A 288358-nucleotide genomic window follows, 5' to 3' on the forward strand; every position below is an offset into this window, starting at 1 on the left:
CCTATCATTTATTCAGGCTTTTCTAGCTACAACTTCATCCTGCAGTTGTACCAGGACATAATTTCTTAAATACTTGGATAGGATGCAAAGGAAACAATAAAATTCATCCTGTGTTGCTCGGTGTTGTAACCTAGTATGTGCTTGTGTCTCTGTCAGATGTTCCACAAAGTAAGGGTGCTTGTGAGAATGTGAGAAGGGTTTTTCAGACTGCATGTTTGTTTTTGTCAGATTGTCACCCTGCTTGCTGAAAATGTACACTTGTGGGCCTTCATTCACGTTTCTGCAGCTTAGCTCCTTTGGCAAACAGAAAATAGAGAACCTGGAGACAGATTTCACTATGTTAATGTAAGAACTGTGCTGAAATCTGGTAACAAAACAATCTAAGTGTCTCTTTCTAATACATCTTTTAACTGAACCCAACAGCATTATCTGAGGGGAAGAAGTATACTGATGTATATGACCCTTATCCCTGTGTGAGATATTCTTACTCCTGAAGCAAGTCCTTCAACAGCAGCCAAGAGGTACTGCACTGGGTGAAAGAGCATTTTGTCAGCTTTGTTCCTGGATCCATGTATGTCCTCTGGGGAAATAAACAGAGCATCTCACCCTTGGCTCTATTCTCATCCCTTTCTAGTTTTGGTTGGCATGCACATGGGGCTTATCACATAATCACAGAATGATAGGGGTTGGGAAGGACCTCTGGAGATCATCTACACCAACGCTCCTGCCAGAGAAGGTTCACCTAGGACAGGCTGCACAGGACTTATTTGCAAGTATATTTTTAGACTGCCAGCATAGGATGCTGTAGGAGAAATTATATGTTGCTGTCAGGATCAGCTCATATGGACCTCACAAGCTGCATGTTACAGTGGTTAGTTCATTTCTGACACCTGTCCCAGTTCCCATATCTCAACATATATAGACATCTACACATATAAACATTGCTTTTTCATGACATGCCAGAGAGAGGCCCTGGCCTCAGATGGAGCTTTTCCATATCCGTGCAAGTCAAATCAGAGATGCTGAACAAAAGAGCTGCAGTATTACTATAAAGGGAATAATTGAGAAAAAAAATACCACTTGAATGTCAAAATGCAGATTTCCAGTGCTTCTCCATTTGCTTCTAAAGGGGAAAACTCGCTTCCTGCCTCTGTTTTAGTCACCCTCCTTAACATCAGCTAGGCTCAATATCAGGATAACAGCTCTGCAGTGACTTTGAATCTATTAGTTCTCTGTGGGGTTTCCTGGCAGGCAGTATCATGCTACATTAAGAAATTTCCTGTGACATTAATAAGAAATCACTAAAGTGTTTATTTGCCATGGCTTTTCTTTCATTACTCTGATTAGAACGTATGGTTTCATAGGAGCAAATTCTTTTGATTTATGCATTCCTGTTAAAAACAAACAAAACCTCAAACTGAAACCCAAGCACTCTTGCAAAATAACAACAAAACCCCAAACCAGAAAACCCCAACCAAAACCCCAACAAATAGAATCCCAACAAAACAAAACCCTACCACCTATGGCATAAATCAAAGGAAAGTATAATTCTGCTTTATTTCAAAGGAAAAAAAAAACAAACCAAAACAACCCCCAAAATTACAGAATAGTACTGAATAGGACCAGAAAGAAAAAAGAGATAAAATTAGATAAGTATGGGTCTTTTAATGAGTTGGATAGTGCTGAAGCAGAGGAGGGCCAATAAGATGATCAGAAGGCTGGATCACTTCCCTATGGGAACACGCTGAGAGACGTGGGGCTGTGCAGCTTGGAGAGGAGAAGGCTCCAGGGAGACCTTATAGTGGCCTTATGGCACCTGTAAGGGGCCTACAAGAAAGCTGGGGAGGGGCTTTTTGCAAGGGCTTGCAGCGATAGCATGAGAGGGAATGGAAAAGGGAAGATTTATACTGGATATTAAGAAGAAATTCTTTACAGTGAGGGTGGTGAGACACTGGAACAGGTTGCCCAGAGAGGTTGTGGATGTCCCCTCCCTGGAGGTGTTTAAGGCTAGGTTGGACAAGGCTTTGATTAGCCTGGTCTAGTGGTAGGTGTCCCTGCCATGGGGTGGGTGTTGTAACTGGATAATCTTTAAGGTCACTTCCAAACCAAACCATTCTGTAACTCTGTGAGGGGCTGTGCAGATAAAGCTGAATAAGTTCCTTTGTAGCAGTGGGCAATACAGAACATGGAATAAAACTCAGATGCCTTGAGCCCCTCTTAGTTAAGCTTTGTACAGCAAAGTAACAGATCTGACCCAGCATAGTTTAGTTTAAGAAGGTGTTGTTGGCTTGAAAGTTTTCCTATCCTAATTGTGTGCTTGTAATCACTTGGAAGTAAACTCTTAGCAATGTGTGTTAGCAAACACGTGGACTTTCATAAACACTCTTTCCGCCAGAGGTCCTATCTCTGGATGCTTAGTACCTTTCCAGGAGGTCTAATGCCTGGGGTTTCTGCCTCAGTGTTTTCTCTTTGAAATAAAGTTGTTAGATGTTTCTCTATTAACAGTCTTTTGCCAAGTGTTGACAGTACACTTCTTTTCTTCAGTACTATGAGCTTGCTAAAATGTTCACTGGCTGTGGGGAAACTTGTGAAAGCTGGATACGGCTTGGGATGGAACCATTCCATGTAATCCTTTGTTCAAGTAAGAAGTCAAATTACAAATCTGATTAGTTCTTTAAGAATCATAGAATCACTTGGAAAAGACCAGTGTAGTCATCATTCTCCTTCAGACAGATTCTGTAGAAACCTTCACTTGCTACATTTAGTTCCTGTAAAGCACAGCTTGTAGAGCCATAGCATACTTGAGTCTAAAGATAGACCCATGACCCTTGAGTCTATAAAGACTGCATTTTTCATTGCTGAACATCTACCCTTTCTAGCAGCTTTGCCAAAACTCCAGTTTTCTCCAATTCTGCTCTCAATTTTCACACGTGGATCACGATTTGATGGCAGTTCTTAGAACATTCAGGCACCTCAGCTGCCCTCCTGATCAAAAAGCCTATAGACAGCTATAGGCTGATCACAGTTTTATTTTTATTTAGCCTTGCAGCTATTGTCTTTCGGTATACATAGATGATAAAAATAGATGTAGGCACTTGAGGGGGTTTTGCTCCTATGTGCTTGTGTGTATATGACATCTGAATCTCATGCCCCAGGGACTGTCTGAGGCCTTTAAATACTACTACCTCATTTTGATGGATTATCACAACTAGAGATGCATGTAAAGGAAAGTCAATTTTGCTGTGATCTTAATGGGAATCAGGTCACCGTAAATTTGTGATAATCTTGTTCTTCAAATTTATGTAGTGATTAAGAAGGGATTTATTTGTTTACATGTTTGGTTTTACTTCCTAAAATGGATTCTCACAGCCTCTACCTTAGAAGCCCTCCTAGAGCGCTGAGCTATTTACTGGGCTTATGCATTTCTCAGGGAAGAGTAATTTTCTTGCAGAGAGGATTGGGAAATGGTAGGATCAAGTTTTGGAAGCTCCTTGTGGTGATCCTGCTCTGTCTATTGGTGCTTCAGGTACTCAGAACCCGTGTTCATAACCAAATAAGCCAAATTGCAGAGAAGATGGGAAAAGATTTACAATGCTGTTACAAATTGCTGCTCAAATGGCTTTGAGCTGTCTTGAATGTTGTAGAATTTCTTCCCAATCTAGTGTTCCAGGGATTGTAGTTAGGACCAGGTTTTGGCACTCAGGATGCTACTGAAAGTAAAAGTGGTCCTTTGGACTGTCTTGCAAAATACAGGATGAGAAAGAAACCAGCTGTGGTTTATTTTAATTTGGATTAAGTTGTCAGCCCCCTCAAGAAGACTAAGGACTAGAAGCTGGATGAAAACAAGTCAGAGAGATCACAGACTTCCAATTTGGAAGGGACCCCAAGGATCATCTGGTCCAACCTTTCTACGTAGTGGTAGAGTTGAAATGAGAAGGACCAACACCCTGTCACACTGAGTCTTAAGACTGTCCAGTGTAGGGGAATCCACTGCTTCCCATCAAATCTGTATCTCTGCAGCTTGGCAAGAAGGTTGTTGTGGGGGACCATGTCAAAGGCCTTGAAGAAGTTTGGCTAGATCACATCCACAGTCTGTCCCTTATCTACTGACATAGTCACTTTATCACAGAAAGCCACTGGGTTGGTCAGGCAGGCTTTGCCCCTAGTAAAGCCATACTGGCTGTCTTGAATCACCTCCCTATCCTCCATGAGCCTCAGCATGGCATCTAGGAGGATCTGTTCCATGATCTTCCCAGGCACAGAGGTCAGGCCGACAGGACAGTAGTTCCCAGGGACCTCCTTTCTACCCTTTGAAAAAAAAATGGGTGTGTTTCCTTTCTTCTGGTCTCCAGGGACTGCCAGGACTTTTCTAGTATCACAGAGAGTGGCCTGGCAACCACATGAGCTAATTCCCTCAGGACTCTCAGATACATTTCGTCAGGTCCCATGGACCTATCTTCAGGTTCCTCACATGATCACGCCCCTTATCTTCTCTTACAGTGGACGGGATGTTGTCTCCCTAGTCTCCAACTTGTGGGCCATCAACATGAGAGCCATGAGGAGAGGGGAAAAAGGTTGTTGAGAATCTCAGCCTTCTCCTTGTCCATTGACACTCATTCTCCAGTGTTGCTCATCAGGGTGGGGGACACGCTTTCTTTAACCTTCCTTTCCTGGTTTACCTTTACAATTATTTTTTTTTTAATCTATTCATATAAAAAGTAAATATTTTTTTAAGAGAATTATTCATTCAATTCCTTCCTTTTATGCTTTGTGTTGATGTCAGAGAGCTCATTAATATTTTGATCATAATAGTGACGGCCACTTTGTGCAGGAACAACAGCTGGCCACAATGTTTTCTGAGAATACACAGGGCTTTTTTTTTTTTTTTTTTTAAGTACACAACAATGATTTCTGTAGGCTTTGCCTCACTTTTTGTCATCTCGCAGAGGGTATTTCAGCTCACTTCTTTCACATTTGCCAATTCTTTGTTTTGAAGAAAGGAAATCACTGACATTCTCTCAGTTACAAATGTACCGAGCTGACTCCAATGGGAAAACCAGCCCATCAGAGCTGCTCCTGGGGAGCTATGCAAATCCTTCTCAGCAGCAGCATTCCTCAACAAAAGTCAAAACAATCCTCTTGATTTCAGAGGCGTCGTTTCTATACTCCCTGATTTCACACACACACCATGCTGCAGTACTGTTCTTTCAACTTGGGAGTTTTATCAACAATCAGGGAAAACTGCTGATGCTGAAATTAATGAAGTTTACAATGAAGCTTACCCTCTTTGGGAAGAAAATATTATTGTTTGGAGTGAATGTATGTTTGCTGAAACTGACAGCTAGATCTTCAGAGTGAAGACAGCGCAATTCCTCCAGAATCCATAATGCACTAAATCAGGCAGGAGATTTGCTCCTGCATGAACTCTGTTCTGATCTCCTTCAAACTGATGCCCAACTTGATATATTACTCTGGCTTCAGACACTTTGAAATCAGCATGTTTTACAAGCCACTTTAGTGTTGTGGTATCAGCACCTTAAAATCCTAATAGTCACCTTTGCTTTCATTCTTTGTTCCATTTATTTATATGTCCACAGTACTGTTTGAACAATTTCCTTTTACAAGTCTCTGCGTGAACTAAACGTCACTCAATTCTGGGAGGCTGCCCTAGTCACACTGTGCTTATAGAATCACCTGGGTTGGAAGAGACATCTAAAGGTCATCCAGTCCAACACTCCTGCAGTGAGCAGGGACATCCTCAACCAGATCAGGTCACCCAGAGCCCTGTTGAGCCTTGGATATAACCAGGGATGGGGCTTCAACCACCTCCCTGGGCAATCTGTTCCAGTGCTCAACCATCCTCATCATGAAGAACGTTTTCCTAACATCCAATCTAAATCTACTCTTCTCTAATTTCAAACCATTGCCCCTCATCCTATCACTGCTGCCTTCATAAACAGTTGCTCTCCATCCTTCTTGCAGGCCCCCTTCGGGTACTGGAAGATGGTGATTAGGTTTCCCTGGAGCCTTCTCTTCTCCAGGCTGAACAACCCCAGCTCCCTCAGCCTATCCTAATAGCAGAGGTGCTCCAGCCACCTGATCATTTTCGTGGCCCTCCTCTGGATCTGTTCCATTATGATGAATGCCATGTTGTCCTCTGTCACTGCCATGTTGTAAGATGCCCACTAAAGCTCAGGACAAGATTAATAAATATTATCTGGGAAAAAAAAAATAGAAGCAGACAAACATGGAAATCCTGATTATTAGCATCTTACTTATCCAGATTTTCTGTACATGGTTATATTTGGGAATTCTCTTCTGGGAAAAAAAAAAAAGTGGATATTTGTTTGTTTGTTTTATTTTCTTTCTTAATAAATTAATAATTTAGAATGGAAACTTTTTTTTTTTTCTCTTTTTTGGAGGTATTGCTTCAAGGCATTGTGGGGAAGTCCTGGAACACCTCTGATTTTGGAGGCTAGAATACTGTTCCCTCATTTTATGGAAGACTTCCAGGTGACTTGTACTGACTTTTTGTGGTGCTTTGTGATAGGGCAGTGACTGACGTCAGACTGGCATACTCTCACTTGTTCATTCATCAGTGATCTGACCTTCCCTTCATCTAATTATCTTGAGGTTGATCTTGATATTAAACGTACTAATGAATGACTAGGAAAAGAACAAAACCAAGTAACAGAATAGTGAAAGAGGGGGAAAAAGAAGCCTCTCACAGTGCTCCATAGAGGGGAAAAAAAAGTTTAAGTAAGATTGTGATGGCCCTTCTTGGGAGAAATGGAGAAGCAACACAGTAGGAGGTGTCATTTGGAGTTCATGGTCCATAAATTGAAGAGATTGTAGTTTGGAAGAAATAACTTCAGCTAGTTGGGCAACTTAGTGGATGTTAGAGTAATGGCAGTATAATGATATTTGCAGTGTTATTGGCTCCCTATCTGGAAAGGTTTGTCACACAGGAAGCAGCTATTAAAGAGCAACAAAATAAGAGGATATTTGAAGAATGGAAGGAAGATACCAGAGATTTAATGAACTGGAAGTAAAGCACTTGAAATATAATTACTTGAAAAACATTTGTTTTTCCTCTTGTGATTATGCAAGCATAATAATGAAGGTTGCAGTATCTGTAAAAGTATCAGGAAGTAAATAACAACTAGAGCTTTTTTTTCCTTAGTTTCAAGATGGGACATGATTTGAAGTTTAGTGTTTGCTTTAAGCAGTCTCTCTCTGCATTTGAGAATTAAGGGAAACAAACTGAAATTTATTCAAGAGAGACTTGTTAGTGTGCACACAGATATGCTTTCAATTAATCTCAAGGCAGTTGTATTGGCTTATTCCAGTTGTGTTGTGCCACTGTCATAGAAGCACTGAGCTGTCTCCTTTTCATTCAGTTGCCCTTTGTGCTTGCTTTTAGTAAACCCCACTCACACATCTCAAATGAGGGAATGAGATTTACCACGTAGCCTTTGGACAGAGCTGGGACAGGAGAGGGGCCAGGCAGTCAGGAAAGGTGTGGTGGGTTGAAATTACCCCCAAAATAAAATTGTCATACCAGCTCAGTTGGAAAGCAAATGAAGCTATATTTACAAGCAGACTAAAATCTAGAAATATGAAATGCAATGAATGTGTACAAAATATACAATATTTACATGTATTTACAAATTATAACCAACACAAGAACCTTCCTGGACAAGACTAGGGGGTTACCAACAGCTTCCCCCTCTCAACTCCCTTCCACCCGCCTTGTACAGGAAAAGAGAGAGAGAAGAGCAGAGAGTTGCTTATTAGGACTTAGCCACAGCAAAGAAATGCAGCCAAGGTCAGCAAGCCAGCAGAAGCCACCAGCTAGTACCTGCTAGAGCAGAGAAGGAGAAAAGAAAGTTAGTTTATACAACTAACTTTTTGTTAGTTATCAGACCAATGGGATTATTTAGACCTTGTCTTTATTTTTCTTTTACATCCAACGGTAATTTATTTACATTGTACCACTTTTCTACTCAAGATCTGTGGAAAATTCCCTTGGTGCCAGCCTAAAACTGCCACAAAAGGATGCGTTTCAGTTTTTTCTCTCTCTTCTCCATGTCAAAGTGTTCCTTCCACCTTCACCTTCACCAAGTACAGATAGTGAGTAAGATGTGGGCTGCTCAAGGACTGTGCAGTCAGTCTGGAAATTGCTGTAAGATTGGCTTAATTATACCAAGTGTGCTGTGTGATATACTAAGACTGTTAAAAAACCCAATATTGCCACAAATTAGTCTGGTCTTTAAAATCAAATGACTGAAAGCAGCAGTTCAATTAAAGCTTTAGTATTTCGGGGAAGTGTCTTAAGATGTAACCAGAAAGACTGCGTTTATTCTGTTCCAATAATTTCCCCCCACACGTTGGCTTGCTGGGACTGATAGGTGCCATTTGCCCCTCTACATCCCATGTGAGGTGCCTTGAGGTGTCCTGCTCATACCTGAGCTATATCCTAGAAGCCCTGCCAGCAGGACAACCATCCTGCTGGTCCCTTGGGTGCTGCTGGTCTGGCTTGGTCTGCTCTCCATTTCTTGCCTGTGCCTCATGTGTCATGGATGAAAGCTCCTGAGGGAGCTGGGGTAGTTTAGCCTGGGGAAGAGGAGGCTCAGGGGAGACCTTATTGCCATCTATAACTGCCTGAAGGGAGGCTGTAGCCAGGTGGGGGTTGGTCTCTTCTCCCAGGCAAGCGGGGACAGAATTAGAGGACACAGTCTCAAGCTGTACCAGGGGAGGTTTAGGCTGGAAGGTTAGGAAGAAATTCTTCACAGAAAGAGTGATTTGCCATTGGAATGGGCTGCTAGGGGGGTGGTGGAGTCACTGTTCCTGGAAGCGTTTGAAATAAGACTGGATGAGGCACTTAGTGCCATGGTTTAGTTGAGTAGACAGTGTTGGGTAATAGGTTGAACTTGATGATCTTGAAGGTCTTTTCCAACCCAATTAATTCTGTGATTCTGTGGTCTGCCCTAAACTTGTACATCTGTGAATTAAACACCCAATCCTAAGCAGGCTATCCTAGGCTGGATATTCCAGCCAAAACTTCCAGTCATTCCCTTGCAGTCCTTCTCAGACAGTACAGATGAAACACCCTTTGCAGGTACCCTTAGAGTTGGCTGACTCAAAGGAAGGCAGGTCGCTTGCTTTGTGAAGAGATCCATTCTCAGCTGATGTCTTTCTAGGGCAGAGCAGTTGCACAGCAAATGTCAAGATACTTCTCTAGCACATCTTCTCAGCTGTTTTCTCTGTGTAGTTTCAGGTAGTTGTGAATTAATGGTGAGGTATGTATGAAATGGATTTCCTGGAGACTTAAATGCTGTATTTATTATTTACCAAGCACAGGGTACATTTTTTTCCTTCAGAAATAGATGTAGGGTCTTTATCTCTCATGTTTCCAAGAAGGATGATGCTTCTTCCAGTGAACCATAAACGCTGAATTAGGTTATTTAAAAGCTAAAATATATTCGTCTTCAATTTACTCCTAGGTGCCACACAATACTAAAGGCAGGAAGGATGATAGTGGTGTTTTCAAAAAATACCACCCTTAAAACCTCTTCATCTCCTAAATAGCCAAAAGCTCTTCTGCCATTCACTGCAGTACACAGTGGTACTTTAAGACATTAGAATGATTTTGATTTTTTTTTTTTTTTAGTTACAACCTCTTCTCTGACAGACCAGGCAAACTTTTACCCACTGCTCCTGAGGCTGGAGACAATATCCATAACTGCAATTTTTCTGGCAGGGTGCACCTTTCTTACCTTTTCTTTCTAGGAAATCATACAATCCAGAATGGTTTGGGTAGGAAGGGACCTCCAAAGGTCATCCAGTCCAACCCTCTCTGCAGTCAGCAGGGACATCCTCCACTAGATCAGGCTGCTTAGAGCCTTGTCGAGCCTGACCTTGAATATCTCCAGGGATGGGGCCTCAACTACCTCTCTGGGCAACCTGTTCCAGTGTTCTGCCACCCCATGGTAAAGAACTTGTTCCTAACATCCAATCTAAATCTTCTCTATTTTCAAACTACCGATCCTTGTCCCATTGCTACAGGCTTTTGCAAGTCTCTCTGCAGCCTTCTCTCAATTAGGTTTCCCTGTAGACTTCTCTTCTCCAGGCTGAGCAACCCCATTTCACTCAGCTTGTTCCTCACAGGAGAGGTGCTCCAGCCCCCAGATCATCTTTGTGGCCCTCCTCAGGACCCGCTCCATCAGGTCCATGTCCTTCCTGTGTTTAGGGCTCCAGAGCTGGACACAGTACTCCAGGTGACACCACACCAGAGGAAAGTGTCAGAATCACCTCTCTTGATTTGCTGGCCACTCTTCTTTTGATGCAGCCCAGGATACCATTGGCATTTTTCTGTGCCAGTGCAGCATCTTGACATTTTCTCTCCTAGGTGGGAAAATCCACTTGACCTTACTGCAGATTAGTACAAAATAGTGAACTTTACTACTCTCACTCAGCCTTACCACGGGTTTTTGTGCTTGCATTTGTGTTGAGCAGGAGTGAGAAGGTGTTCTGCCTGGACGCACTGTGTCAAACAGTCCTGGGTAGGGGTGAAGCTGGTTGTCTGGGCATCTACTCCAAAGTGTGCTTCCTTTGTAGTGTACCCTCTTGTAGTAGACTTTATCAAAGGGAATTTTGGTGTAGAAATGCTTGTAGAGAGAAATTATCTAGGACTTGGATGACAATGACTAAAGGGGGCGGGGGGGGAGGGATAAGAAGGAGGGTTTTTCTGAGGCTGGAATGTGTAGATTTTTTTCCTGGGATGTGGAGTAACAAAGAGAAAAAATAATTGCAATTATAATACAACTCCAGTACTATGACTAGTGATAACATACAAAAATAGTTTCTAATGAAACTATAGGGCTGATAATGAATGTTGAAGGTATTTTAGCCTGAGTAAGCCTAAGGACTTTCTACTGCCAGGGTGGTATCCCTGGACTCTGCAGTCCTCCTCCTGCTAATCCAGTTAAAATGGCTTACAACAAGAAACCTGTTCTGCTGGTTTTACCAATGCAGTGCTTTCTGTGGTTTTGTATTTCATCCCCTTGAAGAAAATCACAGATTAAATTTTTTTTTAAATTACACTTAAAAACTTTTCATTAAAAAATATTTTCCTGATTTGGAAGCATGTGAGGAATATTTACTTACTAGATTTGTAAAGCGCTTTCCTGGGTTTCCTTTATGGTACATTCCAAAATATTTGGAATGTTTAGAGTTGGTATTTTTTGCTTGCCCACTCCAGCAGAGGACATGCCAGTGTGCCTTGATACTTAGTTGCACAGGATTGGGGAAAGAACAACCTAAGCATTTATTTACTGAATAGCATTCTCTGTGCAGAGCAAGCTGATCTTGGCTTTTAAAATGGTTTTAAAGTGACACATTCACCTGCTGTTGGTATCAATGTGTTGAGTACTCCTTTGTAATCACAGTACTGGGGGGATGGTACTCTTGGTTTCCATCAATGAATAATTCACGACCCTTGTTACCTACATGGAATGGTAAATGGACTTTAAAGAAGCCACTTATGTCTAATTCTCTGATTACACATAAAACTGTGTGGATGGAGCAGGCCCTAATGTCCCAGAAAGCAGGAGCACCCTGATATTAGTCAGACAGAACAGGTTGCATGACATCATAAATGGATACTCAGGAATGGAAAGGTCAGAAAATGTCATGCAGTTGTGACTACTGGCTGCTAAAATACCTTTTAAATTTCAGCCTCTGCCCATGTGAAATACATCTTTTTCCAACAACAGAACTGGAAGCCCTTTGCCAGAGTGGAAAATGCCAAGGCTGTGCCAAAACTACTAAGTCCAATACTGTATTTCCCTCTAGGGCAGGGTTTGGGGGTTCTCCATCCTATGGGGAGCAGGGCACAGGAGTCAGGTGCCAAAGCTCTGCAGAGGGAGGAATATTTTCTGATTTGTCCATACAGTTAGCATCTTTTATGGACTACTGCTAGCCCTATACCTCCTCACCCTTTCCATGAATTGCAGACAGAAACTCCAAGTTCCTGGAGCTACCTCAAAGCTCTATGTCCCAGAAATTTATTTTTTTTTGCTGCTTTCCTGTCATTGTTTGTGGTGATATGGAATAAGGCAGTGTTTTAAGGGCTGAATGCTGGCAAAAGAAAAACCAGCAAAACAAAAACAAACTAAAAAATGGGATTTTCAAGGGTAATATATCCATTACATGAAGCAATTTTTCTTTCTCAATCATTAGCTGGTGTAATCCCATGTAAACACATTGATAGATGCTCAGGAGAAACTACAAAGCTTTAGCTAAGCATAACCATGAGATTCCTTCAACATGAAAGGTGTGTCCAGTTCTGGGCCCCTCAGTTCAAGAAGGACTTCAGGGAACTGCTTGGAAGAGTCCAGCACAGAGCCACAAAAATGATGAAGGGAGTGGAACATCTTCCTTGTGAGGAGAGACTGAGGGAGCTGGGGCTCTTCAGCTTGGAGAGGAGGTGACTAAGAGGTGACCTCATTCAGGTTTATAAATATGTAAAGAGTGAGTGCCCAGAGGATGGAGCCAGGCTCTGCTCAGTGATGCCCAATGACAGGACAAGGGGCAATGGGTGGAAGTTGAGGCATAGGAAGTTCCATGGAAATAGGAGGAAATTTTTTTTTTCCCTCTGAGGGTGACATAACACTGGAAGAGGCTGCCTAAGGGGGTTATGGAGTCTCCCTCTCTGAAGTTATTCAAAACCCACCTGGATGCATTCTTGTGTGATGTGGTATAGATGATCCTGCTCTGGCAGGGGGGTTGGAATGGATGATCTTTCAAGGTCCCTTCCAACACTTAACATCCTGTGATTCTGTTAAAGGGCAACAAAGCTGGTGAAGGGTCTAGAGAATAAGTCTTACATGGAGTGGCTGAGATAACTGGGGTTGCTTAGTCTGTAGTAAAAGAGGCTGAGGGGAGACCTCACTGCTCTCTACAACTCCCTGAAAGGAGGTTGGAATGAGGTGGCAGTCAGTCTCTTTTCTTTAGCATCAAGTGATAGAACAAGGGGAAATGGACTGAAATTGCACCAGGGGAGGTTTAGATTGGATATTAGGAAAAATTTCTTTCCTGAAAGAGTGGTCAGGCATTAGGGTAGGTCCTAGGTTGAAGGTTGAGTCCAACTCCTGCCAAGGCAGATTCACCTAAAGAAGGTCACACAAGAACATATCCAGGCAGGTTTTGAATGACTCCACCATCTCTCTTGGTAGGCTGTTCCAGTCCTTCATCACCCTTAAATTAAAGAAGTTCCCCCTCATGTTTAGATGGAACTTCCTGTGTTCAAGTTTGTTCCCCATACCTGTTGTCTCATCACTGGGCACCACTGAAAAAATGCTGGTTCTATCCTCCTGACAACCACCCTTTAAGTATTTATAAGACTTTATGAGATTCCCCCTCAGTTTCCTCTTTTCCAGGTGAAAAAGATTTAATTCTCTCACTCTTTCCTTCATAAAAGAGATGTTCTGATGCCCTAATCACCTTTGTAGTCTGCTTCTGTAAGTCCTATTTTAGGACTGGATTTGAAATTTTATTTTTCAGTGCAGGGCAGAAAGGACACTTCTAAAATATTCTCCAAAGAATCTGAGTTTAATATGCAGGTCAAGAGGGGAAAAAACCCTCTGACTTTCCATCATAGCAAAGGGCTTTAGAGTTCACAAGAAGAGAGCTCTCAGCCTTTCAGTTTAACAAAACCAGGCTCATCACTGTCTGCAAAGTGGGCTCTAAAAGCTGTGTTAGCCCAGAGCTAATTAACTCAGAGTTAATTAACATGCCAAGTGACAAGTTACTGTGGCTTTACAGCTGCAGCAGTGCCACTAGAACTTGGCTATGTGTACTTCCACAGCAGCTCTCCCACAATGGGCACGTTTACTTCCACTCTCTTCACTATAGTCGCAACTCCCTCATTCAGATGTTAAATTGATCCCATTTCCTCTGTTCACATTATAAAGCATATTCTCTGTGCTCTAGAGACCTTTTCTTCTGAAACTTCCCCAAGGCTGTGGCAGCTGGAGATGTTCCCTACATACAGGTGCTAATAACTCCGTTGAGCAATTTCAGAGAATCACAGAATGTTAGGGGCCAGAAGGGACCTCGAAAGCTCACCCAGTCCAACCCCCCTGCCAGAGCAGGATCACCTAGAGCAGATCACACAGGAACACATCCAGGCAGGTTTTGAATATCTTCAGAGAGGGAGACTCCACAACTGTCCTGGGCAGCCTGTTCCAATGTTCTGTCACCCCCACAGTCAAAACTTTTTCCTCATGTTTCCATGGAACTGCCTATGCCTCAACTTCTACCCATTGCCCCTTGTCCTGTCATTGGGCAACTGATAGTTGCTTATGTGTACAAGGAGGTTAATGATAGGAAGAGCTTGATAAGGAGAAAACTATAGGTTTTAATTATTTAGACCTAAAAAAAAAAGCTATATTCAAATACAGGTAGAAGAAAATTACTGTGAAAATTTTCATTTATTTGAAAAATGTAGTTCTTCCTGAATGCTTTGATGGCAAGTCTTCAGTCAGCTCCGACTACTGATCAAGTGGCTGGAAGCCAAGAGTTATTTACTACCTAAGTGTTACTTAGGCTGTAACACATAATCAAGGACATTATCACAATTATACAAGGATTATTTTGTTAGAAGAATGTGCCATTTAAATCCATAAATAATGCATTTCACAATCTTAAGATTGTGAAGAGGAGCACTGGTGCTGAGTAACTGTGGACTTCTCAGAAATTGCTCTGGGGAGGTTTTCAAAGATGCCATCAAGGAGGCAGGTGTCTGGCTCCTGGAAGTCAGATGGCAAATGGATGTCTGAGTTTAAGCATACCTCATGCCTTTACTTCTGGATTGTTGCTTTTTGCTAAGGACCACCATTGTCACGTGGCCTTTCTAGAGCAGATCAGGGACTCAGAGTCACAACTGCTGCTTCTCTGTGTTCCCATTGAAGGGTACAAACAGTTCATATCTTGGCAGACTCGCATCTGTCTGCATGTCCATGAAGACTGACAGTGCTGCAGGAAAGGAGGTTTTCCTGCAGCTTCTTCCCTGTTTGCTCAATGCAGCTTGGTGCAGTGCTGAAATTGCCATTTATCTCCACAGATGGTCACTTGCACCATGTTCTCAAAGACAGACCTTCATGTTGTACCTTCCACCTCTGAAGGTGGTTACTTCCCCCTGTCCATGCCCCTGCCTTTGTCCTCCAGTTAATTCACCTACATCAGCTCTCATGTTCGGGTAGGTGCAAAATGGGTGGAATCAGTTCATGAGGCCAGTTGACAATTCACCTGGCAATGCTCCTGGTGGTGGAGTCACCATCCCTGGAGGTATTTAAAAGATGCAGAGCTGTGGTGCTGAGGAGCATGATTTAGTGGTGGCTTGGCAGTGCTGGGTTAGTGACCGGGCTTGATGATGTTAAAGGTCTCCTCCAGCCCAGACAGTCCTATGATTCTACAATTCTCTGACTAAGTGCAGATCTTGACTATGCATAGAGAGTGTCTAATAGAAGACACCTGGGGTAAAAAATTTGCATTAATTCTGGGTAATCTTGTTTGTGGCTGAGACTAGTACACTGTCTGTGTAAAACACTGTACAGATGCCATAAAATCTGAAAAACCAGACCTTGCCAGTCTGATGCAGATGTTAAGTGACGTATGGAGTGCCCATAGAGAACTTTTTAGTGTTGTATTCGGTTTGGAATCTTCAATGCTGCTAAGTAATTTAGGCTCTGAAGTCTATAGGTGTTTAGTGAGAAGAGTAAAGAATCCAGTAACAATGGGGTGAGTGATCTTTAATAAATTGGAGTAAGACTGTGTTTTAAAGGGCAGTGTCTTAACAGACAGGATTATGGATTACATTGGAATTTTCTTGATTTTTTTCTTTTTTTTTTCCCCCCTGAGCTTTAGTACTTGCTGTGTATTATTTTGATTCTGTTTAATGCTGAGTTCTCTGATGGAGTATTCGGTTGTCTATTCCTTGGTGTCCTTTCAGTTTTCCTGAATATAAAAGTAGAGGTAACATTCAAGGTGAACACTTGGAGTATGGACATCAAGATCCTTTTGTTTTTACTTATGTATATGAGTTAAATGACTAATCTTCACATTCTTCTTGTCATGGTACCAAACTGACTTCCCTTTGGCTGGGATTTCCAGAAAGAAAAAAAATCCTTTCCATTCACCTCTGTGAACATGTACAAAGCTGGTATTTGAGCAGCAGTATTTCTTGGCCATGATATTTTTAGAACAGACAAAAGCCATCCCTGCAATCACCACCTCGTTTCTTCGTCTTGGCTTTGTCAGCTTGAGAAGTCAATGGCAAGGCTAAATAGGAGAAGTGGAAGAGTCGTTCCTAACAGGAAACTTGGGGCAGGATTTCAATTACAAAGGTCATATTGGTGTCTTACCTACCCTTCCAGACTGCTCCTGGTCAAGTGACAGGAACATACTGCCATAACCTAAGTCCTAACTGCTATATTGATGAAGCTATTCTAGACAGACATACAACTGAGGAAGGGAGACCATGCAAATTCTGATGAGACAAATGAAAGCCAGCAGTGGACTGGAAGTTAGTTCCTAAAGCTAAAGTGTCATATAAAAGTATTTCCTGTGAGACACTGGCAACATAAAAAGAAGAGATCAGTCTAAATAGAATCACAGGATTGTCTTGGTTGGAAGAGATCTTCAGGATCACCAAGTCCAACCATTAACCCAGCACTGCCAGGTCATGACTAAACCATGTCCCTCAGCATCACATCTCCACAGCTTTCTCCCCTCCAGGCATCTATCAAGATAGGAAATGTATAAATGTCAGACCTTCATCCCAGTTAGTTTTTCAAAGATTCTTCTGTATTAGGGACATGACTTATTTTTCATATTCCTCTTTTAAGAGGCTGTATTTTAATATCTTCTTTTGGTCATAAACTCCTTAGTGTAGTTTTTTCACTGGCATGTCCAAAGCAGCATATACAGTATTTCTCAAATGCAGACATAGGATGCATGTGCTGCTTTGTTTCTCAGACACTATAGTGAGGTATTGAATGCTCAGTGAAGTTTTGTTACTTGTACTTTTATGTAACTGAAGTCACAAAAGCCTAGCAAGAACCTCTGCCCATGACACCTTATGGACATAAATCATAGAGTCATAGAATGGTCTGGGTTGGAAGGGACCTCCAAAGGTCATCCAGTCCAACCCCCTCTGCAGTAAGCATCCTCAACTAGATCAGGTTGCCCAGAGCCCTGTCAAGCCTCCCCTGGAATATCTCCAGGGATGGGGCCTCAACCACCTCCCTGGGCAACCTGTTCCACTGTTCCACCAGCCTCATAGTAAAGAACTTGTTTCTAACATCCAATCTAAATCTGCTCTTCTATAGTTTGAAACTATTGCCCCTTGTCCCATCACCACAGGCCCTTGTAAACAGTCTCTCTCCATCCTTCTTGTAGGCCCCCTTCAGGTTCTAGAAGGTCGTTATTAGGTCTCCCAGGAGCCTTCTCTTCTCCAGGCTGAACAATCCCAGCTCCCTCAGCCTGTCCTTGTAGCAGAGGTACTCCATCATTCTCGTGGCCCTCCTCTGGACCTGCTCAGTCGGGTCCATGTCCTTCCTATATCGAGGACTCCAGACCCGGATGCAGTACTCCAGGTGAGGTCTCACAAGCGCAAAGTGACAGAATCACCTCTCTGAATCTGCTGGCCACACTTCTTTTGATGCAGCCTAGGATGCACACTTTTTAGGTTTTGGAATCTGTATATGTAGTTTGTAAATTCTTGTCTGCTTTTGCTTTATATTTATCAATTTTGATGAGATCCAGGAGAAAGTATACTTTGTATAGATTAAGATAAAGCTTCCCTGTTTATGGACTCGGAGTTAAAAATTTCAATGGTCAGAGCCTATGCAAGACCTGATTTTCAGAAGTCCTTAACTGTTCCCCAGCAGCACTGAAATGAGCAGGAGCAAGGTCAAAACTGCTTAAGCAGAGTAAAGACACTTTATTTTTCCATGTACTCAAGAAGTTTTAGGCATTCTTTGGAAACACAGAGTTGAATGCTGTGTTAATTTACCACATTACACTCACTCGTTGTCCATGTAACAGAAAACTCTATGTATATGGCATTCTTAGGCTAAGTTATTAGCCATTACTAACTAAAAAAATCATAGAGGATCCCTGAAGAGTTTTGGAAGTCATCCATTATAGATTCAGGTCATGGGTTGCAGTTTGTGTTTACATGTAGCTTGATGAGCAGTAGCAAAACCTCTCTTTGCAGCTCCAGAGAGAGAGTAAATCCAAATGGTGCCAACAGAGGGGGAGGGTGAGGTTGAGACTCTGTCATCTATGGAGAAGTGTCTCTTTGCTCTGTTCTTGTGCTTTTCCCTCCCATCCCCACTGGGTCTTTCTTGTATGGCCAGGCATAAACCTTACCAAACAAAGAAGTCTTCTAGGGCAGGAAAGTATAAAAAGAGAAAAGTTTAGAAAAAACCCCAAACCCCAGACAAACGACAGAGAAAATCAACTGTTATCAGGGACAAGAAACAACAATAATAAAGATGATAAGGAACAACCTACCTCCATCTTCACAGTTTGGGAGAGAATATTGACATGTTCAAATGGGTTTATCATCCAGGAGCTGCCAAAGTTCACTCCTGGCTGCCAGTCTGCAGAGGGATATAGTGCAAAATCATGCCTAGTCTGTTGAGATTGTTGTTTTGAGAGCAATCAGTCATGAAGCAGGGTAGTAGGACCAGATTTCTGCACTGGTCACCTTGTATGTATTCAGTATTCTCACCAGATTGTCAGAACTGAAATCAAAATGCATCACTCAGAGTCCTCTTCACATGTAACTTTTCTCCACTACTCTTATTGTCACAGAATCACAGGGCTCGGAAGGGACCTCTGGAGATCATAGACTCACAGAACGGTCTGGGTTGGAAGGGACCTCTAAAGGTCATCTAATCCAACCCCCTCTGCAGTAAGCAGGGGCATCCTTAAGTAGATCAGGTTGCCCAGAGCCCTGCCGTGCCTCATCATGGAGTCCAACACCCTGCCTGAGCAGGGTCATCTAGAGCAGGTTGCACAGGCTGGTGTCCAGGCAGGTTTTGAATGACTTCAAAGATGGAGTCTCTGGGCAGCCTGTTCCAGTGTTCTGCCACTCTCAACATAAATAAGTTCCTCCTCATGTTTAGATAGAACTCTCTGTAAATATGTGAAGGGCAGTGCTGGGAGGATGGAGCCAGGCTCTTCTCAGTGATGTCCAGTGACAGGACAAGGGGCAGTGGGTGCAAGCTGGAGCAGAGGAGGTTTCACATAAACACAGGGAAAATCTTTTCCACTGTGCGACTGACAAAACACTGGAGCAGGCTGCCCAGAGGTTGTGGAGTCTCCTTCTCTGAAGACTTTCAAAACCTGCCTGGATGTGCTCCTGTGTGACCTACTCTAGGTGATGAACTTTTGAGGTCCTTTCCAACCCCTAACGTTCTGTGATTCTGTGAACTAGAGTTTGTTTCTGTGAGGTAATAAGTTATTCAGTCTCCAATTTGATATAGTGTGGAAAAACACTTGTGCTCACCTTGTTGTACTTAGTAACGGTAAGTATTACAGAACTCCTGTTTGCTAAATGCTCTTCTGGATAGAGCTTGGAGCCTGCTGACCAAAACATTCTGTTTTAAAAAGTTTCTGAACCTTGTGGATCACTCCTTGACTAGCAGGAGCAAAAAAGTCCATTTGTGTGCTTTCAAATTCACATCTACAAAACTGTCTAGGTGCAGACAGTATAATCCATTATATTAATGACTCTACTTGATGGAGAGAAAGCATTCACCTTCTTAGCACAGAGATAGCATGATGATTTTCTGATCTGTCTCCCTGCCGAGTTCCAGGAAGCCCTGCTGCATCTGCAGGGGTATAAACAGTCAGCAGGGCTCAGGTTCACATCTCTTGAATGTGTCTCTCAAACTCACTTTGATCCCTTTCCTTCAGCAGCATCTGAGGAATTTAATTGATCATCTGGCTTGTTTCTTACACTAAAAACTCCTAGCTTGTGTGATCTATCATTTTGTTACCCTCTGGTAATCTGACGAGAGGATTAGAGCTAGACATTTTTCATCCATTTATATTTCATTAGAAATAGCCATTAGCAAGTTTGGGAATTTCAGTAACTGTGTATTTCCTGCTTGCATTTATTTTCCTTATCATTGCTTTCCTGTAACTCTTACATTAACCAGCAATGATGCAGTAATTGATTGGGAGATTGTAAATAGGTGATCAGAACTGGTGGGTGCTTTGGATTCAATGTGAGAACTCAAGGCTTGTGACAACTGAGAAACATGGCAGAATACCAAGCTTTCATATGTTTACTCACACTGAATTACACACTTTTGTTTAGTACTTTAAATGCCCTTAATGGACCTTAATAAGTATTTTGGGATAAAAGATGCCATTTAGCGTGTGAGAATCCCAGCCTGAGCAGCTTTACCCAAGACATTTGCACTTTCTGTAAAGTTCATTAAAACACTGAAATCGATTTTCATAAATTTTAGAGTACTGCATTTTTATTTCGGTAAATGCTAAGCACCACAAAGAGGTAAATTGCTGTTAGCAGTCACTCTAAATCAGACTGCTTTGGGTACCCTCCAAAACCCAATTTGTGCTCATTTTAAAACAGTGTGATAATGAATTGCATTAATTGTTAATGTTCACTCTCGGTGTCATTACGGAACACACCCAAACTCCTCCCCCACAGGAAAACCAATTTGCAGTATGTGCTGAGAAGAGAAATGCAAGAAGGCTGAGTGTAATCTTTCGTTTGCAGTGGCTCAAGCCCCATTACTTCCTTAGCAGAGTGATTTTGCTTATCTGCTGAAACTCTTGCAGCTCAATGACCCAGGTCCCTGGCAGACTGACGTGAGCTGCTGGTTTTGAATCAGCAGGGCTGACTTCAGTAAGATTTGTACAGAGCAAGAACCAGGGCCAAAGTGACTTCAGAATTATCAGCTATCATCACAGAATCAAGAATGCCAGGGTGGAAAGGACCCCAAGGATCTTCTGGTCCAACCTTTCTAGCTCTAGTTGAAATGAGACAGCCTAGCACCCTACCAAGCTGAGATGTAAAACTGCCCAATGTAGGGGAATCCACTACTTCCCCTGGGAGCTTATTCCAATGCCTAACTGTTCTCAGGGGGAAACATTTTCTTTTGGAATCCAACTGGAATCTCCCCAGGAGTAACTTGTGCCCATTGCCCCTTGTCTTTTCCATGTGACTCCTTGTAAAAAGGGAGTCTCTGATCCTGGTAGCCAGCCTTATGTACTGGTATACGATAAGAACGTCTCCCCTAAGCCTTCTCTTCTCAAGGCTGAGCACTTCTCTTAGCCTTTCTTCATATGGCAGGGCTTCCTGTCTTCTGATCATCCTCATGGCCCTTCTCTGGACACCTGCCAGCCTCTCTGCATCTTTTTAGTATAGTGGGGACCAAAACTCCAGGTGTGGCTGGACAGGCAGTGAGTAGAATGGGACAATGACTTCTTTATCTCTGCTGGTGATGCTCTTGTTGATGCAGCCCAGCATCCTGCTGGCTTTCTTTGCTGCTGCAGCACACTCTTCATTCATGTTGAGCTTGTTGTCTACCAAGATCCCCAGGTCCCTCTCCACAGGGCTGCTCCCTGTCCAGGTGGCTCCCAATCTGAGCTGCACTCCCAGGTTATGTATCCCCAGGTGCAAGACCCTACACCTGCCCCTGTTGAACTTCATAAGGTTCGTGCTAGCTCACTCCTTCATCCTGTCCAGGTCTTCCTGGAGGGTGGCTCTCCCTTCTTGAGTGTCAACCTCCCCACCCATTTTGATGTCATCTGCAAACTTCATCAGGGTGCTCTTGATCCCAACATTCAGATCACGTATGAAGATATTTTGGGCCCAGTATAAATCCCTGGGGGACCTCACTTGTGACTGGTTTAAAAAGAACTATTTACTACCTTCTCTAGGTGTGAGCTGACAGCCAGTTCCCCACCCACCACACAGACCACTTATCTAGGCTATTCGTGTTCTAACACTGTTCAGATAAACTTTTTGCCTTTTTAACACCTGCATGAAGTATTTATCAAAGGTTGTGACATGAGGCTTAACAACAATTAAAATATACACCTCAAGACACCATGGAAAGTTTACATTTTAACTGGTACTTATTTTCATTCATGATAGGTTTTACACTGCCTAGCAGTTATTTTGGCTGTAATGTTTCTATTCTTTCTCCTATCTCTACACCATACTTGGGGGTCCATAGTGTTGGTCTTCCTCATGAGATGAAAAATAACTTCCAAACTTTAAAGGACCTTTCTTCTTGTGGTGGTGAAGTGTTTACTGATAAGCGATTGGTTGATTGATTAAGCTTTAACCGTGTGTTGGCTCCAGCTACATCTGTGAGGACTATCCACACACACAGACTATGCATGAGCAGTTGAGGAGCAGTATGATTTGATGATTAAGTCATAGAACTAGGAATAAGATCCTAGTTCTATCACCTTCTGCTTTAACTTTTCACTTGAACAATGAGAGGGTCTCAGAAGCCTTTCATCTGGTGGTTTATGCACACAAGCCATGTTGATAACTGTTTTCAGGACCAAGGAAATGGAGCTTTCTGTTATAAACGTGTTTGGAAGTGCTGGGATTCACTAGATCAAAATCAAGAATATTAAGAACATGTTCTGTTTTCTCTGAAGGTCTAAAATTTCTAAGGGAAAAACTTCTTCAAAACAGTTTACACCTATCAAAATATTTTGCAGTGTCTCTGGTAAAGATCCCTGTATCGATTGACTCCATTTGTATCCTAACCATTTGAGTTTATGCTGGTCATTACAACAAAAAAGCCTGGGGAAACTAGTGAGATGTGAAAGGTTTTTGAAAGCAGCTCGTGGAAGTGCCAGATACAACCTACAATTTTTTTTCTGCAACTCAAAGGTCAGTTATTTGGGAAGGCAGATCAGTAAGGGCAGCCTGAGTGACATTTGGAAAAGGAAGGGAATTTGGAGTGCTGAAACAGAGAAGATGAAGGAAAATCAGGGGTGAAAATGTGACAAGTTTAAAGGTCCAACAGAAAAAATGAGGAGGGAGTGCTGTGGTAGTACAGAATTCTTACATAGCCAACAGGTACCTTTAAGGCAAGGACGTCAGTCTCTTTGATTAGATGTCACGGTAGGGGCATATGAGGTGAGTAAATAAGGAGAGATGCATGTCTCACTGCCAGTCATTAGCTGAGTCATGCTGGTGCCTAATTGCTTCTCATGGTTCATGTGCTCATTTGCAGACTGCCTGAGGAGTCACAGATGGGCGCAACAGCTACCAAATCCTTGGAGTGTTAAAATCTCATTGCATGTCATAATAGCAGATGTGGGCATAGGTTGCACCTTGTTAAGGATGTCTCATTAAAGTAGTTGTACTGGAGACAAGGTATCTGTTCCAAACATCACTTCATGGGTAGGTAGATGTGTTTGAAAATCCCTTTGGGCTTTTGCAGCTTCTTTACGCCACCTGAAGGCCTTAATATATATAATTATCTGCACTCATTAGGTTAAATTTAGCAGAGTGTGAATTAGCTGAAAGAAATGGGGCAGATTCAATAGATGATGCACTGGGACACTGCTGAGCTTGTGGGTGCGAGGGAGTGGCTCACATGTGTAATTCAAAGGCATTCCTGTTTCATTTTGAAAAAATAATATGTGAGTGACTACCACCCATAGGAGGCAGACTCAGCTGTACATACTGACCACCCTTGCTTCGATGTGCACCATGGTCAGATTTCAGGTAGGCTACAACTAACCAGCTGCCATAAAAGCTTTAAGTGAAGCTGTGGGTACCATGGAAGCACTGCACCATCAGCCACACAGTAACATTAGCAAAGGGAAGCAGAGGGTGTTCAGCATCTCCTAGGGTCTGGCTCAGGTCTCTCCTCCTTATAAGGAGAGACTGAAGGAGATGGGGCTCTTTAGCTTGGAGAAGCTAAAGTGATCCTGCTTTGACACTGGGGGTGGACTCAATGATCTCTTGAAGTCCCTTCTAACCTCTAAGGTACTGTGATACTGTAGAGACTGAGATGTAACCTCATTAATATTTATAAAGGATGAGTATCAAGAGGATGGAGTCAGGCTCTGCTCGGTGATGCCCAATGACAAGACAAGGGGCAAGGGGTGGAAGTTGAGGCATAGGAAGTTCCATGGAAACATGAGGAAAATTTTTTTCACTGTGAGGGTGATAGAACATTGGAACAAGCTGCCCAACAAGGAGGGTTGTGGAGTCTCCCTCTCTGGAGATATTCAGAAACTGCTTGGATGTGTTCCTGTGTAACCTGCCCTAGGTGATGCTGCTCTAGCAGGGGGGTTGGACTGCATGATCTTTTGAGGTCCCTTCCAATCCCTAACATTCTGTGATTCTGTGATTCAGGTGCAACTTTGGAACAAACAGTCCAAGTTCACCTAAGTTCTTGCTCTTTTTCAAGCATCAACAGACATGTCTCATCTTGCCAAAATGCAAATATCTGCTGTTGGAAAATGCCAGGCACACATAATGAACAAGATACTTTGCTGTTCAAAATGATCACAAACATTGTGAGAGAGAGCTGGAGCTGATCATTATTCACACGCTGCTCTGGTAGAAAACACTTCATTTTCCACTTTGAGTGCTGTGCAACGTTGGTATGCCAAGTCACAGAATCACAGAACGATAGGGGTTGGAAGGGACTTCTGGAGAACATCTAGTCCAACCCCAACTGTCTGAATCCCTACTTCTGTTACAACTGGAGCTCAGTGTGAGCATCTACCTGTGTGTACACTGAACAGACAGATACTAACTCCTGGGTCCTAAGATTGTGCCTCAGTTTACCATCCAAGCAGAGATTTTACACCTCATAAATTTAAGGACTTCTCTTGCAGGTTGCAAATGGGAGCCTTAGCGCAGGCTTTGTTCTTACAATTTGGAAGTTTCTATTCCTCAGCCAAGAGGCAGGGAATTACCTGTAAGTGATCCCCAGCTGCTGTAAAAGTAAAGGAGAAGGGGAGAGCTTTAAGCAATTCTGTTGTCTCAGCTTTACAAGGAGCAATGTACCCGCAAGGTGATAGTAGTGACAAAATCTCATTTTCTCCAAGGATCAGTGGGCAGTCAGGTATCTTACAGGAAAGTGGACGCTGATGGAAGAGCTTTTTGGACCAATAAATCCTTGATCCGTTTCATGCAGAGACCAATGGATTTAAGGGCTCTCTCACCATTCCTTATTGAAGGGGTATCCCAAGCATGAGGAAACTACTACTTTTTAATTTTTTTTCTTCAGTTTTAGCACAAGGAACAAAGCTAAGTCAGGTTAGAGCTTTAATAGGTATATTGCCCTAGAGGTCTGTCCAGGTTATCAGTGTGGAGTAGTCCTGCATCTTTACCAGGCAGAAAGGAAAATAAACATTTTTCAAGGGTTTATGTTAATTACACAGCTTAGACAAGAAGCTGGTGTCTGTGTCCAGCTGAAGGGGCAGAGCTTAGACAAGAAGCTGGTGTCTGTGTCCAGCTGAAGGGGCAGAGCTTAGACAAGAAGCTGGTGTCTGTGTCCAGCTGAAGGGGCAGAGCTTAGACAAGAAGCTGGTGTCTGTGTCCAGCTGAAGGGGCAGAGCTTAGACAAGAAGCTGGTGTCTGTGTCCAGCTGAAGGGGCAGAGCTTAGACAAGAAGCTGGTGTCTGTGTCCATCTGAGGGGGCAGAGCTTAGACAAGAAGCTGGTGTCTGTGTCCATCTGAAGGGGCAGAGCTTAGACAAGAAGCTGGTGTCTGTGTCCATCTGAGGGGGCAGAGCTTAGACAAGAAGCTGGTGTCTGTGTCCATCTGAAGGGGCAGAGCTTAGACAAGAAGCTGGTGTCTGTGTTGATTTGAAGGGGCAGCCTTGCAGAAAGATATATATTGGAGAAATGTTTGGCTCTTCATGAAAGCAGGAGTTCAGAGACAGGTTATGAGGGTAAAGCAATAAAAGGAACTTGCTGATATGGAGGCTTAAGTCTCCCTGCTTCACTGGTGCAATCTTAGCAGTCCCCATTTCCCTTCCTTATAGTCTTTCCTTGTAGACCATGCCAAGTCTCATCTCCAGAGCTCTTTTAGCTAAGGCAAGCCCACATACCTTTTGAGGTGATTTCTCCCAATCATGTAGTCATCCTTCTCATTCTCTAGAGAGAGCATGAGGTTTTGTAACTAAGTCTGTGTCTTGTTACCCCCCAGGAGGGTGATCTTCCTGCTCTCAAAGCTGGGTTGTTGGAAGAATAGCTCTCTTTCAGCTCATCTTTGCCTCTAGGATTAGGGATGCAATGTATTTCAAAAGTAGATGCTGTCAATGTTTGCTTGAAATACTCAAAAATGTTTCTTCTGGGATGAAGGAACTAGTTCTGAAGCAGGCTGCAAAAGCAGCTCTGAGAAGTAGAGCTCAGTCATTTGAAGCTCAGGAGTGTGCTGATCTTTAGCCCTGTTTTCAGGGAAAATTTTCTTCATCTGACAACATTGACATCTAGGACAGGCATAGATCTGAGTTCATTTTCCCAGAAGTTTAAGTTTAAAAAATATCTATATAATTAAGTGTAGAAATACCTATACTGAAGAAGACTATTAAAAAAAAGCTCAAATTCATCATTCCTTTTGCAGGAAAACCAGAAAGGTTACATTGCAGCTCTGGCCAGGGCATCCTGTACTCCTTTCATCCATACTGTATGAAAACAAATAAACCAGAACCAGAACCCCAGCCACAAAGCCTGAAGATCTATTACTCCAAAATTAAATGACTGAATGGGTAGTTCAATCCTCCAAGGTAGGAGAGGCCACATTTGCCTTTACTGAGGAGTCTGAGTATATTGATTCAAACTTCCTGGAAAAGCCCCCGGGCTCTCAGGAGTTGCTAAGGATTATTTTAACATTTTCAACACCTTTAATTGGTGACATGCTACAACCAAAGTGTGACTCAACCAAGGATTTACTGGAAGATGGAGAACGTATCACAAAATAGCTGTTCTCACCATTTTTTGCCAGCTTTTGGGCTTTGTGGTAGGGAAACTAACAGGCCCAGTGAGTGAGCCCTTTTTTAACCTTATTTGCTCTCATGGTCAAAACACTCATAGCCTGGCTCTCTCAAGAACATCAATAGTGCTTTGCCTGTTGACAGCAGTTGAGGGCAAGAGCAGAACAAAATGTGAAGCACATTCATTAAAGCACATGGGTTTGCTTTCATTTAGCTGTTGCCACAGAGTGGTGGTTAAATAAATGGCTCAGTTCAGCCTGTGAAATTCAGAGAACAACTCTCACAGGAAGCTACTGCCCATGTGGAAATTTCAGATTTAGGATGAATCTACTTGTTTTACAGGCTTTCTAAATCTGGATGACCCATTTGCCTTCACCTCAGTTTGTTTTCCAAAGGGCCTGTGGGATAGCTCCAGTTTGTCTGCCTTGTCCTAATAACATTGAGCTTACAGTCTCACAATTCATGGGAAGGAATTCACTTGAGAATAGGGAAATGGCAGATTCACTTCCTTCCTCATTATGAAAAAATGAGTTTCATTTTGCTTTCCTCCTCCTCTTTCTTTGGATGGCTGCAGCAACCAAGAATGTTCTGCCTTTAGAAATAACATCTTCCAGCAGATCAGAAAATACTGCCAAGCAATTATCAAAAAAGCCCTTGCACCACTGGCAAGTCAAACGCCTGTGAGTTCTGGTCTCCTTTTGGCACCTCTTGCCACATCATTTGATCTCAGCTCATACAATGCAGCTATGAATTTATAGCTGAAACTTTGCTCAGACTGCACCTGGCACCCTCAGTTTAGTCTGAGTCTGTTCAGTTCACAGAAAGGGAAATGAAAGTGCAGGGTTCAGTTACAGCTGAAACAGGAATACAGCTGAAACAGAGGAGAGGAATAAAAGGGAGCTTCAGTTCAATGAGAAAGACTGGAGAAGCTAGGCTGAGCTGAAGGCTCAGGGAGAAATATACTGAGGTGAAGACTCGTAAATCCATACAATGGCTTAGGTAGGAAAGATTATCTAGTCCCAGAGCCTTTGCCATGGGCAGGGACACCTTTCACTAGACCAGGTTGCTCAAGACCTTGTCCATCCTGGCCTTGAACACCTCCAGGGAGGGGGCAACTACAGCTTCCCTGGGCGACCTGTCCCAGGGTCTCACCACCCTCATTGTAAAGAATTTCTAATATCCAGTATAAATCTTCCCTCCTCAAGCTTAAATCCAAGCCTGTTCCCATTTCTAGTTCAGACATTGTCTGAAGTAGCTGTGCTGGTGCAGCCCTGTGGTTCTAGGTCAGCCTTGTCACCAGCAGTGGCCATTAAGCAGGTACATGAAAAACACTGAATACAAAGCTCACGTAAATGAATCTTTCTCTTTGTTTTCTTCCAGCACAGAGCTACTTCAGTTTGGTGTTTTTAATACAATTGTTTGGCTGCTTTAGGATTTCCCAGTGAATGTGCCTTTCAAGCACTAGTCCAGTCAGAATTAAAATAAATAAAATAAAGCAATGTGAGAAACAAGAGGTACCTGAAAAGTGTTGAGGACATACTGTGAGTGCAAAAGGTCTAAGAGAAACAGCCTGAAACAGAAACCTGTGGTTAAATCTAGTCTGTGCTTTGGTGGAGGGCTGCTTGGGGCATTTCACAAAGGTTTGCTAAGCAGGCAGCAGTGTGCTGGTTCCATATTTGTAAAAGCAGACAGCTGCTTCACAACTGGAAGCTGCAGATGTGCTGGGCAGCCAATTGCCAAGAGCTTCAGAAAACACTAAAAAGAAAAAAAATAATAAAAAAATCCAGGCTTACCACAGAGATAGAAGACTTGGTGAGATATGGCTCCTTTTCTCAGCTTTCTTGATTACTTTTAGGAGCAAACAGTCCAGGAAACTTAATACTCATCCCATTCTTGCTTTGCTTTCTGTGTACAGTGGACCCTTCTGTAGGTGTAAGAGATTCTCAAGGGAGAGAATACCAAAAAAGTGTTCCTTTATGTTAAATCCTGCCCTTCAAGCTGGTTTCAGCAGGCTGTGGCACCTGAGGAAAGTTGATAAGGCTTATCAACAGTGGGCTGTGGTTGGACCTCAAGTGGACACACATGTTTCTCAGCACTATTAGCCACTGCAGTTCTACTAATTACCAGGAATTTTGTCACCTAGGAGTTGTGATTCTACAAGGGTCTCTTGTGTTGTTACCACAGTTACTGAATGCTCACTTGTCTTGTGGCTAAAATGGAAAATATAAAAATTAGACCCATGAGATAGAAAATTGCTGATGGCTAAATTGGAAGTTGCAAAGGAGAAGGTGAACTTTTGTTTTCAGTAATGATGACAGAATCACAGAATGTTAGGGGCCAGAAGGGACCTCAAAAGATCATGCAGTCCAACCCCCCTGCTAGAGCAGCATCACCTAGGGCAGGTTACACAGGAACACATCCAGGCAGACTTTGAATATCACCAGAGAGGGAGAATCCATAACCCCCCTGGGCAGCCTGTTCCAGTGTTCCATCATCCTCACAGTGAAAAAAATTTTCCTCATGTTTCCATGGAACTTCCTATGCCTCAGCTTCCACCCCTTGTCCTGTCATTGGGGATCACCAAGCAGAGCCTGACTCCATCCTCTTGGCACTCACCCTTTACATACTTGTAAACATGAATGAGGTCACCTCTCAGTCTCCTCTCCAAGCTGAAGAGCCCCAGCTCCCTCAGTCTCTCCTCATAAGGAAGGTGTTCCACTCCCTTCATCATCATTGTGGCTCTGCGCTGGACTCTTTCAAGCAGTTCTCTGAGGTCCTTCTTGAACTGAGGGATCCAGAACTGGACACAATATTCCAGATGTGGCCTCACCAGGGCAGAGTAGAGGGGGAGGAGAACCTCTCTTGACCTGCTAACCACTCCCCTTCCAATCCACCCCAGGCTGCCATTGGCCTTCTTGGCCACAAGAGCACATTGCTGGCTCATGGTCAACCTTCCATCCACCAGGACCCCCAGGTTCTTTTCACCTTCACTGCTGTCTGACAGGTCAGTCTCCAACCTATACTGCTCCATGGGGTTGTTCTTTCCTAGGTGCAAGGCTTTACACTTGGCCTTGTTGCATTTCATTCAGTTTCTCCCTACCCAACTCTCCAGCCTGTCTAAGTCTTGCTGAATGGCAGCAGAACCCTCTGGTGTGTTAGCCACTCCTCCCAGTTCTGTGATGAATTTTCTTGGCCCTTGTTTTGAGCAGGTTGCTTTGACACACTGAATCAAAACAAGGTAATCCTTTGGGCACCAAAGTAGAAAGTATTTGAAATAGTTCATTTCTGCAATAAAGTGCTGAGAAGGTTCCTAAATAGCTTATGGAAGATGATGTATGATGAAATGAGTGAAGACAGTGATTTTTTGCACTTAATTATAAGCGTTATTTTGCTTTATCCTTCCCAACAGCCGTAGGCATTAACTTTCAAAGCTCAGGGACATTGCTGTGAATTACACAAGTTTCTTTCATGTATCTCTAGGCATCTGGCATCTTTGGAAATCTAGTTATCACATTAGGCCAGTTGAGCAAGCACACCAACCCTTCTAATCATGATCAATTATTTGTTGAAATCAACAAACACTTTGTCTTAAAAGTCACTAACAGAGCTTACCCTGATGGCTTCTCCTGATTTCCTCTCTGTACTTCTTCATGCTCTTGAAAAAGCAAAACAGAAGAGAAAATTACTCCTATGTATTTCTCCTGAATTTTCCACTGTCTTTCCAGGAGAAAAACGCTGCCTGTTCATGCTACACATCTTTACAGAAGCTATTCCAGCATAAGTTATAATATTTAGCCAAGAGTAAATGTGAAAATGCTCTTGCTAACAGCTACCACCTTCTAGAAACAACAGATCACAGATTCTGATCCTGCCATTTTGAAGTGGCTGAACATTGATCCAGCACTCACCAAGATTTGGCCAATTCACAGGGAAGGGAAAGAGTAAACATTATCTTCTGTCTTTCCCATGCATACCTTGCATCAAAGAAACACCAGCCTTTATTACTATTTACCAACTGCTTTAGCAAAATACTTCATATCAAGCTGGAGCAGGGTATTTTTAGACTGGATATCAGGAAGAAGTTATTTACAGTGAGGGCAGCGAGATATTGGAACAGGTTGCCCAGGGAAGTTGTGGATGCCCCCTCTATAGAGGTGCTGAGGCCCTTGAGCAGCCTGGTCTAGTGGAAGGTGTCCCTGCCCACAGCAGTGGGGCTGGAACTAGATGATCTTTGAGGACCCTTCCAGCCCAAACCATTCTGTGATTCTATGACTCGATGATTCTATGACCTGTGTCAATAGAATAGGACCTGTGGCACTGAATAAGATGAAAGTCCTCTTCACAAGGTGTTTACAGAGTATAGAAAAGGCCAGTGGATACAGGAAACAGTGGGATAACGAGGGGGGGAAAAGGCATGTGTCAGACTTCAGGCACCCAAAGCCAGGCATGTTTTGCTCCTTAACATCTTTCCTAAAGCTGTCATTTCAAGTGGTAGCTGAGTTCCAAGACTGCTCACACAAGCTCACACTCAGCAAGGAGCAAAAGTTAAAAACCAAACCCAGGCAAGCCCTATGAATTGAGATGAGGAATGTTTAATGAAATAATCCAAAGAATAAAGGTACTGTATTTTGCAGGAAGGACAGCAAAATCAAGTGACTGAGAAAAACAACCCCAAGCCAGCAGCCAGAAAGAAGACAAATTCCCCTGACCCTGGAGGCTGAAGAAGCCCCTGGAAGCAGGAAGCATCTCACATTACAGTCCAAACTACAAGTCCCACCATCCTTTATTCCCTGCCAGCCCTTCCTGCACTGGGCATGGTGTTGCTGTGGTATTGAATACCCCTCAGCTGATTCATAGAATCATAGAATTGTTTCAGCTGGAAAAGTCCTCCAAGATCATTGAGTCCAGCTGTCAACCTATCACCATCATGGCCACTAAACCATGTCCCAAAGTGCCATGTCCACATGTTTCTTGAACATATCCAGGGATGGTGACTCCACCACCTCCCTGGGCAGCCTGTTCCAATGCCTCACCAATCTTTCAGTAAAGAAATTTTTCTCCTAACACCCAGCCTAAACCTCCCCTGGCACAGTTTCAGGCTATTTCCTTTCATTCTATCACATAATAGGGATAAGAGACTGACCCCCACCTCACTCTAACCTCTTTTCAGGAGTAGAGAGCAATGAGGTCTCCCTTCAGACTCTTTTTCTCCAGATTTGACCACCTCAGTTCCCTCAGCTACTCCTCATAAGACCTGTTCTCCAGACCCTTCACCAGCTTTGTTGCTCCAACAACTCAATGTCTGTCTTGTAATGAGGGGCCCAAAACTGAACACAGTATTTAAGGTGCAGCTTCACCAGTGCAGAGTACAGGGACACAATCACTTCCCTACTCCTGCTGGCCATGCTATTCCTGTTCCAGACCAGCTGGGCACAGTGCTGGCTCATGTTCAGCTGGCTGGCTGAACCCTGAACTCAAGCCTTATGACTACTTCACACATCCTCTGCAGCACACATTTTGATGAATCCCAATGAAATGGGAAGTTTTAATTCTTCCTTTTTGCACCTGCTTATTAAAATATGAAAGCCTGCTCTTATAAGCATTTTGAAAACCCACCAGCTTACCTCATCTGGGTGGCAAAGCTGTACCCAGACTGTTTGAAGTTTGACTTGCCAATAGCATACAAATTTCCTGTGAGACTCCTGTTTGCAAAGGCAGACATTTTGAGTGTGACAGTCACTTTTGTCTGTGCAGGATGGATCCGTGTGAGATGTGTTACAGACACTGAATGGAGAGAGTGATTTTGTTGACAATAGAGAATCAAAAGCTTCAATGGAAAAATTAGTGGCAAAGGCACTAGGAACACAAATTACCAGCTGGTTCATTCTCCCTGGAGGCAGACCTTTGTCTTATATGAAAAGGTGGTCTTACTTATCTGTCATAATTTGACAGTATATGAATATGATACCTGAATTTGTATCTCTCTTTTTTCCCCCAGAAGATAATTACCCTGGCATTTAATCTCTGCTTCACCTTCCAAATCTTTTCAACAGTTTTGCTCTTCTTATGTTCTCAGGCAGGTCCTACATCTCCCAAATGAAGAGGTATTTTCCCTCACATGGGCAGTCCCTTAGTGACATTCACCAAGAGAAAACGCTCGTACGGGGAGAAAAGCACAATTCCCATACCAGGTAAAAGAAAAAGTCTTTCTTTTCAGCCTTCTTTTTATGCCTGGGGATGTATTCCTGTGTAATAAGTCTCACAGAAACTGCCACAGAAGCCTCAGAAGGCACTGGGAACTCCTGAAGCCAACCCTGGCCATCTCCTGGCCTCCAGTCCATTTGTCTTCTGGACATCCCATATTAAACTCACTGTAAGGCAGTAGTATGGTTGCAGGCACAGCTCTGGGACACCCAGCAGCTTTGGGAGGTTGCCCATCACCCACTAGAACCCACTTGAGCCATTCTTCCCTAGTTCTCAATGATGATCAGAGGGCTGAAGCACCTCTCTTATGAAGACAGGCTGAAAGAATTGGGGCTGTTCATCATGGAGGCGAGAAGGCTCCAGGGAGACCTTACAGCTGCATTTCAATATCTGAAAGGGACCTACAGGAAAGCTGGGGAAGGACTGTTTAGCAGGGCTTATAGCAACAGGACAAGGGGCAATGGTTTTAAACTGAAGCAGGGCAGATTCAGGTTGAACATCAGGAGGAAGTTCTTTACAATGAGAGTGATGAAATTCTGGAAAAGATTGCCCAAGGCACCATCCCTGGAGATATTCAAGGTGAGGCTCGACAGGGCTCTGGGCAACCTGATTCAAGATCAGACTTGATGTGGCCCTGGCTCTGAGCAGCCTGCTCTATTGGAGATGTCCCTGTTCATTGCAGGGGGACTGGACAAGCTGACCTTTGTGGGTCCCTTCCAACCTGGATGCAGTCTGTGAATCTGTGTGAATCTGTGATGGTGTTTCTGAGCAGGCAACGAAGGGGGTTAAGATTGCCTCTAAGCACCAAAAAATACAAAATTTGCAAAAGACTATATTTAGCACCAGACAACAAAAAGGTTAATGGTCATGGCCTTAGACTGTGATCTTAAAAAAAAGTAATCTGTATTACTACCCTCAGAGAACAAGGATAATTTGATGGTGAATAGTGTCAGTAACTGAGGATCTACATGCACAAGGTAATGTGCTCTCATTGATCTGTGCATCAAATCATAGAATCACCTGGTTGGAAAACACCTTAAGCTCATTTATTAACCTAATATCTCCCTGTACACAACTGTTAGAACATGTCCCTAAGCACCTCATTTAAATCTCCATTTAAATGTCTTTTAAACACCTCCAGAGATGGTGACTACACCACTTTTCCCATGAGACATTTTTTGTCATTCCTAAGTCAACACATTTCTCCTCTCACTGCTTCCCCCCACCCCCAGTTTTACAAAATGGGAATTTTATTAAGATTATTTTTGAGCCTTAGGAGGCTGGATTTCAGATTCAATATATCTTTTATTCAGACCTCAAATTCTGCCTGCAGAAGCTGTGGATAGTATGTTCAAGGACTTCCAACACATTTGTTATCTTATATTGGATTGTATTTTGAAAAATGTTTGGTGCTAGCAGTTGAGGTTTGACCTTGAGAGCTGCTCAGCTGTTGTGTGAGCTGTTTAGTAGTGAATTTGCAGTAGTGCTCAGTTTTGTGCATCTGCCAATGTACAGCCTTTATTTTTTTTCATAGGATCAATCATGCTGCTCTCAGATTTGACAATCTGGATCCTTTATGAAATACCTTGGTTGGTGAAGCTAGGCAATGAATCCCTAAAAGCTAGCCCAAAACATGCTATGATTTAAGTTAGGTTTTTTAAAGCAAGTAAAATCAGCAGAATTGCTCCAGGTGGGGGTTGGTCTCTTCTCCCAGGCAACCAGTGACAGAATGAGAGGACACAGTCTCAAGCTGCACCAGAGGAGGTGTAGGCTGGATGTTAGGAAGAAATTAATCACAGAAAGAGTGATTGGCCATTGGAATGGGCTGCCTAGGGAGGTGGTAGAGTCATTGTCCCTGGAAGTGTTTAAGAAAAGACTGGATGAGACACTTAGTGCCATGGTTTAGTTGATTAGATGGTGTTGGGTGATAGATTGGTCTGGATGATCTTGAAGGTCTTTTCCAACCTGGTTGAATCTGTGATTCTGAGAATATGCTATTCTTTCAAAGATGTAGGTGCATAAACTCCCTTATAGCTCTGTAACATCATAAAACCTTCCCTAATCTCAGATGCTTAAATAATTTTGGAATCTAACAGAAGTGTGCTTTTGAACCTGTGCCCTGAAGTCCCATTAACAGCTCAAATAATTTTGGAATCTGACAGAAGTGTGCTTTTGAACCTGTGCCCTGAAGTCCCAGTTATTGAGAACAATACTCTAAATGATTTTTGAAAGGTGGAAGGGCTGGAAAAGACAATTCCTGCAATTCCTTTAAACACTTTACTTGTTACCACTTGCACATTTCCTTATGTATTGCTAAAGCATTTCATTAAATTACTGAGATGTCTAAATCTGTGTTGTCTATACAAGACATCCAGGGATGTCTTCTGAATCATAGAATCATAGAATTCATAGAATCATAGAATGGTCTGGATTGGAAGGGACCTCTAAAGGTCATCCAGTCCAACCCCCTCTGCAGTAAGCAGGGACATCCTCAACTAGATCAGGCTGCCCAGAGCCCTGTCAAGCCTCACCTTGAATATCTCCAGGGATGGAGCCCCAACCACCTCCCTGGGCAACTTTTTCCAGTGTTCCACCAGCCTCATAGTAAAGAACTTTTTCCTAACATCCAATCTTTCCTAACATCCAATCTAAATCTGCTCTTCTCTAGTTTGAAACCATTGCCTCTTGTCCTATCACTACAGACCTTTGTAAACAGTCTCTCTCCATCCTTCTTGTAGCACTCCTTCAGGTACTGGAAAGTCACTTTTAGGTCTTCCTAGAGCTTCCTCTTCTCCAGGCTGAACAACCCCAGCTCCCTCAGCATGTCTCTGTGGCAGAGATGCTCCAACCCCTGATCATTCTCGTAGCCCTCCTCCAGACCTGCTAGGTCAGCTCCATATCCTTCCTGTATCAAGGGCTAACTGTCAGAGCCTGGTAGGAAGCAGCTGTACAAACTTTTCACATCTGTCACAGCAGGATGGAGAGATCTTTAGTTCTTGGGACTATCCTACAAAATACACACCCTAGCAATTTTTGTAGGTAAGAGCAATATGAAATTATTTGATAATGATGGGGTTTTATTTCTCTGCAAGTATATCCTTCCTCCTCCTTGCCACTCTGAAAAATGACTTTTTACAGCTTCTATGCAGCAGGTTTAGCTTAGGGCAGTTCTCTGTAGGCAGAAGATGAGAAGATTTAGATGTGTAAGATGTTTACATATGTGATGCTCTGAAGGGGTCCAGGGAATTCCACAGCTTGGGCAGCATCTGCTGGCTTTCTCATGCCATCAAGGACATGAGGATTGGGAAAGGAAATTAACACAATGAGAATGTGGGGAAGAAAACAGAGGCTTGAGCTTACTCACTTCCCTGATTTTTAAAGTTGTTCCACTGCCTACAAAAAACATCTCAGAGGCCACAAAGTGGAAATGCTAGAGTTGGAAGCCAAATTCTATTAAGATCAATGTTAAAACTTCTGATTTTTCCTGCTCCAGCCAGGATATGCACTGAAGAGTTCAGCTGCACTCTGTTGCACACTGATACATTGAAAGCACTCAAGAAATTGTAAAAGGTGAGCAGATTAAACTATGTAAGAAACTCCAGAAAGCCTAGATTGCTGTGGGAACCTTATTTTATTTTCTTAACACATAGTTATCTCATTGAGCTTCTTTTAAAAAAAAAAAAATTTTTGAATTTTGGCTAATTTTCCTCCAAAATTAGTTTTCAGGAACATACGTAGTCGGTTGAAAATGTTTGATGTTGTTTTCACTGAGAGCACAGATAAAGGCAGGCTTTAAAAGCAGAAAAATTAGCAGTCAAGGGAAAGCAAAATGAAAGTAGAGCTGTGTGTTCAGAGTGCATGGCTGTGCAAGATGAGAGCCCAACCCATGACCTCTGCTTTCTTCCTATCCATTTGAGGTATTTTAGCCTACCAGCAAGATCTAGCAGAAGTTCCTAACAATATGTTTCCACACTAAAAGGTTCCACAAAATCCCCTTCCCCTTCGATTTTGGTAAAAGGAGAATGAAGCCTTATTCCTAATCCCTCTGAATATTTTGCAGAACTTATAGTCATTGACTTCTGTTTATTAATAGGTAAAACATGAACACTGCTGGGTGAAAAACACTGCTGTGCTGAATCCATGGAAAGTTTCAGTCATGGAAGCGCAGAGTTCTCAGACCCTCACCAAAACTGGTGCCTGTGCAAGACAGAAGCAAGACCCTGACCTGAGGCATCTCAGTTAGCAGATTTTTCTTAAATAATCCTTTCCATAAAAGTAATTTTCTTGGCCCTAAAACCTCCTTTGATTGTCACTAGCCTGTATTTGAGCCAGACAAAGCTATTTTTCATCTGAGTGATTTTAACCTGTATTCTAAGTGTTCGATAAAAACAGTATAAATCAAGCTACCACAGTGTTCAAGACCTGGCATATTTCTTAGAGTTTAAATCTAGTATCACTGTGGATGTGAGAACACCAGGCTGTGGTCCCACTTCCTATGGCAGAGCTTACAGTCCCCCAGGCAGAACTCAGCTGCATGCAGGCCTCACCAGCTCACCATCTTTTCCTGCAAGACAATTGGTGTTACCCCTACAACTACTTCACTTCCTACAAGAAGGACAAAAAAGTTGCTGGAGAACGTCCAGAGAGGGCAACAAAGGGCCTGGAGACTATGTCTTGTGAGTCATGACCATTAAATCACATCCCACAGCACCATGTCAGTCTTCTGTAAGCTAAATTGGAATCCTGGTATCCTACAAAATAAAGGAGCTTCTTTTCTCGGTATCTAGAGGGCTCTTGAGTGCCAGCAAGGAGCTGCCACTTTTAAACAGTTGTATGAATCCAGAGATTTTCCTGGGTCTAAGCAGTCACTAATGCTACCTGGAGCTCTGGTGAGGTATTTTTCTAAGTTAGCCTGGCCAATTAGAAATAAATGTCACACACCTGTGTCCCAGGTTCAGCTTGAAGGCAAATGACCCAACCCACCACCTCGTTAGCCTCTCACCAGCAGAGCACAGCTTGTTTTCCCTGACATTAGACACAGCTGATAGCCCTTTACCACTGATGCCATGCATCTACCAGCAACCTCATGGACTTCCTGAAATCCCAGCCAGCCAGGACCCCCAGTCTCATTAGCCTGAGCCTCCCCCACCTGGGAGGGCTCAGCCCCACCTGCAGCCTCATTTAAGCTCCGCCCCAGGCACCTAGAACTTTCTCTGAGCTGAGCTGTGTGAGTACTGCTGAGCACTGTCTCCTGGATAGACCACAGCCAAGTCAATGGGGTAAGTTGCTTTTCTTTTTGTTCTGGGGGCAAAACTTCTTTTTTTTCTGGTCAATGTTTCTGCATTTCAGCACAAATGTGATCTTTCTGCCTGCTAGTAGCTCACCTGTGAAGCTTTGCCAAGCATTGGGCTTGAGCTTAGCAGCAGGGAATGAGAGGGTTTGTTTGTTCTGATAACTCCTCTGACTGCCTTGTCAGTGTTTAATAAGGTGTATCAAAGAGGACTGCATAAATTAGCTGTTTGTGAATTGGGAGCTGTTATCTTTTAGTCATGTATCTGGAATCCCATGGCAATACGTGTGGTGTGTTATTGTTCAGGTACCACTTTGTAATCCAGGGTGTAGTGCAAGGAAAACAGCTCAACTTCAACAGCACAAGATTTTAGTACTGGTTCACTGATAAGCCCTCATTAGTTTAATTTAATTGAAGGTATCTGCCCTAACTTTAGTTATATAAACTGGACAGCCTGTGAAGTTCCCAGAGGATCTTTTTTGTGTGTACTTGTGGCCCTTTATCCATTTGCAATGTGGAGTTCCTAGTTTCAACTGGTGCTTAAGGTGAAGCTTATGTCATTCACAAATCACTTTTATGGGTAGATGTGCAGCATATAATTCTGTCTGAACCAAACATTCTCTCTTCTTCCAAAATAAATGCATGCAATGTTATTTATTACACAAAGAAATACAAATAAACATGTATAATTTATGTATGGTCTGCCAGAAGTGAAAGGTTCAGAGTCTGGAGATCTGTAGTGCTTCTAGAAAGGAATTGATATGAAGCATTTACACAATTAAGGTTCATGGCTTTTTAACAAGCCTGAAAAATACAGGCCATGAGGAACAAAGATGGAACAGGAAGCAAAGCAGCATGCTGAAGAAAAGCTAAATTTGTTCATAGGACTCTTGTGTGCCAATTATTCCTCATTATAAGCCTCCCGTGCTTTTTCTTGATCCACAATTATGGATTAACCTACCTTATTCTGACTTGTAACTCCGTTCTTCTTCCCCTGGTAGGGGTCTGATTTCTGAGTGTGGGAGGACTACAGTTGTCTGGACTAAGCCTGTGCATAGTGTGCTTGAAATACTGTAGTTATTAACTATGGGTTGATCAAACTGCAGTGCTATTGTTACAGGGCAATGGCTAAGATTCAAGGCAACCAAAAAGAAGCCAGTCTTAAGTAATTTATTGGTAATGCAGTTCTGATGAGGGGGTGAATTGCTCTTTCTTCTCTCACCCTCACCCAGAGCTGATTTAAAGGTGAAGCTATTGGTGCAATGGTGACTTTCTGGTTTACTTCTTAGCACTGTGTTAGCTACTTAGCTACTGCTTAGCTTCAGTGTTCTCTGAGCTGTGTTTTTGTGTCAATATGGAGACTCAAAGGAAGCAGTCAATAAAAGAGAGGTGGAGAGGCTGATATGAAAAACACCCCTGTCATGATTTTGGGTCCCCCTGCAGTGGAACCCCACATGGCCGCTCACACAACTGCCCCTCTAGTGGGATGGGAAGCAGAAATTGGGAGCAAAATGCAAAGCCTGCATTTTGGATAAGGAGAGTTTAACAGAAAAATACAGAGTCAAAAAAACCCCCAACCTCCTCCCCCCACCAAAAAAAAAAAAATCCAAAACAAACCAACCCTGAACAAATTAAAGGAAGATCTTGGTATGTGAGATCTGAGCAGGAAAAGTTGGGGGAGGAATATGAACTTTTAATGTGGAATTTAGAAACGTACAAAATATCTCCAAAAATCACTCAACTCTCCCCTTTCCCCCTGCCCCCAAACACTATCATATAGGGAAGCCTTAGTCAAAGGGATTAATTTTTTTTCCCCCTTATCTTTGCTTGAAGAAGCAAATGACCTTGCAGCCATGCTTTCTGTAGTGGATAGAACTTGAGAGCTGTCTGAAGGGTGATTCTGCCACTTTGCTCTGGTGAAGCCTCACCTGGAGTACTGCATCCAGGTCTGAAGCCCTCAATATAGAAAGGACATGGACCTCATGGAGCGGGTCCAGAGGAGGGCCAGGGAAATGATCAGGGGTTTGGAGCACCTCTGCTACAAGGACAGGCTGAGGGAGATGGAGGTGTTCAGCCTGGAGAAGAGGAGGCTCTGGGGAGACTTTATAGCAGCCTTCCAGTACCTGAAGGGGGCCTGCAAGAAGGATGGAGACTGTTTACAAAGGCCTGTGGTGATAGGGTGAGGGGCAATGGCTTCAAAGTGAAGAGCAGATTTAGATTGGATGTTAAGAACAGGATCTTTACCATGAGGCTAGTGGAACCTTGGAACAGGTTGCCTAGGGAGGTGGTTGATGAATATCCATGGAGATATTCAAGGTTAGGCTTGATAGGGCTCTGGGCAACCTGATCTAGTTGAGGATGCCCTGCTGATTGCAGGGGGCTTGGATTAGATGACCTTTGGAGGTCCCTTCCAATCCAGACCATTCTATGACTCTAGGTGGTTTGAGGTGGTGCTGTAGTGTTAACGGATGGTGTAAAGCCTGGGTTCAGCTCAAAGCAGAACTAAACATGACTCTGTGCTTACAAATGCTTCCTACAGACAGGAATGCAAGCAAAGGCTGACCTCTCTGTGGAGGCCACACAGACTGTAATAGGAGCAGTGCTGTCATGGGTAAAAAAAATAGTAAATCATGATCTTTGACAATTGACTGATGCAAAGTGACATCTGCTAAGTGAAGAACCAGGCCCTTTGCTGCTGCCAGCCAGCCATGCAACTGGGGAATCACCTCCGCCAGCTGCTCTGCTTTGCTGTACCAATGCTGGGGCTCATTCCAGAAGCATTAATCCAAAGAACAGAAATCCAGTCAGACAGCATCAGTGAAGTCATCATGAAACATGAATAAGGCTGTGCTGGTCCAGCACAAACCCAGCAATGCCTCACCAAGGAATATTTTTCATTTGCCAGTGTCAGTGCTGGAGGAAAGCTTTGCTGCATTGCTTGGAGAGGAACACCAAGCTTGGGGTGGATTAAACTGTTTGCAAATCTTTGTCAAGCATACAGCAATGACTTCTGTGTGTCAGTGAGCAGTGTGTAGTATTACCTAGGTGAGGGTCAGAGCAATGACAAACATTGCTGGACTTCACTGGTAAACACAAGACTTAAAGCAACCCCATAGCCACCAGTGAAAATGTGTCATTTCAGGCCCACAGGGCTCCTCCAGGAAGGTGTGATGAGCAGGAGCCCAACTTGCTGGACCTAGAGGTAGAATCACAGATTTGTCAGGGTTGGAAGGGACCTCAAGGATCATCTAGTTCCAACCTCCCTGACATGGGCAGGGACACCTCACAGTAGATCAGGTTGCCCAGAGCTGCATCCAGCCTGGCCTTAAAAACGTCCAAGGATGAGGCTTCTACCACCTCCCTGGACAACCTGTTCCAGTGTCTCACCACCCTCATGGTGAAGAACTTCTTCCTAATGTCTGATCTAAATCTACCCTCCTGTAGCCTGGATCCAGGCCTGCCTTTGAGTAGCTGAACTTGAGCTTTGCTTCACCATGTGGTCAATCACCACACGTTTGCCCAAATATTGCTTCTTACTATGCATGTGCATGCCTCTGCAATGGGTGACTTCTGAGTGGCAGTAATTCACTCTACTCTCTCTAGGGAGGAAATTGCTGCATGGCTTCTTACTGATTTGTTAAGAATCCAAGAAACAGGCTATATAAAAAATGTTAAAAATACTGAGCTTTGGAAGCCGTTAGTGTTTGTAGTTCCTGGTGCAGTAGCACTGGCTTGTAATTCCCACCCGTGTCCTTGAGAAGTGCCTAACTCCAAGTGAGCAAACATAGCCCTGTCTGTTAATCCAAAGCAGAAGGCTTGTAACTGTGAATATTGCCACGATAATCATGAAGCAGGCTTTAGAGAAAGAGAGACTTTACAAAGGGAGACAGGGAGGGGTGAAAGCAAATGCTTACCACAACTCATGTCTTCATCAAAAATTGATGAAACAAAAGGGCAACAAAAATACAGATCTCAAAGGCACTCTGAACTCAATGTATAAGTGATTTTTGGATATCAGGAATGGACTCAGTAAAGGTGTGCTGCGAGTGTGGTGTTTTAGCTGGGGACAGGCAGAGGTTGGTAGTGTGGAAATAGTAAGAGTAGTGGCCTGGATGTTCAGCCATGGATGGACAGCTGCTGTTAGCCTCCTGGCTTGGTGATGAACAACACAGTTTTGGAAGTATTAAACTCCATCTCAGCCAGCTCCAGCTGGCTTCTGTCATAATTATTTGGCATGCAGCATTCAGGTTCAATGCCTTGGAAATGTTTTTGGGCTTAGCCCTGCATTTAGAAATCTACATGTTGGCAGTAGTTTGTTAAATACTACCTGGAAGTAGGGATGGGTGTGCTAAGGCATACAGCTACCTGCACAGAAATGAGGCTTAATGTGAGAGCTTCCCATACAGCCCTGCCTTGTGTCATTGTAGAAGGCTGCTCTGAGGGACTTGAGCTACTTTTCTTTGTTATCTGCTCCTCAGAAGTTTTCGGATCATTGCTCTGACTAGCTCCTGTAATGGAAAGAGACAGATAAACTATAAGGCTGGCAGGCAGAAATACCATCGTGTAAACACCCAGAGAAAGTATTAAGAATAATGAATTAATTGTTGCCAGTTCTTCATAGGCTCTCTTTGAAAAAGGTTGGTGTCAAAGATTGCAGCAACACCTTGGCAGAAGAGAAAGAGGAGGCAGTGACTGATTTGTTAGCGTTTGGTCCTTTATTGGTCTCTTATGTATTCCAGACAGAAAATGCAACTATGTTAAATATCCTCATGGAAAAGGAAAGGCACTGAACAGAAAAACAGAGGTTGCTAATTTGTCACAGAATGCACTTACTACGCTTTGACTGGCAAGATCCTTGTTGAAGTTGCTAATTATTTCCCACTATAATGCTCTAGTTGGATTTGCTTGAAATTTATAAGACTCTGGGGTAGAATTTTCTTTGTGGGGCTCTGAGACAAAAATGTGAGCAAAAAATTTCTAAGGAGTTTGAAGGCAGTTCTTACTAAACATCTTTTTTTTTTTTTTTTTTGCTTGCACAAACTATAAAGCCTTGCAAGTGTATAGGCCTTCTCTTGTTGGAAATCCTAAAATCTGCTTTGAGATTGCTGAATTGAAAGTTCAACTGATGGGAAAACAACAGGTTATTACTGAGACTGTCTGAGAAGGTGTCCATCCAATGTAGCTTTTACTCTGTGTATATAATTAAGGCTATAATGAATTGCATTACAATTATGGATGGCTCTTTGGTACCTGGTTTGTGATGCTGTTAATCAAATTGGTGGTGCAGAGCAGCCAGCTGCAAGCCAAGACAATTTGTTATGCAAAGTAGAGACTGAAACAGTTATTCTTCTGGGGTCTCTGGTGGTTTTGTCTCCTTTGGTGCATGATGATGAATAGAATTCTCAGTATCAACTCAAAGTTGTGTTTTTAGTGTGATGCAGTTACTTCAGTCTTAAAACTGGAGTTCAGTTGACAGTTCTGTCATTCTATCCTAGATACTGTATTATCTCACTGGTGTTGAAGAAAGATGATTAGCAATAGTGAAAGAAATTAATTACAAAATGGCAATACGGAACACATGCAGTTCCAAGGGAATTGCATCTCAGTTATTTGGGCTTCCTAGTGAAGCACAGCTTTAAGAATGTGTCAACAGATCTTGCAAACAAAAAGAAATCTCAGAAGGAAAGACAAAATAACAAGCAGTAACCTCAAAGTCTGAATGTTTGGCAAAGCTGTAAGCCAGGTAAAAGCAAGGTGCTGTTATATGAAATGTCAAACACCTTTGATAAAGATGTGTTTGTACCTGAGCTATTTGGAATGGGAGTGAATTATTTTATGGGGTAGCTCATGAAATATTCACATTGACTGACATGGGCTTTCTCAAATGTATTAGTGAATGGCTGAAAGACTCCACAAAGGATTGCAAATGTCAGGCCTGAACTGAGCTAAAGTATCTCTAGGGAGATGCTCTGGGAAATGGTAATAGCTCTTGTCCTTTTAGACACTTTCCCTAGGAAACAGCATGAGAAAGTACAGGTGGAAAGAGAGGAAAGGAGTATGAGCTGGGAACTTCCAGAAAGGAGTAGGCACACATTTACAGATTTTGGTTATTGGGCAGGAGGGAGCTGGGAACACTGAAAGAAACAAATCCAGTTCTCTTTCATAAAAATAAAAGCATATAAATTGGATACAGGAAAATGCTTTGCAACAGGCAGAAGAGCAGAAGAGAACAGAGAACAGGTTCAGCAGTGGCTTTGTGCAGGGATCACGAACTGTCATGAGTCTTTCTCTGCACAATGGTCACCCTGCAACAGCACTGACAGTTCATGGATATTTAATGACCAGGAAAACACTGACATACTGGAGAATATTTTGGGAAGAGGAGTAGTTACTTTGAGAGGGCTGAGAGGTAGGAAGGAAGGGGAAGGAGGCAGATGCCAAAACCCAGATCAGAACACCAGAGCCAGCTCTATTCTAGATAGGAACATCCTCTTTATATCCAGTCACTGTTTTTTAACTCTGCTTTCTTTTCTTCTTTTTTTTTTTTCCCCTCACTACATGTTAATGTTAAATTGCTTACAGCTTTTCAGTACCCTTCCTACTTGCCTTTCTGTCACTGCTACATCAGTTTGAAAGTGTCTTGAATATGAAGTTATTTCCTGGAGAAAATCCTCTATGCTTTCCCCCCAGCAGTTCATTGTTCTTATCTGCTATATTCATTGTCAGCAGGCTTAGTTACTAACTAGCTGCTGCCTACTTCTGCTGTTAAATCTTTCTAGAAGCTTGGCTTTATTTGTTTCCTCTCTCTTCTCTCTCTCTTTTTTTTATCATCCAAAGTTTTTTAACAGAGAATTAGTTCCTGAATTCCCCTCTCAATTTTCATTTGACTGCAACTGTCCTGATTACTGTGTTTCAAGTCTTGTTTTCTGCATCAAAAGAAAGCAGAATCTTCTGCTCTGGATGTTCATTCATCAAAACACAGACATCTGTTACATGAGGTGTATGTCAAGCCAGCCATTTGTGAATGCTTGAATGTGCTGCCCATCTCCTGGGTATCTTCTCTAGAGAGGCCACAGAGATCATGTGACTTCTATATAGAAATCCTTTTCACATCTGGATGTAGTTGTTGGTTCTCCCTCTCTGCTCTCAACATCAAATAGTTGTGCCCATGTGCCCATCTGATGTTTATCTTTCTGACATACTGGAGGATATTGCTGCCTCCCTGTTATTACCATCAATCATTTTCTGCAGAGCTGTCAGCTGCTTAATTGCACCTCATCTCACACTTGGGTAGATGATTATTACAGACTATTTGGCCTGCTTTTTTCGGTCCACTCCTGTAACTTCTCAAGAGTATTCTGAGTCTTGTCCTGGGAAAGTGCACAAAATGGAGATTGAGAACAGTGAGGAGATCATCACTGTAGAACAATCCGGTCGAGGTATCATTGTGGGGAAATGGAGATTCCAACAGTGAGGCTAAGAAACCCTCAGCATACTAGGAAGCATGGCTGTTGAAATGATATTTTGAAGTCAATGGCCGTATTAAATTTTTTAAATTTTGGTTTTTAAAGCAGCAATACCAAGCTACAGCATCACAGGAGAAAATCAAAACTATAGTCCTCTGCATTTTTATGTGGTGCTAACTGGGTGTTAAGGACACAGAAATAAAGGCTCAGTTGCTAATAGAATGGAGACAGGAGTGAAAATATTGGGGACAAGTGACTTTTCTGAGAAACAAACATATATTGGCCACATTAGTGAAATTTGGAGTTGTGGTAGCACTTTACTGGTTCAAAACAGTTTGCTTGCTGTGGCTTTTCTAAAATTGCCATCGCTTCAACCTTTTCAGCAAACAGGCATGGGAGGAAACATGAAACACCTCTGATGTCTGTTCTTGACAGTGGAGTTCATAATTCTCCTAGTCTAAGAGGACCAAGCTTTTTAAAACCTTAGACTGTGTACTGAAGAGCTTTCTTCTACAAGAATACTCTGCCCTGGTGAGGCTGCATCTGGAATATTGTGTCCAGTTTTGGGCCCCTGGTTCAAGAAGGACCTCAGGGAACTGCTTGAAAGAGTTGAGTGCAGGGCCACATAAATGAGAAGTCATCCATGGGTCAGCAATGTGCCATTGTGGCCAAGAGGGCCAATGGGATCCTGAAGTGCATTAAGAGGAGTGTGTCCAGCAGATCAAGGGAGGATTTCCTCCCCCTCTGCTCTGCCCCAGTGAGACCTCACTCGGAATATTTCATCCGGTTCAGGAGGGACAGGGATCTACTCGAGAGAGTCCAACAGAGAGCTAGCAGGATGATGAAGGGCCTGGAGCACTGCCTTATGAGGAGAGCTGGGAGCCCTGGGCTTTTTAGTCTGGAGAGGACTGAGAGGTAATTTAATAAATGTTTAGAAATATCTGAGTGCTGGGTGTCAAGTGGGAAGGGACAGGCTCTGCTCAGTTGCACCCTGTGATAGGGTCTCCATCTCTGGAGACTTTCAAGACCCATCTGGATGCATTCCTGTGTGACCTGTGCTAGATTCTATGGTCCTGCTCTGGCAAGGGGGGTTGGACTCAATGATCTCCTGAGGTTCCTCCAACCCCCAGAACTACTGATTTATACCCCTAAAAAATACATGTCTGCTGAACCTGTGATATTGGTGTAACTGTACTGCACAAAGATACTGTGGTTGATGCAATTAGTGCTGTTTTGTTTAGGTAAGAAAAAATGGGGAAAACCTTGTGACTTCAAAAAGCAATCTTCATATGTGGCTCTCACTGGTATCTGCAGAAGGCTTAAGTGAGGTGTTTATTGGCTTGCAATTCCTAATTTATGGGACTAAAGGCTGTTTGTTGTTGATGATGTTATTACTTGTTTTCAGCCAGTTTAATTTGTTGTGATCTGGGGTTTGTTCTTGGAAACTAAAGGCATCATTATATTAGTCATAGTGATTGGTGAGGATGAAACAAATTAATGTTTCATGGAAAGGCTGTGAAACAGTAGAGGAGGGCTCTACATGTGCCTTCGAAGGCAAGCCCCAGATCCACTCTCCATAGCAGCTTTTGTATTCCTTTCTTCCCTTCCTGGATTGTGAGTGAGCAGGCTTGGAAGGCACAGCTCCCAAAAAAATCCTCACTTTTTTTTCACCTGAGGCAGCAAAGCGCTAAAATGACATTGCCTGATGCCAGAGATGTGAACAGAGATGCTTGTGATATTAGAGAGATGCTGCTAAAAGAGACAAGGCTTAAACAGATACTTTTTATTGCTTTCCATTAGAACTATTTTCTCAAAGGGGCAGGATGGAAGAGAGAAAAATAAGCTGAAGTAACTTGTGCCTAAAGCCTTGAGCGGGTAACGCAGTGGTAGCCTAAAAACTGATTGAAAGCAAGCAGGATGTAATAGCTTCCAGAGCTCTTTATTGATTAGGACCAGGCAGTTGAGTGCTTGCTGTCGTGCAGCTGGTAAAGACTGGAAAGCAGAATAGATCTTTTGGGTGTTTAGCACAGCAAATCCCTCTGACCTTTGAAGAGCTGCTTTTCCTCCTAGCTACTCTTGAGCTTCTTTTTCCTCTCCCTTTTGCAAGGGTATGTGGAAAGCTGAAGAGTGCACCTGTTTCGTTTGGGTTGTCTGTAAGCGCAAAAGCAATAACAAGCAATAGGGACAGTGATAAACAAGCACAGCGACATAAACTGGGCAACTAATGATAAAGGCCACAGCATCCAAGACTAAAACTCTTCAGCCACTAGTTGCTGGGCTGCTAAAACTACAAGGCATAGCCACAAAGAGGTTCAACCTGGGCTTTGTAACTGATAAGAGGGGAAAAAGATTAATGGGGACATTATGGGATGCTCAAGCAGTAACTATGAGACTATGCAAAACATTGTAAGGATCTGCAGTACTGTGTCCAGTTCTGGGCTCCCCAGTTGAAGCAGGACAGGCAAATGCTTGAGAAGGTACAGCGAAGGGCTACTGAGATGATCAGGGAACTAGAATGTCTCTCTTATGAAGAAGGGCTGAGGGGCTTGGGACTTTTGAGCCTGGAGAAAACTGAGAGGGTGATCTTATCAATGTTTATAAATATTTAAAGGGTGGGTATCGGGAGGATGGGGCCAGGGTTTTTTTTTTTTCAGTGGTGCCCAGTGACAGGACCAAGGGGTAATGGGCACAAACTTGTGAGGAGGAACTTCCTTACTTTGAGGATACTGGAGCACTGGAACAGGCTGCCCATAGCCTCTTCCTCTGGAGTCATTCAAAACCTGCCTGGATGCCATCCTGTGCAGCCTAGGGGGTCTAGACTAGATCTCTCCAGAGATCCCTTCCAACCTCTGTCATTCTGTGATCTCCCTGGCTTATACACACTTAAATACGACTATGCCACTGTGAACACCACTAGCCATGGAAAGGAATGTCTGCTCAGCAATGCCTTGTAGATGCTTGTGCCATCAATAGCACCGTGTCACATGAGTGACCCTAGACCATCCTCAGATTTGATTAAGCTCTGCTTCAGAGGAAGCTTTAGAAGCAGCTCATAAATCAGGAGAAAGGGAATAGGATCTGCTGGTGTGGGCATGCTGTGCATTTCAAGTCCATCAGGCTCTGGGCTCCACAGTGGGGAGGCAGAAGAGGCTTGAAATTACCTGAAAAGCAGCAGTGCTGTGTGTGTGCTGAAAAGGGCAAGGCAAAGGGAAGAGCAAAAAAACCAGCAGCTGCTGGAGCAAATTGAGTGTTGGACAGTTTTGCTTGTTACAAGGGATAGTTGGAGGGACAGGTCATGGCCAAAAGACAGTGGCGTGTGACTGTCCCAGCTTTAGCTCTTCCCTCCTTACATAGCCCTTCAATACTATACTGCTGTGTTTTGGATCCCAGTGAGTGCAAAAACACAACTTAGTCTTGTGCTGTAAAATATTGATGGGGACAACTTTCAGGGCAGCCAACAATATATACGGGGTACTTCAGATACTTTGAATGGGGAAAGGCTCTTTAAAATGACATCTCACAGGCCACTTGTCTTTCTTGTAGTGAGGGGCCCAAAACTGAGCACAGTACACAAAATCTGGCCTCACCAGTGCTGAGTACAGGAGGATGATAATTTCCCTACTCCTGCTGCTCACACTATTGCTGATCCAAGCCAGGATGCTGTTGGCCTTCCTGGCCACCTGGACATGGGTATTGATCAACATCCCCAGGTCTTTCTCTGCTGGGCAGCTTTCCAATCACTCTTCCTTAAGCCTGTATTACGCCATGGAGTAGTTGTGACCCAAGTGCAGGACCCAGCACTTGCCCTTGTTAAACTTGGGGGTATCAACCGGTATGCTCTTACTGCCAAAACATGGTCCCCTTATCTGTTTGCTTATTTTACCCCTAACAGGGTAGAGTATTGCATTCTGCTGAACCCAGGAGAGCAAGCTGGGGCAGCACGTATCCAATCTCTGTGCATGCTCAGGAACACATCTGTCACCCTGGGACTAGGTTAATTTATGTTATCTGATGTTACCTTGCAGCAAGCTGCAGAAAACTGGAGAGAGAAGCACAGCTGTGGGCAACCAGCTTTTTATGCACAATTGCAGTAATAAGGTAGAGTAATTTCTTTTGCTATTTTGTTGCGTCAGGTTTTTAATGTTTGCAAGCCATTTAAAATGGAGAGACACCACATAGAGGGGAATTTGTTGTAAACATGCCTTGAGATGCCATTTAGAATAATTGTGATGCTCCAGCCCTGCACAAACCTTTTGCAGTGAGGAGAAAAATAACACTTTTATTAAAACAGGAAGCGTCCACAGCAAAGACCAACATTAAATGACTGCAGGAAGCGACATAAAAATCACATATTTCAAAATTCACTCCTTTTGGTGAACATGGAGCCTCCACTCTAGCATGATTCTGTTTGGGGTGCTGGGTAGTGAACTAAAGATAAGTTAGATCCCTGGGTTATCTTTCCCTGGGAGATATTCAAGGTGAGGCTCAACAGGACTCTGGGCAACCTGATCTAGTTGAGGATGTCCCTGCTGACTGCAGGGGGGTTGGACTGGAAGACCTTTGGAGGTCCCTTCCAACCCAGACCATTCTATGATTCTATTTAAGGGGCAGGGGTGGGAACACTATGAACTATCAATTCTATGTGGAAATCAGAGTTCATTACTGAACTCAATGCTGTGATACTGTAGGGGACATTTCAGTGAGACTTGGACAGACTGTGAGAGCTGGGCAGAGAGGAAACTAATGAGGTTCAACAAGGATAAGTGCAGAGTCCTGCATCTGGGAGGGAATAATAAACTGCACCAGTACAGGTTAGGAGGCAATCTGCTAGAGAGCAGCCCTGTGGAGAAGGACCTGGGAGTGCTGGTGGGTAACAAGGTCTCCATGGGACAGCAATGTGCCCTTGTGGCGAGGAGGGTTAATGGTATCCTGGGGTGCATTGAGGAGTGTGTCCAGCAGAGCGAGGGAGGTTCTCCTCCCCCTTTACTCTGCCCTGGTGAGACCACACCTGGAATAAGGCATCCAGTTTTGGGCTCCCCAGTTCAAGAGGGACAGGGAGGGAGACTGAGAGGGGATTTAATATTTATAAATATCTGAGGGCTGGGTGTCAAGAAGGAGGGGACAGGCTCTGCTCACTTGCACCCTGTGATAGGACAAGGGGCAGTGGATATAAACTACAGCACAGGAGGTTCCACCTCAACATGAGGAGGAACTTCTTCACTCTGAGGGTCACAGAGCACTGGAACAGGCTGCCCAGAGAGGTTGTGGAGTTTCTTCCTCTGGAGGCTTTCCAGACCCATCTGGATGTGTTCCTGTGTGACCTGTGCTGGATTCTATGGCCCTGCTCTGGCAGGGGGGTTGGACTCAATGATCTCTGGAGGTCCCTTCCAACCCCTGACATCCTGTGATTTCAGAATCAGGAAGTGATTTGGGAAGAAATGGTCTCTGAGGTAGGTTATGGGCACATTTGCTGTTTTTTTCTGAACAAATACACTATACTGAAAAACAGTGTCCTTTGAGGAAGTAATGGTATAGAATGGGACCTTGTTTTCTTGTAGGCTTTGGTCTGGTCCTCTATTTTATCACCTGGAAATCTGAAGTTCACTCTTGAAACTGCAGGACTTTTACATAAATGAAATATGGAAGAACATTTCACCCACTAATCTTTAATCAGTGATACAAGTTCATCTAGATACAAAGCTAAGGGAAAATATTTATTCCAGCTTTTTCATTTTGCAGAACCTCTTAAAATGGCCAGGAATATGGGAGAGGGGTCACAGAAAACACCAATGGAACTCCCACTCATATCTGTTCTGTGATTTTTTTTTTTTGTTTTGTTTTGGTTTTCTTTTTTTTAAATGCACCTTAAGGAAAACTGGTCTTAAGTTTTCACGTTCTTCTAGTTTCCAGATAGTCAAGGGGTAGAAAGCTTTGCAGTGATGGAAAGGACAAGATCATGGAACAGAGCACCTCAGTTCAATCTGGTCATTAAGTAAATTAGATGGCAGTAGAAGAAAAATTGCACATCAGCTCTTGATTCATAACGATTTGTGAGGTTTAGAGTGAAACACTACCAATGCCAATAAATTTTGTCCTTTCTGAAGATGATAGCCATGCTTATGCTGTAATGTAATTTATATCTGAATTTTTTTACTTTAAATGGCTTCTACATGTGAAACCAATTTAGTACCAAGAGTAAAAAAAGGATCAGAATTCAGAAAATGAGATTATCGTTTCTTGGTCAGGCTGGGCAAGTTGTGAAGAGTTACAGCATTGGCAGAGGATGTGGCAATAGCAAGCAAAGCTGAAGAAGCTGAAACAAAAATACACGTAGGCAGTTGCAAACCAAACCAGCAAGTCCAGCCAGGAGCTAGAAGGAGCAAAAGATTGAGTCAAACCAGAAATTATGGGGTCTCAGAGCAAAGAGCACATGGTTGAGGTGGAAAGAATATGCTAAAAATAAGTGATGGCAAAAGGATAAATTGGTCCAGACACCTCAAGACAACAGAGAACTTGTAGCTTGAGCACAGTCTGTTCAGATGTGAAGTCAGAGCTAGAAGATAAGGGAAATGCAGATAACAAGTGACATGAAGCTTTTCCCTCCCCTGCTCCCAAGGACAAAGGATGCAACAGTGACAGCTGGGACCAGGAGTCAGTGAGAGGAGCAACTCAGACATCTGTAAATGCTGGTGCTGCTGGGCCAGATCCTTCCCCACAGGGCTGTAACCAGTGGTGACCACAGATGAGGAATCTGGTAGGGGAAGAGCCATATGCCAGAGAGCCACCATAATACTGAAAAACTACTTTTCACTATTATCTCCCTCAACTCCGTTTTCCCTCCACAGCAATATAAAGTTCAGCAAAGCCAGGTTCCAAGTCCTGCAGCTGGGTTGGGGCAATCCCAAGCACAAATACAGACTGGATGAATAATGGATAGAGAGCAGTACTGAGGAGGAGGACTCGGGGGTTGCTGCTGATGTGATCTGACGATGTGCACTTGCAGGCCAGAAAACCAGTCATGTCCTGGGCTGCATCAAAAGGTGTGTGGCTAGCAGGCTGGAGGAGGTGATGCTGCTCCTCTGCTCTGCACTTGTGAGACCTCACCTGGAGCTTGGTGTACAGCTCTGGAGTCCCCAGCACGAGGAGGACACACAACTGTTAGAAAGGGTCTAGAGAAGGGCCATAAAGATGACAGAGGGCTGGAGCACCTCTCTTGTGAAGACAGGCTGAGAGTTGGGGTAGTTTATCCTGGAGATGAGAGAGCTCCAAGGAGACCTTTTAGCAGCCTTCTAGAATTTGAAGGGGCCTCTAGGAGAGCTGGAGAGGGACTTTTTACAAAGGCGTGTAGTGCCAGGATGAAGAGTTAAGGCTTCAAACTGGAAGAACCTCGATTTTAGATAAGACATTAGGAAGAAATTCCTTACCATGAAGATGGTGAGGCACTGGAACAGGTTGCTCAGGGAAGTTGTGGCTCCAATTATAGAAGTGTTCAAAGCCAGGCTGGATAGGGTCTTGAGTAACCTGGCCTGGTAAGAGGTATGCATGCAGGGTGATTGGAATTAGATGAGGTCCCTTCTAACCCAAACCATTCTTTGGAAATAGGAATTAATCTGGAAATGCTTCTCATCATGGGGCACTTGGTGTCCTTTCCCCCAGACAGCTCCCTGCCCCTGAAACACCTCCTTTAAATCACACAGATGATTACATGCTTACCTATCCTGTTTGGGAGGTCTGGCAGTGACCCCACCGTAGTTCTGCGTGACCAGAGTTGGAGAATCTCTCTTGGAAATCTCTCTAGGAAATCTTCTCTGAATGCTGTCACTGTTACTTCATAATAAATTAGAATTGGTTTCCTGGAGTCAGGTACCAGACTCTGATCAATTCTGGCATGGTCCAGGATACAATTATTTCATGTGGTTCAAGAAGTCAGACAGTTCAAAGCACTAACTTGAGACTAAAACTTTGCTCCATGAAAAATACTTGGTGTTCTGGCAGAGTCACTACAGAAGGCTACTGAGTAATCCTGCAGAGAGCACTGAATGCCATTTTTCATCCTTTGGAGAATAAAGGCCATGGCATTAGGAGCATTACTTCATGTGATGGCACCTTGAAGTGCAGCTTGTACTTTGTTTCAAAGGTCACTAGCAGTGAGGGCAGATAGAACACTATAGCTCTGCCATAAAAGGGCTGTCCTGTGCCTGAAATCTTGGCCCTGCTTTTCCTCTTCCTCCATTACAGTCTGTACTATGTATTTAGTCTGCAGGATCCTGACGTTTTGGCTTTCTTCACTGACACTCCAGAGAACTGAGGACCACAGTCACAGATCATAGAATGTCAGGGGTTGGAAGGGATCTCTGGAGATCATCTAGTCCAACCCCCCTGCCAGCACAGATTCCCTAGAGCAGGTTGCACCAGACAGCGTCCAGGCAGGTTTTGAGCATCTCCTGAGATGGAGATTCCACTAGCTCTCTGGGCAGCCCATCCCAGGCCTAACTGTAAAGGTGTGTATTTAACTGCTGTTCTGGGCACACACACCCCCTGAAACCAGCTCTATTAAATGCCCCAAAGTAACAGCAGTCCTGAGACAGATTTGCTAAGTTCCTGCTGTGAAATCAGGTCAGCAGAAGATCAGCTGGTGCTAGGCTGTGTGCCCTTTAGAGAGCTAGGCATGATGTGAGGAATTGAATAGAAGAAAAACTACATCATTAATTTCCTGTAGCAATAACAAACAGAATACAAATATCATCCCCTTTGAGTTTGCTTTCTCCTGGCAAGTCTGGCGTTGTGTGTGGCTAAGTTTCCTTAGAGTTTGGTCCATTTGGGCAGGAGTAATGGCTTGCTGCAGCACATCTGCTATCCCATTGAGGACCAAACCCCAGCTTGTATCATACTGCAGAGTGAATTCTGAGTTTTGAGTATCTTCTGAGATGAGGATTCCAGTACCGCTCTGGGCTAGCCCATTCCAGTCCTCCACCACTGTCAAAGTGAAGAAGTTCCTCCTCCTATTTAGGTGGAACTTCCTATTTGTGCCTGTTACCTCTTGTTCTGTCACTGGACAGTCTTGCTCCAAATCCATGCCAATGCCTCTTGCATTAGTTTAAGAGGCAACTGGTCTCTCACTAGCTGCAAGCAGCCATAAATTGGCTCTAGGGGTTATTTGCCTAATGGTTTCATCCATTTTGTGCTGAAGAGCTGGAAGCAGCCTTTTTGGGTGATAATGGTCCGTGTGAGCCTTTCTGTGTACCTTTAGGAACCTTATATTGACACACAGCAGATGATGCTCTGCGCTTGTAGCCCTCAGCTGGATGGTTTGTTATGCCACAAGTAGTTTCTGGGCATTTTTCAGTTCTGGAAGACTTATGATTAAGAGATATTCAGAGAGCAATCTAATTGGGAAAAGAAGTAATTACTGTTCTCAGCAATGGAAGTGTGGTTTGAGTGTTTTCCCAAGGTGAGAGGCCAAATTAGAGACACGATTGTGTTCTAATGGTCTGCAGTTGTTGACATCTCTGATCTTGTAGGGAAGGCTGCTTGTTTTTCAAAAATGATTTTCTTACAGAAATAGTCTTTTTCTTTTCACCTGTCTGGAGAATATCAAAAAAGAAAGCAAGCTGCAGTGTTTCTCACTGCTGAGAGGATTTCTTTCCTTATTCTGACAATTAATTTCATTTGCCTGATCCAACTGACAGTCGCCTCAGACTGTTGCCCTGATTATTACTGGTGACATTTAGATGCAGTTAAGATTGGAGGTTTGATGATGGCCGAAGGTACCAACAAGGAAATCTCTGATGGTTCAGCATAAGACAGAATCGATGAAAAGCAGCAGATCACTTAAAAGGCTAATTAGGACCATGCCCTCGAGCAGGCATTTTCCAGCATTGTTCTGAAGCTAGAGACAGATAAAGGTATGCACTTCACATTACAAGTGCTGCTCCTAAGGTTTCCAACACGCACTTCATTTTCAAAGTACAGGGGCTTTAAAGTGCATCTTAGTAAGAGAGACAGGGAGACTTTCAAATAGATGACTCATAATTGGCTGTGCTAAGACCGAAAAAAAGCAAAGGCCAAACAAAATCCAAGTGGCCATTTATTTGTGAGACTAGCAGGCAGCAATCACCAGAGTAATGAAGTACCTTCTGGCCAGGTTGGCTCTTTCCCATCCTGCCTCTGAATACCTGCACAGCTCAGAAGCAAGGACAGTTCATGGAGTGACCCCTGATTAGCACTGCAGAAGAACGATGACAGCTTAGCAGAGCAGCACAGAGCAGCTGAGGATGTGAGATTAGAGAAGTGAAATCTCACATTCACATCTGCTTGTGCTGTGCAGACTTTGTAAGGACCAGTGGTGGTCTTTTTCTTTTCATATATCTGTGTGCTTGCGTGGGGGTTCCTAAGAAGCTATAGCCCAGTGGAATTTGGGATGTGGTTTAATGACCATGGTGGTATTAGGTTGATGGTTGAACTCAATGATCTTAGAGGTCTTTTCCTACCAAAACAATTCTATGATTCTGTGATTCAACTGCCAGAAAGACCCTATAACTTACTGGGAGGAAGGAGAGGCTGGAGAACCTAAGAAAGACCTGGTGACTCTCTCCAGGAGCTCACTCTTCAAATACCCAGAAAGCAATCAAACAAGAAATGTCATTCCCCCAGAATCTAAAACAACCATGTATGCATTTCATGGCAAGCTGCTCTCAGCAAGAACCAGTCTGAAAGAGGCTGGGAGTAAACTAGGCTCTCATTCTTACTGAAGTAACCATGGATGCAAGTGATTAATGCTGCACCCATGTCCAACTTCTCCCTAATGTAAGCAATCAAAGAGACTTTGTAAATGGATTCATAACATGGAAAACACTTGGGTTTGTGGTGATAGGTGATTGTCATGGGTTGATTTAAATCTGCTGATGTGTATTCAGTACCATGCTCATGTCATGGCACCTTCAAAATGAAAATGCTGGCTGAAGCAAAATATAATGGGGCTTGAAGCTTAGATTGTATTATGGGAGGCTTCCTGCTCTGCTTGCCTGAAATTGTGCCAGGTGAAGTTTAGATTGGATAGTAAGACAAATTTCTTTACTGTAGCAGTGGTCAGGCCTTGGAACAGGCATCCCAGGGAGGTGGTGGAGTCACCATCCCTGGAGGTGTTCAAGAAACATGGATATGGCGCTTTGGGACATGGTCTAATGGCAATGGTGGTCTTAGGTTGATGGCTGGACTTGATGATTGTAGAGGTCTTTTGCAACAGAACAATTCTGTGATTCCATGATAATGCTTTCTGCTTAATAGGATTCAAGACCAGTAAGTGTTAAAAGCAACTCAATCAGAAAAGGAGATAACGTTGTTTTAAGCTCTCATTTACTCGGTCCTTAATCTTTCCTTCTACGTGCCTTGCATGTTATAACATTTCACCTTTAATTTTTGATCATAGAATCACAGAATCAGTCAGAGTTGGAAGGGATCATAAGGATCAGCTAGTTCCAAACCCCCTACCCTGGGCAGGGACACCTCACACTAACTAGATCAGGCTGTCTAGAGCTTCATCCAGCCTGGCCTTAAACACCTGATGAAAAGAATATAAGGAGAGAGCAGCAGAAGACACTACCTGTGTGGCCTACTGTGGTGGTTTTATTAAACTTTTCTCAGTTTGATCAGTTTACTTGCATTTGGTGAATTCTCAGTCTCCTGTCCCCAAAACATAAACCTCAGGTTTGTTTACTTCTCCATGTCTTAAATCTGTTGCTGCCTTTTACAGCTCTGAGAGGCTGACTGATTGTTCAGAAAGACAGTGCTGGTTTTAAACACTGCTTTTTGAATTGGAAGCTGTCTGCTTCATCCTTGTGATGCTGCACTGAAGGTCTGATCTAGTAGGAATGAGCCCTGCTCTGTACCTTTCATTATAGATTTGCTGCCAGAGGAAATTCAAGCATCTTATCTACTTTTATTAACTTCTACTAGTTTAAGGCAATTCTCTGCTAAATACTCAAGAGAGGGTAAAGAAAATCAATGTTATGTGTTCAAAATTCACATTTTTCTGTGTTGTGTGTAATGTTGCAGATACAGACTTGGGGATGTGTGGTTGGAAAGCTGTGACTCAGGGAGGGATCTTGAGGGTATTGGTTGACAGTCAACTGAATATGAGTCAGCAGTGTGCCCAGGTGGTCAAGAAAGTCAACAGCATCCTGGCCAGCAGGAGTAAGCAAGTAGTTGTGCTCCAGTGCTCAGCACTGGTGAGGCTGCACCTCAAATACTGTGTTCGGTTTGGGGCTCCTCACTACAAGAACATTGAGTTCCTGGAGTGGGTCTGGAGAAGTGCAACAAAGCTGTTGAAGGGTCTAGAGAGCAGGTCTGATGAGGAGTGGCTGAGGGAACTGGGGTTGTTTAGTCTGGAGAAGAGGAGGCTGAGGGGAGAGACCTCATTGCTCTCTACAACTACTTGAAAGGAGGTTGTGAGGTGGGGTTTGGTCTCTTCTGACTGGTATCTGGTGATAGAAAAAGAGGAAATGGCCTGAAACTCTGCCAGGGGAGGTTTAGGTTGGATATTAGGAAAAAAAAATGTACTGAAAAGAGTGATCAGGCATTGGAGCAGACTACCCAGGGAAGTGGTGGAGTCACCATCCCTGGAAGCGTTGAGAAACTTGTGGACATGGCACTTCAGGACATGGTTTAATGGCCGTAGTGGTCTTACGCTGACAGTTGGACTTGATGATCTTAGAGGTCTTTTCCAAACAAATAATTCTGTGATTCTAGGGTCAGGATTAGTCCCTGTGATGGTGGTGAATGTGCAGCTGTAAAGGTATGTTAACTGCTGTTCTGGGCACACACACACCCTGAAACCAGCTCTATTAAATGCCCCAAAGTAACAGCAGGTCTGAGACAGACTCTTTGCTAAGTTCCCACTGTGAACTCAGGTCAGCAGAAGATCAGCTGTGCCCTTTAGAGAGCTAGGCATGATATGAGGAATTGAATAAAAGGAAAACTACATCATTAATTTCCTGTAGCAATAACAAACAATACAAATATCATCCCCTCTGAGTTTGCTTTGTACTGGCAAGTCTGGCGTTGTGTGTGGCTAAGTTTCCTTAGAGTTTGGTCTATTTGAGCAGGAGTAATGGCTTGCTGCAGCACATCTGCTATCCCATTGAGGACCAAACCCCAGGCTCTATCATACTGTAGAGTGAATTCTCTGTGGGAATCACTGGTGTTGCTTCAGTTGGTTCTTATCAGACTGAATCCCTAACCTGCAGCCCACTGCTGCTGTAGGAGTACAGCCCTCTGGTGGTCCTCAAACACATAGCTCCTGAAAAGCTGCGTGACATCACCAGCTCAGCTTTCGGCCCTGACCTTTATGGTTTTGCCTGGAAGGGTAGGAATATTTCTAGGGGAAGGAAAGCATGGGTGCAAGTCAGTATTCAGCTATGATGCACTGCGTGGAAGTCACCCACCAGACTGATTTCTAAAGCCAAATATAAAGACTGCATGCAAGAGTGCATAAGAGGTACGAAGGTTTTGAGCTCACAGAATTGGGAGAGACCTCAGAAATCATTGCCAGGGCCCTGAGGCACTAAGAGGCCAGTGAGGACCATCATTTACTGTCCTGTTAGTCATCAGTAAACTCTTGTCCTTCCTAAGGTTGGATGAAAAAAAAAATCTTGCAGTGCTGGGTAATGTTTGCCTAGCCTTATCTCACAACTGCTTCAGTGCCTGAGACTGAGCACTCTTCTATTTGATGTGCTTCATTAGAGAAACAGTTAGGCTGCTTTCCTTATAACTCACTCATGTCTTGCACAGTTCAAAGTCATTACTTCGTGTCCTATTCACCACGGTCATGGAAAAGAGAAGGAAAAAAAGACAGAGACCAAACCACACACACTCAACCCAAAAATTAGCAAAGAAACCCCAAAACCAAACACCCCCCCCACCAAAAAAACCCCACAAAACAATCCAACCAACAAAAAACCCCCCCAACAAACAAAATACAAACCCCAACCAACCAACCAACCCCAAAACAAACAAACCTTTTTTTTAAAGTGTGCTGGACTTTCTTATTTGCATATATGTCCCTCTGAGTTTTCCTTAAAGCTATTCAGCACAAATTCATTTAATCTTCCTCACCAGTCATATTCACAGAGAAACTGAGCTTTCAACACCTTCACAGCAGCTCTTTACCTTCATGTCACATGATGTACTTGAATGGCTTTTAAGTGTCAGTTCCTGAAATGAAGAATAGTCTCAATTTCCATCTCATGAGACCTTGACATGAAATGCTCATGCCCTGCTTTGAAGTTTTGTTCTGGACTATAGGAGCAGGAAACTCTCGGGCAACAGAGCATCAGGCTCTGAATAAGGCAAAATAACTTGAAAAGACAGCAGTAGTGAACTGAGTGCCTCAGCTGGACTGAACTGGTAGAGCCCCACAGTTGTTTGTGACCATTTTATAGCAGCTGAATAGGCAGGCCAACAAGCTGTCATATTATTTCTGAGTAAATACTGAGCTTGGAGGATTAATTTGAAAACCCTGAGCATGCTGCCTGTGAGGATCTGTTTCAACTCTTACCCTGCCTTGACCCACCAATGTAAGATGGTTTTCCACCATGAAGAAAGGAACAGAGCTGGAAGTTCCTTGGGTAGGGAGGATATAGAAGTCCCAGGGCTGTCCCACAGCCATGGCCAGCACAAGCTCAGCTGCCAGCCTGGAAAGACCATGGCTAGGCCTGGGCATGTTTTGTGAAGAAGTTTATAGCAATATAAGTAATTAAAGAAGAAATGCATCTCTTTTGCAGCAGGGATTTACTGAGGCATGCAGCAGTAGGTAAACACCTGGTCTGGGGTGCTGGTGATGTACCACATAGCCCAGTGCAACTGCAAAGAGCCAGCCTTTGGATTTTGTTGTCAGCAGAACCAGTCACACAGAGAGAATGATGTAAATGGTTTCTTGATGTTCCTTCCCATTTCTACTGCAGGCCTTAGGTTAAAAAGATTGCATGTTTTGTATAGAAGTGTTCTTGTATTTGCACTAACTGATTTATATTTCAAAAGCTTCCAAACAGTGTGTCAGACACTTCATTGGTAGGTGTATAGATAACCTTTCAGTCTTTGAGCCATGTCTAAATAGCAAACAATGTGCAGGATCCCTCTGTGAGAAATTCACCTTGGTGGTTTATTAAGCAAGCCAAATGATTCAGTGCATAACAGGACCCAACTGGTTTCTCTGTGGGGTTTTGATGTTCTCTGATTGAAAAGGATAACTATTGCCTAGGCCAAACTGGCTTTCCTTTCAGACTGTCTCATTCTGGTTTGTTGCATTGGAGTGTTCATGTCCTGGTGGGACCACATCTGGAGTGTTGTGTCCAGTTCTGGGCTCCCCGGTTCAAGAGGGACAGGGAAATACTGGAGAGTATTCAGTGGAGGGATACGAGGGTGATTGAGGGACTGGAACATCTGGCTGGTGAGGAAAGGCTGAGAGACCTGGGGCTGTTGAGTCTGGAAAAGAGAAGACTGAGAGGAGATCTTATTAATGATTATAAATGTCTGAAGGGTAGGTGTCAAGAAGGTGGTGCCAGTCTCTTTTCAGTGGTGTCCTGTGATAGGACAAGGGACAGTGGATAAAACTGGAGCACAGGAAGTTTCACCTCAGCATGAGGAAAAACTCCTTTTCTGTGAGGGTGCTGGAGCACTGGAACAGGCTGCCCAGAGAAGTTGTGGCATCTCCTTCACTGGTGACTTTGAAGACCCATCTAGATGTGTCCCTCTGTGGTCTGCCCTAGGTGATTCTCCTTTGTTGTGGTGATTGGGCTGGGTGATCTCCAGACATGCTTTCCAACCTCTACCATTATGTGAGCTGTCTGGGTGCCAGGATATCTCCTTAAGTCACCTAAGTAAAAGTCAGAGCCTCCATCACAAAATGTCACTAACACAGAGCCTGAGTTGTGTAAACTTGCTTTGGCCTCAGTGAAAGTGTCTGTATCAAGTCAGCAGGGAAAACAGCACAAGATAAGATCTAAGAGGAATGCATGTTAGGGCAAAACATTCCATAACACTCAGAAATACATGCTAGAGCAAAGCCAGAAACCATAGATAGGGTGAACCTCATAGAGCAGGGTAATCATTTGGACTTGGTGATCTCCAAGGTCTTTTCCAACCTGAATGTTTCTGTGTAGTGTTTTTTTTGTTGGGTTGTTTTTTTTTTTTTTTGACTCGGTGTGTGAGGTACATTTTAATAACAAAAACTGACTCTGCAAGTGTTTCCCTCCAGATAGACCACTCTGGTTAGGAGCATGGTGAGGACCCATGCTGAAATTTTCATCATCTAAGGAGTTGTATGGTCAGCATGGAGTCAGGGCTGCTTCCAGCCCCAAAGAGAGGGATGGGCTAGTATTCACATGGGTGATTATTGTACTGAAAGCCTAAAAAACTCTTGCCATGGAAATACACCACCTGCAATCCAGCAGAATCTACTTTCTGATCTTTTCTGGAAGACTAACTTTGTGAAAAGCTCAGCTGCATTGTTCAGCTGGGCAAGCTTGTGCAGCCAGAGAGTTGCAAATGCCAACATGTTTATGCAGCAAGGAAAGCAGTGTTTTTATGTCCACTGCTATATAAAGATCCCACATGTTTCTACCAAATCTACTCCTCCTTTCCTATTTATGTAGTTCAGAGGCTGCAGGAATAGCTTCACAATGCGTGTGCAAAGCCTACCTTGATTTTTCTGAACATTTTCATTTGATCTTTTCCCATTGCACATCCAAACAATCTGAAGCAGAGTAAGAAAGATGCAGAAAACTTCTTTAGAACTTCCCTATCCCCCACTTTTGACTCAGATTCAATAACACAGAATTCAAACTTCAAGAGTCTCTTGAGCACCCAGCCTCTTTCTTTGCCTCTGCACTCGCTTCCAGTGGGGCCACTCTCTGTTAAGGTTCCAATACCTGCAATTTAAATATTCATATAATATACACCCATTAAATAATGAAAGGGTTTTGCATAAATGAATTAGTGAGAGAGGTCTCAATATTGGACTGTCACGGTGTTGGGCTTTTTGGCTGGGTGAATAGGTATGCTTCTGGCAATACAGGCCCAAGAAACAGGAGTTTGCAAAGAGAAAGACTGGGAAAAAAATCCTAGAGGAAATACATCCTTCACTTCCAGAGGAATTAAAGCCTCTTGGGATTGAGACACACATGACTCCATTGTGGTGGGAGTGAAAGAAAGGAAAGAAGGATGGTGGCTTCCCATGGGATAGTGCGATATGTCCACCAAGTCACAAGATGATGTGCCACTGTTCCCAAGGAAGTGGCCTCCCATCAGGGCCCTGTCCAAGCATGGTGCTTTTAGTACTGCTGCTGCCTTGATGCCTCTCATGCCAGGTAGAAATCAGCTGCAGAAGAGGCTGATATGAAGAAGCACAGAGTGAGAACTAAAGGGCCAATCACCATCCCATCATCCTAAATGATCACAAAACTGTCAGACAACAAAACTCAAGCGCTGCCATTTGCTTGCACCAAACTCCTGGCTCAGCAGAAGGCCTCTGTGCATTGCCCTGGGGACACCACTATGGGACAAAGCTCTCCCCCCAGCACAGCCACCAAAGGCTTTGAGCTCAGGCTCTGAAATTGCAAAGTGTTTGTTTTGTTGTCCGTGGATAATGCTTTAATCTGCTGAGCAAGAGCTGGACGTTGCTCTCTTTTTTTCTTTTTTTTTTTTTTCTTTTCTTTTTTTTTCCCCCTGGCTGTACACAATTTCAACACTCAAAAATAAAAGCCCCTCACCCCTGCCAAAGCTGCTGCTCCTCTGAACTGCTGACGCCTGGGCAAGCAGCCCCAAGGCGGGGCCACTTGGATTTATTTAGTTCACTGCTGCAGATGATGCCTTTAGTGCCACAAACCGCCCTGCAGACAAGTCCTAATCATCTGGGGGGGTGATTATGTTCAGCCCTTCCTCCCCAAGCCCCCCAGACATAATTCAGATCCAAACTGGAGAGACAGGCAGGCACGCAAGAGGGGACGCCGGCACCGCACAGTCCCCCCGAAGCCATGTACAGGAGCAGCTTCCTCCGTGAGGTGCGCAAGGAGAAGTACGAGAGGTCGGACGCCTACGATGAGCTGCGAGGCTCCCCCGAGTTCGACAGTTTGGCCCAAGCCCGGGGCCTGGAGAACCTCCAGGAGCTCAACGAGCGCTTCGCCAGCTACATCAACCGGGCGCGCGTGCTGGAGCAGCGCAACACCATCCTGCGCAAGCAGCTGGAGACCTTCCAGCGCATGGACGAGCTGGTGGGCTTGGACGAAGCCTTTGCCGGGCAGATCGAGTTCAACCGCCAGCGGATGCGGGAGCTGGCGTCCGACAGGGCCAAGCTGGAGCGGGAGGAAAAGGATGCCCAGCGCATGCTCGATGAGTACCGCAACAAGTAAGGCTTACAAGCACAGGAAGGGGATTGGTGTTGCTCCCAGAGGTAATCTTTGTAGGAGGGATGGAGTTGTTGTCCCCAGTGATGCCCCTCTCTATGATACTAGTCTTGTAGCACGAATAGTGTGCAAGCCCCTGGTGCAAAGCAAGGTGCCAGGACTTAGGAAGCTCCAGCTCTGCATTTTATGGCCTCACTGACACTAGATGGGCAATAGCCCTCTCTGTTCCAGGGCAGCAGGTCCTCGCTGTGGCACACATCAGTTGCTGTGGCTCATTAAGCTTTAGGAGGATTGTGCTCTGAGCTGCACAGAGGGAAGTTCTCAATTAAAAACCAAACAGCTTGGAGTCAGTTGTGTCTGAGCAGCACAGAGTCCCAAACATCTCCTGATGTGTGGGACTTCTCTGAGAAATCCTTATTTACAGGTATTGGAAGGTGTCTGGGCCAGCCACTACAGATGTGAGATGAAAAGAAGTAAATAATTTCAATTTTCCTGGTGTATGAAGTTTGCCTAATTACCTTCCTCTTCTTCCTTGTGTATCCTGCTGTTTCCATCTCATGCTGCTAAAGCAGTAGCTGTAAGAACAGGTTTCCCCTAATTTCATGTGAGAGCAGGACCCCTAGGGTCTGAGGTATGCAAGTGCCACCAGACACATCTAATTCCCTCCCTTCACCAATGGGCAGTTTTGTCCAGGTTGCTTAATTACACAATGAGACTTGGTGAGCGTTGCTCATGAAAGGACAGTTTACAGCAGAGGAGGGTCTTGGCTTCCAGTTTCCTACAGGTCAGGTGGATTTTCCCCCATAAACCTCTATCTGGCTAATTCACACAGGAAGATTTGGCAGTCACATGGAGGCTGAAGAGGAGCTTTTCCTGCTCCCCACCAAAGGTGAAAGGTGAATTCTGTATAACATGCTTTAGCTTAGAAACACTTCTCACTGAGAGTGATGGGAAGGAGGAAAAATGAAATCTTTTGGGCAAATGCAACCTTGGTAGATCTACAGCTGCTCCTGGGCAATGCTCACCACCCTCACCAGAAACATTTTTAACAAGGCAGAAGGTGAATCATTTGGAGCATTGTCTTGATGTTTCGGAAATTTAAGTTCCTCAAGATTCCATCCCACGTGTCTCCATCACACAATTTTTGTCTTACCTTGCCCAAACCACAAGATTTTTTCAGTCTGATTCTCTTTTGATTTTCCCCTCCTCTGGACTAGAAAGTGCAAGACTGGTATTTCCCTTTTCTATCTTGGATCATTTTTCAACTGGAAAGAGCCAGAAAACGTATGTGTGCTGATTGATGTCTGTGTTTTTAGGCCATGGTCTCTGCATGGCTATGAGCAGCCCCACGGTCCTAACACACCCTCATCCTGTCCTCCCCACTCCTGCACACTGCTCAGTGCACACCACCTCATCTGCTGCACTGACACAGCACTTCCTGGGTCCACCCTCAGGTCTGAATGGAGAAAATGATCCAGTCTGGAAAACAAAAACAAACCCCGAACAAATGAAAAAGTAACATCTCCCACCCAATTCAAGAGGCTGTCCACAGAGGTTGTGAGCTTCAGGCACAACTATAGATGTGCCTACACCCTGATCTCTCTTTCTCATCTGGCAGCAGAGAACAGCACAGCCAGGCTGAGGCTTAATGCTGCAAATGGTTTGATGTCTATTATGTCCTGACTCAGTGCCAGTGACTAATAAGCACCTGATTAGGCAGTTTTGTATTCCAATATTTAAGGGCAGCAAATTCAGCTACAAGCTAATGCTGTCATTTAGCTGTTGACTCTGATCCTTGTTCATATGTTTTTATTACATAGTGTCCGTGAGTTTTTGTCTGAAGCCAGTATTTAAATGTCTTAGCTGCATGTTGTGTTCAGAGAAGGGTCATGAGAATGATCAGAGCCATATGAAGAAAGGCTGAGATAACTGCTCAGCCTTGAAGGGAAGGCTTAGGGGACACCTCATAACCCATGCACAAGTACATAAGGCTGGCTACCAGGAGGGTGGAGATTCCCTTTTTACAAGGAGTCGCATGGAAAAGACAAGGGGCAATGGAAACAAGTTACTCCTGGGGAGATTCTGTTTGGATCTAGAAGAAAATTTTTCCCCTGAGAACTGTTAGGACCTTGGAATCATCTCCCAGGGGAAGTAGTGGATTACCCTAATTGGACAGTTTTACATCTCAGCTTGACAGGGTGCTGGGCCAGCTCATTTCAACTCTATTATTACCTAGAAAGCTTTGACCAGAAGATCCCAGGGGTCCCTTCCAACTTGGCATTTTGAGATTCTCTCTGATATTAGTGAAAAATAGGTGCAAAGTGTATAGAAATATGCGGTGCTGTGGTATAGATGGGCAAAATATGTGGTTTTCATAGAATACCAGGTTGGAAGGGACCCCAAGGATCATTTAGTCCGACCTTTCAGGGTAAGAATATAGTTTAAATGAGGTGGCCCAGCACCCTGGCAAGCTGGGCCTTGAAACTGCCTAATGTAGGGGAATCCTCTACTTCCCTTGGGAGTTTATTCCAATGTCTAAATAGTTCAAATAGTGAAAAAATTTCTTCTGGCATCCAGTCTGAATCTCCTCAGTAGCAATTTGTATCTATTGTGCTTTGCCTTTACCATGGGATTGTCTGTGAAAATGGCATCTCCACCCTCTTGGTAGCCAGCCTTTATGTCCTGGCACATGGTTATGAGGTCTCCCCTTAAGCCTTCTCTTCACAAAGCTGAGTAGTTCTCTTGGCCTTCCTTCATATGACAGGGCTTCCAGTCCTCTGATCGCTCTCGTGGCCCTTCTCTGGACCATTTCCAGCCTGCCAGCATCCTTCTCGTAGGGACAAAAACTGCACAGTACTCGAGGTGCAGCCTGTCCAGCGCTGAGTGGGAGAATCATCTATGTTAAACATCTTTATCCCTGCTTGTGGTGTCTCTGTCTGTAGTATTTTAGGCAGGCAAAGAGTCATTGCACTGGAGCAAACAGCTCCAGTGAAAAACAGTCAAGAAAAAAAAAAGATAAACTGGCCAGAAAAAAATTAATTTGTCCTGCTCACCTTTTAGTGGATTCTTATGTAAACCTGGACAGTTTGTGGATTAACTTCCTTTATAGTTCTGCAGCAGCAGGACTAGGGATCTGACATAAGGGTAACTTACTTTTTTTCTTAGAGTAGCTTTACACAAGCTGTAAAGAGGTAGAGAATACAGGACATTGAAATTCCTGGGGAAGGGGGGAGAGGGGGGCCGTGTGTGTGCAGGGGGAGAGGGATAAATGGAAAAGAACACCCACAGGCTGTGCTTTTGGAAAGTGAGGTTTAGGACCTGTTACTATATCTAAGCCAACAACACTGCAGTTTAAAATTAAAGATACACAGGGCCATTACAATGGAAGGGCACTGGCTGCTTTGTAATGAAATTGTCTTCAGTTTACATTAAGAAGTGAATTTTGGCTGGGGTTTTTCTGGGGTTAGTTTGTTTGTTTCCTTTGTCTGTTTGGTTGGGGTTGTTTTGTTTTTTGTGCCTTTGTTTTTGTTTTGTTTTCTCTTGGGAGCTGCTGGATGTGCCCTGAAGACAGACACTGAAGTTTCTTCATTGTCTGAAAGAAATCTGAGTTTTGAGTTGCAGACTTTAAAACAAAGCCAGTGCTCTGGTACTGTGTACTCTGTCTTCTCACCCCATTTCTAGCCCAAAGCCTTCCCAATGGCTATGATTTCAGCTACTTAAACTTATATATAAAGCTCTCTAAACAAAACATGGGTGGAAAAATCTGCTGTGCTGTGGTAGGGCCTTGCTATACCACTGAAACCAGATGCACTCCCATGCTAAAGACCTATTCTCCTAACTGGCTCTGCACTCAGTAGTTGACATTATGGTTTTTTTTTCTGCAGCTGGAAACATAAATCATCTACTTTTGGCACACTAAAGTTAACAAAAATCTTAGAGTGGAGTACCAATTAATTGACAAATGTCTGTGTCTTTCACTAATGCAAGGAATTTTAGCTCTTACAACCCATTCTTTTAGTTGCACTCATAATTTGGGAAATAGATTTATATCTATAAGCAAACCTTTTAAAGATACTTTTATATAAGCAGACCTTTAAAAGCTACTTTTAAACACAGCAGGGCCTGGGAGCACTGAGTCTGTGCAATTAAATGTGCAGGAATCATTGAAAAGTAGGTCTTGGGTTAAAATTTATTTTTAAATCCTTGGTAGTCACATTCATAATTTGTTTTTTTTTTTTTTTCCACATTTACATGAATAATTCAGACCGTAGAGAGGAGAAATCTTTCTCTCAAAGTTGCAGGGGGGGAAAAAAAAGGCAAGGCTAAGAATTGTTTGGATGCATCTTCTTAAAGGCTATTTATGATAATCTTATTGAGCAATGTTGCATCTGGCTGTGGGAAAGGACTGTGTTTCTCTCTCCATGAGATTAGGAAAGATGCTGAAACCCAGATTTTAGCATCCTTGACTGAACAGGATTAATTAACTTCTGAAATTACAAGTCTTGATAATTGGTTGTTTGATTTAAAATTCCTTCACTGCCCATCTTGTGGGATTTGTGTGCAGTGTGCTTCCCTGAAGGTCGATGCACACAGGATTTGGCGCTGCTCTCTCCAAGCTGCATTGTGTGGTTATGCTCTGATGAGCCTGGCACCCTGGGGGGCACACGGTGGAGACCCAACCCCTGTGAGAACACAAAAACCAAGTAGGAGAACATGGTATCTGTGATTTGGGGAGCAATAGGGACTCCATCAACAAAGCCACCTTCAAGCCCTGTCTGCACAGGTGGTCTCTGTGCTGCTGCTTCTCTAGTGATAAGGAAAGCTTTACTCTGCTGCAGATAAGGAGGTCCTACCTGCCCTCCACCCCATCCTCAGACAGCCAAAATCTTCCCCTGTGGCTCTCAGCCACTTGATAACAGCTTCTTGATAATACAGGTAGCAATGTCTTCATGAATCAGCAGGGCACAACCCTCTTGTGGAGCTCATTCTAGTCAGGGTTATCAGCCATGGGCATTATTGGTCTGTCCATCATCCTTACAGGACCAGCATTTTGCAGTTCATGTTCTTTGGCACCCAAATTACTGGTCTCTCTGTGGTGAAAAGGGTAGCAAATTTCCTCAGGGAAACTGAAAAGGAGGAAAGGAAAGTAATAGAAACCAAGAGGCTTCATATCTTGCTGGACAAGTTCAGAAAGGTTCGACAGAGAAGCAGCATTTATTTTCTGTTTAGAGCACAGCAAATTGTCTGTCTGGCTATTGAGCATCATGAGGATGTATTCTGACTGTTTTATTTCTGGAGGGGAGCTAGTCCTTGCACTGTAGCAGAGGCAGGGCTGGAAAACAAAAGGCCTTGTCCTGGCTCTGTCTTTTCATAGCAATCAGAAGCCTGTCTGTCAGCTGGGGATAGGAAAAGAGCTTTACATCATTGCTGGAGCCATACTTTCCAGTTGGAGAAACAAGCCTAGGGGTGGGTTGCCCTCCTGCATGCCCAGTGCTCTCACCAGGTCAGTGTCCAAGGGATTGAACAAACATCTGCAAATCTGTTAGAGCCCAAACAGACAGCTGCTCCTCTCAGAACCTTTACAGCTCTGATCTGCTTTGTGTGAGCCTGGCAGTGCCCTCAAAGCAGAACCACCTCAGGGCTCCAGAGGTCCAGGACAGGCTGACCAGCAATCACCTAAGAAAAGCTTGACCTCTTTTCAACATGTCCAGCTAATTACCTGAATGTTGAACTCAAGTTTGTAAAGCTTTATTTGCCAGCACACATACAGTTCAGCATGCACAGCGGCATCTCTGAAGTGCTTCTAAGAGCTCTTTACCCTTTTGCACTGAGCTCCTGGAGTAGATTGAACATCACTTAGAAGCAATCCTCCTTCAAAGGATAATCACACAATACTGTCTCAAAGCTGCCAGATGGATTTATGGCTGTGTGACACAGCAGGTATTTGAGTTATTTGGCTACATATTCCTTCACTCTCAAATATTTCAGTCATTGAAAGAATTTCTGGTAGTTTGAGCAAGTCTGGATGACATTAGAGCATGAGGTTTAGACTCTACCTTGATGGGCTGAGAGTGTAAAGCCAACCTTTCATTGTAGCTGTATATTTGTCAGAAAGTATCTAAGTTAGTGAAGTGCTTATTGATAAGTTTTCACAAACATTCCAAAAGACAGATAAAAAACCGTTTGGGGGTGAGCTACTTAATAAACAACAGAGACTGAGGCAGCCTTGCTTCTGAGGATGAATATTCTTAGTTGTATCCTTGGAAGTGACCTTGAGTGACTGTGAATTGGCAAAAAGGAATTGTTTTAGGTTGTTTTTTTCAGAAACTAGCACTTCAGCTGAGGAGGCCCAGACATTTATAGGAGTGATGATGAAATAAAGCCTCATCGTTTCCACTTGTTTCTTTATTGTTTGTGGTAAGAATTGAACACAGACCAATGACCAACCCTCCTAATGTTGTGGGATTTCAAGATAAGGGTAAGTTGGGGAACCAGAGCACTAAGTGGAGTCTGTTTCTTTGTTCTGCCAAGTTCTTCCTTTGTGCTCCTGGTCAGTTCACAGGTGAGCCCATCTCTTCCCCTTTCCAAGATATGTTGAAAGGGAAGAGAATAACATTGGCTGTCCATCCTTCAGGAAACAAAAAAAAAAAAAAACCTGGGACAGACATGGCTGTTATGACTTGATCCTTGATGTGTTCAGTCCAGGAACAGACAAATTCCCTGTTGACTGGAGCAAGTCCCAAGCATATCTGGGTTGGATCAATGATTTCTGAATACAGGCAAGGATTTATGTTCAATTCTGAATGACAGCCATGTTCATATTCCTGCTGATGCCCATTGCTCGTACTGCAAGTGAAAGACATTTTGATTAGGAAAGTATTTTGTTTTTTGTTCAGGTTTTTTTTTTTTTAATCACAGGCATTGGAATGTGCTGCTCAGGGAGGTGACTGAGCCACCAGCCCTGGGTGTTTTTTGAAGGTCATTTGGATGTAGTGCTTGGGGATATGGTTTAGGTGTGAACCTTGTAGAGTAGGGTTATCAGTTAGAATTGGTGATCCTGAGGGTCTTTTCCAACTTGAATGTTTCTGTGACATTCACCACCACAGCTGATTTGTCATCAACTATGAGGGTTTCTTGTAGACACTAAGAAAATGAAGAGCTTTCTGTATCTCTGTTATTTTAGGGAAAGCAAAGGGATAAACAGTATAACCTGGGTTTATGTACTTTGGCACTGGCAGTAGGTGGAGTTTGATGAGCCACTTGGTTGGTCCTGATGGCAAAATCTCATTGCCTTGTACTATAAGAGTCTTCTGTCTAGTTCTGGTTTATTTGATAGTGTCTCATTAAACCATATCCCCTATTAAACATTGTGTGTGTATGTGTGTGTGTATATATATATATATGTTATTTAGGGAAGGGAATAGACAACAAGAATCAACAGATAGGAAGTTAGTATTCTTCATCTAAAAGGATTTCCTGGAAGATAATTCCCTCTAAAATACAAATACAGAGCCTGAATTTATGGAGAATATGTGCAGCTTCCTCAAATGGAAGATAAACACTATAAACACCTGTTATTCAGTAAAGGAATATCCATGTTTTGCACTTGTGGGCATTTTAGAAATGCAGAAGAATAGTTGGCTAAATGCAGTCCTTACTGATAGTCATGTGTGATTTTGGCCTAACTGAAACACGAGTTGCTGTTAAAGAGAGCACAAAGCTTGATCCATGAAAGCATCCTCATACAACATTACTGATACACAATCAGTATGTGAAATTGCAGCCTTTGTGTTTAATGCATGTCAGGAAAATGCTTGTTGACCAATATCAAGTAGACGAGAAAAAGAGCTGCAGTGTAATTAAATGCTAAATTAGTGTCAGTGTAGCAAATATTCACAGGATCACAGGTCAGAAGGGAACTCCACAGATCAAGTCCAACCTCCCTGCCAGAGCAGGACCCTAGAATCTAGCACAGGTCACACAGGATGCATCCAGATGGGTCTGGAAAGTCTCCAGAGAAGGAGATTCCACAACCTCTCCGGGGAGCCTCTTCCAGTGCTCTGTCCCTTGCAGTAAAGAAGTTCTTCCTCATGTTGAGGTGGAACCTCCTGTGCTGTAGTTGCTATCCATTGCCCCTTGTCCTGTCACAGGGTGCAGCTGAGCAGAGCCTGTCCCCTCCCTCTTGACACCCAGCCCTCAGAGATTTATAAACATTTATTAAATCCTCTCGCAGTCTTCTCTTCTCCAGACTTCACCTAGTGACAACTGATGAATGGCTGTCACTGTAGTCCAAGAGCAGTTGAATAGACTTTTATTGTAAATCTACTATTCTATGAAAAAGTGATAGCAAATGTGTAGCATTCCATTGTGTTCTGACACAGAAGCTGAGGACAAGAAGTTAATCAGTTCTGGAATTAGTCAGAGTCTGGGACCAAAAAAGAGAAAGTAATGCGAATGCTTAAATAAACATTTTGGACCTTTTCAGGACTGCTGTTCTGCTTTAGTGTGGAGCATGCGTTGCTTGTGACAGTGCAGATGAGAGTGAAGTTTGCAGAAGGGTGAACCACTGACCTTCATCTCCTTTGTTCTGTTTGCTGCAGGTATAGAAATGAACGTGAGTACCAGCAGAGGCTAAAAGAAACCCTGGAACGCCTTAACAAGGTAAGCCTGAAAAAATGGAAAAGGAAAGGTTTTTGTGATTGGCTGGTTTTGGGGTTTTTGTGGTGTTTTTTGTATTTTTTTTTTTTTTTACCCCTTCACTTTAATTTACTATAGCCAGCTGCTTTGAAGAAGATGAAACGTCAAAGCCAGATATTTCCTGCCATTATGCACTGATGAAAAATTCTTAGTCTCCTCCATCAGCCTTGTACGAATGGCTGCGCCTTGGTGTGTGCATACACCCTGTGCAGAACCCTGCTCTGCACAGTCCTGATGACATGGGTCATGGAGCAGATGGCATCCTCAGCCCACAGCTTCAGCAGGCACAGGACTTCACTGTTTGTCTGGAAAGCCAAAGGCTGATAGTACTGACTGCATAAATCACATCCAGCATGTACTTTGCAAATTTACCCTTATTGAAGAGCTGGCAAGTCTTAGGTGACTTTTTGTGGCTCTTATAACTCCCTTTTTTAACTCGGAGGACAATTCCTCTCTGCGTGAGTTAAAGTCTACACAGAGAGGTAGGAAAAGCCAATTTGTTAATCCTGTTGTGCAGCCAATATATGTATCTAAGAGTCCAAAATATGACCAGACAAAATGTGCTCATTGCTAAATACCTTCTCCTCTCCCCTTTGGGATTCCCCTACATTGGTTGGTTTTGAGACTCAGCTTGACAGGGTGCTAGGCCACCTCATTCCAACTCTACTATTACCTGGAAAGATTGGACCAGGTGATCCTTGAGGTTCCAACTTGATGTTCTGTGATCTCTCTGACTTGTTTTCATCCAGCTTCTAGTCCTTAGTCTTCTTGAGGGGGTTGACAACTTAATCCAAATCAAAATAAACCACAGCTGGTTTCTTTCTCATCCTGTATTTTGCAAGGCAGTCCAAAGGACCACTTTTACTTTTAGTAGCATCCTGAGTGCCAAAACCTGGTCCTAACTACAATCCATGGAACACTAGATTGGGAAGAAATTCTACAATATGCAAGACAGCTCAAAGCCATTTGAGCAGCAATTTGTCACAGCATTGTAAATCTTTTCCCATCTTCTCTGCAATTTGGAATATTTAGTTTCCCCCACCCTGATACACCTGTTGTATTAGATATGTATTTAGTAGTGACACCATGGCATGAAAAAATGCTGGCTGCAGCCAGGCCATGAAGTCTGGTGACAGGTCTCAGTTACTTTCAGGATATAGCCAGCCCTTCACAGGACAGACCCTCAGCTTCTCATTAGGTTTCCACATAAAAAATTGAAAAGCCACAAACCCCCTGATTTGTTTCTTTCACAGTGAAATATGCAAAATGTTTATATTGACCTGCACTTCCTTGAATTAATACAATGGGAATGGTAATAATAACAGCAGCAAGAGAAATAATAATAATAATAGTAATAATAATAAACAACTCATCATAATAATAAAAGGCTCAGAGGAAATCTAAATATTTACTAACATGTTTAGGAAGTTTCCAAACTAGGTCTGTGAAATTGAGAAGCCTCTCTTGCTGCTAGCTTTCACCTGTGTGAAGAAAGTCATGTTAGGTCTTTCACCAGGCCTATTTTTCACAGTTTGTCCTTTGTCTTCCTCATTGGGAAACAATTCTGGGTGGATTAAGTGGAGATTTTCTTTCCCTGCTACAAATGCCAGGAGCTGTTCTACTCAAGCACCATCATATCAATGATATGTATGTTTTACTTCACAAAAATGTGCATTTTAGCATTTCTGTTTCCAGTGAATGCTAAATATCCTGCATCGGTGCTATTTTGCAGCATGCCAGCAGGACTCTTGGACACTGCAAGCTTCTAAAAATTATTTGTAAAGGCGAATACTTTGTAAGGGGTAGCTGAGCATGGTGGGTCCATCTTCATTCTTCCTCTCAGCCCATCTGTGGCTAAACAAAAGTGATTTTATAACCTTAGGAACAGCTGACAAGATCCTGAGCTGTGGGAGGTGTTTTTATCCCAGGCTGTGTCTGGGCTGCCCTTGTTGCCACAGCTCCTTGTCTTAGGGCACCAAATGCTGGAGGGAACACAGCTGATAGAGGGCTAGAGCTCCTGTCCTGCAACTATGGGCTGAAAGAGCTGGGGCTGTTCAGCTTGGAGAAGAGAAGGTTCTGGGAAGACATTATTGCATTTCAGTGTCTGAAGGGGACCTGCAAGAAGGCTGGAGAGGGACTGTAGCATCAGGATGAGGGACAATGGTTTGAAACTGGAGCAGGGTGGATTTAGGTTGGACATCAGGAGGGAAGTTCATTATGAAGAGAGTGGTAAATACTAGAACAGGTTGCCCAGAGATGATGTTGAGGCCCCATCCCTGGAGACATTCAAGGTCAGACTTCAGGGGCCTCTGAGACACCTGATCTAGTTGGAGGTGTCCCTGCTCACTGCAGGGGGATTAGACAAGATGACCCTTGAGGGTCCCATTCAACTTGATCCATTCTGTGATTCTTCTGTGCAGTGCCCAAGATGTAGCCTGAAATCTTCATGTGCAGCTCTAAACTCATGCCTTTACTGATAGATAGAAAATCAGCAAACACTAGTTCTGGAGAGGTCTAATAGATTTCTCTTCCTTGGTGAATGGAAGTGCTGCTTAATCCCATGTGGATCAGTTGTGGTGGGTTGAAATTACCCCTCAATTGATTTGGAGAAAATTACCCTCAAAATAAAATTGCCAGACTAGCTCAGTGGGATGGAAGCAAAAGAAGCTGTATTTACAAGCAAAACTGCAATCTAGAAATATGAAATGCAATGAATGCAAAAGATACAATATTTACATGTATTTACAATTTATAAACAACACAAAACCAGGGGGCTACCAACAGCTTCCCCCTCTCCATCCCCCAAGACAAGGAAAAGAGAAGAGCAGAGAGTAGCTTGTTAGTACTTAGCCCCAACAAAGAAATGCAGCCAAGGTCACAAGCCAGCAGAAGCAACCAGCTAGTGTCTGCTAGAGTGAAGAGCTGAGAAAGAGCTTGTTTATACAACCAACTTTGTTAGTTATCAGACCAATGGGATTATTTAAACCTTATCATTATTTTTCCCTTTTACATTCAGTAGTAATTTATTTACATTCTACCACTTTCTACTCAATCTGTGGAAAATTTCCTAGGCATCAGCCTGAAACTGCCCCATCAATGTTCTGGCCTCGGGACCTAAAGGAGAATGATTTCTTAGAAATTGAGTGAAAGACAAATATTGCCAAGTTCAGAAGAAAGTGTGGAGGCAGTGCACTGTTCTGTTAGACAGCACCACCAAGGTAGCTGGTCTGTCTGAGAGCAGGGGATAAAAGCAAGAGCATTTTTCCCCTTTGAAGGAGCATTTAGAAAGCTGAGCTGCTTTTGATTACTACATGCAGAAATATATGCTTATGAGTTTTGCTTTTTTTGGCTCCTCCCCAAAACTCCCAGCATGGCCATTGTCCTGCTGATCTTCCTCTCAATAGGAAGGCAGAGGAGTGCAGAAAAGCAGCGAGCATTCCTGATGACTGGCTCCGAATGTGCTGGTCTGGATGTGTCTGATCAGCCACATTCTCACAAAGCAGAGGGACCACTGGAGAGGTCTGTGCCTGGGAGGCTCAGCAGCATAATGAGACAGCTAACATCTACACATTTTTTGAATAGCACATGCTGTGCACATGCAGCAAGCCAAATTCCCCTTCTGCCAGTCATATGCTGCACCCGTGGATTTCAGTGCTTTATTTGCAACCTGTGCTCTGCACGGGAAGGGACACCTTCATGGCCTTTTACATCCTTGTCAATTTTAGTTTATGTTATTTCATTTCCACTTCAAAGTCAGTTCAGAAATCAAGACTTTCTTGAGGCAAATTACGCACTGGTGGAGGTAAGGGCAAGCTTTGTAGAGTTGCAAGGAGGATTCAGCTGCCAACTTTCAAAATACTTTCTCAACAGCGATATTTAACAGTATTAGTTAATGCATGCCTTCTTCATTAGGCTTTAAGAAGGTAAACAAAGCTGTTCCCTTCACTCTTATCAATCTCTGGAATACATTGCCAACTTCCATGGAAGTTATTCTGTATTCAAGGTATTAATTAACATAACAGGGGAAAAAACCCATATTTAAATTAGACCTTTGAACAGAAATGGAGATTTCACTGGATTTAAATACCAGTGCCACTCATATCTGTATACCTTGAGATGAAGGTTGTTAATCATGCCCCTTATCCTCTGAACTGATCTGAACATTGTTCTCAGAAATCCCAATGCAACTTCTGCAGAAAGCTGATTTCTTTAAATTTTTCCCTCTCCTGGACTTCTGTCATTTTCCTTTCCAAAAATGTCTCCAAACTGACAAGCATTTGTTTGTCATATTTGAGAACAGATCAAAAGCAGCAACAAAAATCTTTGGACCATCCTGGTGTTTTCAAAAGGTATTCTTTAGGAACAAGTTCTTTACCATGAGGGTAGTGGAACACTGGAACAGGTTGCACAGGGAGGATGTTGAGGCCCCATCCATGGAGATACTCAAGGTGAGCCTCAACAGGGCTCTGGACAAGCTGATCTAGTTGAGGATGCCCCTTCTGACTGCAGAGGGGGTTGGACTAGATGACCTTTGGAGGTCCCTCCCAACCCAGACCATTCTATCACTCATTACTGAGGATATTAAAGAGTCATCAGGATGCCTCAGGTGCTGTCATAAACACTAGAGAAATCAGTGCCTGTTGCTATCATCTGTTTAAGATTTATGCAACACTTGAAGCTTTTAGGGTCAAAGACTGGCACTTCATAGCATCTATTTTAATTTCTTTTTCTTGGCTCCCAGCATTCATAAAGCATATGGTAAAAGTATTTTGACAGTGCCAGTGCCAAACTATGTCACAAATCATATTTGTGCAGAAAAGCAGCATCCACCACAGTCCAAGGTGATGAATAAGGTGCCTGTTATTGGTTTCATAGAACTTTTGTTTCTGCCAGCAGTCTTTAACTCTCCAGGCAGGCTGCTCCATGCTATGACAACTCAGGTGATGGCTAAGTGGCCCCTGTAGCTGTGGCACTCCAGCTGTAAATACTGACATGCCACATGTCTCTGCGTTGTAGGAAGCTGATGAAGCACTGCTGTGCAACCTCGAGCTCCAGATTGAGTCCCAGTTCCTGCAGGATGATATTAATGCCACAAAGGACAGATACAAGAAGGTAGGTGGCTGAATTTGCCATCTTCTTCAGCTCTTCGTTCTAGAGGCATGTGAAGCCTTGCCTTTCTACCCTCAGAGTACTGAAGTACTGTCTTCAGTTCTGGTGTCCCCAGCACAAGAAGGACATTGAACTGTTGGAGCAGGTCTAGAGAAGGACATGAAGATGATCAGAGGGCTGGAGCACCTCCCTTATGGAGACAGGATGAGAGAGTTGGGGCTGTTCAGCCTGGAGAAGACACAGCTCTGGAAAGGTCTTATAGCAGCCTTACAGTACCCGAAGGGGACCTACAGGAAAGCTGGGGAGGGACTTTTTACAAGAGCTTGTAATGACAGGATGAGAAGGAATGGACTGAAGCTTGAGGAGGATAGATTTAGATTGGATATTAGGCAGAAATTCTTTCCAGTGAGGGTGGTGAGACACTGGAACAGGTTGCCCAGGGATGTGGTGTGTGCTGCCTTCCTGGAGGTGTTCAAGGCCAGGTTGGATGAGGCTTTGAGCAGCCTGGTCTAGTGGAAGGTGTCCCTGCCTGTGGCAGAGGGGTTGGAGCTAGATGATCTTTAAGGTTCATTCCAACCCAAATCATTCTATGATTCTCCATGATCTGTCCCAGTGGCAAACTCCAGTGAATCCTGTTTGCTTTTTGGTGGGTAGATATAGCACTGTATACCTTCACTGAGCACAACAGCAGCTGGATGCCTGCAAACATCCAAATTGACTCCCTCAGGGTCCCATGCCTATAGCTGTAGCAATGTCTTGAATTTGTTGACCTGTTGTCATGATTCAACCCAATATGCTGGTCAGGCTTTCTTGTACTTCAAGCTAAGTACATCTGGGGGCATACTCGATTTTCAGGGTCAGGGCATTCTGGTTAATTAGCAGACATAAGCCTGTGCCCTTGTGATTAGGCTGCAGCCAACTTTAACACACACACAGCCCCCTTCTCCTTCCTGGGAGAGCTATGAGACTTGGGATCAGGCCAGTGTCCTTCCTTTGCTTCTTTTGAAAGAGGAGACTTGCCTTTTGGAATCACATGCACAGGCAGTTTGAGACTCTCCTGTGAAATCAGAAATTGTGCAATCTTTAAGTAAGATAATGAACTATGTTGTTACTTAGCCAAATATCTGTACACTCACTCAAAATCAGGTTTAAAACCACATTCCAAAACCAAGTCTGAACATGAGCTGGAATTTTATGTGCTGAAAGAAGTAAATATCTAGGAGTAAGTGCCAGAAGTGGAGCACACTGAAGGGAGCACCTTGCTATGGCATTTTCTGATAAAAACGTGGGGTTTTTTATATTTTTTTTTTTTTATTTCACCACAGAACCTTATGGAAATCCAGACCTATGTCAATGTTCTGCAGCAGATCATCCAGACAACCCCCCGCGTGTCCCCGATAACCACTGGCATATGTGAGGTAAGCATTGCTGTTGATAAATCCAGGCTGCTCTGAAGTAAGAAATATTTACTCCTAAAGCACCCCATGTTCTCAAACTCTCCCACTCCAAGGTTAGATGGACACTGCAGAAACTGTCATATGAAGGAAGGCTGAGAGAACTGGGTTTGTTCAGCTTTGAGAAGAGAAGGCTTAGGGGAGACCTCATAACCACGTGCCAGTACTTAAAGGCTGGCTATCATGAGGAGGGAGACTCCCATCTCACAATGAGTCCCGTGGTAAAGGCAAGGCACAATGGGTACAAGCTGCAACTGAGGAGATTCAGACTGGATGCCAGAAGAAATTTTTTCACCATTTGAACTATTTAGACATTGGAACAAATTCCCAAGGGAGGTGGGGGATTCCCCTACATTAGACAGTTTCAAGGCCCAGCTTGCCAGGGTGCTGGACACCTCATTTAAACTGTATTCTTACCCTGAAAGGTTGGACAAGATGATTCTTGGGGTCTCTTCCAACCTGGTATTCTATGAATCTATGAATATTTACTCCTAAAGGATTCCACATTCTCTAGCTCCTACTCCAAGGTTAGACGGAAACAGCAACAACTGTGAGGCAAAAGAGACTGAGAGAGTTGGGGCTGCTCAGTCTGGAGAGGAGAAGGCTCTGAGGTTGCTTTATTGTGGCCTTACAGTTTCTTAACAGGGCTACAAGAGAGCTGGGGAGGGACTTTTTAGGATCTCAGGTAGTGACAGGACTAGGGGGAAATGGAACAAAGCTGGAAGTGGGGAGATTCAGGCTGGATGTGAAGAAGTTGTTCTTCACCAGGAGAGTGGTGAGAGCCTGGAGTGGGTTGCTCAGGGAGGTGATTGAAGCCCCATCCCTGGAGGTGTTTAAGGCCAGGCTGGATGAGGCTCTGGCCAGCCTGACCTAGTGTGAGGTGTCCCTGCCCATGGCAGGGGGGTTGGAGGTAGGTGATCCTTATGCTCGCTTCCAACCCTGACTCATTCTATGATTCTAAGTACTGAATAGTGAATGTAGGAGAAAAAAAGTAGAGCGAGCTTTGTCTCTGTGGGGACAGGGTGAGAGAATTGGGGCTGTTCAGCCTGGAGAAGAGACAGCTCTGAGCAGACCTTAAATGACATTCCAGAACCTGAAGTGGGCTACAAGAGAGCTGGGAATGGACTTTTTTCAAAGGCTTGTAGTGATAGGATGAGAGTGAATAGATTCAAGCTGGAAAAGGGTAGATTTAGACTGGATATTAGGCAGAAATTCTTTCCAGTGAGGGTGGTGAGACCCTGGAACAGGCTGCCCAAGGACTCTGGAAGTGTTCAGGCTAGGGTGGATAAGGTCTTGAGCAATCTGATCTAGTGGAAGGAGTCCCTGCCCATGAGGGAGTTGAAACCAGGTGATCTTTAAGGTTCCTTGCAACTGAAATCATTCTATGAATCTCTGAAAACTGATCAGGAGAAGAGAGATTGTGTTAGGTGTGCTTCAGCACAGGTGCTAGCCCCAAAGTGGCTGGTTCAAAAGAAGGAGTTGTGCTTCCTCTTTGAGGAGGGGCTGGAAATAGGAATATTGGAGAGAAAGGAAATCTTGTTCTGAAGGGACAAAGTGTGGTGGATGTTTGTAATATTGCTACAGCCTAGATGAGGACTTGGTGATTCCCATCAAAATGATTGGCAATGCCAAGAACCTTTATTATCTGGCAGAAGATATAAACAGTTTTATCTCTAGGGTCTAATTTGAGCATAAGCTGTACTTCCACAGCCCTGCCATCTGACACTATATTCTTAAAGCCATGCTCCAGAGGTTTACTTGAGGTTCAAAACCCACATCTTTCTTTGTCTTTTGTAATTTTCTCTCTGCAGTGTATTTCCTATAGTGGAATTTCTTTTGGCTTTTTTAAGAGAGTGAAACGTACTTTCCTGTTTTGTTTTGTTTTCTTCTAACCAGGAAAAACTGATCACAGAGAGGAGGATCCCTGTTCTGCAGAGCCAGCTGGAGGAATACAAGAGCATCCTCTACCAGCTGCAGGCACAGAAATACAAACTGCAAACAGAGGTACTGCCATCTCTAGCCATGCACGCAACCATGATGCTCATGAACTGCTCTTTTTATGGTCCTGTAGTAAAACCTGAGTGGTTGTAACAACATCTTGTGAACTCATCTGACTTGGAAGTTTATCTTCCTTTCAGTTTAATTTTTTAATTTAGCTGTCCCTTCCAACCCAAACCATTCTATGATTCCAGGGTGATTGCTAGTGGCAAGCCTACCTTTACACAGTTGAATGTTTCTTAATGCATAGGAGTGAAAAATGACCACCTTCTGCCCATCCCCCCAGCACCCTTTGTGCCTTGAGTTGTCCATCCAGGGTGAGGAGTGACATACTGGCATATAAAACACCTTCTGGTGGAGTTTTTGACTTCTCTGGACAGCCACAGCAGCAGCTCTTAACTTCCTGAGCATAATTTCTTTCGCTAGGTCACTCAGGGACATTACTACTGCAGGTCTCTTGCTCTCTTTCTTATGTCTGATGCTCTGGTGTTTCCACAGAAGATACCTGTCCTCTGGAAAGGTCAAGAATCAATATAGTGATAAGGGATCTCCCTTATGAATCAATACAGAAAACAGGGAAGAAAATCAGCTGTCTGCTGGCAGACAGATAGAGGCACTCCTTGGGGAATTAATTGTGCTGCTTTCAAAGCCAACTCTTCACATCCCCTTTAGAAAGAGTTTATTAATTGATTCTTGTGCCTTGTTTAAAAGAATGAAAGGACTTTCTGGGTGGAGGCTGATGACCTGGTTGCTCATGATGGTGAAATCTGGTTATGATGACTGAGGGATCCTCAAGTTCCTTCGATTTCCTGTTTCTGGACTTGATAACCATAGTGCTGTGAGGTTATGGAACCCACCCCATAAGCACTAAACTCTGAAGTGTTCTGTGGAACTGGTTAGTCCACTTACACACTGCAATGTAACCAAACTAATGCAAAGGGAATTAGTTCCTAAATTCAGGCTCTTAAAAGGTTTCTGAAATTCTTGCCTGTAACATACAGAAATAAATCAATTATTAAAAAAAAAAAAAAATCCATTAGACAGTTATTAGCCCATTAGCTTTTTGTGAGTCCATTTCTTTATAAGCTCTTTCAAAAGAAGAAAAAAATGAACCACAAAACAACCCAAGTGAGAAAGAAACTATAATAAATAGCCAAAAAGAGCAGAAGAAAGGGAGAAGAGAATCACACTGTCAGATATCACACCTATTTTCCCATGACACTGATTGCCAGTGGTTGTGCTCTCCTGCAACTGGAGTTGAAGCCCTTACTGCATAGGAGTTATTTTTTATTCCTAAAGTAAAAAAGCTAAGCAATTTAATTCAAAAGGGTAAATTTTATTAAAAAAAAAACACAGAAAAAAAAAAGAAAATATTAAAAAGATCCTTTCAAGTTCCATGTAAAGACGAGGAAAAATTTTTTCACTGTGAGGGTGATGGAACACTGGAACAGGTTGCCCAGGGGGGTTGTGGCATCTCCTTCTCTGGAGGTATTCAAAACCCACCTGGATGAGTTTCTGTGTGATCTACTCTAGGTGATCCTGCTCTGGCAGGGGGGTTGGACTAGATGATGTTTCAAGGTCCCTTCCTGCCCCTCACATTCTGTGATTCTCCACTGAAGGTTGCTTCAGTGCTTGATCTGTGGACCACAGGGAAGGAAGAACAACAAGTTTTGTCCAGGCATATTTTCTGAGCTAAGTGCTTTTGCTCTCCCTCGTAAGATGCTGCCGGCTCTGCCAAGGCTGTTTAGTGAGCTGTGGGTCATGGTCATGCAGTGAGATGTCAGCCAGTCTTGTGTGCCTGGAGAAGGGAATATCACTCAGCTGTTCCCTTGGTCCATGCTGGTCCTATCATGCTTATTGTTGAACAGAAGCCTTGGGACAGATGAGGGGTTGGTGGGGGAGTTACTAGTTTTGAATAACTAAACAAATGCAGTGAAGCTGCTACTGTTTCAGCAGTGCAGCCTCACCCATTGGAACAAAACACATCTTGCCTTTGATTACCCTTGAAATGTGGGGATATTGCAGCCTGGGTACTCCAGAAATGCCTTTGAAATGTGGGGATGCTGCAGCCTGGGTACTCCAGAAATGCCTTTGAAATGTGGGGATGCTGCAGCCTGGGTACTCCAGAAATGCCTTTGAAATGTGGGGATATTGCAGCCTGGGTACTCCAGAAATGCCTTTGAAATGTGGGGATATTGCAGCCTGGGTACTCCAGAAATGCCTTTGAAATGTGGGGATATTGCAGCCTGGGTACTCCAGAAATGCCTTTGAAATGTGGGGATGCTGCAGCCTGGGTACTCCAGAAATGCCTTTGAAATGTGGGGATATTGCAGCCTGGGTACTCCAGAAATGCCTTTGAAATGTGGGGATGCTGCAGACTGGGCACTCCAGAATTGCCTTTGAAATGTGGGCATGCTGCAGACTGGGCACTCCAGAATTGCCTTTGAAATGTGGGCATGCTGCAGACTGGGCACTCCAGAATTGCCTTTGAAATGTGGGCATGCTGCAGACTGGGCACTCCAGAATTGCCTTTGAAATGTGGGCATGCTGCAGACTGGGCACTCCAGAATTGCCTTTGAAATGTGGGCATGCTGCAGACTGGGCACTCCAGAATTGCCTTTGAAATGTGGGCATGCTGCAGACTGGGCACTCCAGAATTACCTTTGAAATGTGGGCATGCTGCAGACTGGGCACTCCAGAATTACCTTTGAAATGTGGGCATGCTGCAGACTGGGCACTCCAGAATTACCTTTGAAATGTGGGCATGCTGCAGACTGGGCACTCCAGAATTACCTTTGAAATGTGGGCATGCTGCAGACTGGGCACTCCAGAATTACCTTAGAAATGTGGGCATGCTGCAGACTGGGCACTCCAGAATTACCTTTGAAATGTGGGCATGCTGCAGACTGGGCACTCCAGAATTACCTTTGAAATGTGGGCATGCTGCAGACTGGGCACTCCAGAATTACCTTTGAAATGTGGGCATGCTGCAGACTGGGCACTCCAGAATTACCTTTGAAATGTGGGCATGCTGCAGACTGGGCACTCCAGAATTACCTTTGAAATGTGGGCATGCTGCAGACTGGGCACTCCAGAATTACCTTTGAAATGTGGGCATGCTGCAGACTGGGCACTCCAGAATTACCTTTGAAATGTGGGATGCTGCAGACTGGGCACTCCAGAGCTACCTTTGAAATGTGGGCATGCTGCAGACTGGGCACTCCAGAATTACCTTTGAAATGTGGGCATGCTGCAGACTGGGCACTCCAGAATTGCCTTTGAAATGTGGGCATGCTGCAGACTGGGCACTCCAGAATTACCTTTGAAATGTGGGCATGCTGCAGACTGGGCACTCCAGAATTACCTTTGAAATGTGGGATTGCTGCAGACTGGGCACTCCAGAATTACCTTTGAAATGTGGGCATGCTGCAGACTGGGCACTCCAGAATTACCTTTGAAATGTGGGATTGCTGCAGACTGGGCACTCCAGAATTGCCTTTGAAATGTGGGCATGCTGCAGACTGGGCACTCCAGAATTGCCTTTGAAATGTGGGCATGCTGCAGACTGGGCACTCCAGAATTGCCTTTGAAATGTGGGCATGCTGCAGACTGGGCACTCCAGAATTGCCTTTGAAATGTGGGCATGCTGCAGACTGGGCACTCCAGAATTGCCTTTGAAATGTGGGCATGCTGCAGACTGGGCACTCCAGAATTGCCTTTGAAATGTGGGCATGCTGCAGACTGGGCACTCCAGAATTGCCTTTGAAATGTGGGCATGCTGCAGACTGGGCACTCCAGAATTACCTTTGAAATGTGGGCATGCTGCAGACTGGGCACTCCAGAATTACCTTTGAAATGTGGGCATGCTGCAGACTGGGCACTCCAGAATTACCTTTGAAATGTGGGCATGCTGCAGACTGGGCACTCCAGAATTACCTTTGAAATGTGGGCATGCTGCAGACTGGGCACTCCAGAGCTGCCTTTTTCACCCACCAATTCTGTTTGCCAGACAACCATGCTGGAGCAAGCCATTAAAAACACCCAGGAGAGCTATGACGACGAAATTCAGCTTTACAACGAGCAAATTGAAAACCTGAGGAAGGGGATAGAGGAGGCTGAGAGGACCTTGGAGAAGTACACCACCGACTGCCGCCAGCTGGTGATCTACCAGCAGTCCCTGGAGAACGAGCTGGAGCGCTACAAACGCATCATCGAGAACGAGGACAGCCGGTAAGGGCATGCCTCTGGGCTCTCCCGGGGGGCCACTGGGCTTTATCTCCCTGTAAAAGTGTGTTTGAAAGCAGTTGATCATCCCCAAACCACAGCCAGCTCACACCTTGCACTGATAGATATCCAGGGACAGGAATTGAAAGAGATGCAGTATCTGGTCAAGCCTCTGCCAAGGTAAAGGTCAGAGCCATTGTGAGCTCCTCCTTTCCATACAGTCTCCTTCCCACATACTGTTGCAGCATCAGTGCAAAGAGGAGAGGAGCATATGAAAGCAATTTGAGCACCCACTCTGCTGGCCAAGCGCTGGAGTCTTTCAGGCAGGTTGGTCTTGAAGGGCTTTAGACAGGGAAAATGTCCTCTAAAGCAAAGCACTCTTCACAGTAAACCCATTCTTCAGGCAAAGGGGGGAAAAAATGGGGGTGTGGTGGGCATGGAGTGGGGTTAAAAATAAATAAGAGATTCACAGGGAACATGCTGGAATGTGTCCAGAGAATAGCCACAAGGATAATCAGAGGGCTGGAGCACCTCTCCTATGAGGATAGGCTGAGAGAGCTGGGATTGTTCAGTTTGGAGAAGAGAAAACTCCGAGGAGACTTTTTTGTGGCCTTACAATATCTGAAGGGGGCTACAAGAAAGCTGTTGAGGGACTTTTCAGGGTGTTAGGTAAGGGGAATATATCCAAGCTGGAGTAGGGTAGATTTAGATTTAGATGTTAGAAGTTCTTCACCATGAGGGTGGGGAGACACTGGAACAGGTTGCCCAGGGAGGTGGTGGAAGCTGGAGATTTTTAAGGCCAGGCTGGACTTGGCTCTGAGCAACCTGATCTAGTGTCCTCCCCCATGGCAAGAGGGGGTTGGAGCTAGATGATCCTTGAGGTCCCTTCCATCCCTAACAAGTCTGTCTGTGATTTGGGTTGTGTTCAAACCTACAGAGGAACATTGGCTCCCTCTAACGTCAACTCTCAGCCTCACACGAGAAAAGGAGCTGGGCTTTTACAGCAGCAGCCCTACCCAAGCAGATGCAACAGAGCCAGACCTCTGAGTGCCCAAACTGCTGCTCTGAGCTGTCCAGAAAATGCAAAGGAGGAACACCCAGTAAACAGTCACTCCCATATGCAGGGAACCAATATCTCTCTGGTTTCAGTGTCTCATTTTTGCACACTGAGTTCTGGTTAGGAGTATCTGGGCAGTGTAATTCTCAGCACAAAACCCAAAACGTGCCTCTCTTGCATATCCTCACAGGGTGTGTATCCTCCCTGCAGACCAAATGCTCTCTCAAATTCTGGCAGAACAGGCTGGAAATGCCACAGATTTAGTGACTCGTTTGCATACAGGCAGCCTCTCAGTTTTAATTTTTAATCCCTAATGCCATTGACTCCTCAAATAAGGAAGACTGTTCAGTTTTCTTCTTGCCCTTCTGAAGTCAGGCACCTGCAGATAATTTTGTAATGGCCTCCAAATGTCAGATTTGACAGACCACCATGTACAGCTCTTGCTGACCTCTGGTAGGTATGATTGGCCCTTTGCCCATTGAAACTCTTCCCATCCTTTCAAAGTGCTGTGCTAAATTACTCAATCTGTTGCTATGGGTTTTAATTACTGCTGTACTTTACCTAATGGAGCATCCCATGTCTCCTGCTGGTGTTTCCACCAGCTTAACTCTTGTGGAGGTGCTGTGGCTTGTGTTCATTTTCCACACTCAAGAAAGAAGGCTCCTGCCATTCTCTTGACTCCTTACCACAGAGAAATAAATTTCTTTAAGCTCCACGCTTCCTTTTGCACAATTTCACTTGCTCTTGATGGAAATGAGGGGGAGAGGTCTGACTGATGCACATCTTCTCTGGCAGGTTAAACTCTGCTATAGCAGGAACTCCAGTCACACTCTTCACGCAGATCTATAGACCTGTCCAGCCTCAAGCTTCGAGGGGAAGAGGTAAACCTATGACATGTCTTCCTGTGTCTGTCAAGAGCAGCATCATTGTATTTTAAGCTGCTTTTCCATTCGCCTTACATATGAACACCAGCCATGACAGCAGCTTGACTCCAGGCTTGCTAAGTAAATGCCATGATTTCAGCTTTCCTCCACTGGCTCTGGGAGAAGCTGGAAAAGCCCCAGACCACAAGCCAGAGTTTCTCTGCTAATTCCTGCAGTTTAATACTTAGTCCAATCAACAGGCATCTGAAACTATGGAAAGAGCTGGGGGGGGTTGTGCTGACTTGCTGCCAGTCATTGATCCATGCTTTAGCCACGTGCAAGGAGCATCAGGGCATGTTGAGGGCTGCAGGCAGGCAGAGGACGTTTTTGGGGGGTGCCTGTTTGTATCCCATGGCTGATTTCCTCTGAATGGTGGTTCCTCCATGTTGTACAACTGCTTGTTAGCATTAGGGTGCTTGGAAACCTGGTGACAGGTAAATGGCCAGGACTGAAGGAGGAAGGCTGTTGCTGGCAGAGGGGACTTGGTTTATGGAAAGGTGCTGTAGGTACTGCCATACAGGATGATTTACTCATATCCAAGGCTCACTGGGAAGTTATGAATAGCAAACTGACTGAGAACAGAGGTAAACTTCAAAGAAGGACATTTGATTTTTAGTGTGCAGCTGTTCTTTTTCTAACTGCTCTGTGAACGGTAGCAGTGTTTTTGTGTAAATAGGTCCATCGTGCCAGAGGTCAGATCTTCAGCAGTTGAAAATAGCTATTGTCCTGCAAAGTCTCATTTTATACCTGCTGAGAGTTTGGCCTGTCTCTAGTGGCACATTTGCTTCCCTCCTCTACCCATGACAAGGGACAAACCAGCTGTCATGGGACATGTTTCCCTAATCCCCACTGCCAACCACTGCCTCCTCTGCTCTAGCTGACCATGCCCTGGGAATCAGTGGCCATGCTGCTGCTCCTGCTGAGCTGGCACTGGGGCTGTGGCCAGAGCACAGACCAGAGCTCACACCAGTGTCTGAGTGATGCCGAAATGCTGCTCCTCACCACTGTGCTGCTTGGCTCTGTTCCTGCTCACTGATCCCCTCTGAGGCACCACCCTGCACCTGCCTGTACCCAGCATTGCTGTGAGGCACCTGGCACACTCTTAGGACCTGCAGGACACAAAGGGCCCAGTGGTGAGCACCCACCTTTCTTATCAGGCCTTGACCACTCCCCCAGCAGTGCTGCATTCAGTGGGAAGCTTTTTAATAGGGCTTTGGGTTTTTTCTCCCCAGACACAGTGGGAGGTGCCAAAGCAGGAGAAACTATTTGCACTTAGTCCTGCTTCCAAGCTGTGCCTTTAACTTTGGACACCTGCCTCCAGTCTGTGCCATGACACCTGGGAGGAAGGTGCTGAGCATTAGTGCAGACCTGATGGGTGAAGGTTTTGTGCAGCTGCCTCTCTTACACACATGGTTGTCCTGCAGCCTGAGGGGCTGCTTGGCCAAGGGGGCCCACACACAGGAAGAGGCTGTTGAACACACTGACAGAAGCTGTGCTCATGTTTGCTGCTGCTGCTGCATTCAGCTCTCCACCTGCAGCAGTGAGGCTGAGAGGCAGCTCCAGCATTTGTTCAGCCCTGTTTGTTGTTTGCTTTGTTTTGGTGTTTCCCTAGATATCACCCAGGCTGTGCAAGACATTGCCAGCGTGAAGCCCAGGCAAAAAGCTCTGACAAAGAAAATTGCCAGGAAAAAGGAGCTGATGTCTAAAGACATAACTGATGGTCACTCACCTGAAAGAATGTATGAAAGAACTCTGGAAGGTTTTGACCAAGATCATCTGGAGTTTGGGCATGAAGGCTCAGTCACATGTGAACCTGACCAGGAAGGATTAGAACTTGATGAGAAGGAAATAGGCCCGGAGGACGTACCTGATGGAGCCCAGATAAGTAAAGCCTTTGATAAATTGTGTAAGATTGTGAAGGAGAAAATAAGAGTGCACAAGAGACCGGAGCCTAAACCTGAAGCCCATCCCAAAGGGCGTTATGTGCTGGTAACAGGGGAGGAAAGCTATGAAGAGCCTTGCATCTTGGCCCCCTCCATCCCAGCTGGGGGAGGCATCATAGTTTCCACCAGCAATGGGAAGGTGATGAACGGAGGTGATGTGGAGCCCATACCAGAGCTGCCAGAACCTGCTGAACCATCAGAAAAAGAGAAAGGGGATATCTGTGAAAGGAGGGAAGAGTTTGAATTCCAAGATAAACAGAAGGAGGAAGAGAAAGAATACATGCTTGAATGGGGGAAAAAAGCAAGAGGGAAAGTGGAACAAATCACAAAATATCCAGAGATCTCTGAGCCTGAGGCAGTTCCTTCCACTGGTCTGATAAGCCCAACCGAGCCAGGAGTCCTTCGAGAGACAGAATATGACCGAGAAGACAGGCAGGGCCTCCTGTTCAGGGAAACAGGCTTGCCTGGCTCCATGAGCTACGAGAAGGTGGAGGTGGTGGAGTCCATCGAGAAGTTTTCAGATGACAGAATTCAGACGTACGAAGAGACAGCGATGATCGTGGAGACGATGATAGAGAAGACCAGCAAGAAGAAACCAGGTGACAAAGGCTCTTAAGTGACACCCCCTGCCCTCCTTGATAGTCGACCTGTCTGGCATAGTTATTAACTGTTTTCTTTTTTCCTTCTGACCGAATGATACAGTAGTGAGATTTTTGCTGTTTGGTTGGAACAGATTGATACCTTGAGGGCAGTTCTGTCTGATGCAGGCTTACCTGTGGTGCAATGACCATTAGAGTGCTCCAGGGCAACAAGTAATAGGCACAACTTCTGTGACTGATTTTCCATGATTAGGATGAGTTGAAAGCAACTATCATTACAGAGCTGCCTGGCTTTCCACAGTATCTGAGACAAATCTGTGTATTCCTCTACTGCTCCTAGAGCTGCTGTACGATTTCCCATCTCTCAGACACCTGCAAATGTTAACTTGTGACCTCTGGTTCATTTAATAAAAGTTTGGCCTTCCACCGAAGATATCAACTGTGGGTTTGTGTTGCCTTTACTGCTGACTAATAGCCCCCACTTGTAAATGTCAACTGACTGAGTGTGTAGGAGTTTTCCAGGGGAAGAGCTGGAGACCTCTTCAGTAACCTATTCCAAATTTCTCATATTTACAGTCTTTAAATAGAGATGTGCTTGGCAGACCTTTGCTTTTTGGATCTAAAACCAAACTGAGTATTTGAAATGAGCTCCTGCTGTGTCTTGTCTCAGAATAAAACTTAAAATGCCACCAACATGGGAGATAACACTCAGAAAAGATACTAAAAGTATTATTTATCCTTCACCAACACAGCTAAGGTATTTGTGAATGCTAACAAGTATCTGAGCAGACTGCAGCCAGTTCAAAAGGCTCTGACAGCACTTGTTTTCTTGTTCAGCATTTGTTTCCTCGGACTGTAATGTTTTACAGTTTAATACTGCCACAGGATCCTGTTGCAGCCCTGGCACCTGCAGTCCCATGCCTGGGGACGCAAAAAGAAAGACTTCTGTGACAGCCTCTTGCAGCTTCCAGAACCCTCTGAGTAAGGAAAAAGCATAAACAAGCTAAACACCCCCAACCAACCAAATTCTCACTGGACTTTCCTACAACACTGTGGTGTTTTTGCCATTACTGAGTTCTAATGCAGGTGTCAGCTACTGTGACTGTGTTGCCTGCCAAAATGACACCTTCTTCTCTGACAGGTAACCCACATAGTCACATTTTTTTATTCAGGATCGCTTTATTGATGCTGTTGGATTGAAATGCTTGAGGGACTTGATGCCAGCCGTGGCTGAAGAGGGTGTGTGCTCCTGCTCAGCTTAATTTATTAACAGTGTAAATAACCACAGAGGAGGGATTTATCAAACCATATGCAGGATGTGCTCTAATGAGCTGGGAGCAACTGCTCAGAATAACTGCTGGTGAAAGCAGGTTTTTGACTACTCAGGGGAAAAATATAATCCAAAATCCAAACAGCAGCAAGAGTAAGTCTGCTTAATAACTGTCACAATGTAAGGTGTAAAAGAGGCAGGCAGTACCCAGAGCGAGCTGGGTGTATCCCCCTCCCTGCCAGCCATGCGATTTGACTGCAGGGTAGAGACTAACTACTGAAAACACAAAAAAAAACTTAGGCAGTGGCAAGGAGCAGCATCACTTGGGGAGAGCCTGTGTTTGTTTGTTAGGTGTCTGTGACCATCCCTTGTGAGCATCTGCTCAGCGGAGCTTGGCACAGGAGCCAGGTTACTACAGGAACATTCTTGCCTCTGTGGTGATCACAACTAACTCAGAAGAATCCATCCCATCTTTACTGCTATGGACACGGTAAGAAATTATAAAATGAAATGTACCTTGTGCCAGGAGAACACGTGAGCTAAAATGTACCCAAAGTGTAGGTGGGAGGTAGGGAGGAAGAGGGAAGGAGGAGATTTTTGTGGATCAAAGTGCTCCAAACAGCTGAGGGGAGAAAAATAACCCCAAGAAACCCAACCCTTGGGATCAGAACTGCTTAGCAAATGCAATGCAAAAATGTCACTGCCTCTCTTCCTGAGCATCCCATTCCCCACTGAGGGTAGCAGGTTGACATCTGCATTGCTGCATGCCTCTGCAGTGCTGCCCTTGCAGCCAGTGGGTTTGAACCACCTAAGGCTCTTCTGAGTCTGCAGCCTTCATCTTCTGTGTCCCAGAGTATCACAGAGCTACTCTTCATCTGTGGCAGTCAGCTCTTTTGAAGGATTTATTTTCTTAGTCTCCATCAGACAAGGAGACATGTAAAAAGCAGAGCAGCAGGAGCTTATCCCACTTACAGCAGCATAGTTCCTTTGGGTAGGCAATGATGATAGGACCTGCCAGATTACAACAGCTCTTTATTTTACTCATATTATAAAACACCATTACAGGGCTTCAGTTAAACAGTGTTTACCTGCTTCAAATAATGAGCTTCGTTTTCCCCCTTTATTATAAACACTAACAAATTAACGTTATTTTCCATCAGCAATACCATAAAAACTTAGTCTAACTGGACATATTTCTCAGCAATCCCCTGATGCAAAAAAAAATCCTGAAGGATATGAAGTAGACCTCGATATTGTCTATACACTTAGTTTTAGATAAACTCATATCAAACCTCACCCATTCTGTGCATCACTCACTTATTACTGTGACCTTTCACTTGATAAATTAACGTCAGCATTGTGAAAATAGGCACAGCCACCTAGTTATTTTGCTGCTTTAGAAGGTATTTAATGATCGAACAGAGAGCTGCAAAATTACATGGATGCAAGGGTAAGTCATGTACACGGACATTTAAGATTTCCACAGGGGCCTTTCTGATTCCAAAGCTTTTATTTCCCCCACCCCCCACATTTTCAATGTCCTCTGGAAGCTTCCAGTTGCCTCTTTCTTTGAACACATGCCCAGGAAAAATGATGGTGTGCATATGTGTACTATACATTACATACCATATGTAATTTTTTTTATATATATGTAAGCAAATTTATGTAAGAAACTGAATGTACATATTGTATGCAATATATACATACACACAGGGAGCGATACCACAGGTGTGTCATATGCAGGAAGCTATAGCTAGGGGTAAATTCTTCCCTCTGATCTGTAAACGCTGCTCCTTCTGAGAACCAGGTGCCTTCCAGGAACCCTGCTGTTGGCAGTGTGCTCTATTCACTTCCAAAGACAGAAGCAAACCTGTTCCCCAACCTTGTAACTTTAGTGTGATTTGGCTCATGCCTCTTTACCTCCAGCTCACACTTTGAAACGGTCCCCTTTTGTCCTTGGGTTAAGTGTTACACTAAAGATGGCTGGCACTACAATTTATTTAGTATAATTTTGTACAATATATTCAGTATAATTTCGTATAATGAACAAGCAACCAGGAGCACTTCAAAAGCAGAAACCGTCGCATGGGGCCTGATGCTTCTGCTGTCAACACTGATTTCATCCCAGTGTGACTTGACTGTCCAATGAGGAACCTGTGAGTAGTGCAAGGCTGCTTGGCTTGGTTTTAGTGTCATTCACATGGACTAGGAGGAGGTTGGGCTGTTTATTTTGTATTTGGATTTGTAAAGGGAAGAACAGGCCTCTTATGGAAAGACAGAAGATAGATATTCACTAGCAGTTACAGCATAGGTTTTACATTAAGTGAAATGCATCCACTCTATAACCTTTAGGTTGTATTTCAAATTTGCCAGACAAAAGTTTACTTACTGAATGCATTTTTACTGCTATGTACCTGATCAACTAGAAGAACTCTTAAACATTTTAGATTAATATTAAAAATACTTCACAAAATCCTGAAACTAGTCACTGCTAAAAAGTAGATCTTGGATCCTGCAAAGATCTAAAGCACTTGCTTAAAATCAGCATTTTGCTGTGAGTGCATGCCTGGATATTTGCAGAATCAAGACCCTTGTTATTCCAAGGTTGGAGTTTGGGATCTCACACCTGAGAACAGGTAGTGGTTGCTACTATGAGTAATTCCCACTGAGGAGGATGTTCCATCTTGCAGCATTAGCCAGAGCAGGCCGAGGGGGAGAAAGACAAACTTCACTCATGTATGAAATATGAAGGTGGGGCTGACTCTTTACCAGCAAAAAATGACTGCCAACAAATTTTTCTACAGACACTACATTTGGTTTCCCACAAAGGCCAACTTTGCATGACACATTAATAACTTAGGCATATTTTTCTCATTAAATACATCTTTGTAACAAAAAATAACAAATCTCTTATTAAAAAAAAAAAGAAATTTGAAGTAAAAATCACTTTGGGACTGAAACTGCCTACTTCAAATTTCTCCTACAGCACTTTACTGACAGCCAGGTTGCAAACTCTAGGGAACAGCAGTCTGTGGTTGGAGATGACCAACCTTGGTCATGCAGCCTCATCTTACACTGCTGTAGTGCATCTGGGTATGGAGAGCAGCAGATGCAGTTCTGCACACAGGTTTCCAGAAATCCTGCAGCTCATTCTTGATAGGCTCATTCTGCTGTAAGAGGGCAAATTGATTTAAGTAGCCCAAATTAAAACCAAACCAACAAAACCTGAAACTTGTGCTTGTAGAATGCCCTGACCCTGTTTGCAAAGCACTTCCCTGTGCCACCAGGCTTTGGCATGGCTTTGCCTTCCTTATTGCGCTTGTTGACCTAGTCTGCAGCTGACGTTTCTGTGGCCTAAGTGTTGGTGTGCACATTGTGTAAGTGTATCTAGTAAAGGTTGAGCCCAAAGGGGAAAGTTCCACTGAAGTCAATGATACAGAAGAAGCTGTTAGACATTCCAAGACCTCTCCAGCCTAACCTCTTTGTGATTCCCTCTCTCACAACAATTTTTTTTAATGTGCCCATTATCACCAACTGCCAATGCTAAAATTCACTTTTTTTTTTTAAATATAAACAACATTTACCACAAAAATATGAAGGGAAAAGCCATTGACTTCTTTGCAGGTTATTAACTATTCGTATGACACAAAAGAAAAATCCTTTACAGTCACAAACTGTACATAGTATTTAGCAGGGGACAGTATAGTTGTGGTTTCGAGTTAAAAAAATGATTGCTTCAGTGGTAGTTAAAATAATTATTGACAAGATGTAAGACTCTAAACTCAAAGAAGTGTGATAATTTGGTTACAGAGATGATCATTGTCATATGTCTAACAAACACAGAGGTTTGGATAGCAGAAAGGTGAGTAGAGGGATCTGGAGAGGGAAAGACACTGTCATGCAGAACAGCACTAGTTCTTGCTCAGTATACTCTTCAGGCTTCTCTCCACTGCTTCATCTAATTCTTCTTCCAGCTCTTCCTTCTTGGACATGGCCAGTTTGGACTGGTAATCTTTTACTATTTGGTCTATATATGGTGCGCTCTGAGTCCCGTGCAGCATCAGTGTCCACTCCTTCAGCATGCCCCGCTGCGGCAGACTGCCCACAAACCCGATCTCTAGCACCCAGCTGCCTCGGGGGTCTTCTCCCCAAGTGTGTGTGGTCATGAAAGGCCATTTGTCAAAACCCACCTTGGAGTCGTCATCCCTGGGGCGCCGGCTCAGTAGAATGGACTTTGTTCCCATGGGTGAGGTCATGTTGATGTTGAGGTCTCCTCGCCTGGTGGAATTCACAGTTATCACTGCTTGGACGTGTTCAAGGTATCGGACGAAGTTTTCCTTCCCCTCACAAGCATCGGTTTTAAGCGTTAGGACCAGCTTGCCACTTGGTGGTATCTTTCTGCAGATCAAAAGATAATTAAGCAAATTAAAAGGATATGCACAGCATGGTCTGGCTTGTGCTGAAACTGCTAGGTTTTGGTGCCTCACAGAAAAACACCAACCATTTGCCTTACTAATACGAAGGGGAAAGTAAGGAGATAATCGCCACAGACTTAGCCAGAAAGAGAACATTCTCTTGGTGGAAAATTATATCAAAACCTTAATTTGAAAATACATTACGTCATATACTCCTAGAGGAAGGGAGAAGGAAGACAATTCAGAGGTACATACTGCTATTCAAGAAGCATTACCATGCATTAAATGGCTTTTGCTATCGCTGCTGCACTGGGTAACTACATAATAAAGTCCATGTTCAGGAGAGGAACCATAAACAGTCAGTCATGTCAAGCAGTCACCTCAAAGACAGCAGCAAATAAATGTCTGTTCAGAGTCAGAGGAGCCAGCTCCACCTACTTTAGGTGCAGTTGCACTCAAGCCTGCCTCCTCATTCTGATAGGGAAGCCAGCACTAACACAGGGTACCAGTGTCAGCTCATCTGGGAACTGTTTTTCTATAAAAACTGCTCTCCTTGAAATGCTCCAGTACTGCAGCACCCAGACACACACAGAGCAAAGAAGTTGCACTTGTTCACTGAGTTGCCAAGCTACTGCACCTTGAAGTCATAACATGTAGACATGGCTCTTTGGGCCATGGTTTAGTGGGCCAAGGTGCTGGTGGATTAACAGTTGGAGTTCACCACCTTAATGATTTTATGATTCTAAGTTTCTTGGTTATTATAATTCAAGTTCTTTTGAAAGCAGATGCACAATCAACTGAAGGATGTCTGTCCCAAATATTAACAGGAAGCTAGACCCATAGGTGAAACACAGGCCTAGTCCTGCTATGTTTGTTTTGCAAGGACCTTGTTCCCAAAGGGAACCCAAATCCCTGCTGCCAGCACATGGGGCTCCTTTGCTGGAGATGCAATGCAGGAAGTTAGTGGCCAAGAGGAGAAAATTGCTTTATGTCTGGGCCCTGCAGTTGTTCACAGCTGACAATGTTCTGTCAGCAGGACAAAATACACAGAAAAGGAAGCAACACTACACTGGTCAGTGCTCTTTGCTCCCCATGTGCTGGGCACCCACCTTGAGGTCACTTCCTGTGTGTCTGAGGAGAGCTGGGTCATAGCAGTGTTTCCACAGAGTGACTCCAAGGCTGCCAGGACAAGGTGAGAGCATGCTGGGAGATGCTCTGTCAGAGGAAGCCAACAGCCACTATGGCTGGGCAGTCCCAGTCGGGATCTCAGGGCAGGCCTGAAGGTACCTGGCCCAGGGGCAACACCCTGCCAGTAGCTGAGGCTGCAAGTGCCCCTTGGGGTCAGCATGCAACTGGCCCTTACCACTTGCCCCAGAAACTGGCTGGCAAACCATACAGAAGGTATAAACAAAAAGTCTCTGCATCTTCACCCTCCGTGTCCTGCAAGCAGTGCAATGCCAGAAAAATTCCTTGGAAGATGAGAATTACTGAAATCATTACATAAGTCAGACACAGACTGAGTTTGTCATTACTACTTCTGGTGGCTTCTCCATGATCTTGGTTTTACACTAAAATAAAAAGGAAAGCCCCTTCTAAAGGGCACTGCCCACACTGTGATAATTACTACCGTCTTTTCAGGAGAAATGGGTGCCAGCCTTTTCCCTTAGCTAATGGAATACTGCATTCTTTGGAGAGCAGTTTATTCAAGGCTAGCTTTCAGGAATTCTCTTTATGAGATGAGCACCAGGTATTACAGGTCAGTTACTCACAAATTGGCTCAGGCCAGTCCCTGCCCACTTTTTTTATAGAGTACTGCCCTCCTGGAAGTACTTGCAGAGTAGAAAAAACATTCAGGTCCAACAACACTTACCTTAGACTGAAAACCACTGTGTTGTCCTGAATCTCATGGATGTCCTGGAGCAGAGGCTGGTATAACGTAAATGTTGTATAGCTAAAATATTTCAACATACAATACCCTCAAGATCTGTGTGCCAAAGCACAAGGAAAACACACTAGGTGGCAGCTGAGAGGTGAAGGATCATAATCTCAGTTGCACCTTCCTCTAAGTATTTGAATTTATTTTGTCTCACAGCAGTCTCATACACTGGACACAGCTTTGTCAAACAATGCTTCAAATTCAGAGAGCTATGATAAGAACTATCTTCTCTAGTAAATGAGAGAGGACAGCACAGTGTGAGTCTCTTCTACCTATCAACACCAAAACCCAACAAAATAAGAGCAGTGTTATCACTCCACCTGCTTCACAGACAGCCTGACAACTGCAGGAGGTTTTTCTCTCCACTTTCTTAAGTACTGCAGTGCAAAAGTTACATCAGCTCTCTAAAACGTGAGAAAAGGCTTGCCCTGTTCATCCCTCTCCTATTAATCCAGATCCAGTACTCTCTGCTCCACTAGGCTCATGACTGTAGCCCATTGCCAATTTCCTCAAAGAAACAAAAAGAACCAGGGGTAGTGGAAAGTGCCTGACACCAAAGCAGCAGAAGAGAAGATGGATCTCTTATTCCCTCACAGTGTATTGCTGCCCATTTTATGGATATATAAGTATATATGTATGTATATATCTAGGCTATCTACATCCTGGCCGGTATTCAGGAAGAATGTGTCCAGCAGGAATAGAAGAGTGATTGTCCACCTGTACTCCACACTAGTGAGGCAACACCTTGGGTACTGGTTTAGGGGCCCTCGCTACAAGAAAGACATTGAGGTGTGGGAGCAGGTCCAGACAAGGGAAACGAAGCTGGCAAGGTGTCTGGAGAACAGGTCTGGTGAGGAACAGCAGAGGGAATGGAGGTTGTTTAGCCTAGAGGAGAGGAGGTTGGAGTGAGGTGAGGGTTGGTCTCTTCTCACTAGTAACAAGTGATATAGGATGAGAACAAATGACCTCAAGTCGCACCAGAGGAGCATTAGGCTGAATATTAAGAGAAACTTCACTGAAAGGGTTCTCAAATGCTGGAGTAGGTTGCCCAGGGAGGTGGTTGAATCCCCATCTCTGGAGGGGTTCAAAAATACAGAAATGTAGTTCTAAGGGACTTGGTTTAGCACCAGACTTGGTAGAGTTAGACTTGATGATCTTAAAGGTCTTTTCCAACAGAAGTGACTCTATGATACTGTGCTTCTATATCAAAAACACACTCACTTTTGCATGGTGTAGTACCCTGTTAGAGATGTGCAGGGAGACCTAACTGCTCTCTAGAAGTGCACTCCCATGCTCTTGTTCCTCAGCTAATGGACTAAATCTTCTTTGTATCTTCCTGAAACAGCCAGATCAGAATTATTTTTTTTTTGTCTTTAATTTCTGCTAACCCCACAAAAATCTCTTTTCATGGAAACTTCTCATTGCTATCATTTCTACATGCAGCACTTTAAATACTGATGACTTTTCTAGGTTGTCAGTTCTTTTCCTGGCCAGTTTCTGCTACTTGCCAACGGTGCTCTGGTACACACCCCTGTATCAAGCACTCACCTCCTTAAATCTATAACTGCATTTGAAATATACAAGTATCCATACTTGCATAGAATATATATAGGTATAAAATACAGAATAGCTATGGGCAATGTTGCTCCAGCAAAGGCTAAACTAGAAAATTAACACAATTATCCATGGCAGAAGTACAAGTGTAGTTTTCATTTCCAAGCAACCTCTGGAGATGCTGGGATTTAACTAGTTCTGTTTGCAGTGTAATTCAAGAAGATAGATGTTGCAAGTCTCAATGCTTATTATCTCCTCTCTGTGATGTCTTCCTTGGGCAACATGAATATTCTAACATATTATAAATGTGTTGGGGGCACCCACACAGCACATTGAGGTTACACTGAGTGAAGTGAGGAGGCCTGGGGGGTGACTGACTTGGTTGAACTTTACATATCTTTATGCTCGAAGCACAAAGCCTGTTCTTTGTGCCGCTCTCCAAAGACAGCAATAGAAGGCAGTGCATTTCTCATCTCTGGAGCTTGTTGGGCACTGACAGCTATAGGGAAGCTTTACTGCAGTTCCAGATCCCTGGAACCCTGCACCATCACCTCTGCTCTTCTATCCATTCAACAGCCAAAACAGGACAGATAAACAAAGACAGAAGCCTAAGGACTGCATTAGCACTTGCCCAGCTCTGGCTCAGTCTGTTGCCAGAATCTACTACATTGTCTAATACATGGGGGCAAGCCTATGGAAAGACACTTCCTCTCTTCCTCTAACTAGGGATGATCCCCACTTCAAGAAATGGGGTTGCACTAGGATGAATATTTGTCTGCATTTAAATTATGAACAAACTAGAGGTACTCAAAGTTAGCTTCAGCACTTGTTTGTTTCCTACCTATGAGCGTGTGTAAAGCCAGATAAATGAAAACAACTCTCTCTGCTGTAAAACCTTGGATCCTGCAAAGACAAACGCATCTAGAAGGCTGGGAACAAAGTTACTCCTTGCTTGGCTGAGCTATGTGTCAAGGTGGCATTACTGGTTTAGCTTTCTTCTTCCAACAGTATCATGATATTTTCCAAAATGGCACAGAAAAGTCAAATTTCAAATGGTACAGACACAAATTTGCCATCATTAGGTTAGAATTTCAAATAAATAAATTGAACTATAGCTGTTACAGTCAATTAGTATTAATTCATTCCCTTGTTGACTCATTCACTTTAGCACATGAAGGTAAATCAGAAAATAATTTGACTACCTAGCTTGCAATTAGAGATTTGAAGAACATAAACCAAACACAATTAAATGCTGCAGTGTTCAAATTGAATCACTGGTACCTGTAGATGGTTGTTCCAATCTCCTGGAGATAAAATTGCCTACTGCAGTATATCACAAGGAGGTATGACCTGGCTGATAGCTATTTCATGTGGCAGCAGTTCTTATCTAATTTACAGTACCAGCCTCCCAGATTTTCTCTTGTGCACAGGCTCCTTATTCATAGAAACTTTGGCACAAACATACCTGTAAGTACCCAGAGGAAGTGGATGTTGCTATTAGAACTGCTGATACTACCAGCACCTGGTAGCTATTTCATGTGGCAGCAGTTCTTACCTAATTTACAGTACCAGCCTCCCAGATTTTCTCTTGTGCACAGGCTCCTTATTCATAGAAACTTTGGCACAAACATACCTGTAAGTACCCAGAAGAAGTGGATGTTGCTATTAGAACTGCTGATACTACCAGCACTTGAAGGGATCCTACACGAAGGCTGTAGAGGGACTTTTCATAAGGGTGTCTAGCAATGGGACAAGGGGGAATGGTTTGAAGCTGAGGGAGAGTAGGTTGAGACTGGGTCTTAGGAAGAAGTTCTTCAGTATGAAGGAGGTGAGACTCTGAAATAGGCTGTCCAGGGAGGTTGTGGATGCCTCCTCCCTGAGGGTGTTTAAGGCCAGGCTGGATGAGGCCTTGAGTAGCTGAGTCTATTTGAGAGGCATCCTTGCCCACGGCAAGGAGGTTGGAGTAGATGATCTCTGAGGTCCCTTCCAAGCTGAGCCATTCTGTGATTCTATGATACTAACAATGATGATACAGATAAGCTGTAGAAGGCACACCTCCAGCAAACCAGCAGCTGGAATAAACTACAGGTAGTTCATTATATCAACTTACTTACTGAAGTACGTGGAATGCTACTGATAATTGTGGATGTCATTATGTTTCTTTGACTATGTAAGCCTTTGCCAAGGTTATATGCATGCCTGCCGTCTCCTACTTGCCTGGAAGAAGCCAAACACACACTATGCACATATACCATTCACTTACTCAGGTTCCTGTATAGATCCTCCAACACAATGGAATCTCTCAGGAACAGTCTTCCAGTCTTTTGCCATCTTCACCATGGCTCCAGCGTCTAGGACACCATAGCCAAACAAATGGTTGAATTCCAGCCCAACGCCGTTTCTCCGCCACTGATGAACTTCATCGTGAAGCTGGTTTCTCTTGGATGTGAGCACTGTCAGATGCTGCATGTCTCTCCATGTCAGATCCAAGCTGTGGAAGAGCAAAATGGAAAAGAAACATTAGGGTATCTCCAAGCATATATCAAAGACAGTGTGTTTGGTCAAGCCTTTTGGTAAAAATTGCTTCTCTGAATCACACAGAAATTGCATCTACACACATAACAAATAACGAAGTTGCTCTTTATATTTCAGTGGGAAGAATGCGTTTTAATTGTATAGCACTCCCCCAAAATAGTTTCTGATTGTTTCCCTGTTCTTAAAAACAACTGCTTTCTGCTACATGTTATAGATCCACTGTGCTGTCTTTAAGCTAATGAAACACGTAGGGCATTCTACTAGATCCCGGGAAGTATGCAAAAGGAAGAGGATGATGACATGATTCCACCTAGCCTTCCTCAGAAATCTTGCCCTCTTTTCCTTGCCACCTTTTCCTGCTTTCCCATGGACTTTCCAGGGTTCCCCAGAGAAGCCTTGATCTGGTGAAGCTGATGAGCTGTAAGAGTCAAGGTTTTCTTAATTTTGGCAGTCAGAGAATATGGTTACATGGGCTGTGGGTGGCCGTAGGCTTGTACTCTAAGGTATAGTAGAGTTTTGTCACCCACACTGCACTAGCACTGATGGATACAGTGAAGTAACATTTGACTAGATATGATGCTCATTTTTCATCAGCAGCTCTTGTCTTCCTAGATTTGCAGTGATTATGATGACAGGAAGGACACTTAGTAGTTATTATTCTGGAAGCTTTAGCTATTTCAGTTGGTTTATGATGAACTCTTTCAACACTACAATATGCCTGATTCCAAGCCTCAAGCAAAAGGATAAGCTTTTCAGCTCTCTGTGCCCCAAGTTACAGGCATGTGTGCATGCAGGGTATGCACCAGAACAGCCAAGTACTGTCATTTTTCCAAGGTGACACAAGACAGCTGAAAATCAGGTTATCACCTTCCTCATTCTTACTGAAACCTTTTAAGAGCTGCTACATATCTTAGACCTGCAGTTTCACAGAGTGCTCTGGCTTTACAGACTTGCTGGACATATATTGTGTATGAGCAGGCAGCAGTAGTCATCTGCATGAGAAATGGTCTACTGGCTCTGTGAAGGCTGCTGTAACTCACCCAGGGTGGTTCTGCACACCAAAATGGAGGTTTAATAGAGCCAGCCTAGAAGGAGATACGAGACAGTGACAGTTCTCTCTCTCTTCCCCCCCCCTTTTTCATAGAATAATTTTGGTTGGAAAAGACCTTTAAGATCATTGAGTCCAATGGTCCTCTACCTCAACAAAGCCTGGTACTAAACCATGTCCCTCAGCACCACATCTCTGTGTTTTTAAACCCCTCCAGGGACAGGGATTCAACCACCTCCCTGGGGAGCCTGTTCCAGGAGCTGCAAACACTTCCAGTGAAGAAGTTTCTTCCAATATCCAACCTAAACCTGCCATGGCACACCTTGAGACTTTTCTCAGCAAAAGCTGGAGACTCAATTGTAAACCAGGGCTATTAGTTTAATTTCTGCTCATGGTAGTTTGGTAGGAGTAATTCCTGTCTCCATGGATAGCCCAAATGAAGAGATCTCTGCCAGATCTTTGTCCTTTTGCATACCATTGATGTACCTCATGCTCACTTCAGGTTTAGCCTGGAGAAGAGGAGGATCAGGGGAGACCTTATTGCTGCCTACAACTTCCTGAAGGGAGGTTGCAGCCAGGTGGGGATTGGTCTCTTCTCTCAGGCAACCAGCACTAGAACAAGAGGACACAGTCTCAAGCTGCCCAGGGGGAACTTTAGGCTTGATCTTAGAAAGATGATCTTCACAGAAAGAGAGATTGCTCATTGGAATGTGCTGCCCAGGGAGGTGGTGTGGTTGATGTCCCTGGAGGTGTTTAAGAAAAGACTGGATGAGGCACTTAGTGCCATGGTCTAGTTAATTAGATAGGGTTGATGATTGGTTGGACTTGATGATCTTGAAGGTCTCTTCCAACCTGGTCGATTCTGTGATTCATGGTTACTGAAGCTCTGTACTGAATAAATGCTGTCTTCACTTCATCAAATAATTTGACACAAAGTAAAAAGATGGCATAAACGATTGGAAGGAAAACTTTTCCTACTTGTTAGAAAAGCAGATAATGAAGCAAGATATACAAGAGGTCTCAGACAAGAGTCTGACAAATTGAAGGAAAGTAAATCTGCCTGTGGCTATTAAACAGGTTAGGCTGACCGCTCACTCTTGTCAAAGCTGCTGTTGAACGATTGCTCTTAATGCCCATGTGTTGTACCCTCCCCATAGTGCCTGTCACTGCAGACACTCTGTAGCACAGGATGAACTCAGCCTCTCCCTCCAAACGGTGCTGGAGAAAACAAACCTCTGGAAGCAGTGGATGGAGAGGACACAAAAAGTGAGTCATCCACGATGTAGCTGCTCTAAGGCTTTGGCAAGACTGTTGCTCCATCCCTAAGGTACCATGCATGCCACTACTGTATCAGGCAGCTTGTTTTCTGCTCCTGATAGTCCCTTGCCACAGCCAGCCAATTTCTATGAGGAACAAGATGAAACAAACCACAGGCCCTCTCCTCCCTAGAGCTCACAAGGAATTTCTCAACAGCATACTTAGCCTCCAGGGCCAAGGCAAACACTCCGGCTGCTTCCGGGGCAGCTGCAGACGTTCCTGAGTGACGCAGGGTGCAGTTGCCATACAAATCTGTTGTAGCCTGCAATGATATTAGAATTAATTAAACCAACCAGTTCATTTTCCTTGCAGCAACAGACTCAGAAAAATACAGAAAGTGGAGTTAGTGGCCTTGCTCTCCAGCGTAACTGCGTGTTTGTTGCTAAGGTCTGTTTTCTTCTTTAGAATAGTGCATCAATTTAATAACACAGTGAGACACAGTTACAGAGGTAACTATAAATCAGGGTGCAGTAAATCACTGCTCATTACCACTTAGAATTCATAAACTCCTATAGGTGGCACTGATTTCATATAAATACAATTTAACCTAATGCCTTAAATTCCCTTGTGGTTGTCAGAAGGATTTGAAACTCGAATTGTTAACAGCATTGAGCCTTCTAACAACTGGGTAACTCCAGAACCAAACAACAGTACCAGGCTGCTATCTTCTCTGCAATTAGTCACTAGGAGGGACCAGAAGGAAACCTTAGAAACACATTTTATGATGATAATTACACAAGGTGACACAGCTCATCTTGACTAATATCAGCACAGCATTGATCTCAAGACAAAGCTCAGTATTTTTCCACCTGCTACTGCATTAGGGCAATTAGCATTATACAGCATGTCTTTGGGATATGAGACAGGCCATGGAAAATGTGTAACAGCTTTTGGCAAAAACTAACACCAAGTTACTGCACCTGAATTTCCCACTCTGTGAATGAGACTATGTCCAGGCTAGTCTGAGGGTGCTGAAGAGAGAGTGGAAGATAATAATCCCAGCTGCACTAGAACAGATAGTGCATTATTTTCCAGCTGTAGTTATGGCCCTGAAGAGGACTGGAGTATGATGTTCTGCACTGCTCGCTAGGAGACTGAGGGTGATCTGACCCCCCACATTTCCTCTGTGGGTGATTAAAAGTCTTTCTGCTCTAAGCAGCTTGCAGTACAGCAGAAGTCTGGTTCATGACTGCTCTGGCAACGTGAGCAACTATGATCACAGATGTTGATGCTTTTAATTTAGGTTTTTACAGTGATCTTTTTTCACCCTGTTCCCCATAAAGAGTGTAACTGAACTTCTAAGTCTGATTTCTGCTAAAGGGAAGTACCTACTAAATAAAGCTCCAGGAGACAGAAGAGGATTGCAGCTCTCAATACACATCTCCTGTTGACAGTTTTGGCACCATCACGTACCACAGATGAGAAAATACCCGTCTCAGCAGAGAACCATCTGCTGCTCCAAAGCAGGCAGAGTTGTAATAGGTTGTGGGAGTGCACAAAGACAGCAGCAACAGCACAATAATATCTTGACTCACCACGCCGGCTTCTGGATTTCTCTTCCTCCCGTTGCTAAAGGTGGAGGCTAAGGTTGAAGAGCAGCTTTCATCATAGAGAGCTGTCCGTCCGTCGTTTATAGCAGAATTGATGGAGATTGTCCACATGCTGGATGCATAACCATCACAGTTACAGTCATCATAGCTGCCCCCATCTCCAGAGGCCCAGACATAGATACTGCCTTTGCCACCCCGGCCCTGGGGGAGGGAAAAATCCACCCACTGGTTAAATTGCAAACAGGAGAGAGCAGCTCTTTTAAACTGCACAGCTCATTTGTAAAGCTGGGCATCTATAAAAGAGGAAACACACTCAAACAAAATACACATCAGCCTTAAGCCGAAGGAACATGGACTCCTGCAGGTTAGCTAGCAGCCACAGCCCATTCTGCAACATTATGCACACAGAGCACTTCCATTTATCTCCTGTTTCACTGGACACCCTGAAGGCTCCTGTGCCCAGCTGCTAAGACATTTTCTGGCCTCATTAGCATTTGTTGTTGAGGTCTAAATGCTATAAGGAAGGCATTGCTTTAAAAGTGACATAGGTCATCACACACACTGTGTTTGCAAGACACAATTAGGTTCAAGCAATGGCTAAGAATTCTTTGCAACTGAACATCTTTTTCCCCTCTGTAGATTTTCCTCCACAGGTATCACATACTCAAGCTGGTTTTGGTTTTTTTATAAAGGAAAGAAATACATACTCTCTTCTCAACTTCCTGATAGGCAAGGAGCAGGAATGCACCGACTCGGCTCCTTCTCATCCCATTGAATTCTGAGATGGTTTCGGTTGGAAAAGACCTCTAAGATCCAAGGTCCAACTGTCATCCTAAGACCACCATGACCATTAAACCATGTCCTGAAGTGCCACATCCACACGTTTCTTGAATGGCTCCAGCAATAGTGACTCCACCACCTCCCTGGGCAGCCTGACCACTCTTTCAGGAAAGAAATTTTTCCTAATATCCAACCTAAACCTCTCCTGGCACAGTTTCAGCCCAAGCTGCAAAGTATTATACCCATGGGCAGGATTTATGGCAGAATGGCAGAAAATGGGTCTGACAGATGGCTGCTGAGTAGGAAGGGGAATTCACATAGGGACTGAAACTGGGGATTGGGTTTGTTGGTGGAATTGGCCTGCTGAGTGCTGCTGGGCACAGGTTTTATGCATGTAATTACTGTTATGTGAGAATGGCCTCAGGATATCACTTCTACAACAGTCCCAGCCACAAGTGTGGCTTGCTGTTAAATCCCATAATTCCCCTCCTAAGACTCTAATTACAGTTGCCTTTCCTTCTTAGCCAGTACTGGAAAGAGGAGCAAACAGTGCTGGAACAAACTGAGAGCAGCTCAAATGCACTGTTTGCAGTGATGCTTAAGACTTGCTGCTCACATCTCCCACAGCCAGGCCTGCAGTAGTTGGAAAATTTGCCCAAGCTACATGTTCAGTGGCTGTCCTCAGGCTGTCCTGTGGCTTCAGGGTAAGCGAATTTTCAGTTCTCCAGAGGACAAATAAACCCAGAAACATCCCAGTGGTATGAACTAAGTGTTGTATTTAAACTAAACTGAAAGCTGCTATTTGCTGTAAATTTAGGCCAAAAAGAAAAAAAAAAAAGTCTGGGTAAGGTGGTAGTAAGACACTACAAACTCCAGAGGAAGCCTGGAGGAAGCATCAAGAGAAGACCAGGGAGAGAGAGTAACATCTATTTTAAAGAGTCACTTTCCTTGATAACTCTGTTGAAACCTGCTTGTTGCCCCCCATAAAGCAATGCCCAGTGCAGCACCCACACTGCTGAGCCATCTGAAGGTCTGTCTCACTCAGAGCTGAAAATGGATCTTGATGCATTTAGTACTAGCTCAAGAGCAGCCCACTTCTCAGTGCAGGCTAAATCAGAAGTAAACCTTGGTCAAGGCTATATGCTTAGAAAGTTACAGACAGCTACTGAGAAGTTCTCTTTGCAGAAACAGCAGGTTTTCTATATCCAGTGTCATTCATGGGATGTTCTACTACTGGCAAAAAAAACCAAAAAACAAACAAACCTGAAAAATTCTGTTATCCCTTTTCTCATTTTCTGAAGAGCTTAATCCCAGAAAAACTTCTTTACTAAAGTGCCCTGTAAAAGTGTGCTGGCAAGGGACTGCAGCCTAACTCACTTCATGTAACTTCAGGCACAGCTTGAACCTTCTTGTTTGTTCATCATGTTTGCTGGGTTAGTGCTAAGCCAGTGTTTCTCCAAGTTTTGATTGCTGGATCACACCATAGAGATAAAAATGGGTGGGATTTGACAAATGAATCTCTTCCAGCTTCCCTGACCTTTCACATCAAGGCTGGCAAGTGCCCCTCTAACAAGGCACAGCCTCTGCCTTGGCTCCTCTAGTTTACCCATCCAGCCTGGCCATTGGGGTTGTGAAAGGTGGATGGAAGGAACAGTTTTTACAGCATGTTCCTGATGACCTTTGACTTTGGCATTAATCTCTCAGTCACAGGACCAGGACTAACAGTTTCCAATCAGTACAAGCTAAAAACACAGAACAGACTCCTGCCCTGAAAAGCCCAAGTGCCAGGGAATGACAGCATCAGGACATTAGTAAGTAGATGGGCTCAGGATAAGAAGAAAAAAAGAGCAGCCCCTGACTGTGATGAGGTTTTTTTTCAGGATAAGGACAGCCAAATGGTTTGTTGATGCTTATGGACTGTCCCATGTCTAAGGAAGAAAATGCAGCTGAAGCTACATTTGGGGGAAAAAAAAAAAAAAAAGAAATTCAAAAAAATGACAGAACTGGAAGTTGCTTTCTGTAACAAATTCAAGGCACATATAAGCATCTTTCTTTTTCTGGTGACATGATAGCTGTTTTGTAATTCCTCCCCTTAAGAACACAGAAGTGCTTCAGCATCTGCTATGTAATTTAATAGCAATTTATGTATCTGCAATAGTCAGAGACAGGCTGGTATTCCAGGAAAAGCAAAAAATCCTACAGCTTTTTCAAGTCTTTGCCATGAGTCCTTTTGACTTATGAATAGGATTCAATCAGTTTCCAACCCTTATTAATTTTAACCTCATTTTGCTCTGAAAAGAACATTTCTTTCTCATCAGGAGTGAAGTATTTGAAAATCCTTGTGTATTTTGTAATTAAAACCTACACCCTTCAGTAATGATTGCTAATTATCTCAGGAGGTGTAGTTTGGAGATCAGATAGGAAATGTGACATTGCCATCGTGCCCTTAAGGCTGGGGCATGCCAAGGCAAGGAGGGATGGCAAAATGCCTGCTGTCATGACTTGGCTGGGAGCACAGAGTTGGCCTACCAAGGCCTCCAGCAGCCTCCACAGAGACCTTGCTCTGCATTGGTCTCTGACCACTCCTGTGCACGAGCAGTTCCAGCCATGTGGCACAAGCCAGCTGGAAGCAGTGAGTCCTTGGCATTGCTGAGCGGCTGCTCATCCTTGGGCTGCCAGGGCTTTCTGGAGCCTGCGTCACTGACATGGTGCCAGCTGGATGGTCCATGGAACCCTCACTCTCCTGGCTCCTCCAGCTCACCCTGCATCTGCCAGGCTGATCTGCCCAATCTGGTAGCCTGTGACTTTCTGTATACCTTTATTCCTTTAATATACTGGTTTCTTGGGGAGTGCTAAAAGCTAGGCAAAATCTAGGCACTTAGCACTTCCACGACACCCAGACCCTTCCAAAAGCCAGGAGTTACTGTACCATGTACCTGGAAAAGCCCAGGATGTCTGGCCTGCCTAGAACACCCACATGGAGTTCAGTGCAGAAGAAACAGCAGCTGGGTTATCCTGTTCCAATTCACCACTGCTCAAGGTGGTATCCCTTCAGGCTTTCAATGGAGAAAGAAAAAAGGCCATTTTGGCAGGATCAAGAACTCAGCTGCTATACAGAGGACAACTGTCACCTGGAACCACGTTTCCATTGTTTTCCTCCCTTTCATATTTTCTTGTCTTCAATAGTGAGCTGTCTCGTTCCTCCTAGCAGATTTCTGAAACTGTTTGGGGTCAAGTAATAATAATCCAAATACAAGAGACTGCTGTGTAAGAAATTCTTAAAGAACTAAGCCCTGTAATTGTAAAATCATAATAAAAGCCTTTATGTAACTTACTCTAGACTTGGTCAGAGAAGACTACTGAACTTCTATCCACCAGCCCTCAATTAACTGTGCAACTGTTAGTACTTCCTTTGGCTAAAAATAATGCTTGAGTCATTTTCTAAGTCTAAATTACTGTTGAAACTGGATGGACTTCTGTTAGCCAAGAGAAATGAAGGGGAAATTACAGTTTTGATGAAGAAAGGCAGCATGAGGTTTCAGTCCAGCAGGGAAATGGGGAGAGAACTTCATAAAGGTTGAGACAAAACCTTTTAATTATCCATTCCCTTTTTTGTTGGATTCTGGGTTGCGTAGCACAAGTGATAATGCATTGCCCTAGTCCAGCAGTTATGCAGAAATAACTCTGACATTGATAATATTTGTAAGAACCAGTCCCATATTTCTGAGCTAGCTTGTCACTGATGGACTCTGAACACCCAGTTGACTTTTTACCAGTGACAATGTCCAGAGCTCCCAACCAGTGTGACGAATCACAGCCTCACAGCTTCACCTGTGGCTCTTGCAACACTGTACAAAGGTTCCCCAGCTGGCAGCACCAACCTTGCTGGGCAGTAGAGGCACATGGCTGCTGAGCTGTGGCACAGAGATTAGGCAAAAGCACTCCTGGCATCAGTGTGCCCCATATGTTGAGGCTACATTACTGTCTTGCCTCCTCATAAAAGAGTAACTTACATGTAAATAAATAAAACATTCTCATTTGGAGCTTACAAATACTGCCATCTTGGCCCAACATATTGACACAGCAGCTTTCTGCTCTTTATGAGACAGTCATTTAAATCTTTGTGAAGGGCAATATTTAACCCTGTCACAGGTCCATCCAAAATACAAACCTATGACAGTCAAGGTCCTGAGCTGACCAAGGTATCCCTGAGGAGGCCAGCATCAGCAGACTTGGGTTTTGCTCTTGTCCTCAGAGGCACATGCCCATTTTCTCCATCTGTGGCAGCAAAGCAGGCAGTCACAGACTGATCTCCAAGCCCTCAGTGAGAGGTCACTTATTCCATCACCAGGTCAGGAAAGGTGGCTGTGCACTTTGATCACAAAGGCTGAAAATATTCCCCTCTCGGGTGCCTTCAGAATCCCAAGCAGATGTAACACATTTGTGTGGGCTTTGAACAAGGTTTGATTTTGGCTTACACAAATAAGATCGTGCATAATCCAGACACAACAGCAACACAATTGCAGAGGGCTCTCAAGTTATAAAGAAGCTTGGAGAGCTTTATCAGAAAAGGAGCAATCAAGTGATTGCCAGATCTGAAACTAATTTCCCTATTCTCACTTAACTGTTGAGCCAATAAAACGATGTTAGACGTATCTAACTGCACATACTTCATTAACATGTTCTCTTCAGTGTCTTTCAAAGAACAGCAATGCAATCTCTGTGGCCTTGGAGAGAGGCCAATGAGAAAGATCTCCTTTCATTTCTAACATTGTCCTTTCTTCTTTCATTGGTGAGCCCTATTAACAGAGCCATGATTAAACTATAAATTTTCAGTACTGCTCCCCTGGCTATTTGTACTTATGCAGCATTTTCTTAGCTAGAACCATCTTATGGAAGCAGTAACATTTTCCCTGGCAAAGTACAAATGGATCCTGTTTTATATATTCTGTCTGAGCTGGCAAGGTCTCCAGGAATTAATGCAGTCCATGAGCAGCTCCTCATAATCTACTAATATAGAGGCTGCATCATAAAAATGCAATAGGTAGAGGTCAGTTTAGCTTGATTGCTCTTTTATACTGTCTTAAATTCCAATAGCTTAGCAAGAAAGAACAGGAGTCATAAACCAGCAAAATAAGAAACATTTACTGACTATTGCATTAAAGACAGGATGTGCCATAAGAAAATGGGTGGAATTAGTTATTGAGTTACCTTTTCCTCTTTTAAGTTGTCTGTTGATAAAATTCTAGAAGCAAGGTACCAGAGAGCAAAAAGTCTGTGTTTAATATAAAGAGAGCTGTGCTGTCACAGGAATCCCATCTACCATGCCTGCTTCCCCTTCCAAGCTGTCTAGCCCTCAAAGCATGTAAGCAGAGGTCAGACAAGGGATATGTGAATCGCACAGTGCTGCTTTGTCTGGCCTCATCACCTATAAAATACTGCTACTGGCTCCCTCCCCCTTCTCTGAAATCAAAGTACCCCTTAATCAGATGAGACAGCTAGCTAGCTGTCCTCAACACAGCTGGGCTGTCTCTAGATCCACCATGCTGGTTTCTTGTTCTGTTCTGAAGTTTAGTTTGTAGTTCTGCACCTGCAGTAAAATCTCTCCATAGCTCATTAAAAAAAAAAAAAAAATCTGTCTGCAAACATGTGACATGGGGTGAGCACATATGAGCAGCTTGGGTTTGCTGCATGGCTAAGGTATCCCAGGACAGCTCAGAATGATGTCAGCTTAGTGATTCACTGAAACTGTAAAGAAATATGTATCTTTCCTCCCTTGACCCCATAACCTGCTGCTGATCATAGATGGGGCTCACATGGAATCTAGACAACACATAATAAAATCTCATTTTTTGCTCTGAGCAAGTGTGCTTAATGAAATAGATACTGGCACATGCTCCAAGTCTCTCTTTCACCAGACAGAGCAGCATTAGTCCCTTAGCCTGCTGGAGTCATGGATAGCAGACTCAGGCACAGCCTAGGAGAGTCTCTACTGCCAGCATCAGATGCCTCACAGCAAAGGGCAAGTACAAGATTCCCTCACTGGGAGTCTGCATACTCACAAATTCCAACCTAGTCTTAAAAAGCTAGAAGTTGTATGAAGTAATTTCCAGCTATGTCCCAGATACATCTTTTCTAGCAGCTCAAGTCTGCATTAGGTGAGATTGTTCAGCTGTCTCAAACAAGTGCTGGTGGTTGCCAACTTCTTGGATGTTGGTGTGTATCAAACTTCCTGTTCTCAAGCACCTGCAATTCAGCTGTGAGCTCATTTATCTGTGCAGTGCAACTGACACTGCTCAGTGACCCAGCCATGCTACTCACTACTGCCCCTAAACATAAGTCAGGAGGTAACACAGCAAAGACTGCAACAAAAAATGAATGGGATTCTGGGGTGCATCAAGAAAATATGTCCAGCAGTTCTAGGGAGGCACTTCTCCCCCTCTACTCTGCCCTGCTGAGACCACACCTGGAATACTGTGTCCAGTTTTGGCTCCCCAGTTCAAGAGTGACAGGGACCTGCTGGAGACAGCCCAACAGAGAGCCACAAGGATGATTAGAGGACTTGAGCATCTCCCCTATGGAGAGAGACTGAGAGACTTGGGGCTGTTTAGTCTTGACTGAGAGGGGATCTGATCAATATCTGTAAATATGTGAGGGGTGGGTCAGTTTCTTTTCAGTGGGGGACAGGTACAAATTAACATAGAAGTTTTCACCACAACATGAGAAGAAGCTTCTTCACAGTGAGGGTAGTGGAGCACTGGAACAGGCTGCCCAGAGAGGTTGTGGAGTCTCCTTCTCTGGAGACTTTCAAAACCTACCTGGATGCATTCCTGTGCAGACTACCCTAGGTGATCCTGCTTTTGGCAGGGAGGTTGGACGGGATGATCTCTGGAGGTCCTTCCCACCTCTGATGTTCTGTGATTCTGTTCTTAGTAACAAAAAGCAGCTTGAGTCCCTTCCCCAATACCTTGTGATGACGTGTTATGGTGACACCAAGCTCCCTCAGACTGAAGGCATGATTAACACAGAGGGCAAGAATTAGGTTAAGGAATGGCAAGAATGTGAAGCAGAAGAAAGGTATGAAGATACATCAGCCTTAGCCCACCTGGTTATGGCTGTACAGCTTCAAGCCCTAAACTGGACACATATACAAGGAGCCTCACAGTTCCTGCAGTTCACATCAGCTTATCGCTATCAGGTGATTAGTTAACCCCCAGCATTCCAGAAGCTCTGCAAGGAGGACTTCAGAGGGATGAAATTCCTGTCAGCCAGTTTCTCCTTGAGTCAGGTTCCCACGCATGTGGCAACAAGGCAAATGTTACTTGTGTTTGCCAACTCAGCTAACTGCATATTCCCTGAAAGAATTTAGTGTCACTGCCACTTATTTAGTTTCGTTTATTGCATTATAAGTAAGGATATTAATGTTGCTTTGTGCAACATCCTTCTAGGATACTCAAAAGTACTGCTTTTAGTTCAACAAGACATTTTTATTCTCAGCATGTTGCTTCCTCCCTGCCAATATTTCAGTTTCATCACTAATTAGTGAGCCATCCCTCTGGTGAGAAACGGCTCTAGACTAAGAAAAAGAATCCCTACATTTGTTTATCTCTTGGTTTATAAAAGATACTTTTCTCTTTAGTAAGGGGGGGAGGGTGTGGTTTATCCTGAAAAATTATCATAAATTAGGTTTACATTTGTACAGTCAATAGAGAAATTGGGTGCATACATTGCAGACCTAAATCAGTTGGAAGTGTCTCATATCAAAGGCTTGTTAGCCTTCCTTCATGTGCAGGAACATCTGCAGTAGGTTTTTCAAAGCACCACAGGGTGCCAAGTAACTGTTGTGGTTTAAGCTTTCCTGGTAGCCCAAAAGCCCAAAATGTGACAGATTTACTTTGCCTCCTCTCTCCCTTTTTGTTTCCCGGTAGGGAAAAGCAAATTAGGCAGGAGGAGAAAAGACAGGTACAATTATGAAAGAAGCAGTCTTGAATGGATTTGGAAGTAAAAAGGTAAGTTTAACAAAATATAAAAGGCATTTGAGTAAAAGGAAGGTTACAACAGTATAAGGAAAAAAGGTAAATAAAAATATATACAAAACCAGACAACTGGCAAATGATTCTCTGAATGCAAGATGGATTCTGTTTAGATGCAGTCCTTAGGAATCTAGAGCAGCATGGAACAGGTCCCAGCCATGTGGCTAAGCCGCAACAGCAGCAGCTGCAGGAGGATGTTGGGCAAGCGAGGGCAGGAGAAGAGAGCAAGGCAGGAAACGGCTCCCCTTAAAAGGGGTTGTGGACAGGAAGTGGGAGTGGAATAGACTTTGACCCAGGGACCCCTTCCCCTGGGGGGGGTCCAAGTCTCTCTGCCCACCTGGGTCAGGTTTCTTTTGTCCACTTGGGGGCTAGGTTCTTTTCAGCCCACCCCCTCCTGGGCTGGGCATAACCTAGTACACCCTCTAAGATCAAGTCCAACCATCAACCTAACACCACCATGGCCAATCAGTCGTGTCCCCAACTGCCATCTCCACACATTTCTTGAACACCTCTTCAAGTGTCTTTAGAAAACCACTCTCTCCACAAAAAGAGAGCAGACTAAACTATATTCAAAAAGCAATTCTATGACAGAAAAAGTAACGAGTACAAATAAGGGTAGCTAAAGCTATGATTACAACACAAAGGGAGTTGCTTGGGGTGGAGCTGTCTCTTCTTTCGTGCGTGTACTGCCAAGAGATACCTGCCACTATAAAATTAAGTGTAATTGTCCCTGAACAACAATATCTCCACAACTCTCTCTACAATTCTCTCTCTTTATTACTAAGTGATAGAACGAGAGGAAATGGCCTGAAACTGTGCCAGGGAGGTCTAGGTTGGATATTAGGAAGAATGTCTTTACCAAAAGAGTAGTCAGGCATTGGAACAGGCATCCCGGGGAGGTGGTGGAGTCATGATAAACATGAATGACAAACACTTCTGAGAGGAAGACACTGAGGGAGACAGAGCACTGGAACAGGGTACCCAGAAAGGCTGTGGAGTCTCCCTCTCTGGAAATATCCCAATTGCATGGACATTGTGATCCTGGGCAGCCTGCTCTGCTTTAGCAGGAGAATTGGACTAAGTAGTCTCTGGAGGTCCCTTCCAACCTCTACCATTCTGTGATGCTGTGATTAAAACGGTACTATGTACAATACTGCCAAATATGGGAATACTGCCAGGCAATAAAACAGAAGAGCAAAATCCCTTCTCCTGTACTTATTCAAAGAGGTTAACTCCAGTGTAACTGTGTAAATTAAAGCATATGCTGACATGACAGCAAGTTAATTGAAAGACCTTTTAAATACCCAACTGCAAAAAAACATGACTACAATTTAAAATCATCTTCTCCTGGGGGTTAAAAACACCTCAATTTCACTTAGTTTGAAATCCCCTGCCAGGGTTTTTAGTGTCTTTTCTGTTACATTTGGATGAGTTCTGCATGAGAGGAGAATAACACAAAAATTATAGAGGACTTTTTCTATATTAAGAGTTTCTGTCTGCGCCAATCAACATTAGGAGAAGGAAGATCAAGTATCTACTAACTATAGGACATGGAGGCATTGCTGAGGACCTGTGTCACATACCTAAGAAAGATTCTTCCCAGGACAGGAGTACCTAAGGGGACCTTTATGAAGAGAAGAAGAAGAAACACAGCTTGTGTAAGATGGCTTCAGAGAGACTTTAAGCTCATCAGAGGTTTGTAAAGTTTATGCTACAAAACTAAGCAGACTCAGGAGAAATCTGACAAGTCCTCCTGTGTTATGGCAGTACACTGCCAGTTTTATGGTGAGAGAATGATGATGACTATAATTCATCTGTTACATGCAAAACATATGGGGCTCAGGATCTGAGCAAACTTCAGCTCCTTTACTACATACCACAGCAGTAGATGTAAATATCACATCACCAAACACAGCAAATGGAATGTGCTGCTCATAGTGAGGTGGTGATGAAGAGTGGGAGAAATAGGCACAAGTAAGAGGAAGAAATAATTTGGATGGAAAAATGAGTCATTGTGGAGCTCCCACACAAAACCCACCCCAGATGTTCTGGGGAATTTTAGATCTTTTCATTATGGAAACCTATCTATGATCAATGGAAGAGAGGAGGCTACTTGAGAGAGTCCAATGGAGGGCTACATGGATGATGAAGGGACTGGAGCACTGCCTTGTGAGGAAAGGTTGAGACACCTGGGGCTGTTTACTCTGGAGAGGAGAAGACTGAGAGGGGATCTGATAAATATATATAAATATCTGAGGGCTGAGTGTCATGAAGGAAGAGACAACCTCTTCTCACTTGTGCCCTGTGATAGGACAAGAGGTAATGGTAACTACAGCGCAGGAAATTCCATCATAACATAAGGAAGAACTTCTTTACTGTAAGGGTCACAGAGCACTGGAACAGGCTCCTCAGAGAGGTTGTGGAGTCTCCTTCCCTGGAGACCTTCCAGACCTGTCTGGATGCATTCCTGTGCTACCTGCACTGGATTATATGTAGTCCTGCTCTGGCAGGGGGGTTGGACTTGAAGATCTCCAGAGGTCCCTTCCAACCCCTAACATCCTGTATGATCCTGTGTGAGGCTGATTCCCTACAGCACCAGAAGTAGCCCTGGTTGTCCTGCCTGCATGACACTGAGACATGGAGACAGTCATGCATGGTTGGTTGGTTTGTTTTGGAATGATTTGGTTTCTTTTTCTGATTTGTGGCACATATTTTACCCAACCTTCTCAAAAAGCACAGGTTTAATTGATTCAAGAATGATACTGAGCACCTTTAACTATACTTATTCCTAGAAGGAGGTGGAAAGGTAGGAATAAATAAGGAGGCTCCTACTAGCTACTGGGGCATAATATTACTCCATGGACATCTGATCAGTTGTGGTCTGATCACAGCTATTATAATGACCATAGATGTGACTTGAAAGATACTACAAACCCAAAACAAAAATTCAGTTTGCAGCACACCTATCCAGACAATATGAAGGTGTGTTTCACCCTGGGCAATATTTACACATCAGTCTCTCCTTGCTCTTTCTTTTGAATGCATTGGCATTAGAACAACACGTGCAAGCTGACTAAACACAGCTCCACACAAGCAAGTGCAGTACCCCGAGGTGATGCCTCGAGCAATGCCACAACACTGTAGAGAGAGCATCAACAGACCTCGGAATATCCTGAACGTTGAGACAGTTTACACAACTGCACTGTGTTCTACAACACCCAGGGGAGGACCATGTATCCCCAAGTCCTTGGTTCTAGTATGTGACCATGCCATTCTGCCCCAGTAGCCAGACCGTTTCTAACAAGACTGTTACCTTGTTCACACCGTCTGCCATCGCTTGCAGTGTAAGCTCTCGAGGTCCATCCACAGTCTTTCCATTATCAGTTGGTCCCCAGCTGGCACTGTAGATGTCTATGACTTGAGGCATGTGACTGATGGAGGAAGCCTCAATAATGTCTGTCATAAATGGCTGGTCAAGCATTCGAATACCTGTGGATTTAATCAAATAGAAACACGAATTATGCATTACCCAGCACAAGATGAGGTCTCAGTACCTGGAGAAGTCCCCAAGCTACAGGTATTGTAATTCACTGCCAGCTTCATGCTCTTGTCACTGGCATTTCACCAGAGTGTGCTTGCCCAGCAGGATGAGAAGCTCAACATGAGCCACAAGTGTGCACTTGCAGCCTGGGAAGCCAATCGTGTCCTGGGTTGCATCAAGAGAAGTCTGGCCAGCAGCTCAAGAGAGAGTAGATTCGGATTGGATGTTAGGATGAAGTTCTTCACCATGAGGGTGGTGAGACACTGGAACAGGTTGCCTAGGGAGGTGGTAGAAGCCTCATCCCTGGAGGTTTTTGCAGCCAGGCTGGATGTGGCTGTGAGCAACCTGCTCTAGTGTGAGGTGTCCCTGCCCATGGCAGGGGGGTTGGAACTAGATGATCCTTGAGGTGCCTTCCAATCCTGACAATTCTGTGATTCTATGATGCCAGCACTTACACCCCCAGCAATGCAGCATGGCCTAGGAAGAAAAACCATTTTGCTATTTGCTTTCTAATTACACAGTATTTGCCATAAGAAAAAACATTTTACTATTTGCTTTCTAATCACACAGTACTTTCCATCTCCTATTTGAAAATACTTTTAAAATAGTACTATCCATCCACTTCATAGCATTTAAGCAATATTACTCAATACAATATGTTCTAACAACCAGGGAAAAGAATTAAAGTCCCTCCTTGTCTAATTTATACTCAGGGATGTGCTGACACCTCATTAGTTTTTCAAGTTATCATTCTGTTTATTTGTTTTCTCTCCAGAATTTAAATCAGAAAAGGGAAACAGATCACACAACAATTTCCTGTAAAAATATCATAGTGTCAAAATAAAGATTAAATGGTCAAGTATAGCCAGTATTTGGCAAAAAGTGAACTAAACACTGCTTTCTGTACCTGATATTACACTTGAGATTGAGTTCAACAATACAATCCTAGGACATGCCAACTGCACAAAGCTTCACAGGAAGCCAGAGTGTGACAAAGACAACAGTGCAAGCCCCCACATCATTCATGCCCCACACATGGGACAGTTTCACTGACAGTCAACCTCTTGGTGGCCTTTGGATGAGACCTGAGCTGTGGTGTCATCCACACTTTTTCAACCTTGAGTTGAAATTCAGTTTTTCCCAACAGTTTTAGGACACAGATGGGACAAAAATCAGTGCCACAGAGCCAAATTGTGAATGGCACTGAGGACCCTCATGTAGAAACCAGTGCTTTTACTATTATGAATACAAAATGCATGTGGAAAAAAGTGTTAAAAGCTTCAAATAGAAACAAGGCCAAAGATGTGTATTCCTAATCTTCTAATTCAGACTAGACATTATGAAGTCAAACTCAACAAGTGAGAAATCCTTTCACATGCTTGTAAAAGGCATATCTGCACTGGGAACCCCAAGAGGAACCAAACCATCTGGTTTGACTTTAGAGCATAAAAAGAGGCACAAGAAGCAAAACACACTATGCCCCAGACACTTGGCCACTCAGAATCATGCCAGCAGCAGACGTTCCAGCTCTGGTGAACTTCCAGGTTCCCACTGACCACGCGGTGGTGCTACAGGTGCATGTTGTGCTCAGGCAGGAAAGGCTTGGGGCTGCCAAAAATCAGTGGGGATCTTTTACTAAGAAAGGGCAAGTATAGCAGGTGGTCTGTAGGCTCTTGATCGTCAGGAAAGGCCTTCACATCTTGATTTTTAAATAAGTAGCTTGAAGCTGTAGAGTTATACTATCAATACAGATGAGGTCCACCCAAAATCCCATACCTCAATTCACTTTCCTCGGAAAAGTAGCTATTTCCAGAAAGCAAAGAGAAAATTTTGAAATGTCCTATCCCTGAAGGGGACATTACCACTAACGAGGAAAAGGGACAAATGCTAGACCTGCCTGACCAGCTACTCACTCTTTGTGATATTTCTTAGGGTAACAGCTTAACAAATATTGCTTGGTGCCCTTCTACAATGGAAATTGAGCTTTTGATCATGTAGGTGATAGGTGAAATTTAGCCTTCCCCAAACTCTTTGGACACTGTGGTGAAACAGTCCAAGCAGAGCAGAGCTGCCCATTCACACACACACACAGTGAACCATCCCCAGGAAGCAATGGGTACATCCACACTGGTGTGGATCAAGGAATGAAAGTACAATTCATACACATCTACCTCTGCTTGCTGTGCCTTGGTTCTCAGCATGGAGCAGTTTAAGAGTGGGAAAACTGGACTGGTTCACTGTATTCAGTCTCTCAGTGCAGAAAAGAGCTAGTTAGAAGTAAAGACACTCAAGACATACAAGGGGTGTGAATGCTGGGTGCTAGGCACCACCTATTCCATTCTGTGCACCTGCTCCTACCACTCAGCACTGCTTGTTAAATCAGAGGAAACCAATGACCACGGAGACTGGCAGCACTGCAGGCTCTGCCCTGGAAGAGCCTATAGAACAAGAGCAGCACTGGATCTGCCTTTTCAAAGAGCTTTTAGTGCAGCAGGAATTTATGTTTACATAAAAGGACATTTCTCATCAATGATTCTGCGGCTATGCAGGGAAGAAGTATTGAAAATCAGTGTACAAAGAGAAGCTGGCACAAGAAGAAGAGCTGTTCCTTTGCAGTGTTATTGAAGAGGCTGTACAAGGCACTCATTTGCAAAGGCAAAGCCATGGAGAAATTCCTCTCTCCAGACACTGTGAAAATAAGCAAATAGCACAGTGCCAACCTTCGGTCCTGTCCCGGGCAACGCTACCTGTCTCTGCAGAAGTTCTGCCTGAGGCACAGTGACCTAAGGACCATTTACACCTTGAATTGCTACCATACCTGCCACCTTGGAGTTGTATGCAACTCCCACGCCGCAGATGTTGTTGTTGGCAGCAGCAGACACCTCTCCCGCACACCTTGTCCCATGGCTGTAAAAGGGAAGACAGAGACACCACGTGAACACCAGGTCATGCATGTGGCTGAACTGAGCTGGGCCACCCCAAGCTTGGCTTTTTTGCCTGATAATCAGCTCCCAGTTTTCCAGAGGAAACCTATTCCATGGCAAACTGTTGAGTGCTGTATTTGGATACTCAGATGAATTCATTCCCTCCTGAAGCAGGAGATAATTGGCTTCCCCTCTGTGGCATGAGCAACGCATGTTCTGAAGTAAGCATGCATACTTCTGTTTCAACAAGTTGCAGAGTTATTCAGACCTTTTTAACTCTGCTACAAGTCAGCAGAACAGGCCCTTGGCAGAACAGTCTAAAATAAGATCAATATTAATTCCTTGGGTTTTGTGACTTGACAGCACAAAACCCGTTATTATGAACCCCAAAGAACAAAGTCTGATCTCCTTTTTGCTGCTCAAATGTGTGCAAGGAGCATATCCCTTGCCCACGAAAGAGAAGAGGTGAGCACAATCCCAAGCTAGAGCAGCAGCAAAGAGCCACAATGCTCACTGCACTCCTCAGCAGCAGAGCTGTGGCCTGGCTGGGCTGATCTAAGGGCACATGCATCCCTACCCTCCAGTGTCTAATTCCCAGGAGAGCTGACAAGGCACTCCAGCTGTCAGCTCACAAAGCCTCAGCTTTATTTCTCAAGTGGGAAAGGTCTCTGCTCTGACACAGAGGTCCAGGTTCAGCTTTTCAAGAACACTTGGCTCTCTGGAGAGCTTAACACCTCTTAACAGAGGCCTTTTAACTGGCAATGGCTCTGAGGCAGTCCTGCAGGAAGGTGGGTTGCATTTTCCCCTGATTCATCACAGAAATTAAACCAGAGAGAAGATAAATATGGACAACATAATCTACTTAAAAAACCCAAACCAAGCCCAAACCAAACAAACCACAACAACACAGCAGCAGAAAAACTAGTGAAACCTCTGTTGCTGTCATTTTTTTTAAGATGTTGAATAAATAAGAATCCATCCTCCTGCTCGCATCAATCCACTCTGTGCATTATTGCTGGCATTGCTCCCATAGCATGCCAAGGATTCATGCAATTAGCAGAGCTGCACTGTGGAAGCTTTATGGAGTGCCAGATGAACCATCCAAGGAGGCAGCAGAATTGTTTTATTTGAATCATTATTTTTTTTCCTCTCTCTCTCCCTTTAAGCACCTCTGGCAAAAGTGAGTGTAATATGTTTAGCCTAGAGAAATGGAGGCTGAGGGGAGACCTTTTTGCTCTCTACAACTACCTGATAGGAGGTTGCTGTGAGATGGAGGTCAATTTGTTCAAGAGAAGCTTGGACTGGATATTAGGAAGAATTTCTTTAGTGAAAGAGTGGTCAGGCATCGGAACAGGCTGCCCAGGGAAGTGGTGGGGTCTTCATCCCTGGAGGTATTTAAGCATCATGTAGATGTAGTGCTTGGGGATATGGTTTAATCAAGGACTTGTCAGTGTTAGGCTAATGATTAGACTCAATCAATTTAAAGTCTTTTCCAATCTAGACAATTCTTTTTGATTCTGTGAGATTAATAAAGGCATGGGAAGCAACATACTCTTTTTTCCTGCTGTACTTGTACATTTTTCAAGGCAAGTCTATATAAGAAAATGGCCTTGAATGTACAGTGTCTTGATCACAAAAGGCTCAAAATCTCATGCAAGTTCCTCTTACAAAGAGGGCAGAGAGGAAAGTGATAAGAGATTTCTTATTCCGCTGCTGGAGAAATTTCTTTCAAGCTGGTTTTCCCTTGTGCCCTTGTTCAAGGAACTGTGAAAAAAAAAATACTGTTGCTAGGCATTCATTATCTAGTCACCTGTGGGCTAGCTGCAACCCACAGAGCAGAATAAATGGCTTTTGAAAAAACTTGTCTTGCATGACAGACTGAGAGTTGGGGTTATTCAGTCTGGAGAAGAGAAGGCTCTGAGAAGAACTTACTGTGGCCTTCCAGTAGCTGAAGGGGCCCTACAAGAAAGCTGAGGAGGGACTTTTTAGGATGTCAGGTAGTGATAGGACTGGGGGGAATGGAGCAAAACAAGAAGTAGGTAGATTCAGATTGGATGTTAGAAGAAAGCTCTTCCCAATGAGGGTGGTGAGATACTGGAAGAGGCTGCCCAGGGAGGTGGTAGAAGCCCCATCCCTGGAGGTTTTTAAGGCCAGGCTGGATGTGGCTCTGGGCAACCTGATCTAGTGTGAGGTGTCCCTGCCTATGGCAAGGGGGTTGGAACTGGATGATCCTTGAGGTCCCTTCCAATCCTGTGGTATGACACTGGGGTACAAAATATCTGTAATGCTGCCAGAGGAGCTCTTTCCCTCCCAGAGACACTAACTGTGTTAGTACCTTCCTGGTGAAAAGATTTCATCAGAAGGTCCTCTCTCCCACCTCACTTCCCTGGAGCACTGGCCCACATGAGGAAGTCTGCAAGCAGATCTGTTCCAGCAGCTCAGGGTTTAGTTAGTGTGCTGCTGGCTGCAGAGTTAAAAATCACCTGAGTTAGTGGAAACACATTTGGCTGAAGTATTAACAGGAAAGAGAAGATTTGCCCAATTTGCTGTTCGTGTGCCATTGATAAACCCAGCGTGGTTTCCACGAAGTGACGCATATCATGGGCACAAAACAGATTTTCTCTCCCAACATTCTCCTTTTCACTATTATTTCTACATTTAAAACAAGGGGATAGAAAACAGTGAAGAATATTTTCACCTATGAACATGATTCTCAATAATCACAGAATCATGGAATGGTAGAGGTTGGAAAGGACCTCTGGAGATCATCGAGTCCAGCCTCACTGCCAAGGCAGATTCACCTAAAGACCCAGTATTGACCCCTGAGGGATACCCACAGGCCTCCAACTAGACTCTGTCCTACTGACCACAACTCTCTAAGCCCTGTCCTTCAAGCAGTTCCCAGTTCATCTCACAGATGGATAATAGCATCTGTGAACCAATAATTACAGATTAGGTCAGAGGTGACCATGCTGCTTGCCCTTGATTCTTCTCTTGGGTGCCTAAAGTTAGCCAGAGGCATCTGGTGCCAGAGATCAGAGCCCTTGTCAGACCCAGGATGCTTGAGGCCCATTTTAAGACTTTAGGAGGTAACCCTGCCTCCAGGGCCACCTTGCAGCATGCATGAGGACTGCAAACTGTGCCCCTCTACGAAATACTCGGTAGCAGCAAAACAGTGCTAATGGGGCTTGGCAGAACACAGGTTTATGAAGTTCCACACTGAAATGACAGAAGCTGCCATTACCCACTACAGCTAAATTTAATTTTCCTCCTTGCTGCTCCCAGAGCTAAGCAATATCTTTCTCCTACCAAGATCCTTTGCATAAAGTGAGCAAGGCAACAGACCTTCACAAATTAGAGCCCTAGTCTTTCTCTAACTTTCCATTTGCTAAATGGATTCATACCAGTTTCAAAGTGTCAGCTGTCCTTTCCCAAAATCAAGGAGAAATCTCATTGGCATGTTGCTTCGGGTGAAAAATGGCAGGACTACAAAGGAAGACATCACAGCTCCTAAATCTGTTTCATCCATTCCTGGAAGCCTGTGTCTGAGGTGGAAGCACAGCTGCTCCACTTCTTTGTTGTGTCACTCTGACAGAACTAAAACGCCTTTCTTTAGAAATTAAACCAAAAAACCCCACAAGAAACTCAGAGGCTGCCACACAAAGTTAGAGATGAAATCACATCAAATATCCAAAAATATTTCAAGCCTAAGCACTAAGACTGAACCCTGAAACTTTTACATTTTTAAAACCTCAGTGGTAAATGCTGGCAACATCAAACACATTGAAGGCATTTGGAAATTTCACTGAAAATACTTTCAAGCCCTTTTTGAAAATCCAAGCCATAACCTGCCTCAGACCTGAGCCTGAGGAGTATGCTGCAGAGGCAGAGATGGTGGATGCTGAAATCATCAGGTAACAAACACACCTTAGAGCTGTGCCTTGGACTCTGTACCCTTGAACATCTTGCTAGGAGCCTGCCAGAAAGGGCTTTTTCATGGGGACAGCTGCAGAACTAAGGGCACAGATGTTTTTTAAAGACAAGAAATTTTGAAAGGTGTTTTTGATCCATTCTAAGAAAAAAAACCCAACAGTTTAGGGAAGCCATTGCCCCTTCAAACACTTTAAGTATGTATGAATGAAGCACCAACTTCATTTATAAAATACAAATCAGTTGTTCAGTGCTATTTAGAAGTTACCTAATAAAATGAAGTTATAAGTAGCCTCTAATTTTCAAGCAGTAGTGAGACTACAGTATCTCTTCTGGCAACCACTGTGGGAAGGGTGTGCAGTTTATAGAATCATAGAATCAACCAGGTTGGAAGAGACCTCCAAGATCATCCAGTCCAACCTATCACCCAGCCCTAAGCAATCAACTAGACCATGGCACCAAATGCCTTATCCAGGCTTCTCTTGAACGTCTCCAATGATGGTGACTCCACCCCACCCTGGGCAGCACATTCCAATAGGCAATCACCCTCTCTGTGAAGAACTTAGGATCATAGGATCAGTCAGGGTTGGAAGGGACCACAAAGATCATCTAGTTCCAACCCCCCTGCCATGGGCAGGGACACCTCACAGTAGATCAGGCTGGCCAGAGCCTCATCTAGCCTGGCCTTAAACACCTCCAGGGATGGGGCCTCAACCACCTCCCTGGACAACCCATTCCAGGCTTTCACCACTCTCATGGGGAAGAACTTCTTCCTCACATCCAGCATGAATTTCCCCACTTCCAGCTTTATTCCATTCCCCCTCGTCCTATCACTACCTGATAGCCTAAAAAGTCCCTCCCCAGCTTTCTTGTAGCCCCCTTCAGATACTGGAAGGCCACAATAAGGTCACCTCAAAGCCTTCTCCTCTCCAGACTGAACAGCCCCAACTCTTTCAGTCTGTCCTCATAGGAGAGGTGCTCCAGCCCTCTGATCATCCTCGTGGCCCTTCTCTGGACACATTCCAGCACCTCCAGATCCCTCTTGGAATAGGGGTTCCAGAACTGGATGCAGACTCCCAGGGGAAGTGGTGGATTCCCCTACATTAGACAGTTTCAAGGCCCAGCTTGCCAGGGTGCTGGGCATTCTCATTTAAACTATATTCTTACCCTGAAAGGTTGGACAAGATGATTCTTGAGGCCCCTTCCAACCTGGTATTCTAAGAAACCACTGCATTCAGCAGAAAAGAGCCATTTCACAAGTGCTAGCAAATACTTGCAATTTCTTAAGCAAACCTAAGTGAAGAGCAGGCTCATCAAAATCCATTTACCTGTTAAACCAGTCATCTGTGTAGCGGGGGTAGGGGTAGGGATCATTGCTGCTGAAGTCATAGCTGGCTTTGGCATTCTGCAAAACACAAAGAAGTTCAATAAGTCAGCATTGAGACTGATGAGCGGGGAAAAGTGGAACACAAATTGAAGGGGCAGTTATGAACCATTAGCAAACCTTTTCCTCTTCATTCTGTGAGATGCAGCTGGATGCAAACTGCTGTGCTGTGCCATTTCCCTCACCAGCAAGGCTAGGTGCTTTCTGGAGTGCAATGCCTCTGTGAACCATGAGTGTGTCCCAGTACTGTGGCTAATTGTGAGAGGGTGTCAGACTTTAGGTTATTCCTGAGGGACTGTTCACCCACACTTACAAGAGTATTTAGGTGCTACGCTACTTAGTGTGGCAGGACAAAGGTGAAATCCTGTTTCCAAACAGTGGTGGAAGTGACCAGACACTTGGATATTCCCTCATAGAAGTACTTTTGAGAAACTCATTTCGTAGAATCATAGAGTTGTCAGGGTTGGAAGGGACCTCAAGGATCAGCCAGTTCCAACCCCTGCCATGGGCAGGGACACCCCTCACACTACAGCAGGTTGCCCAGAGCCCACCCAGACTGGCCTTAAAAATTTCCAGGGATGAGGCTTCTACCACCTCCCTGGGCAACCTGTTCCAGTGTCTCACCACCCTCATAGTGAAGAACTTTTTTCTAATACCCAATCTCAGTCTGCCCACTTCTAGTTTTGCTTCATTCCCCCCAGTCCTATCACTACCCAACACCCTAAAAAGTCCCTCCCCAGCTTTCCTGTAGGCCCCCTTCAGATACTGGAAGGCCACAAGAAGGTCTCCCTCAGACCCTTCTCTTCCCCAGACAGAATAGCCCCAACTCTCTCAGTCTGTCTCCATAAGAGAGGTGCATTTGTGGTGCTACAGTCAGAGTTCTAAAAGCATTTCAATGCCTAAAATTGTAAATTTCTCAAAATCCAAGTGTGAAAACTACATTAATAATCTGCACATAAACCTGAAAATCCCTTTCTTGGTCCTTTAGATGCTGAACAGCTTCACAAATGTGGTTTTTAGGCCCTTCTGAAAATGTCATCTCCTGTCCCTGCTTTTCATATAAATCTAACTCACTCCCGATTTTGCCCTATCAGCAAAGTTAAGGACACCCAGCAACTTTTGGATGCTATATCTGAGAAGCAACTAGAAAGTTCCGGAAAGTCAATTGCCATGTTCTGTCTTCCCTCTTAATGAAAAAATAGAGGGTGACTGAAAATTTTTAAAAATGTTTAGAAGCTTCATCTCAAGTGTATGTTCAGAGACTTTATATTTTAATAAACCCCACACTCAAGGAACAGAATTATGTTAATTCTTAATTAATGTGTACTTGAATTCTTTTTAAGACTTGGCTGAGCATGCTGTTGGAGATAATTTGAGACTTGTGTATGATATGAATAGCTTTGCTCCTAAAAACATTCCCCTTCAGCAGACTCTCAGTTCTTGGGTTGCAGGAATAGATGGTCCATTGGTCTTTGGGTTTTGGATTCAAAACTCGTAACTCTCAAAATATTGTGCCAGAATGAAATGGGGAAGACCTTGTGTGGAAGAAGACTCCACAATCTCTTTGGGCAGCCTGTTCCAGTGCTCCCTCACATTAAAGAATTTTTTCCTTGTATTGAGGTGGAACTTCTTGTGTTCCATTTTGTATCCTTTGCCCCTTGTCCTATCACAGGACAGCACTGAAAGGAGACTGGCACCTTCTTGACACCCACCCTTCAGACATTTATAATCATTAATAAGATCTCCTCTCAGTCTTCTCTTCTCCAGACTCAACAGCCCCACGTCTCTCAGCCTTTCCTCATCAGACAGAGGTTTCAGTCCCTTAATTATCCTCATAGTCTCTGTTGGACACTCTGTAGTATATCCCTGTCTTGATGCTGTTCTCCAGATCAGACACAGTTGAATTCCTGTGTGACCACCCTTATTGATCTCTCCATATCTCTAAACTAAACCCCTGATTTTCAGCCTGAAGACACCTTCAAATTGATGTCAGCTATAACCACAAATTCTCAGTGCTTCTCAGTCTCTGTGCCCAGGTGCATGTTTAAATTACCTCTTTTAACTACCACAACTGCTTATACAGCACTTTGAGGGGCACGGATTTGTATGAGCTAAGATCATGACTTTTCAGCCAGGTTAAAAAAAGGGAATTTGACTGTGGTCTATAAATCATGAAGTGCACAGAGCAGGTAGACAAGGAGTTATTATTTACTACTTGACATAATACAAGAACTAGTGGTAATCCAAAGAAATTACCAGAGGGGAAAATGGGGAAACAGCAGAAAACCAGAAGTATTTTCCCACAAAACATGTAAAATTTGATGTCCCCAGCCTAATTAAATCATAGAACCATAGAATGGTCTGGGCTGGAAGGGACGTTCAAAAGTCATCTGGTCCAACACCCTCTGCGGTAAGCAGGGGCACCCTCAACTAGATCAAAAAGTGATTAGACAAATTAAGGGAAGATACACATGGAAGAGTTATTTAATGCTGTGCTTCCTCTTTCTCCAACAGTTCATAGGACAATGAATGCCAGAAGCTGGGAGGTCATAATCAGGTAGATATCACACAGTTTCTGACTTGGTGACCATACTGCTCCTCAAGCATCCACTCCTGGCTGCTGTTGGAGGCAGGATCCTGACAGAGACTTTTGCCAGTGTGCCTGCCAAAAGCCATAAAACACAGATAATCTGCCTCAAGGCAACAGAGGACGTATGGATTCTGCAGTGTCCAGGTCTGCATTTGTGCAGGAGGTCAGGCTTTATCCAGCACATGGCAATAAAAAGAAATGAGCTTGTGAACAGAGGATCCAGTCCTGTTCTTTACTGACTAGAGCAGTATCTACTCCTAGCAAGACAGGCTGGATAGCAACATCCTATGATAAAGTCAACACCAAAATGATGACTCTCTCAGAGTGATTTAACTAGCAGACGAAACCTACTCAATCGCAAATTAAATAAACTTTCTTACTCTACCAGACATAGCCTGAAAACTATGTAGACTGCAACTTAAGCTTAGTCCTAGTGATTTCAGGTTGTTTCTGTCAGGTCAGTATGGCCTAACCCAGTATTAAATTAGTTCAATCTATTGCCAGCCTCTTAATTACCTTAATTCCACTCTAAAAATATTGTGGAGATGAGAAGTTAACCTTAGTCATGGGTCACCTGTGGTTTTTTCCCATCTGGAAGAAATGCAGTTCTACTTACATAGACCCTAAGCTGAAAGTGGGTCTGGATGAGTCTGACTTTTCAGGACATCATCAGACATACAAGCACCCCATGGTAGCTATCAACCAGTCTTGACTCTAGAATTCTCTAGCATTCCAACCATCATCTAACTCTATCAAGTCTGATGCTAAACCAGGTCCCTTAGCACCACATTTCTGCATCTTTTAAACATCTCCAGGGACAAGAATTCAACCACCTCCCAGAGAAACCTGTTTCAGTCTTTGAGAACCCATTCATTCAAGAATTTTCTCCTCATGTCCAATCTAAACCTCCCCTATTGCACATTGAGACCACCTCCTCTCATCACTTGGTAGTTGGGAGAAACGACCAACTCCTACCTCCTTTCAGGGAGCTGTAGAGAGCAAGGAGGTCTCCCCTCATCTTCCTTTTCTCCAGGATAAACAACTCCAGTTCCCTCAGCCACTCCTTATAAGACCTGTTCTCCAGAACCATCAGTTCCTGCTGGATCATTTCTCCTCAAAAATTGAGGAGGGAACGACTGAGGTCTGGGATAAGATGGTGTGAAGCATTCCAGCTTTCCTCCTTGGTCAGATAGAGGCTTGGCATCTTCCAGGTTTGCTGAGGAGAAAGGATGTGGCTAAGGAAGAAGAGGATCAACATGACCAGGCAGTCTGCTCTTTGCCATTCACCACTTTGCATGGTGACAGGCAAAAAATAGAAAATATCCCAAGGAGAAGCCTGTCCAAGGTGTCCAGAGTAGTGATAGGCAAAGGGATTCTGGCATGAGTGATTCAGCCACCCTAGAGCAAAATGCAGCTCTGGTTTATGTCCCATGTAACCAGCTCATGGAAAGGTTGCTTTAGGAAGGCTATATACCAAGTTCTGTAGTATGCTTCCACATCCTGTAGCTCTTACTTGCTTGATTTTTGGATCACTGCACTCAAAGGAAAAAGCTATCTAATGTAGCAGGAACCATCCACAAAGTGCAAAATTAAGAAGAATTCTTGGAAAGAAAACAACTGCTGACTGCACAATTTATCTGCATTAGGGTCTTTGAGAAATGACAGCGAGTTTCAGCTTCATGAAGAAATATTCCACCCACACATGGAAGCAGTAGAATGGGTAATAAAAACAGCAGTGACGAGTACAAATGGACTGCTTCATATTCCTAATGTAAAGATTAAATCCCTGCATTCCTAAGCATCAACCTTTTTAATTATCCCTTTTTATTTCTTTTTTATTTTATTTTAAAGGTAGAAACTGGTGACAAACTTACATCAGTGTCAACAGCAGACCAACCAAAAGGGAATTGCTTTGATGGATAACTACAATGTGTTTTGGGAAGTGAATACTAAAATCTGTGCTCTGCCATTCTCCACAGGCTCCAGTAGGCAACAAGAGAAAATTGCTAACGTGGAGATGAAATCAGGGTAGGAACCCAGGAGGTAGCAACCCAAGCAAATGCAGATGAAGATCTGCAACAGCACACTGAAATGAAAGCATTTTGCTTTTCAATCCAGGTAATTGAGTTTCCTGTTTTAATGCCAAACTAGTCCAGTGGTAGTTATTTCTGTTAGACTTGCAGTGTCTAATACTTGATTTTCAATATCTAGGGTAGTTACCTGATACTTTTTCCTCCAGGAAGCAACTCAAGCCATCAATCTTAGGCATTGACTGTAGGCTGCAGTCTAGCCTTACACTAGTCTAAGTCTACTGTGCTAGGATGAGGTGAATCCTGTGCCCTGTGTTCAACCAGTTCATTGATGCAAAGCAATTTGAATCTGATGTTTCTTAGTCACCATCTATCCACAATCACATATAAATAATGTCTATTAGACAATGAAAATGCTAGTACAGAGAGGAATGGTATTTTATTTTAAGAGTTATCTCTATTTTTGCTTTATAGCCTCTCCATCAAAGAAGATACTAAGAGAAGAGTACTGGATCAGATGATGAGATTCTTTCAATCACTTATCAAGTAAAGGCTTGTATACCATGATGTTAATTGATGACTTTTGCCTATGTAAAAAATTCTGCTTAAAAACAAGCTCAGACTGTCATTTACTAAAGGATTGGTCCTGCACATCTTAAAATACATGCAGCAAAGTCTTCTGTATAAAACATTCATTATGTAAAACATGTCAATAGCAATAAATCAGTTGTCCCATGCATTGCTCAGATCTGTAATAAAATTATGTACCTTGAATAATGCAGCAAGCCTCTGAAGCGTAACTCACATCTACTTCTCCTTTTTCTCTGTACCTCCCGAAACAGGACTCTGCTCACATGCTAGCCCCCAAGACAAACAATTAAAGAAGCATGTCCCACCAGTCACAGACTGATTGGTGACGTTAAAGAACAAGGTTGCTATGGGATTAAGAACCTCAGAGGTTCTTAGGTTCTCCAGGAGGACCAGGATAGTCCAGGAGATGGACACCAGAAAGAGTCATCTTTGTTATTTCATTCCCATCAGCCTGCACCACTAATATATATATATACACACACACACACATATATGTATGTACATATATAGATAATGTATGGACATTTCTGCCTGTCCTGCCTTTCTCTCCCTCTCTCTGTTCCCATCACAGACACTTCTCTCTTGCAATGCAAGGGAGGTTTGTGGCCTCCTGCGGCCTTGGCAAAGCTAATTTTTCGCTACGCCATTTGGTCCTGGTAGGGGCGGGAGGGGGGCATCGAGGCCTGGTGTTTGGCCTGGCTGGGGGGGAAAGTTTTTGGAAGGTGTTGGCCTGGTAAAGTTTTGGTAAGCCCAGGCTGGAGAACTGGGCTGAGGCTGAAGATGGCTTTGTATATTTTGCATTTTTGTATATACCTGTAAATAGTGTTTCCATTCACATTTCCAATTCTTTCCAATTTTGTGGAATGTTTTCCTTTAACTCCTTTGGGGAGGGGTAAAAGAGCTCTCTGTCTGCTCAACCCAAGACACAGGGAATATTTTTAATACAGGTGGCATCTGATGTTATCCTCTTCAGTCAATTGCAAATCCATAGAAATCTGAAGTAGAAAGATACCTTTTTTGTTGTTGTTGTTTGTTTGATTTCTTCACTGATTCAAGTGGCTGTAAGCAACCTGATCTAGTGTGAGGTGTCCCTGCCCATGGTAGAGGAGTTGGAACTGGATGATCCTTGAGATCCCTTCCAACCCTAACAATTCTATGATTCAAACCCCTGGGCTCAAATTACAACTTAGAAAAATCTCACAGAAACTGTACTAAAATAACACCAAACATGTGGTGGAAAACTGAATTTCAGGTTTGCACACACAAGCTGAGGAAAATGGATTATGCTCACCAAGAGGTGAAAAAAGGCAACATGATATTTCACCTAGGAAAGGTGCTAGAAGGCTTAAAGGTCACTAATGAAAAACAGAAGCACTGTTGCTAAGTCAGTATTCATACAGCAAGCCCTCTCTGCCATGGGAAGCACACTGTTCTCTTTTGATTTCTGGTTTGTTCATTTTTTTTAAATGGAAATGAAAGAAATCTCCAACTTTGAAATAGTTTTGCCTCTACGTGAACTAATTTACATGCCCTGTATTACTATCCCCCAAATTCAGAGCTGCATATGAGACCTTGGCAAAACTGAGAATATATCCACAAAGTAAAGGGCTGTGTTCAAAAATCACAGAATCACAGAATTGTCAGGTTGGAAGGGACCCCAAGGATCATCTATTCCAACCCCTCTGCCATGGGCAGGGACCCCTTTCACTAGATTGAGTTGCCCAGAGCCACATAAAGCCTTAGAAACATCCAGGGAGGGGGGCTTCCACCACCTCCCTCACCTTCAGGAGCAAATTCTGTCTGAATACTGTCATCTCCCTTCAGAAACATAAGCCTTTTACCCAGTTCTTAAAGGTAGATAATGAAAGTAAAAATACTCAGCCAGAAACTAGCAGCCAGCTGCTGAATAATGAATAAGACAGGAGCAGACTTTTCTGCCATCCTCCTTTTCAAAACAATCACTGCATAATACATCTGAGCATAATTTGAAATGAATGGAGAGGAGAAGTGTGCTGGGTCCTGAATAATAACTGAAGAGGCCAAAAGTCCTCCTGATATTCAAGTTTCAGGTATTCAGCAGAGGCCCTGCTTAGACACAGAACAAGTGAGTACAAAGCAGGCTGCAACAGTGATTTCATTTCGCAATTATTGCTGAAAAAAAGCTCTGGCTTCTATTTCCTCAGCACTCATCAAGAATCTGGGATTCAGGTAAAAACTAAAGTCAAAAGAGGATAAACTGACTACAAAGAACAGGTGACTGCTGTTTAGCTTGGAACCATAAAAATAGTAAAGACTTAATCCTTACAGCAGCCTTATTTTTAAATGTAAATTATTTTAAATGTTTAAATGTTAAAGCTTCACTAAGATTATTTTACCTTGTGTTCTTTTTCTACATTGAACAGATTTCCTTTGTCAAGTAACTAATTATCCTCTCTAGAGACCCCTACAATATCACACAAACTCTTCACTTTTTTCCAACCCCTAATTTCCTCCCTACTTGCCCTGCAGACAAAATCAGAAAGCCACCATGAGTTACACTGCTGACTACTGCTCTTCAGCACAGAAGCATCTTCCAAAAGAAAGGCTGTGATTATACAGCCTCTTTTCTCCACAGGGGGGATAAAGCAACTGGGCAGTACAACAATATTGCATAGCATACAGGATCTAATCACAAACCTTTTCAAGAATAGAAGAATTTTCTTTCAAAAATAGAAGAAATCAGCAATCCCATTCTTAGGTACCAAGACTGTTTTCCCAGTGAACAAATGCAACTCCTAACGTATCCAGCTAAATGCCACCTAGCTCTCTGTGGCTGTTTGCCTGGCTCAGAGAGATGTAGTCAAACAGGATGAAAAAATAAAACAAAAAATAATCATGAAGACTCAGAAAAGATTCAGCCTGGGCAGAATTTTTCAGTTGAGAAAGAAAGAAAGAAGCCTAAGCTTCTGAGGCAGGTGTAAGATGATATTAAAAAGCAAGGAGCCAAAATGAACTTGTGCTTACAACACAGAGGCTGCTTCGCAAGTCACCTCTTAGCATTCTCAGCCTGCTCCACAATTTCATATTGATGCAGAGAAAATCTGAAGCACACCACCAGCTGTTAACTACTGAGAGCCCGAGCTCTGAAGGTAAAAGCAATTTAACTTACCAAAAATAAAAAGAAATCCTATTTCTGCCCAGCCAAACATCCCTTGATTTTCAGAGAAGGTGCACAGGAATCTGTAAGGTATACTACAATGTACTAGGGAGTACTAGGGAATGTTCATAGGGAGGCACATTTCTAAGACACTTCCCTTAGTAAAATAAAACAAATTAAGCACCTAGTTAGTGTTAAAACTTTTCAGGGCAAGCAGCAAATATAAAGCTTTAAAGCTTCAGACTATGGAATGAAGTCATCAATTTCTCTAATTCGGAGGAGGGGAAATAAAAGGAAAAAAAAAAGGCATGTGAGTAGCTAGAGATACATGAGCCGTCGGATTAGAATTATAGAAGAATTCTGGTTGGAAACCATCATTGAGTCCAACCACTGACACAACACCAACATGGCCACTAAACCATATCCTGAACTGTCATGTCTATACATTTTTTTTTAACATCTCCAGGGATGGTGACTCCACCACCTCCCTGGGAAACCTGTTGCAGTGTTTGAGAACCCTTTCAGTCACGAAGATTCTTTTAATATCCAATCTAACCCTCCCCTGGTGCAACTGCTCTTCTGCTCCCCTCCAAGAGATGTTCATTATGCTTATTGCTTCTGTTGGGAATGACAGAAATGAAGCAACCTGAAACAGGGCAGGTGTTTAAAAATATCTTAACCACCTACACGGGTACTGAGAAATAAAACATTAATATGGAGAACATAAATGAACATGACTAAAATCAAACAATGCAAAGCAAACAACCATATCAAGATGAAGTGCCAGGACAGAAAGAATAGAATTAATTTCAAATGAACCAAATTAATTTTCAGGCACAGTGAAGGAAAGCTGTTTGAAGTACTGAAAACCATCTGCATCTTTATCTACTATGTTTTGCAAGGAAAAAAAACCTGACTTCTCATGCCTCTCTTCTGCAAGTCCAGCTTATTCAAAGGGCTTGGCCAAAACTTTCCTTCTAAAACCAGTTGCATGCCCACTAGTTCCCAGCGGGTTTGAGACTCTCCTTGCCAAAATCATCACTGGGGCTGAGAGTCTCTCCCTAACACTTGTAAAACGTTGATGAAGCTTTGTGAGGGACTAGGGTTCCCCACACACACCATCTAATTCATACTTCCCTGGTGACACCTTGGTAGCCAAAATGTGGTTGCTGCATGAATTTCAATTAAGTTCCATTTCAATGCTGATGGATATTCAGGGATTTCAATACTGGTTAGTGTCTTAAACAGTAAGAGCAGTTGAACTCAAAATGTGGTATTTTTCATTTTGGGGAAAAAGAAGCTTTTAATTTCATTTTGTTGAACTTGGGTTTAAAATTCCATGGTGTTCACTGCCTCCAGGAAATGTTTTTTTTGACCATGTTCTCCCATGTGGACCATGCACGAGAGTGGGGTGCTGTTGCTGCTCTTGTAATTCAGTGTGTTCTAGAAAGCAAACATTTCAAGTTAGACTGAATTGATCCTAAATGAAAATATTTCACTTTTATTTTCCTGTGGACTCTTTGAATTTATAAACCACTCTACTTTACTAGCAAAAATATTTTTCTAATGGAAGACTTGTAGCCAGTTCCAGAAGCTAATTAGTCTGCCAAAAGAGAGGTAATTAAAAAACCCAACAAACACCATGAAACAAAAGCAAAGCAACACCAGATCCCTCCATGGCAAACAGTGAGGACTAATATCTTCCCTCTACATTTTATTTTTTTTTTCAAAATAAAAAAAGATATTTCAAACAAACTTTACTTGGAAAAACCCTGGAGAGAGGCATAAGCCAAATTCAAAAGCACCAGCCAAAACAATGGCCAGTGCTGTTCCCCAAGGATCAGTACTGGGTCCAGTTTTGTTCAATATCTTTACCAACAGCCTGGATGAGGGGATTAAGAGTACCCTCAGCAAGTTCACTGATGATACAAAACTGGGGGTGTGGGGTGTGTAGGGGGCTGACACCCTGTCAGGCTGTGCAGCCATCCAACAAGATCTGAACAGGCTGAGAGCTGGGTGCAGGCAAACCTCAGGAAGTTCAAATAAGGACAAGTGCAGGGTCCTGCATCTGGGGAGGAGTAACAACACGTACCAGTACTGCTTAGGGACTGTCCTGCTAGAAAGCAGCTCCATGGAGAAAGACCTTGGAGTGCTGGTGGACAGCAAGTTCTGCATGGGACAGCAATGTGCTCTTGTGGCCAAGAGAGCCAAAGGGATCCTGGGGTGCATCAAGAAAAGTGTGGCCAGAAGGTGTAGGGAGGTTCTTCTCCCCCCCTACTCTGCCCTGGTGAGACCATACCTGGAATATTGTGTCCAGTTTGGGGCTCCCCAGTTCAAGAGAGACAGAGACCTGCTGGAGTGAGTCCAACAGAGAGCCATGAGGATGCTTAGGGGACTTGAGCATCTCCCCCATGAAGACAGACTGAGATCCCTGGGGCTGTTTAGTCTTGAGAAGAGAAGACTGAGAGGGGATCTGATCGATGTCTATAAATATCTGAGGGGTAGGTGTCAAGTGGAGGGGGCCAGGCTCTTTTCAGTGGTATGCTGTAATAAGACAAGATTGAACATAGAAGATTTCACCTCAACATGAGGAGAAACTTCTTTGCAGTGAGGGTGACAGAGCACTTGACGAGGCTGTCCAGAGGTTGTGGAGTCTCCTTCTTTGGACACATTCAAAACCTGTGCAGACTACCCTGGGTGATCCGGCTTTGGCAGAGGGGTTGGGCCCAATGATCTCTGGAGGTCCCTTCCAACCTCTGATGTACTGTGACACTGTGAACTGGTGTAGAAGTGTCCTCATCTGCTCTCTTCCACCCCTGCACATTTCTCATTTCAACAATCCTAATTTACTTTCCACGGATGACGCTTTAAATGAAAATTAATATCATTGCTTAATGATTAAGGTGATTAACCACCCTGCACCTTCTCAGTGTGCAGCTGATTAAGTACATTGATTATAAAGAAAAACAAATGCTGCAGACAATGTGCAGTCTTTAGCTTGTGCAGCGAGTCTCTTTGGCACCACTCACACTGCTTGCACACCAGGCATGCATTTAACTTTAAGATTAGCCCTTCCAGGTGGTTCTAGTATAGAATAAGCTGACTTTTTTTTCCCCTCTGAAAACAATATATTAGTATCTTTCTGATTCCAGAGCAATTGTACTCTGAGGATATTTGACAGCCAGTAGAAATCAGAGTGTCCTCCTAAAGAGGCCAACAGCATTGGAGCAATGCCAGCTCCAGCTGTACAGATGTTGGTAAGCACCAAGCCCTAGGAATTGCCAAGCTTCTAGGGTCCAGATCTCTCATAATGGACATTAGCAGAGCAGTTAGCATAACATCTCTCAGTGTGAGAAATCCAGTTTTTAGCTGATAACACAGCTCTGCATGTGACACAAATCATCTCACCTAAATGTCACCATGCTCCTTTTGCAAGCTGCCAGCCTGCTTTGCAGAAAAAGGCTCTTCCCATTCCATAGGGCCATAGGAGACAATCCAGAGGAGAAAGAGCCTTTGCTGTTCCACCTTTTTTAATTGAGTGGAAACCTAGAAGACTCTGATAACATCTATGGTTACAAAACACTTCTATATTTCATGAAGTAAAGACACTGACATCTTTTCTGCATAATACCATGGCTTCTCTCTCCTGTTAGCAGAGCTCATATTAAGCAGCTCTAAGACAGGGAAGAGGAACTGTACAGTCAGACTTTGTCACACAAGCACCACTGTGACATGCCTCTGCAAAACTAGTTATTGTTGGAAGCAGGGGAGGACTGTTGGCAGGCCCCCATTATGTTTTCCAAGATGTGAGGCATTTTCTGTATGTGACAAATCCAGTATACCTTTCCAAGTACACAGAGAACCTTACTTGCCCTAGCTAATCTTATCAGAGAAGGCATCATTTCTTCTTAGTATTTTCCTGTGTTCAGAGAAAGATAAAAAAATAAAAGATTGCCCAGAACAGAAATGAGCACAGAAGCTGATCCTGCACAATGGGAAAAGAAAATCTAGCCAAGTCTGAAGTAGAGAACTCCATTCTCTTCCAAGTAACTTCTAATTTATGTCAGTGAAACTTCATTGCCTTGCATGTCCTGAATGATCATCTTCTAAACACTAAAACCAGCCCCCTAGCTGCCAGAAGCTACCTGAGAAGAATAAACAGCCCAAGAAAAGGCAATCAGTTTCAGTTGCTAAGGCATCAGTCATCCTGGCATTTAAACACTTGATCCTCCTCTCTGTCCTGGGAATGGAGAGGTTTCATTTTGCCTCAACAATTTCTTGATGAAATTTCTACTGCCGTCTCCTTTAACAGCAGCCATCAAAGGGAGTGCTTACTGAATCAGCACTATGAGTAGAAGGATAACTTCTGAATTTATCCCAGGTTCTGGCTGGCCTTTTTTAATTGTTATGCTAATTGTTTTGTTTTAGAAAACCTGTTAGCAAAATCCCCAAAGCTAAAGTGACATCTAAGAACCAAATGAAATTAGCCAATGCAAAATCCAATTACTGATGTGTTGAAACATCTAAAATAGTTTTATTCTGTTCTTTGGAGTTTGATAATGTAAATGTTAGTTAAACATTGAAGTTAAAAATAGGTACTAGCAACAATGGCCAGCAATGCAGAGTTTACCCATAAAATATCTTTGATGTATTAGCAGCAAAGGTTTATTGGAATTAAGTGTCTAGGGCATGTGCTCAACCACCCCTATGAAATGCAGTAGGAAATGGCAGTAGAACTGTCAGGCTTTCTTGAAAACCATGCTGTAGGAACTGGATCTCATAAAACTGACCAATTCATTCTATAAATCTACGAAATCATTCACTAATGCCAGGCAAGTATGAACTTGACTGCTCTGGTTTGGCTTTATGTTCCCTTTGGATTCCCTGGGCTGACACTAATGACACTGCAGAGACACTGGGAGCTTTTCAAGGTCTTCAGAGGGTTTCCAGCAAATTTTGGTCGTGGAAGGGTAACATTTTTCTTGCTACCACTTATACGTGAACTCTCTTTGACTCGGACAATTACATCAGCTGGGATTTCTGTGGGGCAAATCATCAGGGTCAAGGAAGCATGGTTCAAAAAATGTCAGTGGAGCTTTGTCAACTTACACAACCCCACAATTAGGCCCCAGTGATTTTAGTGGAGGTACTGAGGGACTTACATTGGTAAATCATGGAGACCTGGCTCACAACCTCCGGAATAATTTGCAGGTCCTTTTGACAGGGTGCAGGGAGGACAAAGCATGGTCAGAAATTCACACTAATGAAGGCAACACAGACTTTCAGAAAGAAAGAAGATCCTTTATGCTGTTGCTAAGCTTTGCTGCACATAGTGCAGTGTGTAATTTATTGCCTGTACTATCTCTTCCTTCTTTCATGGCAGTAAAGATTATTCAGTGATGGTTTTGTTCCTCTAGCAAACAATGAAAGTTGCAGCTCATAACAGAAGTAGAGAATTCCACTGCTTAGGTGATAATTATCCAAAAAATATGCCTTGGATTGCCTCTCCTCTAGGTGGAGGGAAGCTGTTCCCATATCAGCTGGTGACAAATTACCAAAAGTTGTGTGAGATAGACTTCTCTGTGTTTGAAGATATCCAAAGTGGGAAGAGAAGAGAGGTAAGACTACCTGCTGTTCACATTCAAATGTGAAATGGTAGATGAAGACAACTTCAACCATGGGATAACTCCAGAAAGTCTTCCCTCATACCTTACATAGGGCACTTCTGTGCTCAGCAAAACTTTTTGCTGTGTACAGCCTGAGTGACATCTGGCAAGGACCCTGGAAGATTTATAGGTTGGTTTGGGTTGGAATGGACCCTGAAGATCATCTAGTTCCAACCCCCTCACTATGGGCAGGGACACCTTCCATTAGAACAGGTTGCTCAAGGCCTCACCCACCTTGGCCTTGAACACCTCCAGGGAGAGGGCATCCATGACCGCCCTTGGCAACCTCTTTCAGTGTCTCACCAGCCTCTCTATAACAAATCTCTTTCTAATACCCAGTTTAACTCTACCCTCCTGGAGCTTCAACATAAGGTTGTACCACAAAGGCATTACAGAACAGGAAAGATATAAAGTTAGGGGAAGGACAATGCTGAAGCCCTGCTAAGATGGTTACATCTGTCTAACTCCACAGATCTCAGCATCTTTTTTCTTGCCCAAATCAATCTCTTATTATTGATTACTAAGAATATATCAGTACTCTGTAAAAAGTTACCTATTCTCATTGTCATTCTTGTTTTCCTACAGCAAATGTTTGTCTTGTTCCTGCCCCCCTCCAGTGTTTTTGCAAACAAATTTTCAGCTTCAGAGAGGCCAGACGCTGAAACCAGAAACTTTTCAGCCCGAGTCTCTTCACAGGATCCTAATTTTCCTCACTACTGATAATCAGGGACAAACTCACTTATATGAGTGAGTTGCTGCTCCTTACATTGGCTCCTTACTGCTCTAAATGGGATGATGCAGCTACACTGACCTTCACCAGCAGACATTAGCCAAACCAAGGAGGAACACCATACAAACTGATACGAGAGAGAGATCAGCTTATGCTTCTGTTCGTGGCACTACAAAGCTCCATTTCCTCTCAGGGTTTTCTTTGAAACAATGTGCACCCTCTCACAGCTGCTCTTCTCCTTTATTAGACATATCTGGTATGCAGCCCTTCTTACTTCACTTTTCTCAATTAGATGCTGTACCTTGGAAAGTCAGTCCTGAAATTTGCTGGTTTGTATGTAAAGTCTGAGTTGAAAGGAAACCATGGAGTACATCAGGCATCAGCTTTTAAATTATCAGTTCATGACAAAGGATTCTCTTTGTGAGGGAAAAAATAATTTCCTGAAGGAAGAGCCTCTGCAGGGTTTCCAAAGCTTGGAGGAAAATATTGATCGCTTGACAACGCATTCATGGTGCAGAATGGAAAATTCCAGCTTTGCAATAACCCTCTGATCCCAGAAAAGCAAGCAGATACACTGCAGCAAGCTGAGAGGGGGTGCTGGGAGAGCAATCCATCCAGACAGTGAGCAAGGCACACTTTTCCACGTATATGAAATGCATTCAAAAGAGAAATGGATGATTCAAGGAGTAAAGCTCAGGAATTGCAAAGAAAATTATGGCCAGAAATGCACTCCAGATGAGAGATCATGGTTCAATAATAATTAGGAGAAAATACAAATTGTGGTTTTCTTTAGAAAGGTCTTTCTTTTCTCTGACCCTCCATTTTCTCAAAGTGCTAACTCCTGTCACACTATTCAAGCAAAAAAACCCCAGCAAGTGAAAAGCACAAAAGCCAAACAGAAGTGAGTAACCAATGCCATGTTTTGATACTTACAAACGTGCCAAGGCCACCACTTTTGAGAAACTTCCTAATTGCTCCCAGATTTCTAAGGAAGATAGGGAGACATTGCCAGGGCATGCAGCAATTTACCCACTTGAGAAACATAAGATGGGGGATTTTCATTTCCTAAAAATAAACCATAGAACTTAAGAGAAAGCTGCCTCAAAGAGCAAACGTCTTGGAAAAAAACAAAGGAGTGGTTCAGCAACTGCAGAGAGATGCCTGCACAAAGTGAGTTACCAACTCATTCCTTAAGACACTTGTTTCGTTGTATTTTTACATCCAAACTGATCTTTCCTTCTGCTGAATTTAAGTCCAATTTCAGTTCATGCCCAAATTACTACCTACTGGGAAAAAAAGATCTCTGAGACACAGCAGATTGTGTCAGAGCAAGATCTCCTAGGACTCAAGGAGGCCCTAGCAGCCCTGAAGACAGAGGAGAGAGGCGAAGTGCAGGTGAACCAAGCCCTGCAACTGCTGTGCTGTCCTTTGGCGAAGGCAGAGAGGAGGAGAGGGCAGATTTTAGCAGTGGGAGCAGAAATCAACCTTGCCCTTCAGCCAGCCACCTCTCAGGCACAGCTCATGCAGCCAGCTCTGTGTGAGAAGGTGCACCACCTCTTGCTGGTTTCCAAGTTTACCATTTTACTGCTTACCCTGAGAAGTGCTAACTTCTCAGCACATTTCCTTGCTGTGTCCTCTGGTATATTCAGCATGGAATTAAAAGTGAACCTTAGGCAATAAGGATGAACTATGCAAGCTCCAGCCTATTTCTATTTTTCCCCTCACTGCTGTGACAACCTAGAATCACAGATTTCAGGTAGTAACTCTGATTTTTATATTTCTGCATTAGAACCACTGAGCTGGTATCTGCTTTAAGGCTGTGATCTTTCAGACAGGGTTTCTGCTGCTGCATGCTTTAATGACTGCCTTACCAGCCACTTGTTCCTCAGTCTTTTCACAGAATCATAGAATTGTTAGGGTTGGAAGGGACCTCCCTGCACAAGCCATACATAATTCTGCCTTTTGTTCCCCCACAGCCTGATTACTGCTCCACTAATGGACCGCTCTGTGCTTGGACAAAGTCATTGCTACATCAACCTTGCAAGATTGTTATGTCAAGATGAATCTCCTTAACAAACTTTAAATGACAGTTGTGGAAAAGTTGTATTCTCATGCCCAGACAGCTTTTCTTCTCCAATTCTTATGCCAGTATTTCTCTTCTGTACTCTCAGACTTCTTGCCAGCTCCAGTATTTTCTGATTTTAGCATCATGTCTGTGCATTATCATTCTCTCTGTCATTTGCTACTAATTTCCAGAATACTCATCCTGCCACTCTAAAAAACTACACATTTTGGCTCAGCCTGCCTGAGCTATCCATCTGCCCTGCTATCCATCAAACAGAAAACATTTTTAGAATTAAAAAAACCCCACAGTATTACTGGGAAGTCTATTTTGGTTTCTGGGCACAAACAATGCTAACAAGAGAACTCTTCCTATTTGACATCATATCAGGTATGATGTACAGACTTTTTGCTTATTTGAAACATGATTTTTAGAACCAGAATATTCCCTTAAGCTTTGTTGATGCTTGCTGCTGAAGAGTGAGTAAAGGGCACAGGTTTAGCCCAGGTCACATGCTAGAACATACAAGCAACACATGATCCCTACAAAGACCAAAAAGGCCACAAACTTGTGTATTTTTATCCATTTATGGGAACATCCTACTGATTGATTCCTCTTAGGAGACAACTTTGCAATCAGGGCACAGGGTTTAATTAGCTGCTATCAAGTTATAAGGAGTGAAACTGACAACCTTGCACTTTATCTCTGTGGTCAGCTGTTTCCCACAGCTGTATCTGTTTTGTTCTCTACCAAATATGCTTTGCTACTTGCAACAACTGAAAGATTTTCATCCTGTGTGTTACTATTTTCCAAACTGCAATTAGGTAAAACTAATTGTCTTACTCCCTCTTGTAAGGCCACACCTTGAGTACTGGATTTAATTTGGGGCCCTGCACTCCAAGAAGGACATTGAGGTGCTGGAGCATGTCCAGAGAAGGGCAACCAAGCTGGTGAAGGGTCTGGAGAACAGGGGTGGTGAGGAGTGGCTGAGGGAACTGGGATTGTTTAGCCTGGAAAAGAGGAGGCTGAGGAAAGACCTCATTGCTCTCTATAGCTACCTGAAGAAGGTTGGAGCGAGGTGAGTGTTGATCTCTTCTCCCTCGTATCAGGTGACAGAATGAGAGGAAATGGCCTGAAACTGTGCAAGGAGAGGTTTAGATTGGATATTAGGAAAAAATTTCTTTCCTGAAAGAATGGTCAGGCATTAGAACAGGCTGCTCAGGGAGGTGGTGGAGTCACTCTCCCTGGAAGTGTTCAAGTAATGTGTAGACATGACACTTCAGGACATGTCTACATGGCTTAATGGCCATGGTGCTGTTAGGTTGACAGTTGGACTTGATGACCTTAGAGGTCTTCTCCAAATGAAACAATTCTATGACCTATGATTTCGAAGCTGTTCTATGTGAATGGCTCCTGGTTTTAGCAAAATGTCCAATTGCCTTTGTTCTTCTTTTCATTTAATTGCAACTGCAAAGTAAACCACACTGCTCAGCTGAAAAAGCCTGGGCTTCCCTCAGGAAGCCAGTCACTGCAGGAGAATGGGAAGACCCCAAAGCAGAGACACTGCAACCCAGCAAGGAGCTTCTTGATGCTCATCGCTCACCGGACTGCCACAAGCAGAGTGTTACAGCAGCATAGCACAAAGGCAGCCTACAGTCCATGGGTGCTGGGCACCCTGGTAGACACCTGGAGATAGGAGTGCTGGTGTAACCAGGGGCCTGGGGAGAGCTTGGAAGAATTAAGAAAGATAAAATCCCTCTAGTGCAAAGGTCTAAAGCCTATAGCTGGTTTGAAGCATAATCAATTGACACAGCATGTGCTGAGAATATGCAATGTGCCCTGCACATGCCTTGAGGCACTGGATCAAATCACCTGTTACAAAGGAATTAAGCTGTTCCTGGAAGTTTCAGAGGCTAATACGTGCCTTGCCACTGCCCACAGCTCCATTGCCCTCTGAGTGAAAGGCACATTCTGCATCTAAATAGCAGGATTTAGAGCCAATTCCCAGGTTACTCATTTCTGTCCTAAATCCAATATTGCAAGCTGCAGCTTATTTAATGCGAGGCAGCACTGTCAGTCCTCCACACAGTTTTATCACCTTTCCATTCCTCCCACAGGCAGTCTCATTTTTAGTCTGCTTCTTTCAATGTGAAGTGTATCATCTGTAAGATCAGCAGTTCAGCTGCACTGTTGTTCCACTCATTATTTAAAATTTTATAGCAGACGAACTATAACAATAAGAAAATTCTCATTTTACAAAAAAGGTCAGTGTCTACTTACATAATTTGATGCAAGATCAGGGTGCAGATAATCAATTCCTGCAATAAGACAGGACAGAACAGAAACCAAATGTTAAGAGTTGGAAAAGAGATTTTCTCATCACAGAATGGTAGGGGTTGGAAGAAAGCTTTGGAGATCTTCGAATCCAACCCCACAGCCAAGGCAGGTTCATGTAAGGAAAGTCACACAGGAACACATCCAGGTGGGTTTTGAATGTCTCCAGAGATGGAGACTCCACCACCTCTCTGAGCATCCTGCTCCACTGCTCTGTCACCCTTAAATTAAAGAAGTTCCTCCTTATGTTTAGATGGAACTTCTTATGTTCAAGCTTGTGCTCCTTACCTCTTGTCCTGTCACTGGGCACCACTGAAAAAAGCCTGGTCCCATCCTCCCAATATTTATGAGACACCCCCCTCAGTCTTCTCTTTTCCAGACTAAAAAGGCCCAGTTCTCTCAGTCTTTCCTCATAAGGCAGATGTTCCAGACCCCTAATTATCTTTGCATCCCACAGAGCAAAACAAGAGTTCTTTGCAACCCCAGGAAAATAATCACAACTGGTTGAAGTGAGATATCATTTTATAAAATGTGGACTTTTAAACTGCTGTACCATTTCTGACCTAGTCCCAGATAAGAGTTTTCAATAATTTCTGTCAAAACGAATGGAAAATTCAATTGAAAAGGTGAGCTCAACACCAAAATGTATTGACCTGTTTTGCTTTAAATTGTGATTTAAACAAATCTTTCATCTTTATGCAAGTTCTATCATTTCAAAGCATACCAAAACTAACAAGATCAGTAAGCACTGGATCAGTACAGTATTAAAAAAGAGGGAGCATTTTTAACCACTGAAAACTGCAAACTAAGTAGAAACAAGAGTAACTAGGCTAAGGCAAACATTTTGAATTATGTGTATGAAAGAACTTTAAATGTTGGATTCGACCACTGTAACAAATATCTGAGCAGAGGCTCTGCACCTTGGCAGTTTGCTGAAGATAGTAAGAGGGCAGTGTGCAGAATGGCACAACAGAAGCAACAGATCTACAAATCATATATTCATTTAAATCATACAATGAAATGTCTACCAAGCTCATGTCACTTTTTGATCATTACTCTGCCCCATGTCTGCAACCACCACACTAATACGTGCTCAGTTGTATCTGCAGGGAGAAGGTTGTATTACATGGTTAGTCTGGTGAAACAATTAGTCCCCATTATGGTGGGTCCTTAGTATTAGATTTGCATGAAGAGGCATCCTAGGAGGGCCTGTTTGATTCAAATGATAGATAGACAACAAGAATCTCAATGAAGAATGGTGTTATTGAAGTGCTCTTTTCCAGAGCTACTGGAAGTGAATATAAGGCAAATTATCCCTTCTCTAAAAGCTGTATCTGATGGGCCAGGAGGTTTATTTGATATCAAGCTCAAATAGTTCATCATCATTCCCATCACAGTCATGCCTACCCATTCTGAAGCTCCTGCCTTTGTGGAATGAGTGAAATTGTGATTTCTCATGACATCATGTGAGAGAGCATTGACATGTGGCATGGATCTCTCGTCAATATAGCCATGTCAAAGTCTGCTTTTTTTACTTCCACAAAAACCTTGGAAGCAAGCAGATGAGGAACTGAAATACATGAGGACAGACCTCAGCTGACCCTAAAAAGTATCTGTGGATCCACACAATTTAGTTATTCCTTATTTTCTTTTAAAAAGAAAACCTTCAAAATGTAGTCCAAAGTGTTGAGAGACTGCCCTGAATTCCTGCACTTCAGCAAGGAACCCATGAGCAGAACAGCTGTAACTTCAACTGTACCTTTTACCTTCATCTTCCCTGAACTGAGCCTCAAATTAGTAATATATTTAATATGCAGGTCTTTACTGGCATTCAGCATGAAAGTGCTTAATTATTTCAGCTGTCAAGTATGACTTGGAGAGTAATGTAACCCAGAAAATGTTTTCTTAAGTACTTTTTGCACAGCAATTACATCCCCCAGTCAGTGCCTAGAGAAGTTAAGGGAAGTCTTTCCTTTGACTTAATGCCCATTACAGTGTACCCTGGAAAACACCTGAATGCAAACTACTTTCAATGTTTGGATATCCATGTTTCAGTATCCCTAGTGAACTCTTTAGAATATTTTCTCTGAAGATCTCAAAGCCTTTGTGGAGGCCAAGTCTCATCACTGCAAGCAATCCATTATTACTTTTAAATGCATATTTTTTTTAAAACTTGGATTACATGGATAAAGCTACTTACAAATACTAAATCAGGAGTCAGTCTTCACTTACCATCATCCATAATTCCTATGGTTACTCCCTTCCCTGTGTATCCCAGCTCCCATGCTTCAGCTACATTAAGGTCAAGTCCGGGAGTCCCATCTGCTTGACCAGTATTAATCTAATATATCAATGAAAAAAAAAAAAAAGAATAGTTTTTTTTACTTGACAGACATTTCCACAGCCATTGAATTTTGCTTTATGTTTCTGAGTGTTATCTTCGGATCCATTTAAAAATAGATGCCATTTGCTTTGGAGTGGGCATCTGTACATGATCATATCTAATGCAATAATGCAGTGGAGATTAAGAGGGAAAACCAAAACACCACAAAACAAAAAACTAACCAAACAATAACAACAAAAAACAACCACCAACCCACCCCAATCAAGCAAAAGTGACCAACCAACCCACCCCAATCGACCAAAAAACAACCAACCCTCCAACACCAACCAACAAAACCCCAAGCACCCCATACCCCCACCCCAAAAACAACAAGCCAAAAAAAACCAAAAAAACAAAAAAACAAACAAAAAATAACCCAAACAACAAAAAAACCCAAACCTTGGGTAAATTTACTTCTTTGTGGTTTATCAAATTTTAATCACATTGACATTTGGTGTTTAAACAATTTGTTACTAACAATTGTTAACTGTTGATTTTAATCAATTGAATGATTCAGCTTTTAATCAATACAACATATTTTGGACACCCCCCCCCCCCAAAAAAAAAAAAAAAGGACTTTTCTGCATGCCAGGGCAGTGGGTCACAATCCAGAAAGCAAATTAAACCAATATGAGCAGGAAATGTTTTTTTCTTGAAATCAGGGATCTAGTGAAATTTATGAGCACCAAGTTTAGTAACAGAAACAACTTCTTTGATAATTAAGTTAGCCCTTCTTTAAGCAGGAAAGTTCTCTACATGAATTTCAAGAGTCCTTTCCAACCTTGTATGTGTCATTCTCTGGCTCAGCAGTACAGGCAAACCCCTGCATCTACAGGTGTTACTCATGTTCACAAACCTGACATTTAACTCATGCCCATGAGAATAATAACACAGCTTTTGCTGTTTCAGATGTGCAAATTGTCAGTTTTGTGTCAGGCATCTAATTTCAGACCACATTTTAGTGTACTTTATAACCTAAAAAAATTACGACTTCGTAAAAATGTTATTTTTATCAGTGCAACATTTTGACTGGAGTATCAAAAAGAGTGAATTCATTCACACTTCAGTTTGTCTCATCAAGTATGAAGTTCCATCCATGCTAATGGTGCCCTCATTCATCTGAAAACTCTTATATTAGGGGGAAAAAAAAAATCTGTGTTGGATGGATTCATAAAATATAAGAAAGAGATAACAAGGAAATAGAATAAGAAGCACCACTCTTAAGCAAAAGGACCCTTCTGAAGTTAACATGGTAGTAATGTGTTTACTAACTGTTTTATCATAGAGAGGTTGCAACACTAAACCTGATCAAAATAACTTTATCAGCATTTTAACAGAAAAATATCACTCTGGTTAGTTCGATATATAAAAAAAAATAATTTTGCTTTTATGACTAAAGACTTCTCCCTGTAAAATATGACACATAAAAAATGAAACCATTTAGCAAAATATTAATTTCTTTTGACGTTAGCTTAAACCCAAATCCATAAGGTTTCAGCTGTTCTGCTTTTGGCAGAGGAAAATCAATTAAAATTCACATTTCTGTAAGAAAATAAAAACCTCTTGTTTTTCTATCCAATGCACTCGTATCTTTTGTTATTATTCTGTTACATTATTTCACCCGGCAACAGCTCAAAGACATGATTCGTTCAGTTTTAGGGTTCACATCAGCACACCAGGAATGCCCACCAGGACATCAATACAGTTCTCTTTCAAGCCTTCTAAGGATCGTTCTATTGACTGGAATGAAATTTAGCTCTTAAAATGGTGCTGGATCTTCTCAGCATAAAAGAGGTACAGTTAAAAACAACAGGACCAAGTCTTAGATCCATTCCCAAGTTCTTGAGACATATTTGGAAAGAACTCTTGCAAAGCATTGTGACAGCACAGAGTGGCCTGGATTGCAATTATTTAGTCCTGATTACTGTGAGTTTCTTTGTCAACTTACCAGGTACCACTGCTTCATAAATAAAGGATCATTCATGTTGATGTCAATGTCGTTGATGTCCCTGTATCCTCGTTTCCTCCTGCTGAAGCCTTCCTGCTGCACAGCTTTCCTGACCTGCAAGGGTTCATTTCCACATCGTTAACTCAGCGTTCTTAACCACATAGGCAAAGACTTTTTAGCTGTGTTGTCATGAGAAGTAAGATTGTGAAATCACACAAGTTGTGTCTGTGCATTCACTTCACAACTCCTAAACCGGTGATTGATTTCAGTCAATTTGCTAAGTGGTAGGAAGCTCCAGGACTTGGCTCTATGGGGGAGAGACACCCAGAAGTGTCTAATCTGGAGGGAAGCTACAGCTTGAGCATGTTTTAGATACCCAACAATCTGCATCAGAAGGAGTCCCTACCCAGGCATCATCATGTTGATCTGCACTAGAGTAGGGAGGCTCTACAGAGGGACTTGGATAGATTGGATCAATGGGCCATTGGTTAATGGGATGAGCTTCAACAAGGCCAAATGCCAGGTTCTGCACTTGGGTCACAACAACCCCCAGAAACGCTGGAAAGCTGTCTGGCAGAAAGGGACCTGAGGGTTCTAATTGACAAGCGACTGAATATGAGCAAGCAGTGTGCCCAGGTAGCCAAGAAAGCCAATGGCATCCTGGCTGGGATTAGAAATGCTGTGTCCAGCAGGAGTAGGGAGGGGATTGTCCTCTTGTACTCAGCTCTGGTGAGTACAAGACACCTTGAGTATTGTGTCCAGCTTTGGGCACCTCAATACAGGAGAGATACTTCATTCCCGCCAAAATCCAAACGTTGCTATTAGAAGCTAAAATTCTGTAACTAATTTCCAATGTGTCACTGTTTCAAGCTGCAGGCAGCTGATAAAATGAGGATGCTGATCTCAACCACACTTTCACATTTTTACATTTTTCTCCATGGCATTTTCAGAGTATTTAGATGGCCTTTCCTGCCAAAGAAATTTGCTTGGGAGGGAGAAAAAAAAAATTAAAATATACAGATCTGTTGCTATGGGCTTTCATAATACTCCTGAGGTTCTCAGAAACATGCCTTCTGAAATGATCTATTTTCAGGGATTATCCTTATAAGAAGTGATAAATTAATACACTATCAAGAAAAATTAAAATGGCAAAAAAAGCCACTGAACTATACGTGATGGCTGAAGTGTGAGATATGAAAATACTGGTTATGAAACACAACTAGCCATAGATTTTTAAAGATCCTTTTGTTTTTGAACAGCAAACACACAACCATTTAAGTAAGCACTGTGGAAAATAAGAAAAGTTAAGACACTCAGAACCTAAAAATGTCACATTATAATAATCCTATTTGTACCCGTGTAAAAGAGCACTCTGAAAGGGGACTGCTGAATCCTTGCAATTACATTACAGTATGTGCTAACATATTCCCAGACCTTGCAGAAGTGCTGTCAAGTTTGTCAGACTCTTTGATCCGACACCTGCAACCAAGATAGCATGAAGAGTCCCAGCATTTAATTAAATATATATATATATATATATATATATATATAAAAAACCCTAGCCTTCTTGAGCAAATGCTCAAAACCGTAAACTGAGGGCACTTTTAGGTGCAGCAAGAAGGCAGTAAGGCCTCTAACATTTCCTTAGACATTTTCTTGGAAAAAAGTGCAAATAGAATCAGAGAATCATTAGAATCATAGAATAATAAATCTAGTAACTCAGAAAACCACTTCTGTGTGTGTCACTCGGGCATTTCTGATTAAGGATACATATCCTCTGTCAAAATCAACAGGGAAGAAATTCATCCAAAGGCTAAATCAAATCCCAGGTCAGTTGAGTCATTCTTGGAGGTGTTCTTCTGTCTCTGTTAATTAAAGCAGGAGCCTCAAAAGGAAATGCTCAGTGAGGTGCCTCCGGCTGAGACAAAACTCTGATCTAAGTGATGGGGGCTGAAAGCTATTTTCCTCACAGCTATATTGCTTCATTTTAACCCTGAACACCCAACACCAATTCACAGTAAGCAGGATGGAGCAGCATGCCCTGAAAAGGCAGCACTGGATGTTTCTAAAATTCTACTTGTATGAATTCTAACTCCTTAACTAAAGGTACCAAGTGATAAAACCTTGAAATGGTGCTTTCATTTACACACCTGTCTCCATTACTTCTGAAGGTTCATTAAAAGCAGAATAGATTGAAAATTAAAAAAAAACCAAACTAAAACCAACTAATACAAAATAAGCTGGAAAGGGGACAGGAAATAAGTAGGTCCTACACTAGGTGTGGCACCAGCTATCTGTACAGAGTAAAAAAAGGTCTAAGAGCACTGTTTGATGCCTCTAAGATAAGGCTGAGTGATGCCATGGAGACAACAGAGCAACACCTGTCATTATGCCTTTCTCTGTTACCACCCCTGCCTCTCCACTTGCAAACCCTGAGCTGTCACCACAGAAAAGAATTACGAACAGAAGCCAACCCTCACTTACAGGGATGCCAGAGAAAAAGATTTTGTGTGCTTGTGTGCCCACGCAAGCTTGCTGGCTCCGCAGGACCTGCTGCATTAAGGCACTGAATTAGCATTTAGTAAAAAAAGGACTTCTGCTAATTAAAAAGCAATGCTGCAGAGCCCGGGTTTTTTCTTAAGAAGACCTGTAGGAAGCAGGGGAGCAATTTGCAGAAATAGAACAGGCTGGTTTCCCTTCTCAGGATCATCTCATTTGTCTGATTTGTTCCATCTTCACAATAAAATATAATTTATTTTTGTGTTCTATTACATTATATTGTATTATAATTTCCTGAGACAAGGCAATGTACCCCTCAAGGAGGTATAACCTTCCCTGAACTAAAAGCACTCTGTAGGATGTCTTCTGAGTGTTTCACATGGAGAAAAGGCCTACATATGTATGTAAGTCTCAGAAATTCTGAAGTCCCTTTTTCCTACAGAACCAAGAGATCTTTTCCTCATACTCACAAATTACAGTAATTCACACAACTGCATCCAGAAAAGATCCAAAATTCCTATCATAAAATGAGTTGAAAGGTTTGGAGAAGGCCTTGGCAGCTTCTCACTTAGGTGAGCTATGAATTGCCTCATACAGTTGCCTTGTTAAAGAATCTTAGCCAGCACAAGATAAGATCCTGCATTTCTCCTGATGGAAGAGAGTCTAGAAAGCAATGATCCCAAGATCAGCTAATACTCATATATTCCAGAAATCCTCACCAATAGAACAAGCTCATAATCGTAGAATAATTATGGTTGGAAAAGACTTCTAAGATAATCAAGCTGAACCATCAGCACAACAGCACCATGCCCATTAAGCCATGTCCCGAAGCGCCACATCTACAAGGACAGCGATTCCACCACCTCCCTGTGGTTCTGTTCCAAGGCCTGACCACTCTTGCAGTAAAGAAATTTTTCTAACATCCAGTTGAAACCTCCCCTGGAACAACTTGAGGCCGCTCCCTCTTGTCCTATCACTTGTTACTACAGAGAAGAGATGACCACCCACATCACTATGACCCCCTCTCAGGCAAGGTCATCTCGTCTCCTCAGTCTCTTCTTGTCCAAGTTAAACAATGATTGTTCCCTCAGACACTCCTCAACAGCTTGTTCTCTGGACCCTTCACCAGCTTTGTTGCCCTTATCTGGACCTGCTCAAGCATCTAAATGTCTTTCTCATAGTAAGGAGCCCAAAACTGAGGTGGAAGAGGACAGTGTTAACCCAATTTGAGTAGAAAACTGCCCTGAGGGCTGCAGATAGCTGACCCAACACCACCATGTCCCTAAGTGTTTCAAACACGCACACATTGCAAGTGCAATGGTAGAAAGTGATTGGAACACATTCCGATCTTCTAGCAGCCATTATCCCATGTACTTGCATCGAGTTCAGACCTAGAATTCAGCCCACAGTCCAAGCCACGAGGCAATCTCACACCATACTTCAAAATACTTGTTTCTTCAACTGATGCAGGAAAGAGTATTCATAAGACTCAGGCTTCTGATAATAGCATCTCTGCGTTGTTTGAGCCTGTGAAGCATGGTACTCATTAGAGCCTTGTGACAGAACAAGATTTTCTTACTAAAATAGCACCAATTTTACTTAAAATTAGACTTCTTTATCAACAATAACAACCTATTGCTTACTTCATTCTTACTTCATTTATTTCCTTTTCGTTAGGATATAGCATTAAGCAGAGAGCAAAATCTGATCATCGACTTCATTAGCATGTTACTAAAACATGCCAGAGTTACTACCTGGTTTGTAATCAGAATGAAGGTCATAGATCAAAGAAGGTAGCCCATGGATGAGAAGATCTTTACAAGGAAAAAACGGTTCAGGTATTGATTTTTAATATACTTGTACTTATGCATGGTGCAGAAAGTCACTTGGATGATAATTAACCAGCAGGATACTGATGCAGAACAAATTAACAAAATAATCAATTGACTGCAGTACTGCTCCAGGAGGACCAGAAACCACAGCACTTCAGCTGTGCTCTATGCTCTTGTGAATGCCAAGATAATCAGCTCCTCGTTTTGCTGGAACAGGGTTAATCGTACTAGTGAGCTCCCGCAGTTAAATAACTCTGGTATATTGAGCAGAAATGACAGATAAACTAAATTATACCAGCAGTGCACAGAAGTGGAACAGTACACACAACCCCAACCTCAAGAACTCCAGAACAGGAGAATTCAGGTCAAATTCCAGAGGAAAAAGGCAGTCCCACTGATAACACAGCTTTTTAAACAAAAGATAGCTTTGAAACAAAACATAGCAGTGAGATGATCAACTGAAGGCAGTAGTGGTTCTTTTTTCTCTAAAGCCTCATGGTCAACACAAGTCTGAAAGTAAGAAGTTGGAAACTGATAGCCTATACTTTTGTAGAAGCCAGGCTGGTGGCTGGACTTAGGCCCTATGAATTGTACTGAAGATCAGCCTCCCATGAAGGTGGTTTGGAATGGTCTGTACAGATGCACACACACCACCACCTTCAGAAAACAGAAAGCTGTCCTGAAAGCTTTTGGTACTTTTAGGCTAATGCCTAAGAAAATTTTCCATAGATTGAGTCAAAAAGTGGTAGAATGTAAATAAATTACCATTGGATGGAAAAGAAAAATAATGATAATGTCTAAATAATCTCATTGGTCTGATAACTAACAAAGTTAATTGTATAAACTAAATCTCTCTCTTTTTGGCTTCTTCACTCTAGCAGATACTAGCTGGTAGCTTTTGCTTGGCTGTTGCTGACCTTGGCTGCATTCTTGTTGTGGCTAAGTACTAATAAGCTACTCTCTGTTCTTCTCTCTATGTTGTGCAGGGGGGAAGGGAGAAGAGAAGGGGAAGTTACTGATAGGCCCCTGGTTTTGTCCAGGGGGGTTCTTGTGTTGTTTATAAATTGTAAATACTGTAAATATTGTATATTTTGTACATAGTCATTGCATTTCATATTTCTAGATTTTAGTGTGCTTGTAAATATAGCTTCATTTGCTTCCACTGAGTTAGTCTGGGCGTTTTTAGTTTGGGGGTAATTTCAACTCACCACACTGCTGCTGTCATTGAATTCTGGTATCTAAAGAAACATGGTGACAGCAAAAGACAGAGGCAGAAAACTTCAAGTGAGTCTGAGTGATCTGCACACCTAACTCTCTTCAAAAAGTGATGAGAATAGCATACGACACACTTTCAGCAGCTTTTTGCAGCATTATCCACAAATGATGCCCCCTCTGCTCCTAACACCTAGACAGAATTAGTGAGTGAATGCCCTTCCACCTCTAATTTCTAAGTATGTCCTTCTCTAAGTAAACACAAAGACATTTCATTTTACTACCCACTTCATCTATGTAACGTAAAAGAGACCTATTAGGGAAACGCCAATCCTACCTACAGAGTACAAACTCATCACCTGTATTGCCCAATAGACTCTTGTTGGCGAGCTCTTGTGATGGTTTAAAGCGAAACCAACAGCTTAACCCCCAACACAGAAGTGAGGGAAAGGTCGCACATGAAAACTCAGGGTTGAGAGAAAGAGACAAGGAGAGTTTACTGAAGAAATGCGATAACGTAAATGCACAATTACCTTAGCTATTAATCTAATAATCCAATGCATGATTACCTTGGCTCAGCCTATTTGCAGAAAACCTCACCAGCACAAAGCAAAGCAGTGCTACCCCACTGCCACTGGTCTCACCACCATCCCTGTGGAAAGGAGCCAACACCCGAAAACTGGAAACCAGATGCAGCAACCAGAACAGGAAGCCTCCCCATGTTACAGGCTGAACTTCAAACCCCACGACACTTTGCTCCAGCCAGCACTTGGCTTTTGAAGCTGGCATGAAGCAGGATGGTATGAGTAGCAGCAGACTAAAACTCAACCTATGACAGCTCTGGAGATGGCAGAGAGGAGCAACCATCTTACATTCTCCTACATTTTTGTTAAAGTTCCAAAGCAACCAATTTTTGTATGACTCTTCACTACAAAATCAAAGGAATAACACTGACCCTCCTCACTAGTGAGAGAGCATCCAAACCTACTTGAACTGTAACTGAAGTTGGATGAAGCTAACTGAAACACTTTTAAATGGCAATGGGGACAGCTCATTTCTGCTGCTGAGCTGATAACCTGGGGTGGTGAAGGTGCTAGACTCCATCCAGCCATGGCAATGCAGAAAATGAATACCTTTTGTCTTTGACACAGCTGGATCAATCTGCTTGATTTCAAACTTTCTGAGCTTATCTCACGGCCCAGAAAGAACGAGGAGGGATGTCAGGGATCTTGTGACTGTCACTTGTGATTGTCACTGACAATCTAATATCTTTTTAATCAAATTATGATAGCTCCTCTCAAGCAGGCAAAGAATTTGCAAAGGTTCTCATGGACCTCCCTATACATAGCAACACTTGCCTGTTGTTAACCTTAGGTGTCTCTGGTGTATTATTCATAACAGAGTCTCCAAGTGCCTCTTCTACCTGTATTCATCAGTCTCTTCATGGGGAGTTTTCTGTACAGTGACTCTTTCCCCAAGCAATCTTGCCAGTCTTTGGTAGGTACACTCAGAGCCACCGCAGCAAAAACATAGCAGCTGTTGAAGTACAAGTCCTTTGAAATTTGATAGTTTATCAGCACAACATCCACTGCCATTTCTAAGCAAAAGACAAAGACCTTTTTCTATTTTTTTCAATTTAGAAGATACCATGACAGTAAAAATTACATCTCTTTCCATCCAAATACTTGTATTACTCTTGTTTTTACATAGAATTGTCAGGGTTGGAAGGGACCTCAAGGATCATCCAGTTCCAATCCCCCTGCCATGGGCAGGGACACCTCACAGTAGATCAGGTTGCTCACAGCCACATCCAGCCTGGCTGCAAAAACCTCCAGGGATGAGGCTTCTACCACCTCACTGGGCAACCTGTTCCAATGTCTCACCACACTCATGGTGAAGAATTTCTTCCTATCATCCAATCTGAATCTACCCACTTGTTTTGCTCCACTCCCCCTAGTCCTATCACTACCTGACACCCTACAAAGTCCCTCCCCAGCTTTCTTGTAGGGCCTCTTCAGATACTGGAAGGCCACAAGAAGGTTTCCTTGGAGCCTTCTCTTCTCCAGACTGAACAGCCCCCACTCTCTCAGTCTGTCTTCATAGGGGATCAGCTCTCTTATCATCCTTATGGCCCTTCTCTGGACACGTTCCAGCATGTCCATGTCATTCTTGTAATAGGGGCTCCAGAACTGGACGCAGCACTCCAAGTGGGGTCTCACCAGAGTATGTCTATAATGAGAAGCATGGAAACCTCAAGAATGGCCCTAATGTCTAGGAAAAAATCACTATAAATTACCTCCATTTTTCATTGTTCTTGTAGCCATCCTGCTACCTTGCTATTACTTTCTTGTTACTAGTTGCAACGGTGTCATTGGACATCATGGATCTGCTGCTTTTGTCACTTATCACACTAAGATGTTGTGTGCCAATTCTAATTTTGTACTCTCTCTAAACAGCCCCATTTGCTTCTGAGTTTACACAGAGCATCAGCAAATGCTAAAAACTTCTGGACACTAATGCTGTTTCCAGCCATCCCTCTTAGAATGTCTTCTCAGTTTTACTTGGCTCCAGCCACTTTTTACCCTTCTCCCTCTGGACACGGCAATCCGAATTGTTACACTCCTAGCAGAACAAAACAGAGACAAAATACTGCACCGTTAAACACTGACAAAAGAAAGTTACTAATTGTCTTGCACACCACATCCTGGCATAGTTGGGGCTGCTCTCTTACATCTCTGCAAAAAAAAAAAAAAAACAAAAAACAAAAACTCACTGAAAACCACACCACCAAAGGTACAGCCATTTAGGAAGCTTCCCCAGAAGCTCAGCATCAATCAGACAATAATAAAATACGAAGCTTGAGGTCAAAGGTTCCACTCTGGCAATTAACCTTTCCTGATGGAAGTATGATTTAAAGAACAATGTTTTAAACAAGTTCATATTTTCAAACAAAACAAAACAGTCTTGCTGCTTCTTTATTTTGTGACCTTTTGTTTTCCTGATATTAGTTCAGTGCTTGGTAAATAAGAAGCTTTCAAAAAAAAAGAAAAGACAATAAATGAAGGGAAAAAGAAATCAATATTTTTGTCCATTTAGTAGGCCTCTCACAGTTCAGTGACATTCAGGAAGCAGTGAGTAAAGAGACAAGGAATCAATGTGTACAAGAGGCTGCAGATCATATCCAACCTGCTCAGCTGAGCAATCAATAGTGCTCCTCTAGCTTCTACTTTGAAATGCAAGCGAGTTGTTTAGGCTGCAATGTAAAATGAACGCTAAGCATGGATGGTCTGCAATGGAAAATGCCAACTGGGTAAACCAGATGTTGTTACAGGGTATTTTTTTACTCTGGGATAGAATTTATAAAGGGGAAAGTCTGAGGCAGAGAAAAAGCCCTGGATATCTTCAATGCATCACACTGCCTCTAGAACAAGCAAAAACACTTCACGCTTCTGCTCCCTCCTCAATTTGGCATGAGGGCAACATTGGTATCTACATTATCACAGGTGCTGGCTATTCTAGAAACTCCATTCTTATTGCCAATTTTTAATTTCTTTTTTACTGCTTAGACAAGCCAACAGGAGAGCAGGAGCATTTCTGCAATATGAAGAACAAAGACACGAAAAATTGCTTCTTATTCTACAGAGAGGAGCTGACATTATGGTATATAATGACAAGATAATCCAAATAATTCATATTTCAAACTATGTCTTATTGCAAGACAGCAGGATAGCCATTTCAGTTACAAAATCAAAGATCTCTGTAGGAAATCAGTTCTCCAGAGATGGGCTGTAACTGCATGCATTAGTCTCTCCAGTGGCTCTGGAGAGACTGCAAACCACAGGGACACTTAATCAGCAGCTTGTGAGTAAATTTTGCATTTTGCTGTCCGCAAGTTTCATTGGGCCACAGAAATGATCTGCCTCTCTGAATCCATCAGAATAGCCTCCTCCCAGTGCAGATGTAAGCTGCAGTACACCTGGTGACAGCAAAGAAAATTGGGCTGCATGCATGTAGGGAACTACTCAGTGCGGATTCTTCCTGCTTAGGTGCAAAATTAGTTGCTGCAAGTCACAGTTTTCCCTACTCTTACATCCCTGTGCCAAGTACTGCAGATATACCTTCCTTAAAACATCATGATATAAAAAAAAACCAACCCTGCTTTGTCTTCCTCCTCAGCAGTAAAAGCCCTTTCACAGAGTTTAATTTACTGCAAAGGCCAACCTTTGAGGCGATACCCACAGCAGGACTAAGTTCTGTTTGCGGTCTCTCTGTGATATAAAAGGGTTTTAGTTAGGTGAGAATCAAGCCCTGTTCATCTTTAAGACTCTGTGATTGAGACTAGCTTTTGGATAGCTCTGTGCAGTACAAAGAAGAGAGCTGCATGCATCATGCTGAATCTTCTCATATAATAATTCCCTCGTTGTCGTCATTTGTGCATTTGTAACTTTAGACCTTTTCTCATATTCCTGGGCAGTGTTCCAGCAAAGGACTTTGCTCCTGCTCCACAACAGCTCACTGATCCTACAGGGAAAGAGGTGCTGCAGCTTATATAACCTTATTTTCACAGATTCCATTAGTACAGTTGCTGCTTCCACACAAGTGATGAATATCTAATACATCCCAAGAGAACAGGAGTGCTCACAGGCTAAATATTCCTCCAGCTCTATTGATTTATTTCATGATGCAAGTCTCCAAAGAAGTGGGGACTGTGAGAAAAATTCCACTTGGAGAAAAATCTGTTCAATTTCATTTGCATGGGAGAACTCAACTAACAGGTAAAATTGTTCTCTTTGTTGCAGAGTACCCTTGACTCACCCTGATGCAGAACAGACTTCTGTATATGTGTGAATGGTGAATGTTTGTGCTAATGCTCAAACACATTTCCAATCATAAAGCATCATTTGTAGCAGCTCTACCTCTAACTTCATGTATTTTTCAAAAGCAGCCAATTTGCCTTACAGATGTTACGTTTAAGTGCAGTCCCCATGGACAGACTAGAAGTGCCTTACAATATGGCTGTGTAGGTATGCATCATTTAGGGATACTGAGTCAGAAGAGGATGAGACCTTAAAGTAAGTCTGCAGCATGTGCTGAAAATCAACCTCCTGGCCTCCAAAGTGATTAAAATCTGGCTTCTGACCTGTGCAAGAACTCGTCATATTTTCATTTCATTCTCCATAACCATCTTCCCACTCGAATTTCACCTAATATCTCAGCATTTGCCTTGAAACATCTCCTTGAAAAAACCAAACCCATAATACATTTTCTCTCATGAAATTACTGGCACAGCTTAGCCCCTTCTGATGTTAACAGTAAACATGCCATAGAATCAAAGAATGATAGTGATTGGAAGGGACCTCCAGAAGATCGAGTCCAACCCCCCTGCCAAAGGAGGATCACCTAGGGCAAGTCACGCAGGAATGCATCCAGATGAATCTTGAAAGTCTCCAGAGAAGGAAATTCCACAACCTCTCTGAGTAGCCTGTTCCAGTGCTCTGTCACCCTTACAGTAAAGGAAGTTCTTCATGTGTGCCATAACATCACACTCATTGAAGAGCTGCATACTGCTGTGTCCTTTATCTGATATATTTTGCTTTCTACACGTAATCCTTTCTTAATCACCTTCTAAGCCATAAAAAACTCAAACACATTTATCTAGTTGCCCCCCAAGGATAGCCTCCAGTCATGGCAACAGTGGTGGGAGATGTTTTGGGTTTGTCTCTTGCAGTGAGACTTACAGTAAAAGTTACTTCATCTTCCTCTGCCACTTATGGCCCTTCCAAGTAGATGGGCTCAAATCGATCCAGTGGCAGTGAAACACAAAATTGTTGCCAGAATCTTGAAGAGCAGCTTCAGAGAATGAATACTGCATATTGTGGCACTAGGAGGGAAGGAAGGCAAATCAATGTCAGTGCCACTTTCTTACAATGGAGGGCAAGAACCTATCTGAAAATAAATTTGATTTATATTCACTTAAGTCTGAATTAAAACAGCTACTTAAAACCAGCTGCAGGGCTTCAAAACCTGGACTCATGGAGTGACAGTGAATAAAAGGTTAGTTCCACCATGCAGAACACAGGCTTTCCCAAATCTGGGATCAGAAGGGCCACAAACGTGTTTCTGTTTCCTGACTCCAACCCTTTGAGTGCCCTACAGAATACAGTCTCTTCTCTTTTGTAACCTCCTCTGCACCAACATTGCTCAAAACAAATCTTCCTTTTTCTGCTTCTTCTGCTCTGTGAACACATGATTCAATTTGAATTTGGGGAATTTCTCCAAATGAGCTATTTGTTTCAGTTAAGGTGAGAAGGAGCACCTCTACACAGACTGAGGAGTCTGTCACAAAGGGCCACTTACTCTCCTGGCAGCACCTCCTGCGGTCTCTGTTCTGACTCAGGTCCCCACTGCACCACACAGGCAGGTTGCTAGCACTGATTACTGCCCATGGCTGTCAACACCTCCCCAGCCAGGTGGTAATGACATCTGCAAAAAGCCCATTTAGCTTTAATAAAAAAACAAAGCCTAAAAAACAAAGCTGCCTGCCTGGAGTGATATAGCAACAGCTGCCAAAAAAGTCTATGCTTATTGTAATAATTCAAACCTGTAATACTTAAACTTCAAGGTTCACATCTCAGTGGGGATGAGATAGAATTGTAAACCACTGATCTTCCTAAAGCACTGCCTCGTGGGAAATACAGGGGCTGTACAATGTCTTCTCTCAGGAAATTTCCTAACTAGAAGCCAGACACAAAACAGAAGCCAATCTTATGACAAAGGAAAAATTGCAATTATGCTGCTGCCCACATTCATGTATCTGTTCCTGCACCCAACAGCAGAGTAGTTGTTTATAGCACAGCTACTTCTTTATTCTATTACCATAAATACACCAGACAGAAGAGACAAGGGAGCTTGTTCCCATGCATGCTTTTCCCAACCCAGTAGGAAGTAACTGATGATTTGTACACCATAAAGGTTGCAATTGCATTTCTTCGGCTCCTAGATTCAGAGGTTTATAGATCCCCATCACAAAGCATGTTAATAAAATCAGCAAAGGTTTATGTCTCACTGCTCTACATCATAGGGTTAGCAGGGCATAGCTGCAAGGGACAGGCCATCTGCCACAGAGGAAGCATCAAAACAGAACCATTTCTAGAGGACAGTTCCTGTACCAAGAGGGAGGGTAGGAAAAGCTGGGAAATAAGAGATTGGCTTGTGTAAAGGAAAGAAACAGCCACTGGCCTTTACCCAAATCAGTTTTTAATTTGAGACTTTCAAAGGACTGACCATGATCCTTTTCAAGACAACCTATACATCAGAATCCTTCCTTTTAATCTTCAAGTTCTCTCCTCCAATTTCTGCTTTGGAGCCTGCAGAGAGCACAGCTGCAGAGTTTGCTGGTGCCTGGCACCACCGCAGAGAGCACAGCCACTGCCAGGATACCTACATCAGGGTACTTTTCCCACCTCATCCCAGAATCTGGCTACCATCAAATGGCAGACAACCACCCTTCTGCTCCTGAACTCACAAACTGCCCAGTGCTAGGGTTGAGAAGTGTATTGAACCCACATTCCCCAGGCAAAGTTTACAGCTCATGTCTTGATAGGAAACAGTTAGGCAAATGGATCATGTCTAGCATGATCCTGTAGGCAGGCAATCCAACACAGAGCAGTGGCGGGGTCAAGAAAGCAGGGAAGAGACACCACACTGGGGCACAGAGCTGGCCCCAGCATAACAGAGCAGATGGGATTAACAAGGAAGGAAAACCATGTGAAACTGAAACAAGAATTAATACATTCAGAGTTTATCCCAGCTGAAACCCTCCTTAGCTTGTCAGGGAGACAGGGCAGTACAAAGCATAGAACTGTGGCCTCAATATTCTTTATGCATTCTCTTTTTTTCAACAATTCCCTTAGCAGAGACGCTTTTTACATCCCTGCTCATGATCTTCAGCAGCTTGTTCTGCTGGCTGCTGGCCAAGTTTCTCTCCAGAGCACATCTGCACAATTAAAATTATTTTCAAAACTCTTCAAAACAAAGAGGTTTCTGCCTTGATTTCAAGGGATCAGGGCATCCAACTGGTTCAGAATTCTTACAAGTCTTCATTTTTCCATTGCCTAGAGAGCAGTTCCCAAAGACTACAAACCTCATTATTAACTGGAGTTCCATATGCACTAGCATGCATTTTAGTGCCAGAATTTTCCTTTTTCCTCACTGGGTCAGAGCACAGGCTGGTTTAAATGAAGTGAGGAAATGATCATACTGCTGCAAAGGAATGAGGGAGTATCTTTTCAGTTCAGTCATTAGCATAAAATAATTAGACTTTGGTGTATCTTTTCCTCCCAGAGCACATACATATAACTTGCATTAATAAGGAGCTCTCTATTCGTGCTTACTGAAAGCAGGCTGTAGGCCCAGGGGACTGAGAAAGACTAAACCCTAAATGTGTTTTTGCTTATCACTGAAGATTCCCATACACTCCTGTAAACTGCTGTCCTCATTTATATACTTCTTGCTCTTGCTGGTGCATTTCCATTGAGACAAATGTTTAGCAAATCATGGAATAAATCATTTGCTCAGGCTTCACACAGCAGGCAATCAGCAATGATGCATACAAATTCTATGGAAATCATTCTTTGTGTCCAAACTTTGAGAACCAATTCATGGTATGGTTTCCACAGAATAAAAATTTACTGGGAAAAAGCATGAAACTGCATTTCTCTGGTATGGAAAGTGATAATCTCTGGGTAATACTAACAGTGCCTGCTGCACATACATTTAGGGGCTCTTCATATTTCCCAAAAGACAGCATTAACCTGTGATATGGCAAGCACTGAAGGAGTGCTTTGAGGCTACTAATTACTTCACAGCATAGCAAAAGGGAGATTTGGGGAAAGAAACTACCTACAGCAGGAAGACTGACTGTACAGCAGCTTGAACAGACGCCTAGATTGGGATATAGAGTCCCATGTGTTTTGAGCCACTGCAGACTGAAAAAAAGTGTAAAATATTCAGTGCTAAATGACAGAATCGTGGACTTGGCAAGATGCTGACAACACAATGACATCAGAGATGATGTCCTTGGTTCTGGATCTTTCCTTTAAAGAGGTGAGCTGTACCTATAAATGATCACCACAAAAAGCAAATGACAAACAATGAAGCACTGCCAAAGATACAGCAAAATTATGTAAGGAATGAAACTGCCAAAGTCTTGTCTCAAAATGTCATTTTATGAGACTGAGGGTAACACCAGTAATTCTGCAAAAATGGAAAAAGCTGAACAAAAGATAGAAAAGAACCTCTGAGGTCCCTGAAAAGGGAACATCTTCTACTGAGTAGAGCCTCTTGTTGTTCCTCACTTCCTTTTCAGGATGGGTCAACACAGTTTAAGTTACTCCTTCATTTCATATCATGACATTCAGACTGAATTGCAAATGAGGTCAGGGAAATGTTGTAGCTTGGAAACTAATTTTTAAATGCAATTATATTGCCTAACCCAATACCAGCTATCCTTGCAACAACAAAAGAGTGGGAATGGTGTCACAGGAACAACAGTGAGGACAGAGGAGGCGGGAGTATCTGAAGTCAGGAACACCACCAAGAAAAATATCAGGTGAAACCACAGTGAAGCAACAGTACACACTTGGTTCTCAGCTGAGATTCAGTTTTCCAAAAGTGCACAGACCTAAGTTCTACCTCCTCTTGCCCAAGGGTAAATACAAACTCACTCCATTTCTGTGTTTTTCACTACTGCAAATTGAAGAAATATCTATGTCTTCTGTTTAACACCATTCCTGTGAGGAGAAAAACTATTAAAAGCCTCCCTCTGGTTGAACTCAAGTTCAAACTTGCTGGGCTGTAGTTGTGAGGTTAAATTATTATGCTTTGCCTCAGGAAAGAATATCTGTTTCCAAAGAAATAACTGAATTTGAATACTCAACCCAGTGGTGAAGAAAAGACACAGATATTAAGGGGAAATGAGTAAGCAGAATGTGCAGACTGTGAAGCTGGAGCAACATGCATCAACAACCTGGATGAGGGGACAGAGAGTATCCTCAGCAAGTTTGCTGATGACACCAAACTGGGAAGATTGGCTGATATACCAGAAGGGTATGCGACCATTCAGTGAGACCTGGATACGCTGGAGATCTGTGCAAAGGGGAAGTTAGTGAGGTTCAACAAGAATAAGAGTCCTGCACCTAGGGAGTAACAAACAAAAGGCACCAGTATAGATTAGGGGTGACCTGCGGGAAAGCAGCTCCATGGAGAAGGATGTCCTGGTGGACAATGAGCTGTCCAGGGGACACCAATGAGCCCTCGCAGCCAAGAAGGCCAATGGTAGCCTGGGGTGCACTAAGGAAAGCGTGGCCAGCAGATCAAGGAAGGTTCTCCTCCCCCTCTACTCTGTCATGGTGAGACCACTTCTGGAGTACTGCATCCAGTTCTGGGCTCCCCAGTCCAGGAGGGACAGGGATATACCAGAGAGTGTCCAATGGAAGGGTTATGAGGATGATTAAGGGACTGCAACATCTGTCTGGTGAGGAAAGGTTGAGAGACTTGGGGCTGTTTAGTGTGAAAAAGAGAAGATTGAGAGGGGATCTTATTAATGTTTATAAATATCTGAAGGGTGGGTGTTGAGAAGAAGGTACCAGTCTCTTTTGAATGGTGCCCTGTGATAGGACAAGGGACAATGGATAAAAAATGGAATACACAAGTTCCACCTCAACACAAGGGAAAACTTTTACTGCGAGGGAGCACTGGAACAGGCTGCCCAGAGAGATTGTGGAGTCTCCTTCTCCAGAGACTTTCAAGACCTATCTGAATGCATTCCTGTATGACCTGCTCCAGGTGATCCTGCTTGGGCAGGGGGGTTGGACATGATGATCTTCAGGGGTCCCTTCCATCCCCTACCACTCTATGATTGTCTGAATTCCTATGTTCAGGCTCTTCAAGCAGCAATGATACATAGACATGACCTAGAGACCTCATAGTGTAAGTGACAGCTCACAGATGTCTTTTCTCTGCCATTTCCATCCTGGAGCTGTGACCAATTGAACAGAAACACTGCAAAAAGCCCAGTGTGATCCTTACCTGAGGCATGTGTTGTTCCTTCAAATGCTTCTCCTCCCTCACATTTAAGCCAGATAGTCTCTGGGTCACAATGATCCCATGGTAAGCTACAGATGTGTTCTGTGATTCCTTCACAGGTACCTACTGGAGATGAAAACTTTTCAGGGAAAATTTCCTTCCTTTTATTGTAACTCAGGGCAGGCAGCATTTGAAGAGGTCACAGTTTTGTCACGGATGAAGGAAGCAGATGTCTATTTTGTTTGTTTTTCCTTGAGATTTGTTATGAAAACAGAGTCCTGGAAAGCTACTGTGTTGACCAGTGTTATCTGAGGACCTTATATAGCTGAAAAGAAAACCAAACCAACCAACCAACCCAAGACAACCAACCAAAGCAGAAGAGAACAACCCCAAAAATACTTTTCCTGTTGTCAACATTCACAACAAAAAAATAAAGGTAGAACTGAGAAAAGTTCTCTCCTATTCCCATTGCATATGTCCCCTCTGAATTTAACGCAGGACTTGACAAAAAAAGCCACATGCATCTCAAGTAAATGATTCATCATGTCTGTCATCAAAATCACCAGCTTGTCTAGTCAGTGTGGGTCTATGGCAAAACATATCAGGCACAACATATTAAAAGGGATTTCAAATCACCTCACAAAGGGGACAAAATCCCTGTAACATTTCATTCCACATCTAATTCCAAGGGTAACGCACTTGAAGTCAGAACCTCAGTCTGGAAACAGTGCTGCAGTTTGGGATTAGAGCCAAGAAAATGCCTTGTCCTGGTGTTCTACTGATGCTCCTAGTAGCTTGGGCAGATCTAAAAGCACCTAAACATCAGCTTCCTATCTGCAGAGACCCAGGAGAGCTCCAATTTCCAAGAGCAAATACTATAATAAAAATCATGCAACAGCTGCACGACCCTAATTGCCCAGAAATCAGATACAGCTCTCAGAGAAACCATACCTTCCCCAGCACATCAACACACATTTGGGGTCAGTAAAGTAGATCTAAAGAAGCACAAAGGCACACAATTCCCTGGCTTTCTGCTGCTTTCCATTTAAAAATGCAAAGGCATGGAGATGTTGGATTTTACCTTCTAGGAAACAGTGTACCTACAGATTTTAGATATATAAACTGCAGCATGTCCAGTCAAATTACTTGTGCACAGTTCAGGCAAAAGAATTAGTTGGTTATTCGAACAAAATAGTAAATGAAAAATGTGTCTTAGGTTATTCCTGAGCACAAAGATCTCTCACTCAAACCTCTGTTAACTAGAGAGCTAAATGTGTTTTCTCCATCTGCTGCTGCTGTTACCCAGGATGAGGTAGCACCATCCTGGGAAAAGCTGGAATGAGCCATTGGGAAGCAAGGACAGGAGCAGAGACAGGACTGTGAGCACTGCATTATACCCAGGGACAAATGCCTCCATACAATTCTGTTATTACTTCATGCTTAAACAGCCTCTAGTGCAGTAATTTCCCCTGAGCCTCCAGATCATGCATGTGGAAACACCAAATGACAACAGTAATTACCGTTTAAGGTTACCATCCTTTGTCTAAGTCTTTTGGGCTTCACAGGATCTGTGATAATCTCTTCGTTTTTATTTCCCCCCCACTGCTCTCATCTCAGTTTTCTTATTGCCCAGGTGCTGTAAAGCCCATAAATGGCTATCATCCAACCTCTTTTCTTTTCCCTTTCACCACAGTAGATTGGGCATCTGAAATGTACTATTATTTTTGCTCTGCTTTGCTATAAGACCTTTTGGAAAACTTAAAGCACCTCTATTACCAGCATTTATGAAGTGTATGTAACCCATATAGGAAACCTACAGATAAAGTTTATTTCATGTTGTAAAAGATCACAAATTACCTGCAGACAGACAGATCATTTCAACAGGCAACTGACTGCCATCTGTTTTGTAGGCAGATAGAAAGCATTTGGGAAGATTTATTTGACTTTCTGGCTTACACTGAGCTATTCATTATTTGCAAGCTAGGTAGACAATTCTCCTTGCACACAGTGCCAATAAGAAAACCATGATGGGTGGATTTCACTGACAACCAACATTCTCAGGTACACAGCTGTCCCAACAGAAATACCTTCTTCCTCTGTGCAAAAACGTTCAGTATACCACAGTGAACGGTTAGGACACCAGCAGACGTCAGCAGTTTGACTCACACTCCTAAAAGCAGCTTTCTTTTTCATACTTTACAATCTCAATCTGCAATTTACATTTCTTTCATATACTCAAACCTTCTTCCAATCTTCACTGACATATGAAAGTGAAAACATTTAAAAATTAAACTCCAAATCCTACTGAGGCTGCAAACAGCAATTCTAAAATGAAATAAAAACTTTTTTTTTTTTTTCCTGCTATGGCAAGTTGCTCACTGCAGGAAAAGTTCTCTTTCTTATAGATAACTAACCAAACCAAACCACTTATACCTCCTTCTCCAGACTTTCCTTCATTTAGCTTCCTAGAATTAAATAAACAACTGAGCAACACAGCCGAGCAACACAACCACATAATTAAACTGAGCAACTAAACTACATAATTAAACTAAACTAAGTAACTAACTAACCAATATCTCATCTTCTGTATTGTCTGTTTTATTTGTTGTCAGTGAATGAGCCTATGAGTCAAAAAAAGCTTCCTCTGGAGGGCTGCATCAGCCCCCATTACCTGCTAAGAAGCCACCAAGTATGCTCTGACTGAAGGAAATCTCAACCTCCTTAGAGATTTTCAGGCAAAGGAGTTGAGCGTCCCTGGATTTTGTGTCAAACTCTTCAGGCGGTTTTGAATAACAACTGCTTCCTAGACTAACATGCAAACAGGGCTTTAAAAAAACCAACCCTTTTGGATGCAGATGGTCAGCAAATTGCCACTGTTAAGTGAATTAGTGACAGAAACAGTCGGTTGTGCCAAGACTTCTTCCTTGTTTTTCAAAGCAGCTCTGGACCACAGAGCCAGCAAAGGCTTGCTAGAGTTAACTGGCAACAGAGAGAGAGATGATTGCAGGGCTGTGAGAAGCTTAGCCCTCAAAGTGGCCCTGCTGCCTTTAAGTTTGTCCTTAGCCATTTATAGTCAATTAACAGCAGAGAAATGAGCAGCATTCCTGTGAGCAGAAGGATGTAGTCCTGGCTTATAGTTAGATGCTTGTTTCTGAGGCTATCTCCCACCAGCTATTTTTGCTTGCATGAAACGTGCTTTTCACATTGTAAAAACTGGAGACAGACCTATGGATATTTGGAAAGAGGATTTCACTTGGCAAGAAACCATGAAACTGAAGAAACAGCCAAAAATGATCAAGAAAAAAAGAAATATCTTACAGGGGTTCCACCAGAAATGTTGAAAGAAAATTAAGCATGGTTGGGGTTTTGTGGTTTTGTTTGTTTGTTGGGGTTTTTTTGTTTGCTTTGTTTTTTTGCTAAATAAATTCATTTGGTCCAAGAAAATATCTTTGCCTTGATTCAGTATTTCCATTATGGAAATGTAGATTCTGTTTCTGTTACTCTGTGATTGCACTATCAGAAATCAAATTGGTTGAAGTCCTATAAATACTTTTTTTTTCTTTAGAAAAAGAATCATTTTAGTTAACTGATTGTCTGATGGAAAATTTCTCATGAGCCTTGTATTATGACATACACTGCACAACTTGGGGAAAGACCCTTAGGACTGAGATACCAATATGGTTAGATCTGGAAAAAAGGAAATAGAAGTTTAACATGGAGGCTTCCCTTCCTCTTTTCAGAAAAGAAATAGTCCAAACAGAAATCCTCTTTCTATAGTAATCAGGGGATTTATTCCCAGAAAAGCTTCTGTTCCAAAACAAATAAAATGGATTCCAATGAACACTGTCCCAGGAGAGCACCACGCTTATGAAAAGAAAATAGAACAAATACTGTTCAATGATGTCAATATCTCCTGGCTTAAGAGAATCAACATTTTTTGTCCCAGTTCTGTCAGAGATTGCTTGTTGCCCCACGGTATCAGATCCATAAAACGTGTGAGACAGGCAATTACAAGAAAAGTTCAGTTTGTTCCGAGTTGAAAAAACCCAACAGCTATTGTGGTACCTATAAGATTTACAAAAGGTATCTCAGATTTTTAAAGACACTGTGCAGACACTGACTAGAACGTGGCTTTTGCAAAGCTTCTGGGCATAATAGCCCTGACTGGTAGAACCACAGGTAGGATGAAAGTCATCAAATGGTCCAGCAGCTCTGCAGGGGAAGGCTGGCTGAGTGCCAGACAAACCAGTAGCCTAAACCAGAAGATGGGCTCAGTACTGAGTTTATCATATTTGCCAGATGATAAAGCCAAGTTAGATGGGAACAAATGTAATCAGTCACTCTGCTTCAGACTTCAAGACAAAACACAGGGCATCTCCTTGCCCCAGCGGCTTGTTTTATTTTTCAGTTTCTTGATGAGGATAAGACCAGTGCATCCAGACTTCCTCCAAAGAAATGGAATAGGAGAGAGCATGTGGTGAGGAAGAAAAGAACCAGCAATTAATGTTGAGTAAAGCACTGCAGTGTTACATAACCTAGAGCCCAGCAGTAATCAGTTTAGTGATACTGCTGCGAGACCAAGTAGTATAAAAAATAATCACTAGATCTGGCAGTTCTGGTTCTTCTGAGAAGAGTTCACGTTTGCAAGGCTCATGGATACTTTAATGTCTGCTCCTACAGATAAAAGAGCAATGCTTGGAGTCAATAAATATAAAATTAAATGGAGATAAATTGTTTAAATTTATGAAATACTAAATCTCTACCCATAATAGAATCATAGAATTGTTCCGGTTGGAAAAGACCTCTAAGGTCATAGAGTCCAACCTTCAACCTAAGACCACCACAGCCATTAAATCATGTCCTGAAGTGCCATGGCCACTCATTTCTTGAACACTTCTAGGGATGGTGACTCCACCACCTCCATGGGCAGCCTGTTTCAATTTCCAGTTTTTCCTAATATCCAGTCTAAACAGCCCCTGGCACAATTTCAGCCCATTTCCTCATGTTGTGTCACCTGATACTGGGGAAAGACCAATTCCCACCTCACTCCAGCCTTCTTTCAGTTGTAGAGAGCAATGAAGTCCCCCCTCAGCCTCCTCTTCTCCCAACTACACCACCCCATTTCCCTCAGCCACTCCTCATTAGACTTGTTCTGCAGACCATCCACCAGCTTTGTTGCCCCATATTTCTTGTCAGCACTCAGCTGACAAGGGCTATCAATACAGAACACAGAGCTGTATCTTCACAGCAATGTGGCCATTCAGCTATAGTACTGTAGTATTGACCAGAGTCCATTTATGATGGTGTAGAACTGATACTACAAAACTAAGGAGGAAAAATATGTACCACAGTGATGTTAGGGTATTTCTTAGTCTCTCCACAATGTTTTATTCTACCAGTCCTTTTCTCCCCTTCAGTATGGAAGTTTACAAGGCTAAGAAGCATTATTCAACTTCACCAACCCATGACATGCATATTAGCATTTTAATTACTATTGGCTATTCCCAGCTGTTAGAGGCACCCATTTTGAAGAAAAGCCATGTTCCAACACAGCACCAACTAATTACTGAAGAAAACTATTCAGAAACAATTTAAATCTAAACCTTTAATTCATTTCCATTCTATCTCCAAATACTGCAATCAACTTTCACTGACCTTTGGTAAACCCCTTTTTGTATTCTTGTGTTCATCATGCACACTAGCAATGATTTCACAGATGTATTTCTAACTCCTTGCCTGCTTTTGGGCTGCTGGTTTGCTGGACAAAAATAAAATCATACTTAAGGTATTGCATACACACTGAAGACCTGGGGCTTTTTATTCTGGAAAGGAGAAGACTGAGAGGGGATTTAGTAAGTGTTTATAAATATTTGAGGGCTGAGTGTCCAAACTTTGAAAAGGGTTTAACTCCAAATTTAACTCAAAATTTTCTTTTATGCTTAGAGATTTGACAAATTGAAAACAGACTCCAAAATGCCTTGCATTGTTCCTGAAGAAGTCTTTCTAACACACAATTTACTCATATTCAAAATGAGAAAGTATAGCTTAATACCCACACTTTCTAAACTGAAAGTGAATTTAACCTTGAAGATGAACTTACACATGGCAGTCTGGATACTCTCCCAGCTCTGATATTGGTGAGTTGGGAAGGAAAGCACTTTTAAACCCCCAAATATTTTGCCATTATCAAGAACAAGGGCTCTCAGGCCATGACTGACTCTTCCAAGTCAACCCCAACCGAGCCCTGGCAAGAGGAAAGGAAAGGGCCACCACATGGGGCCAGGAGATGCTAGGATGATGACAGCCAAGAGAAGGCTTTCCTTCATCTCACCAACTCAGGCTGCAAGCTGGCTTGAGCTTCCCAAGGAAGAGCGAGATGACACTCACCAACACTGTGTGGATTCCAACACCAATTATTCAGTGGACTCCTGGATCCAGTGAATGCTGAGATAATTATGACCGTCAGTGAGAGTTAGCTCAAAACATCCAAGTACTGCATCTCATTTTCAAAGCCAAGACAAACTTGTCCCAAACCAAAGCAAACTTGTGCATGCCCCAAATCCAAAGTCACTGCCTCACACTGTCCTTCTCAACATCCTACTAACAAAACCTCTAAACCGTATAGCCACGCTACTGCTTGTAATTATAATAACAAACAGACCTCACTGAAGAGTCAAAGCTGGAAATCACACAGATAAATAACAAAGGCAAGGCCTGCTCCACAAAACAGAGACTACTCATCAGGCAGGAAACAAGAGGGAGACAGGAAAAAGAAGAGGGGAACTGGAGAGCACTGCTGCAGTCAAGGGAACAGACATCAACAATAAAGCAGAAACTTAACTAATGCCAGTTCAGCAATTTACAGGCAGCAGAGTGGAAGCTGAAGGTGGCCAGCTGTCTCAACAGGGTTTTGTGAAATTGCTCAACTTCCACATGGTCACAAGTATTTCTGCTGGATAAAGCTCATTGCCTTACCTGTACCTTACCCCCAGGTATCAGTTCAGCAGTATGAAAAAGATGTAATACATACAATCACTGAATTGTTTTGGTTGGAAAAGACCTCTAAGCCCTTTAAGATCATTGAGTCCAACCATCAACCTAAGACTACAATGGCCATTAAACAATGTCCTGAAATGCCATGTCCACATGTTTCTTGAAGGTCTTCTTGACCACCACCTCCCTGGGCAGCCTGTTCCAATGCTTGACCACTCTTTTAGGAAAGAAGTTTTTCCTGATATTCAACCTAAATCTCCCCTGGCACAATTTCAGGCCATTTCCTCTCGTTCTATCACATGATAATAAGAAGAGACCAACCCCCAACCTCACTACAATCTCCTTTCAGGGAGTTGCAGAGAGCAACGAGGTCTCCCCTCAGCTTGCTCTTCTCCAGGCTAAACAATCCCAGTTCCCTCAGCTGCTCCTCACCAGACTTGTTCTCCACACCCTTCACCAGCTTGGTTGCCCTTCTCTGGACATGCTCCAGCACCTCAATGTCTTCCTTGCAGTGAGTGTCCCAAAACATGACTAGATATAACTTGAAGAGGCCATTTGAACAACAGCAGGGCCCCAGGGAAGAATCAGCCACACCCAAGTCAGTTATGATTACTGCCTAACCTTGTCTTAAAAGCACTGCCCATGAAGACTCCACGGCCCCCTGTGGCAGCAGGGCTGCTCTACGTCAATACTTTTATTTTGGGAAAATTCTCTGTGAACCTGCAGAACATTGTCTTCACTTATCAGTCTCCTATCTTGCAGTGCATTCATTTGTATTTTGGCTAATAGAAATAGTTTCAGCTTTACCCTGTAATTTGAGTTATACAGTGTTTCCATAAAGAGATGTGTATGCTTGAGCTTGATGTCATTTTGATTGTCTGTTATTTTATTATGTGCAGCTAATGGTGCTTTTCACATAATACAGCTATAAAAGATTTCCAGCATCTTTAATGGTGATGCTGATGGATTGGTTTGGGGATTTTTTTCCCCTCCCTGAAGCTGTCTTTCTAGCTACAAATAGAAATAATAGATCAATTCAGCTCAGCTTTTTACATCATACTGGCTATAATTGCATTTGTTCCAGTAGCAAATTGTTGGAAATATTTAATATTCCGTACTCAATAGCGTTGTGAGATTTTTACATTAGAACACTACTGCACATCACAAACACAATACACACATGGTCCAAATATGAGCCAGCAATGCCAAATTTCACATCAGAAACTGGGAAATTCTTCAGCATACAAAAGCATAGAATCATTTCAATTAAAAAACATCTCTAAGATCACAGAGTTTAACCTTCAACCTAAGATCACCATGGCCATTAAACCATGTCCCAAAGTGCCATGTCCACACATTTCTTGAACACCTCCAGGGATGGTGACTGCACCACCTCCCTGAGCAGCCTGTTCCAATGCCTGACTTGTCTTTTAGGAAAGAAATTTTTCCTAATATCCAATCTAAATCTCTCCTGGCACAGTTTCAGGCCATTTTCTTTTGTTCAATCACCTGATAATAGGGAGAAGAGACCAACTCCCACCTCACTACAACCTTCTTTCAGGGAGTTGTAGAGAGCAATGGCAAATCTCAGAAACTCAGAAGTTGGGAATTTCTTCAGCATATGATTAACATACTTGCTTTGCAGTGAAGAAGACTACTGTATGAACCTAAATGATAGCCTAGGTACCTGAGTGACTCCAGACCTCATTATTTCTTATCTCAAAAAGGGAGAGCTTGTGTTATTGTTACTACAGAAACTGACTGCTGTGCAGTCACTGTGGCACCTCAACTACAGAGCAGCCAAGTGCTTGACAGTTGGACAACTCTGCAGAGCATAGCTGCTTTCTGTGAGCAGTTCATCTCCATCCGCCCTTGTCGAGCAGGTACAGAGTCTACAGAGGCTGGGGACACCAGAATATAGAACACACTCAGATCCAGTTCTCAACAGACAATCACGTTCTTTGCAGTGACAACAGTCATGCTGTGTGTATAGCACAGTCATCAACCAAACTTGATACTTCACTGAACTTCCAACTTCATTTTTGTTTGGACATTATCACAAACACAGTGGCCTGAAGACCAGTTTATCCTCTGCACACTGGAGGCACATCAGTACCCTCACTTTTGGCAGCAGTGTTACAGGGGAAAAGTAGCGGGAAATGTTTTTTTCCCTCACATATCAGACAGCTACATCTTTTTCAATCCTGCTGATTTCTTGTTTGGAATGACAAGCATCATACAACACATGTAACATGTTTCCTACAATGACTTATAGGGTCTTACAGCCTGCAGAACAAAGATCTCTTTCTTTCATGTCTGAAGGGTAGGTTTAATTCTACCTTCCCATGAACTGACTCTAAACTCATCTGACTCTTCTAAAACAGTCTGTAGTCATCTCTGAAGCTTCTTCCTTTTCATCAAGGCTACCATGACGATTAAGGGACTGAAGCATGTGCCCTAGGAGGAGAGGCTGAGAGTCCTGGGGCTTTTTAGTCTTGAGAAGAGAAGACTGAGAGGGGATTTAATAAACATTTATAAATCTGAGGGCTGGGTGTCAAGAGGGATGGGATAGGCTCTTCTCAGTTGTGCCCTGTGATAGGACAAAGCCAAAGGATATACACTACAGCACAGGAGATTCCACCTCAACATGAGGAAGAACTTCTTCATTGTGAGGGTCACAGAGCACTGGAACAGGCTGCCCAGAGAGGTTGTGGAGTCTCCTTCTCTGGAGACATTCAAGACCCATTTGGATGTGTTCCTGAGTGACCTGTGCTGGATTCTATGGTCCTGCTCTGGCAGGGGAGTTGAACTCTATAACCTCTGGAGGTCCCTTCCAATCCCTAATATCCTGTGAGCCTGGGATCTTCTCAGATAACCCCACTGATTCGTACAGGTACAAACCTGTACATTTAAATCATCACCCACCAACATCTGCAAACAGTCTAAATATCATTAAAAGCAAAATGCTTCATTTAAATGTTAAATTTTCTCAGTATCAAGACATACATCAGATAAATTATCAGATGATCTAACACACACAGCTGACTAGAGTTTCCTCAAGAAGAAGAAAATGAATGTTTTGTTCTTACAGTGCTTGCCAGGTAGCTTAATTAGGAGTTAGAAATATCAAATCCTGGAAAAGGGCCCTGGGATGCATGAAAAAGCAGAAAAAAGAAATATATATAGTTCCAGATGACATCAACCTGAAAAATTTATTAATACAAGAACAGGCCTCCCTCTGTGAGCTGGAACAGGCTCTTGACTCTTCCTCAAATACAGCAGATAAAACATAAGACAACTGATGGCAGACACAGCTAAGCCAGGAATTGGTTTGTGGAAGATGCAGCAAACAGGCTGTTTGCTGCACAATATGTTTTGTTCGGTCAGGATGACTGATGACAAAAGTGTCTTCAGCTCTTGTTTGGTGAGCAAGCTGGCAATGCAGCCTCAACCAAGTATGTGGGTTTGAGCTTCTTTTTTCAGCTTTGGAAAGAAGATATTTCCTCTAATGAGTTCTCCTTGACTGTTCAATATTTATTACAGGTACTTAAGCAGAGCTTTTATTACTTAATGTTCCATTTCCTCCCAAAATGATAACACCAATACTCATGCAATGCTGCCTTATAGTCACATAAAATCCATGGCAGCTCCAAACTTTTCCTGGGAATAACTCCTGCCAGCATGCTAGTCCCATGATAGCACATATTAGGGTAAAACGTAGGCTCCACAGGGAAGTCTCTCATGGCTATGATCTGTGGCATGAATTTACCTGTAGAAGTTGAAAACATGACATGCTTTTTATCCTGCCATTTTCTCCTGTCTCACTGTCCTAATGCAGACATCCATACCTACCTGCACAGCAGACAACTGGCTGGGAAACCTGCCTAAGATTTGAGGCTGGTAGCAAGTCTTGAGCCATTCCATTCACTTTATAACATTTATCCCTACAGAGGTTGAAAGTTTGGTGTAGATCTGGGGTCACTACTATGGTGCACTGCATGGAAATTAATCCTTCTAACCACAAAGGGCATCAACAGCAGAATTACAACAGTGCACATGTCAAGCCTTGGCCCTTTCCTATGTAATAGATTTTGGTGCTGCTGCCCCCTTTGGTTTTGGGAGTCAGCCATTTTTCTTCTCAGAGAGAGGAAGCATTGTGGGATACCTTCCAAGCTCTGATCAGAAATTTATCAGGGAATCATTGATCAATAAGGGTTGGAAGGGACCTCCAGAGACCATCCATGTGTTCAACCCCCCTGCAAAAGCAGGATCACCTAGAGCAGGTCACACAGGAATGCACCAGACAGTACTTGAAGTCTCTAGAGAAGGAGACTCCTCAACCTCTCTGGGCAGCCTGTTCCAGTGCTCCATCACCCTTACAGTAAAGAAGTTTTTCCTCATGTTGAGGTGAAACTTCCCTGTGTTTCAGTTTGTATCCATTGCTCCATTGTCCTGTCACAGGACACCACTGAAAAGAGACTGGCACCTTAACATTAGCATTGCTCTGGAAGCCAAGAAGTGGAGCAGGAGTAAAGATGCCAAATACAGCTATTTTATTAAAAACAATGGTAAATTGCTCCTATTGCTACATTCCAAGGACAGAAATGCTTGTCTCCAGTACCAGAGGAATGGAGTTAACATTTCCAAACCGAATACAGAAATCTGCAAGGAAAGCTACAACAGCTCCTGTCTGTTCCGTCCCATGTTTCTCTCTAGAGAACTGGAGGGCACTGAGGAAAACTGGGTTCTCCTAATCAGGAATTTTAGTTTTTGCAAAGGAGAAGATTTATGCTGGTATCTAAGGAAGTGAGGCGTAGGGCTCCAAATACAAGCCACCTCAAGCCTGCCACTGCCACTGCCAGAAAGGAAGCTGAAAGCTGAATTCCATTGCACTTGCCCTTGCTAAGGGCTTGTGTTTGTTAAGCCAGCATGTTCTTACCAAGCTGCTGTCCCTCCTTCCCCCTGTTAAAGGCGACTAAGGATGAAATCTCCAGCTCTGGCAACACTTGCCAACCTCCTGCCTAGCACCACAAGGCACTTCACAGGTTGCAACAGTCTGCTCACAAGCTAGTCATGTTAAGGGATCTGAAGTGAGGAAGGATAAGGGAGATTTTTATTTAATTAATTGAAAGATTCTCTGCATTTACAACCCCCTTTTCTTCCTTTGTCCCATGACACAAGCAGATTGGAAGCACTGTTAACCATGGATACCTAGAGACCACACTTTAAAAGCTGCACATCTGCCCTTGGCAGACTCCTGCACCAGCATGAGTAGCAGCCAAGCCTCCCTTTCTAGTCCCCTTCTTCAGTGTAACAATTGCCATCACTGGGATGTTTATTTTCAAAGGAGCCATCATCCAAGTGCCAAACTCACTCTCAGTGGCACATTTCATTTCACCTTGCCCTCTCCACACATATGTATTTATTCCCCCAACACCAACACAGATGCACTCACATACAGATACCAGCAATGGGACTCAGCTCTTGCCTGTATATTAAAGCCTCTCTCTTGAGTGGGATTAATCTTGTCAGCTGTCTGACAGGAGAGACTGTGTGGGAGGAGAATGGTTTTATCTAAAAACTTGAAAGCAAGCAAAATAGTCTTTGAGAGAACAAACTGTGTTTCAATTCTTGCTCCTTCAGTGCAAGGCTATTTACTTACAGAAAATACCCAGTAACAGCAAGCAGACAGAAGTATTGCTCTGAAAGGTAATATAACAACCATGTATTTTTTCCTTCCTTTTACTTATATGGCTACTTCCCAAAACATGTATTAATAATACAGCTGAGTCTCTCCACATGAGGCTAGAATCTAAGTCACTTTTGAAAATCCAAATGGTTTTCTTTTAGCTGTGTTGGCATGGGAAAGGCCTCCACTTCCCATCCTGCCTCTACTCTACTTTCAGAGACAGGAAACCCAACAAACAAGACAGTATGAGGTAACTCCATGTTTGTGATTTACTGTTCCAAAGCAGTCACATGGATGACAAACACACGCTATTCCTCAAAAGACGTTTTTTTACACTGAGAGTGGTGAGACACTGGAACAGGTTGCCCAGAGAGGTGGTAGATACCCCATACCTGGAAATACTCCAGATGAGGTCAGATCGGGCTCTGAGCAACCTGATCTAGTTGAAGATGTCCCTGCTGACTGCGCAGTGGTGTGGAACTTTAAAGGTCCCTTCCAACCCAAACCATTCCATTCCATGATAATGATAAAGTTTGCTCTTACATAAACTGTATTTTCCCTTTCTTGCAGGGAAGTTACCTCTGGAAAGGTTACCTTGCTCTAAGGTTGCATTGTGACTTGCACCTCTCAAGCATTGTCATGCTTTGATGTCAGTGTGGACATCCTGTTTCCAGCCTCTCAGTCTATCTCTGTGCTTCTCCATGTCCTTTGCAGTTCATGGGCCAGCTCCATGCCTGAATTACCTGACCTTGGGCTCTTGTTCCAATCTGTCCCACTTACTCTTTCCTCATCTTCAGGGTGGTGTCTGCTTCCAGAGTACTCAGACTCCTCACTGGATTTATATTATCTGGGGGGGAGGGGGCTTGCCCCTGCTGTCACTTTGCTGTTTTCTCCTCCCAGCTGCCTGTGTCCAAAAGTCACAGCAAGGACTTCCTCCCTGCCTGCACCCAGGGGGCAAAGTACCGCAGCTACTTATGTGCAGTTTCCCACACCAAGACTAATGGTTGACCTTTTGGTCTGAGAAATATCAGCTGAAGCAATTAGATGAAGGCAGACAAAAGTGCAATTTCACATGAAGGGCACCAGGTCTCTTGCTGACGTGTTTTATCTCTTCAAAAATTCCAGCTTGAACATGTAAAAATGCAAAAGGGACCTCTCCCCCTCACCCAAAAATGTATTTTAGCACCAAAGGTACATATGGTAAAACAACAAAATACAAGGGCACCTGGATATCATGGAAATTTGCAACCAGTGCAGAAGAGTTGTTTCTGAGCAAACTTCTCCTGGAAGGTTTTTTCGTACCTCAAAGAATGTGATTTATACAACTAAAAAATCTCAGCTTGAAGCAGTTCAATTCACTGTGGCATTCATAGTTCTCTCTGATATCTTCATCAATGACCTGGACAAGGGCACTGGGTGCATCCTCAGTGAGTTTGCAGATAACACTAAATTGGGTGGGAGTGTTGATCTGCTTGAGGGTAGGAAGGCTCTACAAAGGGATCTGGACAGGCTGGATCAGTAGCCCGAGGTCAATTGCATGAGGCTTAACAATGCCAAGTGCCAGGTGCTGCACTTGGGTCACAGCAACACCATGCAAGGCTACACGCTTCAGGCAGAGAGGCTGGAAACCACCCAGCAAAAAAAGGATGATGGGTGACAGCTGCCTGAAGATGAGCCAGCAGTGTGCACAGGTGGCCAAAAAGGCCAACAGTATCCTGGCCTGCATCAGGAATAGTGTGGGCAGCAGGACCAGGGAGGTGATTATACCCCTGTATATGATTGTGCCCATGGGTGAGGCTGCACCTTGAACAATGTATTCAGTTTTGGGCCCCTCACTACAAAAAGACATTGAAGTGCTGGAGCATGTCCAGAGAAGGGCAACCAAGCTGGTGAAGAGGCTGGAGAGCAAGTCTTACGAGGAGTGGCTAAAGGAACTGGGGTTGTTTAGTTTGGAGAAAAGGAAGCTGAGAGGAGACCTTCCAACTCCCTGAAAGGAGGTTGGAGTGAGATGGGAGTTGGTCTTCTCCCCCTTGTATCAGGTGATAGAATGAGATGAAATGGTATGAAACTGTGCCAGGGAAGGTTTAAGTTGAGATATTATGAAAAATTTCTTTCCTGAAAGAGTGGTCAGGCACTGGAACAGGCTGCCCAGGGAGGTGGTGTAGTCCCCATCCCTGGAGTTATTCAAGAAATGCACACACATGGCACTTTGGGACACGGTTTAATGGCCATGGTGGTCTTAGGTTGACAATTGGACTCAATGACCTTAGAGTTCTTTTCCAACCAAAACAATTCTATGATTCTATCATTTGCCATCCTGACAGTGAGGACTCCTGAGAGGACTCTACTGACAGCAAATACCACCGTGCCTCATGCACACCTATTTTCTTTCTTCACAGTTGAATAGCACTCTCTATATGTCACTATTCCACATGCCTTCACCTGCTGCCAGCACTGCTTTAGGCTTCAGCAACACTAATATATTAAATAACGACAAATCCATCATGTCTGAGGCTGTTCTTCAGAAGAAAGAAGCAGTTCTTGCTGAGTCTCTAGGAAGGCATCTTAATAACATCCCATTCTCACCCCTTCCACAGTGATCATGTCCATCACACAACTGCTGCATACGTTTAGCTTCTCTCCAAGTTATTTTGGTGAACACATACAGTAAATTTTACACGACAAAGATTTCCCAAGCATTTTAAAAGCCATGCAGAGCACGGAAATCGATGCAGTAACCTGTTTGCATAGTGTTCTAGCTCTCCAGACTCTCAAAAATACTGACATGGTTTCCCAAGGGACTTACTTGATTAAAGAACATTAATTAATTGAGTGAACATCTGTGCTGTTTTCCAACTAATATTTAAAATTAGCTAGGAATTGTAATCTCCTTAAAAGTATAGAGAATAACTGCAGCCCTCTTTCTCACAATATTTGGGTATGGCTAAGAAGCTGCAGCATTTACCATAATGGTTCCTGGGAGATTTCTAAGGCCTTGTGGTGGAAATTTGCTTCCTGGCAAGCCTGACAACAGAAACATTTTATTCTTGGCTTCATGCTTTCACATATTAACCATGGCAGTGCTGACATTTGTTGTGAAGTAAGATTGAATGTAAATGGTTTAGAAAGCTGCCATTAAATTGGGAAATTATTTTTGGAGTCTGAAATTAAGTAGTGTCAACAGAACTCATGTTTCCCCTTATACACAAGTATGACAAGAATTTTAATGACTTCTCCAAACTCCACATAAAAAAGAAAGAAAATAAATAAGAGTAATGATTTCAATTGCTCTCAAACTGCGACTGACACACATGGGATCCTAAGAGCTTAAGGGCCATCCAACAGGACAGGCTAAGTAGGAGGACAAGATGAGAAGGTCAAAGAATCACAGAATCATAGAATGGGTTGGGTTGGAAGAGGCCTTTAAAGATCATCTAGCATCAGGCTGCTCAGAGCCACATCCAATCTGACCCGGAATGTTTCCAGGGATGGAGCATCTACCACCTCTCTGGGAAACCTGTGTCAAGTGTTTCACACCATCACTAAAAAACTTCTTTATCCTCATGGTTCTTTGATCTCCACATCACTCATACTCTCCTCACTTCTTTTTACCCCATTTAGCTCCTTTCTTTTTCAACCATGCTGGAAAATTCACATCCAGGTTTATTACTGACCTCACAAGGATATGCTGGTTTGGTAGAGTTAGATAATGGCTGCACTCAATAATCTTAAAGGATCTTCTCCAACCAAAACAATTCAATGATTTGTTACATGGTCATGCTGGATTGACCTTGTCCAGCTGGATTGCTGCCTCATGTTACATGTGGAAATGAAAAGTTTCTTCCATCCCCCAGAATACACCTAAGATCATCCTTTCCCTCACATGGGTGATATTCTTAGTTACTCAGACACAGGGGTTTATTCCCTGAGGTCAAAGGAGGGAGGGAAGGAGACCCTGCCATTGGTATGCAGCACCAGGAAGAACGGGAGATGAACAGCAAAAATGTGATTTCACTGCACGTGACAGAAGACAGCTAAGAGTCTGGGGACCACAAAGATCAGATGACTGCAAAAGAGAACATTTCTGAATAAAAAGACAGACTCATTTCAGCTGTTCTTAATAGCACTGCAGACAGTCTAGAGGTAGTCTGTGCAAGAGTCAGGCTGGAATTAGTATGGGATTGATCAACCATGTAATACAAGGCTGTGATGAGAACTGGGGGATTTCTACAAATGTCATTGATATTGGCACAATTTTCAGAGGCTTACAGAAATGGATTTCCAGTACAGAGTCACTTGCAGAATGACTGTAGGCAGTAACTAGTTTGCAACATACTTGTTTTGAAACAGCTTTTAACTGGATTGGGTGGTTCAGGGGAATGAAGGACACTTCTATCAGGACATTTGCTTACTATCCATTAATTGTAAATAATTTAACAGTGATTTGCTTTCTGATCCTTGCTTGCTTGGTAACCAGACAAGGGAAATCTGAGACTTTCTATCCAAGGCAGGCTGAATGGGTCTCTTTCTTACAGCCCCCAACCTGTGCTTGGTACCAGCTTTAGAGGGGGGAGGAGAAGGAAGACCAGCAGCAGGCTCAGGAAACCTGCTCTCATCTCAGGATGAAGTGATGGAGGCAGGCAGCACCTAGAACCTGTGTTGTTCATTCACGTGGCTCCCAGCCACAGCAGTAACCAGTCATGTGCATCCCGGTTGGACCTGCACCTAGAACCACCTGAGCTTCTGCAGAGTAGGGAAATTACAACTGGGAATTCATCAGACCTTGCTTACTCTGGTGTCACAACCACAATTATGATTTTAGTTAACCTATTTTTCTTCTCTTCCTCCTCACTTTTCCATAGGTGTTCCAATACCACATAATATTCGGCAATAAAATTCCCTCTAGAACAAAATTGCTCCCCTCTCTTCTCTGCTAGTGTGGAGAGCTTAAATTCTAGTGAAGGATTAAAAAATAATCTATTTGCTGTCATATCATTCCTCATCTATCCGCTTTCTTTGAGCTTTAAACACACTTTGTGCTACCTGGTCTCACTCCTACCCACTATTACACTGGTGTAAGGACTCAGAAGGAAATAAAAGACAAAGCCTTCTGCAAAAGAAGCCTTTCCCCCCTTTTTCAGGGGTTTGTGCTTCTGAAAAACAAGCACAAGATTATAGAATCATAGAATCATTTGAAAAAGGCCTTTGAGATAGAGTCCAACTATTTTCTAACTCTACTGAGTCTGCTGCTAAACCATGCCTTTCAGAACCAACTCCCTGCACATTTGAAACACCTCCAGAGATGGGGATTAAACCATCTCCCTGGGGAACCTGTTCAAGTTTTTGAGAACCCTTCCAGTCAAGAAGTTTCTTCTAACAGCCAGCTTCAACCTCCTCTGGTGCGACTTGAGGCCGCTTACCCTTATCACTTGTTACGAGGGAGAAGAGACCCAACACGTATCTCACAATAGCCTCCTTTCAGGGGTGTTGTAAAGGGTGAGAAGGTCTCCCCTCAGCCTTCTCTTCTCCAAACTAAACCATTCCAGTTCCCTCAGCCATTCCTCACCAGACCTGTTCTCCAGACCCTTCACTGTCTTTGTGGCCCTTCGCTGGACCCACTCCAGCACCTCAATACCTTTCTTATAGTAAGGGCCTCAAAACTGAATGCAGGACTCAAGGTGTGCCTTCACCAGTGCTGAGTACAGGGGCACAATCACTGCCCTGGTCCTGCTGGCCACACTGTTCCTGCTACAGGCCTTCTTGGCCACCTGGGGACACGCTGGTTCACGTTCAGCTGGCTATCAATCAACGCCCCCAGGTCTTCCTCTGCTAGGCAGCTTTCCAGCCACTCTTGCAGGCTGCAAGGAAGAAATACTAAAGTTTGACAGCATCTATTCTCTTAGCACCTGGGGATTACACAATTCCCTCAGAAAAAGTCCCAGTGTGACAGCAGAAAAAAAATGGCACTATTCACACCACAAGGTCTTCTGGGCTGGATTACCCACAGACTAGCAGGATGCATGTCAGGGGGGGATGTGACTGTGGGGTGTACCCGGGATGTGCATACAAGTAACCAACAAGCTTGAAACAAGCATGGAAGAAATAAATGTAACCATAACAACAGATCTGAGCATCACCTTGGCCTCATAAAAAAAAAAAAAAACACATTCTGTTTTACAAAAAGAACATGTGATAGAGGCACATACAAAATGAAACACTTACCCTGGAATCCTTTTCCAGATGAATCTTGTGTTGAAGACTGCGTCTTCTCCTGGCCTTGGCAATGCCATTGTGATAGAAGAAGTATCCACTGTCTAAAAACGGGAGCTGAGGAAGAGAAAGAAATAAAAAAGCCATCATGGAGCTGTAGGCTACTAATAAGGATGACATAGAAAACTCTTACCTGTGAAGTAACTCAGGGATCTACAAGACTTGTGAAAAGCTACACCAAAGGGGCCAAATCCCTCTTGAGAATGTCACTTCTAAGTTACTTTTGATGTGTGCCCAGCAGCACAAGTAACTTCACTTCTATACATTTGGTATTACTTTCACCTTATCTTTAAGGCCAAAAGTGCCAATATTTCTGAAGGGTTTCCCCAATGAAATCAAGATTATTACCTATTTCCTGGAAAAAGGCAGTACAAAAGAACAAAGTGAGCTGCAAATCATTTCAAACAACCACAAGCCATCCTCCAGCAATAAGGCATTACACAAATGCTTCTCTGTGCCAATATAACACACCTGAACTGATGGCCATGAGCAGTAAGGCAGAAAGCAGAGTGATTTCCACTTTCAGAAAAATACATTTGGAATTTGTTCTAAACACCAGGAAATGGGATTTACAAAAGATATTAAGGGAACAGACAGCTTACAGTGTCTGGGTAGGAACAGTCTTGTACAGCTCTACTGTCTAAAGACATTTAGGCAGCAAGCAAAAAATCTCCCAAGGGCTTTCCAGCCCCACCTGAGGCAGATGCCAGGGAAGGAAGATGTATGTCTGTTACTAAATGCACTTCTCTTGGCAGTATTGGCAGAGAGTGACTGGAAGGCTAGTTGACATTTAGCTTTGAGAAGACTAAAAGACATGGTGTTAGGAGAACAGCGTCCCACTTCCAACAGTCCAATAAAAAGTTACATATGCTTCTCATTCTACAACTTTTTCCTCATTCCAACTCAATAGGGAGACTCTCATTGAACACTGAAGTCTAAGCAAGTAGCTGTATTTTTAAACTAAGCTTCTCTTTGTAAAAGTTGGAAGGAAAATGGACTCTTGTTGAGAATTTACATGTTAATGTTGTGAACGCTTCAACTTCAGAGGTTGGGTTATGCTGCATGTAAACTAACTGCATAAAAGAAATATTCCAGAATGGCCATGAAAGAGTTTATATACCAGGTTAAGAAGGTTTCCTCAAAATTATTATAGTTTCTTGGAGCTGATTTGCTGGACTAACTGAAGAGCTCTTCTAGGCAAACAACCAGAATGGTTTGCACCAGCTCCATGTATGTGAAAAATGAGGCTATGAAAGTTCAAGGCAGAGACCACTAGAGTCTCCTGCGCTTGCTACCACAGAATCACAGAATGCATCCTCCGAGCCACAACTCTTCAGGTTCAAATTCCAGGTTATTTTTTTAAAAAGCAGCCTACACCTGACATCCTTAGAAACTGGGTAATCAGGTACTTCCAGAATCCACAGTCTGGCAGTACATCTGACTGTCCAGGGAACAACCCTTCCTAATATCACTTACATGACTCTATGCCTCGAAACATGCAGGCAAAAAAATAATCTAAACAGCCAGATCAGCTGAAGCTTGAAATCCATCTCACTGTGCTGACCATTACCATCCATCACAAGCTCTGTGGTTCAATTACCCCTCTAATTCTCTCCGTGAAATCAGGCTGTTTCCCTTCTCTTATCTCAGCATCAACCATTGAAAAGTAATTCTAGTCAAATATTGAGCTTGATGTTCTTCCATCAAGGGAGATTCTCAGCACCTTTGAAGATATCTGGAAATACATAATGCATTTTTACATATACAACACATTTTTACAAGGGCTTGTAGTGATAGGATGTGAGGGAATGGATTTAACCTAGAGCAGGGCAGACGTACACTGGAGATTAGGAAGAAATTCTTTACGATGAGGGTGGGACAACACTGGAAAAGGTCGCCCAGGGAGGTTGTGGATGTCCCCTCCCTGAAGATGTTCAAAGCCAGGCTCGACAAGGCCCTGAGCAACCTGGTCTAGTGGAAGGTGTACCTACCAATGCCAGGAGGGCCAGACCTGGATGATTTTTAAAGTCCCTTCCAATCCAGGCCACTCTATGAATCTACGAATGCTCACTGTTTGTTGTCTGTGTAGGGTTAGTTTCTAGTGCAACTCAGAATGAAGCAATATAGCATTTAGTAAACTTTTAAAGCTGGTGTATTGAAGTCTGACCACAAGTAATTACAGTTAGCAAAAAAACCCAAACAAAAAAACCACCATTGGATTTATAGCCAAAATCATGACCAAGTTTGTCTTAGACTATTCCCCTCTTTCCACAGAGATCCCACTAATCTTTGAGGAACTCATGGTTTACAGCTTGCATGGTTTTCATACTCTTTCAAAGAAACTGAGGGGGACAGAGAGCAAGGCAGCTAAACGAGCCAATATGTAGAATATGAGATGAACAAACACCATGGATGGTGAATAACTAATAGCAGAAATCAAGCAATTTGCAGGAAGAATCTAAACTCTACAGTAAATCCTCAAAACTGATGAAAGCACACACAGGAGAAAGTCAGACACCAGCTTCTCCAGGAGGTCTCCTCTGATGTGGAGCTGGAGAAAAGAGCAAACTGCAAAACAAACAGTGCATGCCAAACTGTCAGCAGCAGCAGCTACTCTGTAATATTCTCATTGTAAACATGGGATCACATTGGAGTAGAATTCCTGTTTCGGTAGCAGGCTCTGCACATGACAGGGAGGAATAAAGCCCTGAACCTGGTGGCTCAGTGTCTTTCTGTAAGATGGAAGCAAAGTTTCCTGCCCTCCGAGAAAAATCAGCAGTTATGCAAGATAGCTGATTACTGGCAAGCACCTGCATAGTCAAGTGAAAGGGATTACTTACTTAGAAAAGGGTTTGCTATTGCCTTCATGTATGAATATGGTCCAACACAAAGTAGGACTCTGAGAATCTCAGGAATTGTAGGCACTTTGTTACTTGCAGTATTTGTATAAAATTAATGGAGGAAAAATACATAGAAACCAAACTAGAATCACAAATAGAACACAGCAAGTAGAGCAAAACCTTAAATTTCCACTTGGCTACTCCTTTTCTTCAGATTTGCAGCCTCCTTGTGGTTATTAAAAAGCTAAGGCAAAGTTGAAATCCTGCTTAAGCTCCTTCCTGAAAAGGATGTGGACCAGAACACAACTTGTAAAAATTCAGTGTTCAACTAAATGGAGGAAAGAAAACCTCTTTAACTGTTGGAGTGGGTCCATAGAAGGGTCATGAAGATGATCAGAGGGCTAGAGCACCTTCCCCCTATGAGGACAGGCTGAGAGAATTAGGGCTGTTCAGCTCGGAGAAGAGAAGGCTCCAGGGAGATCTTAGAGCAGCCTTCCAACACCTGAAGGGGGCCTACAAAAAAAGTTACAAGTCAAATATTGATCTTGATGTTCTTCCATTAAGGAAGAGTCTCGTCAAATTTGAAGATATCTGGAAACATGTAACACATTTTTACAAGTGATAGGATGAGGGGCAATGGCTTTAAGCTGGAAGAGGGGAGATTTAGACTGGATAATAGGAAGAAATTCTTTCCAGTAAGGGTGGTGAGACACTGAAACAGGTTGCCCAAGGAGGTTGTGGATGCTCCCTCCCTGGAGGTGTTCAGTGCCAGGCTGGACAGGACCCTGAGCAGCCTGGTCTAGTAGGTTGTGTCCCTGCCCATGGCAGGAGTGGTTGAGCTAAAAGATCTTTAAGGTCCCTCCAAACCAAACAATTCTATGATTCTATGATCTAGAAAGACAAGGATAAGATGTACCAGTTGCTGTAGAAGGAAGCAGGAAATGCTTCATATCATGCAGTCTTTAGCACTGATACCTCCAGCTCTAAGGTATCTTGGCTGTTCTCAGACTACTGCTCTACTACGGTGTAATTATTATTGAAGTAAAAATAAGTACATTAAATTCACGATTTCTAGCCTTTCTATACTCTCCTCCTTACATCTGAAAACCTTTCCACAGCAAGAAAAAAAGAACAAGAAATTCACCCTGTACTGCCCTACGTGCCACTCCCAAGAAGAAAGGCTGTAAATAGGCATCTACAGTTCTCCCTTCCGACCACAGAATCATAAAAAGGTTGGAAAGTACCTTAGAGCTCATCTACTCCAACCTCCTTGCCATAGGTGGGCAGGGATGCCTCTCAACTAAACTTGGATGCTCAAGGCCTCTTCCAACCTGGCCTTGGGCACCCCCAGGGAAGAGGCATTCACAACCTCCCTGGGCAACCTACTCCAGAGTCTCACTACCCTCACACTGAAGAACTTCTTCCTAAAGTCCACTTCTAGACAGTCATTCCTCAATACTGAAAGGGAGAAGGAAGATGGGAGAAAATAAAAAAAATTAAAGAGAGAGACGTGGTCCACTTCTGAGCCCTCAACTACTGATCTGCTCCAAGAAGAAAAAATCAGACATAAGTGAGCCTGCTCCCCGTGGGCACCTGATCTAGGAGAGGGCAGCACACACAGCTCCCTCGGAGCTGATGGCTCACATCCCAGTTTGTCTACTTGATAGAGGAAATAAAACTGCTCTTTTTTTGTTGTCTCACCTTGGACAGCATGTGCAGTGGCACCAAGATGTAGTTTCGCCTGTCTAAATGAAAAAGACATGAACATCAGCTGTCAAGTGGTGCAGGGGTTTAAAGAAAAGACTAAATTCAGATTCTGTTCCTCACTCTAAAATAGCAGCACTGGGGCCACCTTGATCAGAGCTAACACAGAATACAACTATAAAACATCAGCAGCATCTGACCAGAGGGGTTGTCTGTAGCCATGGTACTATAAAGCTGAAACAAATACCAAAAAAAAAAAAATTTGTTTAAAACATATGTTCAATAAAGCTACCAGTGCATGAGTGCATTACCTAGCTCTCAGTGAGAAGTCCAGCATTCACAACCTGTCACTAGTTTTAAGGGGTGACACAGACAATGCAAAAACAAAGAGGAATTTCAGTTCTCAGGCTTATTGTTCACATTAAATTTTATGGATTTATCTTTAACATGAAATTTCACTGGTTTGCTTGAGGGCTCTAACTACATCCATCACACAAGAATGTGAAGCTTAAGAATAGATGGAAAGGTTTCCTTCTATTTGAACGGGACTGATCTCTACCCAGTCTTCCTATGCAAGCCTTCCGTACTGTATCACCTAAGGTGGCATCCCTACAGTACACTGATAGCTTCTGTGCATCATTTCCAGTGATTTCTTCCTGATACTGTAACATTCCAAAACCAAATCACTTGAACCTATTAAGGTTCCCCTCCTAAGTTACCAATGGAGACAATAGTTGACAGCAACTTACTTTTGAGCAAAACCATTTATAAATCCAAGCGAAGGGTGATTTATTACAAGTTACCCCAGGGTTGCTTTCTTTGTCAACAAAGTCCAAGTAAATGGATGTGTCAAAGAATAAGCTTGACAGAAAACACTCATCCAGACAGGGTGACAAAGACCATCCTCAGGGCTCCTTGCCTGCCTTTGTAAAACTGTCATAGAATCACTTCAGTTGGAAAACACTTTTAAGATCATGGAGTTCAACCATTCTCTAACTCTACCAAGTCTGGTGCTAAACCATGTCCCTCAGCATCACATCTCTGCCCTCTTTGAAACACCTCCAGAGATGGGTATTCAATGAGAGGGTTCATATAAACACTGCTGTTACAGAAACCTGAAAGAAAAATATATACCCATTCCTTAAACTATTAAAAAAAAAAAAAATCATTACGAAGTTGCAGTTTTTTGTTGGGTCTGCTTTGTTTTTTTAAAAAGTAAGCATCTCTCCCTCACAATGCCCAAGCACAGCTCCTGACTTTAAAAGGAGCCAAAAATCTGCCCAGGTGAGCTCCTTCATCCCATTACTGCGCAGTAATTACACCAACAGAAAACACAACCTAAACCTGGCACCAGTAAATGTATTTTGAGCCTTCACAGGCCCCACAGGCCTCACTCCTTCAGCTGCCATTGTAGCTGAAGCACAATAAAGTGCCTCCCAGAAGAAATTAGAAACCTTTTAGAAACCTTTTCATCCCAGTTTCACCAAAGGCACTGAGGATGCTTATAAATATTCAATATGAATTTTTAAACTCTCTTTCTCTCATTTTTCCCTCACCCCAATTACCATTAGAAATCGTTTTACTTTTAAATACGCAGATGGGAACCAAATCTGAAGTCAGAGGCACTCACTCACTATAGTGACGAGGATCACGAAAGAATAGAAGCAGCGAGAAACACAGGCAGCCCTCGGCAGGGAAATGACAGAACAAAGCACCAACAGGAAAGGATTAATTCAAACACTGGTGGAGAAATGTGAAATAGCACAGAGATCTAAAGCTGTGCCAGACCTTACCACACATGAAATCCAGTCTGCTGCGTCCCCACGGCCCCGGGCAAGGATTTCACACTTTCTCATTAGCACGCTATAATTACTCTGAAGGCTCAGCAAAAAGATCCACACAAGCTCCAACACTCCCTGAAGACTGGCACAGCCAGGCTCAGGCCTGAGTGTTATGACTCAGTGTTCCTGGCTTCTTTCTCATTGCACCTGTGTCTTATTTAGTTGCCTCCACCAGAACCTAATCTGCTTCTCTTGATGAGACTTGCAGGTGGAGTTGATAGCCAAAGCTTCAATCCTCCCAAGATGTGAACCTCACATTAAAACCTCAGCAGAAAATGAACCTTGTGAAATCAAGGGGATTAACACACAGTATAACACTTCTCCTGCAAAAGAGTTCTGGACTGCCTGACCTAAGTTTTCATTGTTTTCAGCTGTTTCATATACATAACCAATCATCTCTGAAGGGCATCAGCAACAGGTGGTGGCAATAAGAAAGGATTGCCAATACTTGGTTGAGAGATCCTGAAGTCAACAGGAATTCTGTAACATGCATGATAACAAATTTATCCATCACTGTTATTTAGGATATTGGGTATCCTGTAAGAACACGGCAACCTCATTTAGAAAGTTCTAAAGGCTCTTTCTCAAGCCAGCAGAAGTAGTTTGCAATGGTTTCTGAAAGATTCTCTCACCATCACAGTGAAATTTCCTCTAGAAACCATGCAAAGTCAAATGTGACATCCAAATTCTTTGCAAAATATATGCCTTTGGATTTCATTTTATCCAAAAGGATAAAACAAAGTCTTTTGTCAAGTCCCACTTGTGTGCAGCAACCACAAGGTTAAACAATCTTCCCAACAGCTAGACATGAGGGGTTGAGTAAATACAAGGTAGTGGAAGAAATGGAACCAGTTGTGAACTGCTATAACACATGCCCACTCTGCCCACATGGAATTCATCTAAACTCCTCATGAAAATCATGGCAAAAAATGAAGAAGCACTTCCAGAGCAAGATTCACCTGACTGGTTTTAGGTGGCCATGTTAAAATGAGCAGAGATGAGAGGCAGGAGCACCTCTTGCACTCCAGAAACCACAAGGAGCACAGCTGTCCACATTCAGGCAGATTAGTTCTGATGTTCAACATCTAGTTCTCATTTTCTCATCAGTTGTGCTCTTCCACTGTCACACACAGTGCTTCCAATAGCTTACAAAACACTGCTCCATTGTTTGGTTTCAAGTTTGCAATATTTGGGATTTGATTTGCAATTGAAGGAATCACACAGGTTTAACGTTTTACTGTTTTTATATTGCTGTTGAGTTTGCACTGAAAGGCTTCATCCTGCAAGCAGGTAACAGTCCTATAAGTCACCAGTGACAAGACTGTGGATTTGCTGATAGTTCTGATAGTTTTTTCAGTGAATTGGAGAAGCCATTTGAGGCTTTTAAAGGAGTTCTTCTAGTTTATTTGAACGGATCTGTGCATTTTAGAGAGTTTTATCTATTACTCCTCAGTAACCATAGAGCCCATTATCGAGTCTACCACATGCACTGTTGAAAGCAGGATGATTTCCAGATTTGAAGAAGATGAGAACGTTGATGTTTATACACTAGCACTCGATTTGGGCTGTCTGGGTGTATCAGTGTGATCACACTGGGTTAATCCAGATTGTCAGTGTTTGGCTGACAGCCTGAAGTGAAGGCTTTGCAATCACCATTTTATCCTCTCACACAGATGTGGAGGATCCTGCAAGAAGAGCAGCTCAAGTCAAGTCCTGGGCACCAGAAAGAATCCTAGAGCTCAGCACCCACAAAAAAGTCACTGTGACCATCTGACAGTTGCATTGTCATTTTTAGCAGCAACAAATGGCCGCTGGGAAAACTAGACAGGGCCCTCCAATCACTCAGCTACACAGCTCCATAACAACCACGCATAGCAGATAAACAGACACTATTTAGAGTAACAAATACAATTCCAACAGAAGGTGGATCAATGAAATTTTCTTCAAGCAGGTTCAGTGGCACAAAATGAATTTTTTTCCACAGTTTGGGAGAAGTTTACTTATCCTGTTAAGAATAACCAAATCAACAAACAAACAAAACAAAACGAAGAACAGAAAAATAAAACCTAAATTAGACTCCAGACATTTTCTAGGGGCACTTGCTCATAGCCTCAACTTTCCTAACTTGCCCATGTCAGTAATGACTTCAAGGAATGGCTCCTCAGCTGTGCAATGTAAATAATATCACAGCAAGAATGCCAGTCAGTACTTGATTGAATTAACTGTAGTTCATTTAGCCTGTGACAGTCAATGCTTTAAGAATGCAGAAAAAAAACAGATAGCATCCCAAAAGTGGCTTTACCACTTCTACGTTTTATATCAAAGGCAAAAAGTTTTGCTCTATATGCTTATCTTGTGCTTGGAGCACTGGGGCTCCTCTGGGTATCCTGCCACTCCTTCAAAGGCTCTTCTGTGTTTTCAAAGCATCTCCCAAGGTGACAATATTCTGCAAAAGTTTTTACACTTGAAATAACCTTTTTGCCAAGATTTTTTTATCCAGGGCCATTCCACTTGCCTTTTTCCTTCTCTGTTGTTGCTTCACACGGTAGCACTCCGCTGCAAGACAGAACCAGGACTAAAAATGACATGACATGAGTTACAACATCGAGAACAAGTCTCATGAGGAGCAGCTGAAGGAACTCAGATTGTTTAGTCCAGAGAAGAAGCAGCTAAGGAGAGACTTCATTGCTCTCTACAAATCCCTGAAAGGAGATTGGAGTGAGGTGGGAGTCAGTCTCTTCTCCTTCGTATCAGGTAACAGAATGAGAGGAAATTACCTGGAATTGTACCAGGGGAGGCTTGGTTGAGTATTAAAATATCCTGAACGAGTGGTCAGAAATTGAAATAGGTTGCTCAGGGAGGGAGTGGAGTCACTGGCCCTGGGGGTCTTCAAGAAACGTGTGGACATGGCACTGTGCGATACAGGTTAATGGCCATGGTGGTCTTAGGTTGATGGTTGGACTTAATGATCTTGGAGGTCTTTTCCAACTGAAACAATTCTATGATTCTATCTTCTGAGATGCTAGGTAACCCCAATGTCTGTTAATCTAGTTCCAAACCCCCTGCCACAGGCAGGGACACTTTCCACTAGATCAGGTTGCCCAGAGCCATATCCAGCCTGGCCTTAAAAACATCCAGCCTTCCACAACCTTCCTGGGCAACCTGTTCCAGGGTCTCACTACCCTTATGGTGAAAAACTTCTTCCTAACATCTAATCTAAATCTCCCCTCCTCTAGCTTGGATCCATTCCCCTTAATCCTATCACTACCTGACACCCTAAAAACTCCCTCAACCAGCTTTCTTTTAGGTCCCCTTCAGATACTGGAAGGCCACAATACGGTCTCCTCAAAGCCTTCTCTTCTCCAAACTGGACAACTGCAACTCTCTCAGCCTGCCCCCATAGGAGAGGTGCTCCAGCCCTCTGATCATCCTCATGGCCCTTCTCTGGACATTTAACAGATGTTTGCACAGTACTATCCATTGTGCCATAAACCTCTGACATGCCAAGTGCCACTGTACAAAACAGTGCACTGACTGCAGAAGGGCTTGGACTGGATGACCTTTGGAGGTCCTTTCTGACCCAGACCATTATATGACTCTATGGAATCATCTCCTAGGGAAAGCAGTGGACTCTTCCACGTCGGACAGTTTGAAGAGTCATTTTGACAGGGTGCTGGGCCAGCTCATTTCAACTCCACCATTACCTAGAATGGTTGGACCAGATGATCCTTGGGGTCACTTCCAACCTGGCATTCTGTGATTCTGTGATATACGAGGAAAGGCTGAGAGAAATGGGTTTGCTTGCCCTTGAGAAGAGAAAGCATAGGGAAGACCTTATTACCATGTACCAGTACATTACGAGTGGCTACCAGGAAGATGGAGACTCTGCTTACGAGTGGTCACACGGCAAAGACAGGGTGATAGGTACAAGTCACTCCTGGGGAGATTCTAACTGGGCTCCAGAAGGACATTTTTCACCATGAGAACAGTTAGACATTGGAATCATCTCCCAAGGGAAGCAGTGGATTCCCCTATACTGGACAGTTTTCAGACTCAGTGCTGCGCCATCTCATTTCAACTTTACTATTACCTAGAAAGGTTGGACCAGATGATCCTTTCAGTTCCTTCCAACCTGGCATTCTGTGATTAAGGGGTATAGCTGCACATATATTAAGGGATATACCTATATATATATATATATATATATATATATATGCAATCAACTACCCCTTTAGCAACAAATATTTGGTAAATATTTTTAAATGCTTAAGTAACACATGATGAAAGTCTCTTCTTCATATCAGTACATCCTTGTGAAGGAAAACTCATACTGTAAGAAATAGCTTGAGTGGGTTAGAGGCTGCAAATTGAAGTGACCATGGTATATTTATAACTGAGCTGGACTGCTACCACTGACAGCAATTCACACTGCTAATAAAGGCTGCTTTGCCTCACTCCTCATCTACAACTCATCTCTCCTTTCAAGCACGTAACCAAACAGGTTGATTGCTATTGTCACACAGGAACTTGGTGTCACATTCAGCTCTAAAAGCACTGAGATAAAAGCCAGGAGATAAAGTTTGCTATTTTTAAACCAGTCTTAAGATGTAGTGGGCCCCAACCACAAATTACTGGTACTTCTATCTCAAGGATGGAGAGGGGTAAAGACACAGCTACATACTGACATTTCAGCAGACAACTTCAGCATTGTTATTAAATCTACATTCATCTTGCAAAGGGTGTAGGACATAAATGGGTGCTCAGCTAATGCAGCACCTAAATGCAGCATCATGAACTCAATCTCTAATGAAGCAGTGCTCAGCTCAGACCAAAATTAGTTGGTTACTGACAAGAGCTACTCAAGAAAGCACAGAAAAGGTGAATTGCACTAATGCACGGATGCTAGCTCTTACCAACACTTAAACAGAATTTATAACTCCCTATCTATTCAAAACCTTTACTGTTTTTTTTTTTCTCCATATCTTAAATGCTAAACTGACAATCAGTAGCAAATTTACAGAAAGTGCTTCACAGGGGGATTTCTGTTGTTAGACCACACTAAACAAATCTTCCATTTCCCAGAGAAGTAAACAGTTCCTGGAGAAAAAGATACATTTTATGAGAGAGAAGAGCTGAAACAAAACTGTGACACTGAAGAACAGAGGAAAGGGCATGCTGCTGCTTCCTTTTTTATTTTTAAATTAAAGACAGCATGCTTGAGAAGAGCAGGGCAAGGAAACTTAAAGAAAAACATTTTCAGTGGAGTCAAGGACAAGAGAAATTCTGGGATACTGCTGTTTATTTTTGTAAAGTTGCTTGACTCTAAGAGAAAGTTATTGACATTAATCCCCAGTACTACAAGACCAGGTCAGGGCAAATTCTGCCATTACTTATGCCACCACAAGCTGGAGAGAGCTCCTCTCAGCTCCAGCACACAATAGTCACTTCACAGCAGAGACTAACTGTTCAGGGTTCAAGAGCCTCCTGTTAGAGGGGAAAAAAGAGCATGACCCAAATCTCCTTCAGTGTTAGAAATAATGATGACAAAGGGAAGAAAACAGCCCCACCACCTCATGCCCCCTCTGCCAGGACCTACCTCATTGACCTTCCCAGCAGCTGTGAAGTAAGTCTTGTTACTGCTTGCTACTACCAATTAATAAATGACAGAAGTTTATTGCAGGCCAAAACTGTGATCAATCCAGTGTGTGTTGATACGTTATCCTGCTTTTATTACCTCAAGCAAGCATGGCAAATGTATGTTTTTTAATTAATCACCAGCACATTTCAGCTTTAGAGCCTGGAATACTGGCTTCCCTACAAGGTACAATATATTTAACATGAATAAAATATATTCAGTTAGAAAAGGGTTTTACAGAACAAAATTGGGTGTTTTAATGCCCACCAGCAGAAAGAAGAACCCACTTGCTGTTCTCTTCAGTTTTATCCTATACTGTAGAAGAATTTGAATGGTTTTACAGCTAAGAGGAATACATTCTGCTGTGAAATCTTGGGGTTTAAATGGCAATGCAAAATGTAACAAACAAATGCCACAAAGGCCAAAATTCAGATGGTGTCCTGATCCACAATCATCATTCATCAATGTTAAAAACTGATTTCTCCAAATGTGTTCTAGTCCTGATTTTTTATACTACTTCAAATTCAAAATTTGTACTTCCACTTTATGCTGGTTCAGAGTAACTTCTAAATTGTCAAATCCTGTTTAAACAGTTATAAAATTAATTGGCATAAGGAAGCAGAAAGTCCCTGTGGGACCAATGGCAATCCAGCAGTCATGGTTATAGCTAATTCACTACATCATGGCTGCAGCTAAAAAGCTTCTGCTGCATTCAAGTGTTGCACAGTAAGTGACAAGGACATGGATCACACAGAGAGCAGATCTCAGGATTTCATAATCACACTCCTATGTTTCACTGGTCTGTCATCAGCAGAGGAGAAGCTCCACCCCACCTCTTTTACTACCCATACCAAAAAGAGATTCACCATTTTGGCTGTAGTTTGATATCCAATACCTATCTAATAACAGTACCACTTTCTCTAGAAAGGAATACTAACCTGCACCAGTACAGATTAGGGGTTAACCTGCAAAAAAGCAGCTCCATGGAGAAGGACATTAGAGTCCTGATGAATAATAAGTTATCCATGGGATACCAATGTGCCCTGATGGCCAAGAAGGCCAATGGTATCATGGGGTGCATTAAGAAGAGCATAGCCAGCAGGTCAAGGGAGGTTCTTCTTCCCCTCTACTCTGCCCTGGTGAGACAACATCTGAAGTATTCACCCAGTGCTGGGCTCCCCAATTCAAGAATGTACTACAGCAATATCCTACAGAATGTCCAGTGGATGGCCGCGAGGATGATAAGGGACTGCAACAGCTCTCTGATGAGGAAAGGCTGACAGACCTGGGGCTGTTGAGTCTGGAAAAGGGGAGACTGAAAGGAGATCTTATTAATGTTTATAAATATCTGAAGGGGAGGTGTCAAGAAGAAGATGCCAGGCTCTTTACAATGGTCTCGTCTGATAGGACGAGGTGCAATGGGTACACACTGGAACACCTCAAGGAAGTTCCACCTCAACATGAGGAAAAACTTCTTTATGGTAAGGACAGAGTATTGGAACAGGCTGCCCAAAAAGGTTGTGGAGTCTCCTCTAGAGACTTTCAAAATGCATCTGGATGTGTTCCTGCGTGACCTGCTGTGGGTGATTCTGCTTTGGCAGGGAGGTTGGACTCAGTGATCTCCAGAGGTCCCTTCCAACCCCTACCCTTCTATGACTCTATGAATTAAACATGTATTTGTTCAGTTTCAGCTTTTCAGTTTGGTTCTACACTCTAGAAGGAAGCAGCTCAGACATACTACCCTTTTGCTCATCAGGTAAGCAAATAACCTAGTTCAGTCATGAGTATGTGGGACACACTTGTCAACTGGTTTGATGTAAACACTGAGGTCACTCTTTCCATTTGCTCTCTGTGGACAAAGAAGTTAAGAATGCAACATCTACACAAAAGTTTTGTTTGAGAAGGTAGGTAATACACGACACAGAACATTATGTCCCAGTTCTCTCTCTGAGAGAGTAACCTAGAGCTATCACTACCTAATTTACTTGTTTATAATCCCAGTGTATAAATGGTAAGACTGGGCTGGCTCACAGTTTTCTTTTCCAGGCCCAAGCTCACACTACTTGCTGAACACAGCCAGCATTATCGTGCTAGAATTTTGAGATGCTGTGTGGTGGCCATGCAGAATTTCTCACAACATAACACCAAATTCAGCTCTGGGATGGCATGTTTACAAAGGCCTGCAGTGACACAATGAGGGGCAATGGCTTCGAACTAGAGAAGAGCAGATTTAGACTGGATGTTAGTAATAGGTTCTTCACTATGAGGGTGGTGGAACACTGGAACAAGTTGCCCAGGGAGGTGGTTGAAGCCCCTTTTCCCTGGAGATATTCAAGGTGAGAGCCCTGGGCAACCTGATCTAATTGGGGATGTCCCCACTGCCTGTGGAGAAGTTGGACTAGATGACCTTTGGAAGTCCCTTCCAGCCTGGACCATTCTGTGATCCTATGATTCTATGTTCTCTGACCCAAAGCGCAGCCCAGGACCACTGAGCTGAAATTAAATCTTCACACTGACACACAGGGTTAGGTTTTTCAGTGAATTTATGAGAGCTAAATGTAGAGTGCACCTTGATTTACAAGAGCAACACACCAGATTGCTTCAGGTTACTTAAGAGAAATCCTGTCTTTGACAAATAGCCAAGCAGTTTGGCTTCCTCCCATGAGAGGCCAGTGATGGATGGAAGTTCTGGGCTGCACACTGCAATATTTATAGCAGCCATGCACCCAGCACCCTGTAGAGACCTGACCCATTTAATTATTTGAAGAAACTGAAAGAAAAAGGGAACAGGGTTTCTGATGACTAAGATAGTATGACAGAACAAAGGTAAATTTTAGATCCATTAACCACAGCACTAAATTTGTCACCCAGCTCTCACAGAAACTAGCCCCCCATGCCACAGACTGGAACTGCACAGTATGTATCAGTACAGGTTGGGGACTGATCTGTCAGAGAGCAGCTCTAGAGAAAAGTACCTGAGAGTCCCGCTGGACAATAAGATGACCATGAGCCAGCAATGTGCTCTTGTGGCCAAGAAAGTCACTGGCATTGTGGGGTGCATCAAAGGAGAGTGTGGCCAGCATGTTGAGGACATTGTCTTCCTCTTCTACTCTGCCCCAGTGAGGCCACTCTGTCCAGTTCTCAGCTCTGTGGCTCAAGAAGCACAGGGGCTTGCTGGAAAGGGTACAGAAAAGGGCTGGAAAGATGATTAGAGGAGTGGAACATCTCTTTTATGCTGGAAGACTGAGAGAAATGGATATTTTTAGTCTAGCAAAAAGACTGAGAGAGGTCTCATAAATGCCTATAAACACTTACAGGGTGGGTGTCAGGAGGATGGGACCAGGCTTTTTTCAGTGGTGCCCAGTGACAGGACAAGGGGTAATAGGCACAAATTTGAACACAAGAAGTTCCATCTAAACATGAGGAAGAACTTCTTCAATGGTGACAGAGCACTGGACCAGGCTGCCCAGAGAGCTCCTGGAGTCTCCATCCGCGAGGTAGTGGAGTCCACCATTCTGTGATTCTATAACTGCACAAGGAGGTTTCCCAGGTTTAATATTTTAATAAAAACTGGCAGAATTTATCAGTCATTTCAGCAGTTTGGCTTCATTTCCAGCTCAAAGAATTTTCCATGAGCACAGACATTTCTCAATACTTACTAAATGAAACCATCAAATAAATTTCAGCAACCACTTTGTAAGTACTGTATCACAAGCATTTGAAACTCGAGCTGTGTGGATCAATTTTAATTGGAATAATTCCATAGATGGATGAAGGAGAGGGTCACATGCAAACTTACACTTAACTACACTGTAAAGTATTACCAGTACAACTATTCCAGGAAGTCTGATGCTCTCTGCTTAGTTGTCATTGTTGGCAAAAGGTCTAGTTTGAATGACATTTCTGCTAGTACTGCTCTGATTTGGAATGATTACTCCTACGTCGATAGTAATAGTGCTGCTGTTGTGTTTGTTTTCCTACTTTACCCACATCAGTACAATCACAGCAGTAAAAGTTAAGACTTCTGAGAATAGGCAGGGTGTTATATTTTTGTCACCTGCCAAACAAATGCCAAGGATGCCAACAGGTCCTCAGGCGGAAGCACTTCAAGCTGAGAGGGAACTGACAATTTATTTTGGTCTGGAGTTTTAATCTGGATTTGAACTCCCAAGCTAGGAACAAAATGTTCTACCTCATTGGCAGTAATCTAAACCATCTGGGTCCAGTTGTAGGCATGACAAGAGGAGCTATCCACCTGGCCAGATACCAAAAACCAAGTCTTCAAAACAGGGTACTATTACAGAAGCTGTTATCCTTTCACTGTGCAGCTCTTCAGCCTTAGGTCAGAGGACAAATTCAACTTTGGTGTAGGTTAACAGCAACACACAGCCATACTGCCTCCTAGAAATGACCCTCAGACTGATTTCGACAACTGAAAACATATCCCAGATGAATGAAAGCTTCAAGTAAGGTCACACACACAGCATCTGGATCCCAAATTTCAAATACATACAGTTAATTAATATATCTTTATGTTGCAGAGTCCAGGAAAATCTTGAACACCATCTGCAAGAAAGCCACCTAGGCAGAAGGAAGAAAATCACCAACTGAGAGCAGGACGGTGACACCATACTAATGATCCTTGTTTATCTACTGCTGATATTAAAAGAACACCTTTGACTATAAAATTCCATAGTACAGGTCTGGAATAGCTAAGGAGCTGTCAGACTTGAAGTAAAGGAAACAGAAGCAGAGATCTGTTTCCTATATGTTAATCCTGTCTCTCCCAGTGCAAATTCTGAACTTGTAAGGTGCAGAAATCGTCATGAGCCATCAGGATTCTTCTACACAGAGGTACACAAAGGTGAGAAAGAACCTCAGAGAGCTGAAGACACTACATGCAATACTTGGGAGGCATTTCACTAGAGCAGGAAAAGGACTATCACTAAGGTTAGGAGACACAGCACAGGGCATCGAGGTTTCACAGAACTACAGAATGGTAGGGGTTGGAAGAGACCTCTAAAGATCATTGAATCCAACCCCATTGCCTAGGCAGGTTCACCTAAAGAAGGTCACACAGGAACATGTCCAAGCATGTTTTGAACGCGTCCAGAGATGGAGACTTCATCACCTCTGTGGGCAGCCTGTTTCAGTGCTCTGTCACCCTTAAAGAAGTTTCTCCTCATGTTTAGATAGAACTTCTTAGGTTCAAGTTCATGCCTGTAACCCCTTGTCCTGTCACTGAGCCCAACTTAAAAAAAAGCCTGGTCCCATCCTCTCGACACCCACCCTTATAAATATTTACAAGCAGCTATGAGACACCTCCCCCCCAAGTCTTCTCTTTTGCAGACCATAAAGATCCAACTCTCTCAGTCTTCACTTGTGAGAGATGTTCCAGTCCCCACACAAAACGTCACCAAAGAACTTGTAGCTTCTCCTGCCAGTGGTTATCCCACTTCACGAGTACTCTCTGGAGCACGGGCTCTTAAAACAAGCCAAGGGGCCACTGGCTGCTTCTGGCTTTCATGGTGCCATACCATCCTGAAACTGCTGTCCTGGGAGACTGAGTCTGGTCTGCGCACAGACAGGCTTTGGCACAGAGGGGTTTGAGTGAGCTGCTGCTGCCCGCTAGTTTCTGCCAGGTGAGGAAAAGCAGCTCCATGCTTTGAGCACTGATAACTCCTCAGCTGCTGAAGTCCCTCAGACCCAGAGCTCCAGAGCTACTTGGAGCACAAAGCTGTCCATGGGTACCTTCTACCACACAGCAACAAGCTTTCATCAGGCAGACACTCAGGGCTGGGCTGCAGGAGATGGGCTAGTAACTCACACCACATCCAGTCCTGCTCCAGTGCTGGGATTAGTGTTCTGCAAACGCTGTTCGCTTCCTTCCAGGGTTTTCCCTTTCCATTATTCAACTTGGCACTAGCAAAACTAAGTATCACTTAAATGAAAACAAATAACTGCATCATAACAAGAAAAAAAAAGTGGAAAAAGAAGTACTTGCAGCATATTATTTCCTGGGTTGCTACCACATGTTCCATTTTGATGATGAGTTCAAGCAATATGGAATAAACAAAATCATAAATGCAGGAAGCTGTATAAATAGACATAATTTTGTGTTTACTGACCCATAGCTCAGCAAACAAAGCAAAACTTCTCTGCAAAGGTAAGGTTTAATGTGCATGTTATGCCAAGAAACAGAGCTACACCTCTTATTCAAAACAGTAATAGAGCAATTACAGCAGGGATGTACAGCAGGAGAGTCTGACCTTCTTGTATTACACTCAAAGAAGAAAAGCTATGAAAACTTGACAAGGTAATTATTTGATACCTGAAAAAGAACATTTGCCACCAATAAGCAGTCAGTTTGAGCCTGGTAGAGAAGGAGCTCTGCAGAAAGTGATTTAGGGATGCACTTGAGCCTTTGGTTTACATTATGCTTGTGGATAGTTTACAGCTGTCACATGCATAAGTGAGGACATTTAAGTAATAGAGCATTTGTTTTGTTCACCAGTTACAGTATTTGCTCCTGGGGCTGCTTCTGCACCCAAGTCAGAGTTGAAAAGTAAAAAAAAAAAAAAAAAAAAAAAAAAAGACATGATTTTCAAAGAAAAAAATATGTCCATATACAAAACATACAAAATAAACTCTCTCCTAGCACAGCAAAACTCTTCTTTAATTCCGCTAACACTATTCTCAATTGTAAGCAGGAACAAACAGGACTTGATAGTCTGTTTGTAGCCTGAACTACACCTGTGAGTAGTTGACAAGGGTGCCTCCAAACACAGATGGCTGAACTTCACAATTACTTTCTTCCAGGGTTTTTCTGGAAAAGAGAGCTCTCCATCACCACTCAGCAGTGTGTCTTCCCACAGCAGGATCAAACTTTTTCTGCTAATCAATTGCTTCTTCCCCCTAATTTAAACACAAAATCTCAGACCACCTCTTGCAAACTGGAACATTCGCTGTTGTGGGGAGATGACCTACTGAAATCTCAGTAGTTGCACAATTAGCATTTACATGGAATTCCTTACCTTAGGAATAACAAAAGTGAAATCTGGGAAATTAAAGCTCTTAGTTCCTCAAAGAAAAAAAAAAAAGATGGTAGCTTTCATTTCTAAGAGGTCTTTCTGATTACTTTTTGCAAACAAGCATCATTTCCTCTAGGCCAGCATAAAACACAACAAAGCTAATTAAATATTAAACATGTATTAGTGCACAGAAATGCTGCAGCATGAGGTTTGATCTCAAGTCCTTAGTCTCCAGTGGGCCCAGACAGGGACACCCAGGCTCCCTGCCTCTTCTCAAAATGGGATGCTCTACTGCTTCAGCCCGTTTCCACACTGAACACATCTGGAGAGCTGAAGGCAGCACAGAGGGTGCAGAACTAACACATTCCTGAGTGCTCGGGTTAGCAGAATGTGTGATGGCAACACAGGTACATTTATCTGCAAAGCATGTTCAACCACACATTAACTGGCCAATTTGTGCACACATGTACGCAGGTCAGCCAGGAGCCTGGCTGAGAAGTCACCCTTCCTTCTTCTTTGCTGCATGCAGAGGTATTATTAGGGGAAAAATATATGTATATATATAAACTCACATACAGGCTCACATCCGCAGGCAGCATTTTTCACATGCACAGCATCACATCTCTCCTTCTGGGCTTGTAGAAGCATACCCTGGCACTTTAAATACAGAGCTAGGCAAATACCTCTTCTCCACATTTAGGGGCTCATCTACTCAGGAAGGGATTTTCAAGGCTCTACAACAAGCTCACAACATTTCTTCCAAAAATTACTGGCAAATTCCAGAAAGCTTGGCTCTCGACCTATGTCCTCAGCCTCCTAAGCAAAAATGGGATGCAGAAAAGTGACAGGTGTGAGAGTACCTTGGGTTTTGCAAGATTTAGAGGGAGAGGTGATTGGGTGATATACATAAAAGAAAAAACAACAACAGATTAGCTTTGAGGAACATAGAATTCTCCATGCTTTCAAATCAGTGTTTGGTTCTTATTTTAAAATCGGAAACCATCTTGATGCTACCAGAAGTGGAACACTTCACTACAGTGGCATTTTGTAGATTGTCTCAGCGTTGTTGATGAATTGCAAGGAGATGTCTTAACTCTGATCTCCAAACAGGAGACCTTTCCAAATGCTTCTTCCAACTCCTCTCGTTAGAATTGCAAGGCAAGGTCAGAAAGCCGCTTTTTTCAGTCTGCATTAAGAAATATATTCTGCAGGCAACCATGCCAGAAGGCAAATAAAAGGCAAAGCTGGGGGGGGGCAAGAAATTTTCTTTTTGCAGTTCTCATCATTTAATAGATAGCTATTAGGGGAACATAAGGGTCAGTACTGGGACCAAAACTATTCAACATATTCACCAGCAACTTGGATGAGGGCACAGAGGGCACTGTCAGCAAGTTTGCTGATGACGCAAAACTGGGTGGAATGGCTGACACACCTGGAGGCTGTGCTGCCATTCAGTGAGACCTGGACAGGCTGGAGAGTTGGGTGAGAAATTAAACGAAATACAAGGGCAAGTTCAGTGTCTGGCATCTGGGAAAGAACATGGACCAGCACAGGCTGGGGACTGACCTGCTGGAGAACAGTACAGAGAAGAGGGACCTGGGGGCCCTGGTAGATCGAAGGATGACCATGACCCAGCAATGTGCCCTTGTGATCAAGAAGGCCAATGGTATCCTGGGGTATATTAGCAAGGATGTGATTAGTAGGTCAATAGAGGTTCTCCTTCCCCTCTACACTGCCCTGCTGAGGCTGCATCTGAAATATTGTGTCCAGTTCTAGGTCTCTCAGCTCAAGAAGACCTCAGGGAACTGCTTGAAAGACTCCAGCACAGAGCCACAAAGAGGATGAGGAAAGCCTGAGGCAGCTGGGGCTCTTTAACCTGGAGAAGAGGAGATGGAAAGGTGACCTCATTAGTGTTTATGTGAAGGGCAGTGTAAAGCAGATGGAGCCAGGCTCTGATTAGAGATGTCCAATGGTAGGACCAGGGGCAATGGGTGCAAGCTGGTGCATAGGAGGTTCCATGTGAACACAAAGTTTTTCACTGTGAAAGTGGCAAAACACTGGAACAGGCTGCTCAGGGAGTTGGTGGAGTCTCCTTCTCCGGAGATGTTCAAAACCTGCCTGGACACATTCCTGTGTGATCTGCTCTAGATGCTCCTCCTCTGGCAGGGGGGTTTGGACTGGATGACCTTTTGAGGTTTCTTCTAACCCCTAATGTTCTGTGATTCTGTAACATCCTCATGACTTCTGAATGCTCCAAGATGGTAAGGTGAATGATTTTAAGAAAAGAATATGCTTTATCAGAGTATCTGTTTCACCAGGAGTAGAATATACAATCAGCTTGGGCAGATACAAATAGACTGGAAAATGGCAAACATTAAAAAAATTAAAGAGTATAATCAGAGTTACAAATAGGTCTATACTCAGGATTAAGTCAAGGAAGGTTAAAGAACAATTGACCAGTGTTTTTAAGACTGTCTCATGTTAAGATCCTAGATCTAAACACAGGCATCTGCTTACATAAGCACCAAACCCTTCTTAATCAATTCATCAAGCACTGACTTTACAGTACACATTTAAGCCCACCTGATGCCCTGTAGTGGTTTCAGCACAATGGTCGGAAGCATGGCCAAAGAATCAATTAGAAAGTGCACTGCAGGGCTCATAATATTAATCTTCGAGGCAATGCTTTCTCTTGTGTATCTGCAGAAATCTGTTGTTCAGCAAATGTAACATGCACTTTCTCAGAAATCGTTTGTTATTAGGAAAAAACCATGAGCACTAAAAATATGTAATTTAAAAATCAGCTCACATAAAGTCATGTTAAAAGAGGATGGTGATATAGAGCATGCATACAAGAAATCCCTTTCACAGGCATCTGAAATCCACACACATAAGAAAAAAAAAAGCTAAATTTGCCCTTGTGCTCCTACTGGTTAAGTCCCTGAATTGAAATAAAGGAGACTGTTTTCAGACAACAGCTCTTCTCCAGTAAAGGCAACTGGATTTCTTTTTTAAGTAAATAATTCACTCTATGATGCAAACAGTATGTGTGATTGAATTATACAAAGATCACTTCTCCTTGTGCTATAATCTGGGGGGGCAGGGGGGGGGGAGGCTGACAATGTTTTGAATATGTCTTTAGGCAGCATATCTACAAATGGCACTTTCCCCTGGGAGCTGACCACTAACAGCTCTGTTTCCATACACACGCATGGCCATGTTCAACTTTCCGCACCGTCGTTCCCACCATGAAAGCTGAGTCTGCAAACTGCAAGCAGAGACACTAGGCAAGCTTTATGACAGCAGAACAGATAAGGAGACTCCTCAGTTCAGCAGTACTGAAGGGGAGCTGGAGTTGATGGCACCAGCTTTTATTAACGACTGGCTATTTCCACCCCAGCCCCCTTACAGATTTTCCCAGCAGAATGGAGATTGTTACCAGCCTCTCACAGATTCTCCTCCAACAAAGAGAGCTAAATGTCAAACCCCGAGAACTTTTCCTATTCCCTAAAATCACTGCCTTGCAGACAGCAGGGTGCTATTTCCTCCTGCCTTTGTGAAGGAGGGGTGGAAGCTTTTCCACCTTTTCAGGGAATAGGTTGACGAAACCTAGAAACCTCTTGGGGCAACATATGCCCAGTACAGGAGGCACTGCCACCAGCTGCCCCCAACTCTGAGCACAAGCACATCATGCCACAGCTCTGCTGGGCTTCGTTCCTAGAGAAACCCACATCCAACGAAAAAGCCCCCCCCGCCAGCATGTACTGGAAAGCAGGTTCTAACACACACCCAAGGGACTTCTCTCCAGCTCTCTGCCAAGATCAGCTTCAAGATTCATTTCCAAGAAGAAATCTGTATGTCTCTTAGTGTACCTGAGGCACTCTGGGAGAGGCATGGTGGAACGTGGAAGATTTTAACAGCCCAGACACTGCATTTCTTCAGCCTTCAAAATCCCCTTTCTCCCCATCTCTTCTTCACGTGAATCATAGGATCATTTCAAAGCATGTAGCAAGCAAAGGCAGCAAGAAATCCAGCTATGCAGAAGAGTACCCTTGTCTCATTACAAGACCTTATCAGTCAGGTATGCCCAGGACAGGAGGGATGGGTTTCAGATAGGACAGGAATAAAAAGGGAAAACTGGTGGAAAGGGAAAAAAGCCGTATCTAAGTTTCACGTAACAAGACGCAGTCCCCACAAGGGATCCATTCCCAAGAGTATTGGCAGCCTGGCTCTGTCACTGTCAGGACAAGGCTGTGAGCCCCAAACAAAGTCAGCAGAGGTAGGTTGGCTGTGATCAAAGAAATAATGATCTTGTCCTCATTTTTTTAACAAGCGCCCACCTTCCAGCAGACAAGGCAGCCCAAGGGAGGGTGTCTTGTTTCATATACGCTTTTTAAATTTGCCTTTTTTTTTTTTTCCCATCAAGGTCTTAAATAATTTCTTTCATCCAAGTTCAGGTTGCTGCTCTAATTCAGTTCCTTGGAAGCAGGAGCAGACTCTCATTGCATAACTGTCAGGGCAAGAACAAAACCCAAACAAGCAGCAGCATCGCTCACAGCTCACTTTTCCTCCATGCTCCTCCAAGCTGCCTGGGCACTAGGACTTCCAGGAACTGTGTTGACCTCTCCCTGTCCTCACCCCAGATCTGACTGTACCCTGAAATATTTAAAGGTTTAATTATTATTTGAATGGGAGAGACTTCAAGGAACTGGGAAGAAATTCGCTGCCACTGTGACTACCACGGATTTTCTGGGACCTCAAAAGAGAAAACAGCCTCTAATGGCACTTGAAGTTTCACAACTTAGGTTCATTAGTGACAAGCACTTATTGCTCATGATGTTTAACGTTAAGCAGCTTCTCCAGCTTGGGGGCATCGTGTTGCTCTAAAAGAGTAAATGGAACATTAAGAAGCCACCAGACTCACAAACTTAAAAGCCCTATGAAACCTTAAATCCTTAAATTGTGTGCAAGCTTCTCCACGAAGACAGAGGTCTAACTATTCTCTAAGTGCTGCCAGCAGTTCCAATTGCAGCAGCGCTCAGGAAGCCCTGGGCGGCCCCCTGCCTCTCCCGTGCCCGGCCCCGACTCCGCAGGATGGGAGCTCAATGGGAGGATGTTGACAAAGTCAAAAGGCACCAACTACCATGTGGGAAACTCCTCTGCTTTCCAGCGCAGGGAAATCACCTTTCTGGGCCGCCGCTGAGGAGTGCTTGCAATGGCTCTTGGCATCTCTACTGCTAAATTCGCCTTGGCACAGGGGGGTTACTTAGTGGATCCGTGGGAAGCGGTCCGCTCCGTCCCCTCTCTACAGGTAAGTGGCGAGCAGGACTGTGCCAGGGCACCTCCGCTGCCAGGATGCTCTCGGGAAGACGCCCACAAGACCTCAGCCCAACGTGAAGGGCAGCCGCCGCTGCCGAACGCCTCGGGGCACCTCCCCGAGCCTGTGCGGGGGGCTTACCTTCCGCACCCCGCCGAAGCCGTGCTCCGCTGCCACCCGCTCGGCCTCCGCCTGGTCCCCGCCGTGCAGCTCCACCAAGAAATGGTTGGTGTAGACGGTTCCTCGGGCCGGGGCACCGAGGAAGAGCAGGATGAGGAGGATGAGGAAGGAGCCCCGCAGCAGCGGCGGCCCCGCCGGCATGGCCCCGCGCTGCGCGCTCGCGGAGGCACCGCCGCGCCGCGGGGAGGGCGGGCGGACAAGGCAGGGAAGCGCCCAAAAGATGGGAGGAGAAACAAATTAAAATTTAAATGCAAAATACAAAATGAAAGCGGCGGAGGCAGAAGGAGAGGAGCCGAGCGGCTGCCGTGAGGTGCGGGTTGGTGTGAGGGAGCGAGTCCGTGCGTGCTGCCAGCTCCGCATTCCCAGCCCCTCCTCGCCTCCAGTTCAGCGGCGGCCAGAGGGAAAGCACCAGCCGAGGGGGCAGGTTGCCGCGCTGCCAATCATGGCCGAGGAGGATTGCTCCGGCCCCCCTCCGAGCACGCAGCTCCTACACACCCCACGGCCCTCGCAACACCCCTGACACCTCCCTCCGCGACACGCCCCGCACCCCCCGCCTCGTATCCCGCGCACAGCGTACTCCTACAGTCGCGCCTCGCAGCACTCTGCACTCGAAAGCCACCCCCTCACCAAAATTACACCCATACCCCACTCTGGCCCAAATTCAGCACCCACAGCAGCCCCACCATGGCCCCAGCCAAGCCCTGGACCTGCCCCAGTCCCAGAATCACAGATTTTTTTTTTATTAGAAAGGATTTTAAAGATCGTCTAGTTCCAACCCCACCTTCCACTAGAGATCAGGTTGCTCAAGGCCTCATCCAACACCTCCAGGATGGAGGTATCCACAACCTCTCTGGGCAGCTTGTTCCAGTATCACTACCTTCACTATGAAGAATTTCTTCCTAAGATCCAGTCTAAATCTACCTCCCTCAACCTTCAGAGATTCAGAGTTTGCACTGGATTGGAAAGGACCCTCAAAGGTCTGGTCCAACCCCCTGCACTCCCAGCTAGATGAGGCTGCCCAGGGCCACATTGAGTCCGATCTTGAATGTCTAGGGATGGGCCTCAACCATGTCCCTGGGCAACCTGTTCCAGTATTTCACCATTCTCATTGCAACAAACTTCCTCCTGATGTCCACCCTGAATCTACCCTGCTCTGGTTTAAAACCATTGCCCCTTGTCCTATCACAATAAGCACCTGTAAAAAGTTCCCCCTCAGCCTTCCTGTAGGTCACCTTCAGATACTGAAATACAGGTATGAGGTCTCCCTGGAGCCTTCTCTTCTCCAGGCTGAACAGCCCCAACTCTTTCAAGCCTGTCTTCATAGGATAGGTGCTCCAGCCTTCTGATCGTCTTGGTGGCCCTCTTGTGGACCTGCTCCAATAGTTTTGACGTCCTCTAGCTCTGCTTCCTATGGAGCTCAAACGGAGACAGAGTCCCAGTGAGCAAAAGACCACACAGTGGTGCCTGAAGAGTCAGCAAACCCCACGTAGCTGAGGCCAGATGCTCTCCTGAGCCCAGCAAATACATCCCTCTCTAGCTGTCTGCACTGGCTGCTCACAGAGCAATTGGCAATATGTAACCATCTCTCTTGGAGAAGATGTGATCCAGGGAGGTGGTCAGAAAGACCCAGGAGAAAGCCAGGAAAAACCTCAGGACCTGGCCTTCCTATCCTGCTCTGAACACTGGTCTGCACTGCCAAGCTGCAGAGCTGTGCAGGGGCAGTCAGGGGTCTGGACTCTGAGCAATCCTCAAACATGAGTTTGCAGGAAAATCCCTGGCAGGAAAGCACCTGGATATTCCCTATGATGAGACAGCCAAGGATGGGAAGTGTTTGGTGCACTGCTGGGAATTCAAAGGTGGCAGTACCTAAGAGAATGGGAACTTGGTTCTGTAAAAAGAAACCTGCCACCTGCAAAACTCCAAGTGGAAAAGAAGGGTATAGAATATGCAAGCTTACATCAAGGTTTAGTTTAGCTTGTTCCTACAGATATGTTTGTCAATTTGTCATGCTAAAGGTTAATCCTTTCACGAATCCTTGAATGGTCTCCTGGAAAAGACTCAAGGCAAAGAAAACATGGAAAGTATTGCCTTTAAAACAAGTATGATAATTTTACTTAGTCTATTCTACAGATGGCCAAAGTGAACATAGAACTTAGATCAATCTAGGAAAACAAAGGAAAACAACAGAGATCAGTGGAGAGACTCTTCCTCCATTACCCTAAAACACTTAAAAAAATGACAGAAGAGCTCACCGCATGATTGTGAATCCAAATGAGCATTGGTTTATGACAAATTATTGATTTCCTTCCTCTGGATAAAAGAAAATCCCTATTCAAACAGAAGGGAAATGGTAACTTGGAGCCTGATCCAAAGCCCGTTTAAATCAGCAGAAGTGCTGTAAATGAATGACTTATGTGGAGGAAAATAAACCAAATCAAACACGAGGGAAAAGTAAAACATTTGAAATGGCACAGCAATGAAGGAAAACATCTTTGCAGCATCATAAAGAGTCTGTGTCAATAGAATCCAGCTTTTAGATGCCTGTTCTAAGCACAGACAGTTATTAAAAACAACCTTATATGTGTTTTTTTTTTTTAAGCCAAGTTGTTTGTTTTCATCAATACCTCTCCTTACAGCATCTTTGCCAGTATTAAAGCAGATCCTGCTGCATGACGTGTTTCCAGGTGACTTGGTGCCTGTGAGACTCTTGGGTCAGTAATACCTGCTGGCAACTGATCAACAGCTGATGGAGGCCCTACTATTTTCATCCATAGCTGTCCCTCAGGATCAGAAACTAAAGGAAAATTTTAAAAGAAGCAGGAGAAAAGGATTTCCTCTACTTGAAATACTTGTCTATGAGGTCCTCCCTTAGTTGACATGCCTCTTCCCATTTTGTTGCCAGGCCATAGAAACAGGACCACCAATGAGAAAATCAATGAGGCAGCCCTCCTGGCTCCCTCAAATCAGCACAAGATCTTGCATACATTCAGAAACCAGGACCATGTCACCCATGTCTGCGTCTGCATATCTCTTGCCATCCCCAAGTGCCAGATGACAGTATCCCTCTGCAAGCTGGTGCTGCTGAAAAGCTATCTGGCAGAGACAATGCGGTGCTTAGGAGATGGCATAACTGGTTCTAGTTTACAAACCTACAGAGAGAGCTTTGATGGTTCTATGTGATGATGTTGAACAAGGAAAAAAAGTAAAAATTTTAAAAATTTGGAAAATAGGTTAGGGAAAACTGGGTTAAAAAGTTAGATCTGAGTAACACCAAGAAGATAAAACTCACTTCAGAGGGTGTTTAAAGGAAAATGGTCTTTAAGACTTGTTAATTACAGAAATTTAATGCTAGACCAAGAGTTCTGACCTATTGCTTCAGGTAAACTGTGGGGCTTATCAGTATTAGTTCTTGCTCCTGCTCTGTACCAATCTTAGGTTAAAAATCAAGGCTGGTCTACTACAGCTATTGTAAGATGCTCCAACGATTCCTTACAGTCATTTGTAAAAAGCTGTACCTCTGCCTATCTTTAAAATACTGATTGGTCCTGTATTGAATTCTAACTGTTGTTTTTAAGAATCTGCCCATGGAACTACTGAAGAGTTTTTGTTCAAGAAATGCATGAACATGGCACTTTGGGACATCGTTTAATGGTCATGGTGGTCTTAGGTTGATGGCTGGACTCAATGACCTTGAAGAGGTTTTCCAACCAAAAAATTCTGTGATTCTATTTATATTCTTACTGAGTACCCAGTGTTTCACTGGCCAAGGATTTAGTTCAGTCTCCTTACCACTGAGTCTTCTTGATGGACAGCAGGGTAACCTTACTGACTTATACACCTCTTGTCTCCTTCAAGTCCTCTCCAGGACTGACACTCTGTAGGAGAGGTTGTTATATCCAGCACAGCCAGTGATCTTTGTCCTTAGATGTATGTTACCCTGCTTTACTGAAATACACATCATTTACTTGCATGCAGCTTTCCAAACAAACAGATCACTCAGCACTGCTCTTTTATAGTTTACAGCCTCCTTCTTTAACAAACTTTCCTTTTCAGTAATGAATTTACATTGATGTACTGGATTTAGCAAGATCTTGCAGAGATCATCCTTTGGCGCTAGTCATCTGGAACCTCTCCAAAAACAGATCAACTTCAGCAATGATTCCTCCTTTGCAATTATGTTTAAGAACCAAAGGTTTAATCAGTTTTCAGTCTGTTTCATAAAGGCCAATTTGATTCTGTATCTAATTTATTCACTGACATCTTGTGCCATATCCAGATATGTTGTCTCTCAAAGACAATGTCATAGCCATTATGGAGAAAAAAACCCTGCATTTATTTTTGTCTTAAGCTTCATCCGTGGGTCCAGTAAGAGAGACCAAGATTCCCCATAAAATTTTGTTCATTTAGTAGAAGATGAATAAACTACAACTATTTTACAACAAGTAGTTGACATTTAGTATGAGGTCAATTAAGTACTAAAAGTATGGCACAGGAATTAAGACCTAAGATGAAATATTTCATGACATCACAGTGTGGGATTGCATGGACCTTTCAAGCTTTAACAGCTCTTGAAAACTGGAAGCCTTATCCACAGTTTCTCCCTGCTAGACTGAAAGTTGCAGACAGGATCCCCTCAATGGCATTTAACCATGCAAGCGTTATACTGCCAAGCGTCATAGTGAACAGGAACAGTGTGGACTAATTTAGAAACATGAAAATGCAAATAGTAAAGAGGAGGATAAGAACTGTTTTTCAGCATCCATTGACGGCAGGCCAGTTGGCCAAGCAAAGAGGATGGGAGAACAAAAGGTGTAATTTCCTCCTCAAGCAGTTTTGGGTTGGTTTGTTTTTTTTTTTTTTTTTCACTTGTTACACCCAGATAAGGAACAGAGGGGCTGGTTAGCAACAAGATATCTGACAGGCAGAAGGTGAAAACTGTTGCTATAAACAGTGAGAGCAATTGACCAATTACAAGTTTACAATCTGAAATGGACAGAGAGAAATAGCTTACATATATAATACCTGGTCACAAGCCAGAAAAATAAAGCCACTGAAATAAGAGAGTGTTTAACTGACAATTTGAATATGCTTAGCCTCAGGCCCATGCTGAAAGCCTCATGGATTTCACTGGGACTACAGCATGTACCTACCTGTCTTGCCAAATGGGAATGTGATTGCCCATGTGCTGAAATAGTTTCCTGAAGCTGACTCTTAGCAACTGCTTAATATCCACAGACGAATGTTCAGCTGAGGCAGCCGTGGTGGAGAAGTACTAAAAGTCATGAAAATATGTGGTTCGTTTACATTAAAAGGATGTGCTTGTCACATTTACCAGGCTTGTTTGGGGTTTATGCTACTTTGTTCTTTGCTGAAGACAGTCTGTCTGGAAAAAAGGTCTGTGAAGAAAACAGAACTGCTCAGCAGAGTCAGTTTAGAGCTGATGGTCTAAGTATTATTTTAGAAGATAACAACGGGTGAAAGAAAGCTCCTAAGCAAGACATGGAAATAGCACTGTAAGTAGACCAAACAAATCAAAACCAAAACTCAACAGCAGCAGCAGGCTTCAGGAAAAAGGGCAAAAGAAATTCAAGATAAATAGACATCTAATGAACTGTGGGGAATGACTAGGCCAAACAAAAAGGGCTACATAGGTGGAGTCAGGCAAAGAGACTGTGCATCAGAGGAGAGACTGAAAACGAACCATCAAATGAGTCAGGAAGATGATCTCCAAGAAACCCACCACATGGGTGATAGAACTTCCACTAACAAAACTGTTTGCCTCAGAAAACTCCCAACTGTGTCTCAAATGAATTAAGAAAGGCTCAGGGAAGATGAGGAAGAACGAGCAGTAACTGCAGTTCATTCAGCTTTCTGAGCTCTTGTAATTGCTCATGTCTTTGACAGAGAAATGGGTGACAAAACACAGGCATGAACAGCTAAGAACAAGCTCTTCCACTTCAGTGGAGCTCTAATTAAAGAAGTTTGGCTGAAACACTGGGGGGGGAGAGGGGGGAACTGTCCACTGAAAGGACAGTAACAAGAAAAATAAAAATTTCAAGACTTCATGGTATAAATATCGTTTTGATGGAACTTGCAGAATTTCTGTATTTTCCATCCCATATTAAAGCCTTGAAGCGCATTGAAAAGCAGTGGCAAAGAGAGGGAAAAGATCTCCACCTGGGCTGCTTTGATTACTTTCCTCATAATTAATCTGCTAAGTACAGCTAGAGTTAAGTGGCTTGGTACACGACTGAGATCATGTGAGGTCATGAATTTGCGCTCTTTCTGGTACCAGTTTCACAGGCCTTTTTCTCATCACCTCTCTGGAAAAGGCTGTGGACCAGCAGTTTTTCCTTCATGTCATCATGAATTAAAAAAAAAAAAAAAAAACCAAACACAAAACCCAAACCAAACCACACCACAAAAAACAAAAAAACAAACAACCCCCCCCCCAAAAAAAAAACCAACCCACCAAACCACCACCAAAACTCTTAATCATAAGCATAGAAATTGAAGCACCCTCCACCCCCCAAGAGCTTAAAATACGCCCAAGTAACGATTAAGTTAATAGCTATTTATCTCTGCTAAGGATAATTTCCTTCAAGATCTCTACATATCTACCTTTAAATTTCATCACATTCAGCTCTGTCATTCCCAGGCCCTGCTGAAAAACCTTTACCCTTGCAACTAATGACCTTCTCATACTCCTGGGTGCAGAGATGCTGGAGCTGGAATGCTGGCATAGGATGAAAACTGGGGCACAAAGCTCAGAGGATGCTGCGAACAGTCTCCTACAGATATCATCTTGGGCATCAGGAGGGTCAGAGTGTGCCACATCCTGACATGATGACACTGAGTGCAGCTGCCACCACCCACCAGCCCAACCCTTTGTCACCAATCATGCCACAAAGGGCTCTTTGTGAAAGGCCACAGCTGGCACAGAGGAGACAGGTTAACAATGGGAAAAGGCATGAGGAGAAATGAAAACTCGAGTTTTTTTCCCCTCCATCTCGCAGGCACCTTATATAATGATTACTAAGGCTGTTCACACAATAAAACCTCATTCCAGTCTGAGGTTCAGAAGTGCTGTGCTGTAGACAACAGCAATAAACAGCCCTTTGTAAATAAAAACGGAGGATTTTCTAAAAGGCAAGCCATACAAAGACTAGTGAAATTTAGTGGGAGATGGATAACAAAGACTATCTGCTCTTTGAAATTCTCCCCTGGCAGAAATAATTTTGTCTGGATATTTGGCATGAAAACAAACACATCTATTACTATACCTTCTTTTCTATAGTGTTGTCCTTTTCAAAATCATTATGAAGTGTATACACATGACTGCCTCTGCCAAGAAAAGAAGAGTTATAATAGTAGGTGGTTTGCTCCTGAGACGGACAGAGGGTCCAACTTGCTGACCTGACCCATCTCACAGGGAAGTCTGATGCATCCCTGGGGCCTGGGTTAGGGAGTTTATGATGAAACTTCTGGGTCTGGTAAAGCCCTCTGATTATTACCCACTTCTAGTCATGTAGATTGGCAACAACGAGATGGAGCAGAGCAGACCAGAAACAACAAAAAGGGCCTTCAGAGCACTGAGGCAGATGCTCCAAGAATAAGGTGCACAGGTAGTGTACACCTCAATCCCTTCCTTAACAAGGAAAACCATCAAGAGACTCAAAAATACACACCTGATAAACACTTGGCTGAAAGGACGGTGCCGATGGTCCACTTCAGGGCTCATAGATTTCCAGGTTGGCATAGATTATCTCTGCAGTCCCTTCCAACCTAAGCCATGCTATGATTCTATGGGCACTGAAAAAGGAGGGGAGAAAAGCTTGGAGTATTGTATGTACAGTGCATCCATCATGGATCTTATCAAATCATGCCGTTGTGTCTTTGTATAGACCGCCCTGTTTGATTCTTGCTGAGATGTGGGACAACTGATTCGACTGATAGACACTGCACAATATTAAGCACTGAGTAAAGGATTCCTTTTTTTTTAATAAGGAACAGATGGTTACCCTATTCAAGCAGCTGTTGGTGGGGAGGTGGAGGTGATGGTGAGGAATGTGTGTGTGGAAATGATTCACTATTAGGCATTAAAGGCTAAAAGCGGTCAGATGAAGATGCACTTCCTCCTGGTAAGTAGTGGTATCAGCATTCAACCGCTAACTGGCATCAGAAAATATAAAAGAACTGCAGTGAGAAGGCTCATTGGGGTAAACTCAGTCCTCTGCTCTTGGTGGGATGTGAGCTGTAGCTAAAATCCAAGCTGGTGCTGAGCAAAAGCTCTAACTATGCTTTAAGGCATTTTTGATGTCTAAATTTAAAGCCTACTGCAGTAAAGTAATAAGCATCTTAACGCCTGGAAAATTAAAACTGAATTATTTCAGGAGATTGTATTTTATCACTAGGTGGCATTGCTCTAAATCTTTGAGTACTCCCCTTCTGAGCTCTTCACTGTGTGGGCAATATTCTAACAGCTGGTAAAACATACAGGTTTCACTGAGGTGGCAACAGCCACACTGCTCCAAGCATGTGTAAAATGCTTCAGAAAAATTTATCTGGCAAGAGATTTTATTCTTACTTGGTGTCCTCTCTTTACTACTGTAGGAAGAAACACAGTCCATAATCAGATGTTCAGTTATACCAACCTAAGGCCTCACCTAACTCAGAAGAAGCCCAGCCTCCTCTGATTGCTTCCCTCTTCCACAATTCACCTTCACATATCTTTCCATCAGGGATAGCACAACTGGTTACAGCTCATGTTCCTGTGCTGTGTAACAGCTTTTTGTCAATTCACTGTACCACTGGGTACACACTGGCCTGTGGAATTTGGAGGGGAAAAAAAAAAAGTTAAAATGCTATTTTCATTTTTTTTTCATTTGAACTGTTAAATTATTTCTGGAAGCTGTTAATGAAAAGTCTGACAGCATAGAATAAAGGAAGAAAAACAAAGCAAGAACATTTCCGTTATCTCTAAACACAAATCAAGTTTCCAAAAACACAGAAGCAATGTGAGAGCTCAAACTTCAATTTTGAAGCAACCTTAGCAAAACCTGTGTCCAATTCAATTTTGCAAACTACTGAAATCATCTTCTCATTTCAGTACCTAAATCCTCTGTGTTGTATCTAAAGCTTATGACCCAATGTGCAATGGTAGCATACCCCTAAAAAGGGTTTAACGTTTCAATGATGTAAAGGTTAGCCATGTCCAGAAATACAACCTTGAAACCCCCTCACCTGTAAGTATCTAAGGCAGAAACATGGCAAAAAGACTGCTTGTACACTTCAATTCAAAAGTTATTGGATAGGAAATATAGGTCTTGGTAAAGAGACCAGAGCCTAGAACTCTTCATTCCGAGCTGAGGACCCCCACAGCAGCTAAGAAATCATGGTCCTCTCACATCTACATTTTCAAGAGATAACGAGCGAGGACGTTCATTTCCTTGCACAAAAAGTCCCTGCATGTTTACTATCTTGACAGCTACAGCCTCAGTTCCATTGCTAGATTTTTTTCTTCCTTTCCAAGACAGATCCTTTAATAAAATGTACTCTGTGATCTGGATGGCACTATCAGCTTTACTGATTCGACAAGGTTTGCATTTGCCTCTGTTTGAACTAATGAACTTCATGAAGTCAGCAGCATCCTTCCCCTTTTCCTAAGCTCAGATCAACACCAGGAGATCAGAACAGCTCTATGGCCAGCAGTACTAATTTTCCACAGGTTTTATCCTAGGAATGTGGTGATTTCTAGGAGTCATACCACTCTATTTTAGGAGAAATGCTTGGCCATTTCTCTATGGCCAAACAGAAGTTTATGTTCATAAATCACCTCAGAGCAAAGACAGAGTGCTTTTCAGTAGAGGAAATAAAATCAGTCAAACCCCAAAAGAGTTATTTTCATTTTCAATACTATATACAATTAAATTCCCAAAGTGCAACAACTGTTATAAAACAACCCCCATTTCCTTTACACTCTTCCTTATATGTTCTCTCACCCTGATAAACATATACAGGACCGTCATCCGTTTCCAAGAAGTGAGAGTCAGCCTCACAGAAAAAGATCAAGGAAGCTTTCTCCACTCTCTGAACCTGTACAGCCTGAGTTTCATTCACTAGGTTCTCCAACAATTGCTTCAAGTCATTTTTAATGGGCATGTGTAAGTGTTCAATCAGATTGATAATACTCATTCATCCTTGCAAATCACTTGAGCTCTAGGGATTAAAGAGCTTAACACAAATTACAATTATTGTCTTCAACCTACAAAGGCCTTTTAGTACACACAGGGAAAAACGTAGTAGGAAAAAAGTTTTAGCAGTTTAGCTGAACCCATTTAGAAATGTCTCTAGGTCAAGTTCGAACCATTTAGTGTGAGTAGGAAGAGGTGTGCACCATGCTTTCAGCAAGGCTTGTGTGCTACTTGCCCAAGAGACGCTACTAATGTTCTAATCATAGGATCATTAGGTTGGAAAAGACCTTTAAGATCAACTCTGACTGTAACCAACTACCATGACCACTAAAAACCATATCCTGAAGCACCACATCTACAAGCTTCAACACCTCCAGGGATGGTGACTCCACCATCTCCCTAGGCAGCCTGTTCCAATGCCTGACCACACCTTCAGGAAATAAATTTTTCTTAATAACCCATATAAAGCTCCCCTGACACAACTTCAGCCCATTTCCCTCATCCTATCGCTGGTTACTTGGGAGAAGGGACCAATACCAGCCTCACTACAACCTCCTTTCAGGGAATTATAAAGAACAATAAGATCCCCCCCTACCTTTCTCTTCTCCAGTCTAAACAACTTCAGCTGCTCCTCATATGACTTGTTCTCTAAACCCCTCACCAGCCTCATTGCTCTTCTCCGGACATGCTCCAGGACCTCCACGTCTTTCCTATACTGTGGTGCACAGAACTGAACACTCATGCTGTGGCCGCATCAGGACCAAATACAAGAGCACCATCACACTTCCCTGCTCCTGCTGGACATCCTGTTCTTGATACAAGCCAGGAGGCCACTGGCCTTCCTGGCCATCTGAGCACACCGCTGGCTCAAATTCAGCCAGCCATCCACCAGCACCCCCAAATCATTTTCCACCAGGCTGCTTTCCAGTAACTCTGCCCCACATCTGTAGTGTTGCTTGGGGTTGGTATCAGGGCTAGTTCAGATTTATATCCTTATCAATGATTTGGATGAGGGGATCCAGTGCACCCTCAGCAAGCTTGCAGATGACACTGAATTTGAGCAGGAGTGTTGATCTGCTGAAGTGTAGCAAGGCACCTACCCATTGATTGATGGGCAGAAGCCAATGGGATGAGGTTTAACAAGACCAAGTGCCAGGTCCTGCACTTTGGTCACAACTCCCAGCAACACAGTCCTTCTCCTGCTCCTCCTCCTCCTCTCTTTTCTTCTCATAAACAAATTATCTGACAGGTACAGCCAGAAAAGCGCACCCTCCTTCATGAAGGGTCCAGGAATCTTTTCCTTTTTTTTCTTTTTTTTTTTTTTTGTTTGGTTTGGGTTTTTTGTATGTGTTTTTTTTTTTCTTTCATCCAATCCAGCAAATGCCAGCCACTGATTAACATCTCATTTCCATTTTTGCTACCTTCCAAGTATCATTTCTTCCTGAAGCAGCTCAGTGCAGATGGACCAATATTAATTTGTATGTACTTCAAAAATCACACATTGACTCACTGGGGTTAACAGTTACCTGACTGTGACAGCTTGGCACTGCTGTACAGACATGGGCTGAGTGTACCCATCATACCATTGAGGAATAATTAGGTAGTCTGTTAATAATCTTAAAAATTAACAGTGATTGCCATTAATATATTAGTCATCTTAATAAAACTACCCACGTCTATGTGACAGATGCTGCTGCTGACAATAGGAAAGAAAAAAATCTGTGTGATGCCAGCATGCCCTCAAAAGGAAGTGAGCTCTGTGGTTCAAATACATGAGTTCAGAGACTAAATTCCCTTTCAGGTCTGCCACTCACTACTCACTTCCATTCTGTGGCACTCACCTACAAAATGGGGGCATTTATATAAATGAGGCATATCTAATGTAATCAAGCATCCAGTATTGGAACACTTGCATGAAAGATTAAGAGGAAATGCAAAAGCCCACGTTTGTTCCCTCCAGAAGCAACTGATTGAAGTCTACAGGGATTCTAACTTTTTGGCAGAGAAACAAGCTTTTCCATCTCAAGAACAGACCTTCTTGGAGTGGTTTATCATCCACCCTCCCTAGCTGTCTGTTTAAGGTCTGGCATTTCTCTGCTCAGGAAGCAACTCCATGCATATCTGTAGCATCCCTCATGAGAGTCTTAACAGGGCTGAGGACTGAAACAAAAGGTCACCAGGAAATTAAAGCAGGAGCGTGCTGTGAGCTGGCACTCACAACAGCAGGAGAGAAGGACTGCTCTGTGGCTACAGACACATGGGCTTGTGCAGTTCTCTTGATCTCTGAGAATTTGGTGAAGATCATAAAATCACAGAATAGGGTGGTTGGAAGGGACATCCGGAGATCATTGAGTCCAACCCCAATGCCAAGGCAGGTTCAGCTAAAGAAAGTCACACAGGAAAACATCCTGGCAGGTTTTGAACATATCAGATCTGAATTTCTTTTCTTGAAGGTACAAAGTAAAGCCATGCAAAAGCTAGAAAGGGGAATCCCTTATGGAAAGAAGACATAATTATAACATCATGGGAAGTACTTATGCATATATAAAGGAAATTGTATCTTAAAATCAGTATTTCCTGCAAGGTTAAGTTGAAAGAACATCTGATATCCAAGTACTTATTAGCTATCTTTCTAATAGCTCCGATTTCTAAGGGGCTATTAATAAGTTCACAGGGGGCTGTCAGAATGGAGAAGAGCGTTCAGTGTTGGCATTTTGCCAGGGGCATTTGGAAGTGGACATATTCAACTTGAATGCTGAGACCTTCCTGAGGCTGAATAGAGCACAGAGCACTTGTGAGTGGGTTCTAAGCCAAAGGAAAGGTGGCAGCCCCAAATTCCTAGGGCCTATTAATGAGTTATGAGGGAACTGTCAGAAGAGAAAAGAGCATTCAGTGCTGGCACTTTCCCAGGTGGAGCTGAAGGTGGATATTTTCAGTTTGCAACCTGAGCCCTTCCCAAGGCCAAATAGAGCACAGAGTGCCTGTGAGTGGGTTATAAGCTAAAGGAAATGTAGTAGCTTCAAATCCCCTGGGGCTGTTAACGAGTTGTCAAGGGACTGTCAGAATGAAGAACAATATTCAGTGCTGGCACTTTTCCAGCAGGCTGGACCTTCTGTTTGCTATATACTTGGTGGAAGAATGAAACAGGTTTCCCACAAATATGGTGGAGACCCCATCCCTAGAGACATCCATGTCAGGTTGGTGGGGGTCTGAGAAACCTGATCTAGTTGCCTATATCCCTCATTACTAGAGGTGGTTTGACTAGATGGCCTCTAGAGATCCCTTCCAACACTCTGCATTCTATGATTCTCCAATCACACCCTACTGGTTGGCTCTTGCACACTGCCTAGGAAAACGTAGAGATGGAAGTAACATAGAAAGAGTGGCAAAGAAGGGGGCCGAAAAGAAAAAGTGTATGAAACTGAGGAGAAGGATAAGCAAGGAGAGAAGGCAAAGTGAATTCAGCAGAGGATGAAGGAGGGAAAGGACTGAAAGGCAGATAAATTCAAGACAATATACAAAAGAATGATGTCATACCAGAAGAGACACATATACATAAAAGAAGACACGTGTAGAAAAAAGGGGGTCAAAACATGTGCCAAGCTCAAGCAGAATATTGCAAGAAACTGCTATGGGGAAGTAAGAAAGCCAAGGGGATGTGGCAATGAGATTTACTTCTCTGTCACAGCAAACCCCCTGTCTCCTGTCTGCCTTCTTCCAGGTGGCTTCCCTGCAACAGCTGGCTTTTCTGGTAGCCTAAATTTTCATCTTCATATCCATTGATTCTAATATCTGAGATAGCATCTTGCACTAGACCTAAAGAAAAACTCTTAATCAGCTAGTGCAGTCTCCACACACCTGTGAGGGCTGAAATGCAGCACATTTTCAGCACAGCACCATAACATGCCTTTAAGCCTCTGCAAACAAATCCAACTGGTAGGCAGTTGTTGATTTATCCTGCAGTTCCTTGGAGCCACAATAAGCTTCTACGAAATTCACCACAGAATTTCCTGAGTGTTGGCTTCAATTCCATCGAATCTTTGTTGCAATGTGAAAATGTTCAGGTGTGAGATGCATCTGTCCCTTCAAATGAACTAAATCACCTCATTCCAAGAAAACTAAAGATGCTGCTTTGCCCTGAACAGGCAACAAAACTCTTACTGAGATCAACAGAAATTTCACCAATGCAACAGAACAAGCTGCAATTCTGAAGTGTTTTTATTTGGTAGTGAACATCTCTTTGGACCATGTCCCAAAGTATGCTTTCACACAACCCTGGTATTCCCCATCAGGACTGTTTATGTGAACAGAATTTGGCACCAGGTGTCTGGGGTATAAAGGTGCAGTTTTACTACTTGTTAAGTCTGTGTTATTTCTCCGACATGTACTTGCTCCTGGCTTCCAGAAGTTGCCATAAAACAGAAGGAAACTAAGCTTTTCCTTTGGTGAAATTACAGAATAGTGCCAGTCCTCCCAGCTTCAGAGCTGTGAAAGGATGATTGTTAGGTATTTTCTCTATTTTTACAGGAGGAAATCACTGTGCGTATGCCTTTCCTCAAAAAGATGGCAGGTGAAAGCAGCTTTTTTTGGAAAACACATAGAAAAATTCTCAGGGGAATAGATCTTCTCTTCTCAGTGAAATTCTCCCTATCTCACAAAACCTGTTATGTCCCAAAGAGACTCAATTATTCCTGCAGTATCTACAACAGTCCATTTGGAAAGAACATGTCTCTTTTCTAGAAGTCATCCTTTTCTCATGCTCTTCCACGGCTAAGGAAACACAACCAAAACTGAGGAGTCTGCCCTAGGAAGCCCTTCATCCACTGCAGCATCAGGCTCTCATCTCTTAATGTTTTCATTTGTTACTCAAGATTACAGGGATCCCCCAGCTCTAACTACTTCTGCCTGACAGACTCCTTGCTGCTTGTATTCGAAGAGCTTCTATAACACGTTTCAGAAGCAGCTGTCTAAAATTAAGAAACAGAGCACCCAGACCTATCTGAAGATGATAGTGACCCAGTATTCCTTGTTTTTTTCCTTGGCCTGAGATAGCATCAGTGATGGTTTTATCTAAGGATGTAAGGAAAAGAACTAAGGATTTTTAAAACTGGACTTGGTATTTTAGTAATAGATCTAACACAATGCTAAGCAACATTCAGGCATGTACCTTACTAAAAAAAAAAAAAAAAACAAAAAAAACCAAAAAACCAACAAAATGCTAAAAGTTGTAAAAATTACATCTAGAGTTCCTGCCCTGATCAGTTTTTTAGTCAGAGTTGTGAAAAACACACCACCTGTGATTTCAAGTACTTCCTCAAATCAGGGTCCCAAATGTGCTCCTGGCTTGTTTTTTAAGAGGACCAAGTATGTCAGTGAGAGCAGAACACTTCTCTACATTCTCAAATAGTTTTATGAGCCACTACATTCTAAGCAATAACTTTAATTTAAAAACCAGAGCACATACTTCTGCTGAGATGGAACAGATGCAGAAGTGGGCAGGCCAAGCCCACTTTTTCTTTTACCTTGAAACAGACTATGGCATTTCTAAGTGATCTTTCAGTCTTAGTTTCCTCATTTGCTTTTCCCTTCTGACACCTCTGAGCTAAAAGCAGGCTTTTTAAACCACTACGACCCCTAATGTTAATCACCTAGAAAAACATCCATGGGCATGGGGTAAGATTCTGACCATAAGAGTTCAAATCTGGGTTTAGGGTCCCAAAAACAGAACTTCAGTTTACTACTGATTTTGGCTCCAGGATTCCTAGCACTTGTCACCCCCAAGCTACACTTAAATATGCAGCTCACACTCTAAGAGCTTTTATAAACCTTTCTCAAAAGAATCCTGTGAGTAAGAAGGAGGCTGGCTACAGAGCTCAAGGCACTTCCAAAGACATTATGCCTTGGACCACTGGGTGAGAAATGAAAGTGTTGGAGCGTAAGTCACTTCATGACACCCACCACCACCAATAAGCCACTGGTTATGTGAGAATGGTTAATGGCGTGAGTATGCTAGAAATGAAAGTACAAAGCACTGGAGAAAGGAAAAAGGTGAAAATGTAGGCAGCCTTTAATGTTTAATGCCATACAATTTCAGTCCTTTCTCACAGCAGGAGGTATTTGACATTTTCCTCTTCAGAGATTAGCACTTGCAGATATTGATTTAAACTAGGATTTATACCATGACTGTCATTTTCACCAAGGGCACAGTAAGAGAGATTAAAAAGAAATTGCCAGCCACACCATCCTTAATCAGCTGCAGACTGTCTTCATCCTAAATCAGCAGGTTTGCCAATAAAAGCAAAATAAGCATAACTAAGGGGGGCTGGCAGAAAAAGAGCATTCAGCCCAAAAGAATACAAAAAAGCTATCAAGACAGGGTGCCTTAAGAGAACCTTTTGGTTTTTAATCAGGGCAGGAGGTTGTACAGAGGTGGGTGTTGGCTGCTTCTCCCTAGTAACAAGTAGTAGAACAAGAGGAAATGGCCTTAAATTGCACCAGGGGAGGTTTATTATATTAGATTGGTATTAGAAAAAACTTCTTGGTTCTCAATGACTGGCGCTCCAGGGAGGTGGCTGAATGCCCATCCCTGGGGGTGTTTAAATGATGCAGAGATGTGATGTTAAGGGACATGGTTTAGCACTGGACCTAGTAGAGTTAGCAAATGATTGGACTCTATGATCTTAAAGTTCTTTTCCAACTGAAAGAATTCTATGATTCTTTGTTATGAGATTTACAATTTATATCACAAGCTTTTAAAACTTGGATGATTTGGACAAGAACTTGTCCTGGGTTAACACAGCCTGCTCTCACAAGCCCCCATGCAGACAGGAGAGAAAGTAACATCAGAAAACTCTGGGTTGAGATAAGGACAGTAATGAGATAATCCTGTGCACAATTACTTAGCCTGTTTGCACAAAAGCACACCAAAACGCAGAAGCAGCAGCAGAAGCCAGTGGCCCCTGACCTGAAGCCCACCCACCAGAAAAGGCCAACCCCCTCAAACCTGGAAACCAGAAGCAGCAAGCAGAACAGGAAACCTCTCACATTACAATCTGAATTTCAAGCCCCATACTTGGCTCCAGCCAACACTTTGAGTTTTTCAGTCATGGGATTGAATACACATCAGCAGATTCAGCTCAACCCATGACAGAGTTAAAGGTCCCTTTACAGGACAGAAGTTCCACCTGAGCATATAAAAAGTGTTCCAGGCCAACTTCTCATTACCCAAATTCCTTGCTGGGTGCAGTCTCAAGTAACGTGCATCCCTTTTTCAACCCAGGAGTCTCCCTTTGGAAGGAGTAGATTTAAAAACACAACACACAAGGAAAAAGCTATCCCTGCCTCTATATGAATTAGAACTGAAGATGAATATATCATTAAGAAGGATTGTTCTTTAGCACAAATAGAAGTAAAAGCCTTGCTCCTTTCAATTTTCACCAAGAATTCAGCACCTACTTAGTTCTTAGTGCAATTTGCCCAAGTGCCTTTCAACATGCCTTCTGCCTCTAATCCATTAAGAAACTCCCATTTTTGCTTGCTTGGCAATTAGGAAAATGTATGCTGCATCCAGGTGTATTTCATTTACAAAGGATAAAAAATGCAGGGGAAAAGAAATAATTACATTTTATGCCTCTCTTCTAGTTCTCCAACCTCGAAATTAAAAGCAGAAAAATGAGTACCTCTTTCACTGCTCAAGTCTGCTTGAAAATTAGTTTCCTGTTTAGCCTGCACCACAGATTTAAATTATTTTATTCATGGGTTCCGATATGCCTTGTCAACTAGGCCTGCTCTTGCATTATGGCAGAGTGTCTGAATCGACCCCCCTCCCCAAAGCTGCTCCTGCGTTTAAGCAGCCAGATTTCCTCTCATTGCATGGCAAAAGGAGGCCAGGCTACGTCTGTAACAGAAACTAGCAAGAGAAAAAAAGGTAAGGGGCTGGGACAGAGACATTAAGCCATACTAGGCTGCTTCAGAGGGAACCAGAAGGGTGAGGTGCAGTCAGAGTTACATGATCATAGAATTATTAAGGTTGGAAAAAGACCTCTGAGATCATCAATTCCAGCTGTCAACCCAACATCATCATACCCCCTAAACTACATCCTGAAGTGCCATGTCTACATGTTCCTTGAACACCTCCAGGGACAGTGATTCCACCATCTTCCTGGGCATCTTGTTCCAATGCCAAACCACTCTTTCAGGAAACACATTTTTCCTAATATCCAACCTAAGCCTCCCCTGGAGCAGCTTGAGCTATTTGCTCAACGCAGAGAAATGTAGAGACTTATATTCCACTCCAAACAGCAACTTTGCTCCTGGGAGCAGCAGCAACCAGCTGGACTCCCCAGGTTTCTAGCCTAAAAATAAGCTGGGAGAACATCTTTCTGGGTTTTATCTGCAGCCTACAATTTCCTTTCTTCATCTCTCTACCTGTCCAGTGGGAAGCTCTCAATGGAACAATGTCAAAATGCAGCACACCTCCGTGGCCCAATGGGACCAATTTATGATGGCTGAGGATATGACTGGGACTGCTTCTCTTGTTTCTCTGCTACTCAATCTGTATTCAAAACGTTTTGCTATCAGACATCTACCTTATGAAATATTAATACTGTTCTGGCTTAGTGCCAAGGTTGGGCTAAGGAATGGCAATACATTAATACTGCAGGTAAACAGCTCAGCATATTTTAGTTAGATCACATTTAAATTACTAAACTGGTCTTTGAAAAGAGAATACAACAAACCATCCAAACTATGTAACTGTCTGTAGGTTTAATCTACAAAGAACACAAGGTTTCATTTTCTGCACGAAGACAAAGGCCAGGTCCGGTTCTATGAAAATTATTTCAGTCCAGCTTTAGAAGAAGAAAATTTCTGCATTACCAAGCCTCTCCCTGCAGCATATTTGTTTCTTGATCCTACTTCCAAATAGTTGATGGAATTCACTATTTTCTTATAATGGAAATATACTAGATCCTGTAAAGAGGAGAAAACAATATAAACAGGGGTAAAAATTTGTTTGTAGATTGTTTTTCTTATAGGTGTTTATGCAGTTACCAGTAGCTGGTATGTTTTCTTCTGTCACAGACATCTAATTCATGTGAATATTGTTTTGCAAAGAAAGAATTAGCTACAGCTGTGTGCTCCTTCAGCAGCTGCCCTCCTCCTGAAGGACTGTCCTTTTAAAGGCTTGTTTTCCTCCATTTTGCTTTGCTTTCCAAGTCAACAACCTCACCTGACACCTTCTTCATCATCCACTAATGGTGGAGAACAGGACTGTGCTTGCATTCCTGATTTGTTGTTCTTTTTGTCCAACAGTATAAAAGAGATCAAAGGCAAGAGTCTTTCAAGGGCCAAACACTAGTGAGATTGTTAGCTCTCAGTGATTTACAGTGTTAGAAATCATCCTTGCTTTTGCATTACCTACTGTCTGACAGCTGTGATCAGCAGCACTGCTTTTTTACTCCCTTGACAGCAGCATCAATTTAAAATTAAAAATCAAAATCTCCAAGCCATGACAGCGCAGTCTAAACAGGCAGGGATGAAGCTGAACCCTAGTTTTGGTTACAGCTGGCCAGAAGTAGAAAAAGTTAAATGTTTTCCACAGCATTAGAAGATGAGAGTTTAGGCTGATGTTTTGTAAATACAATGTGAAACATTTCCAAAAGTAAATAATTTCAACAGAGCCTATAGCTCAGCAGAGAGGACAGTTGGACAGCATGCTGAACAACTGGTGGAAACACCCAGAAGGATGTCACAAAGAGCTGTTCTTTGAGGCTCACAGAGTCCTTGCTCTCTAATAGATAATCAGTAGTACTGACACTGAGGATCTCTCCCTGTTTACAAATCATCAAAACGTTTTGGGCCTTGGGACAAGTCTCTTTCCTGAAATGAAAGAGGCAGAAAGAACTACTCTGTCCTGGACCTGAAAATCTAGAAAGCTTCACCTTTTAACTCTTAAGTACCCCAGCTGCTGGACCATCCCTATGAAGCCAGAGTTTACAGATGTCCACACTGGATTTAACCAAAACTTGTCAAGCTCCAAATACAGAGACATATTTCTTTTTACTTGAGAAATGTGGCAGTTTAGGCTGGGTGCCCCCTGCCACTGCTGCATGAGATACACCTCTGGTGTCCTGGGTGCCCACCCACAGGGGTGGACACAGGAAACGGCGTATTTCTACCTATAAATCCTGCGCCCTGTAAGTCCATCTGCAGAGTCATTCTCTTCCTCTTTCTTCCCTCTCTGCTCCCCTGGGAGATGTCCTCTCTTATCGGGTAATGCCGGGGGAGTATCCTCAAGGCCTCTTAGGCCTGTCTAGGCCTAATGCCAGGAAAAGAATGGAGGGGGGGGGCAGTCTCAGACCTGGCCAGCCTGAGACTTGCCTAGTAGTGGGGGGGGGAAGGAAGAGCCCTGAGGGATTGAGTAGACCCTCAAGTGGGAGGAAGGGAGGATTGGGAAGCTTTTGGGAATTCTGTGGGGGACTCTGTATGCTTTGGGATGTTCTTTTCCACTATGCTTTGTAGTTTTTCTGTATTTTCACGAATCGCTTTTCCACTTAAACTTTCCATCACTCTCCAATCCGTTTGTGTGAGTGTCATTCTTTTGTCCCTTTCAGGGCAAGAGATGTTCTGGCTGGCCTCAAACCAGCACAGGAAAGAAATAGAATTTGTTTTCCATTTGTGCCCTGGGGAAGGTGCTGAGCAATACTACTTTTACATGCTTCCTGCAGCATTCTACTGCCTTTTTCCAATTGAGTCTGAAGTGTCCCTAAGTTTTACTCGTTGAGTTTCTCTCCTTATACACATTCCTCCCAGGTGTAGAGGACTGTACTCCAACATTTATCTTGCAATTACCAGCCTCCAACATCAACTGTACAAGCTGTCTGCTATATGATGGGGGGGAAAAAAGAAAAATCCTTGTTTTCCTGTTGACATGCACAACAGCTTTTAGTTAATACACCCCCAGACCAGAGAAGCCATAGATGAAATATTCGTTTGTTGTGCTGCTTGAATTACAGATCCTGGCTGTGCCAATTATGAAGTCTTCTGTCACAGGGTTCGTTACACGTAATTGCATGGCTTACTCTCTTTCCGAGTCATTTAATCATTTGAGGTCTCTCCATAAGTTCAAAATATCTGAATCAAGCATGAAAAGCTAACAAGAAAAGCAACCCAAAAACCTGAATGCTGGATCACACTGCTCTGATTAAAGAAAATCAGAAAACATGCAGAAAAGCCGTGGAGTCGGCGATATTGGCATTGGGCAGGGATGAATATTTAGGGAGCTGCTGAAACTGCTACCTCTTGGGAATCTTGTGCAGTTTCCCCTCTATGGAAGCTGAAATAATTAACTTACAGTCAGCCCAAGGAAGGAGATAAAGGATGGTCAGAAAGTCAGTCAAGACCTGAAATTTATGGTATCTGGGATACCTCAGAAGATCTGGTTCCAGCAGAGCAGGTTTTGAGGCAGAACATGGGGCTGAGGTTTAGGACAGTGGGATTTGGCTCCTGCCACTGTCAATGCAGAGAAAAAGGTGTTTCACCTTCCCTTTCCTATCCCTTTGTCTGCTCTAAACTTCAATTAAAATGCTTTGTGTGCTTGCAAATCGGCATCCTGATCTAGAACAAACATTCAGGATGCTATAAATAAGAATTATATAATCAAAACAACGTTTTATTACGAGGCTACCTCTCACCTTGGGGCAGAGATGTCATTTCTGCCGTGCTTCACAATAGCAGCCATGCCACAGGTCGTCTCCCCTTCTGGCTGCAGAGGCCAGAGCAGACCTAACTGAGAGAGAGTCAGGGGCTGCAGTGCTCAAAGCCCATGCCAGAATTTCGTTTAAAATAGAATCATAGAATTGTTTAGGTTGGAAAAGACCTCTAAGACCATCAAGTCCAACTATCAACATAACACCAGCGTGGCCATTGAACCATGTCGCAGAGTACTATGTCCAGACAAACACTTCCAGGAACAGTGACTCCAATGAAGGACCCAATCACCTACAAAATATTCCATTAAAGCACATTGAATCTAAAGGAAAGATTCTAATCCTGCACAAGCTATCCAGTCCAAACATCACATTCGGCCTATTCCAAACAAAAAGCTTGTTTTCAAACAACATGATGAGAAATACCTAAAGAAGAAAGGCTGACTTGGTCTCCAAATAGGATTTTCCACTTAGAAAGGTCTTCCCCAAATAAGACCTGCATATAAGAAAAAAATCCTCCTGTAAAGCAGGATTTTTCATTTCTTCTTTCAACATAGGTAGAAATGACTCAACAAGATAAAGAAATGAAGAGAAGGAAAAGACTAATTCCTCACACTATCAGCTGAGGCAGGCCAAATTGCTGCCAGGCAGCAACCTGCAGTTCTTCAGGTGAGCACAAAATAGATTTAGAATCACTTCACCTTTTGGCTGAAGTTCTCCAAGGAGAAACAGAGCTCAGCAAACTCTTTTATTTCATAAAAACCTTTATCCAGGAAACAGTACACTTGTCCAAGCCGATGTGTTACATAATATTGTCTCCTAATTCGAATAAATGAAGATGTCCCCTCATAGCCAAGAAGGACAATGGATGCATTAAGAGGAGTGTGGCTGGTAGGTCAAGGCATATTGTCCTCCCCCTCTGCTCTGCACTGGTGAGGCCTCATCTGGAGTACTGTGTCCAGTTCTGAGCTCCCCATCTCAAGACAGGCAAAGAACTACTGAGAGTTCAGTGCAGGGCCAGTAAGATGATAAGAGGACTGGAACATCTATCATATGAAGAGAGGCTGAGAGAGCTGGTGCTGTATGGCTTGGAGAGGAGGAGGCTGAAAGGGGATCTCATTAGTGCTTACAAATATCTAAGGGGTGGGAACGAAGAGAATGGAACCAGACTCTTCTCAGTGGTCCCCAGTGACAGGAAAGGAGATTAGGGCCATAAACTTGAACACAGGAAGTTCTGTCTAAACATGAGAAGGAACTTCTTTGCTTTGAGGGTGACAGAGCACTGGACCAGGATGCCCAGAAAGGTGGTGGAGTCTTCATCTCTGGAGACTTTCAAGGGCCACCTGGATGTGTTCCTATGTGATCTGCTGTAGGTGATCCTGATCTGGCAGGAGGGTTGGACTCAATGATCTTCAAAGATCACTTGCAACTACTACCATTCTTTGATTGTGTGAATACTTCTCTCAGCTTGCTTTACACAGGCACTGAAAATCTCTTGAAATAGGGCAAATCCTAAAGAGAAGGCCTCTGTTATGTGGATGTCAGGGAAGACACAGGTTATCACATGCATCTGTGTCCACATTTGTGTCTTTGCTCATAACTAAAAGTAAACAAGATGGGTGGTACTTATTGGTTTGTTGAGAATGCCAATGCAAAGGAAAGCTACACATTGAGCTGCTAGAGCAGATGCAGAGGAGGACCATGAAGATGATCAGAGGGCTGGAGCACCTCCCCTGTGGGGACAGGCTGTGAGAGTTGAGGTTGTTCAGTCTGGAAAAGAGAAGGCTCCAGTGACAGGAGCAAGAGGGAATGACTTTAAGCTTGTGGAGGGTAGATTTAGACTGGATATTAGGAAGACATTATTTACAGTGAAGGTGGTGAGACACCGGAACAGGTTGCCCAGGAAGACTGTGGATGTCCCCTTCCTGGAGGTGTTCAAGGCCAGGTTGGATGAGACCTTCAGCAACCTGGTCTAGTGGAAGGTGTCCCTACCTATGGCAGGATGGTTGGAACTAGATGATCTTTAAGGTCACTTGCAACCCAAACATTCTATGAATCTGTGAATCTTTGTTTCATATGCTCATCACAGGAGCATCTCTGTATTACATACACACTGTCAAAGCAACTGGACTCTTGTACAGAAAGCCATGCCATACTTTTGGATACTGTGCTAGAGAAAGCAGGGGAAGGTTTAAGCTCCACCCATCTTCCATTGATTTGTAAATGGTTTTTGTTCTGTGAGATGACGGTATTTACATTTTTTGTTTTAAGGAGGGAGAGATTTTATTTTCAGTCAAACTGGGGAGCTGTGTTAAGATTAACTGACAAGGATAAATTGAGAGGGTCAGTTTAGTTTCCATTTCACTTCTGATTCCATGTTTTCATCCTTGGGCCCCTCCAACCCCCTGTTTGACACACCCTATCAACTTCAATATTTTTCATTTTACATTTTATCATAAAACATACCTCTTCTTTTGAATCTGACTCATTTGTTGATGTGATGCAAAATGGAAGTCAATACATTTTAGATTAAATTCAGTGCCCACGTTACTGCTGTTGGTTCAGTAGCTATTCATTAATCTATTAAGAGAAGTAAGACTTACTAAAAGACCTAGGCTGAAAAACATGCAGTGTATATTAAACAGTTTACCCAGATCTTTAGTAGTCCTGAATGATTAATAGAAAACTGACTTTTAGAATCAAAATCTATTCCCTCACTGTCAGCTCTAAGCCTGGATATGCTACAAGAATAAAGCCATATTAAATGTAAAGCTAACCTGATCTAGGCTTTGCTGTCCCTCTCTAAGGGCAAAGAATTCTATGACATTTGGAAATAGCAGCTAGTTGCACACCATGCATTTTTCAATAGCATCCATTTCAAAGTGATATCATTGCATCAACAAGCTCTGCTCAGTAGTTGTGAAGAGCTTTGCCTGGCCTAGTTTTACTTTTATTTTTTTCTCTGGAAATAACTGTATAGAATATAGCTATGACTAGCAGACATTTATGAACCTGAGTATAAGAAAGCTGCTGTTTTCACAGGGAAACTTTCATTATGGCACTTCAAAAGACAACTGGTTTCATGGAACAAATACCAGCAGCTGCATTATCAAATAACCTAAAGACTGTGCTGGATAAATAATAAAAATTTAATCTGTCTGAGACGCAGGAAATGGAGAGAAATTAATCTTTGGATCTCATCTTCAGAACACTGAAGAATATACCTGGCCAATAAAAACCCAATATGAAGATCTTATTACAGCTGCACATACAGGCAGTACTTGTTATACGAGACAATTTAAATGCACCTGAAAGCACTAGAAGACAGACCTTGTATTTTCTAGAATCTGCTTGTCTAAAGGACTACTGAAATATCATGCTTCAGATGCAGAGTTACCTGCAGAGAAAGAAAGAAGACAAAACCAAACAAACAAAACACCCAAATTACTGCAAATATACTGAAATCCAAGAAAAATGCAATATCCTATCTGTATATATATTTCTCAAGCAATATAAAAACCTCTTGCGGTGTGTTGAAATTACCCTGAAAAGAAAATTTCCAGACCAGCTCAGTGGAAAGCTGATGAAGCTATATTTACAAGCAGACTAAAAATCTAGAAATATGAAATGCAATGAATATGTACAAAATCTACAATATTCAAATGTATTTACAATTTATAAACAACACAAAAACCACCCTGGATAAAGCCAGGGGATTACCAACAGCTTCCCCCCTCTCTGCTCCCTTGCCCCCACCCTGTACAAGGGAAAAAATAAAAGAGGAAGAAGACCAGAGAGTAGCTTGTTAGTACTTAGCCACAACAAGAATGCAGCCAAGGTCAGCAACAGCCAAGCAAAAGCCACCAGCTAGTATCAGCTAGAGCAAAAAAAAAACAAAAAAGAAAAGAGTTTATACAACTAACTTGGTTACTTATCAGATCAATGGGATTATTTAGACCTTATCATTATTTTCCCTTTACATCCAAATGTAATTTATGTACATTCTACCACTTTCTACTCAATCTGTGGAGAATTTCCTAGGCATCAGCCTAAAACTGACACACCTCTTTACAATGCATCCTGTAGAAAAAAAGAGGTTTCAGCTCCTCAACCCTTAATACTATGAGTATTAGCATAAATTGCTGCCCTCTGTAGAAGTTTTATGCTCTGGAAAACAGAATAATACCTCAGAAGATGAAAAACTGATCATATTGAGAAAATCAAGATAGAATCATCGAGTGTTAGAGGCTGGAAGGGACCTCCAGAGATCATCAAGTCCAATCTTCCTGCCAAAGAAGGATCACTTAGGGTAGTCTGTGCAGGAATGTATCCAGGGGGGGTTTGAAAGTCTCCAGAGAAGGAGACTCCACAACCTCTCTGGGCAGCCTGTTTCAGTGTTAAGATGCTTAACGGTAGCCTTGCTTTTTTGTTCAGTGTCAACTCATCTACTTTGCCCATGTTTCATTTTAGCCCTTTGGTAACTTGTTAGCCATCAATTCTGCCTAATTGCTTCTAGCTAAAAACAAGTAAGTGTTGCCTTGACATTTATCTAACAAAGTTTCCATGAAATTAAATGCATTTATTCCTTTGTCTGTTAACTGAACCATTACTGATGTTTTCTCCACAGAGTGTGTAAGACTTCAAGTATTGTTCTAAGCAAATTAGTTCAGGACAAAAATAGAAACAGTCATTGAAAGATAATGCTACTGGATTATTCTTGCTTCCAGTTCTGTCTACATTTGTAAGCATAAGATGTTCATGATACTCCGATCAAGCTGGATTAAAATACTTTCCAAATATAATATTTTGCTATATAAACTTGTCTCATAAACTGGAAATAGAGAGGAGGAAAAAAACAAAACCAAACAAACCACACAGACACAAAAAAAAAAAAAAATCAATCTTGTGATTGTGAACTAAAATAGTGCTGGTATTGCTTTTTGAGAACCAAGCAAACTGTATGCTCATGTTCTGTTCCTTGTTTTACAAGTGAAACAAACTGATAATTAGGATTCAATACAGTTATCTGGAACCTCTAAAACAGATATCTTGAGAAATTGTAAGGTTGGCACCCAGCAAAACATCTGGCCTTGCACAAGCCTTTCATGCCTCCAACACAGCATCACTGCAAGTAATTCAAGGTGTCCAAGTGGCAGAAAGTGGTCGTTCTTATGTATAATACCTGCCTAATAGGAGTGTTCTGACAAAGGCACCCCAGGGTTTATAAATAATGATCACCTCCAGAAAGAGTTTTCTTATGTCTCCCGTTTAACCTCAACCTGATTATGAGGACACGTGGTGGCTTTGCAAACGTTGCTGATCTGAAACACAGTTCTGTACAAACAGGCTTATGATTTCCCAGTTCAGAAAGCCTAATACAGTTACTCTAAGGCTCCTTTTAACTCCTTTATTGGCATAGTGAGGTTACTAAGACTCTGTGAAAGCATCCAGCATGTTAGTTTCCACATTGCTACACAAAGTCCCATGCCTAGTCACATGGACCGAGTTCCTCAAAGCCAGTTGTGGCTCATGCTAGGAAAGATTTGGTTTGCAGCATTCCTGAAAGCCATCACACAATGGCTGCAGAGAAAAAAGCGTAAACTACCCTGACAGGCAGGACTGCTGCTAAGAAGGTCAAGAACATCACGGATTTGAACAAAACTACTTGAAGCCACAATGTGTGAGAAATTGTGTACATATAATAATATACTAGATTATACAAGCACTGAGACCCAGCAGAGTTTCTTCTGATCCTTCAAACCAGAGCAGACCACTTGCACACATTCTTCATGAGGGAAATTTGCTTCTTGAATCATGGTTACATCAAGAAAGAAAGGAGGCAGATCAGAGCAAGTAGGAGGGCAGTAAACCAGGACTTGGAGTGAGCAGGAACAATCAATCATGTCTTCTAATTAGCAATGACAAGAGAGTAAACATGAAAGTAACACAACAACATATTGATTTCTTCCAATCCTCTTTGTACCATAGGAACAGAGTCTTTACCATGAGGGTAGTGGAACACTGGAACAGGTTTAGAGAGATGGTCGATATCCCTAGAGATATTCAAGGTGAGGACTGACAGGGCTCTGGGCAGCCTGATCTAGCTGAGGATGCCCCTGCTGGAGGTCCCTTCCAACCCAGACCATTCTATGACTCTATGCTATCTAAAATGGTTATGGCTGCCATTCTGTCTCAGGATTTTCTGATTTTCTGTTTTAAATGTCATAGCTGAGTCAAGAGTCAGTGGCAGGAAAATGAATACGCAGTCACCTGTAGAAAAGTTAGCATTAACAGAGATTCTGCGCCTGTTCTCTCGTCAGAACCATTTCTCATCTCACCATTTAGCCCTCAGGGATACTATGACCTAGAAAACTGTCAGTTTTATAGCAAAATATTTTTGAATAAATTGTTCTGAGCAGATTCAACAATCCATGATATGACAGAGTTGGTAGACAGTGAGAAATGTCCTAATTGTCAAGGACTTGAAGCACAGATTGTTATCCACAACTTAACCAGCATTTCTTAAGGTGGTTTCAAAAGTTTGCTTGCCTTCTTCCAAGTCTGTGTTTATACTTGGGAAATTATGGGGAAGAAAATTACTGCTCCTCAGAAATTAGTATCATATAACAGTGACAGCTTAAATGGTAGCCAAACTGCTTTTTGTTACACAGGGCAATAGACATTATAAGGAACTGAAGCCTAAAGGCTGAGGGCTCCAGTTCCACTGGACAGGTAGTTGTGGGTCAGGTGACTGAGAAGAGACATTCAGAGCTCTGGAGTTTTGTGCTCTAGTATTTGGAGAATAAATCTTATGAAGAGCAACTGAAGGAGCTGAGGCTGTTTAGTGTGAAAAAGAGAAGGCTGAGGGGAGACCTCATTGCTCTCTACAGCTACCTGAAAGGATGTTGTGAAGAGGCTAGTGCTGGTCTCTTCTCACAGGTCACAGAAGAAGAGGGAACAGCCTCAAGCTACGACTGTGTAGGTTTAGACTGGACACTAGGAAAATTTTTTTCATGGGCAGAGTGGCCAGGCATTAGAATGGGCTGTCCAGGGATGTGGTGGAGTCACTGACCTTGGATGTCTTTAAAAGTTGTTTGGATGTGGTGCTTGGGGATATGGTTTAGGGGTGAACCTTGTAGAGTAGGGTTATTGGTTGGATTTGGTAATCCTGAGGGTCTTTTCCAACTTGAATGTTTCTGTGATTCTGTGATCTGTGTATATACACTTCAGCTATGGCCTTTAAATCACTACTCACAAAATTATCCTCTAAGAACAATACAGCCTAGAACAGAACTTAAAAAAAAATGCTTAAAAAAAAAAGCAATATGGCAGAGAGCTGTGCTTTTCAGTTTCCACAGTGGTGCTGTGTGGCTCAGCCCTCTCAGCCTCTATGGACAAAGCTCAAACAGTTATTGTGTCCACTCATGCATGCCACTGCCACATTTGGTTGCTGTTTTCTCTGCATATAGAGGCAGTTGGAAGCAGGATCCCATGCTATAACAAAGAAGGGAGGTCTACTTCATCACAGCGTCAGCACAGAGCTGACCACCTGCATCTCAGGTAGCCATCAAGGCTCTTCTTTAAGTGGTCTCTGTATTTGCTCTTTCAACAACAGTATGCTCAGCAGCTGTGTTTGAGGAAGACTTCTAAAAATCTCACTCGCTATCAGATAAAATAAATCACTAAAAGGCAGGAACACAATTTATGAAGACAGGCCACACCTCTCCATGCTCAACTGTGGAGTGATTTAGCATGTTTTATGGATCAGCAGTGTTTAGACCAGCCAAAAGTTTGGTCCAAGATTACTGGCCAGAGCTATGCTGGGCTGGTGGTGTCTGAAGCTATGCCTCTCTTACACTTGCTGTTAGGAGCACAAGGGCATGTCCCCATGATCACACTGAGGGTAACATCACCTATGCTAACAGCATGATTAAACAGGTGCAGACAGGCTAGTTTCCTGGCAAACTGACTCCTCTTCCCTCGTGAAAGCAAAACATTTGTTTCAACCATTACCTTTCTTCTCACACAGTTTTCCATTTTCTTGACATTTCAAAACAAAGTACCTTTGGCTTTCCTTATTCTCCCCCCCACTGTTAGTACCTGACAAACAGCTCTGCTGACTGGGCATATGACCTTCTGTTTCGCTGAAATTAAATGAAGGCTGGGAGGTTTCGTTACCAAGGCAACTCCTTTTGATATTTGTGAGAAGTTACATGCTTTGGAGGGAAGCTGAAAAGCTGCCAAAACCCACAGGAAGTACAGCTGCAGTACAGTACGCTGTACGCAGTACGCTCCTGGAGGCTCTCGTACAAAGGACCACATCCAACACAGGTTGAAGCCCTAACAAAGTCCTGTAGCAATGTGAGTGTATGAATCTGTCTACAAGAGGAGCTCTGCTGAATGAAAGGACTAGCAGCTTCCATCTTGCTGGAGAGGTTGAGAAATATTTGCTAAACATCATGCTACCAAAGTTGCTTAGCCAAAAGGACAACACAAGCATTACTTCTGTAGCCCAAATGAGAGTACTACCTGCAGAAACACAGACTAGATTTACAAGAGATCAGGAAAACTGAAATAAATTGCTCTTGCATGTGGCTGTATTGGAAGTTTCAGCAGGAGATGGCATTTATTGGATGCAATTTCAGAAGATTATGAACATATTAGAGAGCATCTTTTAATTTTCCATGGAGGAAAACCAAAGTGAACATCAATAATTTACACTGAAGTAGCAGAATCCTAAAATTACTTTTTGTTAGAAAAGACCTCTAAGACCACTGTTGACCTAACACCACCAAGGGAAATCTGTCTGCCAAATAAATAAATAAATTTTTTAAAAGTAATAATAATTTAAAAAATCTATCTAAATAAAGCTCACATTGAACAACGATGAAAACTCCAGAGCATGACAAATAGAATGAGTCCTTCTGGTAAAGGTCAGAAAGCAGCAGGCTCTAAGTTTGAGTATAACCAGTTACTGGTACAATTAAAAGACCACCAGTTTTGAGCCCTTTAAACCATATTTGAAACTGCAGTATTAGGAAAGGGGCAATTCAGCCCAAGCATGAAGTGGGTTTTGAGAGGTTTGAGAAGATTACATTTCTTGTGCTTGGACTCAAAATTACTTGGCAGCATGCTAAAAACAAACAAGATATTATTCTCCTCTATGCAATGCTTAGTTTAATTCCAAGCCTCCTCACAACAGACTGTTGTCAAAGCCAAATTATAAATAACTTGAAGAAGAAATTAGACTCATTCATCATTGGTAGGTATTAATCAGGATGGCCTAGCCATAGTCAACCAATCTGGAAAAGGGTTCTCAGCAGATTACTGAGAGCTACAAATAAATACATGTGGAAAGATGTTTTAGGCACACACTGTTTCACATACTCTTTTTACAAAGATTTTTCCCCAAGAAGTTATCGGTTGAGAATATTCACTAGGCTGGATCAGCTTCTGGACTGGTCTGGAATAGCAAGAAATGCCTCTAACAGAAAAAAAGAACTGAAATAATTAGTTTCATTTGTTTTCCAAAGTTTGAACAGAGAGTGCAAGCTGGAATTCAAGAACACTGTGCTAACTCTTTTGATGTTTGCACTGGAAATATTTAGCTATTTCATGGTGGAATCATGTGGTCACTTAAGTTATCACTTCCTTCATAACAACCTTTCCTGATCTAATGAAAAACTGAATTACATATGAAGACAGACAGGCTCTATAAAGAAAAACATCTATCTTCAATTCATATGCAGTGCACAAATGCTGCTAGGTTTGCACTGAAGCAGCAAATCCAAAAATTGCCCCAGAAAACACGTGAGTTTCTTTCCATTTATCTTTAGCAAGAGCTACACAATTTTAGGAGTCGTTTGAGATTTGCCTTTTGCCAGCTATCTTAATTGCAGTTAAGGAATGACAGCTGTAGGAACAATCTTTCCTTACGATGGTGCATTTCTTCTGCTGCACTTCTGAAAATGTCAGCAAACAACAGAGGAAAAAGTCATTCAAACTGCTTTTGAATTAGTCTATGTACTGCAATACCACCCATGTCCAGCATCCAACAGGAGAAACCACGAGTTTTTCTTACAGAATTATAGAATTGTTTCGGTTAGAAAAGGTTTTTAAGCTCATGAAGTCCAACAATTTTCTAACTCTACCCAAGTCTGCTGCTCAACCGTGTCCCTCAGCACTGAATCTGCCTCTTTCAAACTGTGCTGGTTTGAGGCCAGCCAGAACATCTCTTGCCCCGAAAGGGACAAAAGAATGACACTCACACAAACGGATTGGAGAGTGATGGAAAGTTTAAATGGAAAAGCGATTGGTGAAACTACAGAAAACTACAAAGCATAGTGGCAAAGAGCATCCTAAAGCATACAGAGTCCCTTACATAGTACCCAGAGGCTTCCCAATCCTTCCTTCCTCCCACCTGAGGGTCTACCCAATCCCTCAGGGCTCTTTCTTCCCCCCTCCCGCTGCTAGGCAAGTCTCAGGCTGGCCAGGTCTGAGACTACCCCCCCCCCATTCTTCTCCTGGCATTAGGCCTAGTCAGGCCTAAGAGGCCTGAGATACTCCCCCGGCATTACCTGATAAGAGAGGACATCTCCCATGGGAGCGGAGAGGGAAGAAAGAGGAAGAGAATGACTCTGCAGATGGATTTATAGGGCACAGGATTTATAGGTAGAAATACGCCGTTTCCTGTGTCCACCCCTAGTGGGTGAGCACCTGGGACACCAGAGGTGTATCTCATGCAGCAATGGCAGGGGGCACCCAGCCCAAACTGCCACACAAACACCTCTGCTTGCATGCAAAACGCTGACAAAAAGCCCAAATCTAGGTCCTCAGGTCAGGTACAGATGTTGTCTCCATTGACACACATCTATTTCCATCAGCTCAGGATCTGACTCATAGACTTGAATGGGAGCTTGACTTGGATCACTGTCCTTGGAAGCAGCAGAAACAGGCACCCGGAAAGCACATAAATGTCTGCAGCTGTTAAGAGTCTACCTCACATGATAAAACACAGTCCCATACCCTTAGATGTCTCCCAGTTAAACCGAGTACTAAATTTCCAAACTTTCTTGAGAGTAAGGAATGAACTGTCCACTCACTTCCAGACAGTGACCAACCCCCACAGCAATCTTACACAGGAAATAATTTATGCCTCAGAAAAATAAAGCTTTTAACATAAAGAATGGCAACAGTCCATTTTTAAGTAACTGATCTTGACCGTTTGGGCAGTTCATCTGACTTGTCAAACAACATTCTAATTCTTCAACAGAAATACCTTGCTTTTTTCCAAAGCTCACACTTTTTTTTGTTTTACTCGGAAGAAGACAGTAATGAAAGAATGGCCTGGGTTTTCTGCAGCTGCGTATACAGCACAGACCACCTCCTCCTCTACAGTGATACAGTCTTGTTCTAATTCAACAAACAAGCCATTAGGGAACTGCAGAAAAAGCACAGACTGTGGAAAACAATAATTGGTAAAAAATAAATTCATGGGCAAATATCAAGAACAGAGAAGGCCAATAACATAAAAAGCAATAATAAAACTAATGGCATTCAAGGCAAATATTGGCTGGATTTAACACAAGCTGGATGAATAAGGTAACTATTCAGAAGAGTGTATGGAGACCACCCCATGCAGATGTGCTGCAGGGAGGGGAGATCATAGAATGCTAGGTTGGAAAGTACACCAAGAATAATAGTACAAGCTGAAATGAGGTGGCCCAGCACCCTGTCAAGCTGACTCTTAAAACTGTCCGAAGAGGGGAAATATCTCCCAGGGGAAGTAGTGTGATTCCAATGTCTAACTGTTCTCACGATGAGAAATTTTCCTCTGGAGTCCAACTGGTTTCTCCCCAGTAGTAGCTTGTACCCATTACCCCTTGTCTTTTCCATTGTGAAAATGGAGTCTCCATCTTTCTGGTAGGTGTATGTACTGGTAATAAGATCTCCCCTAAGTCTTCTCAAGGCTGAACAAATACAGTTCTCTCAGCCTTCCCTCATACAGAAGGGCTTCAAGTCCTCTGAGGAGGATGACAGCCATCTCTCAGAGCTCAAGCTTTACTGGAGAAGTTCTCAACTCAGCAAGAGGAAGAATGAGGAAAAGTCGTTGACAATTCTTCCACCAAACAGAAGCCACTAAACAAGAGCAGTACCACCACACAACACAATGCCTCACTAAAAAGCCAAATGGCTTTTTGCATGAAGTGACTGCAGAATCATAAAATTTATGAAGCGAAATTACAGTGGTATAAAAAAGAAAAAAAACCCACCAGTGTTGTTAAACAAATTGTACACAATAAGGAAGGGTAAACAGTTAAAATAAAATGCAGGGAAAAGGACTGAATGAAAGTCAAAACGTGACGTTCGTAAGAAATATCCCTTACTTCCTGGGTGAGGATTGCTATATTCCTGAAGCAATGAAACAGGCAATGGTGAATTCAGCTAAACCCACCTAGACAGAGAGATGGTGCAGGGCAACTGCTTTTTTGACAAGGTTTTCATCATACAAGTTGTTGAAGATGCACTATGGAATATATATTGTGCATAAAATCCTTTATATCATCAGATTTCAACTTTCCCTAGTTTTACAAGAAAGATATGGACATGCTGGAACGTGTCCAGAAAAGGGCCACAGGGATGATCAGAGGGCTGGAGCACCTCTCCTGTGAAGACAGAGCATTGGGGTTGTTCAGTCTGGAGAAGAGAAGGCCCTGAGGAGATAGCGATAGGACTAGGGGAAATGGATCAAAGCTAGAGGACGGGAGATTTAGATTAGGTGTTAGGAAGTAGTTCTTCACCACGAGGGTGGTAAGACACTGAAACATGTTGCCCAGGGAGGTGGTGGAGGCCCCATCCCTGGATGTTTTTAAGGCCTGGCTGGATTTGGCTCTGGGCAACCTGACCCAGCGGAAAGTGTCCCTGCCTGTGTCAGGGGCCTTGGAAATAGATGATCTTTGAGGTCCCTTCCAACCCTGACAATTCTATGGTTCTGTGAACTGATGACCCATGCAGCCCCATAAAGAACACTTTTTCTGCTTGTTTTGTGAAGGGATTTACAGCAGCAATTTTTATGCTCAATGCACTTTGGCAGTTCTGCTTGGAAGTCTCTTGGTTAAAACTAAGACAAAACCCAAGCCTTGTGGCATTAAACAGCCTAAATCAATACAGTAGAAGTTGTACCACAGCCACACAAGCTTGTGTACAATAAAGTGATGAGCACCACTGGAATACAGTTTAAACATTCATACAGCTAATTTGTGTGTAATCAGAAGGAATGAGATTCTTCACAGTTTTGCTTAAAACTGTTACTGCTGCCAAGCACAATCATCCTCATAGCTCTCCATTGGACACTCTCCAGTATATCCCTGTCCCTCTTGAACTGGGGAGCCCAAAACTGGACACAATACGCCAGATGTGGTCTCAGCCTGGCAGAGTAGAAGAGGAGAAAATCCCTTAGCATCACTGCTGCTATTACATTTTGGCAGCTGAAGACTGCAAGACCTCACTTCCACTTCTATTTATCTTCTAACTTCTCTTTGTTGGTGAGTGATGGGGATACTTATAAATCAGGGCAAGCAGGTGTCTCGTTTCCCTGCTGCTGCAATAATAAGCTAAGAAGTTACAGGCACAGACAACATCACTGACATTCCATTTGCAATATATACATACCACTCCCCCCCCCCCCCCCCGCCAACCTACCTCCTCTACCCAAAGCATACAATTTATCCAAAGTGGTAACAAATAAATGGAATAGGAAAGACCAAGTCAATTGCAACTAGCCTACCGTTAAAAAAAAAAAAACAACAAAAAACCCAAACGCTTGTTAACATGCAGCTTTCAATCAAAATACATCTGAAACATCTGGTAGAGGCCAAATATAGTACAGATGAAGCTGAATAGACTGATCATCAGAAGCTGGTGTGCGTCCGTGCATTTGTCAGGGATTGATCCTAGCATGGTGACATTAAATGACATTGAACTCAGATTAAAGGTTACTAAAGAATAAATCTCAGATCATCTTTCTCTATATGAAGGCTTTGCACAGGTAGGCTGGGGATGTAATCCACTGCCTGTAAAACAGCCACTTATGAGCAAAGGTGAAACAAGAAGCAAGAGTGCTTTAAGAGTACCTCTCCTTCAAGAAAGTGATATTAATAAGTTCCCAGAAGGTTAAATAATGACAAGAAAAAGATAATAAACACTAGAGGCAAGCACGGCTTGTGTTCCTGGATCAAGATGAAGAAAGTACAAACATATCTGCCATGAGCTGCTTTCCTTTTCTGCAGGAAATATGTCAACATGTTCTTTGTAGATGTTCAGCTCCTCCACTTTTCCATCAAACATGGCTGAAGCTGACTGACTGAACAATCACCAGGGAAAAGGGAGGTCAGGTTACAACATCCACAGGCACTGGCAGTCACAGTGTAACTGCCAGTCACTGTGTAACTGCCTGTGCCAGGTGCCTTGGGAAACCAACCAAGACTTTAGAAAATTGTGTAAAATTTCAGGAACTGAAGGCTCCTCCGGAACTAACATATGATAAGAGGAGAGCAGAATGAGTCATGGAGGAGGAAGACTTTGATGATCAAGGCTGATCATCAAGAATAGCGAAGTGCAAGCCAAGACAATGAAGCTTGTCCTTACTCAAAGCTAGGTAGGTGCTCAAGAAATGGCAAAGGAACAGAAAATCCCTAAGAAACTGCCACCACACAGAGGCATCCACTAGGGAAGGGGAAAGAGAGCAAGTGGAGGAAGTAAGCGGTCTACACTGAAGCCTCAGTACCCCAACCATTCTAATATTATGCACAGTTAAAATATTCCAGCAAAGAGGGACTGAGGGCTGATGTACTTGTAGGCAATGAAAATAGAAAAATCAGATGAAAGTGACAATTCATTTTTTTTATCATAATGTCCTGACACTGATACATAACAAGAATTCACCTGGACAGAAATCTTAGCCCCAAAGATCCAAGCCTGAAGGGAAAGAAAAAGATGGAGGAGGTTGGAACAACAGCAAAGCTGAAGCAGCAATTACTGCAAAGTCCTTACAGTAAAGCAAACCCTACATCTGAACTCAGAGCATGGCAATACAACAGCAACAGGTATCAGACAAAAAAAAAGAAAAAAGTAAAAAAATCCATGCAAGCTATGAAATACAGTTATGCAGCTGGAGTGGGAGCTTGTACACGTCTTTAGGTCAGAAGCAATCTTGACAATCTATCCAAGGCATCACAAGTAGTGCAGTGGGAATAATTGAGGGTGTGGAGTGGTTTTGCACCATGAGATGTATGAACAATCTAGCAAATGGGAAGATGAAGAGAGATAAAGGCAGGAATTAGACAAAACGAGACTAAATCAGTAAAATCAAATGGATGTTAGAAAAATAGGTGTATTTTACAGGATGACTGGATATTAGGAAGAAATTCTTTACAGTGAAGGAGGTGAGAAACTGAAACAGGTAGCCCAGAGAGGTTGTGGATGCCCCCTCCCTGGAGGTGTTTGAGACCAGGTTGAATGAATCCTTGAGCAACCTGGTCTAGTGGAAGGTGTCTCTGCCTATGGGGAGAGGGCGGGGGGGGGGGGAGTTGGGACTAGGTGATCTTTAAGGTCCCTTCCAACCCTAACAATTCTATGACTCTATGAAAGGATTAGAAACTGAGGTCAATTATCATAGAATCAACCATGTTGGAAGAGACCTCCAAGATCATCCAGTCCAAGCTATCACCCAGCCCTATCCAATCAACTAGACCATGGCACTAAGTACCATAGTAATGGAAGAGCTGATTCTAAACACTCAAAAATACAATACTATCCTATATGATTTTGTCTTGTTTCCTGAACTATCTCTCCTTGCCATGTAATAAAGTATCTGACCAGGTTTGGTAGACTATCCAGTACTCTGTAAACAGCCTACTGATATCTACAGTATAAAGCAAATTCTAAGAAAACATCAGAATAAGGAATCATCTGATCACTCAAAATGCCCGCTTGAGAAATAGACATCCAAGTACCAAAGATGATTTTATATTCCAATTTCTGTTGCAGAGTATCAAAGCAAAACATCACACTCTCCCCTGCTTAGATTATGTAGCTGGCTTAGAATAAGATGAATTTTGTACTGATACCATGCTTGAGGAAATAATTTCGTTCATTGCATGTTTCCTCTGCCTGGATGCAGAATGGAAATTAAAGATACATTGGCCAACTCAGCTGCTAGGCAGTAACAGCACATGACATTTACAGCTCATGAATCTTTGCCATGTCAGGGGAACCCCTCTGCAAATGAAAGCTAGTAAGATTTGGAGTGAAAAGAGTGGTCGTGAAGAGTGTGGTACAGACTCTGGGCTGCTGGGTCAGCTCTAAGAGCCGGGATAGAGAGCTTTACTGAGGACCAGGAATCATTAGGTATACTACCTATTCTATTAGGAATTATTAGGTCTACTACCCTCCTTCCTACCAACCTCCAATTTGTAACAGAGAAGGAAAATACTGCAGCTCACTGAGAAGCTACATTTTGTCAGCATTTATAACAATGCCAATGTTTTCTAACTGGCACCAAGACAGCACTTTCTGACTGCTGATTTGGGCAGGTGGAGTAAGGGAGTTTAGAACAAAGCAATATTTTTTTTCTTTTCTTCCATAAATCACAGAAACACAGAATCACAGAACTAACCAGGTTGGAAAAGACTTTCAAGATCATCAAGTCCAAATCTATTTTTTCTTTAGAAAAATCCCACTGATACATGTGACTGGACAATCTGTACACAGTTCTAAGCAAAAAATATCACCTTAAACCAGCCAGCTGTTGAGGTAGAACCACAGGCAACAAACCACTAAATTATGCAGCCACTTAGAACAAGGACACATGGCTGCTATCACCTCACTGCATTCACCATTTCTATCTCAGAGGCAAAGCTTTCTCAGTCACAGAGATACTCAGTAAGCTGCCTAGCCTGTGAGATACTGAACGCTGTCCCAGTCCTGTCCAATGCTCAGAGATCAGAGTAACCTTACTGACTCATTCCCATCTCAAATAGCCTCAGTGTCAAAGAGCACAGCATCCACAATTGAGCCTCTTTTCTGACATCACTCCATGCTTCCCATCATCACACTACTGAGAGCCACAGACTTGTTTGTTGCTTCTCAATACTACTGCAAAGGACAACAGAACTCCTTTGGAGAAAGGGGAAGCAGTCCCACACAAGCATTCCTGCCCTTTTGTATTCAACCAGACACCTTTCTTTGAATATCACAGCCATCTGAATATCCTCTTTAGATCTTTATTTGGCCAGTATCCATAAGTAAGTGTGATGTCCTGCGTTAGTCCTCACATGATTACAGCATATCTAAAAACCAAAAACACCTTTTCACAGCTCTCTTTATTATGACACAGAAGTCTGACATATTTACTCAGAGGAAGTTTAGCAAAGTAAGCAGGAGTCAGATATCCAAGGATTGTTATGTTTGCAATCATTCACTCCTCTCTTCGTAACCATTCACTCACAGAAAGTGCCCCACAACTAAATATATAAAAATGTGAAGAGGAGGTGGATTTTTATAGACTATCTTCTCTTTTAGCCACAACACGAAATGCATTGCAATGCACTGTCAAATAGTGACATTCACCTGTGGGACATGTCACTTGAAGGGAACACACCGCTTAGTTGACAGCAGAGTGGAGAAGCAGGAGCCATTCTAAAAAGAAGGAAGGAAAATAAGAAGGAAGAGAGCTGCTTCCAAATTTGCAGGGACAGGATAGCATTTGTGGCTATTTTTGTCCTGGTCTGAAAGAAAAAGGTCATTTTCAGCACAAGTTAAGACTACTGTGAGCATTGTCAGGGCTTGCTAACAATAACCTCAGTGAGAATGGAAACAGGTCTCTGATGTAGAGGGATGTGTATAAACGCTCTCCATGGTTACAGATTTCAAATATAGCCATTGGAAGAGCTGAGTTCTTTTGTGCCCCATTGACTTCAATAAGAATGGAAGTATCTTCAAAAGCAAGCCACAGATCCTGTTAAAATCCCAGCCCCAAACCCTCATTATGCTAGAACTCTGTAACCTAATACACTTCCTAGAAAACACAGCATGTTCAGGAGAACAGTAAGATATAAATGGGACATAAAGAAGGTCCATATTCAGCATGACTGACATAATATGGCTGGCATAATAGACTACACTGAGCTCTTTAGTTTGAAAAAGAGAAGGCTGAGGGGAGACCTCATCACCCTCCACAACTACCTGAAAGGACATTGCGGAGAGGTTGGTGCTGGTCTCTTCTCAAAGGTACTTAGAACAGGAGGGAATGGCCTCACACTGCGACTGGGTAGGTTTAGACTGGACATTAGGAATTATTTTTTTATGGAAAGAGAGGTCAGGCATTGGAATGGGCTGCCCAGAGAGGTGGTGGAGTAAGTACCCCTGGATGTGTTTAAAGGTCGTTTGGATGTGGTGCTTGAGGATATGGTTTAGGGGTGAACCTTGTAGAGCAAGGCTATCAGTTGGACTTGGTGACCCGAGGGTCTTTTCCAACCTGAAGGTTTCTGTGATTTGTTTCTGTGAAGAAAGGCATGAACCAGATAGAAAATGATCAGAAATCTACATCTTGCTGTAACTGCTGTTAGAGGCAGACTTCAGTGTTAGGCCTTTGCCCAGGACCACAAGAGCAGCTCTTGCAATCTTACATGTTCTCCACACCCATAGTGAGCAGAAGACAGAATGATTAGGCTTAAATCTACAGAAAGGAAAATCAAGCTAGCTACAAAGAAAGGGAGAACCAAATGCCTCCCTATCACAGGACCACAGGATGTCAGGGGGTGGAAGGGACCTCCAGAGATCAAGTCCAACCCTCTTGCCAGAGCAGGACCCTAGAATCTAGCACAGGTCACACAGGAATGCATCCAGATGGGTCTGGAAAGTCTCCAGAGAAGGATATTCTACAACCTCTCTGGGAAGCCTGTTCCAGTGCTCCATGACCCTCACAGTGAAGGAGTTCCTCCTCATGTTGATGTGGAGCCTCCTGTGCTGTAGTTTAGAGCACTACCAACAAGGATAGTGAGATTCTTGTCACTGATACCTCAGAGAAAAGACAGGGTCTCCACCACAAGAAGCTTCTCAAAGGCTGAAACAAATCCTGCCTTTGGAGAGAATCATAGAATCAAGAAGGTTGGAAGAGACCTCAAAGATCATCGAGTCCAACCTGTCACCCTAAACCTCATGACTATCTAAACCATGGCACCAAGTGCCACGTCCAATCCCCTCTTGAACACCTCCAGGGATGGTGACTCCACCACCTCCCTGGGCAGCACATTCCAATGGCCAACCACTCTCTCTGTGAAGAACTTTCTCCTCACCTCCAGCCTAAACCTCCCCTGGTGCAGCTTGAGACTATGAAGAATGAACTGGAGGACCATTGGATCTTTCATTTTATGGTATGAGAATTACATATTGAAAGATTGTTAAGCCCACCACCTTCCCTGCATAAAAGGTCTCTGGACTGCTTTTAGAGACCTGGGCTAACTAGAAAACATGGGGTTGGAGAACATTTACCAGGCTGCATTATTTCCTCAGGTGAGGAAGACAGCCTGTCTACCTAAGCCTGCAGCTGAAACAGTTATTGGACACTAAAGAAAGTACATCTGCCAACAGGCTCCAAGAATCTTCTCTGCTTTCAGAAGGTATCTCACAAACTGGTTGCTAGGTGCTCTGCTCCTTGACATTTGTGTGCTTGAGCAAAGCCACATCTGCTGTTTAGCCCAACGTCACAATAAATGTAATTTTTAAGCATCATTTGCTGTTGTTCTGATGAGCTTGTAGGCAAAATGTGCGTTGTTACAGTTTGTACAAGGAAGTCCTGTTATGTGACAGCCAAATCCAGGTTGTCTCTTAAAACGCTGGAGGCTGGTGAAGAACAGCAAGTGAAAAAAAATTACTGACAATAATATCTCCCTTCAATATTTTAACAAAAATAAATGGGCTTGTAAGGATATTCCAATTAATTAATCACTTTTCAATTCTGCATACTAGAAAGAATATGAGCACGTTCATGCAATCCATTACATAACCTAAAAAGAAGTGAGTATATAGAATCATAGAATGAATCACAGATTGGTTTTGTCTGGAAAAAACCTTTAAGGTCATCATCTCCAATCATTCTCTAACTCTACCAAGGCTGGTGCTGAACCCTGGCCCTCAGCACCACATCTCTGCATCTTAAACACCTCCTGGGGTGGGTATTCAACCATCTCCCTGGGAAGCCTATTCCAGTGTTTGAGAACCTTTTTGGTGAAAAAGTTTCTTCCAGTATCTGATGGGAACTTGAAAAAAAAAAAAATATACAAAAGAAATCACCAGGAATTATTGTCTCTTTTTTTTCCCCTTCCTAATGAAAAGGATATCTTAGTAAAAGGTGGACCAGTCATAGATGTGACAGATAGCCTGAACTGCTAATAAACAGTGTGTCTGGACCATGTGTTACATTCTGTTAGAAGTTTGGGGCTACACAGCCAGCAGGCAAATTGCAGTCTTCCTTGGGCTAATTGCAACAAATTGATCAAATCTGGGTCAAATTAAACCACTGGGAAGGAGAGGAGAGACTGAACCACTCCTGAGGAAAACTCATGTGTGCAGTTGAGAGAAGCTTTTAGTAGACATTAGCCTGGAGCTCAGAAAAGAATAAATCTATTTGAACTCCAGTTCTGGCTGCTGCCCAACATCTGGTTTAGTAGTTTATCATCCCTGTATGGATTTGTCAGGTGTCAGAGGAGACCAATGCTATTTTTGTCTAGTTAACTTGTTGCAGGGGGCTATCTCTTGCCTTGGAGGGGAGACTGGTGCGTTAGCATGGAAGCAAATAGGTGAAAAAAACACTACTAGGTGGCTTCAAAGATGGAGTCTGATGGTTTTGCTGGAATGATAAAAAAAATCATGACAGAATGCTGCAAAACAGTTTCCTCTTAACAGCTCTTTACATCAGATTTGAAAGGTTAAAGGCTTTTGATGAGCTTGGGACTGTTTTGGCTGGCTGTGGCAGGGCTGTGTGGGAAGAGAAGCACTACAGCACCATTCTGTGGAAGATGTGGACTGAGAATGGGTAGTTCACATCCCACTGACTCCTGCAGAGCTGCAAGGAGATGTGAGAATGGAAAATGGAAAACCAGGTCCTGATTTCATTCCTGCTGTTATTATACAAATATATCAACAGAGAGCAGAGGCTTTCAACCTCTAAAGCCAAGCCAAAGTGACAGTGATGAAAAGCCTTTTCCAGGCTGGCTATTCAGTGACAAGGGATGAAGGAAAGCTTCATCAGAAAGACCCTGGCCAACAGCCTCCAAGTGACAGCAAAGTAATGAGCAACAGCTACACAATATTAGAGGAGTCTTGGGTACCTCAGACGTTCATAGGTTCGGCTGCACCACTTCATGAGAGCTGCGCACTTCAGCTAGGCTTGCAATCTTCAGCCATTACTTCAGAGAGGGAGAGAGTAATAGAGAGGAACAGGTCTTAGCTGATCTGTCTTTTGGGATAGCAAGGTGACACTGAGCAGTCTGCTGCAGACTGATGCAACAAACTCCCCAAAGCTGTTAAATAATGGATTCTGTGCTACTTAGCCTTGATTTCAATAACCAAAAATGTTCGACACCATTGGGAGCATTAGTTGATCAGATCTGAATTCAGCAACATTGAAAAAACCCAGCACAAGGGCCAGACTTGTCATGGTGTTTAGGTTAAGGAAGCTGAAAAATCCTACTTACATACCGAAATGTATGACTTTACATCTAACCAAAATGTTGCAGTATAGAGTACACAGCCAGAAAACTTACAAGGAAAAAAATATTCTTAAGTATAAACTTGAGTTAAAAAGGAAGGAGTTAAAAAATACATGTATGTAAATTAGGGATTCTGGGAGACAGAGATGGTTATAGTTAACATAGTACTGATCTATATATGGAAGAGACATAAAAAAGCTACTCAATTGCTACTGTAGACTTTGGGGATTCCACTGTATGTCTTGTAATACTTGGTGCTTGTTTTCAATATCAACCTCCTTGAGAGATGACAGTATAAGAGTCTCAAATTGTTTCTTGCAAGGAAAAGCTCAAAACTTGGATGAATCCCAAATATGACCTGTAGGCCCAAACAAAAAGAACCATCTATAACATGCAGGATGGATAGAAGGACCCATAAAAAGGACAGACCAGCAGCAGTGTTGGGATTGGAGATGCAGCTGCAGGCTCCGTTGCTCTTTGCAGCGTGCCTCTGGCTCAGAAATTCTCTAGAAGCAGAGGCACTGTTGCTGGTATAGCACAGAAAGCCAGCTTTGCCTGGCTACCAATATCAAGCCCAAGGCAGGAAGAGTCCATCATCGTCCAACCATCCTTTAGACACTCTACATGTTTACAGACATACCAAGACAGCCTCCCTCCAATTTTGGTGCAATTTGTACTTCTGCATGAGGGAAGAGGCATTATAAAGGTCGTTGCTCTGCTCTGCATGTTCAGGGATTGCAACTTCAGAAAAGCTCAGTGAATTTGCTGAAGGATTCCTCATCATCCTGAGACTGAGAGAGCTCTATTCTGGTGTTTGTGAGCAGACACACCACTAGTTATTGGTAAAAGTGAGATATTTGCCCTGTAACCTTAGAGCTCAGACTGTTGTAACAAATCTAACCCTTGTAAGAATGAAAACCTTCCCTTCTGTCGCAGCAAATGAAAAAGGAGAAATGCTAGCACTGCAAGAAGATTTATCAATATACATCTGACAGCACACATTTATAAACAATACACATAATATTTCCAGGCATTCTAATTCCCTCACTGTGTAAATGTTGTTAATTAGAGCTATAAACAGTTAGGGGAGTTCTGTTCCACAGCCTCTGATGTTTATGCATGTTTGGAGGGCTATTTTTAAAAACTGAAGGCAGAGGAAGGTTATTTCAGGAACAGTGTGCTGTTTCTCACAAAGCCTAAGTGATTAGTGCTGAGAGTAATTTGTGTGGAGATGTTTATCACCTTTTATGCTAGCATTTTTTTACTACAGCTTTTCTAGTAATTCAGGAGTTTTATACCCAGCTGACACAAGGAGGGCTGAGACAGTGAGAAGGTAGATAGAAAACTCTAAATAAAGGCCAGCTCAAGAGTGGAAGCATTTGACTGACACTCTGAAGCTACTCTCACTGAGAAAGGATGGGATTTCTGACTGCTCTCTGGACAATCAACAGCAGACAGCTATGTTAAACCAAGTTTCACTAAGCATAAAACAAATTGCCACAAGTTATTCCATGTCCTGTGTTTAATAACTAGGTCTGTGAGAACACTATAACATTCTGTGATATGAAAACTCCAGGATCCTCTTTTGTGTCATATTTTCTTTCCATAGCTTTCAAATGTCATATACATTTAGTCATCTATACAACTGAAAATTGATAGCTTTCTCTGTATTCCTACAGACTAGGAATCTAGTTGATGTTTTAATATTAAGAAATGGGCATCCTATTTGGAAGGAGGAGAATCCTGTGCAAATTTTTGCTGGAATGGTCACAAAGTTTTCCTTATTTGTTGAGAGAGGATAGGGAAAGGTTATTAGCTGGTACGAGATACAGAACAGCCAGAAATTTAGGACTCCCAACTTGAAAGAATGATATGAAGTTCAAAATTGTACAATAGCCTTTCATAAATTAAGCTGTGAATCAAGATCCATTTTAAACACTTCTCAGAGTTTAATGGTAACCATGTTAATCAACATGTTAATTTACTATAAAGATGCTTACAATAAACCCTCAGGCTCAGCAAAATGCCCTATTCAGATGAAGTCCTTAAGGAACTGAACTACACAAGAGAAATTAACATTTTGATCACAGAAAAAGGGGAGGGAGTGGGGAAAAAAAAAAAAAAAAAAAAAAAAAAAAAAAAAAAGAGAGCCACAACACAAATGCATCAAACCAATGCACTTTTCCCAGAGGCACTTTGAGAAAATTAACTCAGAATTTGCAATAAGAGATGTGTCTTCTAGAAAACTGAGCCCTGTGGTGTGCTGGACCAGTTACCATAATGCTTGTAACCCATTCCCCTTTGTGCTGCCCAACAACAAAATCTCCTGGAAGGTGGATGCAACCCTCATTCCACCCACTGTAGTATGAACTGAATTAACTAATGCTGACTTTTTCTGTTCACATTTCTGGATTATACTGCAGACCACACTGTTTTAGAAACCGGGAATATGTTGATCAAGTTTTGGTTTCTGTTTGACACAAAAACCTCTCCATTCATTCTGAGGTTAATTTATCACACACGGTGTCAAATTCTACCTCTGCATTTGTTGATACAAGAAATCTGGCAGCTCTGATTCTGCATGCAAACAGATCTCTGTATGCACAGAGCTCCTCAGAAATTATTTCAGGGTAGATTACCAGACTGGGTTGCAACTCCCTGACACACACACAAGAAAGATTAGTATGAAGTTTATTTCACCAAAACACTGTTTATATGTTTTGTTCAAAACAAAACCAAACCTCTGTGACTGGATGAGACTGTTTATGATTAGGGAATTGAAAGTGAAAGAAAACAAAGACTCCCAAAGCTTTAATACAAAAATATTACCTTAAAAAAATATTTTGGATGAGCTTGCCTATCTGATGTTAGAACAATAATTTTTTCTTTCCTAAGTGTTCTGCCCTGGCAATTTATTTTTCTAATTGACTAAATTAAAATAGAGAACAGGTCAAATTATCAAAACCTAATTTGGAGTGCAGAGATCACAGTGAGTAATCTCACTTAATGAAGCTGTAATCAATGTCTGAGCAACTCCATTATTACTATCACTGTGTTATTTATTTACGCTCTGTATTGCTAAACTCTTCACCATAAAAGAGTCTTCAAAGCCAAGATTTGCATAAGCTGAAACATCTCATACGCCAGAGTTTTGCAAACAACCTCTTGTACGAGTGAAGTAGCTTTCATGCAAGACAACACGAGATCTAGAAGGTCAGGCTCGTTCAGACATTACCTAAGATGACAATGGGTTTGTCTTTCAACAACACCCCCAACTAAAACGGGCAGAAAATACTCTAGCACTAGTTTGAGTTCATGCTTGCCAGTGGTAATTATGGCAGTTTTCTTTGGGAACATCTCTGCCTGGACCATTTCATGTTGACTATGAGACCACGTGACATGGACAGTTTATTGCCCTTTCAGAAGGGAATCCACTTGTGAAGAGCAGGATTTTTTGGCTGAAATAATCTCCCTAAAACGCCACTACAAGCAGCAGAGGAAATGTCAATCTGAGCAGCTAAAACACAGCAAAAAATGACAAGAAAAAATTCACTAAACTAAGAAGGTCTCTGGGCAAGCATCTGCACTGCCACTCAGTAAAAGAGCACTTTGGGTTTGCCTGCTATGGCACATGCAAGAGCTTTAAATGTTCACCTAGGACACTGAGTCATTCAGTCAGTGGAGGGGCTTATCAGATGTTAAACAGTGCAGTTTTGACACCACTTAAACCTTTTCCTTCCTAAACTGTTTGGGTTTTTTTCCTAGTAGCAGGAAGACAGCAGCTTTCTTACTGTTGTTCACCAGGTACCTATTTACACTAGCTCCACTTCATAGTACCTGGTAAGGACTAAAACAACACCACACAGAATGCCTGAACACCCCAAGATCTCCCCAGCACTAGCAGCAAAATACCAAGACATGGAATGCAGAAGTTGCTTTGTGGCAAAAAGCTGTAGAACTAAAAGATATAAAAGTCAAAGCGTTTCCATAAGCTTACAAATACATAAAAGTCCCCATTTACCAAACCAAAAGAGATAATATAAAGTTTATTTTAATATGTTAAAACAGATAAACCTGTGCTAGGTTAACAGTTGGGCTTGACTGTAAAGATCTTGTCCAACTTAAATGATTCTATGATTTTATTGAAAGAAAAAAAAAATTGTTTCTTTCATCAGCTTTGTTACCAAAGCATTCAATAAGCTGGTAGAGGAAGAGGGGGGCAGAGGACAGCAGTCTTAGTGATCTATGGGAAAATTAATTGAATGTCTTCCTCAATTAACCTCAAGCACAAAAGACCAGAAGATTCAGTTTTACCTGGTGATGCAGATGCAAAGCAGTATTTAGTAATCTCCAAAACAAAGATCCTATCATTACTCCACTATCAGAAGCTATATCTTGTCCAGTGAAACAAAAATTAAATCTCAGGTATAGGTGCTTCTTATTAACAGTGGTCTCTGTCTAGATGAATATTAAGCAAAGGCTAACAAGATATGAAAAGCTATTAAAAATTTAGATCCCTCTATACACCACTGGAATAAATTAATTGCTTTCAGCTGAAGAATGCTACACAGACCTGAGAGAGAAACCAATGTACAGACTGTTTAACTTACTACCAAAAAAAAAAAAAATTAGAAAGAGATAAAAAAAAAAAAAAGTTCCCTTGCTGCCTAAAAGTAGCTTAGAATAATTCTCTTTATACGTAGTGGGTATGTAAGTCCTCATATATACAACAGTATGACCACAAAGCTTTATGAGAGCACACACATCCAACATGTTGTGTAATGATAACCAGTGATAAATTCACAATCTGAAGTTTGGATATCCTATCAGGATAAATCCCATGTTGCTAAAGAATTGAATCTGCAGGGTGATTATCTGGTTATTCAGTGTGTGGCCTGTACACAATGTTTATGAACAGGCCACTGAGACATGTTGTGATTCCTTCAGATTCAGCTGAAAGGAATGAATTATTGTTGCATAATGAAGGTTTTACAATAGAAGCAGAAAGTCACCTCTTCAGCTGGCGCAGAAGAGCTTGACTCTGGTGATAGAGTTGAGCAGTCTCCAGTTAAGCAACTTTTCAAGTACAAATCTGAAGAGGGTAAGTGGTGGTGATGTGGATATCAGCTTTCTTCATTCGAACAGGCAATGCCAGAGTACGCTTTGTGTTAATTTATGTGATAGAAAAATTACACATGGATTGGCTTGAAAATTACTGCGAGTGTTATATGGCATAATTATAGTGATGCCAAGTTTCTGCCAATCACTTGCATTTTTTCCAGTGTTCTCTGTGGGAAGAAGCAAACTCTGATGGCAGCATCTGGACTACTGGCAATCTTTTGGCAACTTCTGTTTTATTTTTTAACAAGTATTAATTTATAAGTAAGTGACGCAGCTAAAGCAGAGTTAATTCCCTAGAGCTTTGTCTTAATATACACTGCCAGTTCTGTCTTTGTAAACAAAGGGCATGCCTCATAGCTCTCAGGTGTTTCACACTCTCAGACAGCTGCACAAATGCCAAAGATGAGCAGGGTTATGAAGATGGAACCATATTTATACATAAACAATCCAGGGTAGGGATATTTGTGGCATGCCCCATCTATGCAGTAGTGCCCTATGCTGTATTAAACAATAGGCAATGTGTGGCTAAGAGAAATTTCCCAAGTTACTGCTGGCAGCTGTCCCCTATGGGAACAGCATCAACATGGATGAAAAGGTACCTTTGCCAGTTTAGCCAAACTCAAAATCAAGACACTGAAGACATGACAAAAAAAAAAAAATATCAGATGACACCACTGGCACATCCATTCAGCTGCCATAATCATTACAAGCACGGGTTTTATGCAGAACTTATCAGAAAGATACTTTAAAGAAAATAAATCATGAATTCTCAGTGGTTGGGTTAGGGAAAGAAAAAAAAAGGCATTTGACAGCCAAATACTGTTACCAGAACTGTTCTGTGTCCTTCAGAGTCTCTTACCACACCCCTAGTTTGCTCAAAGGAAGACTGCTGCAAAGGATGAAGCACAGAACTTCATTACCGCTGATAACTGCCACAGAAAAGCAAAGACAGAGCCAATAAAAACTCCCAGATGAAACCAGAGTCCAGCTGTGTCGGGGAAGGAGGTGTAGAACTGCTGTGCACCTGCTGTTGGGGATGGAAACTGCTCTCCTGTAAATTGGCAGAACTATTACACAATGAAGGTTCCTTAATGCAGTATTGTTGAGTTCTTTGTGTCTGTTAATGTGTGCAACCCTAACTGGCCCAAACTTGTTGCAGCCAAATATTAACCTGGTGCAGCAGAATGTTATTTTTACATCACTGTAACAGATGTTCATTTCCAGTGGTGAGGAAGCGCCCTCTTAAGGGCATTTCTTACGAGTAATGTTCCTTCGATCCATTTAGATCATTTTGAATTTGCTACTGAACATTTCCCACACCTCAAGTGGTAGCTTCCAACATTTCCCCTTTCCCAGTATTTCCAAAAGTTCCAAGAAAGGTTTTTGAAATATTAGTTAGAGTCCCAGTCATTTCTACTTTAAACAAAATAGACAGTCATTGGGGGTACAGAAGTGCCAAGAGGTTACAGGACAACATTCATTCCAGTGCATGATGCACCTCTTCCATTCCTCTCCCAGGAATTAATACCAGAATGTTTTCACTTGGGGAAGGGAAGAGAATAAGGGAGGGAGAATAAAGTAATAGATGCAGGCTTTGCTGCAGTAAGCCAAAAAACAATTAGAAAAATCTTCTTCTTACTGGTCTCTTTCAATGGTATGAACATAAATCATATTATGTAATATAAACCCAGCATTGGAATATATAGGTCTCTAGAACCTAATTTCTTAATTTCTTTCCCTGTGAAGAGCTTGCATTGGAAAGGTCTTGAGGACAGAAGATAAAAGTTTCTTTACTTGTTTCTCTATAAAAGAAGAGTTTGAGAGCTAATTATACCCAGAGTGTGCTGCTTGCGTGTTCACAAGGTAAACCAGCACAGTTTAAAGGATCTCTTAATAACAATGGATCCATTACTGCATGGTTATGCCCATTTCTTATATCTTCTTAAGAAGATATCATATTTATTGCTCTCTCTTCTTTTGGAACCATGTTTTAAATTCTTAATAAAAAGTCATTCTTCTCAGCAAAGCATTATTGATAGCTCAGGTTTATCTTTTTTACAATTAGGAGAAAATGTTTAGGAGATGCAAGTGAGGACATGAAAAGCAGCTGAAAAAGCAATAGGGGTGACTAACAGACAAATTCCCTCTGAATCCATTCTCTGTGGAAACTTCCTATTCCTGCTCAAATTCGCTCTATAAGATGGCATTCTTTCTCATTCCTCCACATGTCCACTGGCATTTCACACACAGGTCTGACCAACAGTAACTGAGGGAGACGAATACTACTATAGACAGGAAATGTGCAAACCTGACCTTTTCTCTATTTGCATGATGTCTCCCTTAAGATATTCCAAGTCTGATTTCTCTCTCAGCTGCATGGATGTAAATCAGAATGAGTTTCTTCTGAGACCAAAAGAATTACATTCTTAGCCTTTACGCCTTCTGGTGGTCTGTCACACAAAAGCACTCCTGTCCTTTTGCCATAGATAGCTGAGACATTTCTCTCTCTGCAGCAAATTTCCAGTAGGATCCAGGATGAACCAGCCTCCTTGATTAAGAGTCAGGGCAAAGTTCAATAAATATTGGCAGTAGCAATTGATTTGTCTAGTCCCTGGATCACTAGCGTGATAACTAGCCTCTAAAATATGGCTTGGTCTTCGCTGACAGGCTGCATATTAATATTGCTGGGTAGGAAACATTCATGAGGACTTGCATTCTTCAGACCAATTTCTAAAGACTACATCCTGGAGCCAGTAGAGAATTAAAAGGCATGATAATGGCAATTAGCCTCTAAGTCATCTGTAGTGCTTAAGGTGAAAGTTGATCTTTGTAATCAGCAGCTATAGAAATAAAACTAGCACGATAGTTTCAAACAGAATTTCCACCATTTTGTTTTGGGAAGAGGCTACCTTCTGGCTATAAAACTGATGGCCCACTAATGAGAAGCTGGGGAGCAGCTTGTAAGAATGTGAAAAAGCTCTCCTGTCAGAATGCAAAAGTTCTTATTTTCATTTCAATTTTATCCTAGAAAAAAAGTTTTTCAAAAAGTGTTCTGATTAATTTTAAGAAATCCACAGAGCCAGCAGTTTTGATCAAATCCACAATGAAATCCAGTGTATAGGGAAACCATTTTCCTTTGCAGAGCAAGTGTTGCAATAGTTACTTTTAATGAGTGAAAAATAAAAGGGTTTGTGGGAGCAAACCACTGAGAAATTGCAGCACGGCTGAAATACTGGTCCATAAGCTTGAAGAATAAACATCAAAGCATTTATGTCTTTAGTAATTGAAGATGGATTTAATAAAAAAATTAAAAAATTACATATTAAAAATCACAGAATACATCTGGTTGGAAGAGATCTTGAAGATCATGCAGTCCAACCCTTGACCTAGCACTGAAGGGTCAACACTAAACCATGTCCCTACGTGCCAGGTCCACAGACTGCTTGAACACCTCCAAGGACGATGATTCCACCACTGCCCTGGGCAGAACATTCCAATGTTTGAGAGTCCTCTCTGTGAAAAAAATATTTCCTAGCATCCAGCCTAAACCTCTCCTGGCACAGCTTGAAACCATTTCCTCTAGTCCTGTCACTTGCCACCAAGGAGAAGAGGCTGTCCCCTCCTCGCACCAACCTCCCTTCAAGTAGTTGTAGAGAGTGATGAGGTCTCCCCTCAGCCTCCTCCAGACTGAGCAACTCCAAGAATGTAGCTTGTTCTACATTTATAGCCATCCATAGAAAATTAATTTAATTGGCAATGCAAACCAACTGGATCAGCTAATGAATGCCAAAGAATGATGAACACCACTAATGACAGAACTGTATTTAACTGGGTTTAAACTAGTTTTGGGACGTGCTTATTGTACACTATGAAGATATTCTAATGTCACTGTGCAACTGGTAAAGATACTAGTATGGGAGGGGAAAAGAGCCCACCCGAGCAGGTTATTCTCCCCCTTGCTCTCCTCTCATGAGACCTCACCTGGAATATAGTGTCCAGTTATGGAGAGCCCACCATAAGAATGTTGAACTGCTGGAGCTGTTCCAGAGAAGGCCATGAAGGCAATCAGAGAAAAACCTCCCCTGTAGGGACAGGCTGTAAGAATTGGAGCTGTTCAGCCTGGTGAAAAGAAGGCTCTGGGAAGACCTCAGGGAAGCCTTCCAGTACCTAAAGGGGGCCTACAAGAAACCTGGGGAAGGACTTTTACAAGGGCTTGTAGTGATAGGATGAGAGAGAATAGATTTAAGCTTGAGCAGGATAGATTTAGAGTGGATATTCGGGGCAAAAAAAAAGAAAATTCTTGAAGTGAGGGTGGTGAGACACTGGAACAGTTTGCCCAGGGGAATAACAGCTGCCCCCTGCCTGGAGGTGTTCAAGGACAGGTTGGACAAGGCTTTAAGCAGCCTGGTCTAGTGGAAGGTGTCCCTGCCCATGGCAGGGGGATTGGAACTAGATGTTCTTTAAGATTCCTTATGACCCAAACCATTGTATGATTCTATGATCTTTGTATTGATCTTTGTATTTTCTTTTATACAAACAGCAATTAGTTTAACCAATGAATAAAAAAACCTTGGAAAATAGAGTTAAAAATACGTGGAAGCTGTGGACAATGAACTATAGTCAGTTGCAGCTTATTCATACTCATTTTAAAAAAGACATTATTGTGTGAAGAAGAAATTTCCTGGTGGCATTTCAATACAGTAAGAGCAACACAATGATGACTGAAAATCTCTCTTTGTATATCTACCTTCCTGTCTTTCCCCATTCGATGTTTAACACAAACACCTTAATGAGGGTTTGACCACTGGGATGTGATGGAGGACAAAGCATGGGGTACAAAGTGGCAGTATATAGTATGAGATATATCTCAGTGCAGCTTGATAGATGAGGGACAAAGGAGTAAAAGCCAACTGAGTAAGCAATCCAGTAAACACCTTATCATGCAAAAGCCTAAGTGCAAATACCTCAGAAAGAGAGCACACTAAGAATTGCAATCAAGATTAATTAGCCTCTCATCTCCCTCTATAAGAGTCGTCCAGAGGCACTGAACTTTCCCTAAATATGAGTTGAAAATATGTACATCAGATTTTGCCTTGAAGGTCACTGTTCCCATCTTAGGTCTGTAGAACTGCCCAGAGCCTTGCAGAGCATAAGGGTGATAACAACACCAGCTCTAAAAAAACTCAGTGACTGCATTCCCAAGCCTCACAGAGAGATAAGTGTGAACCATGACTGACCCTTCGGTCAGCTCCAAAGCCCTTTGGAGGACAGCACTCAGATTTAGAAGGCCAGGCTAAATCTAGGCACAAACCAACCTGACAAGCAGTACATAATGTAGGCATAAAGGCCAAACCACTAACTGTTTCCATCTACTGGTTCACTGTTAATACACCAAATTACTATTGCTACTATGCACCAGTAATACACCAAATTACTTGCATATATAGATACAGCCTAAGAGCAACAGGCAAAGAAAATAATTTCTCTTAGAGGGTTTCCTGCAGTTTAGAATTATCCTCAAAAGCAACAGAGAAGCTGGTTATTAAGACCACTGCCAGTAACAGCTTGCCAGTTGCAAAAGTCCATGTAGAGACTAAAGGATCATCTATCTCATGAAACAAAGAGTAGGTAAATATCTTCAGGTGTATTTGCTCACAGTAGTAGCAGCTTTACTCAACTAAACAAAATATCAATGTTTCTCCTCCATTACCTCAAACAGGCACACAAATATTTCAGCGTACCTAAGAAACTACACTTGGGAACTATTTCAGGCAATGTGCAATGAAGGCAGCCCAAAATTATACTTGAAGATTTTTGTTGAGACTAATACCATAAAATCTTATCCAACATCATCCTGTAGTTTATCATTACCATATCACAGATGGTAGATACCGCAAAAGACAGAACCACAGAATTGTCAGGGTAGGAAAGGACCTCAAGGACCATACAGTTCCAACCCCCCCTGCCGTGGACAGGGACACCTCATATTAGATCTGGCTGCCCTGAGCCACATCCCACCTGGCTTTAGAAACATCCAGGGATGGGGCTTCCACCACCTCCCTGGGCAACCTGTTCAAGTGTCTCACCACTCTCATGGTGAACAACTTTTTCCTAATATTGAATCTAAATCTCCCCTGCTCTATCTTGGATCCATTCCCCCTGGTGGTATCACCATCTAACACCCTAAAAAGTCCCTCACCAGCTTCCTTGCAGGCCCTCTTCTGATACTACAAGGCCACAATAAGGTCTCCTCAGAGCCTTCTCTTCTCTAATCCGAACCACCCCAACTCTCTCAGCCTGTCTTCATAGGCGAGATGCTCCAGCCCTCTGATGATTCTCATGGCCCATCTCTGGACATGTTCCAGAGACCCATTATAGTAAACTATTAACTAATAAAAAGATTAAGACTTCCAGTCACAGACCTCTGGGATTGTCACATCTGAACTGCTGTTTCAAAGAAATCCATCTTGAGAAATGTTCACCAAACATAAGAAGAGTTAAAGGCACAGCTCAGTATAAAGTGTTAATAAGATGTGTCAAGTTTTGATTATGGTTTATTTAATAGCTGTTCATGAGGTGCTTCTGGCCGTTTTTATGGGAAGGAAATAAGTTACTGGTGGGTTCAAAGCATTAAAAACTAAGATTTGAGGTACAATTAAGGAAAATAATTGAACACACCAAGGACTTGAACAACAGAACTGTGCATAAGCTTCTGCTTGCTCCATCTGCCCAAAAATTATTTCATAAGGCAACTTGAATTAACACACCCAACTCAAAGCAAAATATCACTCAAAGAAATGAAAAACATCCTCCCCCTCTAAATAATTATACCTTTCATTCATCAGTGACATCCATATTCTTTCATCTGGAAGCTCGTACCATCACACAACTCTACTCCTTTTGGATAGGAGACCAAATAACACTTGACTGCCGTCTGTTATTTTGGGACCCTTCACGACTCTTTCACGGTGCTGTCAGAGTGCCACTCAGCTGCTTTGTTTATTATGAGGGATGAACAAATCGGTCTGTACATCACTGTATATATAGCATCCTGCACATCCTGTGACATCTGACCCACCTCCTCCCTCTCAGAGTGTCTTGTTGGAGGACTGAGCTCATAAATGGAGTGTGCAAAGGGAAAACTACATACAATCCTTCACAGTAAATTATGTGTGAACTTGATGACAATGGTTCCACTCATCCATGATTACTAAAAGTTGCAAGGATGTTGCTGTGGAGGTCTCTGTGTCCAGCTCCAGGACATCAAAGAGGAAATATGACATTGCATTTTTTAAAACAGGTTGTGTTAAAACCCCTGTTACGTAGCAGCACATGCAATGGGTCTGTCAAAGCCCTCTTTGAGCACGTAAAGTTCTGCTCAAAATTATGATTCCTTCTGGTTAAGAAAAAAACAACCAAAAGATGTACATTTAAGTATACTGAGCATGCCACAACAGGGAAAAGTGCAGGGATCTATCTCCTGATAGAAGCCCTGTTGCCATAACAACCAGAGTATTAGAAGGATATGCGTTTCTGGCATTTCCCTCCTAACTTTAGTAACGAAAAAGATCCAGGTTTAGATCTTCTCCATTATATGCTACAGCTCATTTACCACAGCTAAATAAGCACAGACTGTATGCAATACATTTCAAACCAAAAAGTGTCCATCTTTCTTTACTACTCCTCACTTCTATCATATCTAAATACTCAAGAAAACATTAGTCATTGTAGTACCCTTATGAGGAAAGTGGCTTTATCACTGCTGTTTGGCATCAGGGTATGTCAGAGTGCACCAGTCTATCTGCTTCCAGTCATATCAGAAACCTATCACAAAACCAAAATCACAATCCAGATTGATGTAACTATATATCACCTAACCTTCAGGATATCTCTAGTCCCACCAGTGCTGAGCAGATGCTCAGGCCCTTCACCAAGATTCAGAAAAGGTCAGGCATGGATATTTTGGCAGCAGAGCAAGTGCTGTACTGTGGAGTGAGCATCAGGGATTCCCTTCTGCATTTGTTCTAATCACAAAGCAGACTCCCTAGGTTCCACCAAAACGAAACAAAAAAAAAAAAAAAAAAAAAAAAAGCTTTCCTCATTTGCACAAGCTGTACTTATGTGGAGGGGAATGGCTCAAATGGGATCTCTCTTTTGAGAGACAACGGTCTCCAGAACAATATGCAAAGCACAGATTTATCATCTGCATGGCACTGCCTGGAAGAACTGTCCCTCAGGACAATAGATGTTTAGCTACTAGTAACTGCCTTTTTCTTTCTTCCCCTCCTTTTTCTTCTTCCTCTGGGGGCCAAATTACTTCAGTGCTTTATTTCCCTGGAGTTCCTAAATGCTATTATTCTTCCTTGGACACATTTGACTCAGAGCCCTAAAATTTGCTTCCTGATAGGTTTCACCCTTGAGTTTCTGATATGAGACAAATTCTTATAGAGGCTTTTTAATTGATTTTAAGAGTTTTAAACACTGCATGGAAGGCTGCTTTTAACCCATGACCCACTGTAATTTATCAGTCTTCCATGAAATATTTCTAGGATGTCAAAAGGATTTTACCAAGCAGTGAACTAGGCTTCTGTTGACTATTCCTTATGGCCACAGAAGGTTTCTCTTTCACACAACTGTTTTGTGATCATAAAACTAGCCCCCAGATGGTGTTTAAGTCAACTCCATTGTGTGTTTCTGTTGTTAACACAGCTGGATAACAGGACCCTGCAGGTAGTAAAATCTGGGGCTAACAGTGTCATTAACACACCACTATGCTGCTGCTTCACAGTGCCATTAGAGAGGAATATTAAGTCAGTGACATGGCATGTAGCACCCAGGTGCACATCTGCTCATGCTTCCTGCTCCCCCTTGTCAGAGCTATGTTGTCCAAAAAATGGATTCTCCACCCAGTGAGTGGAGAATCTCAATCATCTGATCATTCCCTGTCTGCCTCACATATCCTCTCATAGAAGACAGAAGGATTCTTAATAGGCTCTTGCCTTACATGATCTAGCTCAGAAATGTTCTTTTGCTTAGTTACCCCATGCCATATCCCACATAAAATTAATTGCTGCTGTGTCAGCTGATATTACCTAATCACAGCTCTCCCAGCATCTGGATTTGGGAGTAGTTCTAGGCCTAAACTAGGCTGAATCATTATGCACATTTGTCAGTTGTTGGAATAGGTTGCCCAGGGAGGTGGTGGGGTCAGAGTCCCTTGAGGTGTTCAAGAAATGTGCGGACACGGCTCTCCACGACATGGTTTAATGGCCATGGTAGGCTTAATTTAAAGGCTGGACTCCGATGATCTTGAAGGTCTTTCCCAGCCAAAAAAAACAATTCTATGGTTATATGATTTAATTATAGAATGACAGGGTTTGGAAAGGACCTCTGAATATCATCCAGTCCAAGCCCCCTGCCAAAGCAGGACCACTTTGGTCAGGTCACACAGGAATGCAGCCAAAGGGGTCTTGAAAGTCTCCAGAGAAGGAGACTCCACAACATCTCTGGGCAGCCTGCTCCAGTGCTCAGGCAGTAAGGGCTGTAAGGGTTTATCCTTACAGTAAAGGATTTTTAACTCATACTGAGGTGGAACTTCCTGTGTTTCAGTATCTTTATATCTATATATACACCACACCCCCACACATCCGATCATCAGTGTGCTGAAGTAAGAAAGTTGCATTGTGCAATGAAATGGTCTCTTTCAAATCCCTTTCAGTAGGAACCCAAGCCTGAAGTGTGGTGTATTGTTTATTCCTCCTTATTTCTTCTGCAGCTTTGTCCTGTGAGGACGCTCATACACGGGAGGGTAACATTCCCCCTGGAGCTTGGGCACAGCATGTTCCTACTATAGAGAACACCCTTCCCCTGACCCTGATGAATGATTACAGAGTAGCTCTGATTCAGCACTGACTTTCCTGCACTGCATCACAATAAAACTGCCTCTGCCATCCTCGCCAATTCTCAGCAACCTTCACCCTGAAAAAAAGTAGCTGTTTTCTGCTTTCCCTATTAAAACACATCTCTGCCTTTCACAATGGTAGCCCACTAATTGCTCCACTCTCCTTGGCAGATTCTCTTTTACATAATAACCTAATCTCTCCCCAGACAATTAAAATCTTGGGGTTAAACATCCAATCGTGTAAACTGTATACTTTCCCAGAACAATTATCTAACCTCAAGCAGCAATGTCTGAAGTTCCCATCTGAACCCCATCACACCCCAGAACAACTAAGTCATGCATGCTAATTACAGTTTTGTACCCTCACTACCATGAATCCATCTAAAATACTGAATTTCTGAAAGATTTCCTACAATGATACATACAGTGTATAAAGGAGATTAAACAGCAAGTATTACACAGAAACAGTGAACAATTCTTTTTCTCCTTCAGAGTCTTCCCATCTGCAACCCATAAATACTATGATGTCTGTTAAAGAAATACATGGACCCTAAATTTTTGCACACAGGCTCTTCAAATTTACATCCACAGCCCCACTTAGAAGATTTTATGAGAGTTTTCATACAGAAGGGTGCTACAGAATAAATTATCTCAGTCATCACACCTCCCTCATTTACACCTACTCTGAGCTGGGAGAACTTTAAGACTTGCATATTGGGGCTTAGTGTAAATGTCAGTCACCAAACTGCTCTGCTCTGCCCGCAGAGAAATCTGAGTCCAAAATTAATAGATTCTGGTCTCTTGTTTCTCCTGTATCTTAAAATGCCATCAACTATGTGCAAAAGGCAAAGAAGGTCACAAAACCCTAAAAGTTGTAAAGTTAGTGTACTGGATCTACAAATCAAGATCTGCGTCCAAGAGCTGAAGTTTCTCCTGGAATTACAGCTCTTGGAGTCCAGCTCTTCTCTCACACTCCCAGCTTTCATTTTCTCTACAGTGTTTAAAAGGAGGGATTCTGAAGACTCAATAAACATAGAAAGGAAAGTATTATCACAGCACTTAATCCTGTTTCCAGTCTGATTGAGGTTTTGGGGTTTTTTGTTGTTGTTGTTGTTTTGGTTTGGGTTTTTTTGTTTGTTTGTTTGTTTGTTTTTTTTAACAGCCTCAAGTGATGTGCCTATTCTTTGATTTAACAACTTTTTATGAAGCACTTCTCATCATTTTGGATCACAGATGATGTTGGTTTGATTTTTTTTTTTTTTACTTGTAAAAAAATCTCCCAAATCAATGATGTTTTACAGATGGAGAAGTCAAGGGAATCAAGGCACAAAGAGTCCAGGGTTGAAAAGAGGCTACAGATTCCCTGTCCCATAGAACTTGGTCACGCTGTCTTCCTCAGCGGGCATCAGAGGAGGTCTGACAAGGCATAACACTTGCTTCCTTTCACAACAAACCACGAGAGCTGAGGCAGATGTGGATTAAACTACCAAACTAAAGCTCCTCTGCTGCAGAGACAGAAGCAGCTCCGTTCAAGCAGAGCTGACTTAGTGCAGGCACAACCCCAGGGACCTCTAAGGCACCTCTGGATCACAGATCTGCAGTATGAGCTTGAGAGGTGAGTGCCTAACATACCTCTGCACACAGAGAAAAAGAATGTGGTTTCTATGGTAACGCTCATCTTAAATGAGCTCTCAGTTCATCCAGACCCTGCTCCTCTCTGCCCTGTATCCCAGGCAGCATCTCTCCCTGTGCTCATCAGCATGCTCACGACAGGAGTACTTGGATATCCACAGCTTTCTGCCTTTCTTCTGCTTGCAGGATTCCCTGGGAGGGCAGAGATGCCTTTGGGGACACATCTGAATTTTTCAGACACAATGAACCATTCATTAGGTTATGAACGGCCCAGTGGGCTCGAGAGGATGGGGATGTTTTAGCTATGAGCAATTCCAACTTCAGAAGTCATATCATCATATCAAAACACAATGATCTTAACACACAGGATAAAGTCCCACCCATACAGCAAAACTCAAAGCAAAATACAGTCATTGCTTTGACAATCTAAAAGCCTATTCCCATGTGCCATTTGATACTCAATACTAGTATCTAATTCTCATTCCTCTTTTCCTGCATTAGTAGGGGGTTCTAGCCATGCAGAAGGGTAAATAGAACTCTCCAGTGTCTGTTTTCATGTGAAGTTATCCAAAGCTGTCATATATCTAGACAAAGAGGAGGAACCTAATGAGGTTCAATAAGGATAAGTGCAAAGTCCTGCACCTGGGAAGGAATAATAAACTGCACAAGTACAGGTCAGGAGGTGATCTGATAGAGAGCAGCCCTGTACAGAAGGACATGGGAGTCCAAGAGGACAACAAGTTATCCATTGGACACCAATGTGCTCTTCTGGCCAAGAGGGCCAATGGTATCCTGGGGTGCATTAAGAGGAGTGTCCAGCAGATTGAGGGAGGTTCTCCTTTCCTTCTACTCTACCCTAGAGAATCCTCTACATGGAATACTCCATCCAGTTTTGGGCTCCCCAGTTCAAGAGGGACAAGAATCTACTGGAGAGAATCCACTGAAAGGCTACAGGATGATTAAGGGACTGGAGCACTGCTTTATGAGGAAAGGCTGAGAGTCCTGGGGCTTTTTAGCCTGAAGAGGAGAAGACTGTGAGGGGATTTAATAGATATTTATAGATATATGAGAGCTGGGTGTCAAGAACGAAGGGACAACCTTTTCTTATTTGTGCCCTGTGATAGGACAAGGGGCATTGGATGTCAGCTGCAGCACAAGAAGTTCCACCCCAGTATGAGGAAGAACTTCTTTACTGTAAGGATGACAAAGCACTGGAACAAGCTACCCAGAGAGGTTGTGGGGTCTCCTCCCCTGAAGACTTTCAAGACTTGTCTGGATGCATTCCTGTGTGACCTGTGCTAGATTCTGTGGTCCTGCTCTGGCAGGAGGGTTGGACTCTGAGATCTCCCGAGGTCCCTTCCAACCCCTAGCATCCTGTGATAGGGCATATTTCTACATGTAGATCTGTGTGGACAGGTGGAAGATGACAGAGCCCTGCCCTGGGGTCCAGTGTGCAGAGTAGCTCCTTTTGCAAATGACAGATAACATGATTCTGCTTCCAAAAAGCAGGAGTGTGGGGAGGAGAAGAGCTTGTCCCCTCTACAAAGTACATGGAGAACTAATGAAGGCAATAATGCTAACTAGTATAAAGCTGACACCCTTCACATAACATTCCACAAACTCAGTATTTGTACAAAGTAATGCTTCACTTCAATATAAAGAGCCTGCATTCCCCAAAGAGGAATCAATGTCTTATTCACTATACCCACAGTTAACACATTTTACTGCATGAGGTTGCAGTGCGTTTCTGTCAAGTGTGGGGGCTGGGCCACCCACTAAATGAGTGACAGTCACTCTCCTTTCCCAAAGAGAAGGAGAAAGGGAGTAAGGGAGAGAGGCTGATGGGTTGGAAAGTAAAACTACAACTGTTTTAATGAAAGTAGCCATCATAAAATGAAGTATGCAAATATATACAAAACTAAAAGAGAACCCACCCAGCCTCATGCTGACAGCTGCATCACTGTCACCACTGATGCTGTGAGGAGACACTGGTTAAGTCCCAGACTGGACTCAGTGGCAGATGGGAACTCAACTCAGGGGCTGGATTCAGGAATTCACAGACTGGGATTGAAGGCAGACCAGACAGAATCTTCCTCAGATGCTGACCATTGAAGAAGAAAGCTTGACCCTTGTGATCTCTCAGATCTACACTGAACATTATGTACATGGGAATAGAATGGAATCCCTTGGTGGTCAGTTTAGAATCACCTATTCTGTCCACTCCTTACCACAGGTGACAACTTCTTATTTTCTGCACCCCAACATGGCATGCAATATTTAGCATTGACCTTGATATGCACACCAATCCTTGGTGCTAACTGGAAATGTTACCACTACAGGGAATGTTATTGCTCTCTGTGAAAACATGCTATTAACTTCAGCAAGTGCTGAAGTCACTTAGAAAAGACTTGGCTGGAAAAGTCAAGTCACTGAAGAGAATTTGTTCTGTAATAGCTCAAACCAGAGCAGTTTCTTCCATTGTCTTGGCTTTGCTGCCACAGAGTTGCTGGCAAGTGAAGTTGACATCAGAGCACCCTTTTCTCCTATAGCTCTCCTACTTTTAATTCCCCACCTATCATCTAATACAAGTACCTCACGCTTTGCTCCATCCCCAACTCCCAACAGTCTTGCCTTTATTCCCAGTCACGCCCAGAGGAATAACTGGGACTTGTTTTCCATACCTGTATCTTTAAAAGAAACAAAGTGCTTGGGTGTGGAGGTGGTACGCTGCAGGTTGGAAATGCAGTCACACTCCTAGCCAGTCTGTTTCAGTGACTTGGACAACACAGCACAAGGTCCCGTCCTGCTGTGTCCAACTATAAGCATGTCCAGCAGCACCATACAGAGGCATCTGCCATTGACACTGCTTGTCACACTCCCAGACTGCCAGCACTCACAACAAAATGGCCAAGTCTGGCAAAGCTTCTGTGTTGTGCAGAGACACCCCTGGAGGGAGCACAGCCAGGTTTACAGTGATTTCACTTTCAGCTCTGGATTTCCAGTCTTGCAATGTCAAACTCTGAATACTGGTGCTCTAGTGTGGGATAAAAAGAAGGAGAGGTGACTGTCCTATGAACACACACACACACGCTAGTAAATATTTTAAGACAGAAAGCCAACAGGCCAACAAAACAACCAACAGCAAATGACAGCTGAAAGCAAACATCAATATAGTCATTTCCATAGCAAATGAGTTAAGCTGCTTTCTTGTGTGTTGAGCCTAGAGACTAGCAATAACAAAAAAAAAATCCTCTCGCCCTACCTTCCCATAACAAAGGAGATTGCAGGGGCTGCATTAAACAGTGCAGCCAAAGGTCACAGAAGACTTGCTTTGTCTCGAGAGCCTGACTTGCTAAAAAGCAATGCATCTTGCAAGACAAGATGTACTTCAGCTGGCATAAAGCTGGGGTACCAGATTTTAGTATATAATGATCTATATGGGTAGATAATGCTGAGTAATTTCACAATTAGCCACAAAGTTGTTATCTGGGATTGGAAAAAAAAAAAAAAAATGTGTATCTACTCCCAGATCAGCATATTAGATGTCAAAGTTTCTGTAAATGATTACAGCCTCAGAAAAAAAAAAAAAAAAGAAAACATACTGTGATTTACTTCTTCCTACTCATCTTATGCCATTGCACCTCCTGTCTGGATTTGATCTTTCTACCAGCATAACCACAGCTATTCTGGAAAATGTCAAAAACATTTTATATCTCCTTAACTTCAGTAAGGAAAATACAGTATTTGCATGCTGTGTCATAATGACCTGTAGCTTCAGTTTTGTAAAAGAACCACCATAAATGGAAATTTGAATGCTATAAAGATGCAATTTGTCTAGCATTGGCTTTCATATCAAAAGAATATTTATTGCTTGAGTAATTTTAAGAGGTCTCTGTTAAGGGTCAGAGGGACAAAATGCCCGATTTATATTTACACTGAAATTAATAAAATGAAAAAAAAAATGGGGAAAAAGTGAAACGGAGCAGATTGTAGACTTTTACTGATAAGAGCATTCAGCCTTTTCTTATCACCTTTGTTTTTAGTTTCTGCTTTTCAGAAGTTTTACAGTGCAAACAAAAATTAAAGTGAAAAATGCACAAAACTTTGTTTTCATGACATGGACATGAGCAGGCAGCGTGAGCTTGCAGCCCAGAAGGTCAATCACATCCTGGGCTGCATCAAAAGATGCACTGCCAGCAGATCTAGAGAGGCAATTCTGCCACTTTGCTCTGGTGAAACCTCACCTGGGGTACTGCTTACAGGTCTGGAGCCCTCAATATAGGAAGGACACAGACCTGACGGGGAAGGTCCAGAGAAGGGCCATGAAAATGATGAGGGGCTTGGAACACCTGTGCTACAAGGACAGGCTGAGGGAGCTGGGGTTGTTTAGCCTGGAAAAGAGGATGCTCTGGGGAGACCTGATAGCAGCCTTCCCGTACTTGAAGGGGGCTACAGGAAGGATGGAGACAGACTATTTACAAGGGCTGCAGTGACAGGACAAGGATCAACAGCTTCAAACTAGAGGAGGGCAGATTTAGACTGGATATCAGGAAGAAGTTCTTCACTATGAAGATGGTGGAACACTGGAACAGGTTGCCTGAGGAAGTGTTTGAGGCTCCTTCCCTGGAGATATTCACGGTAAGACTCAACAAGGCCCTGGGCAACCTGATCCAGTTGGGGATGTCCCTGCTGACTGTGGGGAGGTTGCACTAGATGACCTTTGGAGGTGCCTTCCGGCCTGGACCCTTCTATGATAACGTTATCCAGCTTTACTGTTATACTTTGAGATGCAAGATTCCTCTGAAGATACCCAGAGAAATTAAAAGTTTCTATTCAACAGGAAGTTTTTCTGCACAATACATCTGCTGCAACAGAAGTCTGCGCTCCCTTCAACCCCCTCCTATTCACACACAGGTTGCACAACCAAATAATCCTGTATGAATAGCACAGGCTCTCATACACAGAGAAGCTGCAAGCAGCTTGAAGGACAGGAGGTTGCAGTTTTGCTTTGCAGAGCATACACCTTCACTAAAGAGCATCAACTGAAGGGCATAGGATGGGCAGGGATGACACATCTTGTAACAAAACTTTTCATGGCATGACACACAAAAAAAAAAAAGTATGCAGGAAGCAGAGCAATGTCTGCAAATGCCATGTTCAGGAAAGACTCCAACACTGTTATTTGCCCTCAATTTCTACTGTATGGTGTATATAAAGAGCAGTTTCACCACAAAAAATACCCTATTTGTAAAATGAAAAGCCCCAAGAATTATAGGGATATGAATTATAGGGAAGAAATAGCAGCACAAAGCGCATTAACGATCTGTGCAGATGCAATAATGGTATTCAACGTTATCCTGTTGATTGGAGATTTAGGAAGTGTTCTACTAATGCCCTGCACAGACCTTTCCAGAGCTGTATATACCCTGCTACGTCAGTTTGGACCTGGAGAACCTGCATTATAACTTCACTTCTTGCAATAGCTTGAATGGCGAATTCACAGTGTTCTCAGTCCCTCCCACATTCTAAATTAGCACAGCATTTTGCTAAACTGAGTTACATGGAGCTTGAAGACTCTTGATACAAGAGCTCCTAATGCCATACTAACAGAATCTTTTCATCTTAGGTCACATTCTCCTGTGCTAAAAATCTCAGAGTCCACAGAAAAGCAAGTGCAGAGGAGGGCAACAAAGCTGGTGAAGGGCCGGGAGAATAAACCTTATGAAGAGTGACCAAAGGAGCTGGGGCTGTTTAGTTTGGAAAAGAGGAGGATGAGGGGAGACCTCATTGCTCTCTACAGCTATCTGAAAGGATGTTGTGGAGAGGCTGGTGCTGGTCTCTTCTCACAGGTAATTAGCAATAGAACAAGAGGGAACAGCCTCCAGCTACGACTGGGTAGGTTTAGACTGGACATTACAAAAACTTTTTTCACGAAAAGAGTGGTCAGGGATCGAAATATGCTGCCCAGAGGTGGTTGTGTCACCAACCCTGGATGTGTTTAAAGGTCGTTTAGATGTGCTGCTTGGGGCTCTAGTTTAGGGGTGAACCTTGTAGAGTAGGGTTATCAGTTGGACTTGGTGATCCTGAGGATCTTTTTGAACCTGAATGTTTCCATGATTCTGTGTTTAGGTCAGAAAAGGAGCTGAACTGATTACAGGATCACACACTATTAGAGGTTGGAAGGGACCTCCAGAGATTAAGTCAAAGCCCCCTGCCAAAGCAAGATCACCTAGGGTAGTCCACACAGGAATGCATCCAGGTGGGTTTTGAAACTCTCCAGTGAAGGACACTCCACAACCTCTCTGGGCAGCCTGTTCCAGGGCTCAGTCACCCTCACTATGAGGAAGTTTCTCCTCCTGTTGAGGTGAAATCTATGTTGTTTGTACCCGTTGTTCCTTGTCATATTGCACACCACCGAAAAGAGCTTGGCCCCCTGCACTTGATTTATTAGGAATGGACATAACGTTTTTCCATACTAGAACTGAAAGCAACTTAGGGTGCTAAACAAGATCTATCACCTTCAACTCACTTCATATTGTCTTTTCTGCTAGTTTTCTGTTGTTCTTCCTTACTAGGTTAGGGCTGAGGTCATGCTTTCCACAAGAGAGGGGAAAAACCTGCAGTCCTTTCAGTTACATCTGACTTTCCCCTCTTTCAGAAATTGCCATAATTACTAATTATGATTGTGCACATATCAGCATGTTTTCTTAAGAACATTTTCTGGGTGAAGAGATAAGCCAGCTCCCTATCTCACATACTCGCCTACACTCCAGCTCCATTATGAAAGCAAACACACATTTTTCAAAACAGCTGATGAAAAGTCTTGGGTCCCATTCCCTGGCAGCCACACTTGATAAATTACCAAATCATATTGGCTTCTCCTCATTTGTTTGCTTTACTAAAAGTAGTTTATTTTTTATATTAAAGAAAAAAAATAATATTAAAAAGTCTTATTAACTAATGCAATCTAGAACTAGATGCTTTGCCTTGGACAGGGGGGGAAAAAAAGAAAAAATATTGAGATTTCTGTATTTCAGATTAGACACACAGGTTCATATAATTTTGATTGCTAAAGCTCGATCTCATGACACGTTATACAGGGAAAAAGGGACTTCAGTACATAAAAACATTCACTTAATCTAGTGTTCTCTGCATCTATTCCCACTGCAAATTCTGTTTATGATTGTGTCTTCCAGACTGAAGCAAGGACAAAGGAGTGCTTAATATAATGTTAAAAAAAGGCCAATGAAAGTGGAGTGTCTGGGGGAGACAGGACAGAGCCCAACACAAAACACCACAAAAACCTCACTGAGGGGAGAAACACCTAAAGGAAAAAATGTGTTTCCAAAAGCCCCAGTGATTTGAAAGAACCTCAGCTTTTCTTCTCACTCCTATTTTGCACTTGCACAAAAAGATAGAAAAATATCAGCTGTCATCAGAAAGGACACTTACAAACACAGCCCTGTGCTCCCAAGGAGTGATTTGAAGTATAGAACATCCTGAGTCAAATCAGAGGCTGGGAAGATGTATTTCCTTCTGCCTTGATGAGGCAGAGCCCACTGAGGTCCAAGGCAGCCCACCAATTTGATGGGGCGTGCGGCTGGACCTACACTTGTGATGTCACAGTGATACAATATAGAATCATTAAGGCTGTAAAAGACCTCCAAGATCACCAAGTCCAACCATTCACCTAATACTGCCAAATCTACCACTACACCATGTCCTTCACCCACATATCTACATGGTTTTACTCCCTACAATCTCCTTTCAGGGAGTCGTAGAGGGCGAGAAGGTCTCCCCTCAGCCTTTTCTTGAAGCTGAACAACCCAATTCCCTCAGCTGCTCGCCAGAAGGTTCTCCAGACCTTTCACTAGATTCATTGTCATCATTGACATGCATCATTTACATTCAGATTTCAAATGCATCTTCCATTGGGAAAATGATGGCTATTTGGGCTGCTGAAGCAAATGGAAAAAAAAAATTTAAAACACCCAAACCAAAACCCAGGATCAAGTTTTGACTTCCCCTTAAAAGTGCTTGCTGCTCTTCTTGTACCTGACCTTTCTTCACTGATTTATTGGCAAACACTGACTTTTCAGAAGCTGTCTTTATTTGCAGCCTTCAAAACAGCACTTAAAGGACTGACTCACAAGTTCTCTGGGCTGTTTACACCTTCTCTGAACCCTGCCAATAAGACTGTGTTCTTTGTGAGGCTGCTTCCTCACATTTTTCCCCTTAAAGCAACCCGAATGGATTGGCTGCCATATTCAGCTTTAAAATGTTGCTCACTAGGAGTCTGGCAACACAAAGTCAGGTTTTAGCAGTTCTTGTTTTCTCTCTTTTGTTTTCTTCTAATAGCAGAGACAGACACAAGCTAATACTTTCCATGGCACTCCCTTACCTGGAATTGTCCCTTTCCTCAGATCACTACTAAGGAAGTCCACTAGAAGATATTCTCAGGAAAGATGCTAAGAAGCAGGGGTTCCTATCTTGGAAAAACGTGAACAGCTAGTCATGCTTCTGATGAGAAGAGCTACAAACTAAACAAGTGTTCTCTCTTGGAAGCTAAGAGGCAAGCACAGCAGTCATACTTATCTTTGGCCTAGCATAGTTTTCAGATAAAATTCTGAAAAGAAATTAAAAACATTCCAGTCTACAAATGAGCCATTTCAGCTGCCCATGCAACACCTGGATGATGCACAAATCCAAACCAAGCATTTCACTCTGACTTCTAAGAGCAATATCCTAGTTTCCAACAGTTTTAAGATGTAAGACTTGGGAGACAATGCTGTTTAGGAAGTCCTCAAAATACAACATGATCTACTTATTTTGCTCATATTAAAAAAATAAAAGGCAAGACTAGAATTTAGCATTTTTATTTGCTAAAGCACCCACTACTGCACAAGCCTGCACCTCTGCTCCACATAAGCTTGTGGAAGATGAGTAAAATCAATAAACCAAAAAGCACCCTTACTTCCAAGCTTCATTAAGGAACTCTGCTTCACTGAGTGCTTTTAAAGGGCAGAAGGAGCATGTGTTTTTTCCACTGACTCATCTAGGCAAAAATGGAGACAAGGTTGTTTGAAAAGAATACATAGTTCAACTAACAGTCTTGCTGTATTTCCAGTGATGCATCAAAATCTTGATCAAAAAACCCATTGCTGAGCCTTCATTCTCATACCCTTCTCAATTTATTCTTGTTCTTCTCAGCATTATAAAATCACTTCATTGAAATAGCCTGAGAATAAGAAAGTGATTATCAGGGATAGGAAAAGAGCAGCTGATGGCAGAAAGGGGAGAAGATAGAGGAGACTGGGACAGTAGTAAACCCCTGAGACAAGAACAGGACAAATTGAACCAAGTACTAAACTGGTTTCAAACACTGCCTGGAGCAGCTGATGGTGACACCTTTGGTTGTATGAGAGTAAGCTGGCAGAAAAAAAACTCTCCCACAGACCAGGGTAGTGCAACACTTAGTAAATCTCTATCAGGTCATGAAGCAAAAAGCCATAAATTGGACACTGAACCCCAGCTGACACCAACCAGCTTCCCAGACTTTGAAAGCAGTGGTCCAGGATGTGCATATCCAGGGAATTCACCTGGAAGCCTGAGTGGGAAGACATGAGGTATAGAATGAAAGTAAGAAAAATCCAATGGATGATGTCTCAGTAGCTAAAGGCTGACACAATATTCTATATTCTGGTAGAAAAGCCATCTCTCAGTTTGCTGGATAGCCTAATTCTCCCCTAATTCGATCCCGTTAAATTCTGTGTTAAAATTTTACTGAAGGCAGTCTGAGAACAAAGGATGGGTCTGTTTTGATGTGGGAAGAAAATAGATATAACTTTTTCATTTTTTTCAAAGTTGCCATCGTGGAGAAATAGATTGTGCTTTAGCCTGCTTTATTCTACAGTTTTCTTTGTACGCTATGGATTTGTTACTATCTTAGAAGAGAGAAACTGAAAACGCAGCCCTCTGACCTATTGCAGCACACAAGTTGATGTAGTCACCAAAGAAAACTATGATCTCTGTCAATGGTACTGGCTGATGTTTGCCATCCCAGTTGTGGTAGTAACTGTCACAGGATTTCCCCTGGCAGTATAGGGTCTCTTCTGCATGGAGTGACTTAGAAAAGGGGCTTCAGGCATCTACTAGGAACATGTGGGGGGCAGGGCTTGCAAGGCAACTTCTGATTAGGGGGCTAGAACATCTCTGTTATGAGGAAAGACTGAGTCTTTTAGTCTGGAAAAGAGAATACTATGGGAAGATCTCATAAATGCTTATAAATACTTCTTAAAGGGTAGGTGTCAAGAGGATGGGACCAGGCTTTTTTCAGTGGTGACCAGTGACAGGAGAAGGGGTAACAAGCACAAACTTGAACATAAGAAGTTCCATCTAACCACGAGGAGGAAATTGAAGGGTGCCAGAGCACTGGAACAGGGTACCCAGAGAGATGGTGGAGTGTCCATCTCTGGAGACATTCAAAACCTGCCTGGTTCCTGTGTGAGCTTCTCTAGGTGAACCTGCCTTGGCAGGGGGTTTGGACTTGACCTCCAGAGGTCCCTTCCAACTTCTAACCTTCCTGTGGTTCTGTCTGTTCTACAACAGCCACACATCACCCTTCAGATGAAAACATCTTAGGCTTGCCAAAAAAAGGACAACTCCTTCTTTAAAGAGGGAAAAAAAAAAAAAAAAGAAGAAAAGAAAAACAGGCACCCACACCACAATACAAACACAGCAACAAATAACTCAAAAAAAAAACCAAAACAAAAACCAAACCACCCAAGCAAACATCCCCTGGTGTAAGGCATACAGGCATCATGGGGTGATATAGGTGACACTGGAGATCCCAAGGCTATCCAAAGAATTCACCAATGGGTGTATAAAAACAAATGCAAAGCCAGTAGCTGGGTAAAAATAATTTTAGGGGTACCAGAAAACAAAGGCCAGTTATCAAACAAACAAAATACACACCATATAAGATAGGGAATGTAGATATAATGTGAAGGTGCACGACAGTCAAGAAAAAAGAAAGGTATAAATCTTGTTAGAAACCATTTTTTCAAATACATCCTATTCCTCCCTGTGGTGGTGATCTGGAGTAGTCATAACTCTCTACAAACCCTTCACCCTAGCATGAGCCAAGCTTAGGACGGTGAGAGGCTATGGAAAGGCAAGCATAATCCAGAGAAAGTAGTAGGCACTAGAATCATAGAATCATTCAGGTTGGAAAAGACCCTTGAGATCATTGGGTCCAACCATTAATCCTACTCTACCAAGTTCACTAACTCATGTCACTAAGTGCTACATCTAAACAACCTCTAAGCAACATCCAGGGATGGGGACTTAACCACCTCCCTGTTGGCAGCCTGTTCCAACACTTGACCACTCTTTCAAGGGAAAAAAATTTCCTAATATCCAGTGTAATCCTACTCTTGTGCATCTTGAGGCCATTTCCTCTTGTCCTATCACTCCTGTGAAAAGAGACCAGCACCTACCTCTCTACTACATCCTTTCAGGTAGTTATAGAGGGTGATATGATTTTCCCTCAGCCTCCTCTTCATCAAACTAAACAGTCCCAGTTCCCTCAGTCATTCTTCATAAGACTTACTCCCTAGCAGTTAAGCCACAATACCAGCAAGTGCTCTTCTGTTTCAGTTTGGGGGTGGGGTTTTTTTGTTTGTTTTTTTGAGAAAAGGGAACACAACAGTTATCTATATATTATGGATTTAAAAGATTCATTCCTTAACCAGCACACAGCACTGAGAAAAAAATCCTTTGGGGTAAAAAAAAAAAAAAACCCAAACAAAAAACCCACAACAAAAAACAAACACTTTAGAAACTAGAGGAAGAAAAGCCATAAGGAAGCTTTGAAAAATCTCTGGATGAAAATTACACAAACAATATGTGATGAATGCAATGGCACAAGGTCAAGCCTTCCAGGAAACCCACAGCCATTTCTCTTCGCCCAGCAGTCTGAGAGTTCACAAGCCAGGAAATGAATTCAGACTGTACACAAACCACTAAGTACAAGGTTTTTTCATCCTAAAAAGAAAAAAAAAAAAACAAACACAAAACCCCCAACAACAACAACAAAAAAAACCCACACAAAAACTCAAACAAAACCAGGAAACACCCACAAAACAACAACAACAAAAACCTCACTAAATTGAGAAAGAACATAATACTTTAATGTTCAGGAAAAAAAAAAAAAAAGGATATTTTCTTCAGGAAAAAAAAAAAAAAAGAGGATTAACAGGTGAATGACAAGTGTAACGAATATTCTTTAACGGCTGTGCTGCTCTTTCTCCATTTTGTCCCTGCCAATCAGCTTCTGTTATTCTCACACACTTAACATTTCATACCCATTTTCTGGTGAAGAATAGCATGGTGGCCAAGACACTGGATTTGATTTATTTCCCCGTTTCAGTTCACAATTTACTTTTATTTATATGACACAGGAGGTACCCTTCCTACCCTCAATCAGATCAACACTCCCACCTAACTTAGCATCACCTGCAAACTTACTGAGGGTACACTCATTTCCCTCATCCAGATCACTGATAAAGATATTAAACAGAACTAGCCTCACTACTGAGCCCTGGGGAACAGTACTGCAGTGTCCCTCTTGCTGCTTACGCCCAACTGTATCCAAAAAAGATAAACTTAGTAAAAAAACCAACCAAACAAAAACAAAAAACACCACACAAAACTTGAGTTTTTTCAGTGTTGGGAAAAGTACCTATCAACAATAGTATGACAGGTTTTAAAAATTGCTGCTAAATAAATAACCAGGCACCAAAAGACCTTACAATAAAAAAAAAACAAAACAAAACACAAAAACCCACCAAACTCATCTTAACTCACTCAAAAAACACATATAGGACCCATATGTCCTAATGTGAATCCACTAGACTGCACTGAACTACTACAAACTCGAAAACTGATGGACATTCTACCTCATCCTTCTCGAAAGGAGATTCAGGAAAGTTGGACAACAAAAGTGCGGACCAAGACATCTCCCTGACATAATTGTTTTTCCTCTAAACACAAACTGTTCTTCCATTTGCAGGAGCATCTGTGATTCAGCCTAATCTTAGGAAACTTATAAATTGCCTGCACAGAAATGAAACAGTGATGCTTCTCTGTGAATTCAATCCCATTTCTCTGAGCAGTGGCTCAGAATAAATGGCCAGATGTTTACATGAGCCCCATCTGGTTTGGATTCACTGGCCAAAGAGAAGTAATGTAGGTAGAATAGTGTTTCCTTTCATTAAGTACAAAGAGCATTATTCATCAAAAATATCTGCCTAATATTTTCTCTCAATGCGTTTCCTTCATTTTGCTAAAACCATCTTATATTAGCTTGACGTCTCAGGGCCTGTCATCACTGCAGCTCTTACCATAGCAACCCATTATCCTATGTGGTCAGATGAAAGAGAGCTGAATGTGGCACTGTCCCTATGCATATCAAGTTTTAATTTAGGTCATCGTTCGGTGCTACCAGCTCACAAAGTACCGTCAGAGGCTGCCCCTCTTATCTAGAGCACAAGAAGACACGCACAGTGTGTACTAGGCAATTTATACAAGAAGGTGGTTTTGCAGCGCCACAAGGGCTGGAAAAACATCCGTTATGCCTCTCAATTTCAACTTGTGAATACTTTTATTAACTATCATAATCACACTGCCACTTGTAGAGGAAGGATATGTGGATGAGCTTAAGAGGGATGCCAAAGACTTCTATGTAGAAGCTCCTCTCCAGGCACCTAAATAAAAGGCTACAAGCAAAGCCTTAAAATAGAATCCTGAAAACTCAGCTGCCTTATTCTACTGCTCAAGGGAAGCAGACAAGTTTTAGCCCTAGAGATCCAACCATACTTATATCTTGTGCTGTGAAAATTAATCACAGAATCATCCAGGTTGGAAGGGACCTCTAAAGGTCATCTAGTCCAACCCCCCTGCAGTGAGTAGGGACATCCTCAGCTAGATCAGGTCACCTAGAGCCCTGTCAAGCCTCACCTTGAGTATCCTCAGGGATGGGGCCCCAACCACCTCTCTGGGCAACCTGTTCCATGAAGGCGCTCAACCACCCTCATGGTAAAGAACCTGTTCCTAACATCCAACCTACTCTTCTCTAATTTCACACCATTGCCCCTCATCCTATCACTGCAGGCCATTATAAACAGTCCCTCTCTATCCTTCTTGTATACTGAAGGTTGCTATTAGGTCTCCCTGGAGCCTTGTCTTCCCCAGGACAAACAACTCCAGCTCCCTCAGCCTGTCCTTATAGCAGAGGTGCTTGTGGCCCTCCTCTGGACCTGCTCACTCGGGTCCATGTCCTTCCTGTGTTGAGGGCTCCAGAGATGAATGCAGTATAGTAGTATAAAACAAACTCTGGAACTGGAAATCCAAATCCTGCAAATATTAGGGAGCCTTTTTTCTCTAGCACTTCAGTAAGATGAAATGAGCTCTCATGTCTTTTCAAGACTGATATGAAAAGAGTGGTAGAACAATGCAAGATGAGCACTAACTATATCAAGTGAGAAGGCATTTGCTCAAACTCAGTACTGAAATATTTCCAGATGCCTCCCAGTAGTTCACTAGTTATTTCTACTTGGCTAATCCCACCATCAAAGGATAGCTGGGGAAAAAATTTACACCACACAGCTTGGTGTTATCAGCAAACTTGCTGAAATTGCCCTCAATCTCACTGTCTGTATCTCTGATGAATATACTGAACAGCACAGGTCCCAGTATGGACCCCTGAGAGATACCACTAGTTACCTGTCTCCATCTGGAGATCAAGAATCAAGAAGGTTGGAAGAGACCTCAAGGATCATCGAGTCCAACCTGTCACCCTACACCTCATGCCTATCTAAACCATGGCACCAAGTGCCACGTCCAATTCCCTCTTGAACACCTCCAGGGATGGTGACTCCACCACCTCCCTGGGCAGCACATTCCAATGGCCAACCACTCTCTCTGTGAAGAACTTTCTCCTCACCTCCAGCCTAAACCTCCCCTGGTACAGCTTGAGACTGTGTCCTCTTGTTCTGGTGCTGGTTGCCTGTGAGAAGAGACCAAACCCCTCCTGGCTACAACCTCCCTTCAGGTAGTTGTAGCCAGCAATGAGGTCTCCCCTGAGCCTTCTCTTCTCCAGGCTAAACAGTCCCAGCTCCCTCAGCCTCTCCTCATAGGGCTTGTGCTCCAGACCTCTCCCCAGCCTCGTTGCCCTTCTCTGGACACATTCAAGTATCTCAATGTCCTTCTTAAACTGAGAGGCCCAGAACTGGACACAGCACTCAAGGTGTGGCCTAACCAGTGCTGTGTACAGGGGTACAATGACCTCCCTGCTCCTGCTGGCCACACTATGCCTGATGCAGGCCAGGATGCCATTGGCTCTCTTGGCCACCTGGGCACACTGCTGGCTCATGTTCAGCTGCTGTCAACCAGTACCCCCAGGTCCCTTTCTGCCTGGCTGCTCTCCAGCCACTCTGACCCCAGCCTGTAGCTCTGCATGGGGTTGTTGTGGCCAAAGTGCAGCACCTGGCACTTGGATTTGTTGAATGCCATCCTGTTGGACTCTGCCCATCTGTCCAGCCTGTCAAGGTCCCTCTGCAGAGCCCTTCTACCTTCTAACAGATCAACACCTGCTCCCAGCTTGGTGTCATCTGCAAATTTACTGATGATGGACTCAATCCCCTCATCCAGATCATCAATAAAGATATTGAACAGGATGGGGCCCAGCACTGATCCCTGGGGGACACCACTAGTGACAGGCTGCCAGCTGGATGTGGCACCATTCACCACCACTCTCTGGGCCATTGACCGCTACCCTTCGTATGCGATCATCCAACCAATTCCTCATCCACTGAACAGTCTACCCACCAAATCCTCCATATCTCTTCAGTTTAAGGAGGAGGATGCTGTCAGGGACCGCCAAAGGCTTTACAGATCGATGAACTTCCTGCCCTTCTCTTGTACACTATTGTAGTCACTCCATTGTAGAAAGCCACTAGAGGTTGGTGAGACAGGACTTAACCTCGGTGAGACTCTGCTGGCTGGCTTGAATCACCTCTCTGTCCTCCCTGTGTAAAGTATGACAGTAATAAAAGTTAAGTTTTGAATAAGCAAGACAATAGTGGAACATAATTAAGAGGTGAACATATTTCCAGAAGGTCATCTAGAGAATCAGAACTTTGAAATATGTGATCCCCAGAGAACTGTTTACTGACCTTGCCTCTACCCTGAGTGGAAATCGGAACACTGATTGTGGATTTGGGGCAAATTCTCAAATACTAGTCTTGCAGAAGAAAACTATAAAACCCTGTTGCTAGGGAACTCTCTGGGTTTATCTGTTGTTGTTTTGCTTCCAAGCTTCATTTCCTTTCCAATTTCTCCTTCTCAATCCTTTTAATCACAGTACAATCTACAATTAGCAAAGTGGTGCAGATGAGTGCTCTCCATTTACAGAAAAAAAAAAACTCAGCTCCTAAAACCTTACCAGAGATTTCCAAACAATGCCTCCCTATTTAGAGCACTCGAGGTGTCAAGTGAGCTTTAGCTGAACTCTAGATAAACCAGAGCTGCAAATTCAGTAATATGCAACTCAGAGCTTATGCATTGGGTAAAAACGTGGATGTAAAAGCTGACATAACAGTAGAAAAATATTTTGCAAGTATCATAAGACCTGAACACAACAATCAGTTACACACTTTGTATAAGAACAAAGTCAAGAACACTTCTGTCTACGAAAAAATTAACCCAAACAAAGAAATGCTCCCAGGAAACCTCCTGGTATTTCTTCATTACATCTATCACATGCCTTCATCATCCTCCAGGCAACTGCAGTTAATGCAGTTAGACTCATATTTTCTCCTGGACCACCTCTTCATTTCCTGTTCCAAGGCCCTTTTACAGCAGGTGACCATGTGTATAAACATGCATACGGATAATTTGTTGGGTTTATTTTGAATTATAATTGATACTGATCATAATCACATCCTAACCCAGCATTTCTTATAAATTGTGTAGTACTCAGCTGAAATCTCAGCTTGAATACTGTGTCCAGGCTGTATTCAAAACACTTAAAAATCCATAGGAGTCTTAAAATACTGGCTTCCAAGAGAACAGAAATATGCTCTTTACAGGTTGCTTGTGCCCTCATCAGAGCCTGCTGCTGATGACACTTGGTCAGAACCTGCTGGTACTGAAACTTAAGATCAGACTTTCCAGTTGAAAGGATTGAATGTCATAGTGACTTTCTGAAAGTGTCCCTGTAATGATGAATTAATTATACCGCTTTTTGTGTAGTTTACTACTGTGCATAAAACACGCTGCATCTGGAAAACAAAATCTCACCCCTCTGGTTATCTGTTTTTAGAGAAATGAGAGTCAGGGGAATTTTTTTTATGGAATGAATGCTGAATGTTCAACTCAAACCCAGACTCAGCTTTGGCTAAAAGTGGCTGATCTCAAAGCAGCAAAGACAAGCTCTTTTAGCTCTTTTTAAAGGCTCACACATCACCACAAGTTAATAAGACAACTAGATCAAAGCACTCTTAATAAGGCATTGAATTTCAGCATTGAAGCTCAGGAGAGGAAGGCTACATCTACAGAACTGCAGTGTTACTGGATTTAGATGCATCTCCACGAAACAATAATTTGAGGAACTCTGAAGGGTATTTTTGCATAGTGCCCATTTGTCTCAATGAAACCACAAGGGCAAAGAAAAGCAGAAAAAAGCATCAAGACGACGACTTTTGAGACAGTGAGAATATAATCAGTACAAAACCTCAGCAGCACACTGCATTTTTTTTTC

General features: G+C 42.9%; 2 protein-coding genes across 2 annotated transcripts; one reads left to right on the forward strand and one right to left on the reverse strand.

Annotated features, from left to right (window-relative positions):
- The first annotated feature begins 64024 nt into the window (after nt 1-64024).
- BFSP1 (beaded filament structural protein 1) lies at nt 64025-90414 on the forward strand. Its single transcript, XM_054383726.1, has 8 exons — nt 64025-64395; nt 72994-73054; nt 78107-78202; nt 79525-79617; nt 81550-81657; nt 85661-85881; nt 87728-87813; nt 89468-90414. The coding sequence occupies exons 1-8, from the start codon at nt 64025-64027 to the stop codon at nt 90412-90414; spliced, it is 1983 nt and encodes a 660-aa protein (XP_054239701.1).
- A 5164-nt stretch (nt 90415-95578) lies between these two features.
- PCSK2 (proprotein convertase subtilisin/kexin type 2) lies at nt 95579-210353 on the reverse strand. The gene is made up of 12 exons (XM_054383411.1): nt 210174-210353; nt 185617-185721; nt 150085-150198; nt 147986-148094; nt 145700-145737; nt 126559-126635; nt 121195-121283; nt 118149-118324; nt 106008-106223; nt 104634-104734; nt 101836-102063; nt 95579-96065 (listed from the first exon to the last, which is right to left on the reverse strand). Exons 1-12 carry the CDS (start codon nt 210351-210353, stop codon nt 95579-95581), a joined length of 1920 nt encoding a protein of 639 aa, XP_054239386.1.
- Between the last annotated feature and the right edge of the window lie 78005 nt (nt 210354-288358).

This window comes from Indicator indicator, chromosome 9, assembly GCF_027791375.1.
Source record: "Indicator indicator isolate 239-I01 chromosome 9, UM_Iind_1.1, whole genome shotgun sequence".
Lineage (NCBI taxonomy): Eukaryota > Metazoa > Chordata > Aves > Piciformes > Indicatoridae > Indicator > Indicator indicator.

What these genes read in the sequence shown, in the direction of transcription:
- BFSP1 (XM_054383726.1), top strand. Translation starts at nt 64,025, where the DNA reads ATGTACAGGAGCAGCTTCCTCCGTGAGGTGCGCAAGGAGAAGTACGAG. An exon ending in TAACCACTGGCATATGTGAG is followed by an intron (nt 79,618 to 81,549) that starts GTAAGCATTGCT and finishes TCTTCTAACCAG; the next exon opens with GAAAAACTGATCACAGAGAG. An exon ending in ATCGAGAACGAGGACAGCCG is followed by an intron (nt 85,882 to 87,727) that starts GTAAGGGCATGC and finishes CTTCTCTGGCAG; the next exon opens with GTTAAACTCTGCTATAGCAG.
- PCSK2 (XM_054383411.1), bottom strand. Translation starts at nt 210,353, where the DNA reads ATGCCGGCGGGGCCGCCGCTGCTGCGGGGCTCCTTCCTCATCCTCCTC. An exon ending in CATAGGAATTATGGATGATG is followed by an intron (nt 145,738 to 147,985) that starts GTAAGTGAAGAC and finishes GTCTTATTGCAG; the next exon opens with GAATTGATTATCTGCACCCT. An exon ending in TGGCAGACGGTGTGAACAAG is followed by an intron (nt 106,224 to 118,148) that starts GTAACAGTCTTG and finishes TCCCTCCCCCAG; the next exon opens with GGCCGGGGTGGCAAAGGCAG.